Source organism: Natator depressus, chromosome 3, assembly GCF_965152275.1.
Source record: "Natator depressus isolate rNatDep1 chromosome 3, rNatDep2.hap1, whole genome shotgun sequence".
NCBI lineage: Eukaryota > Metazoa > Chordata > Testudines > Cheloniidae > Natator > Natator depressus.
In genome coordinates this window covers 138518198-138806555 of record NC_134236.1, presented here as the reverse complement: position 1 = coordinate 138806555, position 288358 = coordinate 138518198, and the positions used below count along the sequence as shown (strand labels likewise).

Sequence of the window (288358 nt, the reverse complement as noted above, 5' to 3'; positions counted from 1 at the left end):
TCATTTCCTCTTGAAGCTTGGTTAATGGACAGACAAGTCCTTTTTGACGGTCTCACTGTGTTGTGGTTAGGAACAATTTTCCAAGCCAAGGCAGGTATATTTTTCCCTCCAAAAGCTTCCTTCCATCATGGTAAGAGTACTTTTACCTTCTAGCTAATCTGCCTTATTGTCTCTAGAGAGCTAACAAATCATGGAACAAGGTGGTGTTTGGCTCAGCTATGGGCATTAACTTTCCCGCTTCCTGAACAGTACCAGAAATGACTAATGCACTAGATTCACCAAATCACACTAAGGAAATGGATGACTGGCTCCTTACACACCAATCTAGAACATGTAGAGGGAAAAAAGCCTGAACACAGGGGACTTCAATTTGAGTGACATATGCTGGAGGTCTCATTCTCCCAGTACTAAAACATGCTTGGGATTTCTAAACACACATGACACTTTCTTAACTCAACAAGTGTTGCAGCTGATGCAGGAGAATTCTTTATTAGCTCTTAACAGATAAGGAAGAACTGATCACAGAACTAGAATGTAATGGCAGCTTAGGTACAAGTGATTGTGACTTGGTCATATTTATAATGTGCAAGTAGAATAAAGTCCAGACCAGTAATATACATACTTAGTACTTTAATTGGGCCAGCTTCACAAAGCTGAAAACAATTATGAGCCAAATCAGCTTGGAGGAAGAATTTAATCCAAAAAATGTGAATCATAATTGGGAATGATTTAAGAACACCTTGTGAGGATGTCCAAAAAGCACAATCAAGGAAGAAGGCCATTCTGGTTAAAAAACCAACCTGGTTTGGAGAGGAAGTGAAGGCAACAATTTTTATATATAATATGTGTGTGTGTGTGTAACAAATGGAAGAAAGGGAAAGCTGATAACAATGAATATAAATCTGAAGTTAGGAATTACAGAAAATTGATAAGGGAAGCACAGGGACACAAGGAGAATTCTCTGGCCATCAGGTCTAAGGAAAATAAGGAGGTTTTTAAAAAGATATTATGAACAAAAAGAATCATGAGAATGGTATTGCTCCACTAGTAGATGGAAATGGTAGCAATATTAATTATAATAATAATGCAGAAAAAGCAGAAGTGGTAAATATTTCTGTTCTGTATATGGGGAAAACAAATGATATGATACGACTAACACTCTTTCCATTCCACTAGTATCTCTGGAATATGTTAAACAGAAACTACTGAAGTTGGAGATTTTTAAATCAGGAGGTCCAGATAACTTGCATCCAAGAGGAAATTCCAGAAGAATTCAAGAATGCTAACGTTGTGCCAATTTTTAAAAGGGATCAATGGGATGACCTAGGTAATTGTAGGTCTGTCAGCCTGACATCGATCCTAGGCAAGATAGTGGAGCAGCTGGTATGGGATTTGAATAATAAGGAATTCAAGGAGTGTAATGCAAATCAACATGGATTTATGGAAAATAGATCCCATTAAACTAACTTGATATCTGTATTTGATGAGATTACAAGTTTTGTTGACAAATATAATATTGTTGATATAATATACTTAGACTTCTGGAAGGCATTTGACTTGGTACCATGCAACACTGGATTAAAAAACTAGAATGAAAGAAAATGAACATGGCACAAAAGAAGACCTGGAAGAAGATGTGGAAGAAAACAATTTTTTTTAATGGTGAGTATAAGTAACCAATGGAACAGTTTACTAGGGATTCTGGTGGATTCTAGATCCATGACACATTGTAAAACAAGACTGGATGTTTTTCTAAAAGAGATACTCTAGGAATTATTCTGGGTACGTTCTATGACCTGTGTTATAGAGGAGGCCACACTAGATGATCACAATGATCCCTTCTGGCCTTTGAATCTGTGAAGACCCATCTGAAGCTTTTGGAACAACATACAGTTCAAACATTATCAATATTTGCAATGCAAATAAAATCTCTCTCCATATTTCCAACAGTACCAATGTGAGAGAGAGAATCTGGATTGATTTTAATATATCTTCTTATTTTGCCATCTGGTGATTATGAAAAATGAACAAAACAGAGTTATTTGTGCAGAACTGAGAAGGAAAAGTTTCTAGAAGAAAAAACTTGTGCACAGCAGAAGTAGACACAGTCAAGGACAGAATTCTGGAGCATTTGTTCCCGTATTTTAAGGCTTGGCCTCTTGCAGCTTTGGGACACATCAGGAGTGCCAAGAATTGATGAGAGACAACAAAAAGTCTCTGCCAGGAATCAGGAGAACAAGAAAGCAATTGTCTAAGAGGCCATACACTGTGAGCAGACCAGGATGACCTTTACAAATATTTGTACAAAGATCAATACACTTGTGGGCTAATATTGATACTAAAACCGCACCTGACGAGTATAATTCAAACCCTTCAGAGCATAACACTTTGAACTGGAAAACTGCAGCACAAGCCCTGCGTATCTAACAGGACTGGCCCAATTTTCAGTGGTGCTAATTACCTCCAGCACCTATTAAAGTCAGTGGGAGTTGGGGGTGCTCAGCACTTTTGAAAACAAGGCACCTTATAGCAAGTTTCTTTATATTCTTTGTGGAGAGTTTAGTGCTGGTGAAAGGTGAGTGACTGATAACCCAGCAGAATGATCCTCTGTGTAGCCACCTAAAGGGAACAAGCAACGCAATTGTCCGGCAACGCTGGAAGAAACACAGAAGGCAATGGATGTGGTGAAACTAGGCTGCAACTTTATTCATTTATAGTATCTGGGAGTCCCCATCAATAAATTGTACAGTACAGATCATTATTATTTATTATTTTCATATAATCCCCAACTTGATCTCAGACATCCCATTGTTGGGACTCCACCATCTTCCTCTTATATGAGGCTAAAGGGGGCTATAAAAGCGGTACCAGATGTAGGAACCCTGAATCCCATTTCCTCTGCTCCATTAAAGGGGGGGCTAAAAGGAAGAGGGGTGACTCCCTGCTGTGCCAAACATAGAAGTACCAAACTCCCCTTCCTCAGCTCTCTTAAGAGACAGTATCCTTGAAATTCATTTCCGTTCTTTTTATCCAATAACCATATCCCTTCCATGCCACGTACCTGCACTGGACATCTGCCACAAGTTCCACATACAAAATTGCAATATTATAATCTAATCCCCCACCCCAACCGAGCTGTGTGGAAGGTGAAAAAACTCACCCTTGCCTAAGCCAATCCAGCAATGAGGAAAAAAATTCCCTCCTAGCCCCCAAGGAGAAAAGGGTCACTAGCATAATGCCCACAGCAGGTCATGAGGAAACCCAGTCCCGTTGCAAATTTCATGGGCGAGTGAGTGCTACCAGCCCATTACCGGTAAAAGAGGGCTTCTCCATGACCACTCAGAGTACAAATACCTTCCACGCACATGGTCAGCACAAGCAGGGAGATCTCCCCCCCACCCCACCCCACCCCACCCCCTCCACACACATACCTTGGTCAAACTGCTTCTTGTTCTTCCTAGCGCATCCCTATAAACGTCCCCCCTTCATCACCTGTTGTAAAGGAGAGCTCTATAAGGGCAGCGATCCCTTTTCCTCCAGCCAACAGAGCAAGGACACAACATCTTGAGCTGGGGTGAGCACATTATCTGGCTGCACAGAAGAAAGCATGAGGCAATGGATGTGGTTTCAATAAGCAGCAACTTTATTCACTTAAAATATCTGTGAGTCACTTCCCAACAATAAATTGTACAGTGCTGGCCATCATGATTTCCTTAATCATTTCCACATAATTTGCAACCAGGTCCCAGCCACATAGTTTGCTAGGACCCCTCCACCCTTCCCTCCTGTGAGGTTAAAACGGGCTATAAACTGGGTGTGCGGGTGGGAAATCAGCTCTCTGTTGTACCAGACATAGGAGCCCTGAATCCCACTTCCTCCACTTCCTTAGGAGTGACTAGAAAAAAGGCGGGGGTTGGCTCCCCACTGTACTAGACCCTCCTCCCTTTGCTTGCTTAAGGGATGCTGTTCTTAAAATCCTTTGACATTCCCTTTAATCCAGTAACCATGTTCTTGCCATAGCCAGTACCTACACTAGGCATCTGCCACAAGGTGGCACAAGCAAATTAGCTTGGCTGACTCCCACCTCCCCTCCACTGGGTTCCTAGATCTTTACGGATTCCTTCAGCCAAAAATATATCTGCTTCCCTGTCAGATAGGTGTACCCATCCTCCCTGAGAAACTCGGTTGCCCAGTAAGATATGTGCAGAAGAGGAATTACCAAATGCTCTTGATTATGTATTAATTTAGCTAGTTCCCTATTCATACCTCCTGATCATATTGACCCATGGAGGCTTCCCAGCCCCCCGCCATATCCAGTGATTCAACATCAGACCAAATAATCATCACCCCAGGGGAAAATGCTTGGTTCTGCCCCCAAATCCCTCCTAAGTGATCATCACTTTGAGTCCATTATGCATTCCCACGCCGTTTTTTGCCAAAGTGAACAATAATTGCAGCTGGTGCCTGCTCCCAGGTTATGAAAGAGTGTACAAGGGGCATCAGCTGGTCCCAGAGCTTGCCCCTCCATCCATGGCAGTTCGTGATGCTCTCACCACATAGCACCAATTGGGAACCTCCAGATTCACACCACTGCTCGCTCGGCCCATTTGCCCAGTTCTGAAATTGGAGACACAGGAAAATTAGCTCTGATTCTCTACCCAGGATCCCACATACATACGTCCTGTATGCATTTGAATGCCATCGCCCAATTGCCTAGCCCCTCGCCCTGGGCTGCAGCTGTCACAGCCCCCAGTCTGCAATGAGTGCTAACTGAGTTCAAGGGCCTGTAGCTTCAATTTTGTCAGTCCCTTTCTTAAAACTGTAACAAACTGGTATGTTGTGCGGCGCCTTCCATCACCATGAATAAATAGGGCCCCCCTCCCCAAGTGGTCTCATCAACGTCCCTTCTGGGCAAATATCTGCCTCATCACCTGCCGTGTTATGTACTCCTTTCACCTCCCTCCCGCCTGCCGAGCTGTTTCTGAGATCCTCAGGGTCCAGACGTCCGATTGTTCCTCCCACTGTAAATTGCTCCACTGCAAAGCCCTTCCTGAAGTACACCGAGGTGACCCAGGCTCTAGTTCATTAATTTTAAAAGCTTCAGAAAACACTACCAGGAATACAGCCTTTAATAGTGCTGCCTCCTGTTCACGTCCGCATATCGGGCTGAGAAAATGCCCCATATCCCCAAGCGTCTAAACAGTGATGGGAGGACAGGGATCTTCTCTACAGCCCATGTCCCAAGACCACCCCACAGCAGCCTCTGAATTAAGAGCTCTCTACAAGGATCTGGCTATCCTCTCATCTTACCGGCAGCCCAAGAGGCACCTGGAGATGGTAGCCACCAGATTGCCAGCAACACCCCCTACTGAAGTATCTGGTGTCCTGGAATAGGCCATGTCATCAACAGGCCTTCCCTCCTCTGAAATTACACAAAATCATTATGTTTCCTGACCTAGGCCCTAAACACTTGTGGCCTTACCAACCTCTGTATGACCCCAAGAGCCAATGTTCCAGAAACCTGCCAGCATCTGTTCGGGTTCTTAGTTGGCCCTCAGAGCCAGAGCCCACACTTTGTCATCCTGAAGTAGAGACAATGCCTTGGCTTTGCCATTATCAATCCCAGGCATGTGTTTAGCAGAGAAACATAGGTTAAGATTTAAAGAGCCATCTTGGAACTCCAAAAGGACACATTTTGTTGGCAAAGCCCATCCCCCAAATAGTTATTGCTACCAAAATGGGGAATAATTCAAAGCACGTAATATCCTTTCCTATACCTCTTTGTATCCAAACTGAGGGCCATTTTGGGCCAAACCACCTGCCTGAGTAAAATACCCCAAAACCTATTGTTCCCGATGGAGTAGAATAACCTTTAAATCTGCCTCTATCATCCTCCCTCCAAAAAGACACTCCATTAAAATGATTCAGAAACTGTTCCCACACTCCCACTGCCTTCCTCTCTTTATTACCTCTCATAAAATGGCTGGGCTTTGCTATTCCCATGGTGGCAGCTGACAGTGAGATGCAAAGTGCCTTCCACAGGGCCACCATTTGGCACGCAAAGTTAAGATGCCCAATAATGGACTGCTCGGCAGCTCTCCAACACCACTTTCTACAAGCCATTACCCTATGATCCCACTGAGAGTTACCAAAAGCAACTACAGCATTTGCTCAAGAAACTTCCTGAAAAAGCACAAGATCAAATCCGCACAGACACACCCCTGGAACCCCGACCTGGGATATTCTATCTACTACCCAAGATCCATAAACCTGGAAATCCTGGGCGCCCCATCATCTCAGGCATTGGCACCCTGACAGCAGGATTGTCTGGCTATGTAGACTCCCTCCTCAGGCCCTACACTACCAGCACTCCCAGCTACCTTTGAGACACCACTGACTTCCTGAGGAAACTACAATCCATCGGTGATCTTCCTGATAACACCATCCTGGCCACTATGGATGTAGAAGCCCTCTACACCAACATTCCACACAAAGATGGACTACAAGCCGTCAAGAACACTATCCCCGATAATGTCACGGCTAACCTGGTGGCTGAACTTTGTGACTTTGTCCTTCCCCATAACTATTTTACATTTGGGGACAATGTATACCTTCAGATCAGCGGCACTGCTATGGGTACCCGCATGGCCCCACAGTATGCCAACATTTTTATGGCTGATTTAGAACAACGCTTCCTCAGCTCTTGTCCCCTAACGCCCCTACTCTACTTGCGCTATATTGATGACATCTTCATCATCTGGACCCATGGAAAAGAAGCCCTTGAGGAATTCCACCATGATTTCAACAATTTCCATCCCACCATCAACCTCAGCCTGGTCCAGTCCACACAAGAGATCCATTTCCTGGACACTACAGTGCTAATAAACAATGGTCACATAGACACCACCCTATACCGGAAACCTACTGACCGCTATTCCTACCTACATGCCTCCAGCTTTCACCCTGACCACACCACACGATCCATCGTCTACAGCCAAGCTCTGCGATACAACCGCATTTGCTCCAACCCCTCAGACAGAGACAAACACCTACAAGATCTCTATCAAGCATTCTTACAACTACAATACCCACCTGCGGAAGTGAAGAAACAGATTGATAGAGCCAGAAGAGTTCCCAGAAGTCACCTACTACAGGACAGGCCTAACAAAGAAAATAACAGAACGCCACTAGCCGTCACCTTCAGCCCCCAACTAAAACCCCTCCAACGCATTATTAAGGATCTACAACCTATCCTGAAGGATGACCCAACTCTCTCACAAATCTTGGGAGACAGGCCAGTCCTTGCCTACAGACAGCCCCCCAACCTGAAGCGAATACTCACCAACAACCACATACCACACAACAGAACCACTAACCCAGGAACCTATCCTTGCAACAAAGCCCGTTGCCAACTGTGCCCACATATCTATTCAGAGGACACCATCACAGGGCCTAATAACATCAGCCACACTATCAGAGGCTCGTTCACCTGCACATCCACCAATGTGATATATGCCATCATGTGCCAGCAATGCCCCTCTGCCATGTACATTGGTCAAACTGGACAGTCTCTACGTAAAAGAATAAATGGACACAAATCAGATGTCAAGAATTATAACATTCATAAACCAGTCGGAGAACACTTCAATCTCTCTGGTCACGCAATCAGAGACATGAAGGTCGCTATCTTACAACAAAAAAACTTCAAATCCAGAGTCCAGCGAGAAACTGCTGAATTGGAATTCATTTGCAAATTGGATACTATTAATTTAGGCTTAAATAGAGACTGGGAGTGGCTAAGTCATTATGCAAGGTAGCCTATTTCCCCTTGTTTTTTCCTACCCCCCCCCCCCCCGGCCTTCTGGTTAAACTTGGATTTATGCTGGAAGTGGCCCACCTTGATTGTCATGCACATTGTGGGGAGAGTGGTCACTTTGGATAGGCTATTACCAGCAGGAGAGTGAGTTTGTGTGTGTGGTTTTTGGAGGGGGGTGAGGGGGTGAGAGAACCTGGATTTCTGCAGGAAATGGCCCACCTTGATTATCATACACATTGTGAAGAGAGTGGTCACTTTGGATGGGCTATTACCAGCAAGAGAGTGAGTTTGTCTGTGGGGGGGGGGCAGAGGGTGAGAAAACCTGGATTTGTGCTGGAAATGGCCCAACTTGATGATCACTTTAGATAAGCTATTACCAGCAGGAGAGTGGGGTGGGAGGAGGTATTGTTTCATGGTGTCTGTGTATATAATAATGTCTTCTGCAATTTCCACAGTATGCATCCGATGAAGTGAGCTGTAGCTCACGAAAGCTCATGCTCAAATAAATTGGTTAGTCTCTAAGGTGCCACAAGTACTCCTTTTCTTTTTGCGAATACAGACTAACACGGCTGTTACTCTGAAACCTGTCAATAATGGACTGCAACTTCCTGGCTGTTCTAGCCTGGACAATCAATTGCAGAAGTTCCCCCACTTTATCCTGGGGGAGTCTAGATATACCAGCCCTCACATCTAACTCAAAGCCTAAGCAGATCAGCTTAGTAGAGGGCCTCTCCACTTTTTTCATCCGCCATAGTATCCTCATCTTACAGGCCAGGGCCTGGAATGCAGACAGCATGTCAGCACACTCCTCAGAACCTAACCCTGCAATCCTCAGTTTTCTCAAATTTGGTCCCCAGTTTCCATAGGCAGCCACCCTGAGCTGTGCCTCAGTTTCCCCCTTTTTGGTTCTCAATATGCACTGGGAGTTTGGTTGCAGCCACCCCAACCTGTGTCTGTTTCCCTAATTTTGGTCCTCCATTTCTGCTGGAATCTTGGCTGCAGCCATCCTGAAATGCATCTCAGTTCCCCCCATTTTGATCCCCCAGCTTAATTTCAATCATGGCCACCACACCAGATTGTGCCTCAGTCTCCCAGCTTCTATTACCTGTGGAGTATCACCATACTGCATGCCCTCCACCCTCTCACAGAGGGAGCTCTTTCAATGGCATTTGGCTCTGTCTCTGAGCTGGACACAAAAGTGTTTGATCTGTTACATTTTACCTCTAAGGGAAACCCACACTCTATTGGCTACTGCCTGCCACCCCCCATCCCACAACCCTGCATAGCCTGCAGCCTGCCCATGGGGTTTAGAACCTAGACTCTACAACTTTGACTCTAGAACCTGGGGAATCCCAAGAGATTCCAACCTCTGGGCATGTCCCTGTGTTTCCTCTATCCTTATTCCTGCCCCTCAGAGCTCTGTCATGGTGGGGGGAGCCCAGCCAGACATCTTGTCCGGTGCTGCCCAATTACCCTGCTTGTGTGTATAAAATAGAATAGAAAAATCATTAACCATATACATTTGACCAGCACAATAAACTCCCAAATTTAAAGCCATTGAAACAGATTAAATGTAAATCAATGTAAATCTGGAATAACTCCACTGATTTTAGTGGAAATACTCCATATTGTAATTCATTGTGTAATTCAGAGCAGAAATTTGGCTTCATCTGCAATGTAATAACTGCACTATACAGAGAAACCTGCAATTTTTACTATTGGTCACTAGAGTGAGCAAGTGCTTGAAGTTCTTCAATATTATGTTGTGCAAATCATTCACATGTATCCCGCAGAGATGTCAGATATAAAACAACCTTGTGTGTGCAAATCCTAATCAGTGTGATGTGCTACACCACTTCTGAGAACCACAACACTGTTCTTTTAGTGAAAGTTTAATACCTAAACACTACAGGAAGTGGCAAGATAAGCTATTTTCCTGCTATTATGAAGTGATCAGAATTTACTCCTGTACTGAGGTGCCATGCATCATTATGCGACCACAGCAATGAGCCAGAACAATTCAAGTAACAACTCCGAACATGAGAAGAAGTTTCAGATCAACTGTTTTTTCTTAAGCACCTGACCAGTGTTTAGCAGGCAGATGGATACAAGAAGTTCTAGGTTACAAATAACAAGATTAAATGGATTACATGACTGAGACTCCACATTTTGGGAGAGTTTCTGTGGAGTCACTAAGTTGCAACAGACTTCTCACATTCTATCCTCATGGGGAATTCATGAGTGTCACAATTCTTCCAGCCTCAGCTCCACAGCTACACTCAGTCTCTGAGACAGCCAAACTGAAATTCTGTTTCCCTGCCACCTTCTCAGATGGTCCTTATAGTCTAGTGTCAATACGACTACCAATCTGTGAGCACTAGTATCCATGTGCAACATGAAAGAGGTTTTGAAACACAAACAGGCTGAGAGGAACAGTCACAAGGATCCCTTTCAGTTCTGGGAAAGCCAAATCACACTCTGTCGACCACTGAAATGGTTCTGTTTTCTCACTCAGCTATGCAATGTTTTCCGATATTGGTGAACTCCCAAATAAACTTTCTATAATAGCAGCAGATCCCTACAAAACTCTGCCCATTTGTGAGTTAGAAACATTCAGTGAATAGACAGAAATTACAAGATCTTTACCAACTAAAATTCCACTGAGATGATGGGTCTCAAATCAGGTTTCAACCATTCCATATCTTTCCATTGCTGGAAAGCACATTAAGGTTTCTACTCCATAGGGATAGGACAATTTGTTCACTGAAAATCAATTGTCTACAAGTAATTTGTTTCACCAGAACCCATCTTTAAAGGGAAGTTCTACAGATTGAATCTGCTGGTATTTTTACACAGTTATTGTAAATGGAATCCAAACAAATCTCTGGCTAATCCACTATCTTGGTTATCCAGATTTCATGCTCCATCCCAGAGGTCCACTTCTGAAACCCAGTTTTCCCCATTTTTGGATAGGTACCTGTTCTCTAGTTCCTCTGTCTATCTGAGACCAGGCAGGTCTGAGTTTTGGATCCCCCATTCCCTAGCCTTTTTAGCATGTCGGAGTTAATAGCTGTTACTTTTGAGCCCATGTCCACCATTCCTGTGAATTCCATGGGTCCTATTACACATTCATGATCTTCAGCTGCAGGATTAGAAACATAGATAGCTGGGTTTGTGATGACAGGGAGAACCGTATGGAGACTTGCCTGCCTGGTGCGAAGGTTGCGGATCTCTTGAGGCATCTAGATAGACTAATGTGTAGTGCTGGGGAGGAGCCAGTGGTCGTGGTACGTGTAGGTACCAATGACATAGGGAAGGGTAGGAGAGACGTCCTGGAGGCCAAATTTAGGCTGCTAGGAAAGAGACTGAAATCCAGGACCTCTATGGTGGCATTCTCAGAAATGCTTCCAGTTCCATGTGCAGGGCCAGGCAGGCAGACAGAGCTTCAGAGTTCCAATGTGTGGATGAGACGATGGTGCAGAGAGGAGGGGTTTAGATTTATTAGGAACTGGGGAAACTTTTGGGATGGGGGAGCCTATACAGGAAGGATGGGCTCCACCTAAACCAAAGTGGATCCAGACTGCTGGCACTTAACATTAAAAAGGTTGCAGAGCAATTTTTAAACTAAGAGGTGGGGGAAAGCTGATTGCTACAGAGGCTCACGTGGATCAGACAGAGACTTCTCTTAGAGGAGAGTCTGTTGATAGAGATTCTCTAGGTTTTAGTCAGGAGGAGAGGATGGAAGAGGATAACGTATGGGCCAGATCAGACGAGAAACATTCACATAAAAAAGAATCTGACACATCAGAAAAGGGCAGACAAATAAACAGTGACAAGTTTTTAAAGTGCTTGTACATAAATGCTAGAAGTCTAAATAATAAGATGGGTGAACTAGAGTGCCTCGTCTTAAAGGAGGATATTGATATAATAGGCATCACAGAAACCTGGTGGAATGAGGACAATCAATGGGACACAATCATTCCGGGGTACAAAATATATTGGAAGGACAGAACAGGTCAGGGGAGTGGCACTGTATGTGAAAGATAATGTAGAATCAAATGAAGTAAAAATCTTATATTAATCCACATGTTCCATAGAATCTCTATGGATAGTAATTCCATGCTCTAATAAGAATATAACAGTAGGGATCTATTATCGACCACCTGACCAGGACAATGATAGTGACGATGAAATGCTAAGGGAGATTAGAGAGGCTATCAAAATAAAGAACTCAATAATAGTGGGGGATTTCAATTATCCCCATATTGACTGGGTACATGTCACCTCAGGACGAAATGCAGAGACAATCTCTCAATACTTTAAATGACTTCTTCTTGGAGCAGCTGGTACAGGAACCCACAAGGGGAGAGGCAACTCTTGATTTAGTCCTGAGTGGAGCGCAGGATCTGGTCCAAGAGGTAACTATAACAGGACCGGTTGGAAATAATGACCATAATATAATAACATTTAACATTCCTGTGGTGGGAAGAACACCGCAACAGCCCAACACTGTGGCATTTAATTTCAGAAAGGGGAACTATGCAAAAATGAGGAGGTTATTTAAACAGAAATTAAAAGGTACAGTGATTAGAGTGAAATTCCTGCAAGCTGCATGGACACTTTTCAAAGACACCATAATAGAGGCTCAACTTAAATGTATCCCCCAAATTAAAAAAAACACAGTAAAAGAACTAAAAAAGAGCCACAGTGGCTTAACAACCATGTAAAAGAAGCAGTGAGAGATAAAAAGGCATCTTTTAAAAAGTGGAAGTCAAATCCTAGTGAGGTAAATAGAAAGGAGCATAAACACTGCCAAATTAAGTGTAAAAATGTAATAAGAAAAGCCAAAAAGGAGTTTGAAGAACAGTTAGCCAAAAACTCAAAAGGTAATAAAGGGAATTCATGTCTTACTAATCTATTAGAGTTCTTTGAAGGGATCAACAAACATGTGGATAAGGGGGATCCAGTGGACATAGTGACATTAGATTTCCAGAAAGCCTTTGACAAGGTCCCTCACAAAAGGCTCTTATGTAAATTAAATTGTCATGGAATAAGAGGGAAGATCCTTTCATGGATTGAGAACTGGTTAAAAGACAGGGAACAAAGGGTAGGAATAAATGCTAAATTTTCAGAATGGAGAGGGGTAACTAGTGGTGTTCCCCAAGGGTCAGTCCTAGGACCAATTCTATTCAACCTATTCATAAAGGATCTGGAGAAAGGGGTAAACAGTGAGGTGGCAAAGTTTGCAGATGATACTAAACTGCTCAAGATAGTTAAGACCAAAGCAGACTGTGAAGAACTTCAAAAAGATCTTACAAAACTAAGTGATTGGGCAACAAAATGACAAATGAAATTTAATGTGGATAAATGTAAAGTAATGCACATTGGAAAAAATAATCCCAGTCACACATACAATACGATGGGATCTAATTTAGCTACAACTAATCAGGAAAGAGATCTTGGAGTCATCGTGGATAGTTCTCTGAACACATCCATGCAGTGTGCAGCAGCAGTCAAAAAAGCAAATAGGATGTTAGGAATCATTAAAAAAGGGATAGAGAATAAAACAGAGAATATTTTATTGCCCTTATATAAATCCATGGTATGCCCACATCTTGAATACTGCATACAGATGTGGTCTCCTCATCTCAAAAAAGATATATTGGCATTAGAAAAGGTTCAGAAAAGGGCAACTAAAATGATTAGTGGTTTGGAACGGGTCCCATATGAGGAAAGATTAAAGAGGCTAGGACTTTTCAGCTTGGAAAAGAGGAGACTAAGGGGGGATATGATAGAGGTATATAAAATCATGAGTGGTGTGGAGAAAGTGAATAAGGAAAAGTTATTTACTTGTTCCCATAATATAAGAACTAAGGGCCACCAAATAAAATTAATGGGTAGCAGGTTTAAAACAAATATAAGGAAGTTCTTCTTCACACAGTGCACAGTCAACCTGTGGAACTCCTTGCCTGAGGAGGTTGTGAAGGCTAGAACTATAACAGGGTTTAAAAGAGAACTAGATAAATTCATGAAGGTTAAGTCCATTAATGGCTATGAGCCAGGATGGGTAAGGAATGGTGTCCCTAGCCTCTGTTTGTCAGAGGGTGGAGATGGATGGCAGGAGAGTGGTCACTTGATCATTACTTCTTAGTTTCACTCCCTCTGGGGTACCTGGCATTGGCCACTGTCGGTAGACAGGATACTGGGCTGGATGGACCTTTGGTCTGACCCAGTATGGCCATTCTTATGTTAGGATGAAGTTCAGCTGAGCTTTTATGAACAGGTCCACTGCTAACTTGTATTGGAAGTCCTCACTGGTACCTGGATATTCCAGGAACACAAGTCTCCTCGGGTCCTCTGTCTGGGGTCTCTTCTTTCCCCCTCCTTCTAGCCCTCAGCTGTGCCTTGCCAGCTCAGACTGATGGCTGGCTCCAAACTGCTTGTCAAGAAATTATACCAAATCCAGACAATACAGTATTTTCTCGGGTAAATTCTGTAGCACCATCCGAGCTGACCACTCAAATTGGCAGCCAGAAAGCTGCCTCTCCCCATCTCTACAACCATTCATTTGGGCTATGACGTTCAACTGAGCCAAATAAGACTCTCAAGGATTTGTTCTCTCAGAGAGAATGGGCTTTTGTATTACTTGAGCTGGAACAAGCCAACTTCTCCTTGCTGGGCCTCTGTGGGTTACACAAATGGGGTAGAAAAATATTGTGAAGTACCCAAGCTCTCTGACTGGCCTGATTCCTCACCCAGGAGGCTGATGTCCACAGTGGTCTGCAACACTTTGAATTCCTTCTCTAGGTTATATTTTAATTTCTTACATCCAGATTGGGAATTTTCTAGCTGCTGCTCCAAAAAAGTTTTTATTTCTGACTCCAGGTCATTTCTCAGTTCTATCTAGTAATCCTACAGATCTTACTTAATATCTCCAGCTCTTCCTTTAGTTCCTTCTGGGACATCTTCAGCTTTTGTTTTAATTTCTTTTGGCTAGTGTTAAATCCCAATTTGATATTGATTTGCTTTGATTTCTGGGAGCACCTTCGTTATCTATTCCCTCTGGGGTCAGCAGCTCTCTCTTGTCCCAGTACCAATTTTGCCCAACTGGCATGAGCAGTTAGCCAATATTCCGGGCCTTGCCAAGTTGTTTCCATTAGGATGAGAAATGGGTGATACAAGCTGGGTGATATTTTTTAGGGTAATCTGGTTTATTTACAGAAGTGTATACAAATTCCTGTTCCCCTAAATACAGTAGGAACAAAGAACTTCAGGCAGTTTCCTGGCTCAAAATTCCCCAGGTCTGCCACTCCAGCAAGTTCTGTGCCCCAGAAACACTCTCTATCTGCTTCTTGCCAGGGTCATATTCACAGCTGCTTCCCCAGGCTTTCCCCTGGCTTTGTGCCCCAGCACAGAAAGGCTGAAAAACCAAAATCTTACCCCCTGCATTTGCAATCAGGGCAACTCTTCAGCCCACACAATTTACCTATGACTTGCCATATGCCTTGGATAGTCCCTCCTTTTTTTGTAGTTATCTAGTATCTAAAGGGACTTGATTAATTTTTGGTAGAGGTTGAAAGAATGCTTAGCACACCCATTGACTTTAACTAGATCTGTGATTGTCTCTGCATCAAAGACTCACCTGGTGGCAGCCACTAGCACCATTCATCACAACAGGGGCAGATCCTCTAGGCCATCTTTTGTTTTCATTTGTTAATGTGATGTTCTTGTCTTTTCATGTCAAGACCCTCAGGATCATTAGGAGGTCATTGCAGGCATCTGGGATTGTGGAGATCTTGCAGCTTGGACATGGGGGGGGGCGGTCCAGTCCACCTCTCTCATTTTAGGACCCCTGCATGACTGGATACTTGTACCAGTTCAAGGACTTCCACTCCTCAATCTCAGGAAATATAGTTCACAATCAAGAGGAGTTTGCCCTTGACCTCCATGAGTTATTCATTCACAAACATTTAAAAAAAAATCATGCCACCCTAAGTTTAACATGGTCCTCTATCACTATCCACAAGAAGCAAAGCTCTAGATGGAAATCTTCTAATCTTAGTGCATGCTGAAGTAGGGGAAAATATTTGATAAATAAATAGAGGGGAGAAGGGGATGTCTTTTTGGAGTTTCATCATGAGCAGTTTTGTGAAACCGCATCTCTCAGCCTGCATCCAGCACAGTGCAAAGCCCTCACTGCTACCCTCTTCAGTTTGGGATTACCCAGAATTAGGATAACAGAGTGCCCAGAGGGATACGCACCCATTATCACTATCCATAAGAAGTAGGTGTTGCTGGTAGATATTTCTAACAAAAATATTACTAGTGCCACAAAATAAGAAATGTAGAAGAAGATGAAAGAGACCAGTCCTTTAATTGCTCTGACATAAGCCTCGGTAATGGTGTCCCTGGAGCTGCTCGTGGTTTTTTCCATCCTCTTGCTGTGTCCCACAGGGAAATGATTAACAGTATGGAGGACATCATAAATATAATGAAGGGAAACGAATATCCAAGCATGGACAAAATAAAGAAGCTAGAAGATAAATCAACCTTATATTGACATTCACCGGTGGTGGTTTCTGACAGATTATTCATTGAATTGTTTATGTACTTTCTGTCTATGCCATTAACTGAAGGGAAACAGGTGACCAAGGAGACCAGAAAGGATCCTATGAGTAGCTGTGGCATTAGCCCTGATATTCTCCGCTTCAGGCAGAGGAAGAGAGGTTGGCTGAAGTTGGTGATCTTCACGCAGTAGAAGACACTGAGCCAGGTGGCAAACCATAGATTGAGAGTATTTAGAAACATCCAGACAACAGCCAATGTTCTCAGCATAGCACACTGTTCATTCATAGTGTGAGGTAGTTGAAATAAGATATTGTTAATGATTATCGTGCACTGTAGGAAAAATCTGGAGATGCCCAGGCTAGTCAGGATAATGTCACAACAGGTCAGTTTTCTGCTTCTGATCCACTCACTGCAATTCACAACGATCATCAATCCGTTTGCTATAATCCCTGTAATGAACTCAATTCCTAAAACGATCAAACCAATAATAATTGCAGGAAACATGGTTCTGCCTGTGGTCACTAATGCTTGCCCAGCTTCTGACGCTTCTAAGAGAAATTGTCCCAGAAGAAAACGCCTCACTGAAATGTCAGGCTTCTAGTATCTTATCGGAACCTGTACTGTCCTGCCTTTGTATCAAGCTAAAAGTGAGACGGGAGATCTTTTCAGCTATTGAATGTGGAAGACTCAGGTGTGTTTGTTGGAATGCAAATCTCAGAAAGATTCTATTACTTTTGTGGTGATCTACTCCTTTCTCCTGCCTTTTATTTGTATATCTTCTTCCTCATTGCTGTGCAGCGACTGACTGTGCCTACTTCACAGATACTTTTCTATTGATCTTTCCTGATTATTTATTATTATTTCTCCTTTGTTTTCAGATTGGTCTACTGCTATTCTTTCTATTGTAGGCAGCCTTGGATACCATTCATAGGTTGCTCCTATTGCACAATACAGCCATAAGAATTTCAAAAGCCTGTGTCGACAAGTATCAGATTTATCTCCATAGTTTGCACAGGTTTCCTGCTGGTCTCACACTTCAAAACTAGGTTTTAATTTTAATATATAAAGATTGACTTGCCTGGAAAATGCTTATGTTTTGTAAAGTCCTGGTATATTTTATCTGTATAGCGATTAACAGAACTCTAACTCCCCAAATTAGTCCAAACAAGGACTACAAATGCATCACACTGTCTCAACATCTCAGCATGACTCTGGTCAAAGGGCAATAAAGCCTTCCCATAATGCCAGAAAGACTGAAAGCCATGACAGACTCTCTCCTAAAAGCAGACTCCGTCAGCAGATAGGTTCACTGTGACAATAGAGATGCAGCTGCAGTGAAGTGGATGCAAATCAGTGCAGGATTGCATTACAAATTTTCCATCTCAAGAAAATCTTTGCATTTTCCATATAAATTGTTATATATAGATGGTTCCATCAAATTAAGTGGGGTTTTTTTATTGTTGGGACTATTAGAACCAGAATTGTACTCTGGGTGGTAGAAGGCAGTGGCTGCGGGCACAATGGTCAAGATCTTGAAAAAATGGATGTGTGAAATGAGGCAAAGTCCATATTTAGGCACCTAAAAGTAGGGCCAGATGACCCAGGCAATCACCTGGGGTGCTATTTTTGTAGTTAATTACAAAAGAGAAAATAGAATGTTTGAAGTAAAATGTTCAGGTAGTCAGTATGTGGATTCATTTTTCACTAACCTCCTAGAAAGTTCTGGACCTTTGTAGAATCTCATGGAACCTTCCAGACTTTGAGAACTACATTTAACTTGAAGCTCCTAGAACATTGTCAGCCAGGCCTTCGCTGATATATAAGGCATGGGGCGTTGCCAGTCAGTCAGTGAGATCTAAGAACTAAGTGAAAGCCCAGCTGCGATATTGTGAACCTTGTTCTATTGTGGAATTGTGAAAGTGTTTTTGTATTTTAAGACTTGAGGAGTGTAAGTGGCAGCCAATAAAAGACATTTAATGAGAGATATCTGTCAAATCCCTATCTACGCAACAATACAAAAGAAATACTGTTACTTCTTTTGCCATATTTAATGATGTTCTAAGACTGTGGAACATAAACTTTTGTTCTCCTTAATACTGTCTGTTTCCCCACATAAAAAATAAAAGATGCCCCTGAAGAAGCCTTCAGGAGCTCAGTTTAGGAAACAAAAATCTCAGTTACAATCTAGTTTGCAGCAAGGGGCAAATTTGATGGGAAAATATCTCAAACAGAACACCACAGACCGGGCTTTAGGCAGTAGCGATTGTCCCACTGCAGAAGAAATTTAGGAGCAAAGTATAAATGATGGAAATCCTATTGCTAAGGAATCAGCAGATTTACCTGAATTTGAGGCATGGAAATGTGAGGAAAGTGATGTAGAATTTCCCTGTGTTCCTCGTGCCATAAAGGAGAGTGATGACAAAGAAGAATGTGGCTCACATGAAAAGGAGAGTAGTGAAAACGAAAACCTGGTTTACATGAAAAGGAGAGAAATGATAGAGAATAATCAGTGTCACATGATGACAAACACAACAATGAGAAAATTTGCACATCACAAATTGATGCATCAGATCATGCTTTATGGCTGGTGATCCCAAACTCTGCTGATATTGATTGTACAATTTTGAAAGGGCCAGGCAAAATCAAGGATACGATATTTCCAGTAAATAAGCAGAAACAATACTTTTCAAAGTTATACTGCAAAAGAGTGCTCGAGAATGCTGAGAATCTGGATCAGCGTTAGTTAGTTTACTTGAAATCAACTGACAAAGAGTTCTGGTTTTGTTGCAAAATATTTGTCAAGAATGCCATATTGTTGCTTGTGCATTCCAGGTACAATTACTGGCATAATTTAGCTGATGCTCTGGATCAACATGAAAAGTCACCCAGCCAATTTATGGCCTACTCCAAATGGATGGCAGATGACTCCAGGTTCATGCTGAATAAATGCATAGACACAGAAAACCAGTGCATTATTAATGTAGAAACCTAGCATTGGAGGAATATATTTGAGCATCTCATCTTAATTACCCTCTTCTTTGCAAAGAATAATTTGGCTTTGGGGGGCTTGTCAGATAAGTTGTTCACTGAACAGAATGGTAATTTACTTGACTTGGTAGAGCTCCTTGGGAAATACGACAACGTCATGCATGAGCACCTATGTCAAGTAGTTTGTAAAAAACCTATAGACCATTACAGCAGCAAAACAATCTGAAACAAATTGATTGACCTTATGGGCAAGGAGGGTGCATGAGAATACATTTATGCAGCTCAGCAAAGTGAAGTACTATGCCATAATAATGGACTGCACTCCCAACGTTAGTTAATGACAGTTAAAAGACGTCATTTACAGTAAGTTTTATTGATGACAAGGATGGCTGTATCCAAGTAAAGCAACACTTTATCTGTTTCTGGTCTGTGGATGACTCTACTGGAAAAGGCCTAACAGAACTGATCATGAATGTTTTGAATGAGAATAAAATAAAGCTTCAGGACTGCCGCAGCCCAGGCTATGACAACAGCACAAAAATGAAGGGAAGAAATAAACAGTGGCGTCCAGGCAAGGATCCTTGTGCTGAATCCGAGAGCTTTCTTCATGCCTTATGGCTGCCTTTCCTGCAACCTGGTTGTGTCAGATGCACTACCTCTTCTTTAGATTCAGTATCTCTCTTCAGAGTACTGCAAAGAATATACGTCCTGTTTTCAGCATCAACTATCAGATGGAAAATCCTCATGGACAATGTTACAAATCTGACCGTGAAGCCACTAAGTGACGCTCGCTGGGAGAGCTGCATTGACAATATAAGGTACCAAGTGACTGAAGTTTAGGACGACCTGATGGAACTGGCACAGTCAAGTAAAGACGAGGCTGAAATGCCACACAAGGCACAAAGTCTGGCAAACACGATTGCTGACTTCAAATTTCTGGTCTCAATTGTGGGTTCACATGATATCCTGTTCCAAGTAAACACTGTAAACAAGGCATTACAAAATCAGTTAATGGACATCACGTCCACTACTAATTTAATGAAAAGTTGCCTTGATTTCATTGTGGCCTACAGAGACAATGGATTTGAAAATGCCATCACCGCTGCCAAAGAAATGGCAGAAAACTTAGGAGTTGAGCCTATCTTCAAGGAAACTTTCATTCATCCAAAGAAGAGACAGAGATGAGGTGATGGGAAGCTTGGAAGAAAAATTCAAGAGTTTTTTTTTGCTCGCTTGTTGACACTGCTCAAGTGTTCATCGAATAAAGGTTTGGACAAATGAAGCACCACAAAAAGACGTGGGTTTTTTTGTATGACCTTAGTAAGTAGCCGGCAGACAGGAAAACACTCTTGAACAACGATACAGACCTTCACCGGATGCAGCGTCATCTTCTCTAGATTCAGTATCTCTCTTCAGAGTACTGCAAAGAATATACGTCCTCTTTTCAGCAATGATAAAGACCTCTATGTTGAACTGGACAACATCCGTCACATTTTGCAACATGGGAAGCACTCTTCACTCCATGTTCTCCAGTCCATTCATGATGCAGAGCAGAAAGACACTTTTCTTAATGTGTGAATAGCTTGGAGGATTCTGCTCATGCTGCCGGTCACAGTTGTGAGTGGTGAGCACAGCTTTTTGAAGCTCAGGCTCATTAAAGCATATCTTCGATAGATGACGGCTGATGGGAGACTGACATCACTTGCTATTTTATCACTTGAAAATGCTATTGGCCTGTCTTTGGATCTCTCTGACCAGAGCAAAGATGAGAAAAGCAACCTTTTTAACTAAGGGACTAGGGTTAACATTCTAAGGCTCTCACCTACTGCAATGCTATTTAATTCTCGTCTACCCAATGTTGGTGCACAGTTCAATTTCTTGATATTAGTACATATCAGTTAGTCTTAAAATTAAAAAGTTTCTATAAGCTTAGAGGAAACAAAATTTATTTTCTTATATCTGGCATGAATAAATACAGTTTTACAGATCCTAGCATGCAAATTTATTGTCTTATATGACTGGGATAAATCATGCATGCAAATGGTGCATCAAAGTCATGAAATGGGCTACAAATGTAATAAAAAGTAAGGTATTCCAAAGCTTAACAAATGGAGGGGGGGGGCACTGATGACACTCTTTGCCTGGGCTGTCATTTGGTCTAGGGCCGGCCCTGCCTAAAAGTAAGGTGTTATATTTTCAAAACTGTGAAACACCTGACAGTCCTCATTGAAGCCACTATGCAAATATCAATATTCTGACCCTACTGATATGTTAAAAGAAAGTTACTTAAGTTGCAAAGTCAAGCACTGAAAAGTTAGGAAATGCCCATGCAATCTTAATTCTGCCTCACTGCATGTATGCATTAAGTCTTTTAATTATACAATTACACACTTTCTCCATATTCAATACACAGGATGGAGAGTGCTCAGGGAATGAGGCAGCTGTTCAACATCTGCTTTTATCCTTATCATTTAATGTGTCCCCACATATTTTTTAATGCACATCATCCAAACCCTATGCTGAATTATTAATTTCCTCATGAGCATTCCTCACCATAGTATATGAGTGTGTGATGGGTTGAACTCCCCCCACCCCCTGGTCCGGGATGCCATCTGATGTGCTGGGGTTTCACTGAGCTGGCCTGCTCCACTAGCCTGGGCTTCCTCTCCCTGTTTTGCTGAATCAGGCTCTCCGGCCTCTGGAAGCACACGCACACAGGTAGGGGCGCACCAGCTATAGAATCACATGGAGTCTGCAAGCAGCTTTCTATGGTGAGATTCAGTCAGGAAATTGCCCAGCACTCAAGTGCACACCTGTTTTGGGGAGTAAACCCAAAATGATATTGTCTTGTGCTGTATAGAAACATCTGCACAGAGCAAGCTCATAAAAATTCACCCTTTCCTTCAATGTGGAGAGAGCTATGCACAGCTCCCCCCTCCCATGTTATGCTGATAAAAATACACAGGATCTTTTCAGGGGACAAGGCAATATGCCACATTTATTATGAGAACACAATTTGATTTATAACCAATAGCTGACAACCCCCCACTCCCCCCCGCACACACACACACATCAAATGTTCTGCAGCTGCTCTATAGTTACCAGTCCTGAATGTAGCTTGAGTCCGTAGCTTGGGTTCGCAGCTCGTGGTGGCTAACTGGCTTGGAAAGCCGGGCACAAGGAAGAGCTGAGTGTCTGTCGGATGTGCACTGATGCCCTTCGATGTTGTCAGCAGAATGTTACCCCAAAGTCTTCCATCTTACACATTCTTCTTATAGGTTTTAGTTTGAACAAGAGTCTATGGGTCTTTCTGTGTCACGCTGCCTCTGGGTACTGTGTGATTGATCACCCGTCAATTGCAGATGTGACTTTCAGCCTTGGACCTGACTTTAATCTTGTTTCAATTGCACCTTTGTTCTTTTCTTTTAGGGTGGACTCTTTTCACTTTGTCAGGGCTGTTGTCTGCATCTTCAGCCATTGGTGTTTGCACTTCACTTTATCAGGACAGGCTGGGGCTGGAGGTTGATTCCATTATCCATGCATACTTCATTCACACATCTGAACTAAGTTAATAAGGTTATGCAGGGTTTTGCAAAATGGAGTAAGCATTTCAGAATGGAGTTTTAGTTACAATATGAAAAATAATTTTCATTCTTCAGCTCTACATTGTTCCCCTTTTGACCCTTCAATCCAGAGGTATTGAATGGATCACACTTATGTAATTGTTTCAAGGCTATATATTGTGAAACAATGTGAGCTTGTTGTTTCATCTTAAAATACAGTATTTTCATCCAACAGCACATACCACACATTACAATTAACATTAAATTTATCAGACTAAAGAAAACAACAATTAGGTGTAACATAATTTTTAAAGTTGAAGACCAAGAGGGGGCCCATCCTCTAAAAATATCATACCAATGGTACCATTATTTGCTTTACTTGTGTGGATACTCTCAATATTTCAAATCCATGATGTAGAATAGCCAAACTGCGTGTCTGAACCTGGGTTTGTGTGGTTTCAGTCAGTTGGCTAACTTGTTTATTTTCCTTCATTAGCTTGTACAGACTTGTCCAATTGACCCTCAAAGAAAAATTAAAGTATAGAATATTACTGGTATCAAGTGTGTTAGTTCTTTTATCCTTGTCAAGGTTCCTCCCCCACTCTGAACTCTAGGGTACAGATGTGGGGACCTGCATGAAAAACCTCCTAAGCTTATCTTTACCAGCTTAGGTCAAAACTTCCCCAAGGTACAAAATATTCCACCCTTTTGTCCTTGGATTGGCCGCTACCACCACCAAACAAATACTGGTTACTGGGGAAGAGCTGTTTGGACACGTCTTTCCCCCCAAAATACTTCCCAAAACCTTGCACCCCACTTCCTGGACAAGGTTTGGTAAAAAGCCTCACCAATTTGCCTAGGTGACTACAGACCCAGACCCTTGGATCTTAAGAACAATGAAAAAGCATTCAGTTTTCTTACAAAAAGACTTTTAATAGAAATAGAAGTAAATAGAAATAAAAAAAATCCCCCCTGTAAAGTCAGGATGGTAGATACCTTACAGGGTAATTAGATTCAAAACATAGAGAACCCCTCTAGGCAAAAACCTTAAGTTACAAAAAAGATACACAGACAGAAATAGTTATTCTATTCAGCACAATTCTTTTCTCAGCCATTTAAAGAAATCATAATCTAACACGTACCTAGCTAGATTACTTACTAAAAGTTCTAAGGCTTCATTACTGGTCTATCCCCGGCAAAGACAGAATATAGACAGACACACAGACCCTTTGTTTCTCTCCCTCCTCCCAGCTTTTGAAAGTATCTTGTCTCCTCATTGGTCATTTTGGTCAGGTGCCAGCGAGGTTACCTCTAGCTTCTTAACCCTTTACAGGTGAGAGGAGATTTCCTCTGGCCAGGAGGGATTTTAAAGGGGTTTACCCTTCCCTTTATTTTTATGACAATCCTCATGAGTTGGAAAGTAATAGGTTAAGGTGGGAGTTTTTAACATAGTTATATTACATATACACTGCTCTACTGGTGGTTCTGAGTTGTATTTATCTTGCCAATGGCACAGACACAACTTTTTCTAACAAAATACAATTTTGTGGTACTGTTATCTAGTTCATTCCAGTAGTGTGACAGATTTCTGTTACCAATCTGCCTGAGGCATCAGGTGATCAGGCTGAGGCCGCAGGATCGTTAGGGAAGGAGATGAAGGAGCACACCAAGTGACTAAGTTTTAAAGCTTTATTAATAAAATAACAGAGGTGAGTGCTGGGGGCTCCCACGACACTCAGGGGAAGAAATAAAGTGTTAGCGCCCCATGCCCTAACACACTTTCATACTCAGACACGCACAACCCGAGCCTGGCTAAGCCTGGGTGTAACATCAGAAGAAGAGGGGGAAGGATGGATGGGAGTCCTGTCCTGTGCACAGCCCGTCCAGGGTCCGCTGTTGATCTCCGATTTGCTTCAGCTCTTAGGAAGGTTTTAAGTCCTGGGGTCTTTTGGGGGCGTTTTGTTCAGGGACCTCTGTTTCCCGTGCTCTTTGTACCAGTTCGAAACAGCTTTCTGTGGCTTCCTCAGTGTTCCCAAAACATACTGCCTTCAGGGACACAAAAACTGTTGTTTTCCCCTGGCTGACCTTCACTGTCTCACTAGTTTTCTCAGCCCCTGCAGTTCTGTTCAGCTGAATCCTCCTTTCTCACGGCTGGTCGGCGTGGAATCCAGGCCCCTGTCTTCCTTGGCAGGCAGCCGAGAGTCAGTTGTGTGCAGTGGCCTTGGGCTCGAGTCAGCATCTTATCTTCAAACCTAGCTGGAGTGTCGAGTTAACCCATTCCCTTCTCTCTTCCTCCCTCTATGGCCTCTCGTAACCTGCAAAGCAACCTTTCATTCCACATTCACACCTTTAACTCTTCCCAAACTATCTTGCAATGCCTGCAACAGCTTTAGCAACATACAATGCTGATCTGCCTCCCCAGGGAACCCCCTGAGGGAGGGGGGCCATTGGGTTGTGACAGTAACAGGTTGCCAGACTTTTATGTTGTAAGGAGCAGGGATCTTCTAATTTTGGTAAGGTAGGGCATACCCATTGTTGTGCAGTCCACCTTGAACACAAACAATAGTCTATGATTTCCTCTTGTTCGTTTAAATATGTTCCTACCAACTGAGGAGCCCAAAGATGTCCGCCCTGGAGAACTAGAAGGGCTATGAATGGCCACAGAGAGACTCTATGCTTGTGCAGCTGGACCCGTATTACTTGTATAGTGATGTGACCCGTGAGGGTCAATGTGTATACATTAGATTCCAGGGCCTTGTACCATCCAGAAACAGAGGGAAAGAAAAGGTTATTTTTATGTTTTGTCAGCAGAGGAATTAAGGCTGTCATATCTTTAGCTCGTACCCAATCCATCTCCCTTTCTGTCAGCGTAATAACTAATAATTGTTGTTCAGAACACCACAAAGCTAATGCCGTTTTGTTTGCTATGTCCCTCATGATGGCGTATTGAGCCCAGAATGCCTGGTTAACATGTTCCCAAGTATGCCATTGCAAGTTCATTATATCTACCCCAGTTTGTACCAATTCAGCGATCTGGTGCTCTTGCCCCCATACAATAGTACGATGCAATACTTCTACCACTCTGGTCTTGTTTTTCAATGCTTCCAGATCGACTGAATTTAGAATTCCTGTTCCTGTCCCTATGCCTCCTAATAAAGTATCTGTTATACCTCATTGCTGACAAGGGAAGGGATGTTCTGGTTGTAAGGATTTGAACCATGCTTCAAACAGGGGGGAACTATAATAAGCACATTCCAGCTGAATTAAAATCAAATTATTTCTTGTCCAGTTTATTGAAATGTGTAGGGTTATGATTAGTGACTCCACTTATACCTCTATGGGAGGCTGCATCTTAAGCAAATGAGGACGAGGTACTTGTATGGGTTGTGGACCATTTAAAAACAGCACTGTTACATTTCCTACCAATTTAGTTCCGTTTACCCATACTGTTATTGTCCGAGTCTCTAAGGGTCCTGGTTTAAAGGGTGGAAATGTATGGTATCCAGGAAGGACGGGGTGACAATGATTATTGTAATCTATTATAGGCTGGGTAGATGTGCTAACCTTGAATATACAATCATGGTCATTAGGTGTGATGTTTACCCAGACGTGTAGTGTAAGTAACTCAAAGGGCCCATGTAACGTATAGTTAGATATTGGTATCATCTGGATCTGGTTCCAAGAGGTGAAATTAAACCACTGGATCCCCCAATGGGCATTGGATGTTCCCAGAGTGAATAATTGTGCTGGCAATCCCCAAAATAGTAACACCCAGATATGAATTACACAATCTGAGTTATGTTATAAACAAGAAATAAGTTTATTAACTATAAAAAGTAAACTTTAAGTGATTATAAGGGATAGCAAACAGAACAAAGCAGATTACCAAACAAATAAAACAAAATATGCATACTAAGTTTAAGATCTTAAAGAGACTGGTTTCAAGAAGTAATTTCTCACCCTAAATGTTGTTTTAGGCAAGTTGAAGAGTTTCTGTAGTTTAGAGTTCCAGTTATTTCTCTTTACAGACTAGACTCCTGTCTTAGTCTGGACTCAGCCCTTGCCTTTCCCACTGCTCAGTTCCTTTGTCTCTTCCAGTACTTTCAGCAATCTTTCTTCTTGGGCAGGACGGCAATGGAGAAGAGTACTGTTTCCCTTACTCCCCAGCCTTAAATAGAATTTACATTAGACAGAAGCCTTTGTTTCTGATACATAGTCAGCTGACTAACTAGATGTAGAGATTTCAGTATTAGGCTTTGAATTTCTGCACAGACTACTATTTGCAGATCTGACAACTGTAAGGCCTGGTCTACACAACAGGGTTAGGCTGGCACAAGGCAGCTTATATCAACCTAGCTGTGAATGTGTCTACACTTAAATTTCGCTCCCACTCACATAACTGCCCTGCTATGCTGACTTAACACTGCCTCCCCCAGCAACGTAGAGTCATGGTTGATGTAATTAGGTCAAGGTAGTGTCAGTGTAGACACTGCCTTATTTACATCAACTGTACTGTGTCCAGTTTTGGGCCCCACACTACAAGAAGGATGTGGAAAAATTGGAAAGAGTCCAGCAAAGAGCAACAAAAATGATTAGGGGGTTTGAGCACATGACTTATGAGGAGAGGCTGAGGGAACTGGGATTGTTTAGTCTGCAGAAGAGAAGAATGGGGGGGATTTGATAGCTGCTTTCAACTACCTGAAAGGGGGTTCCAAAGAGGATGGGTCTAGACTGTTCTCAGTGGTAGCAGATGACAGAACAAGGAGTGAGGGTCTCAAGTTGCAGTGGGGGAGGTTTAGGTTGGATATTAGGAAAAACTTTTTCACTAGGAGAGTGGTGAAGCACTGGAATGCGTTACCTAGGGAGGTGGTGGAATCTCCTTCCTTAGAGGTTTTTAAGGTCAGACTTGACAAAGCCCTGGCTGGGATGATTTAATTGGGGATTGGTCCTGCTTTGAGCAGGAGGCTGGACTAGATGACCTCTTGAGGTCCCTTCCAACCCTGATATTCTATGATCCCATGAATCCTCCATAGAGACCTCAGTGAAACTTTCACAGAGGTACTCTGCAATCCTTAGCTGAAGGTTTCTGGGAAAGGCTGCCTTATTTCTTCTGCCAGGTAGGACACTTTCCCATGCCACTCAGTGATTACTTTGGCAGGCACCACTGCAGCACACAGTGGGGCCCGGGCGGCATCAGGAGGCCAGCAGCAACTGCGCTCTCTCTGCCTCTGTTACCCCCAGGAGTGAGGTATCAGCTAAAATCACCACTGCCTTTTGACAACAGTGCCAGTATTCAGTCCAAGTGCCCTATACACATATACACATGCCTGTGAGCTATCCCCAAGTATCCCTCATTTCCCCAACCCCTCCCCACCCTGAGGGCCATACTCACTATGGCTGGTGCTGTGACTGGTGTCCTGCTGTATCAGTCCTAAGGAAAAGTGAGAATGTAGAGCTTACGCCTTGTGGGGATCAACAGGAGTGAGTATAGTATCCTAAGTTTTGATTTCTGTCATGAATAACTGACAGTGATACCTCTGTGTGTTGTATCTTCAGCTGCTGCCATTGCAGCCTTCAGGGTCTCCCCTCCACACCCACAGAACATCTGAGCCAGATAAGGAAGAGAAAGAAGAGGACTCGGGAGGACATATACCAGCTGTAGCTCACGAAAGCTTATGCTCAAATAAACTGGTTAGTCTCTAAGGTGCCACAAGTACTCCTTCTTTTTGCGCATACAGACTAACACGGCTGTTACTCTGAAAAATATTCCAGGAGATGCTGCAAGCCTGTGCTGAATCAGAGACTGAGACCAAGGCCTGGAGGATGACCCTTGCAGACAGCATGGAGAAAGAAAGAGTGGAGAGGAGAAAGGCCTGGCAGTCCAAGCAGGAAAAGGAGAGGGAGATGCACTAGGCAGCAAACACAGATGCTGCAGACTCTGGTAGCCCTGCAGGTCCAAGAATCCCATGCTCACCTCCCTTGGCAGCCCATCGAGAACTCAATATCGGGACCTCCCTACACTGCCCCTCAACATTCCATGTGGCATCAGGGGCTGCTGCACTACACTGACCACTCCACCCTGGGGGAACATTAAAGACAATCACAGCTGCACATACACTGACCTACGAAAGACATATTCTATTTTTTGGAACATAATTCACCTTTTTTTAGCTCACAACATGTGCTGCGCAGGTCTGACATGCACCATTTTCCTGTTACTTCATTTTGTCACAGAACCCATACATCATTCACTGACAGTATTAATAGGTGCACTGGCAATGTTATATTCCTACATGCCCAGAAATCACTACAAGGTTCATACCGGGCAGCAAAAGAGCAAGGCCAGGTAGAGCACACTACAGCAACACACACTATGCCAGCTCACTATTAAAATGGTGAAAAGCCTCCCTGGGCCATATAGCTCCACACTGAGCTCTTATTATAGCCTTGGTATCTGGCTGTTCAAATCCAGCAGACAGCTGCTCCACCTCCACCCTCCACCCTCCATCCTGGTGGAAACTTTCCCCTTTGTTTCACAGATATTATGCAGAACTCAACAGGCAGCTATAACCATGGAGATATTTTTACTGAGGTCTAATCTCGTAAGTAGAAAATGCCAGCGACCCTTAAAATGACCAAAGGCACGTTCAATTATCATTCTGTACCTGCTAACCCCTAGTTGAAGCACTCCTTGGTGCTGTTGAGGTAGCCTGCATACAGCTTCATGAGCCATGAGAGCAAGGGGTAGGCTGGGTCTCCCAGGATCACTGAAGTCCCTGCAGCTTTCTGAATAGTCCTGTATTCTTAAAGATGCACGTGTCAGGCACCTTCCCTCACCAACGCACACTGATGTTGGTAAAGTGTCACCAGTGATCCACCAGCGCTTGCATTAGCATAGAAATGTAGCCCTTTCTGTTGATGTACTCTGTGCCAAGGTGTTCTGGTGCTAGCATAGGAATATGCGTGCCATCTATTGCCCCACCACAATTTAGGAACCTGATTGTTACACAACCATCCACTATGTCCTGCACAGAGTCATAGTCCTGCATAGCAGGAGGTGATTAATGACTGTGAACACGTGCATCACAATAGCCTCCACAATGGATTTCCCAACCCTAAATGGATTCCCAATTGACTGGTAGCAACTAGACGTTGCAAGTTTCCACAGTGCAATTGCCACTGGCTTCTCAACTGTCAGCATGGCTCTCATTTTGGTGTCCCTGTGCTAGAGGGCTGGGGTGAGTCTGGCACACGGATCCAGGAATGTGGCCTTGCGCATCCGAAAGTTCTACAGCCACGGCTCATCATCCCTACCTTGCATGACAACGTGATCCCACCACTCAGTGCTTGTTTCTTGGGTCCAGAACCAGCGCTCCACCATCTGCCGCTACGCCATGAATGCTGCCAACAACCTTAAATTGTTTCTTTCTATATCACAATCTAGCCTCCAAGGAATCATCGCATTCCCTGTGGCAACTCTGGCAGCGCTGCAGATACTGCAGGATCAGATGCCCCACTCTCAGAATGCTCATCACAATAGGGCAGAGTTGTGAAGGATCCATGCTTCTGACACAGATAGTAGACCACAAGGAGGGACGCATGGGTTTGTGGGGATTTTGAAAAGAGGCATGAAATATTATGTGATGAAGATGAAATTATGGGATGGACAACACTGCATTATGGGAAGTTGAACCCATAGCCCCCTGTCACCCCTACGCGATTCGTTTTGGTTCCATGAGGGATTGGCAAAAATATTTCCCAAAGCACCCTCCTCTGGATGGTGGTGAGTTGCACAGTCGGATAGCTACCCACGGTACAGTGGTTCAGCAGTTCCAGCCCAGGTGTATCACCACCCCCTTGGGAGGAGTTTGTCTGGACACATGATGGAATACCAGGGAGAGGAAGGAGACAGGTGGAGCTCCCCTCAGCTGGCTGAGCTGAGTCTGGGATTGGAGTGGAACCAAGCCATGGTGGAAGAGCGTATGTCCCTCCCCTTACAGATTCTGGTGTGCCTGTACTCTCTGCTGAGTTAGGACTGTACCCCTTCCCAAGGCCCCCCAATACTGAGAGATGGGGACAGCGGGCCACCTGCCCCTGCTCCCTCTTCCCCTCTCCCTGCACGCCAGTTAGAGGAGCAAGACCCCTCTGATAAGAGGGGGCTGGAGTAGGTGTGGGGGGTAATGGAGACAGCTGCACACAGCATTAGGGACAGCATCACACTGGGAGCAGGGGGCAGTAAATGTAGCAGAGCACATGGAGGGGTAGCATATAGGGAACTGGGCCAGCAGCATCATGGGAGAATGTAAGGGCAGCATATGGGAGCAGGGCTATGTGAAGAGATGGGACAGTATGTCCAGGGCACATGGGGGGCAGCAGGAACGTTGGGGATTCTGGAAGCTTTGTCCCCTGACTTGGACCTCATGGGCTAATGAGTAGGAAACAAACATCACCAGTATGAGGGGAGCTGCTTATTCACTGCCTGGCAGCAGGTAGAAGATGAGTCATGCTTGTTGCACATATTAGGCTCAGATTTTACATCAGCCTGGGCATCCCAATCAGCACTGCTACACTTCTTCACCAAGCAAGCTTATGGGGAAAGGCAACCAATCACCTAGAGATTTCCCTGCAGACCTAGTCTGAACCCCACAGTCTACAGGGAAAAATGCATGGAATTAGCAGGTGTGGAAGGGAGTACAGGTGACTGTGGAAGGAGTGGACATGAGATGCAAGAAGTTAGAGATAAACAGCTCGGTTTGAGACCCAAAAACATTTAGAAGTGTGTAATTATATAGATGTAATGAGACATAGGCCCAGACCTGATCCAAACCCTTCCTCCTCAAACACTGGGGAAATGCTGACAAATTTATGCTGATATGAAACCTTTTTACCAACCACCACACAATTTTGTTCCACTACACACTGTACAATTTACTAGTTTAGAAGTTAGACAGTTAGGTAGAGTTTCTAAAAATGTTAATGGTACTATATTGCATCACTCCATTTGGAATGAATCAATGCTACTAGCCTCTTGTAGTTAATTTTCACTGACCTAAAAATAGTCCCAAACCAATTTTCCTCAGAATCCTAATGTTATAGTATTAAAGTCTGGTACCCAGACAGTGCTGGGGCCAGTTGCTGTTCACTATTTAATGACGAGGGAGGAAGAGTCCCTGCTCTCCACTGGGAAGTGTTCTGCCCTTCGTAGCTTGGATGATGTGTGAGATACTGAACTTTAACCTAGTCTCTGGTCTAAGATATTACTAGTTCTCAGCTTCAGAGCAAAGGAGGTAAAATGGCAGCAGATAGTCTGTGTGAGAGATATTGGCCTTGTACAGATGGGTTAGTCAGTAAAATGCAGGGGATAGGGTCAAAGTTGCATGATTGCAGTTTCCCAGGTGGTTTTACACATTGAATAGTGTGTAAGCGTATACCCAGCACCTTACGTGTGCTCACCAGAGCTGAAGGCTGCTCAGTACTTCAGATGAACCAATGATTATCACCACCACACATACACACGCTCAATATGAACCCATCTAGAGAAACCGTTTCTGAATATTGCAACAATCACAGCTTGTGCTAGTGAGGGATAAATCTGCAGGCCTTTATTTCATTCCCCTAGACTGCGTAGACTTTAAGAGCAGTTTGCCAGAGTACGAACTCAGGATTGGTCCCATAGAGATTAATTTAGAACACTGTGGAATGTCTCTTGGTTACCTCATGAAACTAAGGTACAAGGATAAGTAAGACATGCTGCATATTCTGGATTTGTCTATTGGAAGCCAAAGGCTACACAGCTGCCACTTGTGCACAGATGAAGACATATTCTTGCAAGCAAAATAAATAGGAAAATCAGATGTGACATGAAGTCAACTGACACTCCAGTCTACTTCCATGGAGTATTATAATCAGTAAACTTGAACTGCTCAACTACCCACTGTTTGAGCTCTCTTGAGCTTCAGTATTTCTTTTGCATGCGTTACTAAAGTTGATAGGTAGACTGTCCTGTTTATTGCTAACTGATTAAAATATATACTTGAAACTGAAAAGTCTTGAAGTGTGTGGGGTTTTTTTGTTTGTTTTTTTAAAGCAAAAGGGAATATGGTGACAAAGGGGGACCATGACATTCACTCAGCACCTGCCTGCTTCATTTACTCCAGGGTTTTTTAACCTTTTTCCTAACACCACATCCCAAATGCTGACAGCTGGCATGCTGTATCTTTCTGTGCATATGCAAAAAGATACCGTAAAGCATCTTTTTTTTAATGAAATGGGCAAATAGTGGGCACTATTCCACCAACCTTACCTCATTGACACTAATGGGAATTATTACAACAGAGAGCTAGTTCTGCCCTCTCACCAGTATCAAACTTGTTTGCATCTATTGACCTCAGTAATGAATTACATTTTTGTGAGAAGAATCAGGCCCTATATGCATGCAGAAGGAAGAATAGATCCCACAGTATGATTACTATGATTGCCATTAGCTACTGCACAGTGGTCTCTGAGGATACTGCAATTATTTAGCTATACTTGTCTCAGTTATTTCACGTTCTAATTCAGAATCCTCAGTGTAGTTTAATAACCATTGGGAATTTTCTTTTTTACATGGCAACCATTGTTCCAAGAATATTTGTTGCATCAAAAGAAAGTCTAGAGTTCTGTGTTGGAAGTGTATCGCTAGGAGTCTACCCGAGTTCAGACAACAAGGATTGTCCTTTCAATAACGAGTGCCATTAGTTAACATTTCATAAAGGGCACTCTACCCCTTCCCATATACAAATCCTGTTGACATGGAAGTGAACAGAACTGGAATTGAAGCCATCAGTCCTAACCACTATGAAACAGCCCTTCATCTATCTACCACAATCTTTCTCTAGCTGCTAAAGACTCCTTTTTTGCTACTTGCCTAATGCCTGGCCCTATTTGCTGCTACTAGAATGTAGCACATGTTGGTAGCTACTTAGACAGAGGTAATATATTTAAGAAACAAAGAGAGAACTAAAAGTATGCATATATGCATATGAGAAGTAGCCCACAGCAGCTCTCCCAGTCTCACCTGCAGCCTACCCCCAAACTGTACAAATTCATGCCAATGAAGTCTTTACACCAACTCTCATCAACTACATTAGTTACACCATATATCCTACAGAAAAAAACCCCAAAGTTATTTTAGAAGGTAGACATGTTTTGGAATGTTTAAAAATGATAGGTCAGATCCTCCGCTGGTGGCAAAGCTCCACTTACTGCAATAGGCTTACACTCAGGGCTGGCCCACAACATTTTGGCACCTGAGGCAGGGAGCTCAAATGACTCTCCCATGCCCCCTCACTTGGGCCAAAACTTTGAAAGGTCTCAATTCTTCCTTCTTCATGTTCTGCTCCTCTCATGGTACGGCTCTGCTACCTACCCCAATAAAGGAGAACTAACAACTTAAAATGCCTTGTTCAAAAATTTGAAGTAACACTTAACTTTCAAACGCCTGAACAGCAAATGTAACTTTTCTTGTCTGCGTAGTAAACACTGGCATTTTTATCTGTTTGAATAATCAAAGTGGTGCTTTCCGTGCCTTCCTGGGTGCAAAGATTTGAACTGCTTCCTGCTGAAGGTCCACAGTCTGGGCCAGCACTCATGCTCTACTGAGATGGTGCAAGGCTGACCAGCCTCCCCTGTGTCATTGTGGAGCATAGATGTATTTTTATTCACTTCAGCTTGGAGAAGCTGCGTTCTCCACTGGCAATTGTTACAGGAAGTGTTAGAAGTATGCACAGAGCAACAAAAGCATTTGGAAAGATGGTGGTCATCTTATTTGTGCACATATATTCCAGAACAGCCTTTGGAGTTGATCCTGCTGAAATGTACCTTGAAAGGGCTTTCAGTTCATCACCTAAATCACTCACATCAATATCGCGCATGTCATCATGTGTCAACACTGTCTCTAGTGCCCTTCATTGCTGGTCCCAAATGTACTGCTGTGTTCCTTGAAACGTTCTTCAACTGACTGTATTGCACAATTAGCACCTGGTTAAAGAATTCTACTTTGAATTGTTGTTTGGGGTCTCTTATGGGATTATCCCGTGCCTCTTAATCAAAATGTCGTCTTCTTCGGTGACTCTTGTATTCTTGAATGGGTGGGAAAATAGCTTCAGTGTGAAGTTCCTCTGCCAGTGCACTCTTCAGAACATTTTGAAATCCCTCATCTGACCGGTAAGACTGTAGGTATGACTTTGCTTTGTCCAGTTGTTCCATTGCTCCAGATATATCAAGGTCAACACCTTGGAGTCTCTCTTTCAAAGAGTATGTCATGCCCCAACACTAAGCCAAACAGAAATTTGAAGTTATGTACGTTTCTGGTGATTCCATTTCCCTCTGCCACTGTTCTCCCACAAACAGTTCCTGTCATAGCATTACCCTCCATAATGGCAACTATGGCATCATCTATCTTACCAATTTGGTGTTTGATAGGCTTTATCGCCTCCACTTGACTTTCCCATCGTGTGGCACTCAGTGGTTTCAGTGTCAGAGAGGATGTTCCCAGACGTTGCTTCAAAATTTGCCATTGATGAGTTGATGCAGAGAAAAATACAAAGATGCTTTGAATTACATTAAAAAATTCAGCAGCCTCACTAGAAACTGATGCTGCATCACTGACCACTAAGTTCAATGAATGAGAACTGCATGGGACAAAAAAAGCTTGAGGGTTTAACTCTCGGATCTGTGTCTGCACTCCTCTGTTCTTTCCTCTCATGTTGGCACCATTATTGTAGCCCTGACCTCTCACGTCAACTATCGCAATGCCGGTATCTTGCAGCTTTTTAAGAAGCACACTTGTCAGACCAGCTCCTGTAGTATCATCAATGTCAATAAATTCTAGAAAATGCTCTCTGACAGTCACCATTACAGGGACATTTTCCCTAGGTTCTGTTGTTGTTACAAAATGCACCATTAAAGTCATTTGTTTCGTATGGATGATGTCTGGTGTACAGTCCAGAATAACAGAGTAATACCTGGCCGACTTCAGATCTGCCACAATCTTCTGTTTGACTGTTGTTGTTAGTAACTGTATGATCTCATTTTGAATTGTTTTTCCAAGGTAGTGATGTGTGTACATTTCTTGGGTGGTCACTCTTCTTAGATGCTCCTGGAGTACAGCATCAAACTCAGCCATCAGCTCCACAATTTTAATGAAGTTTCCATTGTTTGGCACATACAGCTGATCTGAAGTGCCACGCAGTGCTAGGTTTTGGGTAGCAGGCATTCTCACAATGGCAATGAGCCTTTTCAGAACATTTTGCCAGTAAAGAGACTCTGATGCAATCTTCTCTTGATGCTGATCATCTATGGTGGCCTTTAACCTTAGTCTCATCTCAAGCTCTTTCCACCCATGGAAGGCTCTCTGGTGATTTGCTACCTTCTCATGGCATGCCAGATTTCTAGACAGATTTTTCCAGTCCTTGGTTCCTGTAGAACCCAGTGTGGCTGGAACATTGGACTGGAAGAGTTTGCAACAAAAACAATATGCAGCATTCTGGGTTTTTGAGTACATAAGCCATGGCCTCTCCATTTGTCACCATTGGGGATTTCAGGCCAGTAATGTGTTGGATGGAAACTGCTATTTTCATTGTCTTTGGGGAACATGAAGTTTTTCACTTGCTGTGGCCCATGCAATATAAGGAAGTCCCTCAGGCTACTGCTCAAGTGGGTCCACAGTCCTGGATCGTCTAGACTTAAGGAACTAAACTCAGCAGCAGCTGTTTCTTGCGCCTCCACCACACTCTTCTCTGATCTATACTTTTCTTCAGGAATGTGCATGGTTACATCCATTTGAGATGGAGATATGGATGCTGCAGTAACTGCCAGGTCAACTGCACTCTAACTGGAAGATCAGGCATCTTCTCACCACTCACATCCTCACTGGGGCCGGAAGGCTCACTTGTGAACATTTGTGTCTATGTATCTCAGGAGAGCTCCTTCCTGCTTAGATAGAAAAGCTTCCTTTGCTTCCTTTCTTTTTCTGAATGCTGCCCCAGAGTGGCGTTTTCTTCTTTCACTCATGACTGCTGTTCTGTGCTAGCTATAGTGGCTCTCAACACTCAATTGAAGGGGACAAATAAGCAGGCTGGTAGCAGGGCCTGAGTGAGGGAAGATATCAGTGTCTTAAGGGCCTAACTGGCTCCTACTACTTCAGTTGACTGCCTGTTCTCCTCAAGTGGGTTCAGGGAAGCAACAGAAAACAGGAAGCTCCCTGAGAAGTTAATCAGTCCAGGCTCCCGGGGGTGCTAGAGAGGTACATAAGAGGTTCCCCTCTCTCCCTGCAGCTCCTGCTGCTTTCTGTTATTCCCTCTCACCTTTTCTCCTGCCTGCCTGTTATGTCTCTTGTGCCCTCCTTCCTCCAGCACAGCACTCCACCATCTCTGTGCATTTAGAGCAGAGAAAATACATATGCACCAACAGCAGATGCAATTTTCTAAACTCTTGGTCCTAGTGGTATCCCCCCACCCCAGTCTGGCACCTGAGATGGTTGCCTCAGTTTGCCTCATGGTAAGGCCAGCCCTGCTTACACTATTTTCACTAGTTGACAGTCTGGCCCATCTATTGTACTCCTCCATCTGTACAAGCATAAGTACTATGAGCTCAACTTTAAAAAGGAAAAGAACAAATTAGAGCTAATACATTTTACAAGTATCTAAGTTCTGCAAGTATCAGTGATGCAATGTTAAGGGCTGGTACTTTATGACCTGCCAGGGCTACAGACAGGTGTGGTTTCTCATTGGACAGCTGGGGAGCTCCAGCTGTCCAATGGGCTACGCTCTCTTTTTCCTAGCCCAGCTAACTAGTGAGATATTGGCCTTCAGACTTGGCTCCGGTCCAGGACCAAGTCCATCCCTTGTTCTGCATCTCACATTAGTATCAGTTGGAATTTGGGGTCACAACATTTTGCGGCTGCTGGTTGTAAAAAAAATGGTAGCAGCTAGAAAGCTGCACAAAGTCTTTGGATATTAGATGTCACTCTTGTAAGGAGGGAATAGCGGGTAGTGCCAGTGAGAGGGACAAAGGCATATGAGAAATGCAGTTTATCCCAGTGTTTTGCGTGAGGCCAGATGCAGGGAGAATGGAGGGCACTCAGCACTCTCCAAGGTAAAGGCTCATGAATATCACCCCCCACAAATGGGATGTACATGAATTTGTGTAGGGAAATATTGACTGATTATCACATCTACTAAGGGATAAATCTTCAAAGGCCTGATTCTTATGTACACGAAGGCCCCTTTACATCACTTGGGTAGCATAAAGGGGCCTTAGACTGGATGTATGTTACATTTACGCCCTTTTAAATGCCTAATCCATGTCAAGGGGTCTTAGTGTAAATACAAATCAGACTCTTAGGTCTTTAGAGTGTCCTTACATAGGGAAACTCCCTTGACTTCCAGCGTAATTTGCCAGAGTAAAATCTGTAAGGACCGTGGGATTTGACCCCTTCAGATTAACCTGAAATGCACTATAATTTTGATTGCCACATGGAATTGAGGTAGAAAGATGAGATGTTATAAATAGTGGATCCACCAAGATTCAGAGGCTACACAACTGACACTTGTGCAAAGAAGAAGCTGCTCCCCACCAAGTCTACTCATCACGGTGACAACAGCAGGTCACTGGATGTGAACCTGCCACATGGAGTATTACCCACAGAACTACCCCAGGTTTGATCTGTCATATATGAGTAGTTTGAAGCATTTCTATTACATAATGTAACCAAATCCATGTATTATTGTTACAATTGTGTTTTGTTAACACTCTTTAAAAGCATTTGAAACCTTTAATATTATGTAACAAATAATTTTATTCTATTGTTGGTGGGGGAGGGGCAAAGGAAGCAGGGCTATGTTCTTTGCTTCCCCCCTGTAGGGCTCCCTTCCTGCAGCACTCTGCCTCATCAGTGAAGCTTTCATTCTCATTCCAGAGTCGTTTTAACATAGACTCCGAAACTCCTGCCCCACCCCCCAGATAGCTGGCATGCTGTGTTTTTCTGCTCGCATGCACGTTCATTCACCCTTTGAAAGTCAAAATACTAACCAATAAAATGTGCAAACCTTGGGCCTCACCCCACACATCCTTACTACTATGAATAATCCCATTGTAAGGCTCACCACCGTGAGTTCTTCCAATTTCAAAACCACTGCTCTTGGTAGTAAGCCCCATACCTAGTAGCATGGGTCTGAGACTTGGGTGTACAAAGAAATCCACCCATGCAAACCTCTGTCTGCACAGGGTCCCATTTGGATTTACTGGGATTCTTCTCAGGAGTGGATCCCTTTGGAGGGTTGTGGCTGTGATTTGCAAACCCCTACATAGCAGTGCTGAGGATTTCACCAACTCTGAGTTTTCTGTGATACCACATTCTTCCAGAAAAGTCTGGAGGATCTGCAGCCACCTCCTCCAGTTCCCCTCCAGAACAAGCAATTTGCCTAGTTTCATTTGCTCCATTTTTGCCAGAGATTTAATTTACTCCAACCCCATGTAATTCAGGCTTGACACACAGGAGTGCTGCTATGAGACTAAACTCTTATTCTTGACCCTAGTCACCTAACACTTGTCATCAAACTTGTATGAGAAATACCCAGTCACCAACCAACAGGAGTGGGTACCACTGACTCCAGGAGTTACTCTTACACCCAGTATCAGAGCAACCACTTCAAGCCAAAGTTTCACAGGAAGTGGGTGAAGAGCAGCCAAATGCATTGAACAGAGCTGGTCAAAATTATTTGCATAAACATTCCTCTGATTGTGAAAATGAGTTTTCCCAAAATCCAAACTTTCCTCAAAAGTAAACTGTCAACATCAAAATGTTCTGTTCATGAAATTTCTTGCAATTTTTGTCGACAATTGTATTGACATTTTTATGAAAATCATTATTTACTACAAATCTGCTTTGCAGCATGAAAACTGACTTTCAGTAAGCAAAAAAAATGAAGACTTTTTAAAAAGATTTTTGGTAAAAAAAAATAGTGAGAATGTTGGTGAAATATAGAAAATGGATCAAACTGACCATTTGAACTCTGTGAAATGGAAACAACTTTGAAATTCATGACAATTATGTAATAAAAAAATGTTGAAATGTCAATCAGCCAAATTGGGTCTTCAGCAGCTGAGATGAGCAGGGCAGAGCTAACAGAAGAAAGCCTGCGAGCTGCCTGTTTTATGCCTACCATCAGTGCCAGGAGGTGGAGCAGTCATGCAGGGAGAGGACAAGCAGCAAAGTCAGTGAATAGCTGTTATTCCAATACCTATCATCCTTTATAGTGTCCCTTTAACGAATCACACTGTTAAAAATAATGTAGCAAAATATGTCTGATGCTCACTTACGAATTCTGATTTATGACTGGCTAAAATTAAAGTGTAAAGAATCAGACTCCACTCCAGTGCTTATGTGACAGAAAATGAAGGGCCAAAAAATTAAAATCACAATTACAATGATTTGACTCAACATATTTTTAGAGCCAAATTTAGCTTAGTAACAACTGCTGACAGCATGTCTGTGCTTTGGAGTGGAAGAAGATCTTTTATATAAATACTCTGGATGAGTTGGTGGCAAGAATGAATAATTTCTTTCCTTTTAATATTATACCATTCGAAGAAAGATATATCTGATTGGTCTGGTGAAGGAGAAGGGAGAGTAAAAGCCAATAATTATTGAAAGGATTTGATAGAATCTAGTGCGGGATAAACACAGATTCAATACAGGGGTAACTGGATGAAATGCTATGGCTTATGTTATGCAGGAGGTCAGACTAGATCGGGGTGGGCAAACTTTTTGACCCGAGGGCCACAGCAGGGTGCAAAACTGTATGGAGGGCCGGGTACGGAAGGCTGTGCCTCCCCAAACAGCCTGGCACCCGCCCCCTATCCGACGCCTCCCACTTCCCACCCCCTGACTGCCCCCCTCAGAACCCCTGACCCATCCAACCCCCCCTGCTCCTTGACCACCCCTGACCACCCCTCCTGGGACCCCCACCCCTGACCACCCCCCTGTTCCCAGTCCCCTGACCACCCCCACTCCAAACCTCTGCCCCTCCAACCACCCCCCTGCTCTCTGTCCCCTGACTGCCCCTGGGGGTCCCCTGTCCCATACCCAACCCCCAGCCCCCTTACCATGCCACTAAGAGCAGCATGTCTGGAGCTGCGCCGCCCGGCCAGAGCCAGAACTGCTGCTGCGCTGCCCTGCATGAGCGCGCAGCCCTGCTGCCAGAGTGCTGCCAGCATGGCAGCAGGGAGAGGGGGAACATCAGGGAGGGGCCGGGGACTAGCCTCCCAGGCCAGGAGCTTAGGGGCCGGGCAGGATGGTCCCATGGGCCAGATGTGGCCCACGGGCTGTAGTTTGCCCACCTCTGGACTAGATGTTCATAATGGTCCCTTTCTGGCCTCAAACAATCTATAAAATTGCCAGACATATGACTGAAAAGCCATCTATGCTTCAGCAGCTTAGATTCCTTTTAAACCAAAGCACAGTCAGGCTACTATTTTTTTCTAGAACCATAAAACACTGTCTGTTGAAATAAAGTGCGACTTTCTCAGTGATTTAATAAGAACTGATATTATGAGACACTACTAATTTGAAAATGTATAATCATTCCACAGTGTAGCTTCTCTTACCACCCATCATCATCAACTGTATCTCCTCTCGGTCACTGGAATTCCGGATGAGTCACAAAACAGACATCAGAAGTTGCAATAAGTCTTTCAAGTTAATTTAGAACATTTATCATCCATACTTTAAGGAGCAGACAGGGGGATAGGATCAAATGCTCTCCAGTAGTATGAGTAATAGAAATGTTAACAGTGTGATCCCAAAACATCCATGATTTTGGGGAGCATGCAGCAAATGTGGAAAGCTACTTCATTATCCTCTTTCAGATCCCTCATTCTGCTGGCGATTGGAAAACTGCCTATCATGCTGACCAATATGGTCTCATTGTTTCCTTGTACTCCCGTCTGTATCCATCAATTGGATGTCAGAGGGGGAATCTGCTCGACATCTTAGATGTCAAGACAAAAATGCGAGAAGTATGGGGAATAAACAGGAAGAACTGGAAGTATTAGTACATAAGCTAAATTGTGGCTTAATTGTCATCACCCAAGGTTTGGTGGGATAAATCTCATGACTGGAATATTGGTATAGAGGAGCATAGCTTGCTCAGGGAGGACATGCTGGTTATACATCAAGAATATGCACACTTGTTCTGAGATCCAGGAGGTAGGAGACAGGCCAGTTGAGAGTCTCAGGGTAAAGATAAAAGGGGTAAAAATTAGGTGTGACATCATGGTAAAGTCTACTACAGACCACCATATCAGGAAGAGGAGATGGATGAGCATTTCTTGAACAAACAAATATCCAAAACACAAGACCTGGTAGCAACAGGGGATTTTAACTACCCACACATCTGTTGGCAAAACACAAATTTTCCAGTAAATTACTGGAATATATTAGGGACAACTTTTTCTTCCAGAAAGTGGAGGAAGTAACCGGGGCGGGGGGGGGGGGGGACACACAGCCATTTTAGACTTGATTCTGACTAACAGGGAGGAATTAGTAGTGAATCTGAAGGTGGAATGCAAGCTGGGTGAAGTTGATTATGAAATGATTATTTCAGGATTCTAAGGAAAGGAAGGAGTGAAAGCAGCAGAATAAGGACAATGAACTTAAAAAAAAAAAGCACACTTTCGCAAACTCAGAGAACTGGTAGGTAAGGGCCTATGGGAAAAAATCTAAGGGGAAAAAGAGTTCAGCAAAGCTAGTACTTTCTCAAGGAGACAATATTAAAAGGCACAACTTCAGACTATCATGATGCAAAGGAAAAATTGGAAGAATAGTAAGACGCCAACATGGCTTCATCAGGAGCTCTTTAATGACCTGAAAAATCAAAAAGCAATCCTACAAAAAGTGGAAACGTACAAATAGCTAAAGAGGCATATAAAAGAAAAGCACAAGTATCTAGGAACAAAATCAGAAAGGCTAATGGCACAAAATGAGTTACACCTAGCAAGGGACAAAAAGGCAATAAAAAGCAATTATTTAAATACATTAGGAGAAAGGTCCTCTACTTATCAGGGAAGGAGAGCAAATAATTAATGGCATCAAGCAAGCTGAGGTGCTTAATGCCTATTTCCTTCAGTCTTCACTAAAAATAGTTAGTAGTGACCAGATCCTCAATACAATTAATATGAACAACAAGGGAGAAAGAATGCAAGACAAAAATAGGGAAAGAACAGGTTAAAAATATTTAGATGAGATAGATGTACTCATGTTGGTAGGGTCTGATGAAATTCATCTTAGGGTAATTAAGGAACTAGCTGAAGCAATCTCAGAACCATTAGCCATTATCTTTGAGAACTCCTAAAGGGTAGTTGAGGTCCCAGAAGCCTGGAGAAGGACAAAGTGCCTTTCTTTAAAAAACGAGAATTTCAGACCAGTCAGTTTAACTCTGATACCTGGAAAGGGACTGGCAAAAATACTAAGCAATACATCTGTAAGCACTGGGAGGATGGTAGGGTTATAAGGAATAGTCAAGAACAAATCATGTCAACCCAGTCTAATTTCTTTCTTTGACAGGATTACTTGCCTATTGTTAGTGGGGGAGCAATAAATGTGCTATATCTTGATTTTAAGCTTTCGCTGTAGTCTCACATGACATTCTCATAAGCAAACTAGAAAATTTCGTTTCGATAAATTATAAGGTGGGTGTACAACTGGCTGAAAGACCGAACTCAAGGAGTAGTTATCAGTGGTTTGCGGTGAAACTGGGAGGAGGTATCTGGTGGGGCCCCACAGAGGGGTCAGTCCTGAGTCCAGTACTATTCAATGTTTTCATTAATGACTTGGATAATAGAGAGGAGAGTATGGTTATAAAATTGGCAGATGACACCAATCGGGAGCATTTGGAGTACAGGACTAGAATTCAAAACAACCTTGACAAATTGGAGAATTGGTCTGAATTCAACAAGATGAAATTCAGTAAAGACAAGTGCAAAGTACTATCCTTAGGAAAGAAAAAAATGCACAGCTACAAAACAGTGAATAACTGGATAGGTGTTAGTACTGCTAAATAGGATGCTGGGGTCATTGTGGATCACAAATTGAATGAGTCAACAATATGATGCAGCTACAAAAAAGGCTAGTATTCTGGGCTATATTAATGGAAGTGTTGTATTTAAGACCAAGGAGAGGTAATTGTCCTGGTCTATGCAGCACTGGTGAAGCCCCAGCTGGAGTACTGTGTCCATTATTGGGTGCCACACTTTAGGAAAAATGTGGACAAATTGGAGAGAGTTCAGAGGAGAGCAATAAAAATGATAAAAGGTTTCAAAAACCTGACCCATGAGAAAAGGTAGAAAAAAAAAGTGGGCATGTTTAGCCTTGAGTAAAGAAAACTGCGGGGGACCTGATAGTCTTCAAATATGTTCAGAGCTGTTATAAAGAAGATGCTGATCAATTATTCTCCATGTCTACTGAGGGTAGGACAAGTAGTAGTGGGCTTAATCTGCAGCAAAGAAGATCTACATTAGATATTAGGAAAGAATTTATAGCTCAAAGAGTAGGTAAGCTCTGGAATAGGATTCCAAGGGAGGTGGAATCCCCATCACTGGAGGTTTTTAAAAACATGTGGACAAACAGCTGTCAAGGATGATCTAGATTTACTGGGTCCTGCCAGGGGGCTGGACTAGAAGACCTCTTGAGGTCCTTTACAACCCTACATTTCTATGATTCTCTGCACAGACTGGTAAATATCCCCTGATGAAACTGCTCTTCAAAGCAAGTTTTCTGGGAACTGAGCACAGCCCAGCAATCAGTGTTAGAAATACTCAGATTTTGGTATCCATTAATGTCTACATCCAGTGCCTCTTGATGCTGATGCTTCTCTGTCGGGGGTGAGGGCAGCTCAAGGTTTCCTTATCAAGTCCCCAGCACTGGCTGCACAACATTCTGATCAAATGGAGAAACAGCTCTCATTTTTTGTTTTTTTTGAGTGCACAAGTTTAATTAAATCTGATCTGAAAATTATCTGAAAATTTACCTTGACTGCCAATCACACTTCTTGTCTTTCTCTTAGGGGCAAGTAAAAGAATTCCAGTTTAATCAATATCACCCCTTTGTAGCTGTACAAGCCGTCCAACTGATGTCAGTAGGATATGGAATACTAGATCATTCTTCAGTGCATGCAACCCTTGTTCTGAGCTCCCTCCACCCTTAAATGAAGCCAAGGGAAACTGAGGCTGCTAGTCATCTTTCAAGAGGAACCCAACAACTTGCAAGATCAGGCCCAAAATGCTAATGGACTTTCTAAATTGCCCTTAAATGAACAATGTATTCTGGAGAGAGATTATCCTGGGAATCCATGACTGACTCTTTGGATTCAGGGAGCCTACAGCTGCCTTCTCCAGTAATGTTTCAGTTTCTAGGTGTGACAGCTATGGCTATTTCCTGCAATAGCCTTGGAAAACCTTACTGAATTCAGCTTGAGTGTCTTTGGAATCCATTGTTTTCAACACAAAGATTATGTATTATTGTTAGGCTGGACAATCAGAGGACTATAATTGAACAACTTGGGACACAAGAATGGTCTTTTGGGAGTATACCTCTGAAGTGGATTTCCTGTGAAATCTCTAGGGGGGAAGTGAATGCAAATCTGCCCCACCCCCACCCTCCTAGTTGTGCAAAAAACCAGCCTTTTGAAGCTATGCCCTGAGACAGGACCATTGTCTGCTGCTCCCGGAAACTGAAGACCCACACTGTATAAAGGAAAGACTAACGTTCATAGGTGTGCTTGTTCTGAGCCAAGGCTGTTATATCTTCTAACTAGAAAAAAAAAGAAAAAAAAACAGTGGCAGGGATTGAAGGACTGACTCCTACCAGAGCCCATGTTGGAAGTGGGGTGATTTCTGGTAAGCTTATTAACAGGTGTGTAGGTTCTCTTATTGTTTTTAAAAAGCTCTCTGTAACACTTTCACCCTAAGAATAAATGTGCTTACATAGAAAGAATTGCTTGGTAATTTAGAACAGGGAAATTATGCTGTTTATGGCCTCCGGAGAGAGAGCAAAGTGCAGATGTTTACCTAAATAGGCAGTCTGGCTTGCTGGAAATAACTGTGTAGGCAGGAAAATGTGCAGCCTGGAAAAATCCCTGGTTAGGAGGGAGAGACACAGATCTCTGCCCAAGAGAGGTGACGAGTGAAGAGCCAGGAGCCCAGAGTGGCCGTGGTCCTCCAAGCGTGGAGGGGAAAATAGGGGTGCAGTTCCCCTGAACTGTGACGATAGCGCACAAATTGTACAGATGTTAATGTTTCAAGGACTTTTAAGATCATCTACCAGAGGATCATAGAAGGGTCCTCTTTCCAGCCCTCATTTCTTTTTTGGTGTGGGAGAAGAAGATACTCTTGTTATGAGTATTATTATACGCTTAGAGTCAAAAGCATCCTGCAGTATTTTGTTCCACTAGAGATGCTACACTGCAGATGGGACTTTCCAGACCTGTGAAAGAGCAGATCACCCCACTACGTAAAGTCACAACCACAGAACGATGGGCTGTCCTGGACAATTTGTTAAACAAGGTGACTACACAAACAGCCGCCATCGGACTTTTGAGGGTGAGATGTTCTGCAGAGAGCCAGACGCTCAGTCATGTATTTTGGAGTTTGCATTCCAATCGATTACAGTGTGGTTATGGTCAGAAAAGGGATTATGCAAGATCTGCCCCTTCTTCCTCAACAGATGTGCTCCCTGTGAGTCGTTGAGTCACAGCTGCTAACTTCACTAACAAAAACAATTTTTTTTACTACTACTAACTCTGCCAAGCCAGTAAAGTAATGGAAGAAACAGTCTTTCAGAATAAAACCTTTTAACATGGGTGGTTAAAATTAGGCAACAAAAATCCATATTTAATTACCTAAATAAACAGCCTGATTTGCCAGGGTGCTGAGTGGGAGATATTGCAACATGCAATAATCTTTGGGGACCACATTGTATTAAACTTATGAATTGTTTATGTATCATGGTGGGCCAAGAAGCATAGGCAACTCGGGCGGAAGTCGGAGGGACCAACACTCGTACAGGAAGTGAAAACAGTGGTGGAAGAGGAATAGGGTAAATCACTGGAGGTGTTTACTACAGAGTGAGGTACCACCCCCTGTAGACATTGGCATATACTAGTTCAAACTGGGTTTTCCACAGACCAACAGACAAAGAGCTTTTTGTATAAAAAGGCTGGGTTGAAATTGAGTCAGGACCTGCTTTCTGATCCAGCCTAAAAGGATTACGGTTATGAGATTTGGATACCTAACTGCCTGTGAAAATCCCAAAGCAAGTGAGTTGCCCAAGGGCACCCAGGCAGTCTGGCACTCGTAGGAACTGAGCCCAGATCTCCTGTGTCCAATCCAGTGCCCTATCCACAAGACAATCCTTCCTCTCACTGTTAATAATTCTTCACTGGTATTACTCTATTAATACAGAGAGCACCTACATTGTGCTAGTCATTAGAGTGCTCATTTACGAATTTACGTATCATGGCCCCCAAAGTCCCACTAAATTTCTCCACCAGGCCATTTGTTTGATGGTGGTAAGGGGTGGCAACCAAGTGATTCACCCCATCCGCTTCCCAAAGGCTTTCCATAGTTCCTGCCAGGAAATTAGTCCCTGTATCTGTAAGGATATCGGAGGGCCAACCTACACTGGCAAAAATGTCTGTTAGTGCCTGGCACACACTTTTAGCCCTTGTGTTGCTTAGAGCTACTGCTTCGGGCCATCGGGTGGCAAAATCCATGAAAGTCAGTCTGTACTGCTTTCCTTTGGGTGTCTTTTTCGGAAAAGGACCCAGAATATCCACAGCTACTGGCTGAAATGGAACCTCAATGATGGGGAGTAGCTGGAGAGGGGCTTTGAGCTGGTCTTGGGGTTTTCCCACGCTTTGGCACACCTCACAAGACCAGACATAGGTAGAAACATCCTTGCCCATTCCCTCCCAATGGAATGACCTCCCCAAAAGGTCTTTGGTCCTGTTCACCCCAGCATGGCCACTAGGATGATCATGGGCTAAGCTCAAGAGCTTGACCCGGTACTTAGTTGGAACTACCAACTGTCTCTGAGGATGCAGTCATCCTGGTGTCCACCAGAAAGATTTTCCTTGTATAAAAGTCCTCTTTCTACAACAAACCTGGATCGATTAGAAGAGCTGAGAGGCGGTGGGTTGCTCCGTGCCGCCGTCCAAGCTCTCTGGAGGCTTTCATCTGCTTCCTGTTTGGTCTGGAACTGTTCCCTTGATGCTGGAGACATCAGTTCCTCATTGGATTGTGGACCTAGGCTTGGTCCCTCTGGAAGCGATGTAGGGGATGGGGCTGTTTCCATTGACTGTGAACCGCTCTCCGCTGGTGCACTATGTTGGGGTTCAGGCTCTGGCTGAGCCTTTTGTGTAGGGTTATCTGTTGCTGCTGGTGCAGGTTCAGTGGGGCCCTCTGGTGTTGGGGTTGCAAGTACTGGATTCAGTGCTGGCAATGGTTCAGGTGCTGGTTGTTCCACTGGTTCCGGTTCTGGGACTGGCTCTGTCCGGGTCTCTGGGACTGAATGCACTACTGCTGTTGCAGACGTTGGCATGGGGTCTGGTTCCATCTTATGGGGTCCTGGTAGAAGTTTCTGGAACAGAGCTAGGCGGGACAGTTTGCTTAGCCTGGCTGCGGGTAACCATTCCCACTCTCTTGGCTAACTTCACATGATTGGCCAAGTCTTCCCCCAACAGCATGGGGATGGGATAATCATCATAGACTGCAAAAGTCCACATTCCTGACCAGATTTCGTACTGGCAACTTGGCTGTAGGCAAAGTGAAAGAGTTGGACTTGAAGGGTTGAATTGTCACTTGGATCTCTGGGTCGATTAAATTGAGGTCCACTAATGAAGCATGGATAGTTGATACTTGTGTTCCAGTGTCCCTCCACGCGGTGACCTTCTTCCCACCCACACTCACAGTTTCCCTCCACTCCAAGGGTATCTGGGCCTGAGGACCTCTCGTGTGATTCTGGTGCAATGAACTGTAATCCGTTGGGGTTCTTGGGGCAGTTGGCCTTTACATGCCCCGGCTTGTTACATTTAAAACATCATCCAGCTGACGGGTCACTGGGGCGAGGTGGGCTGCTGGAGAACAGTGTGGCGGGATGATAAGGTGTCTGGACTGTTCCTTGGGGTGTAGTTGGGGCCTTGGGCTGCCCCTGGCAGTAAGGTGTGGTCTGAGGTTGTCCCTTCTGATATCCACTCCAACTGTGACCAGGATTGTTTCTCTCTCCTCCCTCCACCCGTTTTGTTCCAGTTTGCCCCTTCTGATATTCGCCCCAACTGCTACTAGTTTCTCTTTTCTGCCATCTCCACCCATTTGGCTCCAATCTCCCCCACCTTGATTACAGTTGTGGGCTTCCCATCTAGGATGTATCTTTCTATTTCCTCAGGAACTCCTTCTAAGAACTGCTCCATTTGCATTAGGGAGGGCAAATCTTCTGGAGATTTAACACTTGCTCCCAATATCCAGGCATCCCAATGTTTCACAATGTGGTAGGCATGTCGGGTAAATGACACATCTGGTTTCCACCTTAGGGCTCTGAACTGCCAATGGGAATGCTCGGGTGTTAGCCCCATTCTGACTCTCGCCTGGGTTTTAAACAGTTCATACTGGTTCATGTGTTCCTTAGGCATTTCAACCGCCACCTCAGCTAAGGGTCCACTGAGTTGTGGCCTCAGCTCTACCATGTATTGGTCTCTAGAGATGCTGTACCCAAGGCAGGCCCTTTCGAAGTTTTCTAAGAAGGCCTCAGTATCATTGCCTGCCTTGTAGGTGGGGAACTTCCTGGGATATGAAGCAGTACCTGCTATTCTGCTGAGCCTTTGCCTTCTCCATCTCCAGTGCATGCTTCCTCTCTTTTTCCTTCTCCATTTCCTTTTCCCTTGCTTCCATTTCTTTTTCCCTTGCCTCCATAGCTCTCCTGTGGGCAGCCTCTTGGATTTTTTCTGCCTCTTTCTCTGCCTCCATAGCTCTCCTGTGAGCAGCCTCTTTGGTTTTTTCTGCCTTGGGCTCTGCCATGTTTGCCTCTCTGTTTTTAACTAACTTTACACCCAAGAGTTAGAAATAAAACAAAAACAAAAAAAGGTGGCTTGTCAAAAAAATAGGTTGTGCTGTAACCTGATACCTATGTTCTCCGATAGTATTCTCAGCCCACAGAAAACTCCTTTGTCTCCAGGCAAATAGACAGAAAAACCCACTAGTTGCTCTTAGCTAAAAACAAAACAAAAACAAAAACAAAACCTCTTCAGGTCTGTGAAAAAACTTGTGAATTTCCCTGCAGGAGGTTAACTACCTTGCCTTGAGGTAGAGAAAACTCCAGCTCAAAAAAGACAAATCCCTTTTGTCTCTGCTTTGGCCCCCAGGCAGAGACAAAAAAACTAACTGCTTTCAGCTTAAAACCTGTTTCCAAGCAGCCCACAGGAAAAAAAAAATGTCCTTTTAAAATCTGTGCTTCTGGTTCAAAAAAATCTCAAATTGATCTCAAAATGATCCCACCGCTCTGCCACCATGTCAAGGTTCCTTCCCCACTCTGAGCTCTAGGGTACAGATGTGGGGACCTGCATGAAAGACCCCCTAAGCTTATTCTTACCAGCTTAGGTTAAAACTTCCCCAAGGTACAAACTTTTACCTTTTGTCCTTGAACCTTTATGCTGCCACCACCGAAGTGTCTAAAAAAAACAGGGGAAGTGCCCACTTAGAAACATCTCCCCCCCAAAAAAAATATCCCCCCAACACTACACCCCCTTTCCTGGGGAAGACTTGATAAAAATCCTCACCAATTTGCGTAGGTGAACACAGACCCAAACCCTTGGATCTTAAGAACAATGAAAAAGCAATCAGTTTCTTAAAAAAATAGTTTTAATTAAAGGAAAAGAATCACCTCTGTAAAATCAGGGTGGTAAATACCTTACAGGGTAATCAGATTTAAAACAGAGAATCCCTCTAGGCAAAACCTTAAGTTACAAAAAGACAGAAAAACAGGAATATACATTCCATTCAGCACAACTTATTTTATCAGCCATTTAAACAAAACAGAATCTAACACATATTTAACTAGATTTCTTACTAACTCTTTACAGGAGTTCTGACCTGCATTCCTGCTCTAGTCCCGGCAAAAGCATCACACAGACAGAGAGGACCCTTTTTTTCCCCTCCTACCCCCTTTGAAAGTATCTTGTCTCCTCATTGGTCATTTTCATCAGGTGCCAGCGAGGTTATCTTAGCTTCTTAACCCTTTACAGGTGAAAGGGTTTTTCCTCTGGCCAGGAGGGATTTAAAGGCGGTTAGCCTTCCCTTTATATTTATGACAGCACTTCTTAGGGCAAGGATTAGCTTCACCAAGAGGACAAACAATTGGACATTCAGACTAGGGAAGGGGAGAGGAAGTGGCAAAAGCAAGTGGCAGAACAGTGATGCTAAGCATGTTGTGGCCATCCTACAACTTTTGTTAATAACTAGAGCTGGCTGGAATAAAATTTAATCAAACATATACTAGTTCACTAAAGAATTTTTGGGGGTGGGGGTGGAAGGGAAGGGAAACAAGAGACTCTCTCACACTCTGTAGTCTGGTGACTGGGAGACAAATTCAGGTCTTCGCTGCCCTGCGTCAAAGTGATTTAGGATGAAAGACTCTGCTTTGAATCAGGCAGGGACTTTAATCTGGGTCTCCTCCATCCCAGATTAGTGCCCTACCTGGCTGGCTGCTGCTAACACATGCCCTTTCTCTGGTATCAACACCTCTTCCCACATTGAAAGCTTCAGGTTCAGTCCAAACACCCCTCCCCCCCCCGACCTTTTGACACAATTCTGTTTTTGTGAACATAGTTGAAAGATTTGGTTCCAATGAATGTAGAACAAAACAGATTTTTGCAACCTCGAAAGTTGCTCTTAAATGCCACTGTCATTCTCCAGGCAACTCTGCTAATAAAGATTTTGAGAAGAGAACTAGGGCTCTGTAAGCTTCAATGAAGATGATCTAGATTGACTAATTTGCCTGCTAGGTCTTTTCCTCCTCTGATTCTAGCTAGAAGTATTTTTAATTAGTGTCTCCTCCCACCTCGGTTTGTGGCACCAAGATGATACTAGACACTAACTCACCACTCCAGAGATATACACAAGAAAGGCAAAATGCCAGTCAGCTTCAGGCAGCTTGCCACCATCCATCACCAAGCTGATTTCAAAGATGATTGCATTCAGTTGGAGCAGAAAGCAGATTTCAAGAGGCTTTCAAAAACCACATTATACAAGGGAAACAAGTACTATCCAGGAAACATTTTATGGGTCTAGATTGTAAATCATGCCTCAAAATGATTTTTATTTTACAGATGCATTAGGTGGGGTGCAGCATCTGACCACAGACAGCTGGGCTGTTACTCAGCCAGGACATTTACATCCATAGCAACCTATAAGATCTTTTCCACATCTGAGACAAATTAAAATCACCCTTAAACTAGCTTCTCTCTGAATGCAGTATTCCCCAGCTGAGCCCACCTCAGGCAACAGTCTGGCTGAATGAAACAGTCACCTCTGTGTCTCTCTGGCTTTATTGCTGATGCCAATTAAATCAATATCAAGAAGTCACTATTGGGGGAGTGGGGTTAGGAAAGGAAGGTTTGGTGCTACTTTACCCACTACCTGCCTCTGTACCTGTACTCTCTCACTAGGAAAGCCAGAGAAATGAGAGACAAGGTGGGTGAGATAATATATTTTATTGGACCGACTTCTGTTGGTGAGAGAGACAAGTTTGAGCTTACGCAAAGACAAGCATTCGAACTTACACAGAACTGTCTGACTGTCTCACCAACAGAAGTTGGTCCAGTAAAAGATATTACCTCACCCACCTTGTCTCTAATATTCTGGGACTGACACAGCTACAGCACTGCATACAACATAGGAAAATAAAATACATGCGCAGTGTGGTGGCTGAAGAGACAGAGTGCTTACTTGAATATACAGAAGGTATAAGGATTATTTCTATACACACAACTGAGAATTTTTAAATTCCAGTAGAAAGCGTTTTCTTGTGTTAAACAAATGGACATTCCCTTTCAGCCTTTGCAATCCAGTAACTGCTGCATGGAGCTAACAATACATGAGAAACAGAACAGGAACAATTAACAGTAGCAAAACTGAGGCGTCTTTCTCTATTTGGATAATGAAAACATACTATGCAAATGTAAGACTTCTACCAGGTGGAGCCAGCAGCAACAAGGGCCAGGTTCATTATCTAGGGGTTCCTTTTCAACAATACAACACAAAACCGGCTCGAACCCAACCCAGTCACCTGGGACAATTACACACCATCCCTGGGCCCCTCTAAGAGGCAATACTTCCCCTCTTGCAAGCACAGAGTCTGAGTGTAGCAAAAACTTGTAATAAAAGGAGGGAAGTAACTTAGCGTTAATTTGGGAAAACACCATAACTAGGGTTCATAAACACAAACCCTGAGCAAAAGACCCACCCCCCAAGTAAGTTGGGCAGTGTCCTTTTCCCCTCAGGGTCTTAAGTCCAGCAACCCAAAAGTCCCTTTAATGTGCCTGTCCCTTCCCTGTACCCCACTCACAGTTGCTGTCCTTGGCCAGTACAGCCCCAGAGTTCAGAGGTTCATCCGCAGAAATCACCTCCCACCTTGGGTGGGGGGTAAGGAGGCACCTTACATGCTTTACTGCTCAGGCATTCGTTCATCGTCCCAACAGCGGATTGCCGTGTCTCTGTGGGGCTCTGCTCTGGCCCTCTCCTCCAGCCACCCTGCTGACTGCTTGCCACACCTCTCCATCAGCCACTCGCTAAGATGTCTTCAGTGCCCCCTACACTTAACACGTCTCTCAGTGATTTCAGCTTTTAGTCGGGGAACCTCACTTCTGGTGCACACTGGGCAGTTTCTTGCAATAGAGACACTATCCACAGCAAGTTGAATACTTAGATCTAAGTATCTGTTATTTCAGCTCTGCAGCATGTAACAAGACTCTCTATTGAATCTAAATTATCTCTTTTATTACACTATGGAGAGCAGGCAGGTCAAATAGTATCTAGGACCCTTAAACAGGGCCCACCTTCTGTCAGCTCATTGGGCTTTGGAACCCTTGTCCCCTGCCTAGCAAGTGACATTCTGTTGAGAGCGAGTCCCTCCATTGGGTGTATGCCAGATACAGTTCTTCTGCCCTCGGTTCACACAACAAGGATAACAACCCTTTATTACCCCTGCCCCAATAACAAGGTGACCGGGGATCCAACAGCAGCCACAAACGATCATTTGGGCAAGCAATCCCATCATGCTGAGCACCTAGGCAGGGTGGGTGTGTTCATGCACGATGGGATTGCCTGCCCAAATGATCTGAAGTCTTTTTCCACAGCTCACCACTAGATGTCAGGGGAGAGCTCATTCAGACTGATTACACAAAAAATAGAAACAGCACAAATGGTAAAAAGGTTCAGTTGATTTAAAAAAAAAACAATCTGAGGTATTCTTAGTAATAGATGTGACGATATACACACACTTTACATAGCAAATATATAATTCATATTGGACGTATAGTTTAGCTTGATGGGGTAGCTCTAGGACTCACACAAATGAATGTAAATAGACACATATTAAGAGCCAACAGAGGCTTGTCAAGGTACAGGTACTCACAGGAGGGGATGCTGGGCCTGAGCAGAAGTGCCTGGTAGCATGTTTAAGGCATACTGCCTCTAGCTGTGCAGGGGCAGGGTGGTAACAGCTGACACTTGCTATCTCTTTATAAAGGTGCAACCTGTGATGCCCCTCTTGCAGCCTTCTCCGTGTTGTTTGGCATGCAGGGAGAGCCGTACCCCACAACCAGCGCAAACGTGAACCATGTGGGCTACTCAGTGCTTCTAGCAGCACTATTGCCACCCCACCCTCTTGCACCTGGGGACAGGACGGTCTCCTGCACAGCTGCACTAAGCAAAAGGGGCACCCTGCAATGCAAGCTTCGCCAGTTTGCCCTGATAACATGGTTCAACCCTGAGTAAGGGAGACCATCTCTACATCAAGAGAGCGTGGTCCATAGCTGACCTCTGTGCTGAGCCTGCCAAGAGGATGCTCAGAAGTGCCAGACAGGATTGCATGCTTTGTGATGTAGATACCTACCCATTAGGAACTGTAGTCTCTGCTGTGCACCATGGGGTCCCTCTTCTATTGATACCCCTCTACTGCAGGTTATCTACTAAGGGGCTAAACTCTCACAGACTGTGTGTGTAAACCCTCACCTTGAGGTGGGTATTTGGTTAAAGTAACCCAGAACTGTAGACCAGGCTACACCACACAATTACCATAGATGTTGCCTATGCATTTGCAGTGGGATTTTTCACAAGCATTCAGAGCTGTCTTAGTTCTACTCCCACTGAAGTCAACGGGAGTTTCCCTCAGCTTCAACAAGGACCAGAGTTAGGACAGCATTGAATGCTTGTGAAAATCCAACCCTTTAAACACAGGGGAAAACATAGTAAATTTGGGGCTTACTGTGTGATCAATTTTGGTCAAGGCTGACGCTGATGGCAGCCTTAGTAAGCATGTGGACTCCAAATACTATCTCTGCCTTCCGAACTCCAGCACCATGTATAACACCACTGGCATTGTAGCACTTCCCTGAGACACTGTTTAAGTGAGATGGGGGACTTGGGAGCAAAGAGGTGATGGCAGATTCCTGCCATTCACAAATGGTTATGTTTGTTCAAGGGACAAAAGGTAGAAGGCGATAACGTGTGCCTCATGTTCCAGACTGCCTGTTTGTGTCAAATGCATTCTTCTTGTTCAGTCTTTACATCGTTCAGTCTTTACATGAATTATTTTTGCTCACCACCACACTGCTCTGACAGTCAATGAAAATGGGCTTATCTACTGCCTACGTACTCACACAAACAAAAGTTGATGGTGATGAAGCAAATTGTGTAACATGTTTATGTTTTGTACTTGCAAGTTGACAGAAGTTGCAAACATAACCAAGACCGGCCCTTTGTTCTCCACCCAACTTTTGCCTCTCATGTACTACACCTCAACATTTCATAGGCCATCTTGCTTCCTGATATACAGCTACCACAGGGCTAAATTCTAGTTTCCTGTGGGAAAGCAACATTCGGCTGATTTTCTCTAAGTTATAGAAGTGGGCTGAATGTTTAGTTAGAATATAGCCTTGGATGAAGGCACTGAAAATAAATGGGTTGGATTAGATAGAGACAGACCCCTGGGATCATTTGGTTGGATTGTACTAAAGCCTGGTCTACACTTTAAATTTAGGTGGACATACCTACAGCTGTAACTGTGCCAACCTAACCCCCAGGACAGATGCAGCTAGATCAATAGAAGAATGCTTCCATTCTGTCACTGTAGGCTCTGTCTACACTCCACTGTTACGCCAGGATCGCCACGGTGCTATAGCTATGCTGCTACAGCCCCTGTAGTGTACACACAGCCTAGGGACTCGAGCAAACTGAAATGTCAGTAAGCAAAACAAGTAAAATGTGAGCAAGATTCAAACCAGGAGTCCAATCCCAGCCTAAGGAACTAAGTTGTATGAAACCAACTTTTTGACAGCTACTATCAACCATGAATCTTTGTCAGTGTTAGCAAGTTCAATAAATAATTGGCTTTCATGATTAAGAAGGCCTTCAACAATGAGAGAGAACTGGGAATTACCCTCTTGTCAAATATGCAGACAGAATGACAAAGCTAGCAGCGATGTTATCTCCCAGTATGCTTAAGATATTTTTAAAATCCTCTGCGCTCTGCCATTTATATCAACCTTTTTAAAGGTTAAAATAGAATCCAGCATCAACAAAACAAAAACCAACAGTTCATTTTTGGCACCAAAATGTGTTAGCTTGTGTGTAAAACTTTTCTAAGGATCAGGTTCTGTGACCCTTACTCAAATGAGTCTCCCCACTGAAGTCAATGAAACTAAGCACATAGGAGCTGCAAGGTCAAACCCTTGGTAAGTATTTAAAGAAGGAAAATCTGTTTCAGTAGTTCAGTTCTGATATTTACTAAAAAAAAATCAGATTTATTCAGACATATGTAGTAAATTAAAATTAAAAAGTGATGTTTTTCTTTATCAGTAAAGAAAAATTAAATCAGGCCTGGATAACTTGCACCCAAAAGTTTTAAAAAAGAGCTCTACAGAAGCTCTCTGAGCCATAAGTGTAGGTTTTCAGTAACTCTTGGAATACTTAGGAAGTTCCAGAAGACTGGAAGAAATCTAACACTGTGCCAATATTTAAAAATTATAAATAGAGCAACCCAGGTAATTATTGGTCTGTCAGCCTGAAAATGATCCCAGGCAGAATAAGGGAGTAGCTGATATGGGACTTGAGTAATAAATAATTACAGAAGGGTAATATAATTAATGCCAATCAATATATTTTTATGGAAAAATTGATCCTGTCAAACAAAAACATTTTTTTAAGAAGTTACAAATTCGGTTGATAAAAGTAATAGTGCTGATGTAATATACTTAGACTTCTGTAAGCATTTGACTTGGTACTACACAATATTTTGATAAAGAAACATGCTGTCTAGGGAAGAAATAAGTCATTAAATGGGGTCATTCTGGCAAAAAGTCTGGGAACCCCAGCTATAGATTATTAATTTCATTCTTATTAGTTTTTATCCTTTTGCATAAGGACTGGGGAAGGAAGACGGAAGCTAAGCGTTATTAGTAGAGAGGCTTGATTCACAAAGTAGGGATCCAGCTCCACACATCCCCTAAGAACGGGACTACTCCAGTCTGGGGTTTTGGTTAAGGCACTGGGTTTTTGGGAGGGATGGAAGAAAGGCACAGATATCCTGGATCTGCTGCAGGCTTGTGAGAAATGAATGTCAGAGAGAGCAGCAGCCAAACTTAGAGGTCAGAAAGACAAGAGAATAGCTAAAGGTTTGCCTTGAGGAAATGGGCAAAAATCCAGGCTGATTTTTTAAAAACCTTTCTTAAAGTGGCTTGCCCAGCCTGGTAGACTCAGGTATTTTTGCCCCTTTTTGAATCTACCATTTTATCACTTTTTAGTTTGCATTCATAGACAACCCTGATGAAAGACCACCTTTAAGATACCTGCATATAGTTCTGTAGTCATGTATTTTCACTGCCCTACTAATAATTCTGTATTTCTTCCACCTACTCCCCCACCCCCAATACAATGCTGTATTTTCTTTTCCTATCCAGTTTCACTGCTTTAAAAAGTATTGGGCCTTCTGCCACCTTAACATTTATATTCAAAATTGTTAGTTTTGACCGGAGTTGTTTCATGCTTACTGTAGTCAATACCCTCCCCCTTTCATACTGACCACCATCACCATTATTAAGTGATGGAAGTTGTAACCAGCCCCTCCATTTGTCATCCTTGTTGTGTAACACTGAAATAATGCACTTATCCCTACCTGTTCACTGAGTTATGAAGGAAGACTACTAGTGTATGGTTTATTGGATTGATTCTGCTATGTAACAGGGCAGCACCTCATTTCCAATGGAAGAAGAGTCACTACCAAGCAGTGGCGGATTAATGATTTTGCTGCCCCTAGGCCCTGAAATAATTGCCGTGCCCCCCCCCCCCCCCAGCAGCTCCCCACCCCAGCTCACCTCCGCTCTGCCTCTTCCCCTGAGGGCGCCGCCTCTTCCCCTGAGGGCGCCGCCAGGTCCTACTTCTCCCGGCTCCCTGCCAGTGCTTGTGCGCGAAACAGGTTTGTGAAGGAGGGGGGAATGTGGTTTGCTCAGGAGAGGAGGCGGGGCCAGGGCAGGGATTTGGGGAAGGGGACCAATAGGGCCAGGGAGGGGGCGGGGAAGGGGTGGAGTTGGGGCGGGGCCAGGGGCAGAGGGTGTGAACCGGAGCTGGGGGAAGCAGCCTCTGGCTGCTATTATAAATTTGCCGAGGTTCCTTCCCCACTCTGAACTCCAGGGTACAGATGTGGGGAACTGCATGAAAACCCCCTAAGCTTATTTTTACCAGCTTAGGTTAAAACTTCCCCAAGGTATAAACTATTTTACTTTTTGCCCTTGGACTTTATTGCTGCCACCACCAAGCGTCTAACAAATATATAACAGGGAAAGAGCCCGCTTGGAAAAGTCTTTCCCCCTAAAATCCTCCCCAAACCCTACACCCCCTTTCCTGGGGAAGGCTTGATAAAAATCCTCACCAATTTGCATAGGTGAGCACAGACCCAAATCTTTGGATCTTAAGAACAATGAAAAAGCAATCAGGTTCTTAAAAGAAGAATTTTAATTGAAGAAAAAAAGTAAAAGAATCACCTCTGTAAAATCAGGATGGTAAATACCTTACAGGGTAATCAGATTCAAAACAGAGAATCCCTCTAGGCAAAACCTTAAGTTACAAAAAGAAACAAAAACAGGAATATACATTCCATTCAGCACAGCTTATTTTACCAGCCATTTAAATGAAACAGAATCTAACGCATATCTAGCTAGATTACTTAGTTCTAAGACTCCATTCCTTTTCTGTTCCCGGCAAAAGCATCACACAGAGAGAGAAACCCTTTGTTTCTCCCCCCCTCCAGCTTTGAAAGTATCTTGTCTCCTCATTGGTCATTTTGGTCAGGTGCCAGTGAGGTTATCCTAGCTTCTTAACCCTTTACAGGTGAAAGGGTTTTTCCTCTGGCCAGGAGGGATTTAAAGGTGTTTACCCTTCCCTTTATATTTATGACAGCCACCCTAGGCCTAGGCCTTGTCGACCTAGGCATTAATATGTTGCTGCTACCAAGGCAGTCCAAGTTTTAATATTAGGCTTCTCCCTTAACTAAATCCCACTCTTTGGTTTTCTTTCATTATGTTTTATGTTATTCTGCCAAGGTGGCTAAACAAAGTCATGAGGTTTAGTCTGACTTCCCAAAGTCTAGTCTAGTCATTTCTAGTCATTTCAACTAAGAGGCAATTTTGGTGTGAAACGCCCTCAGCACTAGTGAGCCATGTGCAGTGACACTAAAACAGTGTTATGCCTTCAGTGAAAGGGCAGTGTGGTGATGATGCTTAAGTCTCGAGTCACTACATTTCCTATGTCACACAAACTCTTAGCAAGAGCATTTCTGAATCAGAGTGCTTCTGCTTTTAACCACTGCCACAGCAAACAGTGTCCAGAGAACCAGCGCCCTCTACCTAGCATAGACAACACTTGAACCTCACCCTTAAGGCAGCTAACAGACCCCACTTAGAAGCAGGTTTCAGAGTAGCAGCATATCTATTCAGGGGACATCATCATAGGGCCTAATCACATCAGCCACACTATCAGAGGCTCGTTCACCTGCACATCTACCAATGTGATATATGCCATCATATGCCAGCAATGCCCCTCTGCCATGTACATTGGCCAAACCAGACAGTCTCTATGTAAAAGACTAAATGGACACAAATCAGATGTCAAGGATTATAATATTCAAAAACCAGTTGGAGAACACTTCAATCTCTCTGGTCACTCGATTACAGACCTAAAAGTTGCAATATTACAACAAAAAAACTTCAAGAACAGACTCCGAGAGACTGCTGAATTGGAATTAATTTGCAAACTGGACACCATTATATTAGGCTTGAATAAAGACTGGGAGTGGATGGGTCATTACACAAAGTAAAACTATTTCCCCATGTTTATTTCCCCCCCTCCCCCATTCCTCACACATTCTTGTCAACTGCTGGAAATGGCCCATCTTGATTATCACTACAAAAGGTTTTTTTCCCCTGCTCTCCTGCTGGTAATAGCTCACCTTACCTGATCACTCTTGTTACAGTGTGTATGGTAACACCCATTGTTTCATGTTCTCTGTGTATATAAAAAGAAAAGGAGTACTTGTGGCACCTTAGAGACTAACCAATTTATTTGAGCATAAGCTTTCGTGAGCTACAGCTCACTTCATTGGATGCATACTGTGGAAACTTATGCATCCGATGAAGTGAGCTGTAGCTCACGAAAGCTTATGCTCAAATAAATTGGTTAGTCTCTAAGGTGCCACAAGTACTCCTTTTCTTTTTGCGAATACAGACTAACACGGCTGTTACTCTGAAACCTGTGTATATAAAATCGTCCTACTGTATTTTCCACTGCATTCATCCGATGAAGTGAGCTGTAGCCCACGAAAGCTCATGCTCAAATAAATTGGTTAGTCTCTAAGGTGCCACAAGTACTCCTGTTCTTTTTGCACTTAGAAGTAGTAACAGTGCTGTTTTTCAGTGAGGACTTGAACTATCTTAGGGTCTGTCTATACTACAAATAAGTTTTTAATTCACATCAGAACAGCAAAGACACAAACAAATCAGCTTCTAACTCACATTAGCAACTCAAGTTCAACCTTCGGCTTCTCTAGAGGGGGTATCTGTACTGTAGCTAGAAGCAAGCCTCCCAGCCCAGGTAGACAGACTTGCCCTAGCCTGGCTAAAAATAGCAGTGTAGCCAATACGGCTGCAGCGGAGGCTCAGGATAGTTACCTGAGCTTAGATCCAGGGGTAGAGGTGGGCTCGAAAACCCAAGGACCCAACATTCACATTGCTACTTTTAGCACACTAGGTGGAGCCAAGCTAGCACATTTCCATCTACTTGGACTGGAAGGCTCATTCCCAGCTGCACTGTAGACATACCCAGAGGCTTTACCCAGAGCTGCTAGCTTGAGTCAAAAGCCTAGTTGCCATGTCTTCACTGATATTTTAACCCAGGTTAGCTAGCAAAAGTTAAGTTTTGTTCCCCCTTCCTCCCCTCCATCTAGTGTAGACTATATCCTTAGGTCAGTGGTTCCCAAATTTGTCCCGCCGCTTGTGCAGGGAAAGCCCCTGGTGGACCGGGCCGCTTTGTTTACCTGCCACATCCACAGGTTCAGCCGATCGCGGCTCCCAGTGGCCGCAGTTCGCTGCTCCGGGCCAATGGGAGCTGCTGGAAGCGGCATGGGCCGAACTACCTGGCCGAACCTGCGGACGTGGCAGGAAAACAAACTGGCCCGGCCCGCCAGGGGCTTTCCCTGCACAAGCGGCGGGACAAGTTTGGGAACCACTGCCTTAGGTGCTTGTCTTGGCGTCTCTGTTACACCTAGGGCTCAGCTGGGTATCATGATCTCTCTGAGCCCAAAACAAAGGATCAATTGCACAACTTGTTACAGCATCCATTATAACAAACTCATGACCACACACAGGTCACAGCAATGGTCAGTCAAACCTCACAAGTGCCAGGGAAATTTCTAGACATTTGCTCCAAAGCCACAGCCCTCTAAGGATTCGGTTCAAGAAGAATCACCATTCGCAGCAGTGTTTAGTAAGACTGGGGCAGTGCAGGTGGGGGAAAGGGAAGGGGAAGAGGAAGGGAAAATGGATTCTTCAGTTTATAGGTAACTTAAAATTTTAAAAATGCTGTCAAACAAAATGGTTAATTGAGCTTTATGATTTTTTAAATGCTGAGAGGAAAGTTTGAAACATGCCATTTTAAACAAAAAAGCCCAGTGTTTTGGGTTTTTTTTTTTTTAAAGAGTTGAAACTGGCCATTCTGAAGTTTTGTAAGTCCCCCCCCCCCCCCCCCCAAAATTAAGCAAATGTTTGGACATCACCAAATCTTCATTTATCCACAGAAAGCTTCATGTGAAAATCTTTCCCATTTCTAGTGCTAGTGACCTGCCTTTAAATATAGACTCAGCCACATAAGCTTTTCTGACTCCATCCAGTAGAGGTCAGTTGGACACACGCTGAGCACGTTAAATAGTAAGGTTGACATTATGGTTTAAGGCTTAAGCTTTATTTGGTAGTTTTTCAAAGAGCCTTCTCAGAAGTATCTTACTTCCCCCTGCTCAAGCATCCTGCTCCATATGTTTCTCTTGTATTCTTGCAACAGACATACCATGAAAGCTCTGGAAATTTGATCCCAACACGCACTGCTCAACCCCATCAAAGCAGTAGACAAGGGCTAGTGGTTTTATACTTTTAGTTATTTGTTTTTTGTACATAAGTATATTTGTATGCTTTTTGTTAAAGGATGATCTTTAATTAAGGTATGGACTGGGATTCAGGAGATCTGGGATCAGTTAACTCTGCCACAGCCTCCATGTGATATTGCGCAAATCACACTATAATTGTGCGAATTTCCCACTCTGTTAAGGGCAGATGCTACTTTCTCCCACCCTGTGGGTTACCTCTTTAGATTACAGGCTCCCAAGGCAGGGATTGTCTACTATGTTGTTTGCAGAGTGTCTAGCACAATGTGGCCCCGATCTCATTTGTGGCCCTCAGACACCACTGTAATACAGACAGTAATAGGCATGCAGTGGTTTGGGAAACAGGATTCTCACTCTGAAGTTTTGTATAAGGTGACTTGGAGCATCTTCTGAGTAGCATGAACTGAGAAAAGGCCATGAATTGGAACCATTCATTAGTAACTTAGACTCACCAGCCAAGTATCCCTTTATTTGCCTATGGAGGATTAAAAGCATGCAGGGCTTCTAGTGGACTCCTGAATGCTGTAGCTCTCTTCAAGGTGAGAGGTTCAAACACAGAAGAGCAGCAGTTTGAATGCACAGGACACACATGCTGGAGCCAGGCTGCATTGCTGCAGAAAAAGCACAAACCTGCTGTCAATTCTTGCTAATGAGTACCCCTTCTTTGGTAGACAGGCAAGGCCAAAAGGGCTTTCCTAGCCACTCTGGCTCCTTAGCCATTTGCAACCCATTCCCATCACCATCCAGACCTCAGCAACCACGTAGGACAAGCCAAGTTGTTTTAACCTCTCCTAGAAGTATAATACACAGCTCCCTCCAGCTCAGACAGCCAGCTTATGTCAACTACCCTTTACTACATACATTTCAAGACACCCACTCTTTCCCAGAACTTAAAGCCTCTTTTATCCTGAGCCTCTGTGAGCACTATGAGTTTCTGTTAGTTTGCCTTCTCATGCTCAGAAGCATTCCTGTCCAGAGAACCTTTATACTCTGAGACATGTCCCTTTATACCTGCAGCTGGAGCATTGCCTGTTCCCCACACCCCCATCCTCCATTAACTTCTCCCCTGCCAGACTGTATTCAAGCATGTGACTGGAGAGCCATAAGCCTGTGATCATTTCGTTACTTACGTGCACAATGGAGATGTCAGAGTTCATTTACGCAACAACCAACGTAGGACTTTTAAAAGAGGCTGTAAATGTGTCAGTGAGCTGGAGCAGATAAGAGCTCAGAATTCAAGACGCTGCTGTAACCCCCAAACTGTGCTGCACTAGTAGCTTTAAAACTTATCTAAGAGATCTGTGTACATATACGGCCCACATCACTGTGGTCTCTGAGCACTGACCAAGTACTTAAAAATAGAAATAGTAAATCTTTCTTTCATTTTTTCCAGTCTACGGGAGAAACAGCATTCTGAGTTCATAATTTGTGTGTTCAAGAAAGAAAAACTTACAGAAGGAAAGCTAAGTAAAAGGAAGGAGTGTTGCATTTAGTTCTGAAAGCAGTTAAGTCTATGCTCATCGTCTGTCATAGGAGTTTGTTCCATAATATTGGTCCAGCTTCAGTGAAAGTTCTTCTATGCTACCACACAAACGTCTCCTGCTGGTCAACAATTTAACTGTTCCACTGAAACCTAGCAGTCATGGGCATGGAGAGGAAGGAAACTAGGGCTAATACCTGGGGCAGGGGGGCTTGAATACCTGGACGGAGCCTGTCATGTGGTTCACTACTGGGGTACCTCCTTGTCACTTATCCAGGGATTAGCTCATAACTAGTCACACTCCTTCTTTCAGTGTTTCAGCCCATAGTCTCATTCTCTCAGGAGTCAGGTTATACCCTCTTCATCACTCAGGGTGCTCCTTCATCTTGGCTTGGTTCTCCAGCCAGGTCACTATAGTCCTCCCCTTCTAGGATAAGGAAGTCCTACTGGAAAAAAACTGTCTTAGACAGTCTTCCGCTCCATTATCCAGTCTGTACCACCTCCCCAGTGGTTAGCAGGGGAACTCAGTCCCACCCTCTACTCCAGGTTCCAGCCCAGGGACCCTACAGCCAGTCTACATAAGGTCCACACTATCCCAAACCTTGATACTTTTTCCCTAGAGTACTTCCTACTTCACCTCTATCACAATCCTTCTCTGCCTACCTCTGGGTACACCTTTCCCTCTGGGTACACTTTTCCTTCAGGGCCAGGATCCTAGGGCTTCTGTTCTCCCTTAGCTTCCTTCTCTAAGCCCAGAAATCAACTACAGGCCTCCTGTCTTACAGCCCTGTTAGGGCTCTTATATCATACCTTCTGGTTTCATAGCCGCTTAGCTTGCTTTTTGTTCAGCTGGTCTCCACCATCAGCCCTGATTCTCCTCCAGGTGCAGCCTGTCACAGGGTTAATTGGCCCTTTCTCTCTACTCAGGTCTTTTGTATTGGGTTCCCACTGCTAGAGGACCCTCACCCAGCCTATGAGGAGGATCCACAAGGCCCAGGAACTCGAGTAGTTACAGGAGACGACAGAAAAAAATAACAAGGACACATGTGCAGATCAAAGGACCAAAAATAAGGAATTAGAATGGGACATCAGACAGCACCCACTGCTCCTCAAAGGTGTCAAGGGAGCCAGTGGACTCCGCCCAAAGGAACTCTGCCCGGATATGTGAACGGAGGGAGGATCAGAAATAGGCCCCACAGTTGCAGGAAACCCCCTCAGCCAACCTCCTCTCCCTGGTCTTATAGATGGCCACTTTGGCCAGCACTAGGAGAAGACTGACAAGGAGGTCCTGCGACTTTGTGGGGCCATGGATAGGGTGTGCGTATATAAGAAGGTGAAGGGAAAAGTGCAGCCAAAAACATAAAAGGCTGTCTAGGAGGAGCTGGTATAGGGACTGCAACCTGGCGCACTCCGGGTATACATGCACCAGGGTCTTCCTCACACTGCAAAAGGGACAGGCGTCAGGGACGGGGGTGAACGGCGCCAAGTACGCACCCGTGCTCATGGCTCCATGGAGGAGCCACCAACTGATATCCCCGGTGGGCTGTGGAACCAAGGTGGAATATAGGTTGGCCCACAGGGGTTTCTCACCCTCAATAGGGGCAATAGGTCATGACACTTAGCATCGGGGTGGGACACTTGGGTGAGGAAATGGAGAGTACGGCGCATGATTGTGTACAGATGCACCCTTGGCACGATTCGAAAATGAACTGGCTGCAGGTCGCGCAGCTGGCTCACGGTGTGTGGGTGGCGCGGCGGGGGGAGGCCTCACGGGGGCAGGGGCCCTACGAAGAAATCGGAGGGCCTGGGGTGTAGGGTTGGTGGGAAGCACCCTCATGCAGGACCCGCTCGAGGTAAACCCGAGCAGCAGGCGATAAGGCTGCCCTTACCTCCTGAAGTACGCGTTGGGGAGTACGAAGTGTGGAGAGCCCCATGCCCTGAGTGAGCGTCAGGGGATCCACCCAGTCTCCCCAGTCATAGTCCAGGAGGCCTCCGATTTGGGTGACTTCTGCCTGTGATGTGTTGAGCAGGATGACATGACATTTTAAAAAGGGTTAGCTGAGGTAGTATGTGCCAGTTCCTGCTCTCAGTTACATGGGTGCAACTGCCATAAAAACTGGACAAGATACAAGGTTCCATAAGAGTAAGGCTTAAAGCCAGAGCATGGGAACCCAGGACCATCCCAAAGGGCAAAAAATTAATCCTGGGCTCACACCTTACAAAAATATGTGGGATTTATTGGAAATAAAGTCTGTGCTTCTTAGTCTGAAGCCTAGGCTTCATGAAACTGCCTGGAGAGCCCTTGTGTCTGATAGCTAAATACCTCAGACAGTAGCTTCTGTTCAGGGTGACAGAACAGTTGATTATTAAGGAGTAGATACTTTTTTTGGCTAAAGTAGAATCTATTGACCTAATTGGCAAAATAGTGGATCCCACTGGGCAGATGCAGGGGTCTGCCCACATGAAGGAGTTTCCTGGATCATGGGCTTAGGCCCTGATCCTGTTTGGACCAGGGTCTTTGTTTGTAAGCTTGGGGCAAGGAGCTTGTTTTTCATAGATTCATAGATATTAAGGTCAGAAGGGACCATTATGATCATCTAGTCTGACCTCTTGCACAATGCAGGCCACAGAATCTCACCCACCCACTCCTGCGAAGAACCTCTCACCTATGTCTGAACTATTGAAGTCCTCAAATCATGGTTTAAAGACGTCAAGGTGTAGAGAATCTTCCAGCAAGTGACCCATGCCCCACACTACAGAGGAAGGCGAAAAGCCCCCAGGGCCTCTTCCAATCTGTCCTGGAGGAAAATTCCTTCCTGACCCCAAATATGGCAATCAGCTGAACCCTGAGCATGTGGGCAAGATTCACCAGCCAGATACCCAGGAAAGAATTCTCTGTAGTAACTCAGATCCCACCCCATCTAACATCCCATCACAGGCCATTGGGAATAACTACTGCTAATAGTTGAAGATCAATTAATTGCCAAATTCATGTTATCCCATCATACCATCTCCTCCATAAAATTTATCGAGTTTAATCTTGAAGCCAGATAGGTCTTTTGTCCCCACTACTTCCCTTGGAAGGCTATTCCAGAACTTCACTCCTCTGATGGTTAGAAACTTTCCTCTAATTTCAAGTTTAAACTTCCCGATGGCCAGTTTATATCCATTTGTCCTTGTGTCCACATTGGTACTGAGCTTAAATAATTCCTCTCCCTCTCCGGTATTTATCCCTCTGATATATTTATAGAGAGCAATCATATCTCTCCTCAACCTTCTTTTGGTTAGGCTAAACAAGCTAAGCTCCTTGAGTCTCCTTTCATAAGACAGATTTTCCATTCCTCGGATCATCCCAGTAGCCCTTCTCTGTACCTGTTCCAGTTTGAATTCATCCTTCTTAAACAAGGGAGACCAGAACTGCACACAGTATTCCAGATGAGGTCTCATCAGTGCCTTGTATAATGGTACTAACACCTCCTTATCTCTACTGGAAATACCTCACCTGATGCATCCCAAGACTGCATTAGTTTTTTTCACAGCCATATCACATTGGTGGCTCATAGTCATCCTGTGGTCAACCCATACTCCAAGGTCCTTCTCCTCCTCTGTTACTTCTAATTGATGCATCCCCAGCTTATAACTAAAATTCTTGTTATTAATCCCTAAATGCATGACCTTACACTTCTCACTATTAAATTTCATCCTATTACTATTACTCCAGTTTACAAGGTCATCCAGATCCTCCTGTAGGATATCCCTGTCCTTCTCTAAATTGGCAATACCTCTCAGCTTTGTATCATCCGCAAACTTTATTAGCACACTCCCACTTTTTGAGCCGAGGTCATTAATAAAAAGATTAAATAAGATTGGTCCTCAAACCGATCCCTGAGGTATTCCACTGGTAACCTCCCTCCAGCCTGACAATTCACCTTTCAGTATGACCTGCTGTAGTCTCCCTTTTAACCAATTCCTTATCCACCTTTCAATTTTCATATTGATCTCCATCTTTTCCAATTTAACTAACAATTCCCCATGTGGCACCATATCAAATGCCTTACTGAAATCTAGGTAAATTAGATCTACTGCGTTTCCTTTGTCTAAAAAATCTGTTACTTTCTCAAAGAAGGAGATCAGGTTGGTTTGGCACGATCTACCTTTTGTAAAACTATGTTGTATTTTGTCCCATTTACCATTGACCTCAATGTCTTCTCTGTACCCTTTGGTAATAAATACAGGCTATCAGACCAGGAAGCTGGTGCTATGACAAAAACCCTAGCTGAGGAATTAATTTGCAGGTTTGGAGCCCCTCAAAGTCTGAACCAGCAGTATTGCCAATCCAAAGCATTCAGACTCATGAGTCATAGAATCATAGAATCGTAGAATATCAGGGTTGGAAGGGATCTCAGGAGGTCATCTAGTCCAACCCCCTGCTCAAAGCAGGACCAATCCCCAACTAAATCATCCCAGCCAGGGCTTTGTCAACTGCAGGGTTCATGCACTTGGCAACATTCAGGGCATACCCGGAGTGTTGTGTAGGAGCAGTGCACACACGGCTCCTCTCAAGGGCATGAACCTTGGAATCTCGCCCAAATAACATAAACCGTGGAAAGCCTCCCAGGACTGGGCTCAAAGCCCAAAAACAAAAAATGCGGTAAATAAAAATTAATAAATAAAAATATTAAACAAAGCCAGTGTATTCCTTTTATCTGTTAAAGTATGTAATTCGCAAAAAAAATAATAATAATAAAAAAAAATAAAAAGCTAATAGGCAGAGCAGCCCGTCGGCAAACCAGCCTGCTTGCTTGCTTAAAGCCTTGTCCTGTCTTGTATTTAAACCGCAACAGTCAACCCTGACCTTAGAAACTTCTAAGGAAGGAGATTCCACCACCTCCCTAGGTAATGCATTCTAGTGTTTCCCCACCCTCCTAGTGAAAAAGTTTTTCCTAATATCCAACCTAAACCTCCCCCACTGCAACTTGAGACCATTACTCCTTGTTCTGTCATCAGCTACCACTGAGAACAGTCTAGATCCATCCTCTTTGGAACCCCCTTTCAGGTAGTTGAAAGCAGCTATCAAATCCTCCCTCATTCTTCTCTTCCGCAGACTAAACAATCCCAGTTCCCTCAGCCTCTCCTCATAAGTCATGTGTTCCAGTCCCCTAAACATTTTTGTTGCCCTCCGCTGGACGTTTTCCAATTTTTCCACATCCTTCTTGTAGTGTGGGGCCCCAAAGTGGACACAGTACTCCAGATGAGGCCTCACCAATGTCGAATAGAGGGGAACGATCACGTCCCTCGATCTGCTGGCAATGCCCCTACATATACATCCCAAAATGCCATTGGCCTTCTTGGCAACAAGGGCACACTGTTGTCTCATATCCAGCTTCTCGTCCACTGTAACCCCTAGGTCCTTTTCTGTAGAACTGCTGCCGAGCCATTCGGTCCCTATCCTGTAGCGGTGCATGGGATTCTTCCGTCCTAAGTGCAGGACTCTGCACTTGTCCTTGTTGAACCTCATCAGATTTCTTTTGGCCAATCCTCTAATTTGTCTAGGGCCCTCTGGATCCTATCCCTACCCTCCAGCGTATCTACCTCTCCTCCCAGTTTAGTGTCATCTGCAAACTTGCTGAGGGTGCAATCCACACCATCCTCCAGATCATTTATGAAGATATTGAACAAAACCGGCCCGAGGACTGACCCTTGGGGCACTCCACTTGATACCAGCTGCCAACTAGACATGGAGCCATTGATCACTACCCATTGAGCCCGACAATCTAGCCAACTTTCGATCCACCTTACCGTCCATTCATCCAGTAGTCAGGCACCTACAAATCACGAGATTGGCTTGAAATCATGAGATTTGTTTGTAACTAATTTGCATTTGCCACCTTCTTTCCGAGCCTTTAGGTTGCACTTGGGACAAATTTTCAAAGCTTTTCTCTGTAACAATGAGGGCTATAAACTTTCTTTTATTTTTAAATGAACTCCAAGATTCTCCCATATTCACATGACTCCAGGAATTGGCAGTTTAATCATAAGAGCAAATATTGCAAGACTGGTAATAAAACTGTGAGAACTGACAACACTGAAGCAAGGCAGTAACTTTGATTCTGCCCTATACAAATAGCCATGTATGGCTTAGTAATTAATAAACTTTGAACAACCCTGTTTCCCCCAATCTGATAGGCCGAATAGAATACTAACTACCATGTTATCAATGCTTATGTAACACAATCAAAGTAGCTGGGGTGAGTTACAGCCATTCATTAGTATGGCTTACAGAAAGAGCAATCAGTCTTCTATTGACTTTACTTTTTACCAAGTCATGTTTGGTTGAGAAACTATCTTGACAGCTGTAGTAGTTACAGGGATACAAGCAATACAAGCGGTTGAGGGTGTGTCTGACTATAATCAGCAGGTAGACAGTTCTGAAATCTATCTGGAAGGTGTTAAAAAAACAAAACAAAACCAAAAACCTGAATACCATGTTAGTGCTTCTGGGAGACAAAAGCTAGAGTCTGGTATAAAAGTCACCTTCCAGAATTATTCAGAAAGTGAGCCAGTGTGGGTACAGGAGAGTGTGAAAAAGAGGGGCCCTTTTTCAAAATGAAGGAAATGCTTTTAAGGGCTACTTATAAATATTATGAAGCTAACTGACAAGTTGGAGGCAGAACCATGTGAAAGGGGAAAGCAAATGGGCCATAGAGTACTATAAGTTAAAGATTCTCTTGTGGGTACCTGGATTCTCTTTACAGAACATTATGTGTCACAGGCAAAAAGTAAAACATCTTTCAGTTTAGATTATTTTTAATTTAAATTAAAGTTATTGGTAGAGCTGGGAAGAAACCCCACATTTTCTGGCTTACAGGCCTGTGCTTTTACCATAAGACTGTCTCTGCAGAGGAATGCAGAGATAAAAGATGAGAGATCCAGAAATATGGTGCTTATTTTTTCCCACTGAGTGACACTGAATGCAACACTCTACTAACCTAAATATTTAGTTACAACCTAACAGCCAAATGCAACTGTCAGTCTTTCGGACAAAACGCTCTTTGACACCAATGCGAAATTGGCATTTTGTCCTTGATTTTATAGCTCCAATCTCCACAATTCTCTTTAATTAAAATCATAATTCACACTCCCCCCTCTCCTGTTCTAAGCTCATCGCTACTCTAAAATGGCCACATATCAGTAGCGAACAGCCTTTATGAGACCGACTTTTCTCTTGCTATGTTTAGTCATCCCTGTGCCTGATTGAAAATGTGGGAGCTGAGTTAAGCAATGGCAGGTGCACACAGCGCAGTAGGTTACTAAAACAATGCACTGTGGTTAATCTTATTTAATTCAAAATGGGCGAAATCAGCCATGCAGACAGCTAGCACAAGGCCTGTGCACCACCTATGTCCTACTTAAACCCTCACATAGGACCTTTGGCCCAAATCCTCAAAGGTATTTAGGCTCCTAACTTTCACTGATTTCAATTTCCACTGAAATTAATGTCAATTAGGAGCCTAAATACCTCTGAAGATCTGGGCCTTTGTGCCTAGGCCTCTGCAAATGACTGATTAACCCCTCATTTCACGCAGTGAGACTAAGCAGGTCGGCCCAGCACTTTGTTCACATGACAGTTTGCTACAGGTATAGCATATTGTAATAACACCAGCATGATGCATACAGCAAAGCCTCAGCCCTGTCCCATCTTCTTCTGGCAAGGGCTTGGGGGTGCTGGTGAAGCCTCATGAGTGGGCCCCTCCAGTAAGAAGTGCCTGCAGTTGCTCTCTTGTAGCCCCCTCTCGGCAACATGTTTTTAATGGGTCTAGGCAGGTGTCACAGGCAGCTGTCCTCAAACGGAGCAGAGTCTGGAGTGACGTAGAGACCCTTGAAGAACAGTGGGATCCAAAGGCCTTCTGACACTTAAGGTGTGAAACAAATAACATGGGATATACAATGTGTCAGGATGTCCTGTCAGGACAGGTACACTGCCCTCTGCAGGTACAGAACACAGGCAGAAGTCCTCTCTCTGTCCAACAGGCAGACCCCACCATTCCCTAGTAAACTAGCTGCAGCCAGGTTGAATCCGCCCCTGCTGTGTGGGAGAAATGGGGGTGGGGTAAGGGAGTAACATGATGTCACAACTAAGCCTTTATAAGGGGCTCAGTTTAACAACTTCCCACAGTTTGAATTCAGCTGTGGTAGAGTACTGGGAGCTGCTTGTTATTGTTAAGCCCTAGTAACAAAGTCTTCTAGTAAAGAAGATGCAAACTCTGCATAGCAGCCAATCTGTTAGACCTTTTAAACTGAGAAAGAGTTTTGGTAAGTCATCTGGGTATTGTACATAGCTAAGCTATATTGGAGATTGAGGAATGCATGTGTATAATATTTGTTTTTTCTTTTGCACAGCAACTAGACTGGAAGAAGTAGCAGGAATTCGGGCAAAGTTCCCAACAAAAATCCCGGTAAATATATCTCTGTTCTGTTTGCTATGTTAGTATTTAAGCCTTTCTTAAATAAGTTTAAAGCTCAGCCATTGAAGACTTTTTTTTGTTTCTTTAAAAACAAACACTTTCAATTGCTTTTAAAAGTGATCTGTTTACTCCTGTAAAAACAGGTAATTGTTGAACGGTATCAGAAAGAAAAATATCTTCCTCTACTGGACAAAACAAAATTTCTTGTTCCTCAGGAGTTGACCATGACACAGTTTATAACCATCATTAGGTATGTAGCAAACCCTGGAATAGCAATTGGCCCTCTACAAACGTGGCTGCTCTTATGCTGTGGCTTGCAAGATCTGGAATCTAGATGTTAATTTGAATCAGGCTGTCTAGTACTCCGTCAAGGGGGCGTTCGGTTGTATTGAGTGCTGTGTGTGGGAAGCACAGAGATCTAGTCAGTGGCCTTCTTTTTGCCTGCATGACTCTAACAGAGGTAAAACCTGCAATGTGTTCGCTCTTTTAAGATAAGCTTTCTTTCCAAACCTGTTCAGAGCTTCTTGTGAAATCAGTGACTGCATAGAAGCACAAAGTTTGTCCATGAGCCTAAGTAAATAGGGTTTCTGACTAATTCATGTCCTGCTTGCCTCTGGTGAGAACTTAAATAAAAAGGGAGCTGACTGGTAACCAGGCCTCTGAGATTTTAGTCCCAGCACTGCTACTGATTTGCTATGAACCTGAGTAAACTGACAGAAGTGTCTCAGGTGTGGGCTGTGTGAAGAAAATGCCTGTAAATTGCTCTGAGGTCATTGGCTGAGAAGCTCTATAGGGAAGAAGTTCTCTACCCCTGTAATTCTTAAGTATATTCTAGAGTATGTCTGTCTTTAAAAGACCATTGCCTTAAAAAGCCTATGATCTCCATATAATACAATGAGAAGAAAAGGAGTACTTGTGGCACCTTAGACTAACAAATAAACAAGTACTCCTTTTCTTTTTGTGGATACAGACTAATACGGCTGCTACTCTGAAACATATAATACAATGGCTTCCATCAAGTACAAAGAGGCTATGTGTGGGTGGATGGGCAAACAGGCCTAACTGTCTTAGGAGCTGAGCCCCTCTGAGAGGGACAAATCTCTCTTAAGACTGAGTGAAGCTTTGAATATGTCTGTAAATAAAGGTTTAAAGCCATACTCTATCTTGCACCATATGTAGAACAGTGCTGAAGAGACTTCTGCTCTCTGCTTAGTATTTAGCAACTGCAATTGAGTAAACAAAGCCCTGATTTCAGAGCTTTTCTGTTTCAAATATTTGACTAGGGAGACTTGCATAAAAGCCACAAACTTTGAAAAATATGGATTTGACAATAAGACTGGATTTAAATCTACCTATTTGATTGCCTACTGATGTTAAACCATATTGATTTACAAAGCATTCTGGCTCATCTCTAAAGTATAAGATGATAAATGTGTTTATCACAACTGCAATATCTGTCATTATATTTGTCAAAGTGATTAATACACACTGCCAAAAAAGTGAACTCCTCAAAAGTAGCTTGTATTGGGAAAATAATCCTTTCCCCTTCTTTCTCCTAAATCTAGAAGCAGAATGGCTCTAAATGCTACACAAGCTTTCTACCTGCTGGTGAACAACAAGAGTCTGGCCAGTATGTCTCTGACATTGGCTGAAGTGTACAGGGACTACAAAGATGAAGATGGCTTTGTATACATGACATATGCTTCCCAGGAGATGTTTGGATGTCTCTTGCCCACTGCCCAAGGGAAACTTATGGAATGCCCCCTAAAAACATAAGGGCATGTCTGGCTGCTGCTGCTAGGCAGCTGATCATGCCAGTGACTTGAAGATCAGAGATGCTCTTTCTAGTATGGGCTCTTAAACCCTGTACTGAGGGTTAATGGCCCAGACGTTGGCAGGACCAACTAATGCAGAAGTGGTGGTGCTCTATTCCTAGATAAGTAACTTGGAGATATATATATATATTTTATATTTGAAAAGACACTAGTGGGTTTTTTGAACTGCACCTTTAGAATCCTTTTTGTAATGTCAATGTTTAAGTTATGTAACTGCTTTTTAAGGGAACTCTAAAGCCTGAGCCTAACAGAATCAAATAAAGATACTTTTAAGACTAGGTTGAAAGTTAATATTAATCTAGGAAGTGTGTATGTGTGTGTGTATATATATAGAAAAGTGTTGTGGAGTAACTTGAAATGGTGGATTGTGTGCACATATTCTTTAAAGATGGTGGAGTAACTTCATGCTACACATCACTAACTTAGATTGTACAGCACCACATATAAAACATAGAGCATATTGATTGATTTTATATAGGTCAGTTGGCTATTTATGGAAATATTCCTGTTGAACTATATGATGGGAAAGCTACTGTATGATCTGTTGGGCTGAGCCTGTTTAATTAGTTGACTAGACTAGCATCTGAGTTCACATATCTACCTAAAATACTAATTACATGTCCAAAATAGGATATTAAGCATGAGTGTCCATGCAGCACTTTCTACAGTTGTAACAGTATTTCTAGCTTGAGGTTAAGCTACTCTGCTTTTTGAACTCTGCTCTAGGCTGAGTAGGCAGTTTGCTTTGTATCTTGCAACAGCTAGGTGAGGCCTTCTTAAAGGGGAGAACAGTGTCACTCTAATCTCCCTTTCCTCCAGGACACATCACAAACTGTAAGGAGAGTAGAATTCTTAAGAGTGCACTCTGAATTAATCAAATGGCAGTCTGCTGAATACAACAGTGGTGTCTTGGAATAGGGTCTCCAGCCCTACCCAATGTCTTTTCTTAAAAACTAGTAAGGCACTATTTTCAAAGGTGGTGCTTTAAAATCCATTTGACTAAATGGATGTGAGTATGGATTTAAGAAATGTATTTACAGTTTGAAGCCCCTTTGCCCCTATGATGGGAGGGGGAATATGGTGTAACTATGGCCAAGGTAACTACATCCTCCTTGTCAATTTAATAGAGCAATAGTTCCCATACCACCCAAAACCTATTGTAATGTCCCCGTAATCTGTAGAAACCTCCATGCTATGTGGACAGGTAGTACAGTGCACTGCAACCACTTTGCTATGGAACAGGCACAGGCTTGCTTAGAGAGGGTAGGAAAAAGAGGACTGCAGCTGGAAAGGGGGAATGTTTGATTTCCTCCAAATAAACATTTGCAGATGGGGGGGGGGGTCCCTTTGTGTGCTGATGTACCTGTGAACTCTGGGGGCAGAGCTGGATGCAGGTTCAAGTCCTTTATAATTAATACTAGTGCAGTAGCCTGCCAATTGATAGCTATCTCACTGAGAGTTATTACAGCTCACAAAACAAAGGAAGTTTCAAAGAAATCACTGACCCAACTGGCTCACTGAAAAGAGCAATATCCCCCAGTGTATATATTACCTACACCCAGTATAGTGCTGGATCCTAGAGTCTTACATGGACTGTTCTCACTTGCGCTCATAAAGGTACAGTGGAAATAATTTCTAATTGAGCTCAAGCAGTCCTTTGTTACAGACCCTCAGGGAGCTAGGAAGGTACCTGGGCAGCAGGCACAACGGAGTGCATTCCTGAGCAGTGGCAAGGTTCTCTTGGCTGGGTAGGGACAAAAGGAAGGTTTACAATATCCAGAACTGTTGTGCCTTCTAGCCTCTTTTAAAAAGAGCTTGGCTCACCTGTTTTTGTCCCATGGTGGGGTGTGTGTGATAGCCCATAAAAAAGGGAAATGCTCCAAGTATTGGGTGATTATATAACTTCAGCAGCCACATATCTTTAGGCTGGCAGGGGTGCAAGTGCTGAGTCATCTAGCTTTTGATGACATTTAGACTGTTTGGTGCCTGAGGCTTAACGTGGGGCTGAGTTACAGCCTCAGACAAAACGTGAACCACATAAAGATGATTATAAAGTATGCTAACAACCTGTCTGAACCTTAAAAATCCCATGAACTAATACAACGTCACTGGGTAGTAACAACCTGCCCCTCCTGGGATGTGTCAAAGCAAATACGAATAAAAAATCATAACTACCTTCAGAGGCAGAGGTTTTAAAATTTCCTGCAGTAAGGAACCCAGCATGAGGGATTCATTACCCAGCTCCGTTGCAGTTAGCCTGGTAATGATGTGGCCTTGGCTTGAATATAAATTGTGCATTCCTCTGAACTGTGGGAGTTGGTGTCATTTAATCCAACTAGGAAAGGGGCAAAGTGAGAGAGCAGCCTGCTGTGCTGGCTACAGAACCAACCTGTGCAACAGATAACCACAGGGCTCCTTCCAACAGAGCTGCTGTTCAAAGAGTCGATGTTTAGCTAAGATATTACACACGTAGGTGCACTGATATTGCAGTGAAGGGCACCATTGCTAGAATGTATAGGAGGTAAATACCACCACACTTTTCTATTTAATGTAGAGAGCAAAGACTGGGGTATCATTTTATAGCAGTAAATCTGCCCTTGTTTCTGAGTGGGGTTATGAACTTGAGTTCTTTGCACACAAGGGGCTTGAGCCTAGGAATAGAAACAGAAAATTTGGATGCTAATATTGACCTTGCCACAAATTATAGGTTCACTCCTATAAGGTGCTGAGCATTTTGGCCCTAACTCACCAAAGCACTTAAGCATAGAACCCCTCATGTGCTGATGTACTTTGCTGGATTGGGGCCAAAATGTCTGGCCCCTCTGGAACAGCCCCCTGCCATGCCAGCCCCAATTAAGGGGAATGGATTGGGGCTGGCTGAATAGACCGGTGCCTGCCTGGCAACTAGCAACAGCTGCTAGCCAAATTAGCCAGGGGCTATAAAGACTGGGAGGAGGGAGAAGAAAGAGACCAAGGCCAGAAGCTGACAGTACTGGTCTGCTGTTTGTGAAGGCTGGCTGTAAAATCCTGTATATAGATAGTAAGGTGGTGGTGGTGGTGGTGGGAAATAGATATAAATAAAGTACACTTGTGATTGCATCAACCTGAGGTGTCCCTGACTGGGTCGTGAGGGCAGAAACAAGAGGGGCCCAGCTGTGCCTCACTACAGCCGATTACAGCATTAAATTATATATGAGGCACACAGCTTGCACCAGATCAACTTCCTTATCCATAAAATAGGGATCACAGTTACCTGTCGGTTTGCAAGCACTTTGAGATTCTCTGAGGAAAGTGCTAAATAAGGGCTGGACTTGCCTGCCCAGAAGCCTTTTAAAGGCCCCAGGAAATGGGGTTATGTAATAACTGCACCACTGGTGTTCTTACACAGGAAAGCACACAACTGCATAAAGGGCAACTGTACACTTAAATCATTCCTATTAATGAATAGTGCCATTCATGACAGACAGGGGTGTGGAAGCTCTGTACTTCGCTACATCTTCTGGAATAATGAGCAAAATTGAGGGGTAGCGTCTGATTCTAGATGATGTCCAAAAGAGGCTATATATACCTTGCACTTTGTATCATCATTTGCACCTCTGCAAAGTAGGTATGAAATGCTCCCATGGTAGCATTTTACACTGACTTCACAGGAATAAATGACTACACTAAGTGCAAGGCAGCAGAGAATCAGACCCTGATTTATTTTTCTTTCAACAGGTGAGGCCCTGTCCTACCATTGCAGTATATGAGTAACTCCCACAGAAATAGTAGGAAGACTGGGGCCCTGCCACTAGGCAATCAAGATAATTAAAATCTTCCATGTGCTTCCTTTAAGGAAAAGTAGGACCTTTATGCAGTCAACGTATCACCTTCAGAGACATGCAAGCTGCAGGCTGGGTGTATGCTGACTGCTTAGCAGGACAACCTGGGGCGGAGAGTGGTTGGTCAGCTTTCCTAGGGGAAATGGCTCTAAATGCTACACAAGCTTTCTACCCGCTGGTGAACAACAAGAGTCTGGCCAGTATGTCTCTGACATTGGCTGAAGTGTACAGGGACTACAAAGATGAAGATGGCTTTGTATATATGACATATGCTTCCCAGGAGATGTTTGGATGTCTCTTGCCCACTGCCCAAGGGAAACTTATGGAATGCCCCCTAAAAACATAAGGGCATGTCTGGCTGCTGCTGCTAGGCAGCTGATCATGCCAGTGACTTGAAGATCAGAGATGCTCTTTCTAGTATAGAGACATGCAAGCTGCAGGCTGGGTGTATGGTGACTGCTTAGCAGGACAACCTGGGGCGGAGAGTGGTTGGTCAGCTTTCCTAGCAGAATGGCTCTAAATGCTACATAAGCTTTCTACCTGCTGGTGAACAACAAGACTTGTTGGCTTCCCTACCCCAGCCTGGTATATCTCTTACCTATACTCACAATTTGGAAGGTGGAAGAATGCTTTGAATTGATAGAGGCACCTTCTCCTTTCCCTGCTTGCACTTATTAATGGTGCTGACAGGCAGGGACATCTCATGTCATGACGGACAATAGGAAGAACCCCTTCCCTGATAGAATTGGCTGCACATACAGCGAGCTCGGTACCTCCACAGGCATCATGTCATTTCCTGAAGTCCACCAAAGCTGGGGTGGCTGCTGAAGGAGGAAGTGGGGGGTACACCTGCAGTTGTCCCGTGGTTTGGTTATAAATACCCCAAGCACAGTCATACTACTTTCAGGCAGAAGGACAAGGACTTAATGTAAAGTAAGGGAAACAACAACTGAAGACAGAACAAAAGTCACATCTCAGAAAGAGAGTCTCTCCTTGGCAACACGCATAAGCTTGGAAAGGTTAGATTATAGCGCTAAGTGTCAGTTCCGCCGTACACACACAAAGTGATGGGGAAATATTTCCATTAATAATTGAAATGTACAGAGGGACAAAAAGAAAACTGCTGCTTGGGAACTTAGTAGAGTGTGATTTAAGGGTATTTATTTTTTATATTTTGACATGTGATGTTGGCAATTTGTGTTTTAATAGTTATAAAGCTTTAACTTTTTGAATCTCAACATCTGTCATTAAATAATTATTGTCTGACACTCCCTAGTGTTTGGGCCCCCATAATATCCTACAACTGTGAAAATTTAAATAGATAAAAATTGAAAAAAATGCTTAAAATAAATATCAATATTATCCATCCAAATTATTTTTTTTAAATCAAATTCTGCCAAGCCTAAACATGCAGCGGCAACTCTGAGAACAAGATCACATTTGCTCTTGTTAACAGGGAGACGCCAGGAAAATTGACAAATCACTCTGCTGCATCAACCACTCTCTCTTTCCCTCACACTCATTTCCCTGATCAGTAGGGACACAAAAGGCTGTTTCTTCTCTTATATTTCTCCTCTTACTTCCTCCTACTCTAAATCCATCTCACAATAGATGGGAGGAGGACAGGGTGATTATACAGGCAAACCAAAGGAACTCAGCCTGCTGCTCTTTTCTCCTCTCTTTTTATTCCACACAACCCTGTTCAGTGTGCCCCGTTATTTTCCCTTATCTCCCATCCAGATGTGGTTGGGTATATATATTTTTTAATCTGTACCCAAGCCCAAGCTTCAAGTCCTACCTTATGCTGGTATCCTCAGACTTTCTCTTCCTTCCTTCTTTACATGTTTGTTTTTTCCTTTCCCCTCCACTTCTCAGGTCTCCTCTCACCTTCCCTTGCTAACCTTCCATCTCCCTGACCAGAGTCTCAACACAGGATTAGAGGGCTACTTACCACTGACTTCTGTCTAGGTGCTGTTGCTGCAATGTTCCTCCTGCAGTTTGTGCCTCTCAGCTATAGCTGGGAGCCGACAGGACTTCCTTTCCTGTACTAATCAACAGCAAGGCTGCTGGCACATTGGGTCACACAGCAGGTGTGAGACAGCTACTAGTGGAGCTGCTAGGGGAAACGTACACAACTGCACTTTGGGAATGGAGGGGGCAGATGCCTATGGGGTGAGCAGGTGTTCCAGCAAGAGGTTAATGAAACCAGGCCAGACATTTAGGACACATGGAGGAAGATGCTTGGCAGCAAGGTCTTTCAGAGAGGAATGGGGAGAGTGCAGTGAGACTAGCACAGGGCTGTTACATTCAGCCACAGTTGCACATTACAGCTGTCCCCAAAACTGGGGGCTCCCTCAGCTACAGGTTTCACAATTACAGCTGGTCCCACATGCATGATTTCAACAGAAAAAAAACAAACAAATTGCTTTTGTCTCCATTTTCTACTGAGCATTTTGATTTTTCAGGAGCAATTTGAATACTGACAAATGTATGATTTTTGTCCAATATAGCTGGGTGCGGGGGCATTCCGTTTTTTAGTGGGAAAAAATCCAATGTTTGGCAGAAAGCAACACTTTTTGTAAAAAAATTTGTTTAAGTTGAAAACCCAGTTTCCCGTCCAAAAAACAGTCTTGACAGAAAATTTATGACCAGCCCTGTGCATAACCCCAAAATCCAGCTCTGGCAGGAAGCTGTTTTAGGGTATGTCTACACTGCAGCTGCAGGTGTAATTTCCAGCTTCGGTGATGTAGATGTGCTAGCTTTGAATTAACTGGCATGCTAAAAATAGCACTGAAGCTGTGGCAGCATGGGCAAATCGCCCAAGTACCAGCCCCCTTGGAATGCCCTTGGAGCCGCTAGCCCAAGCTGCCATGGCTACACTGCTATTTTTAACACACTAGCTTATTCAAAGCTAGCACATGTATGTCTACACGAGCTGGAAATTACACCTCCAGCTCCAGTGTAGATGTACCCTAAGGAAATTGCTTAAGCCTAAAATCAGCATTAAAAGGCTCAGGAAGAAGTAAGCTACTATCCTTTGAAGTAAGGAGTCTCTGCTATTAGGCAGTATCGGGGCAGTATCGAGATCCTCTCCATCCCAGCTTAATAAATGCAGGGAAAGAAAAGCAGTTTGGGACTGAAAGGAGCCTGCAGGGAGTTAACTACTTTGATTATTTTAATAGTGGCCAGAGCCATGAGAACTCCATGGCAAACACACACAAGATTTGCAAAAGTCCATAGTGATTTGGGGTGCTTCCCTTCTGGGTGCCCAACTGGAGACTACTTAAAGGGGGCTGATGGTCAGACGGTAGGTGGGCTGCACATTCTGAAAATCAGGAGTCTTCTTTCAGGTGTCCAAAGATGAGCACCCAAAATCACATCATTTCTGAGCATCGTGGGCTTGGTCCTTGCGCTGAAGAGTTTACCATCTATTTTTGATAATGGCTACTTGAAAAGAAGAGAATGTAATACAATGTCAGAAATGTATTTGAAATTTAAAAATGGTTGGAAAGCTGCTATGAGCAGAGTTCAGCTTTTTCTATCTGCTTGCAAGAGCTGACATCATGCAAACACCTCAAAACGGTACTGGGAATGATGCTTCATGTGAATTGTTATCTGGGACTGCAAGGCACAGCTGATAACCTGAACTTAGGGGTTGGCAGGTAAGCACCAGCGGGAGCTTGCCAAACCATTTGGATTTTAAAATTGCTTGTAGAAGTTTTGTGAGTGAAATAAATTGAATGAATGGATGGATGGATGGAGATATTAAACTTCTATTTAAAGCTTTGCAGGTAACCAGGTTTTTTAAAGTTTTTTTTTTTTTAACTGATTCCAGGCAATTATGGCTTCAAATCCATTGACAATAAGAGGAGAGAAAATAGAACTGTTAACACAGTAGGAAGCAGATTGTTCTCCTGTTTCCTACCTCCTACTCAAATAAGTATTTTCATTATTTTTTTAGGTTGATATGATTGATTGTAATCTCTTTGGAACTCCACATAAAAATCAGAGAATGAACAAAACAAGAGCTAATCCTCACTGTTGAAACACATTGCTTTATCTCCTGATAACAAAGTAGCACAGGAATTAATAGGGATGAAACCAACAGAGTTTAACAGAAGTGCAACAGGTTTTTAAAGGAATTTTAAAGGATCCCCATTCGCTTTCCTTAGTTTTTGAACAATTTTATAGAATTCTATACTTGGGATACAATTAAGTCCTACAGGATAATTCAAACACCTATTGATCTGTGATCAGTTTCTATTACATTCTATAGGGCTTTTCTGAAAGGTTGTTAGGATCTGCTCTTCTTCCCAAGCCTTTGTATGTTGCTTAATAAGAGCACAAGTTCCTTAGAGCAAGTGCCATACCTTCCTCTGCGTCTGTAAAGTGCCAAGCAACCTGTTGGGTTCCATATTAACAATAATCTCATCTTAATTTAGAAGGAGAACTGATTGTTTCAATTAGCGCTAGCCACTCAAGCGTCCCCTCTTTATAGTCACAACCTTAAAACTTTGCTCCCTTTTAGCCTCTTTTGTTTCCCAGCTGGTATCCTTATGCATGTGGATACATAAGGCTCCTTCTGTCTCATGCAAGGTAACTTATATATGTTACACAACTGGTTAGCAGCAGTGTAGTGTGGCCTCTGAAGCCCGTTGGGAATTGGCCAATCCAGGGTGCAGAAAATCAGCACAGTCTCTATCCCCTTCCCTCCCTTAGTTCTGCCCCCAAGGAGGGAGCATTTCCTTTCAACTGCACATGGAATTTCCAGATCAGTCGGGAGGGGCTGTTGAGAATGTTCCACACTTACATAATGTCCGGTGGGGTCTTTATGAGGTTGCTTGTGATTTGTTGCAGGGTGGGCTTGGCTGGTGGTGTTTATCTTCACTAATACTCTGAAGATCAAGAGCACGATCCTACTTCTATTTTGAATGGAACTGCACAGCCTGGATCACAACTGGACTTCTAACCCAAGCCCATCATACGGTGGGAATGGTGTAATGGCTGTTGACTTACTTTGACATTGAGACCAGGCATAATGAATGAGGTCCATCTGCCAAAACTTATTTGATGGGAAATAAACCTCTGCTTGTTTCCAATTCACAAAAGCAGAGCCAGAGCCTTACCCAGCTGCCCCACAGATCTTCAGGGACTTCTTTAACTCTGCCTGCCAGTGGGCAAGCAGTGGATGTATGTAAACTGGCACATCAACACTCCCACCCAGCAGCTGCAGCCACTGATTCTTCATGTGTGAAGGAGTGGAAAGCGTGAGCTACAGCGTGACATCACTAATGCAGCCATCAGCTCACACAGAGGAGTTACAAGAGAAACAGATGGCGGGTGCAGATAGCCTTTGCCTGAACAAAAAGGGAGCTCTGCAAATGGGAAAAACACATGCGAGAGTGCTGACAGCCAGACCCGTTGAGTGAAGAACATTCTATTCCTAGTGCTGGCACGCCTTCACAAGAAGCCTTGGTCCTCATGCTGAGAATGTAAAGCCCTCGTGTCAGGGATGGACGCTAACATGTTCTGTGCCTGATCCAAAAAAAAAAAGCTGCCTCTTTTGGCAAAATTAATAGCCAGATAGTGATAGGGGCTGCATATTTGAATGCTGACTGGCTGGGGGAGAGAAACCCATTTTCCAGTGGCTTGATGCATTAGTCACCAACAAAATAAAACAACCATTAATAGGAAAAGCAGCTGTTATACCACAGGGAGTCAGGGTCACCAGCTTTCCCCAGCCATAGCTGCCCTGTCTAGACTCTCAGCAATAACCTAATTATCACAGGGGTTACCAAGATAATCTCACTATTCAAAATGATATTTGCTTTGTTATAAACCTGTCCAAAATGTCAAGAGGAGCCTAGGGAGAAATATTTCATGTTCCCGAGAGGCAGGTGGGTCTAGATTAACCTTTAATTCCACCCTCACACACACGCACTAACGCTTGCTCCCCATATTTCTTTGGGATGGGGCCATGTTCAGTGTGTGTGAATACACAGATGGCACTATATTTATTAATAGTCTTTAGCTGCTATGCCATGGCCTGGTCTACACCTAAAACATAGCTCGGCCTGTAGTGTAACAATAGCTTGCATGATCTGAACAGTAGCTGTTATTGCAATTCAACTTGAGCCTGAACCACAAAGACCCACGTGCTCAAAGGTATTTAAGCACCTAATTCCTATTGATTGGGTGAGGTGCCTAAATATCTTTTGAGGATCTGGGCCAGAGTTTGAATCTGCATTCAGACTCCTCCAAATTTCTAGGGCAGTAAGATCTGATATTCTCGTTCAGGCCCATCTCTATTTGCCGTTCAAATCTAAGATACTTAATTTATATGACCCCTATCACCATAGTATCTAAGCAACTCACACTCTTTAATGTATTTACCCTCACAACATCCCTGTGAGGTAGGGAACTCTGAGTCCCCTTTCACAGGTAGGGAACTAAGGCAGAGAGAGACTGGGGGCTTATCTACATAGGGACACTCCAGAGAATTAATTTGAGTTAACTGAAGGAGTGAATTTAAAGTTGATTAGTAAAACACCATTGAATTTTGGAAATGAATATCATTTTGGAAATGAATTAAACTAAACCAAATTAAGGCCATTTTAATTGTGAATGAGTGTCTCCACATAGGGGTTTAATGCAGTTTAATCTGCTTTGAATTCACACCTTTAGTTAATTTGGATTAACTAACTTTCCTGAGAGTCCATCTGGAGGCAAGTTCTAAATCACTGCCCAAGGTCATACAGAAAGCCTACAGCAAAGCAGGGATTTTGCACTGGCTCTCCACCCAGGCTACCACCCTAACCATCCTTCTTGTCTGAGAACCACCATCTCACCCTCAGACAGGTGAAAGGGCTTGATCCAAAGCCCCTTGAAATAAATGAACAGATTCTTATAAGAGTTGGATCATGCACTAAGACACAGAGCCTCAAAGGTCTTTAAGCACCTAACTCCTAAAGATTGCCCGATGGCAGTTAGGCTCCTGAATACCTTTGAAGATCTGAACATAAAGGACTTGCTTGCAGCCATCATGGGAGACAACTGCAGAGCCAGGATAACAGTGCTATTGTACATAGGAAGACACACATACCCCCAGCAGGCGAACAAAGGAAAAGGCAAAACAATGTGGCAAACATCAAGGATTTGTGCTTAACTTTATGGAATATTTATCTGTAAAGCATACTTTTGCCAAGTAGCTTGATTGCCAGTTCAACTTGCTATTTTTTTTCCCATGGGATACACATCCAACCTCAATTTGGTTCCCTTTTTGTTTCTGCTGCTTTACTGGTTTTTCAGACGAGAAACATAAATAACTTGATACGTTTGATGTGAAGGAAAAAATGACTTAATTAAAAAAAAAAAAAAGAACATTTGCTGACTTGAGAATTACCAGAGCTTGTGATCACTATAAAGATTTGAAATATGTTCTGGGAACAGGCTAGGCATGATTGAAAGAAAAAACACAGTGGATTCTATTCAAGGCATTTCTCATAATTTTCAGAATGCAGACAGAGGCATTCTGGTAACTTTGCACCGAGCTGAAGTATGTTTTTGTTACATATAAATTACACACACACACCCTTTGCTCTGGCTGTGTATTATGACCTTCTTTCCATTAGTAAGATGAAGCAATTTGTTAACAACCATGCTACATAAAGCAGTAGTCATACTATAGGGATACAATGAAAGAGGGTAGGAGCAGAGAGAGTAAGAACATAAGAATGGCCATACTGGCTCAGACCAATGGTCCATTTAGTCCAATATCCTTCTTCTGACAGTGGCCAATGCCAGGTGCTTCAGAGGGAATGAACAGAAGAGGGTAACTGTCGACTGATCCATCCCCTGTCATCTAGTCCCAAGTTCTGGCCAATATTAACCTTGCAAAGATGATACTTCACATGTCTCTCCTCCATGCTGCAACAGATCGATCAGCAGCTGGGGATGGAGCCCTGCTGGCAGAGATGTTCTTCATCAATACCATCTCCCCACAAAGTGCTGCAGACAAGCCAGCAAAGCATTAATGCAGACTCAGGTTGCAATGACTCCTCTGAAGCCTTCTTTATACTGGGGAAAATCCCTTCAAAGGGATCCTGGGAAGAGCAGTGGCTTGGGGTTGTGTCTCCGTGCTGTTGGAGAGCTGAGGAAAGCCTCAGGGATTCCCTGAGCTGGGAAGGAAAGACAGAGTCTTCTCATAGTGAGTCCTGGCCTTCTGCATTTCCTGGTTGATCATGGGGTTTGTATATTCCAAGGAGGAGCAAATTCCACTTACGTGATTAAATGATTCATTGAGAACTCTGTCAGGGGACCCCTGCAGAGTGTTCTATTCTCCTCATGCCAGGCTCCTTCCCACAGGAATTTTGAAAGAACTTTGCAAACTATACAGAAACACACACACATGCGTGCGCACACACACGCTACCAAAACTGAAATGCAGCAACCTCTGGGGTGGAAGCAGCCAGCCAGTGCACAGTACATCACACAAAAGGATAAAGATGGGAGGTTTCAGCCAATGCCAATGGTGTGAAACTCTAGGTGTATAGGAAGTGCTATGGGATTGCAGACCAAATGGGTGTGAAAGGTTTCCTTCATAAACTCTTCTCTTGAATTTGAGTAGGAGGAAAATGCAATCAGACATCTCAAGTAATAATTAGAGGCAGAGTACACCTAGAAAGGTGTGTGAAATAGTGATGCTGAAACCATACTGACTTCGTGGCTGTCAACCGCTTCCCTTGCATACCCTCCACATTTTGATAGCAGGGACAAAACAAAACCCTCTACTACTTAAGCCAAAGAACCATCTTCATTAGCATTATCACCACTAAAGGACAGCACAGTTATAAACACTCAAGCAAGTCTGACACTTCTCTTTCAAAGGACAATGAGGCCCATGTCCTCTTAAACACACATTACTGTGCTTGCCATTAACTTCTTCACATTGGCACAACAGTGCATGTGACCCTGCTACAGGATAACAAAGCTAGAGCATACAGCCCATAGCACTGTGTTTCGACAGGTTTACTCTCATTATAAATTACCTCAAGACTCGACGCCTAATTCTGCTCTTCACCCCACTAGAAATCAGAACCAATGCCTCTAAACTCAATTATGCTCTGGCTAGGTCTGGGATTTTCATTTGCATACCACACCTTAGTGGAGAACATGCCTCCTGGGCCTCCTCCTACCCATTCACAATTGCAGGAACCAACTCCCACCCAACATCCTCTATGTAACAAGGGCAATTGCTTGAACTGCACTATTAGGAAAGGCATTGATGTATTCTTAGTTTCTTACAATGCACTTTCTTAGCTGAAAATAAGGACAAGAGAAAACACTATGTGATCAGTCAACGCTGTGCAGGCCAACAAATAGACAGAGCTTTGACAACTGCTGGTCTAGGTTCTTGTACTGCGTGCCCAACCTTGTAGTACTTCTATGCCTCAGTAGAATTATACCGAGGCCGTTGACCTCTCTATGCCTCAGGTTATCTGCAAAATGAAGAGATGGGTAAAGTAATATTTACCTAGCCTGCAGAGCGGCTTTGAGGCTGTATTAATTACTGTTAATCCACCACTCTGGAAGTTCTCAAAGGCAAAGGAATTTTTAAAAAGATTGAACCCCCTTGACGCTGGGCCTTCATTTGATGCCATACGTGTGAATTGCATTGTCTTGTCTACTTATGATTAAGGACAGGGCCACTGCGAGTGGGGTGGGAACAAAAGGGAAGTCTGCTCCAGGGCCCCTGTTCCAGAGGGCCCCAAACCCATGGAATCTGAGTGAGTGGCATTGCAACCTGGCATAGGGGTCACGGGGCCATTCAGGCTTGGGAGGTGTTCAAGCCAAATTTGAATGGTGCTGCAACCTCATGCATGACTGGGTTGCATTGCCCGAAGTAGGAAGCCAGGCTCAGCACCACAGGATAGGTGTCACCACTGTAGGATGAGCACAGGGCAAGCTCGCTCTCCAGCTCCCACCTTCTGGAGCCTCAGTTTTACATTATGCCCCAGGCCCCCCCACAATCTCCATGCAGCCCTGATTAAGGGTCTAATCTTGCAAAACCTTGCTACCAAATCCAGTGGGTAAGTCTGCACAGGAATTGGTGGTGGTGTTTGACTGCAGTACTTATAAACATATCTACACTAGCTTTAATCTAGCTAGCTCAGGTACTCACAGCCACACAGCACAGGTTAGCGTGGGCCTGAATAGGGTCCTGCGTGGGCTTGTACTGCCCAGGCTGCCACTTATTGTACCCAAGATAGCTAGGTTAAAGATAGGGTGGATATGTCTATATATACTGCCATCACACACCCAATTGCAGTGTAGCCATATCCACTGACTTCCTTGGCATTACATTTAGTAATAAGCATGACATTTAGTAATCAGTGTGTCCAGGATCAGACCTTTAGACCCTAAGATCCTTGGGATGGGTCTGTGTATTCCTCTGCATGTGTACTGTGCTCAGTAAATAATAAATACTGTTGGCTGTATTTATGAAGCAATGAAAGAACCCAGTGCTGGTTTGAAGTTGGCAAAGAAATGTTTGGGGTTTTCAGCAATGTTGGATTTTAAAAAGCATTGTCCCGTAGCTTTCTTCTAAGATCCTCAGTTACATCACATCAGAACTTTTGATTGCATCATTTTATAACTCCGATTGCTACAATGGCACGAGGCAGCTCCTGAAGGGCTGGGATCGCCCCCCTCAACAACATTCCATCGACGTCATGGAATTTTACAAAGAAGTAACCAATGTCAAATGCTGCCTTATTCTTCCTCATGTTTGCTTCACATCTGGATTTAATCTCTGGTTAAATAAATCCTTTTTTGCAGAGGGTAGTACACAAATTAAGGAATTTCTTCTCTAATCTCTTTGCCGATATAGTAGCTATTTGCTAACAGAGACAATGTTCACATAAGTTAAAAAAAAATAAACAGAAAGCAGAGTTAAATGCAAAGGCTAAAGAATTCCATGCAATAACTGACCTCCACCCGTTATGAATTTTTTGATAAGGCACACAAAGCTCCTGTCGACATTCTTCTTATTGATCCCTCAGCACTTTTTTTCTTTCTTACTGGGAGGCTGAAGAGTAATTTTTAAGTGTTGTAAGTCTATGGAACTTAGTAGTTCAGGAGCTCACATCCAGGGATCACCCTACGGCCTCTAGTGTATTTGTACCGCCCTCGGGCCTGGTCTAGATTAGAAAAAAAGGTGTATATCATAGTGTGGCTGGCCCCTTTAAGAGGAGTCAGGGCCCAGACTACCCATGACAAACCCATCTTGCTCATCCGATAGCCTGTCACAGGTAGACTGGCTCCGGACTTTCCTTAAAAGGGTCAGCCATCCTGTGACAGTGTTTTAAAAAATGTTTAAAAACATGTTCACAATGTTAGCTAACACAACCCTTAAGCCCTGTATAACTAGGTGCTAACACCTTTAAAAACATCGCCTGGTTGTGGTCCACCCTGGGAGGAATATGTGTAGACTACAACCAGCCAATACATTGTTAAAGGTGTTAAACCCTGTCTACATTAAGCACTAAAGCCATTTTTACACCGTACGTAATCAAAATGTATTAGCTAACGTGTTTTTAAAAATCCACCCTTCTTCAGTCTGTAGACGAGGCCTACATGAGGCTATGATTACATTCCAGACTTCTGCCGGCATAGCTACATCAGTTTTGGGGTGTGAAGAGGTGCGATCCCTGACAGACATGGTTGTGCCAGCAGAAGCCCCTAGGGTAGACAGAGCTATACTGGCCAAGCTGCACTTTTACTGATCTCTCTTGTTTCGCTCATGGTGTGTGGTTTTACTATACTGGTCAAAGCCCTGCTTTACTGGCATAGCTGCATCAACACCAAGAGCGCTTTGCCAGTATAGTATACAGGGATACCTATACTGGTAAAGTGCTCCTAGTGTAGACAAAGCCTGAGACTAAATAACCCTGTCACATAAGAGGTTGCCCTGGAGAGAGATCCTTCCCTCTTGACTGGCATCAGAAACTCAGTTCTTTTTTTCCTGCTCAGCTACTGTACCCCCTACAGCGCAGAAACTACTTTAGAGAGGAATGAAAATAGGCAAGAGTTCACACTTACTGAAACTGAGGCTTACTAGTCATTTGATAGTCTCTGGTGTCCTAGAACCCAGTTATCTGGATTCTTAAAGAGTTTAAAAGAAACAAAAACAATGAGCAGAATAACTTCTGCTGAGATGTACCAAGCTGTTAATATTCTACGTGACAACAGACGAGGGTAACAGGTTCACGAGCAACACAGATATCTAATCTGTTTTCAGCCACTTCTGTAAAAAAAAAAAAAAAAAAGCCTGTCTAGTACTATTCCATCATTTTCAATTGACTAATAATATTCTGTTGTTTGTAACAGCCTATAAGTAGCTTGAGAAAAACATCTACTTTTCTGTTATTTTTTCCCTTTTCCATTTTCCACAAAGCAATTATTTTCCCTCTTATATTACTGATTAAGGAGCAGAGCCACCACAAATCGGTTTAGTTTATTTCCTTGCATTCATGCATCTCCGCCAACTGAACAAGCCAGTAGCTAGAATAGGCTGTAAGGGCCAGTGGCAACATCCAGCGGCTCAGAGGCAGAGAGCCCACAAAGGGAACATGCATGATTATTCATTAATGTTTCCATCTTTGTTATGATTTACTTTGGTTGTGTGTTTTGCAGTGCTGCCAACTCATGATTTTATTGTGGGCATCACAATAGTTAGTAAAAAGAAAAGGAGGACTCGTGGCACTTTAGAGACTAACAAATTTATTAGAGCATAAGCTTTCGTGAGCTACAGCTCACTTCATCGGATGCATACAGTGGAAAATATAGTGGGAAGATTTTATATACACAGAGAACATGAAACAATGGGTGTTACCATACAGACTGTTGTACACTATATTTTTCACTGTATGCATCTGATGAAGTGAGCTGTAGCTCACGAAAGCTTATGCTCTAATAAATTTGTTAGTCTCTAAGGTGCTACGAGTCCTCCTTTTCTTTTTATGGATACAGACTAACACGGCTGCTACTCTGAAACCTGACAATAGTTAGTATTTTTCTTAAAGCCCTAGCTCCTGGAACCAAGTGATTACATGAGAGTTGACATTTTTTTATAGCCCCATGTTTTCTAAGCAAATCTTGTGATTTCTGAATGCTTCGGTTTACCACTGTTATGGCCTACTGGATTGCTCTATATCAGCTGGCCATTGTCTCTAATGCATTGCTTAAGTGTACGTGATGTCATCTATTTACTGAATTCAGTGCCAGTAGGTGGCCTACAGAGGATGGTGGGGGCAATTCATTACTTCCTGCTCTTAGGTAGACCTGGCAGTACTTTTAGTCTTATCCCGAGTCAAGAGAAAAGGCTAATCCTCAAGGCCAGCAGCAGTAGCACAGATCTAGAAAGGGTGTTTTTAGTTCTCCCCTTCCCTCTCTGCTGACTGTGCAGCATCAGAGCATTATAATATAGGGTATATAATATTTTGCACTTCTATGATGCCAAAAGCTCTTTATCATCACTGACTAATTAAGTCTCGACACTCCTGTGTAGTAAGCAAGAGTGGTGGGTGCCATAAAAATGCCAGCATTTCCCAACCAACATCAAAGAGTTGCCACATGCAAAAGAAAAAGGAGCTACTTGGCTGTTTTATAAAGCTTTGGCTCTTCAGATGCTATATCAAGATTAAGCCATTAGTCATCATAGGCATTTTACAGATTTGGGACACAGTTTTTACATGACTTGCCAAAGGTCACATGGTGAGTCAGTGGCAGAGCTTTGCTTACAGTTCCAGAATTCCTGCCTTCTAGGGCTGTGTTTACTCCACTAGGCCACAGTACAGCAAATGGCATGGAGACAGAAAGAAGAGAATGGGAGGTGGAGTGGGAAAAGTGAGAAGGAAAGAAATATAAGGGGGGAAAATCAAGAAAATGAGCACACAATTCTATTGTATTTATCCATAGTCCTGAACTGCACGTGCTAACAAGATACTCACTCACTTTACCCTCTACAGTTTCAAAGTATTGTATTAGAATCATAGGGTTAGAAGGGACCACAAGGGTCATCGAGTCTAAACCTCTGCTAAGATGCAGGATTTGCTGTGGCTAAACTATCCAAGACAGAAGGCTATCCAGACTCCTTTTGAAAATCTCCAGTGAAGAAGCTTCCACAATCTCCCTTGGCAGTCTGTTCCACTGTCCTACTCTTCTTACAGTTAGGAAGTGTTTCCTGAGATTTAATCTAAATCTGCTAAACTGTAGTTTGAAACCATTGCCTCTTGTCCTTCCAACTTTTCTCCATCTTTTTTTATGACAGCCTTTTAAGAATCTGAAGACTGATATCATATCCCCCACTTAATCGCCTCTTTTCCAAACTAAACATACCCAGTTACTTCAGCCTTTGCTCATATGTCTTGCATTCCATCCCTTTGATCATCTTTGTCTCCCGCCTCTGAATCCTCTCCAGTTTCTCTGCATCCTTTCTATACATTGGTGACCAAAATTGGACACAGTACTCCAGCTGAGGCCTACCCAGCCCCGAGTAGAGTGGTACTATCACCTCCTGTGATTTGCCGTCTACACCTCTGTTAATGCAGCTTTAATTTGCATTTGCTTTTTTTGCAACAGCATCACATTGCTGACTCATAGAATCATAGAATTGGAAGGGACCTCAAGAGGTCTTCTAGTCCAGTCCCCTGCACTCAAGGCAGGACTAAGTATTAGCTAAACCTGTGGTTCTCAACCTATTTACCATTGTGGGTCACATATGCAGCTCGCTATGTGGGCCACATCCACACAATATATATACTACCTGTATGGCCCTGAGGATGTCACATGGGCCGCAGCTGTGTGCTGATTGGGCTGCAAGCAGCCTGCGGTTTGTGAACCACTGATCTAGACCAGCCCTGCGCCTGGGACAAGAGAATCCACCAGCATGAAACAGCCATGAATTCTAACAAATCCGTTCTCCCTGTAATATTCCTCTACAAATCTTTCTACGCCTCCTGTTTGAAAAGATAAGCAGGCTGGAGTCAGAGAGACAGAGGAGATGGACTGTTAACAATGCTGGCTAACTATGGACATGCAAATGTCAAAATTGTTAACTAAGGATTTCCTGGCACAAAAAGCAAAACACGCACTTTCAGTGTGAAGTCACTTCTCCTTTAGACTGAGAACAACAAAGAACAAAGGCCTATAGTCTCAAGGAGAGAGAGAGAGAGAGAGAGAGAGAGAGAGAGAACAGAGGCTTTCTTTCCCTCTTGAGTCTTATCACAGTGCTGTTCCCTAGCGGAAAAGCAGGAAAAGCGGAAAACCATCTTTTACATGTACAAACCCACTCAGAACCATGGCTACATACAATAGACTGACCATTGTGTTACCACTCCGCACCAGATCAGCTTAGGAACTTATCTGGGTCTTATTAGCACAGTATCAGAGCATTTTGTGAACATTAATGAATTTAGCCTCACAACCACCCTGTGCGTTTGGGAGGCATTAGACCCATCATGTTAAAGAAGGGAAGCTAAGGCAGACAGAGGCTATGGGACTTGGGACAAGGTCACACAGGAAGTCTGTGAATGAAACCCAGTTCTCTCAAGTCCCCATACAGTACCTTAACCACATGACCATTCAGCTAATGTGCTAACTCTAAGTGGCTAGATCATAGGTGCAATCACACTAAACATTGCATAGGGAGAATCAGCAGGGAGAATTTTGTTCAACTTAAACAAGACAATCAAGAAAAATCTTTCCCATCCCCAACAACTCCTCCCAAGAAGCTCTGTACTCCCTCCCCTCTCAGATATAAATTTCCCTCCTCAACTGTAAGGCATCCTTCCCTGACAGCCCCACCACCTCCCCATTTCCACCTCTAGGTTTACCACCTATACATCCTTCTTGTTGCCCCCTACATACTCCCCTCTCTGAAAAGCTCCCAGCCTTTCTGCTCTCAGATGCGTATCCTCCCTATTCCCAGAAACTGAGTAAGGGGTACAAATCCTTTTGGTCCGCTGAGTGGAGCTAATGAGTCTCACCTGGTCTGGATTCCAGAATAAACCAGCGACAAGTCGTCATCAGAATAGCCCCATCCTTCCCGCCACCGTACTAAAATCTGATACACTGTCACACCTTCCTACTCCCTACAGTCAGCTTTCCTTCCTGCTGAAACCTCCAGATAACCTCAGTATGTCTTTGACAGCCCATAGAGTGAAACCTTGTGCTACTTAATAAATGTTATTGAAAAGTTACCATGTTTTCTGGGCACCATGGCAGAAAGGGCAATTTAATTTAAAAGTAATTAAATGCTCAGTGTGGCCCTCTTTTCAAATTATATTCCATAGTCCCAAAGATTCTTGGAGATTACAGTATTTTTTTTCTGCCTTTTTTGGGACATCATATCTCACTGTACTGTATTAGTGACAGCTGCTGTTCCTGGCTTTAGTCCACTCTAAAGATGGAACCATATGTTTCATATTTAGTTATTTAAAATGTTTCACTAGGTAAACCTGTTGAGCTGAATCATCTCTCCTGCAAAGGTGCCATGGGGATATACAATACGGTAGTAAGAGTATCAACTTAGTTACATAAATAAAATCAAATATGCCAGTAGTATGTTGAGTGTGATAGTAAAAGAGCCTTACCTAAAAACTATTACTAAATGATTTGGAATGAGCATTCACAGCCCAGCTCGAGCAATGGGAAACAAATGCCTTTAAATATTATACTAAATAGTAGACTGATTTTGTGTGTATCTAATAAATGATTTGGAATGAGCATTCAGAGCCCAGCTTGAGCAATGGGAAACAAATGCCTTTAAATATTATACTAAATAGTAGACTGATTTTGTGTGTATCTAATAGAAAGGCAAGTGCCCTGTGTTGCTATTTACAGGTTTCAGTAATAATTTAACCTAATGGCATCGCCTTCATTATTACAGCGTCATTGTTACAGGGGTATTTTGGAGAAAAATGATTAAAACCCTAACTTGTTTCCCAAGTGAAGCTGAATGGTTCTCTCACCCTAAGTCATCTGATGGGGCCTTAAGTATGACATGTATATATCTACTTGGTATCTCAAATGGGATTGTATGCATTTGTCAATTTATATTTTTATTTATTTATGTTTCACTAATTGTCATATGCATCCCCTTTGAGATAAGTAGATAGATATAGTGCTTTTAAAATGTAACGGCTTATACACTACAGATTGCCTAAGTGTACTCTGTCTGGAGGCTGCTTTACATCACCTATGCAGTCCCCAGATAGGGCAGCTGCTCAGGGTCCAGTCCAGTCCCTGGCGTAAAGCAGAGCAGCCAAAGGTTGATCTAACTTTTACCTAGCTACCCATAGATCTGGAGCCTTAAAATTTTACCTGTCTTGAAAAACAGAAGTGTCTTTTTTAGAAGACCACCTGTTTGCCCAAAGCTGCATCACTTTTTGGAAAAGCACATAACAAAGCCATCTAGCCATTTTTAAAATGTATCATATACATCAAAATGTGCTCCTTTACCATCACTTCAGAAAAAATCTTTATTTTATTTTATTTATAAATGAGTTGCAGTAATTTTCCTTGCATGGATTTCAGGATGGTACTTTACAGAAAGTTATACTGTGAGGTGGAAGTTTAGTGACAATATGGGAATCAATGGAAACTGCCTCAGTAAATGTGGTCTGTGTATGCCAAAGAGGTGTGTCATTGGAGGAGGTAATTGGAAATGTACACATTTAGCACTTGAGCCATAATTTACCGTAAATATTTAGTCCTAAATGGATCACAGGGTCTGGTCCAAGAGGTGAATATAGCTGAACTGCTAGGTAATAGCGACCATCATGTAATTAAATTTAACATCCTTATAGGGGGGGAAATACCAAGGAAACCCACCACAGTAGCATTTAACCTCAAAAAGTGGAACTACACAAAAATGAGAAAGCTAGTTAAATGGAAATTCAAAGGAACACTCAAGGAAGACAGGGCCATTGCGGAGAAGCTACGTGAATTCTTTGCTTCAGTCTTCACTGCACAGGATATGAGGAAGATTCCCATTCTTTTTAACTGACAAGTCTGAGGAACTGTCCCAGACTCAGATGTCATTAGAGGAGGTTTGGGAACAAATTGATATATTAAACAGTTATATGTCACCCTGGACCAGATGGCATTCACCCAAGAGTGCAGAAGGAACTCAGATATAAAATTGCAGAACTACTAAATGTGGTATGTAACCTATTGCTTAAATCAGCTTCTGTACCAGAAGATTGGAGGATAGCTAATGTAGTGCCAATTTTAAAAAAGACTCCAGAGGCAATCCTGGAAATTATAGACCTGTAAGCCAAACTTCAATATCAGGCAAATTGGTTGACACTATAGTAAAGAACAGAATTATCAGATATATAGATGAACACTGTAGGTTGGGGAAAAGTCAACACGACTTTTGTAAAGGGAAATCATGCCTACCAATCTATTAGAATTCTTTGAGAGAGTCGACAAACATGTGGACTAGGGTGATCCAGTGGATATAGCGTACGTGGACTTTAAGAAAGCTTCTGAAAAGGTCCTTCACTAAAGGCTCTTAAGCAAAGTAAGCAGTCCTGAGATAAGAAGGAAGGTCAGTAGCTGGTTAAAAGACAGGAAACAGAGTAGGAATAAATGGTCTGTTTTCACAATGGAGATAGCGGGGTTCCTGAAGGATCTGTATTGCAATCAGTTCTGTTCAACATATTCATAAATAATCTGGGAAAAGGGGTAAATAGTTTGCAGATGATACAAAATTATTCAAGATAGTTAAGTCCAACACTGACTGCGAAGAGCTAGAGGGATCTCACAAAATTGGGTGACTGGGAAACAAAATGGCAGATGAAATTCAGTGTTGATAAATGCAAAGTAATGCATGTTGGAAAACATAATCCCAGGTAGAAATACAAAATGATGGGGTCTATCTTAGCTGTGACCACTCAAGAAAGAGATGTTGGAGTCAACGTGGATAGTTCTCTGACAACATCTGCTCAGTGTGCAGCAGCAGTCAAAAAAGCTAACAGAATGTTAGGAACCATTAGGAAAGGGCTAGATAAGACAGAAAATACAATGTCACTATATAAATCCATTGTACACCCACACCTTGAATACTGCATGCCATCTAAAAAAGAGACAACAAAGGATGAATATGACAGAGGTCTATGAAATCATGAATGATATGAAGAGAGTGAATAGGGAAGTGTTAATTACCCCTTCACATAACACAAGAACCAGGGGTCACCTGAGGAAATTAAAAGGCAGCAGGTTTAAAACAAACATAAGGAAGTACTTTTTCACACAGTGCACAGTCAACTCTGGAACTCACTGCCAGGAGATTCTGTGAAGGCCAAAAGTATAATTGGGTTCAGAAAAGAATTAGATAAGTTCATGGTAGATAGTTCCATCAATGGCTATTAGCCAAGATGGTCAAGGACAAAACCCAGGTTCTGGGTGTCCCTAAGACTCTGACTGCTAGAAGCTGGGACTGGAAGACAAGGGATGGATCACTCAAAAATTGTCCTGTTCTGTTCATTTCCTCTGAAGCATCAGGCACTGGCCACTGTCAGAAGGCAGGATACTGGTCTAGATGGACCATTGGTCTGACCCAGTATGGCCGTTCTTATGATCTAATTTATTTAGCAGGACATCTGCAGGATATTTAAAAAACTCCACACATTCATATTCTATTTCTAAACTATCAGATATGGGTGAGGCCTGAACAGCAACAGATTTTGCATATTGGCATTTTATAAAGAGAGAAGTTAACTCTGATTTCTAGCTTGCTCCAACATTCACAACATAGATACAAATTTAGACAACTGACCTTTTTTGTGCTCATTCTGCTACATACACAACTAAAGAATGTTCAGACCACTTAAACAATATCCATATTAGGACATCCTTAGGTACGTTCCTCAAGTCCAGAAGCAGTTTAGTTAGTTATACTCCAGACAGTGTACACTTAGACAAATAACTCATTGGATTGATGCATTCTTGGGTGTCGTCCATTAATTTATCACTCTACAGAATAAACATGCATCTTGGTTCTCTCTATGAAATAAAACTGTTTTCCACGGACATGGATATATCACCCAAAGCTCATATTAAAACACAAACCAAAAAGGAAGAATAATTCGTAATAGACATGAATCATGCTACTTAATGCAGTACTGCAAAGTGTTCAGATACCATGGTAATGGGGGTGGTATGAAAACCCAAATAAAACAGAGTAAAATCCTTGTCTTATGAGCCCAAGTCCATGTTCTAGTTACTAGACAACGTGGCCCATATCATGTTTGGGACCATTTCTGTAGAGTACTGTAGATTTTCAATATTCTAGCGTATAAAGCTGAAATAAAGCCTTGCTTAAATATTAGTTCACAAAGACTTTTTTTAAACAATGTGAAAGTAATATTAATCTCTTACCGGTTTAGAGGCTGGCTCTGGGCCCCTAGAAGGGGCGGCCTCAGGCAGAAGGGGCAGGCTCAGAGTCAGCCTCCCCTAGCCAGCCCATCTGCGCTGCCTGGTCAGCGCAGCCCTGGGCTCCGGCGGCAATTTAAAAGGGCCCAGGGCTCCGGCTGCTGCTGGAAACGGCGGCAGCAGCCGGGAGCCCCAGGCCCTTTTAAATTGCCAGCCCCGGGGCAGTGCTTTAAGGAAGGTCCTTTGCCGCAGCAGCTCTTTAAGGACCCTCCTTAAAGTGCTTGGCAGTGCTTTCACGTTGGCAGCATACAGGCCGGTACCGGCGTCTTACCTAATTTCACCCCTGAACGTGAGCCACTATTTTAACTTTACAGTCAGACAACTCTCTTGAAAAATAACTGAGTTAAGAAACTAATCCCTTATTGGCTACCCGCTCATCAAACAGGAGTGTTAAAGATTGCCTTTGTACCAGCCACTACCATATATGACACTTTCAACTTCCAATACTCTGAGGCCTTCTCTGCACATAAAAGTTGCACAACTTTAACTAAATCAGTTTAATCAACCTGGTGGAAGTCGATTTAAGAGCGTCCACATTAGGGGATTGCACCGCTTTAGCTAAATCAATTTAAACAATGATTTATTGAAACCAATGGAACTTTTGTGCATGCACAAGGCCTGAGTCACTCACAAGAGAGAACATTTTTTTTGAGGGCGGGGGGTGCATTTTCAAGTCAGGGGCATAGGCACAAATCTTGGACTCTCACATGCATATTTACCTTTTTGAAAGCAGAAGCAAAGCAGTTGTTTAAAATACATTAAAAAAATTAAAAGGCAGGATCATAAATTATTTGTGGCTGCCAAAGTTTTAAAACATGCACCGATGCAGTATTTTATGAAATGGCAGCCATTCCGCTGTTTCTTTTGTTGGGGTAGCTTTGAGAGCTGCTACAGTTTTTTTTCCTTCGTTTTTTTTTTTTTTTTTTTTAAATATGGTAAAACAATAAAACTTCCTTTGGTTCATGTCTGCATTGTAAGCCAACAGTGACAGGTGGATTGAAAGAGTTTTACAGAGTTTTTTTGAAAAAGTAATGGTAAACTGTAAGAGCAACTCCAATGTTGAATGAATGATTATTCAGTACATCTGTGGAACGGATTATTGAAGACTGCTGTAATTTCCAAGGGCTAAATTCTGATGTCAGTTACACAGTTTAAATGTGAAGCAACTCCACGGGCTTCTTTCACTTACTTTCATGGAAGCCAACACTTTATGCTGCAGCTCAGCTTTTATTGGAATTCCTGTTTTCATTCATTCATTTCCTTTAAAATTGTGGACAAATTCATCTGTTAGTTATGCTGGTGTAAATCTGAAGTAATTCCACTGGAGTCAACAGACTTAATCCAGCGTTACATTGCTAGAACGGAGAACAGAATTAGCCCCTCAGTCACAGTCTTAACCACAGACCTGCAACAGGCACACAGAGTCTGAGAACTCTCCTTGTTTCTTGCAATTGACTTGAATGGGACTATTCAGGTACTTAAAGTGAAGTATTCACTTAAAGATGCTGGGACTGTGTTTCTGTTATATGGTTGTACAGTGCCTATTGCGCTGTGACATCCCAATGCTATCCCAACAGAAAGAATAACAGCAATGCTAGCTAGCCAGCCTACATTACACATGGCCAGTGTAATACTTCAGTAGTGGGACAGTTAATACAGCTGTTAAAACCTTAACTTTTCAGTTGTCTTATTTGTTTCACTTTGAAATGTGCAACCAGAGGCCCCACTCCTCCAAAGACCCACCCACTTGAGTAATGTTATTCATGCAAATAGTCCCATTAAATTCAGTGTGACTACTCACACGAGTAAGACTTGAAAGGATCAGGGCAGTCGGCCCAGTCCTCCAAAGCTAGAGCCCCAGTGAAGCAAGAGTTTGCTCCTACAAATCCATTAGCAAGACCAGGGTCTTAATTTGGATTGATGTCCTTTTTAAATAAGCATTTGCATTTAATTGTAAGTGCTTCCCTATTACAGTCTCATTTAACGCTCTTAATTAACACTAGTGAATAATTCATTGTACATATAACACATCAGCACATTAAAATTAAAATATTAAATGTGTATATTAAAAATATTCTACAGTCATAGGGCCAAATGCACCCTTCCTGTTGCATGGAGGGGCAGTCTGCATCTCCCTGAGCCAGCCTCGTTTACTGCAGCTAGGGCACACATGTTTTACATAGAAAGGGTAGTTCACCATTGGAAGAACTGACCTAGGGATGTGATGGATTCTCCATAACCTGAAGTGTCTCCATGTAAAATCAGATACCTTTCTAGAAGACGTGCTCCAACTTGACCAGATGATATGGGTTTGAGGCAGGAATCACTTGGTGAAATTCCATGGCCTGTGTTATGCAGGTCAGACTAGATGGTCATTATGATCCCTTCTAGCCTTAAAAGCTGTTAATGTAGTGCCACTTGCCCTTCCCCGGCCTTTAACTGAGGAAGGGCAGCTTTAATCATCACTAGGCTTCCTAGGGAATATGCACAATAGGTCGATCTCCTTGCCACTTGCTTTCCCCAGTGGAAAGAAGGTTGCAGGTACAACCTTTCTATCACAGCCCTTTCCCCACTTTGGTTTACACCATCTGGGGCGCTACACTAAACTTTGCACCATAGAAGAAGGTACAGACTCAGGGCTAATTGGCCCCATAATATACAAAATAAAAAATACATTGTTCTTCCATTAGATGTTGTTTTTACCAATTAGCAGCCTCTGGAATTTCAATACAACACCTTCTGAATCAGAAACAATTCACTTAGACAGATATAACCATTGCATCTCGAATCTGAAGCTGCTTTGAATTAATGTCACAAAATCCACAAGAAATACTCACAAGAAAAGTGAAACCTTTTTTCTATCTCAGGATTTGCATAATTTACCTTTTGTTTTTCATGGAAAATACTAACACACAGCAGCACAACAGAAGAGGGAGGTACCTGAGTTTTAGACTGTTCTAAATGAAACCTCTGGAACCCAGTTCTGCCCATAGAGTCCTGCGGCCCATCTGTGAAATGTGGGACAGGAGTTAGTCATTTGACAGATAGAGCCACATGTTGTGCTTGATCACTATTCAGAACTCCCAGAGATGACAACAACAATTCATACATGAATCTAAGGTGGGATCCGACCATTAGATTACATATTCTGCCATCATGCAGAAAGTAGGGAGATCCAGCAGGAATCTGAAAGATGAATTAATGGAGTTTAAAAAAAAAGAAAAAAAAAGAAAAAACCATCAAGATAATCATGGGCTACCAGCTGAAATAGTCGGATAACAGCGTTTTCTTGGAATGCTCTCCTCAGGGTAGAAGTTTAGGAAGCCTTGGGGAAGAAAGGAGGCATGGCCTCCAAACAATGTGGATCCCATGAATGCCCATGAAAAAACTGTAGTCAGACCCCTTCACAGTGGTGACTGGGAAAATCCTTTCTTCCCCCATTGCAGAATAGCTTCCTTAGAGAGGGTGCTGCCATTGGCTTTCCTCCGGAATCTGTACAAATACCATACCATCCTTCCCAGAATGGGGTAAATCTTTAACGGAGCTGTGGTAGTTGTAATTTGGTCAGGCAGCCTTGAAGAAAGTGTCCTTCAAGCCAGGGCAGAGATTCCTTGGTCTGATCCACTGAGAGTATCCTCTGCCTGCTCTTTCTCCTTGTTTCTTGGCATTGTAGAAAGTCTTAAAAATAAAAAATTCCAGCTGAAAAAAAAAATGTCTAATGAGTCACTGGAAGTAGGAGAGGAGTGAGGGGATAAGTAGCTGGAGTAGAAAGTTTAAAGACAACAGTCAACATTAACAGGAAGTTCAACCTGATCTCCACCATCTTATTCTTCCACTGAGACTTTAAAGCACAATGTGCATTTTTAAAAGGCACATTCTTTGCCTGAAACCTGGGTATTGCAGTGGTCTGTGCCAAAGAAAAAATCCAATCATGCTTCTCATCTCAATACAGCAGATTGCAGTCCCACTAGTTCCTAATGATGGCCAGACGTAGAAAACACCAACGCTCACTCTAAAAATGCTTCATATTTATGTAAACCGGATATAAATCCTTATCCTTAATCCTTTATAAATCCTTATAAATTCTTAACAGCCATAAATCCATGAACCCAAGAAAATTCACTTAGATTACAAATTGTACCTGACCAACTCTTAGATTTCTGAAAGAGAGATATTGGAATTCAAAGAGGAGAGTAGAATTTCAATTCTGGTTTCTATCTATATTAACCTGAGGTGGCAATTATCACACAGGAGCCAAATTCTGCTATTTACATCCAGGCAAACTCACTGAACTGAGTGTGCTTATAAGGGGGTAACAAAGTAGAATTCAGCTCACTGTAAGCACAAGTCTACCACTGGTAAATTATGAATAGTATCATTTTCATGCTGGCAGGACCCTGCAATTGGCAGAATGTGTGTGTCAGACACAGGAAACCAAAAGAAAATAAGAGACAAACCACTGAAACCTCTGAAATTATATCATTTTTATAGTTTGGTGAAAAAAGATGGATGTACTCGCTGGGACTTACCTCCAAGAACTGGCTTCCCAGTCCAACACAAATATTAGTTTATTTTTTGAAGTCTCTCAACAGTTACATGATATTAGACGCAAGGAAATCCAACTGAGATTTGATTAAGTTTTTAGACCATTAACCAATCTCTGGGCTGCTTAGCAACCCCAAGCAGGAGAACAACTCCTTAAAGTAGTCACTCTTAAAAACCTTGCCAGGTTTGCTGTAGCGAATTCAATAACATTACCTCAATACTTGCAGTATTCCCTATATTTACTATAGGAATTCCTGAGAAATCTGCCAGTACTGAGATTGTGTTATTTAGTTAGATAAAGCAAAGCAAAGCAATTAAGTTTTAAGTGTGACCATTGCAATTCAAATGAAGACTAAAGCACACTGTATATTGCTAATAAAAAGTAATTTGTAAATATTAAACATAGCATAAAGTGAATTAATATTCTGTTTCCATTTTCTCCAAAACAAGACAGACAATTAGTTGGGGGCACTAATCAATTAGCTTTTACTTACTTCTCATTCAGCAATGGAGTCCACAGAACAGCAGTTTCGAATCTTTCATTAGAACTGGTCAAATTATTAATTGCCAATAAATTATGCACTTACTTTAATCCTTTTTTTTCCTGCTTGTTAACTAACCTCAATGTCTGCTAATCCATATCCAACTCAGAATCAGCATGAGTATGTTTGCCTGGAAAAAGCTTGGGGGGCAAGTTACAGTCCTAAAAAAAGAAAGTCTAAATAGATTTTGAATTATTATAGTATCTAAGATTAAGCCAAAGCCTGCTAATGTTTTCTTTCCTTCTATGCTAACGAGGTACTGACACTTTCTAAGAATTATCTGTAGTGGTGAAAACGGAGTCTCAGATCCATTTCCAGGTGTAAAGGGCCACTGCAAAATTAATTTGCCTTCAAAAGGGATAAAATATTGTAGTTCCCTGGAATCTGCCTCACCAAGGGTCCAATGAGGCTCAGCACTGACTGGAAGTCAGTGAGAGTAAAAGATGCTCAGCTCTTCAAAGAAGCTAATAATCTAATTAATATACATCAAGACGGGTTTATAGAAAATAGAGCTTCAAACTAACTGGAGATATATATTTTTATGAGGTCAATATTTGATAATAGAGAGCTCTTTATTCTAGCAGACAAAGATCCAGTTGCTGGAAGTTGAGGCTAGACAAATTCAGACTGGGAGGAAAAAAAAAAAGCATAATTTTTAAAACTGTGATAGTAATTAACCATTGGAACAATTTACCAAGGATTGTGATGGATTATTCATCAACATGGGAAATTGTAAATCAAGACTAGATTTTTTCCTAAATGATAGCATCTAGTTCAACCACAGCTATAGGATTTGAATTCATCCAGGGAAGTTTTATGGCCTATATTACAGAGGTCAGATTAGATGATCACAGTGGTCACTTCTGGCCTTAAAAAATTTATGTTTGAGTCCATGAAGCTCCTGAGCTCCCCATACACTTATGTCTTTAATTGGATTCATATAACTTAACTCTTTAGGGGGTGTTACATTCTTGACATTCTATTTGTAACACTAAACACTAGTGAAGAATGAAACGTTAAGAGTCCTTTATAAACAGAATCACAGCTAGGCATATGTCCATTGTGCAGAGCGCTGACCTCTTGGAATCTGTTGAAACTGAACTTGTGCTCTGAAGCATTCCAGTTAGAGGAGAGAATGAGAGCTCTAACTGCTTGCCCAGGAGGCCAGAAAAGAGCTATTCACACAAAGTAAGCTCCCAGGACAAACACCTCCAATCCATTCAGCTGCTAAGGGTTCCCAAACCCATGAAAATCTGCCTGGCTTTAGCCCCCCTGAGAACAATAGGAGATAGACAGAGGTTTGCTGTCAATAGCCCTTCTCACTTTCAGTACTTTTATATTGTTTCTTTTACTGTTGCAGGCTCAATCCAACTGTCGCAGGCAAATTCACAGTTTTGCCAGGATTAGGATCTATGTTTTAATTCTGTTTAATTTCTTAAGGGATCATGTCTTTAATTATATCAATGCACTATATTAGACTGGTATAGCCCTATGAGCCCCCCGACCACCTGCCCAGCGACTATATTGGATTATACAAAGTTCTGGACCTGTTTTAATTCTTGAATTTTTTCTCGCTACCACCTCAAACCTCTTCTGTCTAGATTCTGTATTACATGGCAGACATTCAGACACCCCCCACTTCACTGCCTGACTCAGAGGTATGCGGTAACACAGGAACACCACGGGACAGCAACTAAACTTGTTCATCAGAATATTACAGTCAGATTCAGACCTATGATCAGTATAAAGTGACCTCTGCTGGTCAAAAGGTTTTCCCCTGCACATCTATTAAAACTATTATTTCTATTACGATAGTGCCTGAAGACCCAGGCCCCACTGGGCTAGCCACTTGACCAATAAAAAGGAGAAGAGTTTTTATTGTTTTTTAAAAGCAGAAGCGAAAAGAAAAAAAGAAAAATACACCGAGGATACTATGTAATAAAAAAGGAATTGGTTGATGCACCACTGGGTGAAAAACGGTACCATAAAACACAGTAATTTGTTTATTCATTACTATGAAAATCAGCTGGGCTTGTGGGTCAGCAGAAAAAGGAGAATGTGAAATGAGGATTATGAATTTATACACCACATCTAGCAATAGAAATTATGAGCTGTGCTCTCCTAGAACAATGAAAAATATTAGATATGAAAAAACACACTTTTCTGGAAAATGTTTTAAAACCTACATTTTAAAGTACAGTAATGAGTTGGTGCATAAGTATTGCTTGCTTAGGTCAAGGGGTTCTTAAAGGAACGCTCCACTGTACTATAAAAGCAATTTCAACCACTACATCAAATCATAAGAGGAAGGACACATGCATAATGGTGATTATAATTAGAATCAAGACAAGATTGCTGAGAGGGACTCGGGAATCCTGGGTGCTATTCCTTTGCTACTTACTTGCTCTTGGGCAAGTCAGACCCAAGTTTTGTTTTAAAAAACACCAACTAATTTTGGCTGCCTAGATCTTTGAGTGCCCAAACTGACACTTCTAACATCTGATTTACAAAGACATTTCACACCTGCAGCTCCTGTTTCTTTCACCTTCCCTGGACATGTGGCTATTTAGCACTCAGGGTGGGCAGTCAGAAATGGAGTTACAGGAGGATATGTCTAGTGTAGACACTCACTACAGTGACAGAAGGGGTTCTTCTGTCACTGTAGTAAATCTACCTCTCCAAGTCGCAGTAGCTAGGTTGACGGAGGAGTTCTTCAGGCAGCCTAGCGCTGTCTAGACTAGGCTTAGGTTGGCTTAACTATGTATCTCGGCAACATAGCTAGATCAACCTAAGTTTTAGGTGTAGACCAGGCCCAGGATTATTGGACATTTTTCAAAATTTAGGCTTCAGCCTCTCTACACCAGATACCCTTTTTACCAATGGAGTAATACTATCCTCCTTGGGAAAGCACTTGGAAATCCTCAGAGGTAAGGTGCTTTAACTGCAAAGTATTAATTACAGAGATGAACTTATAACTCCAGAGGGCGCCAGATCCGGTCCGCTATGGATACTGCTAAGGGAAAAACTTCCAGCACCGGTGTATGGGGAGAGCACACATACCTAATATGGAATGGACATGAGCAAGCACTCGAAGAACAACTTAGGGTTCCACCCCTCAATTGTATATGTCACCATATAGCTATATATGTACATAACAGTGAAATATGGACAGATGGCTAAAGACAGATAGTATTAAGAAGAACATACAAAAGTATCAGTGATGAGAAGGGCAGTTGGTAAATCTGGAAGGAAGTATACAATAAGAAAAGTTTGAGAACCTCTGCTCTAACAGGTTTCAGAGTGGTAGCTGTGTTAGTCTGTATCAGCAGAAAGAACGAGGAGTACCTGTGGCACCTTAGAGATGAACACATTTATTTGAGCATAAACTTTCGTGCTTTAGCCCACGAAAGCTTATGCTCAAATAAATGCGTTAGTCTCAAAAGGTGCCACAAGTACTCCTCGTTCTTTCTGCTCTAACATAAAACCATATATACTCAACTCCCCTTTCCCCTCCAAACCCCTCCTCCCTAAAACACTACCAAAACAAGACACTCCACTCCACGTTTCTCCCTTCACAGAGAGAATGAGAGAACAAACAGATGTGTTGTTACACGGCTTAATGAACTACTGGAAGATGCTCAAACACTACCCTGATAAGTGTGGTACAAGAACCTATACAGAACAAAATGAAGTCTGCTCCCAATTTTGCATTTGATTTCTCTCCATCCCTTGGGGTATTTCATCTGCCTGACTTAGAGTTTAGCTCCTCAGGCCAAGGTCTCTTTTTACAAATTCATTTACAGGTATGTTTTTGGGTGTTTAGTTAGTGCAATGCATAGAAGGTGTCCAATTAAATGAACACACATTGTGGAACTTATAGGTATGTCATACAGAGTGAAATTAACTCCATGACAGAGAAGCCACAGATGACTCAGTTCATTAAAAACCTCACCAGCAATAAATGAAGAAGAGTCAGGACCTGACATTTCCAATCCAAAAACATTAGAAACACTCCCCTCACCACCATGAAAACCATATCTGTACATCATAAACCCTTCTTTCCTTTGTCAGTGTGAGGGTCTGTGGGCTGGGAGCAGTTGTGATGTTTCTGCAGTTCCGGAGAATTCCCCACAGATAGAACAGCCTTCATCTTAGAACACTATTCCTGCATTCCCTGCTCTTTTCTCTGAGTGGAGGACAGGAAACAGCTGCGAGGTGGTCCCAGTCAGGAGGGAACTATTTTGGTTGCTGCTGCCTGAAAATTGCTATTAGTTCGAAAAATTGGGAGCACATAAGTATTATACAGTAAGTTGGGAGCACTGAATATCTGCTCTGCTTGTGTCATAATCATACAGCTAAGGGTTGCATAAAATCCCTCCTGGGTACTGAATCTGTACTGAATCTTTCAAATAACCTAGTTGGCACCTGATCAAGAGGGCCAACGGGGAAAGAAGATACTTTCAAATGGGGGGTGCAGGGGAAGGTTTTATTTGTACTCTGTTTGTTCCCTCTCTGGACAGAGAGAGGGACCAGGCAGGAAAAAAACATCTCCTGAAAACATACCTCAAATGAGCATCTAAGATTACAAAAATTGTAAGTAAGACAAGGAAATGAGTTAGATTATCTTTTGTTTTAGCTTGCGAATTTTCCTTATGCTAAGAGGTAATTTCATTCCTGTTTTGTAACTGGAAAGCAAAGTCAAAGGGGAATCCTCTGTGTTTTAAATCTTTTTATTTACCCTGTAAAGTTACCTTCCATCCTGATTTTGCAAGTGTGATTCTTTTACTTTTTTTAAATAATAGTCTTCTGTTAAGAACCTGATTGATTTTCAGTGTCCTAAAAACCCAGGGGTTTGGTCTGTGCTCACATTGTAACCAATTGGTTAGTATATTATTCTCAAGCTTCCCCAGGAAAAGGGGTGAAGGGGATTGGGGGAATATTTTGGGGAAACAGGGACTCCAACTGTTCCTTCCTGAATTTTTGTCTAAATCACTTGGTGGTGGCAGCAATACCATCCAAGGAAAGGGAAAGGATGTGTGTCTTGGGGAAGTTTTTAACCTAAGCTGGTAGAAATAAGTTTAGGGGGTCTTTCGTGCAGGTCCCCACATCTGTACTCCAGAGTTCAGAGTGGGAAGGGAACCCTGACAGCTTGGCATTGCTGGAGCAGAAGACCTGACAGGTGGGCAGAAGGAATGAGACTAACTCCGGAGCAAATCTGAACTGGCTCTGGTATTTGCACAGAGAGGCACAGCACATGCTTGGGGAGGTTAAGATCTAGAATAAAATTGTATATGCAACTTAAGCATTTTATTTTGAAGGACAGTTTTTAAAAATTAGTTTGAACAGAAGTTTCCTATTGGCATTTAAATGAGAAAAAAAATCACATTATGTAATATTGAAAAGGTTTTATTCTAGTCAGTATAAAACTGTACCTTTCATTTCACTTTATATAAAAGATGACAAAAAACCCTATATTCAGACAAATATACAGCTCACATCCAAAATATAGTCTTTTTATATTAGTATATGATGTCCAGAAACAATTCATCTTACTCTGTCCCCCAACAATATATGTGCAATGATTAAAATGTAACCCACCATGCAATAGAGAGCTGCCTAAGCAAATGACATCAGTTCATTGGAATATTGCTCTCTGAACATGACTATACTCAAGTTGATTGAAGATTTCCTCTTCTGTTTCTGGAGTAAGCTGGATATTATCTTTGATTGGAGACAATGGGTCCGATGATTTTTTACAAGAGGGGAGCTTTTCAGAGTCTCTGGAAAAAAAAGAAGACAAGCATGTACAATTATGCATGTTGCATTTTCTAATCACAGAACTATAATATGTATGCAAGTATGAAGAAATAGAGGAATGAGCACAAGGTTGGAACTCAGGAAGCCCAGAGTTTTAATCCCAGTTTTGCCACTGATTTGCTGAATACACTGGGCAAGTTACTTCAACTCTCTTCTCCAGCTGTCCTCTGAGGAAAAAGAAAAAAGTTACTTATCCTACAGTAACTAGAGTTCTTGGAAATGTGTTGTCCATATGTATTCCACCCTTGGTGTCCATGGACCTCTACACTTCAGACTAAAGTCTTTTGGCCCACAGTGTCTGTTGGGTTCATGCATCCACCTTAATTGTCCTTGTGCTTCAGTACCAAGGGCATAAAGAGTGGAGCTAGTCCAATTGCCACTCAATTCCTTCACCTCAACAGAATCCAGATGGACTCCATACTAGTGAAGGAGGAGGGTGGGTCATGGAACACATATAGACAACATATGTCAGATAACTCCATTTACTGTCATGCCAAGTAGCTTTTCTTCCTTTGAGTGCTTGTCCAAATGTATTACACACTTGGGGATTTACCAACAGTGATATGGTGTGAAAGTGGTATACGTCCTGAGTCTACTTAATTAAAAAAAAAAAAAAAATATTATGTATCAGTTCTGACAAAGGAAGCATCAGACCCTCGCCGCATCTACCAAGTAGTAATGTTTATTGACAGTAGGGATTGAACCTCGAGTAGTTGCTTTGCAGATGTCTGACAGGGGTATGCTTTGTAAGGAGGCTGAAGAAGGTGCCAGAGCCCTAGTGGAGTGAGCTCTTAATCTGAGCTGGGGGAGCTAAACTAACTAATTTGTACCAGAACTCAAAACCACTTGGATAGTCTCCGTGCCAACGTCTGACTCCTCATTCTGTCAGCAAATGCTACAAATAACTTAGGGGAAGATCAAAAGGATTTGGGCCTCTCCAAATTAAAGGATAGGGCCCTATAAACATGCCCTACAAGTACAAAGCCTCGTCTCTCCTTTATTAGAATGTGGTTTAGGGAAGAATATTGGCAGATGGTTTAAATGGAAGTCCATAACTACTTTTGATGAGAACCGTAGCCACTGGGAGCTGCGGACAGTCAACGTGAACAAAATGTCTCGCGGCCCGCCAGCAGATTACCCTGATGGGCCATGTGCTGAAGGCTGCCAACCCCTGTAGTACTGCATTATACGAAAGCACACTAGGGAGCTCTGTATGCACACCAGCAGGCTCTACACTGACATTGGGAGAAAAGAGGCAAAGCCTCACGTCTGTAGAGACAAGTGGGAATGTTTTTCCACTGTGTGCCTGTACATACAGTGATCAAAAAACCCCCAAACCTTCTTCTCACACCTTCAGGGTATATTCAGAGTACAGAAATGCTGTTATTTCTCCACACAATTCCAAAGGGGCTAGGGAGAAAACCAGGGCAGGTGGGGGGAGAAAATAAATTAATCTCTGGAGTGAAGAGTTAAAGCAACTCACCTTCTAAATTGGAAGTTTTTCCAGAGATCACTGATTGTGACCTGCAGTCCTGGCTTATTTTCAGCATTGTGATGATTTTTCTTCTGTGCACTTAGTAGTTTCTTGCTCAACCCACTGACTTTAGCTGGCATCAGTGGCTTGAGTTTTGTCACAACATGTGATCTTACAAAATTGGATCTCTGTAAACCAGGAACCTGTGGGTATAAATACTAAATTATAAAGCTCTGGCAGAAATGATCATGAGCAAACAATATGGGCTATGCTGGACAATTGTATTTATTTTACGCAAGGGTTAAAATAAATAAAATTGTTTTGCTGGAGAATGTAAGTAGTGTTTGCTTGTGCATACAGAAAGGCACTCAACTTGCTTTGAGGACATCAAGAGATGAAGAATCCACCCCTTCCCTTGCTAGTTAATCACCCTCACGGTTAAAAAAAATTCTGCCTAATTTCTCATTTGTTATACATATATTTTTATTTCTAATTGCTGCCTTCTCTTGCTACTGAACCATGATGGACTTTTAGCCAAAGTTGCCCTCTTTCTCCATTGTGAATCATACCTTTTGGTCAGCTAATAAAAACTCTTCTTAAAGAGCTCTCAATTTTCATTCACATTTTTCTGTCTACATTTTTCTCCTAATAATTTTTCCTCAGCTTTGGGATATTAGCCCTTTTGAAGCAGCAAGTATATATTTTTTGGGGTGGAACTGTCCTCTGGCTATTCTGACTATAATTAGGGCATGATCACTGGTCCCTACACAACCACTCACTTCCAGTCCAGTGATTAATTAATCTTTATCCGCCATAAAGAGGGCCAAAATAGTTCTCACACAAGGTATTTCCCTCAGTTTCAGTTAGAAAATCACCTATTTTTAGAAACTAATGATGTTTTACTAGTGTCAGTCAAATGAATTACTGAATGTTATGCTTGTGACAAAGCAATGAAAATAATTTAAAGCTTTGAGCACTAGGATTTTTAGAATTCATCTATAACAACTTTCTTTCTTCCCAATTCTTTCACTTTCATTTGAGTTCCCTATCAAAAAATACACAAATCTGATCAGTCCTGTAAAATGATAATTTAGTATTCACAAGGAGGAATATCTAAACTGTTCAAGAGACTGATATTCAGGACTACATATATGTAATTGCATACAAATAAACTGTATTAAAAAAGTTATTCAGGTTGCAAAGTCATGTGGCAAACGGTATTAGAAGAAGGGTGCAAGAATATTTTATGGAACTGGAAGGTATCAGGGATTCTCAATTTGTCCATCCTGAAGATTCCCCCCCCCAAAAAAATCAATAAAAAATTGTTTTAAGCAACAAGGATGCAAAATTGCTTTGAAAAGTATAACAGTGGTGTTATACAAACTCTACTTTCAGCCCAACCACAGCAGAATAATGGTAATATCTTAACACCCTCATAATGGGACTGATTTTTTCATAAATTCATGGTCTTACACCATACTCATCCTCATTAATTAGGTTTTGTCTCTGTTCACCGATCAGTAAAACATTACTGTACCACCAACACCAAGGGACCCTGAGTTTCCTGAAACTTTTTGGATATGTTAGATCAAAGGTACTTATGTGGCTTCTGCACAATCTTTAATGCATTTATCCTCATAACAGTTCTGAGAGACAAGGAAGTATTACTGCCCCTGTTCTACAGATGGGGAACTGAGGCACATAGAGATTAAGTCACACAGGAAATCTGGAAGAATGGAATTGAACCCAGATCTCCCAACTCCCAGGCTAGTGCCCTAACCATTCCACAACCTGCACTCTCCTCAAAGAACCATATGTCATTCTAATGAAAAGTACACATCAAAATTTTGAAAAAAAGCAAGAAACAGACTAGAGAATATTTCAGAAGGTAAGGAAAAGTTAAAATTTCTTTACATGGAAAACAACCCAATAACCACAAGGTGTCACTATTATTACAAGGAGTGCATGCAACACTGCTGTGGTGTACGGATACTTGTGATTTTTTAATATTTATAAAAGAGTTCCTTACTAAAAATTAGTGAAAACTAAGGCTATGTCTATTCTAGCCGAAGATACCTTGGGAGTACTTTTCTGGCTGGGGTGGAGGGTGTGCAGGGGAAGAAAAAATTATATGGTCTTGTTCACACTTATCAGTAAAACCAGGCAAAGCTCTGTTTATCGATTGCTTGTCTATTCATTTACAATGTAGCTGTAATTTCTAATATACATAGGAACTTAAGGTTCTTTAAACCAGTTAAAATCTTAGAAATGTCCTGGACTTTAGTGAAGGAACATGGTAAACAGCAGCGTGGTTAAAATCCCACAGCAAACTACGGTCATGTTAATGGTTCTAACCAGGGTTTATAACCAGGTCCCCTGTTTCAGCTGCATTTGTAGTACGAATGAGCATCAGGAATGACAAGTTAGAGAAGTGCTGTCATGCCTTCTCTGGTTAGCATATAATAGTGCCTGAGACCCAACCTGACTAAAGTTTTACAATGAGTGAGTGTAGTGGTTTACCCAAGACTTTGATCTTCAAAATTCAGTGGATCATACATTAAAATTAAAGAAAGGTTATACCTTGCTCCTTAGCAGTGTATGCTTTCTTTCAGTGCATACAGTGGAAAACGGGGGAGAGCTTTGAGAACTTGGATCATCACCTTGCTTTAGTGTGGAGTCAGATTCCTTTGGGGAAAAAAAAATATTTTACATCATTTAGGTTTTAAAACTGGCTTTTTCATAACAACACAATTTACATATTATGTATGTGTATACACACACACCCACTTACTCAGTTTACAACATTTTTCAACATTTTAAAAGCTTCCCTGAGAGCCTCTGCTTGTTTTCACTGAGCAATACTGTATAAATATATGCACATTGAAAGGGACTTCTTCAGTCACTGGTAAAAGCAGATTCAGAAATCTAAATGCATTAGTCGTCTTAATCTTACTCTTTGCATGAGCAGCAATGGAAAAACTGAAAATATAAACTAAAGCTAGGAATTATTTTGGGGGAAGTTTTATAGCCTGCATAATAGAGGTCAGACTAGATCACAATGGTCTCTCCTGGCTTAGAATCTGAGACTCTATGAAAATTAAAGGACTGACTCAAAGAGCCAAATGTCAAACTAATATGCCAATCCATGCTGCACGGACATGTCCACCATACAGAGAAGTAGCTTTTGTCATTAGAAATTAACGTATTCATAGGGCATTATTTTGAAGAGGAAAGTCAGATGGATCACTACTTTAATTAATGTGACCTGTTTGCAAACGCCTGAGACAGTACTGAAAATATTACCCTAAACCCTGATGAATTAGCCCACATTACCAGTACAGCTGAATTGAAACAAAGCTAATTTTCTTACTTCTGCTTCTGAGTCTTTGTTAGACACCTGCGATATTCTTGAGAAGTCCAAGCTGCTTTCTGATAGCTCACTAGACCCTTGAGACTGCAAAGAACACTCCATTTCCAGTAAGGGGGAGGATTCTTCATCTGACTCATCACCTCCTGCATTGCTGACAGTATGTAATCTAGATATCTCACAACCTTGGGACACCCTTTGACTGTTTCTCTGTCGGTGAAACTGCTGTAACAGCAGCACGCCAGGAGATGGGCTGGGTGTCCCAGGACTCTCTCCAAGGCTTCCAGACCAACTGAAACAACTTCTCTGTGTTTCCACAGGGGATGATGAGATAGTTCTTGTAAATTTCCCAGTCTCTGAACACTGAGGAACAGGATCTTCTGTTATACTTTTAGTTTCCGGGGCCTGACAATCCAACTTGACATCCTGTGATGGTTGGGCAGTTTCATTCTTTGTTGTACAATCAACCATATTGGTGGCATGGCAGAAGAACCTAACATACATAAAATGAAAGATACAAGGGATAAAGAGGTGGAGGGAAAAAAGTTATCAATTTTTCAAATGAAAGTGTCATTTTCACAATCACAGCAATTTTGTTTTGGAAGTATTATTTACAGCTTTATAGGTTCTAGCTCAATGGAAGCAGCAGCAATACCAGTCACTGTCTGCCCTTTCAGTCATGCTATTAGAACTACGTGAATCTGAATTTTGAGGAGAAGCCCCAGTGAGGTTTGCAAACAAACAAGGCCACTGCAGCATCATACTCCTCTCAGACTAACAGGTCTACCTCCTCTCTCATGCCCTGGCCCCAACAATACTGGGTAAGCTGTAAGATGGAGCTACTGACAGCCAACCCTCCTTCTTAGCTAGACCTGCCACCCTAGTGTGGCAGAGATAGTGGGGACAGGCAGGCTAACCGTTTTTGTGGTTAAGACATGAGGTGAGACCTTGGTTCAATTCCCAACTTTGTTGCAGACTTGTGTGTGACCGTGGGCAAGACACTAGGACCCCGACCCTGCAAACATTTATGTACATGCTTAACTTCAAAGATGCAAATAGCTCCATTGACTTCAATGGAACTACTCATGCTTAAAGTTATGCACATGTGTAAATGTTTTCAGAAGTAGGGCCTTAATCTTTCTGTGCTACAGTTCTCTACTTGTAAAATGAGAATAATACTTCTCTAATGCCCTGTGAAATATGATATCATTAATGAATGTAAGTAGCTCAGACATTTTGCCAATAGGAGCCATATACATACTTAACTGATGGATAACTTTGTATGAGATTACTACAGGAGTGAGCTAGACTTCATCCAGCCCTTTCAACTTTGGCAGTTACTACTAGGGACTGTTGCCACAGCCTCATTTAAGCTCTCTCTGAAACCGAGCTCCACCTTGGGGGAAAACAACTGGCAAATCCTGGTTTCTGGGGTGAGATGTCAAAGCTGGATGCTGTGCAATTCTAGCTCTTGTACAGCCTAGCAGAGCCACAGGACCTCACTGATACATGTTTTAAGAACTTTTTCTGAAACATGGTTCTCCAACATTTAAGTGAAGTAATACAATTTATAAGTTAAAATGGTTTGCTTTGATATCAACTATGCATAACAGTCTTCTCATTTTATGTGCCTCTCTTTGAAAAGCTCATAATCAAGTAGGTAGTGAATATGCTCTTCCAGGATGAATTGCTTCTATCCCTGGTATAACACTTCAGCTATTTTTAGAATAGCTATTGCATAATCTGGAAATTAAATACCATCAATTGCTAATAAACTTTTATATCTATAGAGTATTATAGCATGGAAGACTGACAGAAGAAAAATAATTCTGTTTTACAGCAGTCTTGCAGTACTCTGCAGTTACAGTAAAAACTAGACACTTAACTATATGCCCCTAGTAAGTTAGGCTGACTTCCCCTTCTTTTCCAGAATTAACAGGAAGAAATAAGCATACAAATACGGCAAGAAAGCCCAGCATCAGATGTGTAATGCCAGTTCACTGCAGCCACACATTGTCTACTTTAAGAAATGCATGCAAATAGGTGCAAACAAGCCTCAGAAAGTCAGACTGATTAGGTTCTGGATGTAGCCTGCATCCATGAAACCTGGCTGGGAGACTTTAGAATCCTTGTATTGTCCCACTTTATATCCTCCTAAACTACTCAGCACACTACAAGCCGATGGAAGACAAGAGTAGAAGTTGGATTGGCGTCAATATTCCGTTAACCTTACATATAAAAAACACAATCTTAAAATGAAGGAATTTAAACAATATGAAACCAAAGTCAATTGGGATTTTCCACTCTTCTACAGAATCCTACAGACGAATGAATTCATAAAAAAGAGCTGAAACACATTCAAACAACATTGCATCACTAAATGCAGTTAATACACATCATGGTCTTCACACTAAGCCCAATGCTTAAGGAGGAAGCGTGGTTCAGTAGATAGGACACTGGATGAAGAGTCAGGAGACCTGGGTTCTGTTTCTGGTTTCACTCCTCCTCTGCTTTGACCTTGGGGAAGTCACTTTACCTTTTGTTCAATGGTTTCTGCTCCCACCTTTTGTACATCTATTGACATTGTAAGCTCTTTGGGGGTGGGAACTGTCTCTCACTATGTGTCTGTACCATGCCTAATATAAGGGGTCTCTGATCTCCATTGGGAGTTTTCAGGCACTTTTGTAATACACATAATGAACAGTAAAAGTAGGAAAACTGCAGTGTTAAACTCTTAGTATTTCATAAGAATTTAATCTTGACATTTTTAATATTATATTACTCATTAAAACGGTGATTTAAACATGCCTGCTTCTAGTCCCTGGAACAACAATAGCACCGCTCTCTTCATTTTTCCTCTGCAGAAAGGAAGCAAATTTGTTCCTGACTTTAGGTTGGGTGTTTGAGCTCTCTTTACTGAAAGAGTCCCCTGAAGCATGAATCGGTGACACTGCAGAGAGACACTTCTGTGGCTCACCATCTTCACTGTTTTCTTTCTTGGGCTTTTTTGCTTTTGAAAATGAATACTGACTCAACAGATCTCCATCCGACACCTCTTCTAAATAGAAAGAATACAGTTCTCATTAAGTTTAATATCACTGTAGAAATGCCCTGTAGAATGAACTCTCCCAGCTGGTAAGAAATGAGCTAAATTGAACATTATGCCATTTACCATTGTAACAAACCTGAAATGCTGTTAATTTCAGAATGGTGTAGACATTTAGGAGATTATGGTATTTAACACAAATGTTGGCTAGTAAATTTATACTTGTAAGAACACATATTAGACAAGTAACGCACTACCAAGTGGCTTGTTTCCACAAATCATATTAGGATAAAATTCCAAAATTACTACTCCTCCTCCTCCTCATTATTTATAAAAACACTGCACATGCAGACTATTTTCTCAGAGTAAGAAGCAATACCTGCTTCACTGAGTATATAAACAGAGAGGCGGGGACAACAGTTTAAAAAAAGGAGGGCACGAGGAAACAATTAGTGAGGAAAACAAGGTAGAAAGGATCACTGAAAGAAACGGCACTGAAGAGAAAAAGAGGTCATGTGCTTGGATAACAAATACTGAAAGCCTGTTCCAAGCATGACAGGGGGTCTAAAACCAAGAAAGGGACAAAGTAAGCAATAGAGACAGCACTGAGAGAAGTACGTGGAGCTAATAAGGGCTGAGACTTAAACAGGGCAAGATTATGTAAGGCCTTGAAAGTTAGGAAAAGGATCTTGAGTTTGAAACAGTAAGCAAAAACAGACCAGTAAAAAGGTGCAAGAAGTGGGAGTAAATCTACCTAGGAAGCAGAATTTGTGACAACCCAGAGATGAGAGAAGCTGGAGGGAAGAATGTCACAGTAGTCAAGGCAAGAAATGACAAAGGCTTAGAGACATGGACAGGAAGAGGCTGAAGCTGTGATAAATGAGGGGGAGTGGGGTAGCTCCCTTTTATGGGCACCTAGCCATCCAGTAACTATAAAAACCCTCTTAGTAGCTGTTCTCTAATTGCTCTACCTGTAAAGGGTTAAAAAGTCTCACTGCTATGCACAGGTAAAAGGAAGCGAGTTGGCACCTGGCCAAAAGTGCCAATGGGAAAGCTAGAACTTTTTAAAATTGAAACAAGACTCCCCTTTTGTCTGTCTGTGGTTGTTTTCTAGGGGAGAAGCAGACAGGGCAGAGCTATGCTGCAAGAAGCATGGGGCCACGTATGAAAAATCCTCGGTATCATATCTAGAAACCACTCATTTGAAACCCCAGATATGTAAGTAGATCAGGAAATGTCTAGGAAGACGTGATTAGGTTCTCTTTATGGCTTGTGACTCCTCTGTGCTAACCCCGGGTGCTTTTGTTTTGTTGTAACCTTTAAGCTGGACCACAAGAGAGCTATTCTTGATGCTTAATCCTTGTAGTTACTTTTTTTTTTAAATCTACCAATAGCTAAGAGGTTTGTGCACGTTTAATTAGCTGGGGGCAACAGCTGATTTCCTTTGTTTTCCCTTCTCAGCCCTTCCCCGGAGGGGGGGGTGAAAGGGCTTGAAAGTACCCCACAGGAAGGAATTCCCAAGTGTGCCTTCCTGGGCTCTTAAAGGGGCTCTGCACTTGGGTGCTGTCAGCATTTACCATTCCAAGGTCAGAGAGAAGCTGTAATCTTGGGAGTTTAATACAAGCCTGGAGTGGCCAGTATTAATTTTTAGAATCCTTGCAGGCCCCCCATCTTCTGCACGCAAAGTGCCAGAGTGGGGAATCAGCCTTGACAGAAGCAGAGGAGACAACTCCACTGAAGACACCAGATAGACCAGGGGTTGCCAACCTGTGGCTCTGGAGCCACATGCGGCTCTTCAGAAGTTAATATGCGGCTCCTTGTATAGGCACCGACTCCAGGGTTGGAGCTACAGGCGCCAACTTTCCAATGTGCTGGAGGGTGCTCACTGCTCAACCCCTGGCTCTGCCTCAGGCCCTGCACCCACTCCACCCCTTCCTGCCCCCTCCCCTAAGCCTGCCATGCCCTCGCTTCTCCACCATCCCCCTCCCCAGAGCCTCCTGCACGCCACAAAAGAGCTGATTGGGAGGTGCAGGGAAGGAGGGGGTGGCGCCCATCGGCCGGCTGCCAGTGAGTGCTGGGAAGGGGGAGCTGATGGTGGGCTGCTGATGTATTACTGTGGCTCTTTAGCAATGTACATTGGTAAATTCTGGCTCCTTCTCAGGCTCAGGTTGGCCACCCCTGAGATAGACCAAGCAGAGTAAGAACAGAAAAGTGCCACTTTCACTTAGCTAGCAATAACTCAGTTACCTTGGTAAGGGTAGCTTCAGTGGAACAGAGGGCAGAAGCTAGATTGAAGAATATAATGGGAAAGCTGGAAGACAGAGCATCTAGGCAGTGGGAATAGACAGAATGCTCAAGGAACTTGAATATGGAAAGTAAGGAGGAGCATATACAATATTTTTGAGAACTCCTCTGCCTGCATCCCACCCTGTGACTGGTGGGATATTTTCTAGTGCCTTATGAGCCATTATAAAACAAAAACAAACCATATAATTTGAAATAGATTTTTAAAAATAATTTTAAGCAATGTAATTAAAAATTTGGCAGGATGAGATTTCTAACAAAACGGCTAAACTTTTGGAAGTCCAAAAGCAAATCAGATGAAACCTAAAACTCCAATATATAATCAAAACTCCAATTGTTACTTAGTTATAGTATTTTGTCTCCTCGGTCTTGCAACACGTTTAAACACACACACACACACACACTTAAAATTCTTCATATAAAAATATACTGGAGATGGAGCTCTCAACCTCAAGCCTTCAACTCAACTAAAAAAAAGGGTCTCCTTTTTTCCCTTTCTGTCCTGATAATTTTTGTGTAGAGACACATACCACTTCTTGATCTTTTGACTAGTAGTTCCTTGCTTGGAAGTTTCAGGCCTTTGATACTAATTATTTTCTCAATGCCTTTGGTAGTTGATTTCTCTAGCAAACGAGTGGTACATGTGGTAATGTCTGTATTATGACCAGGCTTGTAGTCTCTGCTCCAAATGCTGTTTACACAGTATGGCTTCTGACTAGCAGCTCTATCATTCCAGCCACGACTTCTTGGCCGTGAAGGCTACAAAACATAAAAAGAAGAGAACAAAACATCTGTTGGAGAGAAATTTATTAAACCTAGGATTCCCCACTTTAGTGTATCAGGATGATTTGACATTTATACAACAGCTATGACAGACCGATCTGCTCTTCATTCACATTTTATTCTCATTTCCACATTTTCAAAATTCTTCCCATATAAATTAATTTTTGTGTTGCCACATCCTTTTCCCTTCAAGTGTGGTGTGATTGACTGCTAGTCTAAGACAGATATAAAGAGGCAGAACAATCAAAACAATTTAAATTTCTGTTATGAAAACAATTAGAGGAAATATTTTGTATTGAGTTAAATACAGCAAACGTGACATCCCAATACATTTTTAGAGTTATATTTGAACCAGTTACTTCCATAGGTAAGCCTTTAATTAATCTTTTCTGAACCAATATGGAAATAGATGTTAAAAAGTCAGATGGTTTGAAGCAGCTTAAGATTTTTAGTTTGTGCAGGACAACTAGAAGTATAGAGATTTAAGTAATACTCCAAGTAAAGTGATGCTGTTTTTCCTCTCTGGACACCCAGGTACAAATTTTTATTAGGATAAAAATAAGTGCAGGGATTCCAGTGTAATCCTCAGAATACATACAGCCAAGTCATAAAAACCACTAAAAATGTGGTACAATAATATGTGCTGAAGAGTTTCCGAGGACTGGAAAAAGGGCATCTCAGCTAAGGAAGGAAGAGCATTGGCAGTACCTTGGAGAAAAGTTGACAAAATGCCATCTTCCTTTCCACTACCATTTAGTCCCTCACTTTCACAAGCAATACATTTCTACATCAAAATGAAGAATATAAACAGATTTATTTTTGCATATTCCCAATGTATGATACTTTCCCTTCATTTACTCAGACCAGGTGATTCTGGCCACCCTACGTTAGTTGTAGATGTCACATGACAAAAGATGCCAATGAAGATCATCTGTTCTGGATGTTCTAACCAATCTATTTCCTTGTCTGTCCACCATCCCTTGTAAACTGAAGAAGTATGTTTCCTTTGACCAAAACAAGGTCAGTAGGCCCCTTTTCAGCATTTATAGTGTGCAAGTGCCATTCCTTAGCTTTCTAAGTACTTCCTGATGACAAGTTATCTCAGAAATATAATGCATAATGATTGTGGAAAGATTTTTGCACCACAAGCAAGAACTTTAATCCAGGGATTGAAAATTCCTGGTATATTCAGGTCTCAACTAGCACCAGAAAAGCTTGACTGGTCCACGGAACCATAAGGTTTGCTATCTCACCAACAATTAGAGCAAAGAACTACAGTTATGCACACCATAGAAAGCTGGGAACATTATAAAGCAGATTCTAGTTCTGGCAGTGCATAAAACAATGCAACCTGAAACTACATCACTTGATTTACTATCTTTCTTCCCCTTATAACAGTGGTTCCCAAACTTTAACAGCCCGCAAACCCCTTTCACTAAATTGTGAAATCTCGTGAATTCCCTCCTCAAAATGAATATTTCCAGGGATTTAAGTTTAAATTTTCTCCACACTCCGCGGGGCTCCTGCTGCTGGACCCCGTTGATTGCCCCACCGTCAACTGAGCTCGGGCTGCAGGTCCCGCTGAACACTGGGGCTTGGGCTGACAGCCCCAACTGCCCAGCCCCGCTCTCCCTGTGGTTTGGGCTGCCAGCCCCGCGTGGAGCACTAGAGTTCAGGCTGCTGGCTCCCCCACTCACAGGGGCAGGGCTCGGGCTGCCAGCCCCAACTGCCCTTCCCCGCTCTCCCTGAGGCTCAGGCTGTCTACCCTGCAACTGGGTCCCACTGGCTGCCTCCGATGCCCGGGGTCCTCTGGCTGCCATTAGTGAAATTTTTCTGCAAACCCCCTCTAATGTTCCGCGAACCCCCAGGGGTTCACGAACCGCAGTTTGGGAACCACTGCCTTATAACTTCAATTGTAAAATGTTTGCAACAGCTACCATCACAAGAATTGGTATATTTGAAAGGGTTTATTTAGGGATGTCGATTAATCACAGTTAACTCACGCAATTAACTCAAAAATTAATTGCAATTAATCACACTGTTAAACAATAGAATACCAATTGAAAAGTATTACATATTTTTGGATGTTTTTCTACATTTTCGAATATGTTGATTTCTATTACAAAGAATACAAAGTGTACAGTGCTCACTTTACATTATTTTTTATTACAAATATTTGCACTGTAAAAATGATAACCAAAAGTAATAGTTTTTTTCAAAAAGAAAAGGAGTACTTGTGGCACCTTAGAGACCAACCAATTTATTTGAGCATAAGCTTTAATGAGCTACAGTTCACTTCATCGGATGCATAAAGTGGAAAATGCAGAGAGGATTTTTTATACACACAGACCATGAAAAAATGGGTGTTTATCACTTCAAAAGGTTTTCTCTCCCCCCACCCCACTCTCCTGCTGGTAACAGCTTTTGCGAATACAGACTAACACAGCTGCTATTCTGAAACCAGTATTTTTCAATTCACCTCATACAAGTACTGTAGTCAGTGGCGTGGCCAGGTGGAGAAAACAGGGGGAGCGGAGATTAAAAAAGCGCCACCCACTAGTACTCACCTGGCGGTGCTCCGGGTCTTGGGAGGTGGGTCAGGCGGCGCTCCGGGTCTTGGGTGGCGCTCCGGGTCTTCAGCAGTGCCTCAGCATCAGGTCCTTCACTTGCTCCGGTCTTCGGTGGCACTGAAGGACCCCCCGCCACCGCAATGCCGCCAAAGACCGGAGCGAGTGAAGGACCCGACGCTGAAGCACTGCTGAAGACCCAGAGCGCTGCCAGTTGAGTAAAAATTTAAAAGGCGTCAAAGAATTAAAAAGACGCCACTTCTGCTCGCTGGGGGAGCGGCTGCTGCCCCGCTCCCCCCCAGCTACACGACTGACTGTAGTGCAATCTCTTGATCATGAAAGTGAAACTTACACATGTAGATTTTATTTTGTTAGATAACTGCACTCAAAAACAAAACAATGTAAACTTTAGAGCCTACAAGGCCACTCAGTCCTACTTCTTGTTCAGCCAATCGCTAAGACAAACAAGTTTGTTTACATTTATGGGAGATACTGCTCCCTGCTTCTTATTTACAATGTCACCTGAAAGCGAAAACAGGCATTCGCATAGCACTGTTGGAGCCGGCCTTGCAAGGTATTTAGGTGCCAGATATGCTATACATTCATATGCCCCTTCATGCTTCGGCCACCATTCCAGAGGACATGCTTCCACACTAATGATGTTCATTAAAAAAAATGTGTTAATTAAATATGTGACTGAACTCCTTGGGGGAGAATTGTATGTCTCCTGTTCTGTTTTACCTGTATTCTGCCATATATTTCATGTTATAGCCGTCTCGGACGATGACAGCACAAGTACACTTTCGCAGCAAATTTGACAAAACACAAAGAAGGTACCAGTGTGAGATTATTGAAGATAGCTTCAGCACTCGAACCAAGGTTTAAGAATCTGAAGTGCCTTACAAAATCTGAGAGGGACGGGGTGTGGAGCATACTTTCAGAAGTCTTAAAAGAGCAACCCCACTCCAATGTGGAAACTACAGAACTTGAAGCACCAAAAGAGAAAATCAACTTTCTGCTGGTGGCATCTGACTCGGATGATGAAAATGAACATGCATCAGTCCACTCTGCTTTGGATCGTTATCGAGCAGAACCCATCATCAGCATGGACGCATGTCCTGTGGAATGATGGTAGAAGCCTGAAGGGACATATGAATCTTTAGCGCATCTTGCAAGGCCGGCTCCAACAGTGCCATGCGAATGCCTGTTTTCACTTTCAGGTGACATTGTAAACAAGAAGCAGGCAGCGTTATCTCCTGCAAATGTAAACAAACATGTTTGTCTGAGCAATTGGCTGAACAAGAAGTAGGACTGAGTGGCCTTGTAGGCTCTAAAGTTTTACATTGTTTTATTTTTGAATGCAGTTATTTTTGTATATAATTCTACATTTGTATGTTCAACTTTCATGATAAAGAGATTGCACTACCGTTCTTGTATTAGATGAATTGAAAAATACTATTTCTTGTGTTTCTTTACAGTGCAAATACTTGTAATCAAAATGAATATAAAGTAAGCACTGTACACTTTGTATTGTGTTGTAACTGAAATCAATATATTTGAAAATGTAGAAAACATCCAAAAATATTTAAATAAATGGTATTCTGTTATTGTTTAACAGCGTGATTATTTTTTTTAATCGCTTGACAGCCCTAGTTTTATTGTTATGTGAGCTGAAGGTTTAAATCCCAGCATTCAAAAAGCACATTATTCTAGTTCTTGTCATTTATGAGTGGTCAATCAGCTGCTAAAATCATGTTCAAACTGAAGAGGGGGAAAAAAAAAAGATAGTGACAAAAAAAAGTCTTTTTTAAAGTGAGTTTCATTTGATTTATTGAAGCCATTTTTTCCTATTGTTTTTAAAACCTTCCACTAGTGGAAAAAAAGTTTTCACCTTCAAAAGAACCTAAAATGGCTCATAATTAAGTGAAGAAAGTAGTACAGAAACAGTACCTGATATGTTTCCCCACAACTTAATTTCATGAGGGTTCTTGAACCCAGAAAACTGTTAATAGTCCAAATTCAGGAAAGCCTTTAAACAGATGCTGAACTCCCACTGATTTCAAAGGGTTGCAAGCACAGATTTAAGTGCTTTCCTGAATCAGGGCCAGTCAATGACAGAATGGGCATTAAATTGTTATATATTACTGGGAGAGGAAACCACAAAAGATACTAATAAATATCAACTTTATTTAAGCTTTTGGGAACTACTGAGAGGTTTTTAAAAATATTGGCAAAAATTGTTTCAAAAAATGAGGTGTCACATACATTTCAGAATCCAGAAACACATTTCAAAGCACTAGTCTTTGACCAGTGATCAAGGGGCGGGCGGGGGCGGAGCGGAAATAACCCCCAAATTTGTATTCTGTTGCTGCTTGAGACTCACTATTATTCCAGACTCCTTCTGTACTATATACAACTGTCAGAACACCAGACCAGCTGTAGGTAACATTCAGCCATACTTTCCCTTGCAATTCCAAAGGTATTTCAAAATCCTATGTTGAATGTTTTAAAAATGTTACCTGTGAAGCCTCAGGGTTGTAGTCATCAATTTGTTCCATTGTATGGATATCTTTATTGCCAAGAGCAATTTGAAAAGCAGTATCATCACCAATATGTCTAAGTCAATCAAATTAAGGGGATATACATCTGAATATTTGTATTATAAATACAAAATAGTATGACAAATTACAACTCGTACTCTAATTTCTATATTAAAATATGTTATTAGAATAATCCAAACAGTTAGTGTCCAAAGAAGAATATATACTGCTGCACATGCTGCTCTCCCCTGACCTCATTCAGTAGTAGCATCTGGCAGTCCTGGGATGTGTGGGTAAGTCACAAAACAGTCCAAAAAAGAAAAAAAAAAAGGAAGTTGTTAGTTAGTACTAGGGAGAGCCAGCAGGAGAAATAATGGTGGCCCAAGAAAATGAAAGTCTGTCAGTCACGCCCCACAGCAGCTTGGTGGGTGTTTCAAAGTTGGGAGCTAGTTCTTAATGACTCCCTCCCTTCATACTTGGATTTCTTATTCCACCATGCTGGGAGTTATAAAAGGAAGACAGAGGATGGGGAAATGCCCCCGCTCTCACAGGTAAATAATCCCCACACAGGTTAGGCAAATGACAGAAAGGGTCTTAAGTGTTGATGGGAAAGTTACAATGTGTATTATCTTACCATCACCCACAGTAGTCACTGTCTCAAAGAAGTCAAGACAGTTCTTTAAAAAAACAAAAACAAACTAAATTCAGTCTAAAGTTAAGCCAAGGAACATTTTCTTTAAAAAGCATATTCGTGATTTTAGAACCAAGGGTATTTCCAATTACTGGAAGATTTTTCCTTCTGATGAGAGCAATGCTTTAAAAAGTTAAAGGAAGACAGACTTACTAACTTTTGATAGGCTGACTGATCAAACAAAAGCCTCCTGTATAACAATGGAGAAAATTACAAAGGAAAGGAAGAGAGGAAATCCACTGTGCCACACCATTTCCCACATAATATGCTAGTGCACAAAGGATACCGCCCTGCATAAAGTAGTGTTTCTGGATCAACGCTGTCATCATAAGCATTCAGAGGAACAAGCTTCCTCTTGACTGGGTCAAAAACCAATTGATAAAGGAAAGTATTATTGGCTCGAATAAATCCCTCTATGTACTCTTCCGATACAGTTATATTCATCTTCAGGTACTGCCCAATTTTCTTAATAACCTGTCAACAACAACAAAAATATTGCTTTATCATCACTTCCAACCAAAGGAGATGCAATACCATGCATATCTTCAAAAGTAGTATTCCAGATATTCTTGAGGAGATACTCTGTGACTATATGAAATGTTCTGAGCACAGGGCAGAAGAAGTGGATGAAACACAGCAGAACATACATACATACATGTAGAGAGAAATTTTATATCCAGATATCCTAGAAGGAGTACTCTGTGACTACATGGAAAGCTGCTGTTAGCACAGTGCAGAAGGAATGGGTGGAGGAGGAATGTAATAGAACAGCCTTCACACAAACACAAACACACACTTTAAATTAGCAAACAAAACCTACATTTAGTGACAGTTAAGGTTGTGGCAGGACACATTCTATCCGTCCAAAACCTTAAAAGCAGGGAAATAAGAAGTTAACAGAGAGGGACTTGTGCATTCCTTTCCACCTTCATATTCCCAGCCACACTATTAATAACTCCCTCCAACTCTCCACAAGGCTTTCATTTCCATCTCTAACAGATACCATTAGCAATACGTACCCCATCCTCATGAATGTTTTGCATTAGAGTGCAAGTTTGATGAAGCTGAGGTATAACTAAATATATCCTTTATTCTAGTTCACCCTCCTCTCTTCCACCTTCAAACACACAAAGCTAAAAATTATTATATATGACAAAAAAAAGGCTCTTAAGCTTTCAGAAATCCTTTGCTATTTATTTTTAATCAACAAGAATACTGACTTAATATTTAAATAGTTTCTCCAATATATATATTGGATTTAGGTACTTTTTTGGTGGTTCCTTTGAATTCGTTAATTGGTAGTTAAGTTTTGAGACAAGTTTCTTGAGAAGGATGCATTTTAGTATATGGGCAAAATTTTACCCTCAAAGAAACTAATTTTTTTTCCGTTTAGAACACCAAACATATTTTGGAAGCATGTTTTCTGCATTCATTCCAATTACTTTTGAATGTAACTCACTGCAATGAGAAATCTGAATGCTGTTTCACACACTGTTGGATCAGTATGCTTATTGCCCGATGCCAACTCTGTCCACATATTTATTCAAGTGACACCATCATAGGACCTAATCACATTAGCCACACCATCAGGGGCTCGTTCACCTGCACATCTACCAGTGTGATATATGCCATCATGTGTCAGCAATGCCCCTCTGCCATGTACATTGGCCAAACCGGACAGTCTCTACGCAAAAGAATAAACGGACACAAATCTAACATCAGGAATCATAACATTCAAAAACCAGTAGGAGAACACTTCAACTCTCTAATCACTCAGTGACAGACTTAAAGGTGGCAATTTGGCAACAGAAAAGATTCAAAAACAGACTCCAAGGAGAAGCTGCTGAACTGGAATTAATATGCAAACTAGATACCATTAACTTAGGTTTGAACAGAGACTGGGAATGGCTCAGTCATTACACTAATTGAATCTATTTCCCCATGTTAAGTATCCTCACACCTTCTTGTAAACTGTCTGAAATGAGCCATCTTGATTAGCACTTCAAAAGTTTTTTTTCCCCTGCTGATAATAGCTCCTCTTAATTAGCCTCTTACAGTTGGTATGGGTACTTCCACCTTTTCATGTTCTCTGTATGTATAAATATCTTCTTACTATATGTTCCATTTTATGCATCCGATGAAGTGGGCTGTAGCCCACAAAAGCTTATGCTCTAATAAATCTGTTAGTCTCTAAGGTGCCACAAGTACTCCTGTTCTTTTTGCGGATACAGACTAACACAGCTGCTACTCTGAAACCTGTCCTTATTGCTTAGTTACTGGCTTATGATATTTACAGCTGAAATGCTTCCCATGAGATATTAGCCAACAGCAGCTTTTCAGGTGCAAATTTCACTATTTAGCTAAGATAGGTACACTTAGTTTTTTTTTTTTTTTTTAAATACTAGTTTGCTTAAACAGTGGAAACTGTGATTAAACAATGGAAAAATCTATAAGATTTCCTTCTGATATTAAGAAAGCTTGATGAGCAAGTCAAATAGGTTAGATACATGCGCTACCACTAAAATTTGTGAAAGAGAAGAATAACACTTCTTAAATCCTCAAAGATCCACATCGGGCAGAGCACTTAAGCAAGTGCTTAACTTTAAGCAAATGGGTAGTTCAGCTGAAGTTAACAGAACTTTGGTTTGCTAGATTAGGGCTACTAGCAATTGTGCCTTCAAAATAACGAGGTTCCATGTTTATCATTCCTTAAGAACTCTCTTCTTCATATTGCCCACAAGAAATTAATATATAAATATGAAGAAAATACACTTGCAAGCTAAAAATCTATTCTCTGGATGTCTCAATGTGCCAGGTTTGTTTTCGGTGTAAGCTCTGTGGGGAAAGAACTATCTTCATTTTTATGTCTTGTACAGTGTCAAACACATTGTTTGCCCATGAAAATGATAAAAAATAAGCAGACGTGAATACACATAGGGAGCAGAGTAAGAAGATGTCACTTCTTCCATCAATCATTCTTCCACAGAAGAACCACATTTTAAGTAGACGACTCTAGCACAGTCCGAAACAAATTTAAAAGTTGGGGGCTGGTTTTCTGGGAATGACACACCAGGAGTAAATAAATGATAGCATGAAGGACAATCCTTTAGGCTTGGAAAAACCTGTCCACATGCACTATATATTCTTGAAGAATCAGAATAAATCAGTATTCATTTTATTTAGGTGTTGAGAAACAGTGCTCCAATGCTGTTTTATTAACGAAATACACCATTCTCCAACATCAGTGAAATATTTCCTTTGATAGTTTCCACAAAATGCAGGTAGTTAAGGAGAATACCCTTCATGACATCCAACCCCTCAGATTAAAAAAAAAAAAGTGAGTGATATATAAAGGTCTTAGAAATCCTAAAATACAAATCTGAGCATACATTACCTTAATAATATCAGGATTATTGGCTAGTTTTAATAGCTTGCATGCCTTAGCTAACCCAATTCCATGAAGTGATGGAAGGTAGTCACAACCAGAAAGAATGCACATGTAACGGAATTTCTCTTCAGTAAATACATCCCCAAGCTGTTTACACCTTCCTAGTCGAGCCTGATCGATCTCTAGTCCATTTCCAAACTTGTCAATTTTCAGAAACACCTTGAAATAAGAGAGAGCAAGTAGTACATTAATTCTCATCTCATTGTATTTTATGCACATTGGTGAACTAAAGGGTGTTCCCCCTCAAACATTTATTACATTAATAGCTTGTGATGTTTGCCTTGCCTATTACATTTGCTTTCAGAAGACTAAATTCTAGAAGGTACAGTGTGGCCTGCCAGAAACTCCACAGCCAGTAGAGGAAGCATGTGTTAGAGTGTGTTTTGAAAGGAGCCAAGGAACAAAGGACAGCTTGCTACACAGGCCTTCTGCAAAAAAGCCGTGGATAGGATATTCTCAGATGGGTTCTAAGAGTCAGTGTTGTGGTCAAAAATTTGTGCGTAGGCTTCCTGATCCAGCAGTGGCATCTGAGCATACATCTATTTGCAGATTCCTACTTCTAGAATATGGACACACATTAATACTAATTATTAGGGGGGTTGTTGTTTTTTGCTTGTTTCAGTTCATATTCAAGAATAGGAGCATCTTTGGTGCAGGTATTTTGCTTTCTCTGTTTGGAAATCACGTACTACATTGTGGACACTACTAAAAATAAATATTTATTAGTTTGTGGCACTTAATGGAGAAACAAGATTGAATTTGACCCTTAACCTCTGTGTCTCAGTTTCCCTATCTGTGACAAGACAATAGCTGTACTTACATACTTCACAAGTGTGTATGGACAATTAGTTTGTACAATGCTTTGAAGATGTAAAGTGAGATGTAAGGGCTATTTATATTTTTTATTACCTTTTTACACCCAAAAGCCAGAAGATCCGAGTCCTCTGTAATTATAGCTTGTACTATGCCAGTCTTATTAAGATAGGCCAACTGAGCATCAGCTTCATATGGAGCAACAACACAATCAACTCCTTGGGCACGGGCAGCCTGTACACAAACAAGTATAAGAACAATGTAAGAATTGAACACTATTATTACTGGACTGCAGCAGCATCTAGGCTGCGGTCAGATGTAGGCCTTATTTTGCTAGGCATTGTGGATACAATTTTCAAATGTGCCTAAGTGTCTTAGTAACATTCTTCATTTTCAAAAATGACTTAAGTACTTAGGAGCCTAAGTCCCATTGACTTTCAATAACACTTAGGCTCCTAAGTCACTTTTGAAAATAGAAGTTAAGCAGTTTTGAAAATTTTACCCTGTGTAAGCATATAGTAACAACAGTCAATACTTAAAAACATCTTACAGTCTTGTAACCCCAAACTTGCAAATCACTGTGTTGGGACACTGCCCATTGAAATCCATGGGGCTCCACTCACGCAGACCCATTTGAAGGATCTAGCCATAAAAGTTTAAAAATAAATAATTTCAGTTTAAAAAACAAACATTTGCTAATAAATAACATTTCCTACGTTGGCCTCCAACGCTATCCACATCCATTTGATCTGACCACAAAGGTTTATGCTCCCATTCCAACCAGTTTTTCTGTTCAAAGAAAGAACATCTGGACAAATAGAAGACTGCTAAAACTCTGCTATGACTGAGAACTTCAAAGATCAATTTCCTGGGCCATTTTTTAAGTGATCCATAATTTTCCTATATATAGTTGTTTGCTAACAAATTAAAAATACAAAACTGTACTATTTCCTCCCTGCCGTTTATTTATGCCAGACTGAGGCACCCAAGCCACAAGTGGCTCTTTAATGTGTCTCCTGCAGCTTTTTGCAGCACATGATATTAAAAACACAGTGTGATTTAATTATTAACCAGTTTAAGTAAAAGCATCCTGATTGGCTAATATGTTATTGACAAATAATAATATTTGGTCAGTCATTTTGCTGTGAGAATAATAAGATTTCCCATGTCATACTGTTTAAATATGAATATATAGTACTATAGTAAATGAAACAATGAATTCACGCTACTGCGGCTCTTTTGGGTAATACCGATCGCTAATTTGGCTCCTGAATCACTGAGGTCTGAGTATCACTGATTTAATGCTAAATGTCAAATGTGGAGTACACTCAATGGTTTAGTTAAAATTGCAAAGATACCTGTGAATGATTGTCACGTGCCAATTCAAAGAAGTCTGGCATAATGAAAAGCAGAGTTGAATACAGTAGATTTATCTGTCTGCTGTGCTGAACAGCCAAAAATGTGCCGAACACATACATCAGGACATCTTGCATGATTATATGTTGAGAGACAAGTTTCATGTAAATATGGGCAAGGAAAAGCAATGAGCAAGATATAAACATAGTGGAGAAGCTGCCAACAAAAACGGTAGATGTCATTTGCAAACCTACAATATATATATAATTAACAACTTACCTTAATAACTTCATGAGCCATCGCATGGGTAACATTGACACTGCGCCCAAAACAGTCTCTGGCTTCTGATAACTTCCCCTCACGAAGCAATTGTTTCCCCTTCAGAAGATTAGCCTGTCGTTTCCTACAGGGTAATAAAACAAAAAAACCCACCTCCCTCAATATACATTATTATTATTCCACATTTACATACTACCATAGTTTGCATGACACTTTATGAAGGATTAAGATGGACATGGTTTCTTCTCCAAAAAGGTCAAACTATGTTACACAAAAGAAGAACATGAAGGTATGAAAGGGCGTAGGAAAAAGGGGTGCAAACAGATACAAATAATGACAAGTCATTTTGTAGTAATGCTTATAAATAGTAACACATTGATGTAGAGACTGAGGAAGAAGCAGGCAGCACATGAGTTGAGATGAACAGTGCAAAGTAGGGCAGAAGAAGAGGGTTTTAAAGATGGTTTCAAGGAGGATGAAAATGTTTGACACAAGAGGTTTGTGAGAGAGTTGTGTTTCCTTCCAGATTGAGTCCAATACCACAAATTGACTATTTTCCAGGTTTGAAGAGGCAAAGACCTCATGAGACTTAAAACTCCTTGGGGCAGGGACCATCTGTTTGTTCTGCATTTGAACAGCGCATAGCACAATGGGGTCCTGGTCCATGACTATGGCTCCTAGATACTACCAGAGTGCAAATAAATAATGAAAATGGCTAATCTAGCAATATTTGCAAAAATTCAGGACAAAATTTAATGACATCAGCTCACAAGATAACAGCACTATGAAATCAGAATCTGAATCCAAAACCCAGGCCCGAATCAAATCTTAATGTAATGCAGATTGAACAACAGCTTGTTGACCCATTACTAATAATTAAGGCTAAGTTTCAGTCATGGGTATTTTTAGTAAAAGTCATGGACAGGTCACGGGCAGTAAACAAAAATCCATGGGCCCGTAACCGGTCCATGACTTTTACTAAAAATACCCCTGACTAAAACTTGGGGGGTGCCGCAGGTACTGGAGAAGGGGGTGCAGGTGCTCGGGGGGTGAGTCACGGCCCGGGGAAGCAACGCAGGTGCTGGGGGGGAGGGCGCAGGCAGGCTCCCTACCCAGCCCTAGCTCAACGTGCTGCCTCCACTCCGCCCCAAGCCCCAGTTATGCAGCTCCCATTTGCTGGGAACCATGGCCAATGGGAGCTGCGGGGGCGATGCCTGGCTGTTGGCAGAGGCAGCATGTGGAGCTAGGGGAGCTGAGGGAGAGGAGTCCCCGCAGCTAAGCAACGGCCCCAAGCCCCATACCTAAACTCCTGTTGCTGGGGGCCCCGAGACTGCCCCAGTAACAGCCAGCGCAACTGACCCAGGGGCTGCCCGAACAGTTCAGGCAGCTCCTGGGCCAGCTGCACAGGGCTACTGGAGAAGTCACGGAAAGTCACGGAATCCGTGACAAACACGGAGCCTTACGAATAATAACCAACTACCTGTACTGGCAATAAAATAATTCTACACTTCTGATCTCATTGCACAAACCAGAGGTATAATTACAGAAGGTGTTTCAAATTACAAGTTACTGAGAAGCTATTGCTCAAAAGATCTGCTTTTTCCCCCATTTATAAAATATTTCAGTTTTTAAAGAGAAGTTCTATTCTAAAAAAACAAACTCTCAACAGTATTTTGGGGCTCACTGTTGAAATAATTACATCACACTGTAAGAAGTGTAGAAACTAAAGCAATCTTTGATAAGCCCAGCAAAATTACCAGTTTAAAAAATATGAAGCATAAGCACACAACTGGTATAATTTGTCTGCAAGTTGATCATTACTTACTCTCTTCGAGCTTTTTCCACTTCCTTTTTAGAAGGCAGGGTACATCCATCAAATACTAGAATTGGCTTGATCCCAAATGACAAGAGCATATCAACAAGTTTCAAGCAGAAGACTACATATCTGTAAGAATATATATATATATTTTCATATTACGAAGCGTGAAAACATCCATTGCTTGAGAATGAAACTTAAACCTTAAGACTACCACATATTTCTAACTTGCAGGAAAAACAAAAAAAAGTTGATGATAATTAGCATTCAAAGCTGTCAGTGGGTTAAAAACCTTTTTTTTAAAAAACGAAGAACAGTACGTACATTTTTACTATGAAGGAGTCCTCCTTATGTCCTGTCTCCGGTGAAGCCCAGTACACTATGAACATTATCATCTGTTATGCTATTTATTCTTCTTTACAAATAATTGTGTGTCCAAAGAATAAGTTACACTTCACTGAAGTGCCAAATTGTACAGCATTTTGTAAACTATAGGACAGATCATCTCCCTGATGCCTGTGAGCTGAATACATGATGCTCAAACAGAGAGGGGATGCATATTGCATTATCCTTTCCTGAAACTCTGCAGATGACCTTCTGGTGGCGCTTTATGGTGATTAAGGGGTGATGAAAGTGCTTACCATCTAGGTTTGCCACTATCCACCCATCACTCCAGATGGCGGATAAATACTGGGATGCCTGTGCTAAAATGAAAACTACGTAAAGCATCATTAAACTTGGAAATTGGGATCTGTGCCTATATATACCCCCTCCCAGAGAAAGGAGAGGTTATTATGATCAAGAGCAGGGTATGACCTTGCCACAGAGCAGAACTAAGAACAGCCCTCAGATGGCAGGGAAGACAAAGCAGCAGCCCACCTTCACTGGTCCCCAAGCCCATCTTTTCTGGAGAAAAAGATTCGTGAGAGATTCTAAGATTAAAGATTCCCATGTTTCTTCAGTCCCCCAATCTCCTCGGTATTTCTATGGAAATGTACAATTTGGTCCAGTATGTGTATATAGGGATTATTTCACTTTTACAGATCTAGTTGCCTGTGGCTGAAAAGCAGCAGCCTTTACACAGCACTGAAGGCTATATTATTAAAAGGGCATTACAGCATTTTTGACAGTCATCTAATACTTTTCAAGTCTTAACTGACCACACAGTTTTTTCTAACACATAATATGGGACAGTAGAGAGCAGCTTTTACAGTGTTATAGCTAGAAACACTTCTTCTGGTGAGATAGACACTGGAATAGCTGGATCATCAAAAAAATTGGACCAAAAGGAAGTGCTGTAATATTTATGAAAGTGGGGCAGGTCACATCAGAGCATGACAGAGGTTTTGACCAACACCCAAAATAAATCAAGCTTAGCCCAAACTGCCTAATTTTGACTCATTTCCAGTAAAAAAAAAAAAAAAAAAAAAAAACACTTACTTAAATAGATATTTCAACCTAAAACAAAAGCTTGCCTCCAACTCTCCCAGAAGGTTTGTGAATCTTGTAAACAAATTCAAAAGCAGGCATCTCTCTTTGGGATTCATTATGAGCAATGAACAAAATATAATAATAAATAATATATGTTGTGCAGGGTACTTTTGTGCAGGAAGAGGTTGATCTCATTCACAATATGGGGTGTCAGAATTACTTAACATTGTTATGTCATTCTGCCACATAAGATTGTTTATGAGCTGTCATTTTTGTACCAGAAGACATACTGCCAGTGGCACAAGCTGCATTATAGCTGGGACACTCTATTTTCATACAGTAACTTATAGATTTCAGAGTAACAGCCGTGTTAGTCTGTATTCGCAAAAAGAAAAGGAGTACTTGTGGCACCTTAGAGACTAACCAATTTATTTGAGCATAAGCTTTCGTGAGCTACAGCTCACTTCATCCGATGATGAAGTACCTTAGTCTCTAAGGTGCCACAAGTACTCCTTTTCTTTTAACTTATAGATGTTATTCATGAAGGGCACATTGAAAACACCTCTCCTGTCTGATTTTTAAAAAACTTACTCTTGATATAAGCAACACCAAAGACTGGGGGGGAATCTTTTTTTCCCCAATGTTTACTTTGTGTATCTGACAGCAGTTTGTATATGTAGACTCAGTTTTGCTATTTCTCCATTTGTGCCTGGTTATAAAACCACAAAAATGAAAGCCAGTCAGTTTTTTTTTAAACATAAGAGAGTTAAAAGCAGTTTCAAGTTGGCAGTGTCCCCTTACTTTGTTAAAAGGCTGAGAAACTCACAAAAATAAGTTAGGGAAAGCTTACTGGTCAGTGGGTTCTCCTTTGGCTAGTTTTTCAGCACAAGCATAGGCTCCTTTGTGCAGCCAGCAGTAAGTATCCACAGCTACCACTTGCCCTTTGTATTTCTTCACATGAGTGGGTTCCGCTGCCTCTTTGATAAACTGGAGCAGGCCGTGGATTCCCATGGTGTTGCTTAAACTGGAATCAGGAAAGAGAGAAAATGTGACACAAAACACGTTTGCTCGCCCTGCACGAGGTTTTCATCTTTGCACAGGGCCGATCCCACGAGATGGCGGGCAGGCGAGGCAGGGAAAGAAAAGTACCTGGGACCAGTGCAGCCTGCGACTGGCAAGAGAGCCACGGAGCACAGGGAGACCCGAGCTTCGGCCCCCTGCCCCAGCGCACGCAGGCCCGGGAACCACAGCCACGCTGCGCCCGGGGGGGGGCCGGGCCCCCAGGCCCTGCCTCGATCCCGGCCGCGGGGGGGGCCCGGCCGCTACGCCCCAGCCGGATCCCGGCCCCGTGTAGCCCCCCTTCATCAGCCCTGGGGCACCCTCGTCCCGCCCCCGACGGCTCGCCCCGTCCTCGGCACCTGGGGCTGTTCGGAGGAGCCGCGAGACGCTCCCTTCTTCCGGCTCGGCTGGGCTGGGCTGGGCTGGCTCCGGCCGCTCAGCCGCGGGGCGCGCGGGAGCCCGCAGCACTTTCAAGCAGCGCGCGCTCCTGGCCTCGAGACTCCGCCCCGCCCCCGGAGCCACTCGAGCGCGGCCTGGCGACAGACGGCCCCTCCCAGCATGCCGGGCGCGGCGGAGCGTTGCAGGCTGGGATATGTAGTCCGCAGGGGGCGGGGTCCTGCTGCCCGGCGGGCGGCAGGACCCCGGCCGGCTCGGGTATGGGCGGGGGCGCTGGGCTCCGGCCCTCCCGTGATTAGGGAAGGGCCGGCAGCTGGGGCCGGGTTGTCAGGCGCCCGCCAGCCCCACGCGGGGAACGTCTGGAGCCTGGACCCCGCGCGGCCCCTGGGCTCGCCCGGGTGCAGAGAGGAGCGGAGCGTCCCGCGGCCGGGGCTTAGGGGGATCAATGTGCCCCACGCAGCTCCCTGCCCCGCTCCCCTCCCCAGCATCCGCGTTGTCCCCCTGCCTGGCCAGAGCCTTTCCCTAGCGCACCTAGGTACTTACTGCAGGGTGGGGCGGCGCGTAGCTACAGGTACCTTACAAGTGCTGCTAGCAGTGAAGACCTACACCTAGAAATAGTCCCAGGGCATTGGGTTAAGGGGTTGCATCAGCTCTCCCCAGGCACGCACACACACAAAGACCACTTGGACCCAGCAACGGGCCTGGGGGAGGTGGGCAACATTTTTCAAAAGCTGGGGGGGGGGGGGGGGGACGGACAAGGAATTTTTAAAAAATAAAAATGGAAGGGGATTGTTTATAAAAAGTTGGAATTTTTCCTCCTTTTTTGACCAGCTCTCCTGCTCCTCCCAGGACCAGCACAAAATGTGGCCCATTCCAGACATCAGATCCACATGGAGCACACTGGAGCTCCCCATGGCAGCTGAAGTCTGGCTGCACGTTGCACAGATTGTGTTGTAGGATCAGAGCCTGAGACAGTACCTGCCCTAAGGATAGGAAAGAAATTTACAAAAAGGGTAAGTTAGCTTTTTGTCCATCAGCAGTTGGGGCTGCAGAGTAATGTGCACAAACTTGCAATCCTGAGGAGCAGAAACATTGACAGGGATAGGGTGATGTTTCCCCTATCCAGATGTCCACTTGTTGCTAGCACATAATGCTAGGAAATGTTTAAAGGTGAAATATTAAGGAATTAAAACTTTTTAGTTATAACATATTATGGTCTTGTTTCTGAATCGGTTTTGAATCTTGACTTCTACAGTTAATATTTTCTGAGCCACCATGTAAGATTTTTTGAATTTTTCCAAGAGGGAAAGAATTTAAGTAAATAAAAATAGAGGAGGACAATGTAGAAATAATTGTTATCATACGTGGACATTCATCTAGTACCTATAAAGGGGACAGACGAGGCCCTGCCAATCTTGCTCCCAACTCAGAGTGCAGAAGTAGAAATTTCCCCCACCCCCTCTAGAGGCAAAGACTGCAGGGGGACAAGAGAGGCTATTATAAGGCTTTAAGATACTTTCAGTAACTTAGATGTCCTCTCTACCTGTTTCTTACCCAGAATCTATTGTAGTGTTGCCAGCAGGATAGAAAAGCAGCATTAGGTCCGTACTAGTGGACTATGTTAACTGAGGCATCTGGACATAGGGACAGAATGAGGGGATGGTTTGAAAGAAATATTTTTTAAATTGTAGATTAAGATATGTAAGCCTGGTGTTTCACTTATGTTGCAGAGTATTAGTTTTTGTCTGATCTATGTCAATTGAAAGCTCATCAGCCAGCGACCTTCCTTCTTCATGAGAGCTGGGAGGAGTTCTGGTAGCCATGGTCCCTTGGAATAAGTTACTGATTGTGATTGCAGTATGTAACTTATTATAGAATCCTTGGCGTGATGGGTCCTTCCCAAGAAGTTAGAAAAGGTTTGGTATTTCAGTAAAAGTTTCTTGCATGTACTCATTGCTCATTCTGAAACGGTTTTGTGGATTAAAGCTCAAACAAGTAATATTTATGACTATGTATTTAATATGTTTTTCTTTAAAGTTAGGTAGGATCACATTCAAGTTTGAAACTCTCCCATTCCATCACTTTTCGTGTTATCTGAGTACAAATAAATGTTTTTGTTTTTTTAAAGCAAGGAAACAATTGCCCTCTCTTTGGGGAATACCCAGAAGTAGGGATAAGGTGCAGGTTTGTGTGTGTGGCTTTTGCACAGATAATTGGGGATGAAGGGAGAGGGTTTTGACCACTGAAAAACAGAACTTGTATTTTCTGTGGTAATATCAATTAATGTATATGCATGATGCAGTGTTGCCAGCTCACTTGATATTTGGTCTGTTCCACCGCTCCTGGAGGCAAGTTATTACATGAGAATCTCAGCTTTCATTTTAAAAATATTAAATTTCTAGCCCTCATGAGTGCAGAGAGGAGTCTGAAAACATGAACTGAGGTTGCCCTAAATGGCCAAAAACCAGAAAGCAAAAAAAAGGATACAGAATGTATTGCCTTGAAAAAATCAGAAGATTCAAAAAAATAGCCTCATGATTTGTGGGGCCTGAGTCATGATTTTTGAAGGTTTACGATTGGCAGGACCACTTAATGCAGGTTTTGTGTAACTACCAGTCTTTTGTTTTTCCTTAATCAAATTCAGGGTCAGCATGCAGGAAAGATTGTGTCCTTTTTGTATTTAGTTTCTATTTTTAGTTATTTGTTTTCCTTTGATACCAGAGCACATCTGTGTATTCTGGTATACAAAAGCAGAAGTTTTTCTGGTAGGTGTGAATTAAAACCAAAAACCACTGTAGGAGCAAAAATATATTCACATCTGTTACTTTTTTACAGTAACTGAAATGTTAAGAGGCTAAATAGTAGTGAATGAAAGTTATGCAAATCTTTTTTTAAAGATATGAATCATGAATTTAAACACATCAGCTGTCTGTTTTGTGGTATTTACAGATTATTAAATTTTTTAATTAATAATTAAAATACAATGCCCTTTATGGGGTGGATATTTAGTGGCAACTTTTTTCAAACTCGTAATTCTAGAGTGCAAACCGGTTCAGTTAAAACAAGGGATTTAACTGTAAAAAGGCATCTTCTGTAACTGTGACCTGCTGCTGAAGGCAGATTTTACACGACACAACACCTAACAAGACAGTTTTAAAGGTTATAACACATGTAACTCAAAAAGCATCACAGAGGATTGGCAGAATACAGACAGAGAACTCAGCCCTGCACTCTACCCAGGGAAAACACGTACTGCTTTTTAAGGAAGGAGTGGGGAGAATTCGACTCCGAGTGACTGAAATGCCAAAGGACAGATACTTGCATTTACACCAGTGCAATTCTAGGCTAAGATATTTAAAAATGGGTGGCAAAAGTTAGGCTTCTAAATCCATATTTAGGCTCCTAAGTAATTGGCTTGATTTTCCAAAGTGCTGACCAGCCATAGCTCCTACTGATGTCAAAACAGTGAACTAATGATTTTTTTAAAGTCAAATCACAATGTAAAAAATGCATTTGAGTGAGATTTTTATTGCAATAATCTGCATATTAGGCTGTTGTTCTAAAATATCTGTGCACTCATATGCGGGACCAGGACACGAAGTTAGCTATCTGCTTCTATCCATCTGAAGTGACATTGTATTCTTCTTTTCTATTTAATGGTTAAAATATACAGTCAGGCATTATTTGATAGCAAACTACTGCACAAGTACCATAGACCAGGACAGCAGGCGAGTTATTACATTGCACACCCTAATTGTTGCCCACCAGCACTACCTATAATGAAACCTATAACAGATACTAATTTAGCTTAGTCCTAATTTTTCCTATCCTCAGGAGTTATGTATGCAATTCTTTGATAAAGGCACTGCTCTAGCCTAGCAAATTTGGAGAAAGGAGAGCAGGTATGTGCACATGTGGTCAGACAATGTAAATTTCACTGCACTCCCACAAAAATCCCCACAGCCTCTCCATTCCTGGATCTGATTCTCCAGTATCACTGGTATAGATACCAGGGTGCATGTGTTTCCAGCAGCCAGTGATGGCAACCTTGAAACCTAGTATCTGTTATCACTAACTTAGAATCACAGTTCGTTTCTTTTCTTTTTCTTTAAAACAAAACAAAAAGGAACGGTAATTTATTTTAAACCAGTTTATTCAGCTACTATTAGAAACAGTCAGAAAAGTGGGTGTTTGAATCCTGATTGAGAGTGTGTTGGTTATAAGTCAATAGGAAGTGCAAAATAGACTCCTTCTAATGTTTGGATTGATCTGGAGCAAAATCATAATGGCAAGATTGGTGGTGGGTGATTCAAATCCAGTCCCTTGCCTCTGAAATGGTAAAAGGGTTTGTTTGGATGTTTGGTCCATCTTTAATTACAAATAAATAATAAATCCCTTAAATAAATAGCAGTTCTCATTCTCAAGCACTGCACAAACATGCCTAACGCCATATATAATCCAAACTATTATGTTTCTGTCCATATTATCAGTAGCCATCCAGGCATCATGGGGCAGCACTCCATGTACTGTGGTGAATCGTGGAGATCTTTCTGGTTCCTATTTTCATTTCCTGCCACACCTCACTAAGAGTACCAGGCATGGCCTCTCCTGTCAGCTGGTTTCCCATCCCTACTATAGTATTCTACATACCAGCTTGCCTTCCTGAGCCCAGCCCTCTCTAGTCCAGCAACTTTAGACTGTCAAATCTATACTAAAGCAAGGCACTTCCAACACCGCTCCCTATGGAGACCCAGTAACCCATTGCTTCTATCCCTGCTTGACAGCCTGTACACTAGTCCTTCCAATCCCTTCCCCAAAACTGGGCCCAGCGGCCCAACACTCTAATCCTGCCCCAAGGATGCATTTGGTAATTCCGCACTTCTATCCCTTCATGAGATCCAGGATCTCTGTGCTTCCAGTCCTAACTCCAAAGTAGCCCGCCCAGTAAACCCACCCCAAACCTGGATATCAGCAGCTGTCTGCTTGTAAATCTACTGCTGTAAAGATCAACTTTGCCTCCTAATCCTACTCCTAAAGCAGGTTCCCAGAGCTTCCAACCACATAAAGCTAGATATAGCAACTTAGGCCTTCCAACGCCATATCCGAAAAGCAGGAATCCCCTTCTGTATGTCCAACCCTGCGTCAAAGCAGGCAGTGTGTTTTCAACCCCTCCTCCACCCCCCACACTAATAGGTCCCCCAGTTACTGTGAGGAGTATTCTGTTACATTTATCCTCAGTGCTGTAGGAGTTAAAATCATGTGGACTTGATCTCTGTAGCACAAAAAATATTCTCAAGCATCCACTTTCAAGATTAATAATTTCTGATATAAAATTAGCAGTAGAAAGTGAGACAGCAACTTTGTGAGCCAGAGGTAAATGAGAGTGTAAAAAAATCAGCCTTGTAGTGTAGGGTTACTGCCTTCCATCTATATTTTTAGTGGTCAGTGTGTGAAAAACAATTGTTTTGCTTGATTTCTAAATCTTGTTCCTCTTATTCTCAGTCTGCTCAGTGTGTTTCTGCTGTTCCATTTATTTTTGGCTCCTATAGCAGATGGGTACTGGACTTCTTAATGTAAAATAAGAGAATAATTTATTTATTTCACATTGAGGCTCTATCCTCATATCAGTTTAAACTTCAAACAGCTACTCCAAGTTCTTGCACCAACGTAATACATGGAATAGGGGATCAAATTTTGCCCTCACTGAAATCCCATACAGTCCGTGGGGTTTCACAGGATATCCGTGGGGATAGTATTTAGCCCATAATTTGCTTTATATATTGGTCAGAATAAGAAAACTATGAATATGAATAATTGTCTCCCCTCTATATCTTTGGGACTCAAATACCAGGTCAGAGTCATATTTGGGCAAAAATATGAATCTAATCTGAGAACAGAGGCCCTTAAAAGTACCTTTCTACAGAGATGTGCAAAGTACACCATTCCAGTGAAACCTCATATCAGGTGAACTTCATCTGGTTTCAGATTTCATTATGAACTCAAAATGCACTGAGGTTTGTTTAAAAGTTTGCCTATCGTTAACTGAACCCATAAAGAAGCAGCAGAATCCCCAAGTGTAATGAATGCCCAGACCAGCATTATTTGTTTGAAATCCAGGTCCAACAACATTTTAAGGTACCTAACTGAGAGCCCATAACAGAAAAGCCCTCAGTACCACACAAAGTCAAGAGCTGGGTAGTGGTGGGTCATTTGGAGAATCTGAACCAAAGGGACCTGTCACTGTTTCATACCCAGTTTGATCACAGCCAGTCATGGCATGGGACACTCCAAGTATTACCGGGGTGTCATGTGCTGGAATTCACTGGATTCTTTTTTCTAGCTGCTGGTAGAATGAGTCCTTTTCCACAAGTGATGAGTCTTTTTTTGTGTAGGTCACATTGACAGGTAAGTGTCCGTGGTGATTTTGTAGCCCAGCATCGAGTAAGCATGGAGAGACGGGGTTCCACGTGGCTAACGTCTATGCTAGAGGTTGTCTAGCGAGAAATGCCATACCATGAGTTCCGTGTGGACCATCAGGGTGGAGAAATGTAGCTTCTTCCCCAGTAACTTCATTGCTTTGTGGCAGACAGGCCTCTGTGATGCCAGCAATTACAATCTTGTAATGGATGGGTTCTTTGAGAAGAGCTGTCTTGCACCCTGAGTTTTCAGTGTGAACGTGTTCCATACAACGACAGACTTTAAGGTCAGAAGGGACCATCGTGATCATAAACCTGTTACAAAGGTCTAGCTCTTCTGCCCTGTGTGGTCCATGAATCCACAGTTGTGGCTTCCCCACCATTGGGAAACTTGGCCCTTGTCTGCTGGGTCCATCACTGGCCTTTTCTCATTATTCTGAGCAGGGCCCTTAATGGGTACTACCAACTAGGGCCAGTGAGACCCAATGCTTACGTTGGCAGAAATAACAATACATTGCTGACATAGAGCAGCTTACGCTGCCACTACCTGTGCCAAATCATGATATTTTCTAATATGGCACAAATGCAAATTATTAAGACTAGTTTGCAGCAGAGGTAGGACCAAGACCCAGCACATCCTAGCTCCCAGCCCTGGACTTATTCCTCTAACCAACGCCTATAGCTTTTTGAGGGGAAGGGCTCCACTAGCAGTTTTTCTAAAATTCACAAGTTTGTAAATTGTTGAGGAGTAGTACCTCTCAATTTTTCAAGATTGAAAAAAAATACTTTGCTCAATTTTATTAGAAGACTTAGAAGATTTACAAAGTTGTTTCAATCTCACTGAAGTTTCAGACCTGAAAATAGTAAATGTTTTTAGTAAAAAAATGTTGCCTGTGACTATTTCACCCAGCTCTGAGCCTTTGGGACCTCTATCCCTTTTTGCCTTTCTGTGTTTTCTGGGTCGAAGGCCTAGTAGCCTGCCACCATCCACCACCATTCTGTGAGTCTGTGACAGAGCCCTCCCCTTCCTCAATTCTTCAGTAACACTTTCCTGTAGAACTTCCATGAAGATTAATGAAGTATGAGGCTATATCAGTTCTGTCCAGTCACACTAAAGGAGTGCATCTATCTGTCTCTCCCATATATGCATTCCTCCACCGCTTTGCTCTGAGGGAGGTTAAACCAAAACTGGCTAATCTTCAGCTACAGTTATTTTAGCAGCAGCTGAAAATTGCCTCATGATAGAGCACCAGAGATTTTTTTTCATCCCAGTTGTAAAACCTCTTACAATACGTGTTTTGTTTTTTCTTTAGGTACTGATACATTACATGTTACCAAACTCAGACCCCGACTGAAAAAATGTGGTGGTAGCGTGTTTGCATTTTGTATTTGACCCTGAAGCCTCTTGGAACCAGGGAGACCATATTTGGCCACAACCATTACACTGAATACCAAGTGGGCAATATATGAGCCTGATTATTTCTGTCCCGCATGGTGGAACAGTGAAACCCGAAGACATCCCTGATTGAGATGCTGGTTTCTGTGATTCAAACACATTATTTTGTATTTTCTCTCATAATTGTCTTCCAGGAAGCATTCAAGACGTTCAGAAATGCAAGGTGGATACAAATCAGGACAAGAATAGAGATTGTTTGGACCCTTGCTAAAGAAATCAGAATCCTTAATGGTAATTTCTCCCCATATCTTCTTATAAATTATCTCCAGAGGATCAAGATGGATGCCAACAGGAAAAAGGAAGAAGATCCCTTTGAAATTCCCCAAGCAGAAAAAGCCTGGGGAGACTTTATAAAGTTTATGAGATCAGCAAAATTGCAGATGATAGGAGGCCTTATTGTAGATATCCATGGACAAACGCACCCTGAGCAATGGATAGAACTGGGTTACACCCTTTCAAAAGCATCACTCAATTCAGGGAAGTTTTCTCCATCAGGCTCTTCTATTTGCTATCTTGTAAACCAGGTGCACAGTGTTTCTTTTGAGACTTTGCTCAGAGGATCCAGAAGCCTGGGTAAGTTTATTGAAGCGCAGGAGAACAAATGGTATCTTTGTGTTCCTTCTCCAACAAACCCCAAGCCAAAACCAGGGGTTATTATAGTGGAGGCTATATCACTAAGACTTTTGGGTCTACGTATACCAGCACTGTCGATGCCATTCAGATTGAGTATCCCAAGTTTTGTAAAGCTGTAGAAAGGGCTATAATAAATTTCTGGCAAACTAACTACAGCAGCCAGAGAAATTATAAGCTTCTGGGATGATAAAGGAAACAGGCACATGTGTTAGCATAGCTACTTTACAAAGTATAACAATTGGTCTGATCCACATTCCTGTGTATTTCCATTTGGCTTTAACATGTTTGGAATTCTTTAAGAATAAAGCAGTGGGGACAGTGAAGGAAAAAGATCTAGAATGCAAACAAATGGAGTTCCAGTGATAAAAGGACAGTAATCTGTATTGAAAACCCATGGCTAATATCAACAAAGGAATTAAACCAATGCTTATTAGTAGATCCCATAAAAGAGACTGGTAACCTCAGTGATGCCCAGGCCAAACTGAGTGAGTGTAGCTGTATTTCACCTACCTACCTACCACATCACTACTTTATCTTGCTGAAGACATATTTGTAGATTCTGGTAATTTTGGTACAATTCCTCCAAATGACATGGACCCTCTCTGACACCGATCCATACAACTGTTCTGCAATGAGTGTTAGCAGAATCCTGAGCTCATTGAAGACCCTTGTGGAAGTTCCCACTGGCTTTAAAGAGTACAGGATCAAGCTTTTTCGTACATGGGTTAAGAATTCAATGCTTACTGTCATGATTGTGGAGCAGAGAGAGAAGCAATTCTCTCATTTCCAATCTGTAGAGAAAAAGGTCTAGAATACAATGAACTACAATATTCCTGCTAAAGAATTATTCTGTCTGCATTGTGCAATGCATAGATAAAATGCTAAAATAGTCTTCTTATTGAAATGAAGTATCTGTCTCTTATTAGGAGTATTTTAAAACAGATAGGTCCTTGTGCTGTTTGTCAGACAATGCCTAATTTTGATAATATGAACTTCATGTAGACTCTCTGGGATGGAGATCATCATTTTATTTTTTATTTGTCCAGTGCCTGGCACAATGGGGTCCTGGTCCATGAGTGGGGTTCTTAGGTGCTATTGTAATAGAAATAACTGCACTTACCCAGCTTAGTCTACTGCTGGTTTTACATTGATCAAAGAAGCAGCTTCTTGAGCCTTACCTAAACTATGCAGTGATCCTGTTAAAGCTAAGCAGCTCTGGGCTGGGGTTAGTACTTGGATGGAAGATCTCCAAAGAAAGTACGTGTGCTGCATGAAATAGCCGGGGTGATTCTGTACATAGCATTCTTCCCTCTCAGAGCCTGGACCATCGCCGACTGAAGTCAGTGGAAATCATTCCATTAACTTCATTCAGCACTGGATTGAGCCTTTAGTCAGTACTGCATATAGTCAGTATACTGCATATACAGCCTTTAGTCAGTACTGCATTGTTAGAGAAGGGCCACGGTGCCACTGGGAGTATCATCAACAAATGGAACAATGGGGGAGCTGACAGCAATCTGAGTACAAATCAGCATTTAGGAAATGCAGACAATAAGTTAAGCTAAAAAGTCTATGGCCAGTAAGAATAAAAGGGCACTAACAAGAAATTTCTTAAATCAGGAACAAATGAAATCCTTGTAGGGTACAGGTCTGATACTAGATAAAGATAGTAAAATGGTTAATCATAAGACATGTATTCAGTAAATATTTCCATTCTGTAGTTGGAAAGAAGCAGGATGTCATATTTTACAACAAAATTCCAAAGATGATGTTAAAATAGTTATTAAACATCGTGAAAGAAATAGGGGTAGATGACTTGCACACAGAAGTATCAAAAGAATTGGCCAAGGAAGTCTCTGAACCATGAATGTGAATTTTTAACACATCTTAGAACATGGGGGAAAGTGTTAGAGGACTAGGAAAATACTAATGTGCCCATAACTTAAAAGTGTAAATGACCCAGGTAACTATAGGCTGGTGAACTGGACATCAGTTCTGGGCAAATATCATGAAAGGGTTGAGATGTGATGCAATTGGTAAATAATTAAGAGATGGTATTATATTTAATGCCAACCAGCAAGGTTTGACATAGGTCTCAAACAACAGTCATACTGTTTTTTGATGAGTTGGCAAGTTTGGTTGATAAAGGTAACTGCTGACATAAGAGTTCTGTAAGGCATTTGACTTAGTCCTGCATGACATTCTGATCAGAAAACTAACACTATACAAAACCAATGCAGGCCACATTAAATGGATTAAAAACTGATAGATCACAAAAAGTAATTGTAAATTGGGACTTGCCATCCAATGGGAGCGTTCCTAGTGTAGTCCTGCAGGAATCTGTTCTCAGCACAGTGCTAGTCAATATCTTTATTAATGATCTGGAAGAAAATATTAAAACCTTGCTGGAAAATCTCACAAATGACAGGGACCAGCCTGGATCACTTGGTAAAGTAGGCTCATTTGAAAAATATGCATTTTAGCACAGCCAAATGAAAGGTCATACATTTAGAAACAAAGAATGCAGCTCACACTTCTAAGATGGAGGACTATTTTGCAATGCAATGACACTGAAGAGGCCTTAGGGTGTCATCATGGTAGACAACCAATTGAACATGAGTGAATGCCATCCACAGATGTGTAAGCAGGGGAATACCAAGCAGGAGTAGGGACATGGTATTACTTCTGCATGCATCATTAGTGAGACTGTTCTATAAAATGATGAAAGGTGTCATAAATATAAAGGGAAGGGTAACAACTTTTATGTATGTAGTAATATAAAATCCCTCGTGGACAGAGGTACAGAATCCCCTTACCTGTAAGGGGTTAATCAGTTCAATTAACCTAGTTGGCACCTGACCAGAAGGACCAATGGGGAAGAAGATACTTTCAAATCTGGGGCGGGAGGGGGAAGGCTTTGTTTTTGTGCTCTCTCAGGAGACAAAGAGAGAGACTAAGCAAGTAATCCAGCTCCTGCTGAATGATACATCTAAAATTACAGGACTAGTAGGTAATATCAAGGAAATGCGTTAGAGTATCTTTTGTTTTAGCTTGTGAAGTTTTCTTATGCTTAGAGGGAGGTTTATCTCTTTTTTTGTAACTTTAAAGTTTTGCCTGGAGAAGAATCCTCTGTATTTTGAATCTGATTACCCTGTAAAATTACTTTCCATCCTGATTTTACAGAGGTGCTTCTTTTACTTTTTTTTCCCTTTATAATAAAGTTCTGTTTTTTTTAAGAATCTGATTGGTTTTAGTGCCCTAAAAACCCAGGGATTTGGTCTGTGCTCACCTGTACCAATTGGTGAGGATATTATTCTCAAGTATCCCCAGGAAAGGGGGTGAAGGGGCTTGGGGGAATATTTTGGGGAACAGGAACTCCAAGTGGTTCTTTTCCTTGAATCTTTGTCTAACTCACTTGGTGGTGGCAGCGAATACCATCCAAGGACAAGAAGGGATTTGTGTCTTGGGGAAGTTTTAATCTAAGCTGGTAGAAATAAGTTTAGGGGGTCTTTCATGCGGGTTCCCACATCTGGACTCCAGAGTTCAGGGTGGGGAGGAAACCCTGACAAAAGGTCCGGTAAACATGCCTTATAATGAGAGGTGTTTTGATCACACTGTACAAGGATCTACATGGCTAAGAGATTTCTGATAGGGGATCCCTCTTTAGCAGGAAAAGGCATAAGAAGCTGAAGCTAGGCAAATTCAGAGTAGAAATGAGGCATACCTTTTTTTAACACAGAGAGTAATTAACCATTGGAACATAGTGGATTCTCTGTCACCTGAAGTCTATAAACAAGACTGGATGAGTTTCTAAGAGATAGACTATAGCTCAAACAGAAATTACTGGGTTAGGTTATTTGGTCTGGGTCATGCAGAAGGTCAGACTAAAGGGTCATAATGATCCTTTTTGGCCTTAATCTATTAATCTTTTGATCAAGGTATAAAATAAAATGTAGTGTCTTGTCCACTTTTGATTAAGTTCCTACAGCATGTTTCTTAACGAAATGGATGTTCAATCTGGGATCTTGGACCATATTTATTTTTGAGCAGTTCTAATTTTCCTTGTAGTGTCTTTAGATATGGTAAAAGTAGATTTATGGCCCATATTGTGCCATTATGTTTTAATCAGAACTCCTCGCTAATTTCAGTGGAGATTACTAAACACAATACAGTCCTTGTTATTTTATAGTGTTGTTAAACAGGTGCTGTATTTCATGCCAAAGGTAGTGAACACTGTGCAGCTCATAAAGCACTTCAGGATGAAAGGTGCTATATTAATGTAAGATATTATTTCTGGTGCCAGAAAAGGGCTGGGCTTGCTTTTGAGATAGAAAAAGAGGATACTACACAAGAAAAATTTTACCATAAAACATTTTAATATTGCTGTACCACAGGGGAGTAAAGGAGGCTGGAATTTTGATTTTAAAACAGTATCTAGTTTAATAGTTTTTAACTCTCAACACTATTCATTGGGTTATCAGTTTTAGAACTTGGCTTCAGGGTACAATCATATGGAGGACAGGAAAGCTATTTGGTAGGTTTACGCTCATCCTGCAATGGAGGTGGGTAAGACATTTAATTAACACAAAAATCAACTACAGATTGTTAATAGAGTTGCTCTCCAATCTGTCATCTTCAGCTATCACATTGGTTTCAAACAGCTACATGCAAGGGCATAAACAGTAGTTTTGAGCACCCAAAACCCATGGAGCTTACAATTTAAAATTGACAGAACAGTGAGGGTCATAAATAGAAAAGATGGGTGTGGTGGGGAAAGGAGGACTTTTACTAAGTCTCCATTAATCTTTCTTTAAACATGCCTAAGATTCTGTAGATATGGCTTGTAATATATACAGTAAAGCAAATAAAGCCATTGGGGTCAAATACTGATCTCAATTACATTGGTGTGAATCTATGGATTTACATAAGTGTAATTAAGGTCAGCATCTGTCCTATAAATCTGACTGTACCAGGGGAAGTAAAGGAATTTTAGTCCATCGATAGGTCTGGTTATCCTGACCAAAGATAATTTTTGGTATTACTGGGTTATTTCAAGTATCAGAGGGGTAGCCGTGTTAGTCTGTATCCACAAAAACAAGGAGGAAACCAGTGGCACCTTAAAGACTAACAGATTTATTTGGGCATAAGATTCTGTGGGTAAAAAAACCCCAAAGAATCTGAAGAAGTGGGCTTTTTTACCCAGGAAAGCTTATGCTCAAATAAATCTGTTAGTCTTGAAGGTGTCACCAGACTCCTCGTTGTTTTTGTGGGTTATTTCAGTTATTGGTCAGCAGCCTGGTGGATGAGCCAGGTAGCATTAACAAACAAATCCTTAGGGTTTTCTTTTTTAATATCTCTAATTAACATATACACAGATTGCTATTTCTGGGTCAGCTGAAAATAATGGCTTGACATTTTCTAGGAATGTAGTCAAAGATTAGTCATAAAGAGGGAGCAAAAGAAAGAGCATATGCACCATCCTGTCCTGACCATATACACCCAGAGAGCTTCTGATCAACCCATTTCACATTATCTTAGCCTATTTATCATCTTTCCTCTAGCCTCTTATGTCTGCTGGTGAATCTGGCAGTTGATTCCATGCACTAAACAGTTTTTCTGCATGAAAAGTTTTTCTGACTTGATTGGCTTGCTCCACAAACTTGTCTGTAATTCATCACTGCCCAGAGTTATACAGTGACTTGAAACATCCTTAAGTTAGGTTTAATAGGCTCAGTAATCGCTGCAGAAAGATCAAGAAGCCAACTTTCCCTTCAAAATCTGCACTTATCTGAAGCTAAAATAGATCTGACCCTAAACTTGTCTTCCTAATCTCAGAAGACCAGATTCAACCATGCAAGTGCAACTCACATGGAGGTTAATGGGAGCAACGCCTTACGCAAGAGCTGAGTTTGGCTCAGACCTCTGGTAACAGAAGTTGTATTTGAACAGGAGCCACTGCTAAAATCTCCTGATTTGAAATGTGTACTGATACTGTTAAAAAGAGAATTTACTTTTCATTGGAAGTGCTGGATTGGCAGCCTGGAATAGCAAAATACCCTCTTTGGCTGTAGAACAGGTACAGCAGTTATAGAAGCATCCCATAAAGGGGTGTGACCCATCTCTTAAAAGCACTTCCCTGGTCAAGCACGTGGTACCTGTAGTTCTCAATTTTTCAGTTTATGGTGCCCCATCAGCCACTGCTCAGGCGTGTCTTTGGTGACTCAGCCCTCCAGCCAAGTCATGCACAGTCCATATGCAAACAAAACAAACCCCTTCTGGAGTACACTGTCCAAATGGACCTATCTCAAAGCCCTCAGTCATGTCCTGTAGCCCTCCCTGGGCTCAGACCCTTCACAGTCCAACAGGGCCCCCCATAGTATCCCTCCATTGGCAACGTCTCTGTAGCCTTCCCTGGGCTCCAGTCCTCAGTCTGCCCAACAGGGCCTACCTCAGTACCCCAGTTGGCCAATTTACATGCAAAGGTACCTGCTCAGGGGTGGAGGAGCACCCTCAAGGCTTCCTCCCTGAAGGCTCTTCACCTGCCCTTGAGTCCTCTGACCCAACTCTCCAGCTGGATCAGCCTCAGTACAGCCCCCTTCAGTGGGTAACAGTTCCACATACAGTCCCTTCCCTGGGCCTGTCTAAACTCCCTTCTCTTAGGGCACAGCCACCTCCCCAATGGCTATTGGGGGGAACCCAGGCTCACCCACTATAGGTCCCAGCCCAGCAACCTTCTAAGTTGTAGCCACATCCCTTTAAACTGCTTTTCCCTGGACCACTTTCCTGTAGCCCATCTTAGTTGAGTCCTGGCAATCAGCTGGAAGCTATTCCCTCACTTCCCTTTTGCCTGACAACAACTAACTGTCTTAGCTCCACCCACCAGCCTCTTGCTCCTCCAGTCCCTGCAAGCAGACTGAACTCACCATGCCCTGGCAGCTCCTTATATACGAGCCTGCTGGGCCCTGATTGGCTGCTTCCCCTGCAGCCTCATTCATTGACTGCTTGGAGGACCTCTCTCCTGCTCCTTTCCTGAGATGAGTGTGGCAAGACCTTGAGGCCTCCAAAGAACTCTACCTCTAACAATGACCCTGCAGCATCAGCCCTCAATTCCTGATTTTCCTATAGGCATGCCCTCCAGCACTAACACTAAAGAGCAGCACTGGGCCTTGCTTTCAGTAGCAGAAGGTGTGCTGCCTAGCTCTTCTGAGATTACCGCTGTCAGGTTGTCAGATGCAGCAGCTAATGGAGGCAGGCTTTGGGGAATGCAGCCACTGGGAGAGGGGCAAAGAAGCCAAAGTAGTAATAAACAGGGGGACCATATCAACTTCATATCTCCTGTCAGTAGACGTACATGCTCAGGCTAGTTCCTTATTCCCGGAGTTGATAGGTGGCAGAATATATAAGTAACATTTCAGCCTCCTCTTTAAGGCAGTTCTCTGAAAAATTTTCAAAGATATACTGTATATGAGAGAGTGAGAGATTGACTCGCTCTGGACAAGAATACACAATCAGGATGAAACTATTTGTGATTTGACATGCCACACTGACTGATGTGGAGAATCACTGGTTGCAAGTGCATTTCTTTGTTTAGATTTCATAAAATGCCTAACCCCCTACCTTTGTGGGGAAAAGCAATGTTGGAATCGGTCAGGTTTGGAATATCAGTGAAGGAAGATTGATCTATGCAGAGACAATATTTGACATGTTTAAACTCAGCTGCCAAGGAAGGATATATACCAAAGGAAAGCGTTTAACAGAATTTGACTCATGTAGGTGGAGGCACTCTACCCTGAAAAGCAAATCAAACCAGAGGAAAGCAGTTAGGAGTATAATTCAATCCAAAAAGGCAATCAGTCTGGACATGTTATATCTTGAATTCTGATGGGGTACTACCTTTACTACAGACCAATTGTGATGGTGAAATTTATTCCAGTACTGGAAAAAACTATCTAGGTTCAGATACATTTATATAAGCAACATTATGGAATGAAACCATAGTTTAAGAGTGCAAGTTACAGTTGTGTGATGCATTAGTTTTCTTTATAAAAATGCACCATGGGCTAGGTTGGGCAGCACCCCACTTAGCATGATGGCTTTTGTGAATTCCATTCTGAGATGCCCATCTAACCTAGCACTGAACTCGGGTTTTGTGACCCCCAGTGATTTTCTAGGCACCCAAGTTCCTTTGTGAATCTAGCCATCAGTGCCTCAGTTCCCCATCAGAAAAATGGGGACAATAGTACTTCTCAACTTCACCAGAGTGTTGTGAGGAGAAATACATTAAATACTCAGATGCTACAATGATAGGGGCCATATAAGTACCTAAGATATACAGGCCAATCTATAAATTCTACTACATATTAATGATATAGACTATTCCAAGGGCAAATTAAAGAGAACATATAGATATAGGCAAGGTCCCATGTATCATTCCACAAGGCATCCTAAGTATTACAGCAGACCAGTGTTAAATTTGGTGGAAAATTAGGAATTATAGAATTATGTCTGATTGATCACAAAAATCATTCAGTACAGGTGCATTATTGACACTGTATGTCTACTTTGCTTTCTGTGTCTTGGTTGAGACAGTGCAGATGATGGGTTCATCTTCTTCACTTGCTTCTACAAACAGGATAGTAAGCAACCATCATCCCAGATTCTCCTGCAGTCTATGGCTCCCTCCTTTGGCTTTTTAAGTTTGATTCCTTTAGATCTGAAAAAAAATTGTGTGTTACCTCCCTAACTCAAGTTCCTTGATGAAGCCAGGGTTTGGAAAGCCCAGTGGGTGTTAGCCTGTCCTATCTTTACCAAGCCCCAGCAAGCAAATTAGCAGGTAGATGGGAATAGAACTTGCATTCTTGTACTTCATCCTTAATCTAAAAGGATGGTAACAGATGTTATACCCTGTGGTTCACTTAGACTCTCCCAGCCTGGAGCACCAGACCTGATCAACACACACAGAACCTACATTAGTCAGCATCCAACCATGCAAATGGGTGACACACATAAAGACATGCTAGTATGGTACAAGCATTCCCTAGTTGCCAGTCTACATGGACAGTCTTATTCCAAAGGTGAACAGCTAATCCAGACCTTGTCTCAGTTGGGTTAAGAGTTTCATAGCTCTGAACCATTCTTCTTGTGATCATCTCCGTGTCTATCTTTCTGAGCTCAATTGCTTTCTTGGTAGCACAAAGCATAACAGACACAGTACATTTTAGTCTAGTAACACAATATATAAAATATATGGAAATCAAACTTGCTTTATTGTCAGTGGTGCTGGAACGAGGGGTGCTGTCACACCTCCTGGCTTGAGGTAGTAACAACACTAAATACATTATTTCCATTGTTTCCATAGAATCACAGACTATCAGGGTTGGAAGGGACCTCACGTGGTCATCTAGTCCAACTCCCTGCTCTAAGCAGGACCAATCCCCAACTAAATCATCCCAGCCAGGGCTTTGTCAAGCCTGACCTTAAAAACCTCTAAGGAAGGAGATTCCACCACCTCCTCAGGTAACCCATTCCAGTGCTTCACCACCCTCCTAGTGAAAAAGTTTTTCCTAATATTCAGCCTAAACTTCCCCCACTGCAACTTGAGACCATTACTCTCCTTCGGTCATCTGGTACCACTGAGAACAGTCTAGATCCATCCTTTTTGGAACCCCCTTTCAGGTAGTTGAAAGCAGCTTTCAAATCCCCCCTCATTCTCCTCTTCCGCAGACTGAATAATCCCAGTTCCCTCATAAATCATGTGCTCCAGCCCCCTAATCATTTTTTTTGCCCTCCGCTGGACTCTTTCCAATTTTTCCACATCCTTCTTGTAGTGTGGGGCCCAAAAGTGGACACAGTACTCCAGATGAGTTCTCACCAATGCTGAAGAGAGGGGAAATCCCTCAATCTGCTGGCAATGCTCCTACTTATACAGCCCAAAATGCTGTTAGCCTTCTTGGCAACAAGGGCACACTGTTGACTCATATCCAGCTTCTCGTCCACTGTACCCTCTAGGTCCTTTTCTGCATCATCAGTATCCCCACTATAAAAATTGTTCCAGCACCCCTTTATTGTTACTATTTAGGATTAAACTTTCTATGAAACAATGAAAAACCTCCCCCATTGTCCTCTCTTCTCTTCCCCTTCCTCCATTCATTATTTTCCTTGATACTCTTGTCTCTCTGTTTGCCCTCAAGTTAATCTTTTAAAATAATTGTTTTCCTATCTCCTTACATCTCCCTTCTCTGCACTGTGTTCCCCTCAGTTTACTCATCCTTCTCTGGGCTCCTTCCCTCAAGACCCACTCTGTTCTTCCCCAACATCATCATGAAGTAGCCAGGTCATCTTTGTACTACATTCCCCACAGTCCTGTTGTGGGCATGTCGGTGTCTGCAGAATGGCCAGCTAAGGCCAGCTCCTTAACTGTGCACTCCCAAAGTAGAGAACTTCTGAAATACATGACACTGCATGGGCACACACACTGCAGCAGTTCAAGGTTGCCCCAATTCCTAATGGAGCTTGAAGTAAGCCCAGGTCAATGAATGTGAGAAGGATAGCATTGGCGCACCAGTGCCCAGGAGTGAATCTCATTATTAAGCCAGGGAGGAGGAAAAATGTTTGGAAAGCTGCTAGTGTGTTATGGGCACTATCAGAATACAAATATTAAATGATAAAGTACCAGTGGTACTGGACACAGTTGCTTAGGCCTTAAATTGAATTATTCACACAGCTTAATTGTATGACAAATAACTGGATTGTTACCCCCATCATGAATAAAATTCAGTTGTGGCTGCTGTCATGTCTTTCCCCAGTTTTATTTTCTTTTATACTTAACTTATGTACAAGAACTGCAGCAATCCACCCTAACTGCAGAAGCATGTTGCAAATTAGCATGCAAACCACCATGACAGTAGCTGATGGACTCCTAGTAATGTTCTGCAGCATAGGATATTTTGGAAAGGAAGTTTTAGTAAGTGCTGCATTTAGATCATGTGTTTCCATTAAATCTTTGCTGAGAAGCAGAGATGCGAGAGATAGATTTATGTCAGTTACTGGATTTGCAAAAGAGAAGAATGAAAGTTAGTGAGATTCTACTGTATTATCTAAATTTTATTCAACTTTTGGTTCTCACCCCTGCATGCCTAACTGGGGGGAAACTGCTGAGGTTAAAGGGAGATTTCCCTCAGTACGCATCACAGGATTATGGTCTTAAAATAAAAATAAACCAAGTTTTCCCTAAGAGTACATGGTTAAAAAAAGCCTCAGATGATGCACACACACCCCTCATCATAATACAACTATATAATAATGCAGAATACTCAGACCCACATGTACTTTAAAAAAAATCACATTACCTATTTGCAAATGACTGATATGAACCAATTTTTGGTGACTCCATGCAGTGGCAGGGTGCTAGTGTTGCTTACGCTAAGAGTGTTTCCCTGGTTCATCTGAGACTGGAAAACAGTGGATTTCCAGGATAAAGGTGTGATGGGTTGGACCCCCCTTCTGGGATGCCACCTGCTGTATTTGGGGTCTCACTGAGCCTGCCTGGTCCACCAGCCTGGGCTCCCTCACCTGGTCCTGCTGTGCATGCACGTCTCTCTCTCTCTTTCCCTCTCTCCCCCCCTACCCTCTCTCCCCCCGGCCCCGAGTGTAAACCCAAATTATATTGTCTTGCGCTGTAGAGAGGTCTATATGCGTAAGCTCATAAAATTTGCCCCCCTCCCTCACTCTAGAGGAAGATATGCACAGCTTTTTGCACCCCCTGTTATGAAGTGCACAAACTGGGTTTTAGAATTAAAATTTACCTTTTGTAGTTAATAAACTTTTTTTTATGTGATTATAAGGGATAGCAAACAGAACAAAGCAGATTACTGAGCAAATAAAACAAAACACACAAACTAGGCTTAATATATTAAATAAATTGGCTACAAATAGTAATTTCTCACCCTAAATGTTGTTTTATGCAGGTTGTGGAGTTTCCTGAAGGTAAACTGCACTGCTTGCTGCATAGAGTTTCAGGTATTCTTTTTCACAGGCCAGACCCTTTCTTAGCCTAGATCCCATTCCTTCTCCTTAGGACAGTCTTAGATGTTTCTAGCACTCATCCTGAGCGGGGATTCAGTAAATAACCTGCAACCTTGATTGACTCACTTCCCAGCCTTAAATAGGATTTACGTATGGCCGGAATCTTTTTCCCCCCAGTCTGACCCCAACCCCATCCTCGTGGAAAATACGAGTAGTCCAAGATGCAATCCAATTTCAGATGATATGATCACATGACCCTACAATGTCAAAGCAGCAACACAGGAAGCTTCTCAGGAGGGTGAGAGATTAGTATCTTCAAAATCTTATTGTTCTCCCTAATGGCCCATTCAGGCTGATTGCATCTGGGGAACACCCACCAGACAGTAGGCAAACTCTTTTGCAATTGATACAGAACTAATATTCCTAACTTCAGATACAGAAATGATACACACATACAAATAGGGTAATCATATTCAGTAAATCATAAAACTTTCCAATGATAACTTACATGACCCATCTTGCAAAAAATACATTTTAGTTATGCCATATTCATATAATAAGCATATTTCTATGAAGAATATAGGGCGTGATGTGACAACAGGAGCAACTGATACATGAATTAACACAATATTGCTGGAGCACTGGAAATAAAGAAGTTGGACACAGAGGCTGTGCTTGTCTGCTTACCAGTAGCAATTACTTTGACTATGTATGATTTGCAGTGATCTCAAGGTTTATTTTTGATAACAGCAGTGGCAGTTTAGGGTTTTGCACCTTGGAAGGAAATGGAGGTGGCAAAGGACTGGATCACATTTGCCGCTGTAGCCTGGCTATTTTTTGCACTTCTTCTCTTGGATAAACGTGATGGCTGTAAGACAAAGCAGAACATTTAGCTACATATGTTAATCCTTGCTAGTGTATGTACTGAGTGAGCTCTATACAGTTCTACACTCTACTGGAAATATTTCTTACTGTGAAAATAATCAGACATGGTAGAAAAGATAAATTTTAAAATGACTTTTTGGAAGTTCTCCACTCTGACTTAGGAGGAAAACAAAACAAGAGTTATTCAAAAGGAAATCTATTTGTTACATTGTCTTTTCTAGGACATATCATGATGTTTATTTCAATACCTGTTCAGCTTAATTTTCTGTGCTATTTACATATTATAAACCACATCTCCGTGACATCTCCTGGGTGTCACCAACAAGTTCAGTCCAAAGTTTAACACATGCATCTTTATCACAGCCATGATAATAGTCCTGGATCCTGCTCCCATTTAACTTAAGGAAAGTATTGCCATTGACTTGAATGTCATTAGAATTGGTCCCAAAAGCATACTGATTTATACATTATGTGCCAATTCATGCAAGCCCTCACATGCAGAACTTCCAATGATTTCAACAGGAGTTCCAGGTGCTGATTGTTAAAAGACTGGACCCCAATTACCTCATTCAAAGTGGAAACCTAGAAAGGGCCACAAGCTCACGGGGATTAAACTCCCGCAATTTCAGAAGTGGTCTCCTCTAGGAAGAGGGGGCTTTAGGAGTCAGAATGGGAAAGGCCAAATCCTGCCAACCATAGGGTATGTCTACACTGAGCTGGGTGGTGTAATTTCCAGTTCGTGTAGACATCCCATTGCTACCTCTGATCAAACTAACCTGTTAAAAATAGAAGTGTAGCTACAGTGGCACAAGCAGCAGGATAGGCTAGCCACCCAAGTACAATCCCATCTGAAACCCTAGATATGTACTCGGAGTATCTAACCCCTCCTACTGTGCCTACACTTCCATTGTCAGTATGTTAGCTCGAGCAGAGTCATGGAGGAGGGGGAAGAAGAAGTTGTTCCAGGTATGGACCATTTCTGAGAAAAAAGTAGTTTTTAGATAAACTGTTTAGCAATGTTAATGTTTACTTCTCTCTAAATATAAATATATAAGAGATTGGGTGATCCCATGATTTCTGCCACTTTGAGTAGCATTTCAAACAAATGAAAACTTGCTCTTCTTGATCAGTTTGGGTTCCAATGCAGATCTGAAACCATAAGAATGGATTTGGATCCATGTGTTTGAATATGAACCACCTGAGAGTGCAGATTTCAGGGTTCTGGTTTGGTTTTCTCTCTAAACAGAAGGAGAAATACCTGTTGTCCAGAAGTTATACATGATGCCTCCATCAACAACTGACGGGCTTTATTGGGTTTGATTTGCTGTATGTATGGTAAATTATTTGTCTTTGCCTCTTAAAGCTTTTCTCTCTTCTACTCCCACCCATTCATTTTTTGCTTTGTTAGGTAATCTGATTGTTTTGTATGGAGCTGATATATCAGAAAGGGTGCAGCCTGACATGACATTATGAAACACAACTGGAGATGATGGGATGTTACATTAAATATTTATGGGATAGATGGACCTAACACAAATCCCCAGATCTGAATGCCCTTACACTTTGGACAAGCTTGTATCGGTCATGGTCAGACCTATTTCTAGTTTCAGGTTGCAAAAAATTGATTTCTGTGTATTCACATCAATTGAATGGAAAGAGGAAAGAAATATATATAAAGGTAAGGATGGGCAAACATTTTGGGGCTAAAGTGAAGAAACTGCTAATCCACTTACCTCATAAAATCTATGATGCTTAATCCTTTTGAAGATAGTGTTAACTGAGTCTTGCTTCTCTTTTGACCCCAACTGGTGGAGAGCTTTGTGACTTGTTAGACTGAGAACCTTTGAAAAGTAATTTAGAGCAGTGTAGTTACAGAATAGCCTCCTATGAGCGCACCAGTTTGTACTGATAACCAACAGCCTGTATAACAAAGTGTTTCTAAGACTTTTAGTTCACTAAACCAATAACATCTGATTCTGATCTCACATGCTCATAAAAATCCAATGGATATTTCCCCAATTCATAGAAAGGGGAGTTCAGAATCAGTCCCCCCTTGTATTTTATTTTTTCTTCTGTGAGAAAGCAGGGTGCAAATTTCCAAAGCACATTAGCTGGAAGTGGAAGATCATCATGTGTGCCGGATTGGCTGAATGCTCTTTACCAACTCTCTGAATGCTCTCCCATCAGCAGGGGGCAGATGTACAGCTATGTGACTGAGCAGAATTTGGGCCTGTATCTCTAATGCAGTTGTTTATATAAATAGTAAGCCAATTAAATTGGAATGAAAAGTCCCATGCAGGTTTAGCATTTGTATGCTCAGTGGAATATGGTATTAGCATATATTGCCCAACGCCTTGTGCAAATAGAAGCAATGGTCATTGGGCTGGTTGAAAGAAAAGAGATTGAGCATAAATTTTAAGGTCATGAGCTTTGATAGGAGAAGTACAAGGCTGAAAGACTCACCTTGCAGAATGGTCTTTTGATCAGTCTTCACAGGAGGCGCCCTGTTATCATGCTAACTACCGTTGAATGGAGATGGATAGGGAGTAATTCAAGCCAAGTCAAAAGAAATTAAATTGAGAAGCAGACAGTTTATAATAGCAAGTCACAGGGTTTGCGATTTTAAAATTTTTCTAATTTTAACAGTTTTTGCTATATCAATGACAATGCTTGAGGTATAAAAGCAGATGAACTTGAACTTACCCTGTATATAGGTATAGAGCCAAACACAACACCAGCCTCTTTGTTTCCTGACTTGAAACTTTCCAAAGGTTGTCTATTAACCTTAAAAATAGAAAACAGAGTCAACATATTTCCAGTTATAGGCAACAGCAAGATAGTAGAAATCACATCTAGTGGAGTTTCCATAAATCTGCATAGGTAACATTCACTCCATATTACTAAAGAAAAAAAAAATCACATCTACATGTAAAAAAATCCTTGGGTTTGTGTCCAGTTGTGTTTCTGTGCCATATATAAAAATAGCCTGGGAGGTTTTTGTCCAAAAATTGGGGGATGGGGTTCTGCTTGTTTTATAATGAATGGAGAGTTGACCTAACTAGACCGAGAGCTGAGCCAACAAGTTGGAGGGAAAGGGAGGACTTTTAGTCAGATTATTTAAAACTATTTGAAAACATATTTAACTCCAATGCCTCATGAACACCTGGAACTGGGAAAAACAGACATGCCATTCCAGATATTTAAACTGATTTTTCAAAACCCTTCAGGCATTCTTTATACAAAATGTAAATATGCTAACGAGGCATAAGCTCAATTTAAAAAAAAAAATTTTTAGGTCAGTTTTAACAGTATATGTTGGTTGGGGGATGTTGCTAAAGGAGGGCTGAGTTCTAACCCCAGTCACCATGGGATGATGGGCTGGGAACTCCCAGGGGACCCCAGTCCCAACTGACAGTGTCATTGCAAAGCAGTCAGGTGGGAAATCTCTTTGAGCATGCAAACTTTCACTCTTCCACTGCCTATCAGGAAAAAAAATTACATTTCTTCTGTATGTTGATGGAAAGGCCAAAGTTGTGCAAATGTTGGATGTACTTTGATCATTCATCCATGCAAAAATATGACTGCTAAAACCTACCTAGGTTATTAGATTCCATGTATTTGAGAGTGGAGGTCACTTATATGATATAGTGCTGATTTCCCACTAGGAACACAGTTTATGATCATGCAACAGGGAAAAAATTATCTAAAAATGAAATACTGTCAGGTTTTCATAAAACACTGAAATATGAGTTTTCTGCAAAAATCAAATTGCATTTTAAAGAAAGTCCCTGATTAAATTTTATATTAATCCTCTTTTATAGCATCCTCTGGTAGATAATTGAAGTGCACATGCAATTGTTATAGTTTAAGAGGATTCACATCCTCAGAATTTAAAAAGTCCCTCATTAATTTCTTCCCATATATCTCAGGTTTGACTTCTAGACTTCTTAGCTTCAGCACTGGTAGCATCACAGAATTAAAGTTAATTCACTGAGGTGCGTACATGTGATTTGAAAGTGCGTATGCAGACCTTTAGGTACTTACACACACCTTGAAGGATATGCAAATATGCTGAGATGGATTTACATGGTCCCCCATAGAATAAGCAAGATTTTGTCAACCCTTATCAGCAACACTTTCAGAGGTGTCCATGAATTATCAAAGTAACTGAAGACAAGAGCAGTTTCCTCTCACATGTTGATGTGGCCTCTCAGCCCAATCATCTTTTTCAAAAATTACCAACTTAAGTAGTACAAGTCACAAGCTAAAATGCAAATCAGAAGTCACCAGAGCACACACTTGTTGAGTTGTCCCACATTCCAGTCAGCCACTGAGTTCACTTCAGTAGTACAGTATATTTTAATTTTATATGCCATCAGTATTACAAAGTCTATTTTTTCACTTTGCTCCCCCCCCATTGTACCTAAAGCTGCAGTACAATAGATTTGGGTTCTAATCACCAATAGTTCCTCGCTTTGTAGGGAACATTTGACTATCCCACAAAAGCCACATGCATTCCCTTTGATGTAATATCAGGCAATAGGGAAAAATGATGTCTGGAGTCCATGACCAACATAGCTTAATGGGAAACATATTTGGCCGCCTTTGGGGTCAAAGTGGCAGAATACCTCAACCACATGGTTGTCATCACCCTGAAGTCATCACCACACACTCCTGTCATGGGGCCAGGAGGAGTAAGACCCAACCATGCCACTTTTAGAATCCCAGCGAACAGGGACTAGGAGAAAGGAGGAGCTGGCTGTCAACCTAGGGGGACATGCATCAAAGAGGAGCATATCATCCTCACCCTATCCTTATTACACCAAGGGCAGGGAGAGTGGAGTAGCTGACCATGAACAATAGTGCTGTCTTGTCCCAGACAATCTCTGCCTTGGGGGCATGGGATTCTAGCATTCTGCTGCTATAGTTGCCAGAAAGATTTTTGATCTGCCAGAGGCAGCTCGTGTAGATAATTATATCAGTTCTGTTGGCTACATTAAGGTAATGGCTGACTGTACAGGTAGGGACACAATATCAGGAATTTCAGGAGGATGGCAGGAAGTCCACGCCCCAGTTTGCTTCTTTCTCTCAGCCATTCTAGCACTGGAGAACAGGAATGCCACTTCATTGAGGGGTAGAGGGGAGCTCACATAGCAAAAGGCCACTTAGCTCTCACTGGACTGGCTCTTTTTGGTTTTGCCTTTCCAGTACACCTTGCAGGGAGAGAAGAGAATCTGGCCCAAAGGTGACATGTACCAAGCTAGATAGAGGGGCATGTATAAAGCACTTCTACTCAGCTAGAGTTCTGCAAAATGTTCAGATTTTAGATCTCATTAAAACCTTGAAGCGAGGACCAGGCATAAAAAGATTTACCAGCGTTCTCACCTACCTTTCAAGCAAGTCTGTGATATTTAGGGTTTGCACGTCTTACTATATGCGCAATGTACCTCAGGTGGCACATGACCAGGATTCAAAGAATTTGGTATGCTGGTTGGATCATTTATTTTCCCGGGCCAGGTACTGATGGGGAGTGCGACGTGAACATGGATCCATGCCCCCCAGAGTTTGCACTCAGTTGAACTTCCCAAGTTTGTATTGAAACCCTATAAAACTTCAAATTTCAAAAGGTTTGCACTGGAACCATGTTTTATGTGGTTTTGATACAAACTAGGGAAGTTCAACCGAGTATCACTCAGACTTGATACTTGGAAGTGTGAAACCATGTGAATTGAAACCCAGCAGACAGTTTGCACAAACCCCTTTGATTATTTCTATCCTTTTCTACAAAACAGGCCTCGGGCATTTGTTCTGGGCTATTTTCCAAATGTAAACATCTACCAGAATATTGCATAAAAGAAATACAACTGATTATGTCTCTTCACCTACCTTAGGAGAAGCTAGGGCTTTGAAAAACTTGAAATCCTGATCCACTTCGAAGGGTCTAGGCTTTTTTGAAAGCAAGGATGATTTGGTCAATGATTTCCACCTGTTCACAAGAGATAGGAAGAAAAAAACCTGATGTCTATAAAAAGAGGGCAGCATACAGTATCACACACATAATTAGCTTAGAAATACAATTTGAATTATAATTCATTCTATATCTTTGCAGAATAAAATTTAATGTAGATGCTTGATAAATGTCATGAGATGTTACTTAACACTTCACCAATCCAGGTTGGATTCATTTTCTTTCACTATGTTTGCACCATCTTCAGGCTGGTATGTTTATATATGGATCAGCAGTTATCAAGACTAAGCTCCAATACACTGTATCATAATGACTCAACATTATTTTCCATCTAGAACATAGTGACAGTATGCCAGGTTCTAGGCATGTGTAATGGTCCTCTCTTGGGTGCATGGCCTAGCGGTCACAGCTACAACTCCTGACTGCCAAGGGGATTGTGGGGAGGGGAGCCCAGGCTCTCTGACTCCACTGGGTTCCAACCCAGGGCCCTTTGGGCTACCAGTAGTCTGGCAACCAAGGCTGCTTAAGACTGTCCTCCCTGGGCCTCTTCCTCTTCTCCAACCCCCTGGGGTCAGCTTAGTCCAAGGCTTTTCCCTGGTGAGGAAACCCAAACCACAATAAGTAAAGGAGGTTACCAAAGTCCAAGGTCCACAGGATACTTCCCTCTCTAGTTGTCTCAGGGAGGGCCCCTTTGGGCAGCTGTGTCAGAGTCTTAGGTTTCCCTTTGCTCTGCTGGAGCTGTGGGCTATATGTCTGCTCACCTCCAGCCCTGCCACCCAAATGAGCTAGTTCCCTTCCTTTTAATTCCTCCAGCAGATGGAGCATTTGCTGCAGGTGTGGTGGGGCAGGGCCTGGCTGAGCCCCAAATAATCCCTTAACCCCTTGTTGCCCAGTGTGGGGTTTGTACACCCCATTACAGCATGGCATTGCAGAGCTTTTCTGCCGATTCAACTGGTTGCCAGACTACGTGGGCCTCAGCACAAGTTATAAGGAGAAAACATGTAGGGCTAGATCCTCAACTAGTGTATCAACTTAGCCCCATTTACAATTAATGCAGTCATGTTGATTTATACCAGCTAAGGATCTATATATCCTGTCATTCCACTGTTGAGAAGAGTTGAGACAAATTTACATAGAACGCTACTCACTGAAATTCTTCAGCAAGTCAATGAAGCCCTGGCTACTTTCACCAGCTGGGAATCTGGCCCAGTGTTTGCAAATGTTTATTTGAATTCGGATAGTCTGCTCGGTTCAATCACATTTGGACCCTTTTTATGTGTATGAACATTTGAGAAACACCTATTCCTTGTATGGATACCATTATCTCGATTCATTATTTGAAACTTTTAAAACAGCATAATGAATGAGGAAGAGTAATTATTCAATAAGGAAGCAGAAATAATACATATGGATTAAGTGACCCACAAGCTATTTCAGCTATTACAAATAGGGAAAAATGTGCCAAAAATATAGTCTTTGGGAGAAATATTTGCAAACAAAAATAGGTTAGCCATGTAATAATTTACTTGCAATAGTTAATTCACACCAATCTAATTACTGCAGTGTACTCTGTCTGCATGGTGTTATATCAACTGGCCACTCTAGCCTCATCTAGCACAGCAGGTCTACACTGCAAACAAAAACCTGTAGCCACCAAGTCTTAGAGCCTGGGTCAATTGACTTGAGCTTGTGCCCTGTATTCAACACCGCCTAAGGGCCCAATCCTGTCAACATTGCCAGGCATCATTCTTTATTCATGAGTTACTGAACTGACTCCAGTAGGACCATTCACCCTAGGAAGAATTGTTCTTACTGGTAAGTGTTAGCAGGATACAGCCCTACACTTTGGACCTTACAGCAGCACAGCTGTACCGCTACAGCTGTGCCACTGTAAGGTCTCCCTGGTGGCTGCTCTTTGCCGGCAGGAGAGAGCTCCACTGCCGGCATAATTAAAACCATCCCCAACAAGTGACGTTAGCTGTGTCAGCAAGGGAGCGTTTCCTGCCAACATAGCACTGTCCACACCAACGCTTTTGTCAGCGAAACTTATGTCGGTCAGGGAGGTGTTTTTTTCACAGCCCTGACCAACCAAGAAAAGTTTTACTGACAAAAGTGCTAGTGTAGACAAAGCCTAAATGATTATGGTCATTAATACTGAAGCATTCCCAAAAAGGCTTTGGCAAAAAGGTAACCTAAAAAGTGAATAGGATGCTGTACTGCGCGCCAGACGTATAGTTTAAGTGTTCATCACTTCAGAAGTCTAAGCAACTTTTGTCCAACTTGAACAGCTTTCCTTCCTTGCCAAAGGCTACATTTGGGCCAACTTTCAAACTTCTAGCTTCAGTATTTGACTTCTGCACATGCAGTGGTCACTATTTCAGCCAACACACTGGGGATTGAACCAGAGCTAAAAGTATGAGCTGCTACAGTTTGAGCTAAATCACTGAAGCTGGGCTGAGACATATTCACATCCTCTGCGGATTGCCACAGACAGGAACCTGTAACCCAACCCTCACCAGTGGTTACATAACATTCATGCCAACTTTGAAGCTCTCAGCTTTGAATTATGAGCACACACCAGAAAATACAGGAAAAATGCATTTTTATTCTACACCCCCATTCCTCAACAATTAAGCTAGTTTTGCTTTAACTTTTAGAAGGCTTCATCTTTGTGTTGAGATCAGGTAAGAAAAAGTTTTATCTTGAAACTATTTGTTTTTTAGAAGGTTCAGTCACCTTGTGGGGGTAAGAGGGAAACAATTTCCCAAACTTAACAAGAGTGTTCATTAAATACATACATTCTGATTAACTTTAGTGATTATCTAATTATCACAGCAGAGAATTAGTAGTTAGAATTCCAGGGCTCCAGTCCTGGCTCTGCCGCTTGCTATATGACTTTGAGTAAGTCACTTAACCACTGTGCCTTAGTTTACTCCTCTGTAAAATGGGGATAAAGTCTAACTCACGGAGTACTGTAAAACTTGTTTGCAAAGTACACATCCTCAGATGAAAGGTTTTCTAAAAGTGCGATGTGTTTGTTAATAGTCCCTAAAGCACATGTAAATAAATGTTTATGAGCTTACTTCTTCCTGTCCAGTATTAGAGGATATTCAAACTTCTGCTTCTTTTCCATGTACTTGCTGTCTTCTTTGATTATAATGGGAAATTCATTAACATCACAGGGCAAAATCAAATCACTGGATTCGGATAATTCAAACACCCTGCGCTGTCCGAAGTAACCAACATAGTGTCCATTTGGTGCGTGCCAGAGCCTAGAGGTGCAGAAGGAGAGATGGAAAAGGTGGGTAAATTTAGAAACTGAAAGAAAGTGAAGTGCCTTTAGAACAATATTATGTAATTTAATAACCCCTTACCAGTGTAGTAGACTAGTTATAAGACAATATCAGAGTTAAGATTGAGTGTACATAGCAAAGAAAGTAAATTAAGGCTAGAAAAACCTTAGAAGAATATTATAATTATAAAAAATAATAATTAAAAACCAAGACATTCAGCGCCAAGGCTAAAATTAAATCTAAAAATGTGAAAGTTTGGAAATGAAGAGTTAAGGCACTTCAAACAACCTCAACTGTCTCTGTAGAGAGATGCTGCCACCAAATGATTTTTAGACGTCAAATTTACTGGATTTGTTAATTTGTTTCAAAAACTTGAAGTTTACTTTTTTGTTAAGAGCAAATTGCATAATGGGCTATAAAACATTTTTCTTTAGCCAGGAAATTGCTATGATTTAATCTTCAAGATATCACATATGGGGCAAAATAACCTGGCATACTAATTTGACAAGAACCTGCACAAAGTTAAAATGGGATCCAAAAAAGAGCTCATTTCTAGAATGATAGGGCCTTTCTTTATGTGCTCAATTTCACACAATTGGTAGAAAAACTTGACTGTCCATCTCTGGACATTTCGAGAGACTGGTGGGGTTCAAACAAACAAACAAAAAGTATCTGAGACTTCTGCGTGGGGGCGGGGGGGGGAGAGTGGATGTATTATGTATAAAGCTAAGCTGTGCACATGCAGAACTGATTTTTTTTCCTCACCAAAACAGATACCTAAAATTATTTCAGTTCTGAGCTAGACAAAAGTCAGGCAAAAAGGGGAGCTCTGGGAAAAGAGAATCCATAGGTTAAAATCAATAACAAATGTTAGCCATGTCTGTACCTGACAGAACCATCCACAGAGGCCGTCACTACCAGGTTTTTCTCCTCCTCATAGAATAGGCTGACCACTTTGGTGGAATGAGCTCGCCAGTAGAGCTGCTGCTTTATTTGCTGAGGGGAGGAAAGCAAAACAAAACAAAATCCATCGCTGGCCACATTTCAGTCTGCTATGCACTCTAACATTGTTACCACTACAGTGTCCTTACGAAGCTGTCAAGGTTTCTTCCCCACTTTGAACTCTAGGGTACAGATGTGGGGACCTGCATGAAAACCTCCTAAGCTTACTTTTACCAGCTTAGGTTAAAACTTCCCCAAGGTGCAAACTATTTTACCCTTTGCCTTTGGACTTCCACTGCCACCACCAAATGTTTATCTGGGTGTACTGGGAAAACATTGTTTGGAAACATCTTTCCCCCCAAAATCCTCCCAACCCTTGCACTCCACTTCCTGGGGAAGGTTTGGTAAAAATCCTCACCAATTTGCATAGGTGACCACAGACCCAAACCCTTGGATCTTAGAACAATGAAAAAAACATTCAGTTCTTGAAAAGAAACATTTTAATAGAAGAAACAGTAAAAAGAATCACCTCTGTAAAATCAGGATGGTAAATACCTTACAGGGTAATTAGATTCAAAACATAGAGAATCCCTCTAGGCAAAACCTTATGTTACAAAAAGACACAAAAACAGGAATATTCATTCTATTCAGCACAGCTATTTTCTCAGCCATTTAAAGAAATCATAATCTAACACATATCTAGCTAGATTACTTACTAAATTCTAAGACTCCATTCCTGTTCTGTCCCCGGCAAAAGCATCACACAGACAGACACAGATCCTTTGTTTTTCTCCCTCCTCCCAGCTTTTGAAAGTATCTTGCCTCCTCATTGGTCATTTTGGTCAGGTGCCAGCGAGGTTATCCTAGCTTCTTAACCCTTTACAGGTGAAAGGTTTTTTCCTCTGGCCAGGAGGGATCTTCCCTTTATATTTATGACAGAAGCAAGCTGTCATCAGACCCAAAAGAAGTGAGGTTATGATAGCCCTTAAAACAGGCTGAAGGCAGTGTGCATGAAGACACGAGGCTAAATTCATCCCTAGTGTAACTCCACTGAACACAATGGAGTTATGCCAGGGACATTTTACTTTTGTTCTTCATGTTGTCTGCAGTCTGAAATAGACAATTCAGACCGAAAGGATAGACTTACTCTTTGTAGATAGGAAGAAACAGGGCTGGCCTTACCATGAGGCGAACTGAGGTGGCCGCCTCAGGTGCCAGACTGTGGTGGGGGCACCACTAGGACCCAGAGTGTAGAAAATTGTGTCTGCTGCTGGTGCATATGTATGCTCTCTGCTCTAGATGCACAGAGATGGTGGAGTGCTGTGCTGGAGGAAGGAGGGCACAAGAGACATAACAGGCAGGCAGGAGAAAAGGTGAGAGGGAATAACAGAAAGCAGCAGGAGCTGCAGGGAGAGAGAGGAGGAGGAGCTTCTTATGTACCTCTCTAGCACCCCCAGGAGCCTGGACTGATTAACACCAGCTTCTCAGGGAGCTTCCTGTTTCCTGCTGCTTCCCTGAACCCACTTGAGGAGAACAGGCAGTCAACTGAAGTAGTAGGAGCCAGTTAGCCCTTAAGACGCTGATATCTTCCCTCCCTCAGGACCTGCTACCAGCCTGCTTATTTGTCCCTTTCTGAATGTTGAGAGCCACTATAGCTGGCACAGGACAGCAGTCATGAGTGAAAGAAGAAAACACCCCTCTGAGGCAGCATTCAGAAAAAGAAAGAAAGCGAAGGAAGCTTTTCTATCTAAGCAGGAAAGAGCTCTCCTGAGATACATAGACACAAATGTTCACAAGTGAGCCTTCTGGCCCCAGTGAGGATGTGAGTGGTGAGGAGATGCCTGATCTTCCAGTTAGTCAGAGTGCAGGTGACCTGGCAGCTACTGCACCATCCATATCTCCATCTCAAATGGATGTAACCATGCACATTCCTGAAGAAAAGTGTAAATCAGAGAAGAGTGTGGTGGAGGTGCAAGAAACAGCTGCTGCTGAGTTTAGTTCCTTAAGTCTAGATGATCCAGGACTGTGGACCCACTTGAGCAGTAGCCTGAGGGACTTCCTTATACTGCATGGGCCACAGCAAGTGAAAAACTTCATGTTCCCCAAAGACAATGAAAATAGCAGTTTCCATCCAACACATTACTGGCCTGAAATCTCCAATGGTGACAAAGTGGAGAGGCCATGGCTTATGTACTTAAAAACCCAGAATGCTGCAGACCTTTTTTGTTGCAAACTCTTCCAGTCCAATGTTCCAGCCACATTGGGTTCTACAGGAACCAAGGACTGGAAAAATCTGTCTAGAAATCTGGCATGCCATGAGAAGGCAGCAAATCACCAGAGAGCATTCCATAGGTGGAAAGAGCTTGAGATGAGACTAAGCTTAAAGGCCACCATAGATGATCAGCATCAAGAGAAGATTGCATCAGAGTCTCTTTACTGGCAAAATGTTCTGAAACGGCTCATTGCCATTGTGAGAATGCGTGCTACCCAAAACCTAGCACTGCGTGGCACTTCAGATCAGCTGTATGTGCCAAACAATGGAAACTTCCTTAAAATTGTGGAGCTGATGGCTGAGTTTGATGCTGTACTCCAGGAGCATCTAAGAAGAGTGACCACCCAAGAAATGTACACACATCATTACCTTGGAAAAACAATTCAAAATGAGATGATACAGTTACTGGCAACAACAGTCAAACAGAAGATTGTGGCAGATCTGAAGTCGGCCAGGTATTACTCTGTTATTCTGGACTGCACTCCAGACATCATCCATATGGAACAAATGACTTTAATGGTGCATTTTCTAACAACAACAGAACCTAAGGAAAATGTCCCTGTAATGGTGACTGTCAGAGAGCATTTTCTAGAATTTATTGACATTGATGATACTACAGGAGCTGGTCTGACAAGTGTGCTTCTTAAAAAGCTGCAAGATACGGGCGTTGCGATAGTTGACGTGAGAGGTCAGGGCTACAATAATGGTGCCAACATGAGAGGAAAGAACAGAGGAGTGCAGACACAGATCCGAGAGTTAAACCCTCAAGCTTTTTTTGTCCCATGCAGTTCTCATTCATTGAACTTGGTGGTCAGTGATGCAGCATCAGTTTCTAGGGAGGCTGCTGAATTTTTTAATGTAATTCAAAGCATCTTTGTATTTTTCTCTGCATCAACTCATCAATGGCAAATTTTGAAGGAACATCTGGGAACATCCTCTCTGACACTGAAACTACCGAGTGTCACATGATAGGAAAGTCGAGTGGAGGCGATAAAGCCTATCAAACAACAAATTGGGAAGATAGATGATGCCATAGTTGCCATTATGGACGATAATGCTATGACAGGAACTGTCTGTGGGAGAACAGTGGCAGAGGGAAATGGAATCACCAGAAACGTACATAACTTCAAATTTCTGTGTGGCTTAGTGTTGTGACATGACATACTCTTTGAAAGAGAGACTCCAAGGTGTTGACCTTGATATATCTGGAGCAATGGAACAACTGGACAAAGCAAAGTCATACCTACAGTCTCACCGGTCAGATGAGGGATTTCAAAGCGTTCTGAAGAGTGCACTGGCAGAGGAACTTCACACTGAAGCTATTTTCCCACCCATTCAAGAATACAAGAGTCACCGAAGAAGACGACATTTTGATTAAGAGGCACGGGATAATCCCATAAGAGACCCCAAACAACAATTCAAAGTAGAATTCTTTAACCAGGTGCTAGATTGTGCAATACAGTCAGTTGAAGAAGGTTTCATGCAGCTCATGGAACACAGCAGTACATTTGGGACCAGCAATGAAGGGCACTAGAGACAGTGTTGACACATGATGATATGCGCGACATTGATGTGAGTGATTTAGGTGATGAACTGAAAGCCGTTTCAAGATACTTTTCAGCAGGATCAACTCCAAAGGCTGTTCTGGAATATATGTGCACAAATAAGATGACCACCCTCTTTCCAAATGCTTTTGTTGCTCTGCGCATACTTCTAACACTTCCTGTAACAATTGCCAGTGGAGAACACAGCTTCTCCAAGCTGAAGTTAATAAAAACACATCTACGCTCCACAATGACACAGGAGAGGCTGGTCAGCCTTGCAACCATCTCAATAGAGCATGAGTGCTGGCCCAGACTGTGGACCTTCAGCAGGAAGCAGTTCAAATCTTTGCAACCAAGAAGGCACGGAAAGCACCACTTTGATTATTCAAACAGATGAAAATGCCAGTGTTTACTATGCAGACAAGAAAAGTTACATTTGCTGTTCAGGCGTTTGAAAGTTAAGTGTTACTTCAAATTTTTGAACAAGGCATTTTAAGTTGTTAGTTCTCCTTTATTGGGGTAGGTAGCAGAGCAGTACCATGAGAGGAGCAGAACACGAAGAAGGCAGAACTGAGACCTTTCAAAGTTTTGGCCCAAGCGAGGGGACATGGGGATATCATTTGAGCTCCCCACCTCAGGTGCCAAAATGTTGTGGGCCGGCCCTGGGAAGAAAGTGGACTGAACTTGTCTCAGGATAGTGAAGTATAATTCCATTTTTCTCTACCTGTCATATGTGAATGGTAAATTATTTGGGTGGAAAAATGATTTTTCATTCTCACCTTATTTTCATCCTGCGGATCTTCCAGGAATGAGCCAGTATTCCAGCGCATGATATGCCCCTCTGTGTTTAAAAAAAAACAAAAAAACAGAATCATTTCAAAAGAGGTTCAAACTTCTTTATAAGGGCCCTCTGTTGCTAGATATGCTACCAAGTTAAGATCAGGGTTGGAAGGGACCTCAGGAGGTCATCTAGTCCAACCTGCTGCTCAAAGCAGGACCAAGCCCCAATTTTTGCCCCAGATCCCTAAATGTCCCCCTCAAGGATTGAACTCACAACCCTGGGTTTAGCAGGCAAATGCTCAAACCACTGAGCTATCCCTCCCCCTGAGGGATAAGGACCTGGCTAAGGACAAGGTAGAAGGAAGCCAAGGGTCTGGGCATTGAAAGTTAGTTTTTAGGATAATGTAAATGTCACTTAACTATTTCATTAGCAAACAAAGGAGAAAATGTTAGTCGATATGTTACAATGGAATACTGATCTCCAGCCTATTTATGAAGAATGTCACATTAACAGCATAGATTTAACGGTTTGTTAAAAGCATCTAAGAATTTTAAATAATTACAAACACACAAAAACAGTCACCTACTAAGCAGAGTTACCTACTGCATAGACCAAACATGAGGGAGTTTCAGAGGGGTGACGTTTTTCATTTTAAAATGACAAACTGGACAGAGTTTGATCAATCACATGCATAATGCAAAAGAAAATAATTCATGCCTTTCTAGTGTGCTCATGTGGGATACACAGTCCAAGAGGAGGGAGACTGACCACTGAAATGGGAACATTTACCTTGATATCGTGTCCCTCCACTGCTCTTTGCTGCAGTTTTCTTCCCATGATACAGTTCCTCCATCACCACTGAAATCTTCCCTTTGTTGCTCTCCCAGTAGGAGGCTTCTGGGTAGTCCCAACAGCCACCTTTGGCAGACCTAGTCTCTAGAACTGTACACTTGGGCAGAGAGAAATGTGGGCAGCCCTAGTAGGGAAAGGATGAGAGGGGAGGAGGAGGAGATAGCAGCAGTTGGGCTAACAGACGCTATCCAGGCAATATAGCAATGGGTGTCAGCAGTGGGGAGAAGGGAGGGGTGTGCAGGACACACACAGAGCAGAACTAGTAGGAAAACCTCTTGCAGTCACTTAGAATCTGCAGCCAGTAATATGCAAGCAGGTGGCCAAAAGGGGAAAGCCTCAAATGTAGGAGAAAGGGCTATGACACTAGCATGGAATACTCCTCCGTGAGCAGTAAAAAAAACTCCTTGCCGTCCTGTGCAATATGGGATAGTTGATTGGAGAGAAAGCTTTCCCTTTAACCTCTGACCATTTTTAGGGTATGTCTACACTGCAAACAGGAGTATGATCTGCAGCTCATGTGGACATACCCATGCCAGCTGTACTCTAGCTGGCTCAGCAAAAATAAAAGGATGCCATGGGCGTGGACTTCAGCATTAGTTGCATAAACCCACCTGACTTCCCTGGGTGCATTTGTTTGCATGGCTAGTGCTGAAGCCCACGCCATGGAGTCTTCACATCTATTTTTAGCGAGCTAGCTAGAGTACAGCTAGGGTGGCCATGACCACACAAGCTACCCCATTCATACCCCTGTTGCAATGCAGATGTACCCTTGGTGTCAACCTCAAACCATTGTTACGTTCTGAAAGGTCTGGAAAAGCTTTTTCCATCTCACTTCTGCCCAGCAGCAGAGCAGGAAGTGTGGAATTACTGTAAGAAACTCTGTTCTCATGGGATTTCCAGCAGGAACAGAAATGTAAGTACCTGATGTCTCATGAGATAGATGGAGACAAAGAAGATTTTTCAGGCCAAGTTTGAAGACACAAAGAGTCACAAAGTTTGAAGAGGTTTAGATAAGCTTCAGATAAGCAACCAAACTTTTGCATGTTTTGCCAAATGAAAGCCACCTTCAACCTTTTGAGGTTCACTAAACATTAAATTAACGATCAGAGAAAGGGCTGCTGGCAGAAGCATCAGTAATGCTTTTTCCCCTCACATTGCTGTGTTATTTATGAAACACAGGTCATTGTTGTATACGGAACTTTTCACTGTCCATGAACTAACTGTCTGTGTGCAACAACAGCCGCCAATTTGCTTTTAGTTGCAGCAGCCGGTTATGGAGAAAGTGGGACTTTTGCTTATTCTTAATCTTTGCCCTTAGTCTAAAATGAGGGAATTTAGATGGTAAGTATATGGGAGTTCTTTGTGTAAAGAAAATATAACACACTGCTCTTGCAAGTAGCCTCTGTACTGACAGTGTTGTTAGCTTCTGGCTTTAACCTGTATTCTTTACTCCCATAGACTCCCCTTTCCTTGATTTTAATGCAGTTTTGCTTTGGCCCTTCATTGCCACATTCCCAGCATGTTTTTACAATAATCTTTTTCAGCCACTACAAAGAGTCAGGAGAACTGTGACTGAGAAGCTGAGAAGTAAGTGACTGAGACCACTTACCCTTGGTGGCTGCTAAAAGCATTTTAGAAGAGATATCGGTGCACAGAGCAGTTAGAGGAATTGCAGGATGCTTTGTGAAGGGCAAAACTTTTCTCAGTAAATCTCCCTAAAACAAACAAAGTATAGAGGAAAGCAGACTTTATCCACAAAAAAATCAAAGCAACAGAAATTTTATCATGTTCACGTGATGCAATGTTTTCTGTTGCTTTGATTTTTCATGCATTAAGTAAATAGCAAACCATATTAGTCAGATTTTATACCAACAACATACATTGAGCTGCTTTATTATACCTGGGGGGTTCAATATCACAGTTAAATAAAACCACTGAAGTCCCTAAAACCTTTTTATAATATATCTTAATTTATCCACCTAGAATCAAACTCTTCCCTGTCTTGTAACCCATATCAACATCAACCTGATTGCACAATGTGCAAGTCATACCTGACCCTCTACTCATTTATACAGGTGCACAGCCCATTATTGCTACATTATTTTTCAAAGAATAAGTCAGTTAACAGAGCAGAATTCCTCTTATAATTGGAGCTGCAGACTCTGCCTTGCCCATCACACTGTCTCAGAAGGCAGAGGACGTAGATAAAGAATGGACCCCAAGGGAGTTACATACCTTTTCAGACAGTTGTCACTAGAATTATTCTAAGCCATGATTTTCCTCCTGTTCCCTTCCCCCTTCCCTTTGCTACAGCTGTTAAAGCAGCACTAAATTGCGTTCATAGAAATAATGATCAGTGGGAAAAAAAACTCCTATTACTTCATATGTTAGGTGAGAGCAGGATGCTGAAGATGTGGAGCATTTTCTTCTTTCACCCCCAACCCCATCCAAACATACAATCAAATACGTTACCCCAATAGTCCATAGATAGACACAGCCATTTTCATGGGCAGAGGCCAGTATTGGTGAGCATGTATGTCCAGCTGTGTTTCTGGAGAAGCCAGAGGCTGATTTTTTGGTGTCAGAGGGTTGCACGTCCTTCTCGTTGGTTGTCTCTTCCCCTTCTGGAATATAATTGACCCCATTATCTTCTTGCCATAGTTCTTACAGTTCTTTCTTTGAACACAAAGCAATGGAACAATGCTAAGAAAAACATTAACTTTGACAAAAGAAAACTTCATTATAAAACAAAAGCCCCTTTGAAAATATTTCATAAATACTAGCAAGGAGCCATGGGGAGAACTTGGGGACACATTGTTTAGGAAGTATTCTCATGATACTTCCTGTGCCAAACCGCACCATTCCTGTACAGGTGCGAAGAGCCCTTTTCACAGCATGGGGGCAGATTTCAGAGAGGCAGCATAGAGGGTCCGTGCTCCCCTTGTGTGCCTCACAGCAATGTTCTGCTGCATCTCTAACTGTGGGGGCAGGGCAGGGATATGACCAGGGGACCTGCAAAAGTGCAGATTCACTGGTCAGAGTCTTCCAGGGAGTAAAAGTTCAGGGTTGTGGCAGTGGCTACTAGCTCAGCCCTGAGGCTGCAGATGTAGCCCAGGGAGCGGTGCTGATATTCTGCAGGGAGAGAATTCCATCCTTCTCAAAACTACCAACAATCCCTATGCAAAGCCTGTCTGTCTCCTAAGCACTTGACAATTTGGCCTTCTATATTTCCTTCTTTGTTCTCTATTTCTAAAGATATGTGCGTGAACCAAGATATTTATTTTAAGGGTCTGTTTGCTTTTACCTCTAGGTCACTAGCTCAAACCTGACCCATGTGGATACTGTCTCCAGTGGCCTATGTGAAATAATTCAGTGTCCGTTCTGTTGACAGGGACACCCGTCTGGCAGGACCATCAATAGTGACTGTAGCCAAATTCCGGATTCAGTGTCAATTCCATTCTATTTGGAAGCTGCTGCAATCTCATGCTTGGCCTGCCACTGGGGAACACAATTTGCTGTCCAGATTCAAGTAAAGACTCCTAGCTGTGTCATCAGCATGCCGCAGATATTTCAGGACCCCAGTCTCTCATTATCTGCCCCAGCTGCCTTCCATGCACACTGATGAAACAGATCCCTACAGAACCCCACACAATCATAGAATATCAGGGTTGGGAGGGACCTCAGGAGGGGGACCTCAGGAGGTCATCTAGTCCAACCGCCTGCTCAAAGCAGGACCAATCCCCAGTTTTTACCCCAGATCCCTAAATGGCCCCCTCAAGGATTGAACTCACAACCCTGGGTATAGCAGGCCAATGCACAAACCACTGAGCTATCCCTCACAGGTGGATGAGCAGCTGGGATTTCTATATGCTTTAGCTGATACCTTCAAACATCTCCTTAAAGCCTCTCTGACAACAGGTAGACAGTTTGAAAAATGGGCTTTTCTTCCCCCAGGTTTAAAACACCCTATCCTCCCCAACGACCCAAGAAATCTGCAAGTATAAAGAGCAACACATTCCATACCTACTGTTGCTGGAGACTCTCCATTGTTTACATCTTCCTAAAACCAAGATTTATAAAACAGAAATTGAGCCAGAAAATTGAAAGCAGAAGAGCATACACACAGTACTAGACCTTGACATGCCCGGAGAAACAGTTCTCTAGACTGTCATTATTTAAGGAATGAACTAATTCCCTCAGAGGCTTATGTGAAACTTCTCACTTATATTGTCTCAGCTTCCAAGAAGAGTCTAGACTAAGTTAATTCCTTTCTGGGATAATGAATAGACACACACACTCAGAATATAAATCCATGGGGGTGATTTTCCAAAAGCACAAATGAATGGGAGTTAGGTGCCTTTGCAGATCTCCTCACTAGTTCTTGTCATTGCCTTGAGCAAAAATGGGTAAAATAGCAAAGTTGCACATGTAGCCCCATTTCAGCAAACAAATGCCTCTTTTTGAAGACTTCAGTCACATTCTGTCTGCTGCTTCTCTCAAGCACTGCTTTCAACTGTATTTTAACCCCACTCCTAATACAAAGTCCTGTTGGAATTATGTGTGTGGCTTTTCACTCTAAAATCAGTACTTTCACATGGCCTCAACCACATGATTGGGAGGTGTTGGGCAAGTGGGTTGCCTCCAACCTTCATTCCATGTCTATCTATATAGGTCACTCTGTCAACTACAGTAGAACCTCAGAGTTATAAACACCAGAGTTATGAACTGATAGTCAACCACACACCTCATTTGGAACTGGAAGTACACAATTACGCAGAATCAGAGAGCAAAGAAAAAGAAAAAAAAAGTAAATAAAGTACAGTAATGTGTAAACTTAAACTACTAAAAAAAATAAAAATAAAGGGAAAGCAACATTCTTCTTCTTCATAGTAGAGTTTCAAAGCTGTATTAAGTCAATGTTCAGTTGTAAACTTTTGAAAGAGCAACCATAACATTTTGTTCAGTTACGAACATTTCAGAGTTACGAACAACGGCCATTTCTGAAGTGTCTGTAATTCTGGGGTTCTACTATATAGAGATGTGAACCCCCTGAAGGGTCTCCAAGGGCTATTGTGGGGTGGGCCCAGTTGTTAGGCAGGATCTGTAGGAGAGAGTGGAAGATTTCAATAAGTCAGGAGGGAGACTAGGAAGCACAGGGTGCTTCAGGGGTTATAGATGAAGACGACAAGCCTCCTCAGTCTAGTAAATATGTACTGGCCTGTGTATCTTCACGTGCTAACTCCTTGGGACACATCTGACAACCACAACCTGTTGCCATTTCTCTATTTTTAGTACCTCAATGGCTTCACTCAAGTGTGCGGATCAAAATTATGCATATGCCAATTTGGGAATTTAAAAATGTATACACTGTGTTGAGAAAAACAGAGCCTGAGGAAAATTATGAGACAGTAGCACATTTTTAAAAATTTCTGAGTCCCCATCTGAGAATTTCTCCTCACTTTCTTCCACATTGCACCTCTTTCTTCCAGGATCTGCAGCTCTGCCACTATTCTTCTGGCAGGAAGGGCAGGACAAAACTACCACAAAATCACCAAGTTAGTTCTAATGAAAATACTCTTATCTATATACTGAAATCTACATGGTAGATTTCAGAAATATTGCTTCAGCCCTTACAAGGAAGTACTTTAAATATGCCAGAGTTATTCATGGCACCCATGTTAGTTTTCATACAATACAGATGTGACTTCAATGTTCACATTTCATTCTAGAGAATCCCAATGTCCTCATTTTGTGCCCTGTGCCGTCCCCCCTTAAAGCAGGAGATGCTGGTGATATGGATTGTACAAGACCTTTGATATCAGTTGCCTCACGTACCAGCAGCAAGCTGCTGAATGGCGCACACTCCCAAATCCCATCTTCATTTCCATCTTTGTGCTGTGCTTGCCCTCTAGTCTGGGAAGCAAAATGAATCAGACTTCTGGGGAGCATGGGGCCTCTGCATGGCAGAACACTGATCTTGTCAAACCACTGGCTTCTCTGTTTTTGTTTTGTTTTAATCTGCTATATAAAAATTTAGCTTGGATGAAGTGGAAACCAAACAGCCAACATACCTTGTTTAGACTTAAGTGGCTGCCTTCTGCATCCTGTGTGGCAGTCATATCACTTACAAGGGATGAAGTGGTGGAGGAGGAGTGACTAAGGAAAAAAATCCAGAGATATGGCTGATGGCACATAATAAAATATGGGTGACTACTGACATTCTCGGAGATTATGTTAGAGATCTACAGTTAATATTAGCCAGTGCTATTGAAGAAGAAAAAAAAAAGTAGTGTCTCCACTAGGTAGACTAAGTTTTCAAAAATTTTAGAAAGTGACATAAATATGTGAGCAAGATCTGCAAAGATCTGAAACACATACCAAGCCAGAATCTGCACCGATTTCCATCCTATGGAACTGCATGAAGGTCCGAGAGATTGCAGTGAACTAAATTTTCTCTTTATTGATTTTTAAGTAAAGGAGGGAGAGGTCCTAATTGTCTGTTCCAGTTTGTTTGTACATGATGTTTGATGTTCCACTTAGCTTTGTATTACATGCATAAAATTACATTCAAGTGACATTACAGGCTAAGAGTGTGCAGTAGGGAGATGATGATGAAAGATGGCCATTATCTCCTGGGGGCATTGTCCACCATGGCAGGTCCATGACTGCTGGAGACACCTCCCATAGCAATGGTCACTGATACACCCTTTCCATTGGGGGAGCTTGTCCTTCTCCTGTATTCAGTGGTGGATTAGCCACTGGGCCAACAGGGCCCTGGCCAACTAGGGGCCCCCGGAAAAATGGACATTGTTGTGCCCCAACCCACTCCACCCACCTGGTGCTCTTTCCGGGAAGCAGGGCAAGCCCCCACACTCCTACCTTGGTCTCCGGCAGGAGCACCAGGGAGGAGGCACAGGAGAGAATGCAGGCAGAAGATGTGGGGTGGGGCCCCCCACTTGCTCTGGCCCAGAGGCCCCACAAAATGATAATCGGCCTCTGCCCATATTGGCTCAGCTTCATCAGCACATCTAGGGGTGAAGGCAAGTGGGCAAAGCCATGGCCCTAATCACTCCCTGCACTTTTTTGAATTACGAGCACTACAGTGGTATCTCCCAGTGATGGTGCACAAAGAGCACAAGCATATACCTGGCCTGAGCAGGAATTTCTCTGCTATGACGACTCTGGGCTGGGTACCTGAACTGAGAGCCTCTCCCCTGTGCTCTCAGTGACCCTCCCTACTTGCCGTAAACATCATGAAGGAGGAAGCTGCCTGATTCGAATGCAAAGAGGACAAGAGCCTGGGGGGAGGGAGACTGGAGCTGGCTAGGCAAGCAGACTGGGAGCTAGTCTGAATGGGGAATGTGGGCAGAGGAAGAGACAGATTGGGAAGCCAGGAAGGGTATGAACAGAGAATGCCTGGGCAAGAAATTGGAACTGAAAGTGATTAGGTGTGGAAACTGGGAATGGGGAGGAGAGTAGGACTGAGATAAGGAGAGCAGAGGAGTGAAACTAGGATTTGCTGGGCAAAGCAATTGGGATGAGATGTCAGGGATGGGGAAGAGAAGACTGGGAGAAGAGAGGTTGGAGGGGACAGGGTGAAAGGGGTTACACTTGTGGGGAACAGGCAGATGAATCTGTGCCCACTAGCACACACTCCACTCCATAGCCTGGAATGGAACCTAAGATTCTGAGTCTCACCATGCCTCTGCTGTCAGCAAATATCTATGAAACCCACTGGCAAAATGTCCCATCCCCCTCTAGTGCGGATCCACACAGAGGATGACAACCTACTACTGTTATCAGTTACTCCATTAGCTCAAGTGGCAAAGATCTGTGCTGTGGATCTAAGGGCTCCAACCCTGCATATCACACACACAGGTGTCACTGTGGTGCTCCATGATGGAATTTCTCCTTCTCAGATTCCCCTTTTTAATAACCTAGGAAATCTCTCTCTCTCTCTCACACACACACACACACACACACCATTAAAAGAACATTGTTCAGGTTGCAAAAGAAGCACTCAAAAGTTAAATATGAGGTTGCCTGTGCAACCTTAGTTCAGCTCCCCTGAGCTTATGCATTGGTACAGCCATTAATTAAATGATCACATGCTATTTTTTCCCCCACAACACTCCTGCTTCATTCAGTGCAATGGGGGGACTTGTCTTGGGAGGGAATCAGGGTTGTGTAATGAAGGAGACTGTGGCAGAAGTCAGAAGGTGTGTAGCAAATGAGGCAGGGAACTGCAAGAAAGAGAAAGAAGGGTCTCACGGTCAAGGCAGTTAAATGCTGCCCTAGAGAATTGGATTCTATCCCTGCCTGTGCCATAGAGTTCCTGTGTGATGCTGGGCAAGACACTTGAGTTGAACATTTCACAGGTGGTCACTAATTGTGTGTTCCTAATTTTCTGGATGCCCAGTTTGGGCCTGATTTGCAGAAGTGCTGAGTGCACACAATTGCAGCCGAAATTAATATGGGAGCTGTCCTTTGAACAGAACAATGCTAAGGACTCTGAAAAATCAGATGCTAGTTGTCTCAAATTGAACACCCAAAATTAGTGGATACTTTTGACCTTAATATTTCTGTATATCAATTATCCATCCAGAAAATAGGAATAATAATACCCTGTTATTTCACAGGAATGTTATGAAAATAAATGAATGTCTGAAGCAGTCATGAGCACTACAGAAAAATCCATGAGGAAATTAATAATCTTGTCTTCAGAGCAGGGTTTGATAGTGTGCAATAAATAAGGCCTCGGGCCACACTTTGAACAATGGGGATATAGCAAAATAGTGAATCCATCCATTCATCCTGTGAACTGAATGAGGCTGGGATCCCATGGAACAAGTGGTATGTGATCATGTAATTAAAGACTATCATAACACATATGCACAAGGGCGCCTCCTTAATTCTGGCATTTCCTAGTCTTTGAGTGCGTCACTTTGCAAGGTTAGCAAATGTTCTTTTAATGTATTTTTGTGTGTGTAATAGTAATAAGCTTCCATGTAATCAGAAACAATAATAGAAAATACAACCTATGCAAAACATGTATGATTCAATGTCATTGCAAGAGCCTCACCTTTCAATAGTCAGAATATTTCCTGACATAAAAAAATGCAAACTGTGAAACCTAATCACTGCATTTAATTTCATTTACCTGGGTCTCTTTGAAAAAAAAGGGCCAAAAGTTATTGTTTAAGATTGAAAGGCTGATTAACATCTATTAAATGGTTATGGCACATTTAGGTGTAGTAAGTCTGTAAGATGCTTTAAGGATTTAAAATGACACAAGACCACAAACCACCCTATAGATTCAAGGGGGCATAAAGCGTCTTAATTGCTTAAATCCTTAATACTGCATAAGTATTTAATCCAGATTAAGTCCTTAAGGCTGCCAGGTGCCTATGAACATACATTGGAAATTGCGCGCTTGTGAAAACGCACACATGCTCAACCCTCCGCTCTAGACATATGGGCTTTTTGACTGAGCATCTGTCCTGCATACGTTAATTTTTGAGGAATACTGGCCTGCCACTACTATTGTTTGTTAAGAGCTGACTATGGACTTGAGGATTGTACAAATCACAACAATAAAAAAGAGCCTCTGCTCCAAACAGCTTACAGTCTACAAAACAGCTTAAAAGAAGGGAAGAGCCACTGCAAAAAACTCAGAAGAGGGGGCAATTTGGGGTTTTAAATAGATTTGTTATATTAACTTCTTATGGAGCAGAAGTGAGGCTTAGGAGGCTTTTGAATGAGGAAGGGGAGGGGCATCTCACATGTAAGGAGACACTGAGGAAGGAATGGGAAAGCTAAGCACCTACTTGGGTTTGTAACTGGATTAATCAAACCCAATTAATCCAGCTCAGTTCAGCTCTAGGTTATCCTGGGGTAAAAGAGTGGTGGAAAAATTATGCCAGTTTAACAGAGCAAAATTCATAATGCAGTGCATGCCATTCATTCAGTTACCTGGAAGAGAAATCACTCCGGAACAGGAATAGCACAGCATTGACTCCAGATACTTGACCGGTAGCGTCTTGACAAGCCTGATAAGTTTTATCCCTGGAAATAAAGAGGTTTGTACAGGATTTGTCACACACTTCAACACCTATTATGTTTATTACAGTGCGTTGTTCTTAGGTAAGATTATAGACTGAAATGCATAACCGCGTAAGAATTAAACAATTTTTGTTTCCTGGGGTTTAGGTTACATGTAAGTAGTCACATATAATTTTGCAAAGTCAATTTATTGTTATGAATTATGCTGGCTTGACATCTTTAGAAAAGATCACACTTTTTTTTTTTAAACCCATGGAGCAGGCTTAGTGTATGCTGTGCCATTGTAAGCATCCCCACCAGGAACTGAACTGAGAGCCTGGAAGCTGATGGAATGGCTCAGTGGAAAAAAAAAAATCTTTCAGTCAGCCAGGCCTTCCCCCAAGACTCAGCATTTAAGACAAAGAAAAATACGTTAACTGAAGCAGAAAATTGCCATAATCTTGGCATTCAGTCTAGTCATGTGAATCATGGGTACAATGCCCTATTTTCATCCAACATTTTCCCTTCCTCTCTCTTCCATGCAGCCACACTAACAGCTCTCCCCTTATGCAAGGGGAGGGAGAAGCAGTCCTGTAGTTAAATCTTTTATTCCCCTTTCATTTCTCCCTCACCCTTTTTTGGGAAAAGAGTTAAGGGAGGAAAAGTGGAATTTCACCCACAATTTCAAAACCAATTTTTTTGAAAAATATAAAATTTTGTTGAAGTTTTAGTGTTGACATTTTGTCCAAAAGAGAAACTGATGAAGATAAAATATGTCACCAAAATCCCATTTTTTATTCAGAATGTTTTTCACGTTAATAAATGTGCCCAGTTCTAATAGCTTCTTCAAAGCCAGAATGTAGTTTTCAAGGTAATTACTTACAGGCTTATTAAATGAGTTTACTAGAGCTAGGCAAAACTGTTCAGTGGCACGTGACAATTCTTAGGGGGAGATCAGATTTGGGCTGCTAGAAAGTTGGGACCATACAGAGATCACTAGACCATCCTGCCAGTCCCTGGTGGGCAAGATATGGGAAGGCGTAGAACAACATTGATTGAGGGAACTCTCAGGGTCTTGGGGTTTCTCCCCTCCCCCCCCCAATAACTTCAGAGTTTCTGGAGGCTTTAGGAGTGATAACAGTGGTATTTTTAATGACAACTTTTTGGAGCAGTTAATTAGGGAAGAAGGTGTTTTGAAGGGATTTCTCTTTGTCAAACTTGGGCACAAAAAATGAGAAATATTTAAAAGAAACTGTGAGGATCAAGAGGAGCACCACCAAAAGACAGGGGAAGGGAAAACACATATGGAATTAAAACAAACACCATATTAGTAGCTCTTGGAACCAGCATGAAGGTCAGAAAGTAGACCAGCAGCCACTCAGATGAAAGGAAGAAGAGCTCTCCTAATACAGCTAGATATTGGCAAAGTAGTGATGTAGCAATCCTCTCCAAACCTTCTCTTTCTTCAAAGCCAAACCACTGATGTCTGGAGGAATTCAGTAAAGGATTCTTCTCCAGAAGAAGTGGGTGCGGGGAAGGAGGGAGTTCCAACCATTCCCACCATCTGCCCACTCACGTCCATCCACACATGTCACCTTCATGCAAAAAAGTGTAGTCTTCCTTTACCATGTCATCTGGAGATGAGAGGACTTTCTACTGCTCCACTTCTATCATCTTCAAAGGGCAGCTGGCTTTGTCCTAGTCCAAGCTCATGAGAAGGTGACTGCCTGGCCTCCCTCTCTACTTCTTTGCGTGGTGTGATGGCGTATACAAACACCACACCAGTAAGGAAGGGGTTGAGAAGGTGCAAAGCATGCATGGCTTGGAGGAAGAGCTCAAAAGGAAAGCAGACCAGGTCAGTAGGAGGGTAAACAGTGGAAGTGAATTGATGTACATTCTCAGATCCTGGGAAGCAGGACTACAGGATGTCCTAACGCCTGAGGCCTCTGCTGGTCTTGACTTCACCAAACCCACAGAGAAGGGGCTCACGGAACTCAGGTCTAAGGCTTTACCTTTGATTTCAGTTGTTTAATGCCTTGTTTTTAAATGCCAAGAGGGGACTGGCAGGAATGACCCAGGGAAACAGAAGCATTGCACTTCTGGGTGCAGAACTTAGCTATCAGCTTCTGGACTCTGCATTGGGAACTGGTGGAGAGGGTGGTTCCCAAACAACTCCTAGGCAGGGCAGGAGGCAGAAAGCTTACCTCTGATATGGGGACTCTAGATGAGAGAAGCCCTGAAGCCAGAAGGCTCAAGATTACTAGACCTTGATGCAGAGGGGGCATTGCTGGACTCTTTATATACAATAGTACATTAACATTTGTATTTTCAATACAGTGTACCCCCAAAATACTTAAACTTAGATCAATAAGGTTTAACTTAATTCCATAGGAATTGTCCAGGATATTGCCATATCTGTTACCAAAGTATTACTTACAAGTATCTGACAGTAGCAGATTCAAAATCCCACAAGATTATTGCACCATGTGCATTTCCAGTAGCTATCAAGCTGTATCCTTCTACTTTTAACACATCAAAACACTTCATTTCTTCACCCAGTGGTAAATTCTAAAGGAAGCATAAATAAGACTTCTACTAAGAAGGACATGACATCTTATAGTGAAATGTTTTAAACAAATGAGTTATGTACAGAAAATGACACTGTACATCGTTGTAAACTCAATGCATTTTATTAGAGTTACACATTATAACATTTGCCATTCTTATGGTGCCTTCCATCCAAAGACCTCAGCATCCCTCTGAGGTAAGACCTATGGTCACTATTAAAGACTGCATTAACTATACCTGAGACCCCAGAGTAGTTTCCTGTTTTAGGGACCAAGGATGAAGTGGGAGGGAATACTCGTGATAAATCCTGGCAAGTGCTGACTTTTTAGGTGGCAACCACTGTAAGTATTCTTATGCCCATTTTATGGAGTTCAGCATGACATAGGAAGTCCCTGGAAGAACACCCAGGATCATTCTTCTTCCCCTTTGTATTACACTGTTTGCACCATACATTAATACTGGCACAAACATACTTGAACTGAGACATTAACACATCGCAAACATCCAAATGAAATTAACAGCAAGAGCAACTGCACAACACAATTGAGTTACTGGATCAGAGCTATGGACTATCTAGTCCAGTGTCCTGTCTCCAACATTGGCCAGCACCAAATGATTCAGAGGAAGGTGAAAAATCAAAGTAGGCAGCTGTGGCACAATCTGCCCTCACAAAAAATCTCATCCTAATCCCTAATATTTTGAGATTGGTTTAACCCCTGAAGCAGGAAGTTTTATATTCCTTGCAATGATCTGCTGGCATCAACTATTATACCTCAGAGGCAGTAGCGTAGCTAGGGGGGAGCGGGGCAGTGCTCTCCCATCAAGAAGCAGTGGCGCCTTTTAAAGTTTTTCTCACCCGGTGGCACTCCGAGTCTTCAACGGCGGGTCAGGCGGCGCTCCGGGTCTTCGATGGCACTTCAGCCACAGGTCCTTCACTCACTCCGGTCTTCGGCGGCATTTTGGCGGTGGGGGGTCCTTCAGTACCGCCAAAGACCGGAGCAAGTGAAGGACCCGCCACCGAAGTGCTGCTGAAGACCCGGAGTGCCGCTGGGTGAGCACAAGCGGGTGGTGCCTTTTTTTTATCTCCGCTCCCCCTGTTTTCTCCACCTGGCTACGCCACTGCTCAGAGGATTCTTGTTATTCATAGAGACATCCAATCCCTCTTAAAATCATGCTAAATTCTTGGCCTCAACAACTTCCTGTGGCAATAAATTCCACAGTCTAGCCACACATTGTGTGAAAGAGTATTTCCTTTTTTCAGTCTTGAACTTGCCACATTTCTGTTTCACTGAGTGTCCCCTTGTTCTTGTGTTATTAGGATGGAATATACAGTACTTAAAGCACCATTCTGGCAGATATTCAGCCATTTGCTCAGGGGATGGGGCCCTAGAGCTGCTGGCATGCCTGGCCTCTCTGAGATGGAGAGGGGTATCTTCTGTTCCACCAAGCCTGATGGGAGGCAGGAGGGAGACCCACTGGACATAGGCAAAAAAAATAAAACGAGGAGGAGCCCAGACACATAAGGACATCGCTAAGGGCACAGCAGGACTCCTCTGGAACTGGCCTCAGGTGACTGGCAGCAAGGAGGAGTGGGAACTGTTGATCTTCACCCCTTTCCCCTTTGGCCCATGGTAAGGAATAGTGGAGCCTAAAGGATTCAATTGATCCCACTGCAGCGACTCCTCCACACTCTGAACTGAGGCAGAACGAGTAGAGCTCACAGAGAGTCAGGCCTGAATGTGTCTGAGTAGCAGTTGTTCTCACCACCCAGCAGCAGTAGCTACAGGTGACTCACTACATTTTTCTTCACAACTATCAGGGCTACAAACATACCTAAAAAAATTCGTGAAAGCTGATTCTGCAGAGGTCAGTAACATTGGTCACAATCACTTGGGAACCTATTTGCCCTGGCGAGAGGGATTTGGCAAGCCTGTGTTAAATGTGCCTCATTTCATGAGAAGTATACAGGTAACTCATGTCACCATGGCCATGTCATTTAGAATGGGAGGCAGTGTCCGGTGGCTAGATCACAGGGCTGGCAATCAAGAGATCATAGAATCATAGAATCATAGAAGATTAGGGTTGGAAGAGACCTCAGGAGATCATCTAGTCCAACCCCCTTCTCAAAGCAGGACCTAATCCCCAAATAAATCATCCCAGCCAGGGCTTTGTCAAAATCTCTTAGGAAGGAGATTCCCCCCCACCCTCCACCAAGGTAACCCATTCCAGAGCTTCACCACCCTCCTAGTAAAATAGTGTTTCCTAATATCCAGTCTAGACCTCCCCCACTGCAACTTGAGACCATTGTTCCTTGTTCTGTCATCTGCCACCACTGAGAACAGCCTAGCTCCATCCTCTTTGGAACCCCTCTTCAGGTAGTTGAAGGCCGCTATCAAATCCCCCCTCACTCTTCTGCAGACTAAATAAGCCCAGTTTCCTCAGCCTCTCCTCGTAAGTCATGTGCCCTATCCCCCTAGTTATTTTTGTTGCCCTCCACCAGACTCTTTCCAATTTGTCCACATCCTTTCTGTAGTGAGGGGGACCAAAACTGGCCGCAGTACTGCAGATGTGGCCTCACCAGTACCGAAGAGAGGGGAATAATCTCTTCCCTCGATCTGCTGGCAATGCTTCTACTAATACAACCCAATATGCCGTTAGCCTTCTTGGCAACAAGGGCACACAGCTGACTCATATCCAGCTTCTCATTCACTGTAATCCCCAGGTCCTTTTCTGCAGAACTGCTGCTTAGCCAGTCAGTCCCCAGCCTGTAGCGGTGCATTGGGATTCTTCTCTCCTAAGTGCAGGACTCAGCACTTGTCCTTGTTAAACCTCATCAGATTTCTTTTGGCACAATCCTCCAATTTGTTTAGGTCACTCTGGACCCTATCCCGACCCTCCAGCATATCTACCTCTCCCCCTAGCTTAGTGTCATCCACGAACTTTCTGAGGGTGCAATCCATCCCATCCTCCAGATCATTAATGAAGGTGTTGAATAAAACCGGCCCCAGGACCGACCCCTGGGGAACTCTGGTTGATACCGGCTGCCAGCTAGACATCGAGCCATTGATCACTACCCGTTGAGCCCGACAATCTAGCCAGTTTCTATCCACCTTATAGTTCATTCATCCAATCCATACTTTTTTAACTTGCTGGCAAGACTACTGTGGGAGACTGTATCAAAAGCTTTGCTAAAGTCAAGATAGGTCACCTGCACCACTTTCCCCATATCCAGAGAGCCAGTTATCTCATCACAGAAGACAATCAGCTTGGTCAGGCATGACTTGCCCTTGGTGAATCCATGTTGACTGTTCCTGATCACCTTCCTCTCCTTCAAGTGCTTCAAAATGGATTCCTTGAGGATCTGCTCCATTATTTTTCCAAAGACTGAGGTGAGGCTGACCGGTCAGTAGTTCCCTGTATTCTCCTTCTTCCCTTTCTTAAAGATGGGCACTATATTTACCTTTTTCCAATCATCTGGCACCTCCCCCAATGACCACAAGTTTTCAAAGATAATGGCCAATGGCTCTGCAATCACATCAGCCAACTCCCTCAGCACCCTCGGATACATTAGATCTGGCTGCGTGGACTTTTGCATGTCCAGCTTTTCTAAATAGTCCTTAACCTGTTCTTTCACCACTGAGGGCTGCTCCCCTCCTCCCCACACTGTGCTGCCCAGTGCAGCAGACTGGGAATTGACCTTGTCTGTGGAGACCGACGCACAAAAAGCATTGAGTCCTTCAACTTTTTCCTCATCGTCTGTCACTAGGTTGCCTCCCCCATTCCTTAAGGGTCCCACACTTTCCCTGACCACCTTCTTGTTGCTAACATACCTGTAGAAGCCCTTCTTGTTACGCTTCACATCCCTTGCTAGCTGTAACTCCAGTTGTGCTTTGGCCTTCCTGATTACATCCCTGCATGCTTGAGAAGTATTGTTATACTCCTCCCTAGTCATCTGTCCAAATTTCCACTTCATGTAAGCTTCCTTTTTGCATTTAAGCTCACCAAAGATTTTCACTGTTAAGCCAAGCTGGTCACCTGCCATATTTGCCATTCTTTCTGCACATTGGGATGGTTTGTTCCTGTGCCCTCAATCAGTCGCCTTCAAAATAGAGCCAGTTCTCCTGGACTCCTTTCCCCCTCGTATTAGCCTCTCAGGGGATCCTGCCCATCAGTTTCCTGAGGGAGTCAAAGAGATCCGGTTTCTAGCCCTAGGTCTGTCACAGACTTGCTGTTTGATCTTGGATGAGTCTCAGTTTCTCCACATCTAAGTGCCCTCATCTAAGATAGACATATTTTGGCTATCTCTTCCTTTCTTTGTTGTTGAGAGGATTAATTCATTAAGATTTATGAAGTCCTTTTCATTGCTATTGAGATTTTTGGATGGACATCTCTATTTACTATTTCCAATTTGTACACCAATAATCAAGGGCCTATTGCCATACCAATGCTTATCTATTTAAATCACAACAATATCAATAGGTGTCATGCAACTAAATCTCATAGAAATAGTCACCCCCTGAAATAAAATATTTTTGGATTTCAATGCAGTGGAAAGTTTAGAACATTTGCCTCTCATATTGCATCTAAATCTCTTACTCACTAGCTGATGTTAGGTAAACAATGCAGAAAATTAAGAGGTGTTCTCACCTGGATTTCATTATTTCTCTTAGGTTCTGTATCAGACAACAGCTGAACATCTGGAAAAAAACCATTTACTTTCCTGGCATTGGGTTTCAGACATAGAGACATGACTGGATTCCCTTGCAGAATAAGTGACACAGCCTCAGGGAGCTCCCATGTAACAGTCAGATAAGGTTCACCTTCATTACCCTAGTAAAATGACCCATTTAACCAAAGACAAAAATACAAATGTGACATTATCTGATTAAAATATGACCATGCAAACCATTGTTGCTACCATGGTTGTATAATTGCAACAGATCTTATTCAGAGTGTAACACATGGCCAGAAAGGGTTAAGCAGCTTGCTGGCTAAATGACCCAAGCTTTAAAGTCATGTTAGGAAAGTATGTGAATGGTAAGTAGGGCCTCTCCCTATGAGATAGGCTGAACTTTGAAGTGAAAACCTGTATTGTTAGAGAATTAGAGGTGATACTAATTGTGTGTGTTTACGTGGCTAATTATTAAACAAGATATAAGTTCCTCTTTGTCACTATAGCTATCGATTCAGAGATCAAAAAAGAATATTAACATTTAGATGAATCTTGAATGCAATAACATCATTGTCTATATGTCTCTTTAAAATTTGTAATAGACTGCCTAACGGATAAATTAGCTTATGTTAATCCATGTAGTTAATTACCAGTGAGGTTTGGGAAACAGAAGGCTACATCAAAAGCCTAGTGTTAACCCAGGACTGTATGTCAAGTGGCTGCTAGAAAACTGTATAAAAGACCCTGGGGTCCTGATCCTGTCATCTCAGATCTGCTTGAGGCTTCATGCAGGGGAAGCCTAAGCCATAAGGACTGAGATCCCAGTCCTGACTGGACCACCCTGAATATAAACATTGGACAAAACCTATTAACTATTTCTGAAAGAGCTCTTTGCAACTACAAAGCTCACCATCTCTGCTATGAATCTGAATCTCGAGATTGTGCTCATGTCTGTAAGTATACTGATCTTTTAACCAATATTCCCTCTCTTTTCTTTTTTAATAAGTTTTAGTTTAGTTAATAAGAATTGGCTGTAAGTGTGTATTTGTGTAAGATCTGGAATATTCATTAACTTGGGAGGTAATGTGTCTGATCCTTTGGGATTGGTAGAACTTTTTTATATGATGAATAAGATTTTCAGTAATCTTCATCATATTTGACTTGGGTGTCTGGGTGGAGGCCTGAGGCCGGGTTACTTTAAGGGAACTATGTTGTTGTTTTCTGGGTAACCAGTGAGGTATTACAGAAGCTGTTTTGTGTTGGCTTGGTAAATCTAAGTATGGGAATATCCACCAGATTTGAGGATTGTCTACCCCATTCTTTGCAGTTCTTTTTTTTTTTTTTTTTTTTGCAGTTCTCTCCTCTTCTCTTTGCAGTTCTAGAGGCATTGTAAAATTAATCAGTGCTGAAGAGGGGTGTTTTTTTTTAAAACCATTTCAATATTGAACCACCACCATTTGAAAGGTTTCAGAGTAACAGCCGTGTTAGTCTGTATTCGCAAAAAGAAAAGGAGGACTTGTGGCACCTTAGAGACTAACCAATTTATTTGAGCATGAGCTTTCGTGAGCTACAGCTCACTTCTGTAAAACATTTAAATCTACTAGGCAGTATTATTTAGCACCTTTCAGATTTAAATTTGATTCACAGTAATGTTTGGGAGGAATGGTTCATGTGGCTACATTTATCTAAGCTGTTAGTAAATTAAATTTAGAGGTTTTTTAATTAACCAAAAATAGCAAATTCAATTAACTGATTATTTCAAGTTTTATAGTACGTTAATTTGTAAAGCAGCTCCATACACTGTGACTATTCTCCTCCATAGCAACATTCAGAGAGATAAAGAAGGCTGCATAAATTCTTATTTTTCCAAACATTTGATATTTTCATGCTCATAACCACAGTGTATAAATTTTTGTTACAGAAATTTCATCCAGATGCAATCAGAAAACTGTTCTTTTGTCCATGACCTTACTATGCCTAAGAGTGTATGTTCTGTATGCAATCGTATGGTTGTATGTATTGGGATTATGATTATGTAACTTGACTGTATGAGTGCATTGTGGCAGAGTGGGCTAGGTCTGTGTCAAATTATGAACAGAGAGAGAGAGAGACAAGTTGGGTGACGTCTGCCTCACCAACTACCTCGCGTGTAGTATTCTCTTCTGTGTAGGTGCTTGGGCAAAGGGTATCACTATAAATAGAAATATGCAAGAACAAAAGTAGCCTCAAATTTGCTTCTAGCTATTTTCTTGTTAGTCTGTAAACTATTTAAGCTGATTGCTAATGGGGCTAGAGCGCTGCACTGCAGCAACTCAAGAGGAAGGAAGGAACCGCAGAATGGGACGCTCTTTTTCATATCCCTTTGCAACCTTCCTATGCAGGATTCAGATCATGCTGTTCCCTCACATCATGTCATCAAAAGGGAGTGTGTGGGCCTCTGATTTTCACTTCTGAAGGAGAGGGGAAGGGAAAGAGTTCTTTAGTCTTGGGACCTGATCCTACTAGCACTTGCACGTGTGAATATCTTTACTCACTGAAGTATTCCCATTTACTTCAGTGAGTAAAGTTATGCACATCCTGCAAATTAAGGGCAGGCTCTGGCTCTTATTCGGTGAGCAAAATGACTGAGGGATAGGAAATTTACCTTCCCACCAAAGCCTAACTGAATGAGAAAAATATTAATGGTTCCAGTGTAGTGGATTCATGGAAAGAGGTGAGCAGAATGATGAAAATCTAGCCATGGAACACTGAACACACTGACATTTTAAATATTAAAGAGTTACTTTGGTGAAAAATTATTTTACATGGACAGTTGCGTAGGGTTTGCCTACTGATTTATGAAAGTTGTCTGTTTGAACTTCAGAATTAGCAGCTACAGAATGAAATAAATCACATGTAAAATATCAAAAACCTGAATGATTTGGATCTTCCCACTGTGCTCCAAAGCCAGGATCACATGCCGACTCTCACTAGCCTTCAGATAAACTAGCTGCAGCAGCCACTGCTCATCATCTTTGCTGTCATTTGTGATAGGCAAAGCTTTAATTTCCTGCCCACTTCCAAAATCCCAGATTTTCAACGTTCCTGAACAAGAAGGACAAAAACTGTTAAACACAAAACATGTATTTTCAACTCAGAAACCTGACAAGTCCCAAATAGCAAAAAGAGAGAAAACACAGCTGCATCACATTTCCCATTTCTATAGGTCTGATGTTTGGTATTTTAATACTGCTTCACAGAAGCATGTGGTTGGGATAGACTAATTCACAAATACCAGGTATCTGCTGGGGGGGGGGAGGGCGGGGCAGGGTTGCCAGGAAGCGTGTATGTAGGGATCCCTTACAAATATTCAATCAGCCAATTGCAGGGAATATTGATGTGATTTCCCTGTCTCAGATGGACCCTTTCCCTTTCTAGACACTGCTAAAATCTTCCATGCTAGAAATAACTTATCTTGGGGCTCAAAAACCCCTTCCTTCAATTTCTCATGTGTTGGCTGAGTTATTTCAAAGTCAAATGTAAGCTCTTTAAGGCTTATTTATTTACTTCTGTTTGTACAATGAGCCCCTGACCAGCATTAGGACCTTTGTAAAAGCATCAACCACCAGATATTTTTCAGAAATATCCCCTGGGGCAGGACAACAGTCTGCCTGCAAGGTCTGTTCACGTGTCAAATAATGTAAATTCAACCCTGGGCTTCCTTGATTGTGGGCATGCAAAAGCATTTTTGCCTAAATGGGAAAACAATGGAATAGATTCTCCAATCCCTCACCTCTCCTCTCAGTGAGCACAGTTATATGGGGTTATCAGACGTTGCCATTGCCAACAGACCACTATTCTGTCCTTCTCCACGGCTATTTTGCATTTCCTGCTTCTGTGCCAAGCCCACAAAAGGGCAGAAAGGGAGCCAGCAAGGCACAGATCTTCCAATCTGAGAGAGCGGCAAGGTTGAGAGTGACATGGCTCACTACCAGACTTTCTCTCAAAATGAGGGGGTGGAAAGAGAGGCTGAAGCACTCTCTGAAGGAGCAGCTACCACCTGGGATCCACCCTCGTCATGTGGAGCTACTGACCCTGACAACAGCTTTCCCTTCTGAGTAGCCCCTAAGCCCTGTGGGCAAAGTATCTCAGCTAAATGGTGCAAATAAAGGGCAGTATGCTCAAGTGGAAATAATCTGGCCTGCATGCTTTGTGACAGAGGCCACGTCTTCTTCGTGAGGCACCTTGTATATTTCTGGAATATCCCAACATTTCTTGGTGCTGCACTTCTTAACATTTTAATAAACCCTGAAGTTTCAGAATTATGCAGCCATGCTAATTGATTAATCAATTATTAAAGTTTACTGAAGAATTCAGTGCAGGTCTGGTAAATAAACGGAGAAGCCTTGTCATACAATCTCAAACTAACATGCCATACATTACATGACGTGTTGCATACTGGAAAATACACTAACTATGTATAGTGTTCAGAGTCAGCAAATCCTATAAAACTGAGTTTCCCCTTTTCATTTTAACTACTTTACTCCAGTTGCTCACAGTTTCCTCATTAAAATGCCTTCTGGGCTGAAGATATTCATGCTTGGGCTTAGCCCACAATAATTTTTTTTTAAAGTTTGAGCAAAATTGTTATTTTTATTTTTGAATTATACGAAGATGGAGAAAATGCATGTAGCCCACATGTTCCTATCATAACCTTGGTTTTTGCGTATCAATAACACTTAAGATTGAAACTCAAACCTTGGCTTGTTTTAGAGCTTTCTTTGAGGAGTGAAATGCATGCCCCGCTTGAAGCAGGTCCGTTCAGTATTTTTGAAGTGGTGAACATTTAAATTTGGAGTGGGCACACATTTTGCCATGCACAGGTGCTGGAACTAGAGGTGTGGGAGGTAGCACCCCCTGGCTTGAAGTGGTTTCCATCATATACAGGGTTTATAGTTTGGTTCAATGGCTCTCAGCACCCCCTCTATACAAATTGTTCCAGCACAAGTGCTGCCATGTTTTCATGCAGCCTCCTTGAGTGACAGGGTTGAGAATGTTAAGGACAGCTGAGTGAAAGATGCCTGTTAAGCTAATTTAGTCCTCCTGAGTAAAGGGCACCTCAGTTTCATCCCTTCTCCCCTTTCTTACAATAAGACCAGCAAGGGAAATTGAAAGCAAAAACCTGTCATCAAAACAGTGTTAACATTGAGAATTCAAGCACACAAGAGTCAGAAAATTCCAAGAAGATATCAGGGTTTCTAACACTGCAGTAACTGCCACACTGCATATAGGATGGACTTTCTTCAGGTGTCTGTTTCAATGTAATCCTTACTCTAATACTGTTCATTCTAAGTAACGTAGAGCAGGGCTGACTGGTTCCAGACTGCTTCAAGCTTTATGCAGCAAGGCACGACACTCTTAGGTATTCACAGGGTACTTATTCCAGACCCCCCAGAGAAGTATCACATCATGGAACAGTCCCTGTAGTCCAGTGCAGACTATTACAGTCTCTTGTCCTTCATGCCATTCATGTCTAGCTCCTAAGCCCTGAGGGAAAAATCTTCTTGGACTAGAAGCCAGGCAGACAGAGCCAAAGGCCATTTTCCATAAAGCCTAAAATTGCCTTTCAAAGGCCTGATTCCCAAATTAGATCCAGCTGTAATTCTCCTTTCAGGCGTGACAGCTTTCATACTCCTTTCAGGCCAGGCAGGTATTTTTCTTGTCCTGCAAGGACGCTTACTAACCTCTCCCCTCTCTGACCGGAGGCGGGCTACATACACCCTGGTACACAAGAGGCATGTCCACACTTTGAGCTGAAGGTGTAAATTTCAGCTCGAGGAGACATACCTGGACTAGCTTGGGTCGAGCTAGCATGCTAAAAATAGAGCGGCACTGTGGCAGTACCAGTGGTAGGAAAGGCTTGCTGCCCCAAGTACCACCCTGTCCAATAGACTATGTATGTACTTGGGGCAGATAGCCTGTTCCACCTCTTGTGTTGCTGTGGCTACACTCAATTTTTAATACACTAACTTGATCACAGCTAGCCCAGGTAGGACTATTCAAGCTCCAGAGGTAGGATGTACTACACAGTTAAGTCAAATTGCATGGGGAAGCCTAGTTTGTGGTATTTATTTAAAGTTATGCCATGTCTCTATTTTATTGCTATTCATTGCGGCATTTAATATAAAGGGGTGGTAGTGGCCAGATCCATACGAAACAGCACCAGTCCAGTTTTGCAGAAGCTTTTTGAAATTGGACCCCAATCCAACATGGTTTCAGGTGGGTTCCAAGCAAACTGTTCTCACAGCCCTGGTCACAATATAGTATCTCGTTCTAAAGAGAGAACAGAATAGTAGTGATAATTCAATTGTTTACCATCATAGGCCCCTGTAGCAAGGTGAAACCCATTTTTATCAATTGCTGCACAGGTCACTTCAATATTAGGCCCATGGGCATCTTCAATCTGGTAGATTTGGTGCCCAGATTCTAGCTCCCAGACCTATAAAAAAAATTAAAATTATTTGCAGTCCATCCGAAAAAATCCCCACACCATGTGTTATAAGTTGGTTGCCAAAACACGCTGAATAAATGACTGTCATATATCCCATAAAATATGCTTCCTGATAGTACAGCAGACTCAACAGCGCAATATTCACAATTGCTGTCTCTCTAGCTCCAAAAATCTTTGCCACCCTAAGGAAGCCATTCTAGCAAAGATAGCCTATTTTCACTAGTCACATGAAATAGATTATTTTTAAGTTAGAGATAGGAATGGTTAAATATAATGAGTTTTTAGTATACAGAAAAAAAGGAAAGCTAACTACAAACAGGGCCAGCCCTAGGACAAATAGTGCCCCAGGCAAGGAGCATCTTCGTTGCCCCCCCTCCATTTGTTAAACTTTTGAATACCTCACTTTTTATTGCATTTGTAGCCCGTTTCATGACTGATGCACAATTTGCATGCATGATTTCTCCCAGTTATAGAATCATAGAATATCAGGGTTGGAAGGGACCTCAGGAGGTCATCTAGTCCAACCCCCTGCTCAAAGCAGGACCAATCCCCAACTAAATCATCCTAGCCAGGGCTTTGTCAAGCCTGACCTTAAAAACCTCTAAAGAAGGAGATTCCACCATCTCCTTAGGTAACACATTCCAGTGCTTCACCACCCTCCCAGTGAAAAAGTTTTTCCCAGTATCCAACGTAAACCTCCCCCACTGCAACTTGAGACCATTACTCCTCATTCTGTCATTTGCTACCACTGAGAACAGTCTAGATCCATCCCCTTTGGAACCCCTGTTCAGGTAGTTCAAAGCAGCTGTGAAATCCCCCCTCATTCTTCTCTTCTGCAGACTAAACAATCCCAGTTCCCTCAGCCTCTCCTCGTAAGTCATATGTTCCAGTCCCCTAATCATTTTTGTTGCCCTCCGCTGGATGCTTTCCAATTTTTCCACATCCTTCTTGTAGTGTGGGGCCCAAAACTGGACACAGTCCTCCAGATCACCTCACCAATGTCGAATAGAGGGGAACGATCACGTCCCTAGATCTGCTGGCAAAGCCCCTACTTATACAGCCCAAAATGCCATTAGCCTTCTTGGCAACAAGGGCACACTGTCGACCCATATCCAGCTTCTCGTTCACTGTAACCCCTAGGTCCTTTTCTGCAGAACTGCTGCCTAGCCACTCGGTCCCTAGTCTGTAGCAGTGCATGGGATTCTTCTGTCCTAAGTGCAGGACTCTGCACTTGTCTTTGTCGAACCTCAGATTTCTTTTGGCCCAATCCTCTAATTTGTCTCTAAGTCCCCCTGTATCCTATCCCTACCCTCCAGCGTATCTACCACTCCTCCCAGTTTAGTGTCATCTGCAAGCTTGCTGAGGGTGCAGTCCACACAATCCTCCAGATCATTAATGAAGATATTGAACAAAAATGGCCCCAGGACCGATTCTTGGGGCACTCCCCTTGATACCGGCTGCCAACTAGAAATGGAGCCATTGATCACTACGCGTTAAGCCCGACGATCTAGCCAGCTTTCTATTCACCTTATAGTCCATTCATCCAGCTCATACTTCTTTAACTTGCTGGCAAGAATACTGTGGGAGACCGTATCAAAAGCTTTGCTAAAGTCAAGGAATAACACGTCCACTGCTTTCCCCTCATCCACAGAGCCAGCTATCTCATTATAGAAAGCAATTAGATTAGTCAGGCATGACTTGCCCTTGGTGAATCCATGCTGGCTGTTCCTGATCACTTTCCTCTCCTCTAAGTTCTTCAGAATTGATTCCTTGAGGACCTGCTCCATGATTTTTCAGGGATTGGGGTGAGGCTGGCTGGTCTGTAGTTCCCCGGATCCTCCTTCTTCCCTTTTTTAAAGATGGGCACTACATTAGCCTTTTTCCAGTCGTCCAGGACCTCCCCCGATCACCATGAGTTTTCAAAGATCATGGCCAATGGCTCTGGAATCACATCTGCCAACTTCTTTAGCACCCTCGGATGCAGTGCATCTGGCCCCATGGACTTGTGCTCGTCCAGCTTTTCTAAATAGTCCCAAACCACTTCTTTCTCCGCAGATGGCTGGTCGCCTCCTCCCCATGCTGTGCTGCCCAGTACAGTAGTCTGGGAGCTGACCTTGTTCGTGAAGACAGAGGCAAAAAAAGCATTGAGTATATTAGATTTTTCCACATCCTCTGTCACTAGGTTGCCTCCCTCATTCAGTAAGGGACCCACACTTTCCTTGACTTTCTTCTTGTTGCTAACATACCTGAAGAAACCCTTCTTGTTACTCTTAACATCTCTTGCTAGCTGCAACTCCAAGTGTGATTTGGCCTTCCTGATTTCACTTCTGCATGCCTGAACAATATTTTTATACTCCTCCCTGGTCATTTGTCCAGTCTTCCACTTCTTGTAAGCTTCTTTTTTGTGTTTAAGATCAGCAAGGATTTCACTGTTAAGCCAAGCTGGTTGCCTGCCATATTTACTATTCTTTCTACACATCAGGATGGTTTGTTCCTGTAACCTCAATAAGGATTCTTTAAAACACAGCCAGCTCTCCTGGACTCCTTTCCCCCTCATGTTATTCTCCCAGGGGATCCTGCCCATCAGTTCCCTGAGGGAGTCAAAGTCTGCTTTTCTGAAGTCCAGGGTCTGTATTCTGCTGCTCTCCTTTCTTCCTTGTGTCAGGATACTGAACTCGACCTTCTCATGGTCACTGCCTCCCAGGTTCCCATCCACTTTAGCTTCCCCTACTAATTCTTCCCGGTTTGTGAGCAGCAGGTCAAGAAGAGCTCTGCCCCTAGTTGGTTCCTCCAGCACTTGCACCAGGAAATTGTCCCCTACACTTTCCAAAAACGTCTTGTATTGTCTGTGCACCGTTGTATTGCTCTCCCAGCAGATATCAGGGTGATTGAAGTCTCCCATGAGAACAAGGGCCTGCGATCTGGTAACTTCTGTTAGTTGCCGGAAGAAAGTCTCATCCACCTCATCCCCCTGGTCTGGTGGTCTATAGCAGACTCCCACCATGACATCACCCTTTTTGCTCACACTTCTAAACTTAATCCAGAGACGCTCAGGTTTTTCTGCAGTTTCATATCAGAGCTCTGAGCAGTCATACTGCTCCCTTACATACAATGCAACTCCCCCACCTTTTCTGCCCTGCCTGTCCTTCCTGAACAGTTTATATCCATCCACTCCAGTCATGTGAGTTATCCCACCAAGTCTCGGTTATTCCAATCACATCATAATTTCTTGACTGTGCCAGGACTTCCAGTTCTCCCTGCTTGTTTCCCAGGCTTCTTGCATTTGTGTATAGGCACTTAAGATAACTCGCTGATCATCCCACTTTCTCAGCATGAGGCCCTCCCCTCTTGTACTATCCTGCTCGTGCTTCCTCCTGGTATCCCACTTCCCCACTTACCTCAGGGCTTTGGTCTCCTTCCCCTGCTCATACAAGACTATAAACTTGCACGCTAGGATGCTTAAATCTGTATTTATTCATGCCATATGTAAGCAAATAAAAAAATTGTTTCCTCTAAGCTTATAGAAACTTTTATATTGTTGTGTAGATAGGGGTTCGATAGATAGCTCTGGCCTCTCATTAAATATGTCCTTTATTGGTCTCTACTTACACTCTTCAAGTCTTAAAACACAAGTACACTTTCACAATTACACAATAAAACAAGGTTCACAATATCGTAGCTGGGCTCTCACTTCAGTTCGTTCTTATATCTCACTGACTGACTGGCAACACACCATCTCTTATAGACCCACAAGGGCATGGCTGACAACATTCTAAGAGGCTTGAGGATAATGTAGTTCTCAGAAAGTCTGGAAGGTTCTATGAACATTTTAGGAACTTAGCAAAAAATGAATCCACATACAAAATACATGAAACCTTTTAATTCAAACATTCTATTTCCCCTTTTGTCACTAACAACAAAAACAGCACCCCGAGCCAAGCCTGGCGCCCTCCAAGCCCAGCACCCGAGATGGTCGCCTGACCCTAAATCTGGCCCTGGCTACAAAGAAGGGATGAATCAATTATGTTGGAGTATCCAACATGTGTGTCCTTTAAGGATTTGTTCCTCAAGTGAAGCAATAATGCTATATGATAATTATATAAGCCTTTCAGGGCAGGGACTCTCCCTTACTACGTTTTTCTACAGCAACTAGCATGAGGTCCCAATCCTGAGCAAGGCGTCTGGGTGTGACTGTGAAGCAAATAGCCTCATTTCTCAGACTATATCTAGCCTTTCAAAAGTGGCTACTAACTTTGGGTGCCCCAGCTGGACCCAATTTTCAGTAATGTTGAACATCTATACCTAGAGCTGGGTTAATAATTGATTTTTCGCTTTGGCCAGAAAACTGAAAATATTAGAAAAAAATATTGTTTTTTCTTGCTTGCTTTGATCCTGAAAATATTCAGAGTTTGTCAAAATTCAAGTCCCTTCCGCAATGAATATTTAAGTATTTATACAAAGTGGAGCAGCTTCAACAGGAGAGGTTGAGACTAGCCTACCCTAGACTAGCCTAGAGCCTGATGATTGAGCTACTCAACTGGGAGGAGCTGAGATCAAGTCCTGCTCCAAAGGGGGGATTCAAACATGGGTCTTCCACATTCAGAAACATGCCCTAACCATTGGGTTAAAGGTTAAAAGAGGACAGGGACATGGTCACATGCATGAGTTTTCTGAAGCTGAGCCTTGAAAAAAAAAATTTGTCTTGGCTGAAACTGGGTCAAATTTACCAATAGTTTCACACACCATTTTTTGGCAAATAAACTGTTGGTCTGAAAATTTTTGCTCAGCTCTACCCATAACTCCATGTGAAGTCAACGAGAACTGTGGGTGCTCAGCCCCTCTGATCATCAAGCTGTAGAAGTCAGCTGCAGGGCACTGAAAATTAACGGCCAATTTTGCTTATAGCTTTTCTGACATATTTATAGCAAGGGGGTTTAGTTGGTTCATATTTAAATCATTGCATTTATTGGCAAAATTAGTCCTTTTTTCATGCTTCTACAACAAATAGAGATGGGCCAAAACTGGCATCTTTGATCCAAATTTTTGATTTTCAGGGTGGGAAAGAGAAAACAATTTCCCATAATTCAGGGCTAAAAATCTCACAATGTTGTGACACTGTTCAATCCAATTCAGAATTGGATTCTGATGTAATTAAATTAGTGCTAAAGCCTATAGAAGAGGATGTGATCCAGTTTTTTTGTGAGTCATCCTATGCAATTCTATAGGAAGGATAAAATTCTCTATTAAAATCTACAGAATGGCTTGTAACACCCACAGAAAGGCTATTTATTAAATTCTATAAGGCTTCTCCAGGAAGGGCAATGTCCTTCTATTCTGTGTGCCTCTTAGCGCCAAGAGTATTGCCTCCCTATTGCTCTTCCACTGTTGGCGAGTCCACAGTGAGTCTTCCTGGCTGACTTCCTGACCTCCACATGCGGCTTATGTACCCATCCTTGGTTCCTTGGCCTGAAGAGAGAGATGGAAACTGGCAGCAGGGGGAACTGATCATGTTGGTTACAGACTGCCTCTCTGGCACAGAGAAAGGGAATGTTGGGGTTCACTCCAGGGAAAGTGTCTCCATATTCAAGAAATAAGCCAGCTCCTACATACTCAGCAGTTGAGAATTAGCCAGTTTCCTAAAGACTTTAAGACACAGACAAAGAATTAAGTGTGCTAGGTGCTTTACAAAGTATGAAGACAAGTGGCAAAATGTTCAGAAGTGCCTAAGAATCAGATTTTAAAAAGGTATTTAGATGCCTAAGTCCCACTAAAATCAATAGGAGCTTGGTATCTAGGTGCTTTTGAAAATCCTACTAGCTGTCTATCTGCATTTTCAGGCAGATAAATACCTTCTAATATATGGCCCTAAGTGACATAGGAACCTAAGACTCATTGAAAGTCAATAGGAGACAGGATTCTAAGTGCCTAAATCCCTTTTGAAAATATCACTGAGGCTCAGGTACTTTTTTTAAACATTTTACCCAGGGGCCCTGCCCAAAAGCTCACATTTGAAACAGGCAACTCAGATTGAGGAGGGGGGGGTCAATTAAAAAAAAAAACAACCACCCAGCTTTTTATGTTTGTCTAGTTTGTTAACACTTTTTCTAAGGGAAGGACTAGATAAAGTCTATAGGCTTTACAATAACTGGTCCATTTAAAAAAAAAAGTATTAGTTATTGTAATTGGACCAATTTCTGTTGGTGAAAGAGTCAAGCTTTTGAGCTCCGCAGAGCTTGTCTCTCTCACCAACAGAAGTCGGTCCAATAAAATATTATCTCACCCACGTTGTGTCTCTCATATCCTGGGACCAACATGGCTACAACACCACTGCATACAACAAGTGATCTGAAAGAGGAGAGGATGTGGGTATGGCAGACAAAGCCAGCAAGCTGGATCCAGGCCCACCAGCCACATGGAAGACGGTTCAGAGAAGAGAGTAGGGAAAGGATAATAGGAAGGTGACAGTTAAGTCATGTAGGTTGGTGTGACAGGGCAGCTGCCTCCAGAGCACCATCTCGTGGACAGAGGTCACTCTGCAGCACCCTGCCCTGTTTCCTCCACCTCCTCAGGGCCCTCAGGAACTGCACTCTGCTAGCCTAAAGCTAAATTTAAAACATTCCCCCCTGGGGTCCAATTTATTTGGTCCTTAGACAGTTTGGCCTACAAGACCCCAATGCTAGCATTCAATGTCTTTCTCCCCTTAGGTAGGGAGTCCCCAGCCCCCCTTCTCAGAAGCGGATTCCAGTTCAATCACCACTCCTAGGCTTTACCCAGGTAGAGCTCAACTTTCAGGGTCTGCCTTCCAAATTCCACTCATGTCAAGGTCTTCTTCCTGCCTTAGCGGGCTATTCCCAGTCATCCTCGCTGGGGCAGCTCCCCTCATCTCAGGGTCTTCCCTGCAGGAGACTTTCCTCAGTCTCTACCACAGCTTCCTGAGCTCCCCCTTTCACTGCAGCCTCCCACAGCTCTTTATTGGGCAATGGCAATCACCTGACTCCTCTCAGGGGTGGCTTCTTAGTAAGCAGGGTTGGCTGGCCCCAGGCCTTCCATCCCTTAGGGCAAGTCAGCCCGTTACCCTTGATTAGAGCAAATTGGGGAGGAATGCTTAACTTTTGATACGGAATCATCTTCTAGTGTTGTAGTTTTTCCAGATTCTACATAGTTTCCAAAGTAATTTTTCATTGTTTAAGTCCCAATTCAGAAAGCCCTTGAGCTGCAATAGGCCATGAGCTCATGCTTACCTTTAAACAGATGCCTAAGTACTGTCCTGAATAGGGATGTGCTCCGGAATCGAGGACTATGTATACATGCTTAAATTCCTCATCCGAAGCATTCTTATGTCAATCACAGCTATTGAACAGCTTTTTGTAGCCACTTAATAACCAATGATCACTGTTTCATAGGCTGAATTAAATTTATATACCAAGATTCATTCCTGTAGGTGTAGCCTGGAACAAAAGCCAAGTGAAGGAAAAGGAGTTCACCATCAAGACCAGATCCTCCTCCCCACCCATCCTTCTGGTGCCTAATGTGAAAGAGGAGACTAATTACATTGATTCTGCAGTTCAGCTGAAAGGGTCACCTGATAGAAATAATGCTGCTGTGATGTTAAATGGCTTATTTATCAGGGATTACCGCTTCCCTAGAGAGCTACGGCATAAAAATAGCTGCAAAGATAATGGCTCGCATAACAAACACGATTAACTCTTGCCTAATTGCTCAACAATTTATCTGTGATAAAAGCAACTGCAACATTTCTTTTCTCCCCCAGTTTGAAGAGCGCAAATTTGTGCTCACCTTCACAATAGATTCGGCACAGACAGTGAGAACTTGATGAAAAGCCCTGTTGTAAGCCAGTACGTTGATGTTTCTTTCGTGTGTTTGTGGAACCTGTTTGGTGTCTTGTATCATCCGGGTTAGAGGATAAATATCAATGACAGATGACCCTGAAAATGGCAAGAGCGGTACTAATACATAACATTTATGTGACTGTGCAAAACTGCCATTTGCGGAAATGGATCAACTCTATATAAACCATTGTATTTGATTTGAATTATGCAAGAGAATATAGAGATACCTCTGGCCTGTATTAGTTCTAGAGAATTTCTGCTGTCTGAAGAAAAGTAGAAAATAGTCACCACTCTCAAGCACAACAAACAATCACTAAATAGGAATATTTATCATATTTTGCTGCCTTAGACAATCAACTATCTAATTTTTATGGGAGAGGCAACTCTAGCCCCCAGATCAATAGGAACTAGGTGATTTATAGTTCCAGAGTGGGCCAGTGTAGGAAGGAACAAATTGTTTCCTCAATCCTGATTGATAGCAATCTCACTGAGTAAAGCAATCCCAGAAGTCACTTCCTATTGAACAAAGCAAATCCGTCTGTAAGCTATGCTGTCGTTTCAATACCTTGGTTTATGCAGCACTGTAGGTGCGCATGGCACTTTGCAGACAAATAAAACCTACATCTCTTTGATCAGAGCATTTACAGTCAAAATGAACCATGGCATAGGGAAATGAGAGAAGGTTGAATAAGGGTCAGTTTTCAACTGCATAAGCTCACACGCCTATTTGTACAGTGTACACATCCAAGTTCCCATTTTATTTATTGTAACATAATTGAACTGGTACAAGACTTAGGTTCAGCAGTGGATTTGTAGGAGGAGAAGGTGTCTGCAAGGTGCAGGGTAGATTCCAGACATATGGAACAATACTGGAGAAAGCACCACTTTGCATCTGTCAAAATATGCAAATGGAGCATGTTAGACAGTAGGACTCATCCATAAACATCTGTATCTGTAATGATTTATGGACATCAGAGGATTAAAATCTGAAGCCTTCTATGTAAATACATGTCAAGTAGATGGCAGTGAGGATTAGTTCTCCTATGCATAACTTGGGTCTCTTGCCCTCTCTGGCAGTGAGGAGGAATTCATTTTACCTTTTAATAGAATCGCTAGCAGGGCTTAGTGTTTAGTCATAATTGTCCTTGTATGGATTGTAGAACAGTTTGGCGAGACTGAGTTGAGACAATTCATCTCACACTAAATCCTCAGCTGAGGAAATATCCAACTATGTATCTGCAAATCCTATAGGATTTAAAACTTTAAATGACCCTTTTCACATATAACTATTTCACTGGCCTTCAGAATAAGATGACACAAACTTTAAGAGACTCAATCAAATGCCAGACTAAACAGAAAGGTCAGGCAGACTAACATCCTTTACAGGAATGTAGGGTGCTTCTGCTGAATCACGCTGGGCACATGTGGTAAGCCCCCTTCAAGAAGGCTCAAGGTAATTGACAAATCAGACTGGTAGGTGGGTCCAGTTATCTCAAATGTTGAGGTACAAGTGGTGGTATCCTCCCTTTGGAGGGAAACCCTACAAATAGTCAAACCTAGGAGGAAGCTCAGCTGCACTTTATGTTACTGAGTCATTGTTTGATTTACCAGCTAAGCCAAACTGCAGGAAGAGTCTGTGCACTCTAAATGGGGTCAGCCCTTTCACAATAGGTGTTTAATTTGGAACATGGGCTTGTGGTTAAAACTTCGGGTTTAGAGTCAGCAGTTTGAGGTTCTATTCCCTAATGCTGCTACTCATAACCTATGCAGCCTTGGGCAAGTGACAAGTACTATGGCATCCAAATATATGTAAAATATGGGAATCAATAGACTAGATGGACATTTAATAGTTTTCTACATCTCAAATTCTGCACAGGTTTAAGATAAAAACTAAGTCTTCTCTTCCCATCCCCTACACCCCATATGAACAATACTCCTTACGGTAGAGGTTTAAAGAAAAAACAAAAAAACAGGACATGCAACACTGGGCTGCATCAAATTGGGATTCTTCCCTGCGGCCAATACTTTCACCCCAGCCACAGCATTCAAACTATTGCTAATGCTGAGACTTGAGTAGCAACCGTAGATCAGGTCTGCTAATGCTCCACAGCTTGGGAAAGGGAGGAATCCTCACATACCTGTACCAGTGAAGATGCCCAGCGCCCAACTCAGCTACATGGGGTGCATGCTGGGAGAAAAACACTGGGCCAAATGCCACTCATCTATGATTTATACCATGTAACTCCCAGTGACTTCATTGGAATTACTCTAGATTTATACTCATGTAACAGAGCTTAATTTGGGCCTCTTTAATACAGTCCAAAATTTGTTATCACTCAGCTGAAGCCTTTTAACAAAGGGACGTAACTATTTATTTTCTTCCATATACAAAACTGAAAATAGATCTTCATTAGAGTGATCAATAGTGCATTAAGAATATTGTTGTTTGGGTGCAAAATGGGAGGCAAGCATTCTGTCAGATTCTTAGCTAACACTTTCAGAACAGGTCCAGAAGATCTAAACAGTGAATTTCCATCTCTGCAGAAGCACTAACACTGCTGTCTGAATCTCCACTGTCCTCTGTCACTTCAAAGTTTCAGAAATATTAAATAAGTTTCTTCTTTCCAAGAGACAGTGGAGTGCCCAGAAAATAGTGTTGACTACATGGTCACTGTTCTGTTTTCTATACAATTGTCTTCTTTAAAACAACAACAACAAAACAACCAAAACTTTCAGATATATAGAGTTAGTGAGAAACTGTCACCACCAAGGCTTTGTCTTTTCTAAGAAAAAAAAGTGTATATTCTTACCTCATGTTAACTAAGGCAAGGTAAAATCTTAGTGAAGACATGGCAGTTTGTAGTTTTTAAATGTTAGCAGGTTAAGGTAAAGATTATACAGGAATCTAGGGTTTACTTCAGTGAGGACGAACTTCAAGATACAGTGAACCAAGTATTTAAATAAGAACGGCCATAGTGGGTCAGATCAATGGTCCATCTAGCCCAGTATCCTGTTTTCTGACACTGGCCAATACCAGATGCTTCAAAGGGAATGAACAGACCAGGGCAATCATCAAGTGATCCATCTCCTGTCATCTAGTCCCAGCATTTGGCAGTCACTGGCTAAGGACACCCAGAGCAAGGGGTTGCATCCCTGATTATCTTGGCTAATAGCCATTGATGGACCTATCCTCCATGAAATTATCAAGTTCTTTTTTTAATCCAGTTATAGTTTTGGCCTTTACAACATCCCTTGGCACCAAGTTCCACAGATTTTTGTATCATCTGCAAACTTGGCCACCTCACTGTTTCTCCCTTTTTCCAGATAATTTATGAATAAGCTGAACATGTTGAAATGGGCAGCCTTCCATTCTTCCCTGTTTCTAAGATAAGTTGTTCACATCTTCCCCCAGAAAAAGCAGGGAGCTTCCCTGGAAGGTGGGAAGAGAACCTGCCACCTCACAAAGAGTGTGTTCGAACTGCCAGGCCAGAAGGGAGAGGCTGGCAGCTGGACCCCATTATGTCAGCCAGGAGCCTTTAAAAGGAAAAGTGTAGGCCATGAGGGAAGCTCTTGTTCTCATGTAAGAACACACTTTTCCTGGCGCCCAGACTGACAGGCTCCTGCCTACAGAGCTCTTAACCCAGCAGTCTGGAGGGCAAGACACTCTAAACTCAAGTGTCTTGGGAACTGACTGTGGTTATAACATTCTCTGAAGAACAGTGACATGGGGAGAGATCCCTTTGAAGGGATTTAAATAAACAACAACAGATGGCAGGGCTGAAAGAGGGTGTAACTGGTTTCATTTTCCTGAAGAGGGGCTCAGCTTTCAAAAATTTGGGAAACTTGGCTTGAGAGAAATCATCTTCTGTGTCTGTCATCTTAAGCCTCTCATGCATATTCCAAATTAAAAGGAAAACCAGATTTTATATATAAAATGAAACTCCTCCACCACATCAAATGGAGGGATGCCAAATAGCCTTCATCTGTAAATGCCTCATTAGCCAAGTGTAGAAAATTTCTGTCATGTCCTAGATTTCTGTACATCCCCCGTATCTAACTTTCTCTACTGTCAGGCCATGCTGCTGTCACCTTCTTCAGCGATGTTTCAGAATATGGAAAATCAAAAATTAAAATGAGGGGGAATGTGTTTCTCATTCATTAATTATGTCTACACACCTGTAATAAGCGTGCCATGGTTATTGTCAAATATCATGGCATAGATCTGCATTTCTGCAGGTTTCCCCTGACTATCGTGGAAGATCTGCAGCAGCGAAAGGGTCTGTATATCCCACACTCTAAAAACCTGGAGGAAAAAGAAAGGTGCATGGGTGTCACTATTATATTTCCAACTATTAATAATTTGTATTACTGTAGCAGTTAGCAGCCCCAACAAAGGTCAGGGCCCCACTGCATTAGGTAATGCACAAACACGTAGTCTGAGACAGTCCCTGTCCTGAAGAATTTACAATCTAAATAGACAAGAGAGACCAAAAGAGCAGCGGTATCCCATTTTATAGAGGGTAAACTGAGGACAGAGATGGAATTGCCCAATGTCTCAGAAGCAGACTGTGACGGAGCTAGGATCTTAATCTCATGATAAGCACTGGATGGGAAATGGTTTTCCCATCCCACAAAAATGTTTGAGTTCAAACTTTCCTGGCTCAGTTTGGTACAAAAAATTGAAATCTCAAAAATTTTCCATACAAAAAAAAATTGGGGGTTTTGGTTTAACGGTTTGGATCAATCTAAATGTTTCATTTTGGTACTTTTGAAATGTCTTGTGATGCTGGCCTCTTTTTTTAATCAATGTTTTAGTCTAATTAGCATACCTTTTGAAACAAAGTGGTTTTGAACTGGGAAACCAGGTTTTTTGTTTGAAAGTGTCGAAACCAAAAACATTGATAATTTTTTTGGGGGAGGGGGAACTGAGTTGGGAGATTCATCAAAACTGAGCTGGTTTCATGAAGTTTCAGTTTCGAGGAATATGTGGTTTTTGAATGAAAATTCTCAATGTGTCCCACACCTGAGTCTTAGTCTACTGCCTTAACAAGATTACCTCGACTTTCCTCTACTTTACCCTTCTCATATACGTGCTGATAAAAAAAAAAACCAGAGACTAGGTGACAGTATTTTCAACATTGTGGCCAGGTTCTCCAATGACAGACCAGGTATACAGTACTTTAACTATAGTCAGTAAGGTTTATTTACATAAATGAATCCAACAGGAAAATAATGAACAAAAGTGATTTAAGACAGAGCACTTAAATACACCCTGCCCCCACACACATCCCTCACTGCAGTAGCCCCCAGAGGTCCACACACACTGCTCTCAGTACTACCATGTTATGCCATAATTCCATGTTTGAGCACAAAGGATTTCCTGTTAGCAGCAGGACAGTGGGGTGGGAGGAAGTTTTGTTTCATGGTCTCTGTGTGTATATAATGTCTTCTGCAGTTTCCACGATATGCTATGCATCCGATGAAGTGAGCTGTAGCTCACGAAAGCTCATGCTCAAATAAACTGGTTAGTCTCTAAGGTGCCACAAGTCCTCCTTTTCTTTTTTTTTTTACTAATCAAACAGACATCTTATACCATTAGAAGTTATTCTACCATCACTAGCAACTTCAGGCACAGATACATGCCTAGTCTCCTTCAACAGACAAACTATGGTAATCTTTTCATGTATGTGCAAGTTACTTGGCGTAATTAAAAAGCATCATTAGATTATACTAGGTGCACCCAGCTTTGACCTTTGACCCATGGCAGGGTGATGTGTCTATTGTTTAAATATACACACAAGAGGCGTTAACTCTTATCTTTCCACTGGAAGAAAAGGTTGTGATGGCTCTGTAGTGTGACCAAGTGATTTAGGGTTTTTGAATGAAATACTCTGTACTCAGCAGTCCTTTCAATACAGCAGTAAAAAGCACACCGATTACTCAGCAGTTAACAGATTTTTTTTTAAAAACCTTCATTTTAAATACCTTCTATTTGTAAAATCTCATTGGCACCAGGGGGCAAAGTTAGAAGTAAATATTACTTTTTATCTTTTCCATTTACTGAGTCCCAGAAATTCCAGGGGACTCTGCTTGTGCCAAAAATAGAAATAATCTGATTAGGATCCTGGAGTTCCTGCTGTATGTTGTGAGCCAGATGGCTGCCTAATGCCTTTTTGAGGTCGTTTAATATCATATCCGTTGCGCAATACCTGTGACTGCTTGATCTCCCACCCTATATAGAATCCCATGGGAACCAGAGGAATTCAGATTATCAGAGCTCAGTCAGCAAAGGAAACGGCACCTCACCTGCAGAAAACACATTTCATATTCCAGATGTCCAAAAAAAAAAATTTAATGGATATTTGAAGCTACGTCCAATGCATCTATTTTATACACACACAAACACATCTCACCTGAAAGGTCTTCAGTTGTGGCCCCTCTCCATCAATGATCAATAGTTAATATTCTCTGCATAAATGGAGTGAAATAATCCACATTCACGGGCCCAAGGACACCACCACACACAGATGGGTCTATGAGCCAGAACCATGGAACCACTGTAGTTCTGCCAATGCTCACAATTTAACTGAGAGTCTCTCAGTATTTGGTGGCTTTCTTAAAGCTTCATCTGCTAGAGTCAAGAGCCTGCATGGGCATCTTAACTTTCATTTTAAAAAAAAGTTTCTAGCCTTCAGGTTTACAAAGAAAAGCTTGAAAATGTGAAGCAGTGCACCCTAAAGGCTGTAGCAGGCTAACAAAGAGAACCTGAGATTTGTTTTATTTATTTTTTGAAAAAAGCACACCTCATGAACTGTAAGAAAATCTTATTATTGGGAGGGTGGTGGGTGGAAGGGACTCATGATTTTTAAATACTACACTGGGTGAAAGTTTGTGTCCTGTATTATTGAGGAGGTCGGGTGATCATATTGGTCCCTTCTAGCTTTGAAATATGTGAATTTATGCCTCATGCTTGGAGTGGGGAAGGAAGGAACAGCCGTATCTGTCTGGGGGTGCTGAGGGCATTGTAACTCCACACTGCAGGGGCAGATATAATACCCTAGAAGCATGAGAGGGGAGTGCACATATTCACTGTTGCTACATCTATACTGTTGGCATATATACTGCTAACCAGTCTGTACATAAGGGAGAGAGAGATCATAGCCATGCTGTCATCTGCATTCTGGGATTTGCAACACTGTGGTCAGTGCTGGGCAGCCCCTTCCTCAACTCTCTTGAAGTGTTTCAAGTTATAGAAGTCTCTGTGTCTTATTTTCCGAGCGCACTCACACAAAACTCCCACAATTTAGAAAGAAACACAGGGGGAAGGTGATGACATGCATGCAAAACAAAATCATTCTGAGGATTGTCTTCATTTGGTAGGAGCAGTTACATCTATTACATGAGAAAGAATGTGATCTTGTGGCTAAAGCTCTGGACTGGGACTTGGGAAAAGTGGGTTCTGTTTCCCGCTCTCCCACAAATTTCCTGTGTGACCTTAAGCAACTCACTTAACCTCTATGCCTTGGTCTGTAAAATGAGGATAATGATACTTTCCTACCTCACAGAAATACTGAGACTAAATCAATGATTTCTGAGGAGCTCAGAGGTGAAGAGCATGAAGGTCTTCCAAATAAATGTGCCAGAGACAGGTTTAATTTAGTCTTTCCCCAAAAGGGAGCGCCTCAGCAGGGCCATGTTTATTTTGTATATTAAAATGTTTTACACTCATGCTATACAGTATGTGCTTAAATGGCTCCTCAAATCTTGTATCAAAACACGATAATGTAAGACACCTTGAAAAATAAGGCAGCCACATCCACAGCTATAGAAACATACAGAGTTTAGATATCTGCAGGCTTCGGTGAAGCTGCAACAGAGCCATGAGCAGCTGCAGGCATAGATATAGTGTAAGCTATGGGGCTGCTGCACCAGTCCAGGAGGGAGCAATTCTATGCCATGTAGTCTGTTTCCGTGCCCTTGCCTTAGGTCACAATTTATTGATTGGACCAAATCTTAGGCATAATTATTTCCTCTGCCCCCAGGGGCTACAATTCACAAAGGCTTTCTCTTCTTCTCTCTCAGCCTCTCCAGGTCCTTGCCCTAATCCAAGAACTAATGCAAGCGGGGGTGCTGGAACAATTTTTATAGTGGGGGTGCTAATGATGGAAACCATGTGTTTACTGTTACAACTTCAAGCCAGGGAGTGTGGCAGCACCCTAGTTCCAGCACACCAAGCTTCTCTACAACTCTCCAGGTCAGCAGAACTATTGCTGGCTTCATAAGACCCGGGGCTCATCAGACTATCACCTGACCCATAACCTGAGCTTGGAGGTAACTGATCAGTCACAGGTGGGGCTGGGTCCATGTCCCCTGAAAGGGTCCAGTAATCCTGTGACATATGGTAAGAAGAAAATGCAACTTTTGGGAACTCCCATTCAAGTTAAGATACTCCAGTGGATCTCCAGGATAGAGCTGCACATTTTAGGGAGGGTGGGTCAGAAGGATTCAAAAAACAAAGATGCATTTAGCAGCTAGATTAAGGGTATTGTTGCATTACATACATGCAACCCCAAGGGATCTTATCTCTGCAACCAGAAAGAAGGACCTAAAAAGGCACTGTTTGCACATTGACTTGACTATTGCAAAAGGACATTGCCCTGAAACTTGTGGAAGCCACTCATAAGCATAAGCTCATGATAGGAACAGAAACACCAAGAAAAAAAGAAACCAACAGAGTTAAAGGCACAAATATCTAGGACAACAAGAGTAGAGCTCATTTCCAAATGCTTTTCTGACTATTATATTAGATACTACACATAGGCACCCTATAAATACATACAACAGATTAGACATAAAGCATTTTTTCTTGATCTCTTTCTGCTCACTGTAGGGATATAATTTTGTAAAGCTTTTAATGACATGCTACATACTGAGGTCATCAATAAATTATAAGGAAATTACTTGCAACCAGTATTACCTCAGAAGTGACCCAAACCATCATTTTATGTGAAACTCAAATTCACCATCCCCAGGATGTTATTAATTTAGAAACTTCTTTGACTTATAGGGAGAGGGCAGATTAAACTTTCATTAAAGTCAGTATGAGCTCTAAAGTAATTGCTCTTTAGTTCATCTCTCCTAGTGTCAAGAAATCAAGTCTGACAGGAAGAACATTTAGAAAAACAAAAACATGACATCTGTCAACTTCACAAGGAAAAGCAGTTAGGATCAAATTTATTATGTATGACTCAGAAGAATTAGCACCTTATATTAAAACTCCTCTAAATATGATGCCCTTTGAAGACTTAAGACAGTTGTTGGAAATGCTACTTTTACAAACTTACTATTAGATAAAGTTTAAAATGTCCCTAAATTCTGCACTAGAGCACCTTCAGTCTGAAAACCTGATTACTTAACAACTGAAGCCTCTCAACACCTGTGTGAGGTAAGCACAGTAAGTATTCTTTCCATTTTGCAGTTTGATAAACTTCTGCACAGAGACTCCTATCCTCAAAAAGGTATTTCAATAGAAGTTATGAACCTAAATACCTTTGAGCATCTGGGCCAGATAATTTAAGTGACTTCCTTAAGGCTACATAGCATGTTGGCGTTAAGAGTCTGATGTAGAATCCAGGAGTCTCGACGCCCTCAGTTCAAGCACCATATCATACTACTTGCTTCTTTTGAAAGTTTGTTTTTAAATGTTTTGGCACCATGTGGTGTTTTCTGGGTACAATGTGTAGGCAGCAGCTCTATACTTTAAGAGAACCCTGATTCAGTTAGAAACAGTCTTCACCCATGATAAACTCAGCATCTAAAAAGAAGTGCATCACAAGTGACAGTAAGCATTTCTTCAAAAGCTAACTGCTTATACATTCAGTTAAGAAGAACTATTCAGTATTTTTAACATTATAAAAGTATTAAGGGAGTTTTTTATTTTATTTTTCAAATTTAGAGGGTCTCTTGGTTTGGAAAACATTGCTAAAAAGAAAAGGCAGCCGGAATTTAGAACCTGGTGTATTTGATAGTAAAATAAAAGTAGGCAGTAATATATGCTGAGATTGAAAATATTCAAGGTTATACAAGATCAGAAGGTAGAATGGAATTCTCCTGTCCTGGGGATGGACCTGAAGGTCATTGGAAATTTCCTGCATCACTAAACAATCTAATTGGTGCCTGAAGAAAAAACAAACAAACCAATTCTTATAGAATTCCAAGGTTTCTGGAGCAATTATAGAATGGGGGAGGGTCAGAACCTGGTTGTGTATTAAAATCGTGCTGGTTACATCAGACATCATGAATGGTTATACAGAAGCCTACTTGGGAAATGCAGGTGTAAAGGAAATGTCAACTGAAGATTTAATTTGTTTTGAGGAAGAGTGTGTTGATGTAAAGAATTTTTCATTCAGACATATATTTCTCCGAGATAGTATAGAGGCCAGAGGACCATGTCAATTGTATTTACTTAACTCTCCCCTCAAGAAGACTACAGAGAGTGGAAAGTTAGATGAAGACCAGTCTAACATTTCAGGTTATCTACTTGGGGTTTTGGTAAACACACGCAACTTCGAAAGCTTTGAGGAGGAGCAGTAGAGGGAAATAGCAAGGCAGAGAGAAGACTTGCAACAGGAAATTTGTGTGAGTGGAAAAATTTATGAAGCTGACTCAACTGGATCAGCAAAAATGGAAAGTCAAAATGGGAATGAAAGTGTTAGAAGTTAAGGCAATTCTGCAGGAAGAATTCCCAGCATTGTGTGGAAAAGTAGTGGAATCAAAAGAATACCACAAGAAACAACTGGAATAACTGAAGAACTTAATCATCCAAGAGCAGGAAGTTAGGGAATCACAGTAGAGTCTTGAAAAGAAATCTGCTGCAGATAATAAAGAGAAAAAGGTATAAAACCTTTTCAGAAACTCCAGTTTCATGTATGTCTGTGCCAAAGGCTGTAGAATAGATAAAATCAAACTGAAGACAGGTGGGCCTGGTATTCCCATGAACTCCTCAGATTAAATTGTAAATGGGAGTACTGGAAAGCTTCTAGTGAAGGTTCAATTTCCATCCTGTGTTATACAGACAGATGTCAGACTAGATAAACTAATGATCCTTTCTGGCCTTAAAAAACAAACAAAAACTCCATGACTCCTCTGGATGAAGGGAAGACAATCTTTATACCTGTTGGGAAAACGTAAGTTGCTTTATGTCTGCTGGCTGAGTCTGAGGTATTATCTACTTTCAGCACTGTGCTTTATGCTAACAAGTCAGAAAATGAAAGCAAGGAAAAGGCAAGTCCTGCAAGACTATTCTCTTTCCAAGCCATAAGTTAACTCTGGAAACCTGATATTTCGGAGTCTGAATATTAAATCATGCAAATCCATATGTGACTGGACAAAGAGCTCGTATGAGGTGCTTCACTATGGTCACCAGAGGGAAAAGGATCACAGCACACAGCTTGAGTACCAGCATGGCATAAAGACAAGGGTTCTTCTAGAGGAAGACAAAATTTAAAACCAGATAACAAATCAGATCTAGTGAAAGCCAGAAAGCACAGCAAGGCACACTGTTGGAGATGTTTAGGGACACATTTGCCAAGGAAGTGACCATTGGTTACAATGCATATCCCCATGAAGGAGCACATATTTTCGCTAGTGCAGCACAAAGGCCATTGAAAAATAATGCTTCTCAACCCCGAGCACTTACACAGAGACAGCCAGAATCCTGGTGCTTCAGCTCCACAGCCCCATTCCAGCAAAGCCTTGACAACATTAAGTGTTTTGCTAGACTAGAGCTTAACAAGGTGTGGGTGTGCCATCAACAGCACTACGTAACCCAGAGAGGATGTGGCTAGGCATGGTGGGCAACCCATTGGCACACAACCCTGGACTATAAAAGGGTGCTGCTCCTCCCCTCCCCTTAGAGCTCCAGGAGGCCTTGTGTGTACCTAAGTTCACAAAATGCCTCCAAGACCTGAATCAAGTTGGTTCTGCATCTCCCCTTAGAGTCAGTTGCTTTATAAGTCCTAATACTGCCCCTAGGAGAGAATTTAGTTTTATATCACATCCTTCACAAAGCTTTTTACAGTAATTTAGTAATAGGAATGAATGAAAATCAAATACTTTTGTGCAGGCTCCTTGCTTGCTCTGTCTCCAATCTCCGTATCATGTGGAGGGAGTACAGTGATTTAAATGAGACAGCAGAAGCTCAGACAACAGCAGAACAGCATTCATAAATCTTTCTTGCCTCCCTCCCCCTGCTTCACCTTGATTCGTTCTCCATCCTGTGGCAGTGAGCCGGGGAGATTACGCAAGCAACCGTTTCACAGGAGTAACCTGAACACAATGTGCCACAAGCACTGCTGAGAGACGTAGTGCCACTGCTGTGTATTTACATAGGTGCATGAACTCGTACACAACAAGCATTGACAGCAGGCAAATGCAAGCACATTTACTGTGGACTTTAAGAGGTGACTAGTGGTAATTGCCATAGGGACAGTTATTCATAGTAACTTTGCAGTTCTAGTTATATATTAAATAACTTCTCCTGACACACTGACATGCTCCAACTGCCCTTGCAACTTATGTGCATTCATCCCTCGTGATAAGATGCCAGTAGGCTCTGCCCTGTGAAAAAGGACACACACAAAAAAACATTAAAAAACACTGGGGAGGAATGGGAGAAAGGAGAAGGGTGACTGCTTCAACTCAACTGTATCTGAAATTAGCAAACTTTTTACTTCAAGCTGTTTCCACCAAAGTTGCAGGGCCTGTCTCTATTTATTTTAAACATCTCTAGAACATTTGCTTAAGCTAAGGAGAAAGTGGTGTCTCTGTCTGCATGTCAACAGGGCTGGTCATCTAAGCACTGAAACTGATACCCTTTTTCCAATGTGCTTAAAAGAGCACCCACAGTGCTATGGCTCCTGTGTGTATCCCAGACCCTGACTCATCTCAAGTATTGGCAATGGTGGTAGCTTACGAGGATAAGAGAGAGGCAACATCATCTTGCATCATCCTCAGACGTGTCCAGCATTTGCTGATCCAAGAAAAGGGTTATTAATCTGCTGGGTTTTTAAGGGGGGAGGACGTGAAATTGCAGGGATCCTAGAGAACCCCCCTAAGAGCCCCTGTAAAAGCTCAAGAGTACTTGACAAACTTCCTTTTTATGCTTTAAAATTCCCATCAGCCTGGTTATAAGTTATATGAAATCAAAGTGATTTTAATTAAGGGACATTAGAGTTACTCTAAACTAATCTTGCCAGGATCTTTAGAGATGAATGATGCTACAGGACTTCATCAACTACACAAATGAGGCTCACCAAAATCCAGCCATCTCTGGGGCAGCACGAAGCAGTCATTCTTCCCCATTCACCATATAACACATAACACAGAACCACTGAAAGGGACCTCGAGAGGTCATCTAGTCCAGTCCCGTGCACAGAGGCAGGACCAGGAGACATGAAGAATAAAAGCTGCTTTTAGGCTGAAGTGTTGATCTCCCCCCCCCCCCCGCATTATTGCATGGCTCAATTGTCTGAAAGTGTTCATCGAAGACTATAGAGACATAGGGACGTGAGGTTCACAAAGAAGGGAGCTATGTTAGAAGTGGGCATGATATGTGTGACCAGTGTCAGAGTACTCAAAGGGCAGAAAAGGTCACTATGCATCAAGCCGAGATAAAGCTGCAGTTCTGCTTACCATGGTGTTTAACAGAGTAAGTTATCTGGAGAGAATGTAGTTGTCTCTCCTGTGATCCTTGAAGGTGATCTAGCCAGGTATTGCAGCTCTAGCTAATTACTAGACGATGCAGGAACAAATTGTTACCAGTGGGTTTACTCAGGAGGCTAAGGAAAGGAGGATATAGCCCTAGTATATTCATTCAACGCTCTGCAGCAGTTGGCTCAGCAATTAGTGCCTTATGAAATAGATAATTTGGTGAAGTTCAAGATTGTCTATTACATTTCAGAATCAAATACCAAACTAGTAGTATTATCATACCAGGGTACAACCCAGACTAATGAGCAGCTGTCACCCCTGCCCTGCAACCTTGGGTTCCTTACAATGCCTTGCTGAAGTAGCTCCCACCTGGGCCGATCACCAACAGCCTTCCAGTGTGCAAACCACACCTTGAGTGTCTGTGTGAACTGCAGCCTGCCAGCTACACCCTGGCTCTCATCAGCTTCGGTTATACTGTAGCGTGACCCCCAACACCCTTCCGCCCCTGAGTCCCAGATTTCCCCCCAGAAACGTATGTTATGTACTGCCCAGCCCTCTCCTAGACAGTACAAAAATATGTTAAGTCTGTTATTCCTTAAAGGGAATAATATGCCAGTTTATGATCTCAAATAATTATTTAGACACTTCAGTTTAAACACACTGGATTAGATAAAACAGTAAAATGTGTTTATTAACTATGAAGAGAGATTGAGTGAGTCCACAAGTACGTAACATAAGAACGGCCATACTGGGTAAGACTAATACCTAGCAAACTATATCAGATTTAAGCAAAAAGTTTCTCACCATATGCTTTCAGCAATTTTACTGACCAAACCCTATAGATTAGGACCCCTCCCGCAGAGTCCAATGAATGCTTCCTTTGCTGCTTCAGGTGTGGTGATTGTGATGGGCAGGGGGTGGGGGGTGCCTTGGGCTGTTTGTCCCTCCTTTTTATGGTTTCAATCCCTCTCTTGAAAAACATTTTCAGCTGGGCACTAGGAGACAAAGGGTCTCTGTGGAAGGATTGTCCAATGCTAGCTTCTTACTTGTTTGAGCTTTCTTTGTGTCCCTTCCTGCCTGATGACTATTTAATTCTTAAAATGCAAGTTAGGCAGAGCACACACTCCTTTGTTTAGGACACACCTGTTTGCCAACCTCAGTTTGGACAGAGTTGTGGGGTTTGGAATATGTGTTAATAATGCGATACAGGGAAATCTTATAACTTCACATACAATGTTGCTACACATTTTATCAGGACAATGCTGACCAGCAAATTATGAGTTTTCAAATGATACCTTACTAGACTTGACCAATGCAAAATTACTACAAGAGTGTGTAAGGTGTGAACACAGGAGTATTGTCACAACCTGCTTCACAGGCACCAGTATAAATGGATTCCTATCTCTGGATTATGGAGTTATGCTAGAGAGAAATCAAGCAGGGACATAGGCAATGTGAATCTAATAGAACCTGCTGGCTTCTTAGTGGGTACTGGACCACTACTCCAATTGAGCTGGACGGAAAGGATCTAGCCAGTGGGGGAACTGGGTTACACAGTTCTGAATATTGTCAGTATAGGGCTTCATAATCCATGATGGGCAGGAAAAGAAATATCCTGATGTCTGAGGAGATCAGGGCTCAGCAGACCCAAGTGTTGTGTTGGAGAAGAAAGTATTAGGCTCAAAGATGACTGGGGAGGGTAACAAGAGGCCTAAGAATTGCCATCAATTTCTTATTAAGCAAGTGTAAAAAGTTCACAATTTGGACCTACTGTTTGAGGCTGTTTGCACATTCAGGAAGACAACACTGTATTCACATTTGGAAGGCTCCCTCTCCCTTGCAAATCACACAGCCATAAGTTCTAGAAAGGTGTTTAAAAAAAAAAAGCTTAGATTCTGGAGCTCAATTCTGTAGCCGCAGAGTTGTGGAAACCCCAAGGATCTGAATAAGAAGCTAGATAAGTTCCCATCTATTTCATACTTATATACTTAATCATCACATGCCTGTCCAGAGTCTGAATATCTGCTGGATCACCACTATTAGAGCCCATAAGAGGAAAGACTGCATTTTTGAAGGTACCTGTTAAATTGTTTAACATACGAGCTAATATAGAGATTTCCCTCAAGCCCTGCAGTCACACACTGGCTCTAGGCATGCATTTCAAGTATATGTTATATAAATAGGAGAGATGTAAAGCAGATACATGTGCCACAATATATACTTTTCAATTAACCCCAGTTCCTTTGGGGGCTTTGCACCTTCCGATGGCAAACTAACCAAGAGGCTGGATAGCTTGCATATTAGAAAAGGGTGAGGAAAACTAAAAGCAGGAAAATTGAGCTTTTGATCTAACTTACTAAGAACAAATATTCAGCATTCTTGAAGCACTAAATAATCCAGAAGTGTGAATAAACCCCTAAATTTCTAAGGAAAACATATAGCTATAAATAATTGTTATGAAAGCTACATCAGCAAGGGAAGGTTTAATTTTGATTCTCTAAGCAGTATATGATAAAATACATCATGGAGTTACATAATTTCCATGAAAGGACTATAATAAATGGATGACTGGATCACTTGTCCCAAATGTCTTTGTTCCAATTATCTTGATTACATTTAATGGTATTGATATACAGTGCACTTCAGTACAATCCTGGATTAGATTTTTAGTTAATGTAACATCATGCTTACAGCTCAGCTGCCCTCATATTTTGGGAAGATCCAATGACTACATTATGAATACATCCTTAAAAGAATGACATTTGACTTCAAAGTAGGTTAGAGTAAGTGTCAACACTAATCCTCTGAGGCAGGGATGCACACAGCTCCATCTAGCTTTTCAGAAGACAGGAGGCATATGTGACAACCTCACATGGCATGCACTGTGGCATCTCAGAGCAAGCTTGGCATTAAAGGCATTTAGATAGAGGATACTGGACTTCAATAACATTAAGGTTTGAGTGAACCAGACCAAAGCCATGCCACACTAATGTTAATCAAGATAATGAAGTACCATGCTTCCCATCCTTCCCCCACCAGAACACATAGGGTTCTGCACAAACTGGTCAGTGATAATTAAAACAAAATATGCATGATGGACTCTGCTTTCCCTCTTTTGTTTAACAATATATTTGATTTTGTGCCTATATGAGAAGCTGTGTGGTGCAGATTGAAGAAAAGGCAATGTGCATTGGGAGTCAGATTTTGCCATGCCCCAAAGCAGATATGCAAGAGATCAACACCCCTCCTCCTCCTCTTCCCTGTGCCACACCCCCCCACAGTCTATTAGGGAATGTCTACATGGCAATTAGAAACCCATGGCTGGATTTGGCTAGAGCCATATCCTGCTCACCTCACTCACCCAAGTAGCCCCAGTGGGCCCCTTCCGTGGTTTAGCCCACTAGAGCCAATGGTGTTACAAAAGGAAAGAATATTGACCTGTTGAGTTCAATAGATTACTGAGGTGGGTAGGAGAAGAAGGTTTTAGCCCTTAGTTTTTAGCAGCCTGATGTTTAAAATTAAAGCACACAAAATCAGCCAAGTGTTTATATTCCCTGGACCCCGCAATGAGTAAAAGAAAGAATGGAGTAGTTGTCTCCTAAGAAGTCTTCAGTAAAAGGGCCACCATGTCCAAGCACATTCACTGATTTTACTGCACTTGTTTTCAGAGCACTCAGTGAAAGATCACTTTTCATATCATCCCTCCACCACATGCTTTAATTCAATGGCTCCTAACCTAGTAGTCTCAATGCAACATTGGTGGCTGTTATGTTTACAGCCTACAGAGAACTTGGATAAACCCATAAATATTCTTGCTGGTACATTGAAATACAACATAATTTATCGTTCTGAATTTTAAGAAGTAAACACATAGGAACCAAAACCAGAAAGAGAAGAAACAGCCTACTCCCCAGGGCAGTGAGATATTTCCCTTCCCCCACCCCTTAAGTAAAGCTGTCCCATTTCAGACAGGCAGTCTGTTGACTGACTCAAACCCAAATTACCTCAAGGCAAGCAGGGCAGGAAATCCCTCACACTTAAGGTGATAGCTTGTCATTTTTTAAAATGAGTTTCCAGTATGCCACTGGGGCCATCTTTGTGGTGGATGGTGAATCCATGCTGACTGTTCCTGATCACTTTCCTCTCGTGTAAGTGCTTCAGGATTGATTCCTTGAGGACCTGCTCCATGATTTTTCTGGGGACTGAGGTGAGGCTGACTGGCCTGTAGTTCCCAGGATCCTCCTTCTTCCCTTTTTTAAAGATTGGCACTACATTAGCCTTTTTCCAGTCATCTGGGACTTCCCCCGTCCGCCATGAGTTTTCAAAGATAATGGCCAACGGCTCTGCAATCACATCCGCCAATTCCTTTAGCACTCTTGGATGCAACTCGTCCGGCCCCATGGACTTGTGCACGTCCAGCTTTTCTAAATAGTCCCTAACCACCTCTTTCTCCACAGAGGGCTGGCCATCTACTCCCCATGTTGCGATGCCCAGCGCAGCAGTCTGGGAGCTGTCCTTGTTAGTGAAGACAGAGGCAAAAAAAGCATTGAGCACATTAGCTTTTTCCACATCCTCTGTCACTAGGTTGCCTCCCTCATTCAGTAAGGGGCCCACACTTTCCTTGGCTTTCTTCTTGTTGCCAACATACCTGAAGAAACCCTTCTTGTTACTCTTGACATCTCTTGCTAGCTGCAGCTCCAGGTGCTATTTGGCCCTCCTGATTTCATTCCTACATGCCCGAGCAATATTTTTATACTCTTCCCTGGTCATATGTCCAACCTTCCACTTCTTGTAAGCTTCTTTTTTATGTTTAAGATCCGCTAGGATTTCACCATTAAGCCAAGCTGGTCGCCTGCCATATTTACTATTCTTTCGACTCATCGGGATGGTTTGTCCCTGTAACCTCAACAGGGATTCCTTGAAATACAGCCAGCTCTCCTGGACTCCTTTCCCCTTCATGTTAGTCCCCCAGGAGATCCTACCCATCCGCTCCCTGAGGGAGTCAAAGTCTGCTTTCCTGAAGTCCAGGGTCCGTATTCTGCTGCTTACCTTTCTTCCCTGTGTCAGGATCCTGAACTCGACCATCTCATGGTCACTGCCTCCCAGATTCCCATCCACTTTTGCTTCCCCCACTAATTCTTCCCTGTTTGTGAGCAGTAGGTCAAGAAAAGCTCCCCCCCAGTTGGCTCGTCTAGCACTTGCACCAGGAAAGTGTCCCCTATGCTTTCCAAAAACTTCCTGGATTGTCTATGCACCACTGTATTGCTCTCCCAGCAAATATCAGGAAAATTAAAGTCACCCATGAGAACCAGGGCGTGCGATCTAGTAGCTTCTGCGAGTTGCCGGAAGAAAGCCTCATCCACCTCATCCCCCTGATCCGGTGGTCTATAGCAGACTCCCACCACTACATCACTCTTATTACTCACACTTCTAAACTTAATCCAGAGACACTCAGGTTTTTCTGCAGTTTCGTACCGGAGCTCTGAGCAGTCATACTACTCCCTTACATACAGTGCTACTCCCCCACCTTTTCTGCCCTGGCTGTCCTTCCTGAACAGTTTATAACCATCCATGACAGTACTCCAGTCATGTGAGTTATCCCACCAAGTCTCTGTTATTCCAATCACGTCATAATTCCCTGACATCACCAGGACCTCCAGTTCTCCCTGCTTGTTTCCAAGGCTTTGTGCATTCATATATAAGCACTTGAGAGAACCTGCTGATCGCCCCTCATTCTCAGTATGAGGCAGGAGCCCTCCCATCACAGACGTTCCTGCCTGTGCTTCCTCCCGGTATCCCGTTTTCCCACTTACCTCAGGGCTTTGGTCTCCTTCCCCCGGTGAACCTAGTTTAAAGCCCTCCTTACTAGGTTAGCCAGCCTGCTCGCAAAGATGCTCTTCCCTCTCTTCGTAAGATGGAGCCCATCTCTGCCCAGCACTCCTCCTTCATGGAACACCATCCCATGTATATATGGGATGGTGTTCCATGAAGGAGGAGTGCTGGGCAGAGACGGGCTCCATCTTACGAAGAGAGGGAATATATGAGGCATAGTGATAAACCTTAGGAAAACTTGTAGAGGAAAGTTGCTGCAGATGGCTCGTATGCTTACGGTGAATATCTGGACAAATAACATTTGGGAATTAGATAAGGTACATCTACACTTTCATCGGTGGTGTGTGGAGTACAGACACCGCATGCCCAGCTAGCACAGGTATAAATAGCAGTGTAGACAGTGAGGCACAGCTGAGGTGAGAGTGCCTGAGCCCCAATATATTTATTTAAAAACACTTCTATATACACAACTAATAGTTTCTGTCTATATAACTGACCCCACTGGGTCTAACAGCAAGGATTGAACCTTGTACTTTCAGCACTAAAAGCCTGAGCCTCTCTCATTTGAGCGAAATCCATTAGTGAGTTACACATAATTTGTATTTCACTCACATTTTACTTATGAAGATTTTCTAGAATACATTTACATTGTCACACACCCCCATGTGACAAATTCTTATTTGTATTCACAGGCCAATGAACAACGAGAGCAACTGCTTGACATTCAGTTGGACTGTCAACAAAGTAGACCAGCCACATCCTTACAATATTTGTATTTTTTGTATAGAACTAAATATATCTGGATTCTCCCTAAGTGTCTCTCTCAACCTCCTACCCCACAAACCTCACATCTTTTCAAAATGTAACTAAAAATGAACTTAAAGGGAAATTTAAGATTTAATTTATCACCATTTTAATTAAGCTACTGGATAAATTATCCCCAGATGTCGAGTCTCCAATTGGCAGACAAAAAGCAATGATATTTAATATTATGTATCTCACAGTTACACACAAAAATCCCTCAGCTGATTTTTCTTAAGGTACAGAGATCATGGAATGATAAAATACGCAAGTGAATTAGTGATCAGTGGGTGGCAAGGTTATACATATGATGCAAATCCAAGAAAACAGCCTTTGGGAAAAGTCAGGAAAAAAAAAGTCTCACGCTATCACGTACAATGTCAACACTAGAAAACGGCTTTCATTTCATCAGCAGGATGTAGCAACCTCTTACACCTTCTATTAGAAATAATTTCCTACCAAGAAGCCCTCAGGCTTTTGGCAAAACTGGATATGTAGCTTTAAAAAAAAAACAAAACAAAAACTTGCCTGCTGTTGATTTATTTTCATTTAATTTTTCTTAAGACAGATGTCTGCTAATAATTATATCTATCACAACTATCCCTAAGGTACCCAAACATTGCCCAAATGAGGATTACACTGACAACATTTGGAATCCAGGCACTCAACTTTCACTTAACAGCAGATTGTAACCACTCATCTTTAATATAGAATTATACTGCATAGAGGCTACAGAACTAAACCAGGACCTGGAGCATTGCATGATGGGATTTGTAGATTGACTGCATCTCTGTACTGAACATGGAGTGGACACAGACCACATTATACAAATTCAGACTAGCTTTGATCCATCAGTCTCATTTCGGCCACCTATGAATTATGTAGTCATTCAATACAGTTGTTAATAACCTGGCACTCCAGCCTTGAAAACATGTCTCCCTTTCAATATCATTTATTAGGTGGGAACTTTACCTATTGTGCAAGGTGTCGATCCTGCAAACTCACCCATGAGTAATAGTATGCATTTGAGTAGTCCCATTAGCATCAGATAGATTACTCGTACATAAAATTAAAATATGCGTAAGTATTAGCTGGATCAGAGCCTAAGGGAGTGTCATGAAGTAGCTGAACTGAGGTATGAGTGAGCGGTTAGATTTTTCCTTTTGGAAGAACTGAAGGAATACTCTAGTGGAGAAATAATTTGCTAGTGACACATCTGGCTGATCCTGACTCTAAATAGATAAGTCACATAGGTCTTATGGTACGAGTCTAAAAAGCTTGAAAGAATAGGTGACCTCTCATAGAGAAGTTGAAAAAACATCTAATAGATTTTATAAAAAAGTAGGACACATTCTCTGCAGAGAATTTACTATCTAACAACCCATTTACACTGTACAAACAGCAATGTCAGAAGCTCAGGTATAACATGGTTGTGCCAAACATAGTTAAAACACGCTTCAGTCTTGCAGCGTACACTAGAACTAGCCATCATCCCAAAGTACACTAATGCCTAGGGCAGAATGGGCTATGCATTCTGAGGACACAGTTAAAACACAGTTTGCTCCCATCTACAAAGCAATCAAACCACCTTTTAATCTGTCTGGCAGCCATTGCCATAGGAGGATGAGAGAGCCAGAGGTTGTCTCCCTATTGCTTTTTTTGTCCTAACATGAAATGACCCTGCTGCAGAGAGTTGTCACGTTGCAAGTAAGAGCCCAAAGACCAGTACCAGGCAGCCGGAGTGTAGGAGGTACCAGCAACTTGTGGGCAGAGGTGAAAGTAAGCCGGTACAGCGTACTGGCAAGAGCCAGTACGCCATGACGGACCAGACCGGCTTCCCCAGGCTGGCGCTTTAAAGGGCCCCGGGCTCCACGCAGCAGCCAGAGCCCCGGGCCCTTTAAAGCGCCACCTGAGCCCTGCTGCTGGAGCCCCTGGGGTAGTGGCGGCAGGGCTCCGGCCGCGCTTTAAACGGCCCTGGGATCCAGCTGCTGCAGGGAGCCCCAGGCCCTTTAAAGCACCCCCAGGGCTCCCTGCAGCGGCCAGAGCCCCCGGACCCTTTAAAGCCCCCTCCGAGCCCTGCTGCCGGAGCCCCGGGGTAGCAGCGGCAGGGATCCAGTGGTGATTTAAAGGACCCAGAGCTCTGCTGCGGTAGTGGCGGCCAGAGCCCAGGGCCCTTTAAATCACCCTTGAGCCCCGGGGCTCCCAGCTGCCTCTGCAGCTGAGAGCTCTGGGGGTGATTTAAAGGGCCAGGGGCTCCGAGCTGCAGCCGGAGCCCTGGGGCCTTTAAATCTTGATTTAAAGGGCCCGGGTATTTAAAGGCCCCGGCTCTTCTGGTTGAGGCCACACCCCCTGCTCAGGACTCCTGAGTACTGGTAAGTCCTGTAAGTTACTTTCACCCCTGCTTGTGGGAGAGGTGCAGGCATGTTGGTAAATCTCAAGCGGTATTGCCTCAGGTGGCTGATGGAGTGACAGTGCTGTGGAAATAGTGTTGAAAATGAATGCTTTCTCCTGATATTCCTCAAGCTAAATTTAAGCCAAAACCCTGTAAAAGTCCATATTACAATGAACGTTTGATTACTGGGCATGCAGCATTGCAGCCTGAAAGTACAGAATTGGGTCCAAAGAGGGAAATATTTTTAACCAAGTTTTGAATTTCTCAACAGCACCATGTTTGAAGGCTATTCTTTCCCATGCACCCATCAGCACAGACTTATTGGTTATTTTACAGACTATTTCTCTTGGCTTATTATGGAGTTTTTATTAACTTTCTATTAAAGAATTTGTGTGCTGTGTAAAAAGAGGCTTCAAAGAAACATAAAGACAAGCCTGAGGCTAGTGCACTGGAGAAACGTTTTCCTCAAATGTCTGACAAGAAAGGCAGATGGCAGCTAAAGGCAGATTTCAAGGCTGTGTTGTCACTATTGGTTTTAATAGCCATAGAAACTAGAAGGCATGCAGCTTTAGACACTAGTGAACTCAGCCTACCTCAACTTGTAGAGTGCGGGAAATGGAATGTGTGTATGAAACTCCAGACAAAATTTGATATTTGTCATCTGCGGAGGTGACAGTCTGGTCCCATTAAAGCCAATGGCAAAATTCCCATCAACTTCGGTGGTGCTAGGATTTCACTCAGGTGATTTAGGAATAATAAAATGCTATTAATCAAAAGGCAATGTAGGAAGCTGGAGGGGGAAAAAGGAAAGATTTGTAATTGCAGGAGGAAGGCACTAATGTTGTTATAGAAGTGCTCAAAGACAATACCTTGTTGCACCAAAAGCAAGAAGCAGTGCAGACTGCTCAGTGTGGCCAAAGTCTAGGCAATTTTGGCAGGTTGAGACACTAACCATTCAGGGTGGGTTTTCACAAAAAAGAAAGCAACAGAACCCAAAGGGAAGATAAACAGTACTGTATTTTTGAATAGTACAGTTTTTTTCTAAGAAGGGACCTGGTGCCTCCTATGTGAATTCTGATCTTTCTCACCTTCCTTTATATTAGGGAGGAGTAAAGGTCAGGGTTGCCTCATACTTTCAGATTTCACTAGCTTCCCCCTTGTTAGACTTTCTGAATATTGTCTGGAAAATAGTAATTGAGTGTTCATCTATGCGGAGAGGCAGATTAACCTCATTTTCCCAGCTGTAATCTCTTCAGAAGGAGACTGATTCTCCTTTCTATATTGAAAGAAGTCTTTCGAATGGGGGAATTAATTTAAGAGGGATTCTAAGGTGCCTCTTGTGGCTCACTTTTGTTTGAGCTAAGGACTATATCATAAATGGAGGTCTGCAGACAGGCTGTCATTTATTTGCAAAGGAAAAACATCCAGGGAAACAAGCCCAGAAGAGAAAATTAATCACCTTAAAGAACGAGCTTGTGCTTTTTAGAATATATGCAACTGTCTTGTTTCCAACCAGTATCATTTGCTGTCAGTAAAGGAAAGTAATGGGCTTTCTGAGTCTGATGGTAAGCTTTAGTGTTGGCACAGCTTAAGGTTTCCAGAAGAGATGCTTGTTTGGCTCAGATGAAGATATAACGTTGAATCAAAATCAGAAACAATAGGGTTCATTTTACTAACTCTCCAAGAATTATACTGAAAAGGCCCAATCCTGCTCCCTTTGAAGTCAATCAGTAAACTCCCATTGAGTTAAATGAGAGCAGGAACAAACCTAACATTTTTACTTTTGATTTTTTGATGGCTTTTCCTGTGAGAGTTCCAACTTGTATAGCCAGCATGTAACATTTGACATCAAAGAGAAGTTCTGTTTTTCACTTAATCAATACTTTGCTCCATTAATCCCTTTCAAGTTACTTTCTTTAGATCTTGCCATTACAAGGTCCACTCTTTGTGAAGGACTTCATACCAAGTGGCAACTCGTGATGTATTCTTTATTTTCCTCTCATTCCACCGCTAATTAAAAGATCAATACATAGAGGCTAAGAATTAGAGCTGGTTGGGAATTTTCCATCAGAATTATTTTCTGAAAGAAAATATAGTTTTCACAAAATCAAAAACCTTTCATGGGAGAACTTCAATTTTGCCAAAATGTTGATTTTTCCATTGGAAAAATTGAAACAAAAGATTTCATTTCAGGGGTGTTCAACCCAAATTGGAATATTTTGATTTGTTGAACCCTTAATTCTGAGTCAGCTCAATATTCAATTGCATTTCCCTATTGTGACACATTGCCCCATGGGAATCGTAGTTTGAGCCCCCATTCCCTCCTATGGACTGTGCTCCTGGAAATACTACAGCTCCCATGATGTAATACGAATTCTCCTCTGACTAAGCTGTGTGGTACATCATGGAAGTCATGTAGATGTAGGAGCATCATAGAAGACATAGTCCTACCAGGGAGGCTGGCCCATAGGAGATAATGGGGGCCCCAGGCAACCTGAACTCCCACAAGTCACTTATATATTAGAACCTCAAAGATATGAGCATCAGAGTGACAGACTGGCCGGTCAACCAGACACCAAGTGAAAACAAAAGTAACCAATCAGGCAGCAGCAGATCCCTCCCTCCCCCCAAGCAAATATTGTATTGTGCCTGTATTACATCTTAAAGGTAGGCACATCTGGGCTGCCTGTCTAATGTTGAACTGACTCAAAACAAAGCATTCCAGGTCAATTCAACAAACCAAAATGAAAATATTTTGATTCAGAAGGTCAAAATGTTTTGTGTTGATTGAAAATGGAGAAAAACATTTTCACATTTCCACATTGAAGTTTTTCAGGCTATTTTGTTGTGTGAAAACTTTTGGTCTCAACTTTTCATCTCAAAAGCAAAAGTTGAAATATTATAATTTCCCAGAGGATGGAAATTTCTGAATTTCACTCACCTCTACTATGAATATTTTAGGCTGACAACCCTGTGAGGCATAATCCTAAGGTCTGAGGACAGGACTGGGAGCTAGGAATTCCTGAGTGCTAATTCTACCTCTAACATGGCTTCCTCTCTCTAGCCTTGGACAAATCTCATTGCCTCTGCCTCCACTTCACCGAGTGTAAAATGGAAAGAAAGTTTGTTTCTAAGTCTCATGTGTGTGGTTTGTAATGTTGTCTAGTGACCTGATTCTGCAAAAATTTAAGCATGTGCTTAATTTTACATGGTGTAAGCAGTCCTGCTGACTTCAGTGGGACTACTAAGAGTGAGTAGAGCATAAGAACAGCCATACTGGGTCAGACCAAAGGTCCATCTAGCCCAGTATCCTGTCGTCCAACAGTGGCCAATGCCAGGTGCTTCAGAGGGAATGCACAGAACAGGTAATCATCAAGTGATCCATCCCATATCACCCATTCCGAGCCTCTGGCAAACAGAGGCCAGGAACACTTCAGAGCATGGTTTTGCATCCTTGCCTATCCTGTCTAATAGCCATGGATGGATCTATCCTCCATGAACTTATCTAGTTCTTTTTCTAACCCTGTTATAGTCTTGGCCTTCACAACATCCTCTAGCAAAGAGTTCCACATGTTGACTGTGCATTGTGTGAAGTATTTCCTTTTGTTTGTTTTAAACCTGCTGTCTATTCATTTCATTTGGTGGCCCCTAGTTCTTGTGTTATCAAAAGGAGTAAATAACACTTCCTTATTTACTTTCTCCACACCAGTCATAATTGTATAGACCTCTATCATATTCCCCCCTTAGTCATCTCTTTCCTAAGCTGAAAAGTCCCAGTCTTTTTAACCTCTCCTCATATGGAAGCCGTTCCATATGCCTAATCATTTTTGTTGCCTTTTCTGTATCTTTTCCAATATATCTTTTTTTTGAGATGGGGTGACCAGATCTGTACGCATTTATTTCTACCTTTTGTTTCCTATCTTTTAACCAGTTACTTATCCATAAGAGGACCTTCCCTCTTATCCCACAACTCCTTCCTTTACTTAAGAACTTTTGGTGAGGGATCAGGTCAAAGGCTCTCTGAAAATCTAAGTATACTATATCCATTGGATCACCCTTGTCCACATGCTTGTTGACTCCCCGCAAATAATTCTCGTAGATTGGTGAGGCATGATTTCCCTTTACAAAAATCATGTTAACTCTTCCCATTGTGTTGTGTGTCTGATAACTGTTAAAGAACAGAATTAAGTTAAGTTAAACATGTTAAATTCTCAGAGACTATTTTCTGGAGTCCCATGGGAGGCGCCGGGACTCCTGCAGCCTTGGTTCATAGTATAACATAATTTGAATATTAAAAAAAATTACATATTTCATTGCAGGAAAGTCCTTTATGAGCCATGTGTAAGAGTTTAGTACATTGTGTACAGTGTAAAATACTCTAATAAAAATGTGATAATTAAAACCTAATACCATCAGCAGAGGTAACTCAAAGCGTAACTAACTTTACAAGCATTCACAACAGTGGTTTTCATGAAGTTAAGGGACAGTACTTTACCTTTGCAGTGGAAAGGCTAATAATGTGCTGATCTTTTTCATTTGTGACAATCTCCATGACACTAAATAAGTGTCCCAACAGCTTCCCCACTGGCTTGGTGTTTATATTGGGATGCCATAAACGGAGAACTTTATCATCACCTGCGAACAGAAAATTTCCATGACCCATTCTGTGTCCAACATGCAGACTATCGCAAAATAGATTCTGAATAGACAGCCTAGTTTTTTTTAAAAATGGCTGCCAGGACTGCAAACACAAATCCTGCTTAAATCTTTGTCTTTTTCATACCGAGGGCTTGATGCTCAGTTGCCTCTAGACCCCGTTACACTGCTTAAAGTGTACTTAACTCACTCTTTAAGGCCCTTTAATGTTGCCAAAGTGGTGAAAAGGTGTAAATGAGAATCAAGCCTTTTGTACCCATCTGTGCAAATGTGATGTTTGCACACAATTTAGAAAGCCACTTTTGAAATTTGGTCCTCTTATTGTATAGGAGTTTTTTCCTGCTAATTATTTCAAACATTTCCAGCAAAACCCAAAGCAACACCAACACACCTGGATTTTGGCTCAGATACAAACCCCAACGTTTAAACCAGCTGCACTGAAAAGTTTGCTATTTTTCACATGCCTTTAAAGAGAACCTGGGCCCAATTTCAAACAGACATTAACATATTTATGGTGTGGCATCAAAATCATGCCAGATTTATGGCTTTATTAACAGTTAAATACTGAGAAGCCTTTAGCACCATATACAAATCAACTTAGCCCTTCCTAAATAGCTTAAGACACAAAACCAGTTACAACTTGATAGTTATCACTAAGTTTTACTTGGTCACTCCAAACTTGAAGCAGAACTCAGAGAGCAAAAACACATGGATCAGAACTGGAGGACATTCACACGAACCTCAGAACCAAGTCAGCCAAATCTCACACAGCTTTATTTGTTATTTACTTTGAGAAGTATAATCTTAAAGCTTTTTGAGGAAGAGACTGCACAGATACATTGTCCTTTAGACCTGGGCCATTCAGAGTATAAACTAGTGCCTCTCCCAACCTGCTCTACAAACACACTACACAGAACAACAACTCAAAGTCACCCTTTGCCTGGATTTAGTTCTATTAACAAAGAAAACAAAAAAATAGATGTCAGCTCAAATCTTCTTAGGGTTCTTCTCTGAGGACCACTTCATTCTCTCCCCAGAGAGCCACTCTATTCCTTCTTTATACCTAGGTGGGGCAATAAGTCATCTGCCTTAGTGAGCCAAAAGAATGCATATAAACCTTTTACAGCTGGATCAACACTTAACCAGGTGGCAAGCACTGTCAGTCTATAAAAATATAATGACTGGTCTGTTGGAGTATTCCAGTGCATTCATTTCAGCATTGTTTGAAATAATTCACCAAATTGCTAAATTATACAAAACAATCTGGATGAGAAGACACATAGTTTTAAAGTTAAGTTGGTTTAAAGTTTTTGGGAAAATACATAAGTCTCCTAGCAGATGGAACCCAATAAAATGCAAATCACAGAAGACATATTCTGGTCCACAAGAAATCAAAAGGGGAAAAAAAAATCTGTCATCTGGTAATGAATCAGCTGTGTTTTAGCTGTGGCTTTTTAGAGCTTAAATTAGGCCACTATGGGTTTGTTACATCATACTGGTCCTTTCTCCAGCCTTTCACTGCCTTTTAGTTAGAGTGGGGACTAGTAGAGAGGAGACCAGGGATCAGTTCTTGTCTTGGTTAGTGTGTAAATTTGGGTAAGGAAAGCAAGGCCAAGGAAGGGCATCTGTTAAAATGGAGAAGAGAATGTAACTTTATAAATGATTTTCAGATAAAAGGTGCTGTGCATGTGGAAAACAGTATTTATCATTAAATTTGTAGGTCCAGTTAGGAGACACATGAAGGGATAAGTCTGTTCATTTTTCCTGGTTCATCAGGGAACTGTCAGATCTTAGCTGTCAGTGTTACTAACCACTGGTATATAATGCAATGATGTGGTCACACAAATGACTGTAATTACCCCTTTCCCTTTAAGTCACCACACAGCTGTGCTCCACTATCTAGGATTTCATTTTTGAGAAGTTAAGTCTCTTGTCTTTAGGCACAAAATGTGAACCAAGAATAAGCTGATGCAGGGATGTCTGATTCAGAGTGCAAGTAGCCTGAAACAAAAGCTCTCAGAGCAGAAGCAACTGATCCCATTAATCTCAATGGGGTAACTCTGAAGCCCAAAGACAACTGTTCACAAGTCCATGGTAGCTATTTCGCTACTAGTTGTTTTATCAGAAACATCAAGCTATTGAGTTTATCCATTATTGTTGATGCAGTGACACATTGATACAGGGTGCACTGGGGCAGCTAGTTGTTTTCAAGTGTTGCTGGGGAGGAAGTCAATCCTCACCACTGAATTTAAACTGGTCTCCACCCCACCTCCCACCAATGGGGAGGGAAAGAGGAGATGCCACTGCTCCCCAGTACCAAGGACACCCTCCTCATGTTTTTGAATATCTGCATCGATCCCCCATGCATCTGCCAAAACCCCAGCTTCCCTTCAAGGGTGACCTCTCTGATGGAGCAATGTGACCGCAATACCAACATTTGCAGTATATAGGGAATCTGAGAGCACTATAAAATAAACAGATTTGAATATCAAAACACCATAAATTATTACTTGTATTATGGTAGTGCCTAGAAGCCCCAACCTAGACTAGGGTGCCATCATATTAGGTTTTGGCCACTCTCACATAAATTTCTACCCCAAAGTGCTCATAGTCTAAATAGACGAGGCAGACAAAGGGTTGGAGAAATAAATGTGCTGCCCATTTTACAGATGAGAAACAGAGGCAGAGAGAGACTAAAGGTCAGTTTTTCCCAAGTGCTCAGCATCTGCAGCTCGTGCCAGATTTTAAAGAAAGCTCAGCTCCCATTAGGCACATGCAGTGCCCAGAAGCGCCCATTGTTCTCAGTGGGAATTAGCGACCAATTAATAGCATTTGAGGAGACTTTGAAAAGCACAAATGGCTGTAAGGTGCTCCTCTCCCACTGATGGCCAATGGGAGCTAGGCAAATAGTTGCCATTTATGCCTTTAGAATTCTCCCTCTATGCCAAGCTTCATCAGAGAAATTACCCAATACACCCTTTTAGTTAATTTAATAGTTCTTTTGAAAAATACAACCCTTACTAGACCCAAGGTCACACAGTCAGTCAGTAGCAGAGCTCGGCTTTGAACCCACTGTTCCCAAGTACTAAGACAGTACCTACTGTGACGAAGTTCCTCCTCTGCCTTGGTGGGTCCTGCACTTATTGGCCGATTTTGCTCGCCTCAGAGATTCACAGTAGCCCTCAGTTTGGGGCCACTTTCGTGGCTCAAATCTGCCGTCCACTCAGATAACCTCATCACTGGCCAGCATGGGGAAAAGGAAGGAGAACAATCCCCACAGTCTCTGCTGGTCCACCTAGTGGGTCAGGAGATAGGCCAGGGACTTTCCCCTCTGGTGGGACCCACAGTCCAAGTCAACTCCTCCTGTATCCAATAGGGAGTTGGGGGGATGCGGGGAACCTGGGCCGGGCCCACCCTCTACTCTGTGTTCCAGCCTAGGGCCCTGTGGATCACAGCTGTCTATAGTGCTTTGTGTAACACCTGTGTGGCAGCTACAACTCCCTGGGCTACTTCCCCATGGCCTCCTCCCAACACCTTCTGTATCCTCACCACAGGACCTTCCTCCTGATGCCAGATAGCATTTGTACTCCTCAGTCCTCCAACAGCATGCCCTCTCACTCTCAGCTCCTTATGCGCACCTCACTAACTGGAGTGAGAGTCTTTTTAAACCAGGTATCCTGATTAGCCTCAATTAATTCTAGCAGCTTCCCAGTTCGCTACAGGTGTCCTAATTAGCCTGCCTGCCTTAATTAGTTCTAGAAAGTTCCTGAGTGTTCTGGAATAGTCCCTGTTATTTTACCCAGGGAAAAGGGACCTGCTTAACCTGGAACTAATGTATCTACCTTCGACCACTCTTTTGTTGCCATCTGGCCTGACCCTGTCACACTACTTACAAGACCAGCCTTCCCTAGAGAGTGAACTGCTTGTATTTGAGTTCCTTAAAACTTCCATTTTTGAGTTTACTGAGTTCTGCAGCTGAAGTCCCAGTTGGCTGCAGCATCAGGGACCTTGTTGTAGGTTTTAGGTCCATCTTGCCATAAAGTAACAAGAGGCCTTATTTATAATGTGTTCAGGAGCAGAGCACTCAGCCTGCAGATTGCAGGAGGAGTACAGGAGGGAGGGACTCTGGCTGATAGCAGCCTTCAGTGAGTGGGACAGTAGATCAGGTGTCACAGACAGAGCAAAGAGCACCCCAATTGTGTCTACCTTCAGAGTTCAATATGAAAAAAATAATGCTTTAAGTGACTGTGGATGGGGAACAGCAGACTGCCTCTGAGCAGGAAGAGTACCCCTCCCATTACATTTCTGAAGATGAACAGGAATGGGGCTTTCTAACACCACTACTCTTTATGCTCTGACAGTGGCAGCAGACGAAGGGCAGGGAGGAAGAAGTGCAATGTGTATCCAGGGCCCCAACACAGAGAGTTGCATGAGGCTAAAATCATTAATATCTATTATGCCCTCTGGTATTACCATGAAGAGCAAGTGCCACAGAAAAGCCTATCAATAAAATCCATTCAATGTTGTTGTGTTTGCTTAAGTGCAAAGGGTTTTGTTTATTGCTATTTTCAATTGGTCAGTTAGTTTTAGATCTTTTGTGTTGCTTATGTTAAATAATAAGATTGATTTTTGGATTGATTTTTAGGTTGTTCTCTCCCCTTTTCATGAACTACTGCTGTACTGATAGCTGGCACTGAAGAGATATTTGCTATCACCACTGCTACAGCAGAGTTATAGAAGCTCACCAGAACACTGGGAAGAATGATTAGTTCTCTCAATGGTCCAGTTATGCTTCTAGGATCAAATACTCTGACATGAAATGCACCAGGATTAAGCTCATTCGTAAGAAAAGATGAGCTGGGAGGGGATGGATCAGATCGCCAAACATTAGCCTGGAAATACCTAGACTCCATGGAACCAATGGTTTGTATCCCAGGAGGTTCAATTCAGCTCTTCCCGCTTCCAAGTTAAATGAAATAAAGAAGAGTGTGGCTTTCATTGATGAGACCTTAAAAACAGACCTGTTTGTTCTAGGTGGATGTTAGAGATCCCCCAATACTTTAAAACTATGTCTACCCTGGAAATTGGACAAAACTTTTGTCTTTCAGAGGTGTTAAACCCTTCCCCCCAACAGACAAAAGTTTTGCCGCGACAAGTGCCAGTCTGAACAGCGCACTCTCCAGCCGACAACGCAAATGCCGCTCGTTCGGGGTCGACTTTTTCTGTCAGCAGGAGAGCCAACAAACCGCAGCTACACTGCACGACTTTTAGCGGCACAGCTGTGGCGACACAGCCATGTCGCTAAAAGCTGCGTAGTGTAGACGTAGCCTTAGTTAGGCCCAACGTCCTTGGCCAGAATGTCTCACTCCCCTACACTGTTGTTCAGTTTGCATTGCATTGTTTATCCTTCTGTTGCTACTCTTCTCTGAAGAGGTGTCTGCCTTAAGTGATTTCAAATGTCTCTACAGTGCTTTGAGATTGCATTGCTGCAGCTGTGCCCGTGTAACGCATCTACTGCAGACGAGCCATAAGATACAATCCCAGTCAGACTGTATGGCAATCCTAGCTCATGTTGTGTCTGTGGTGCTCACTGGACTGTCCTAAAGAGCTGTGAAGTCTAGGGTTAAACTTTTGAAGTGGTAGGTGTGCCCCACTAACGCGAGTCATATGCCTGTATGCACTTGTTTGAAGATGGATCCCTCAAAGGCTAAAGGGTCAGACATTTAACTCATTGTAATAAGTTAGGTAAAGTATTTTAATATGGCATTGTTCAAGACTTGGATGTCAAAGAGCTAGCTGGGAAAGGAAGTTGCTATGGTACTATATCCATTCTAGAAGCCAATCTGTGTAGCTCCAAGGGCATATAGCACTGGAAAGTTACCCAAACTAAATTTAAAAAAAAGAAGTTTTATACTTCTCCAAAGCCATGACTCTAGAGCATGTGGGGGACACATAAAAGGAATAATCCTTTTGTTGTCCCTTCCATGTTTTCTGTACCTCTTTGTACAAAAATAAGCTCTTCTATCTAGGAAGTGAAGATTGCAAAATCAAAATTATAAAATATTTGTATTATTTAACTGTATCATGATCATTGGAAGGGGAGTTAGAGTGCCAGTGTTCCCGGGAGGGACAGTTATTGACAGGACACCAATAGGAACAGGGAAGTTAGCCTGAAGCAACTAAGCCACGTGGCCAGAGCAGTTCACAGGGTTTAATGAAGTTCCACTTGTTCAACTTAGATTGCACTCACCTTCACTCTTTGTGAATGAAACAGTAACTATTTAATCAGCCAACTGTGGCTAACATTTCAACATAGGGTCTTCATTAGAGCCTAAAAAGTGTCCCTTCTTTTGAGGAGGAAGAGCCTCATTGATACCAGAGTTTCAGGACTTGGACAAAAGTCAACCACCATGCAATCTGTAACATCAGCTAATATCCATTATCCATCTCATATAAATAAAGCAATAACCAGTTTAAAGTTATCAGTTTAAAGTGATCAGTTATAACTCACAATATTGTAACACAAATCTAACTAAACTATAACCATTGAATAAGACATCATTAAATACGATTTCTGATCAACTATCAGCATAATTAATCAAATAATACCTGTAAATGTGAAAAGTACATAGGCTCTGATCCTGCAAGCTCTTAGGCCTTGTCTACACTAGAACACTGTACTGCTTTAACAATACCAATGCAGTTAAAGGGGTACAATCCCCTCTAGTGTGGATCCAGTTGTATTGGTAGAAAGAGCTATTCACCTATGAGAAGGGAAATAACTATACCAGTTTTATTACACCTTTGTACCTGTGTAACTGTGTCCATACTAGGACTTTCACCAATACAAGTATTTTGATAATTACAAAAAAAAAGTCACACTGCTAACCAAAATAGTTATACCAGTACAACTCTTAAAGTGTAGACCAGGCCTGAGACCCTGTCCACATGATAAGAAGGGTGCTTTTCCTCCTCTGAAGTTATCTTAACACAGTTGCAAATGCCCCTTAACACCAACATAGGCTTGAGTGTTAATGCTACAAAAAAACCAGCTAACATGATTGTAAAGGTGTCAAACTGTGTCTACCTAGGTGTTGCGGTGGAGTTTCCAATTGTGTTTAACTAACTTGATTGAGCTAAATTGATTGAACCCCCCCCCCACACACACACACCTTTTTCATCATATAGGTACAACCTGTGGAATTTAACCTTAAAACTGAGAAAGCCGGACAGGAGAGAGATAGGGAGCTACAGTGGGATGAAACAGATGGAGTCTGCGGGGAGGAGTGGCAGACAGAGCACAGTGGGAGAGGTAGTTCTAGGCAGTGAAACAGCAATGTAAAATATGGTTGAGCACTGGGGAAGAAATGGACTGGACAGTGCATCAGTCCTGCAGCCTTCTTTAGGAAACATAGAGATTAGTAAGAAACCAGGGGAGTCACACCACTGATCAATGCCAATGGTTCTTGGGTCAGAAAGGTTGGCAAGAGGGAACCGTTAAGAACAGGTCAGGGAGCATTTCTCAGGTCAGCAGGAGAGGAGTCACTGTGGAAGGGCGAAGATGCAGTCCTGAGGTCATAACTCATAAGGGACCATGGGTGGGAGAAGGTAAGGAAACAGTGTTGCAGTTAGGAGAGGTGACTGGGTCATTTTATGTATTCCCAGACATGGTCTTTTCTCTTTTATTAAAGACACAGGAAACAATGTGTGAGTCAAATCCAGACTGAGCATTCACCACTTCGGTAATCAGGCTCCAATCAGGGACCAGGGCCCCATTGTGCTAGGCATTATATGCACATATAACAAAGTCCCTGTCTCCAGGAGTTTACTATTTAAGTACTTATTATAATTATCAACCTGTTAAATTATTATTATTATTATTAGAGTTTATTTAGTGAAAAAATACAACAAATCTATTTGGCAGAAAATATTGACAAACATCACTGGGTCTTCATATATAATATAAACATTTTACTTACCTCCAGTAACGATGATATTTGCTTTTCCACAGTATGTGAAGGCATTAACTCCTCTTGGGACAGAAAACTCCCTGACAGGTCTGTAATCATAAACAAGACATTTGATCAGGTGGGAAATTTTTGTCAAAGTAGAATCTATAGCAATTCCAATCTGTTTTCCTGAAGACTTGATACTGTGTGGTGGTTGGCAAGGGCTATTTTATCCAGACACACAGGTTGAACTGATGGCACAAAAATCAGTATGGATGGGAAGGAGGGACTGTTTGTGCTGGGCACTCCTGGCAAAAACAGACAGATAGTATTATATCATGTTTAACTGGTTATTTTCACAATACTAAAGTATTTCTATATATAACATAGGCAGTACCTTATTAAAAGGAAATTGATTCATACATTTGTTTAAATGCAGTAACTAGCATTAGCAATAAAACTGCAGCAGGTTAGCTTTTCAGCTGAAATAGCATGATTTCTTATCTTGAATAGCTGAAGCAATATAAGCCTGTAGCAAAGGGACCCCATTCCCCTGCAATAGCACCCTAAATTGACCCTGCAACAGGAAGGCTGGTGACATTCACTCCAGTTATGAGTCCTGACCTATCCCATATCCTTGCAACCAGGCACCCTCTCTGATCCCTGCCATACATTCCCCTTCTTAGCTTCTTTGTAAAGAAAGAAGACAATCCCTTTCCAGGCATTAGCCACCTAGAAACTGCACAGTTCCATAAGGATTAGGATAACGAAAAACTACACTGATCACCAAGCTTTCTTCCCAAACCAAACAGCAACAGTGGTTCCATAGTTAATTGGGATAGTCATTTTGTTTGCATCACGGAATTAAATGTTTGAGCCACAGTTACTTATACAGAATGGTCATTTAATATATTTCTATTTTTAGGGTTACAAAATTAATTTTAACATTTGTGTATTCTGCAAATGTCTAAATATAATTTCATCTAGCTCCTGTCTGAAGCTCCTTAGGGAAATGTACTTCTTCCAACAACTGGAGACACATGTAGAATAAATGTTTAATGAGAAAAAAACCCTAAAGGAACCTTTGCATTTAAATGATATATAACACAGTATCCAGTGGTGGTGCATCCACCCCTGACTATATTTTTGATACTTTATCTCTCCCCCTCCTCACCTTTCTTGGGGTTATTTCCAACTTTCTAAACCTCTGAACACCTTCAAATAACATTTCCAGGCTCTGCTAGTGACCCAGTGAGTGACCTTGGTCAATTTGACCATTTTACTTTCTCTCATCTAAAAAATACACAGAATACCCATAAAACCAGAAGTTATGGGCTTGATGCAGGAATTACTGGAAATGTATGGCCCGTGTTATGCAATGGGTGAAACTATATGACCATAATTGTTGCTTCTGCCCTTAAAATTCTACCTGACAAAGAGACTGTGAGCGGATCTAATGTTTAGAGATCCTTGAATGAAAAGCTTTACTTATAGTTTCTACTCCTGTCAAATTTTGTATGCCCATATTATTTCATTTCTTAATTTTGTCATAACTCACTTTCCCCAAAATCACAATCTGGTATAAATCTAAGTACCAAAGCCAATTTAACCATGTCTTGTATAGCTTCATTAGTGATGTCCTTTAATAAGTTCAACTACATATTAAACCACCAAAAATATTTAGTTCCTTATCTATTTCTCACATATTCATATTAGGGCTGTCGATTAATTGCCATTAACTCACGTGATTAACTAAAAATAATAATTGCTATTAAAACAAGTAATTGTGGTTAATCACAGTTTTAATCTCACTATTAAACAATAGAATACCAATTGAAATGTATTAAATATTTTGGATGGTTTTCTACATTTTCATATATATGGTATTCTGTGTTGTAATTGAAATCAAAGTGCATATTTTTATTACAAATATTTGCACTGTAAAATGGTAAACAAACAAAATAGTATTTTTTCAATTCATCTCATCATACAAGTACTGTAGTGCAATCTCTTTGTTGTGAAAGTGCAACTTACAAATGTTGATGTGTTTGTTACATGACTGCACTCAAAAACAAAACAATGTAAAACTTCAGAGCCTACAAGTCGACTCAGTCCTGCTTCTTGTTCAGCCAATCGCAAAGACAAACAAGTTCGTTTGCATTTACAGGAGATAATGCTGCCCTCTTCTTATTTCCAGTGTCACCAGAAAGTGAAAACAGGTGTTTGCATGGCACTTTTGTAGGTGGCATTGCAAGGTACTTACGTGCCAGATATGCTAAACATTCGTATGCCCCTTCATGCTTCGGTCACCATTCCAGAGGACATGTTTCCATTCTGATGACGCTCGTTAAAAAAATAATGAGTTAATTAAATTTGTGACTGAACTCCTTGTGGGAAAATTGTATGTTCCCTGCTCTGTTTTACCCACATTCTGCCATATACTTCATGTTGTAGCAGTCTTGGATGATGACCCAACACATGTTGTTCATTTTAAGAACGCTTTCACTGCAGATTTGACAAAACGCAAAGAAGGTACCAGTGTGAGATTTCTAAAGATAGCTATAGCACTCAACCCCACGTTTAATAATTTGAAGTGCCTTCCAAAATCTGAGAGGGATGAGATGTGGAGCATGCTTTCAGAAGTGTTAAAAGAGCAACACTCTGATGTGGAAACTACAGAACCCGAACCACCAAAAAAGAAAATCAACCTTCTGCTGGTGGCATCTGACTCAGATAATGAAAATGAACATGCGTCGGTCCACACTGCTTTGGATCATTATCGAGCAGAACCCGTCATCAGCATGCATGCATGTCCCCTGGAATGGTGGTTGAAGCATGAAGGGACACATGAATCTGTAATGTAAATATCTTGCGATGCCGGCTACAACAGTGTCATGAGAATGCCTGTTCTCACTTTCAGGTGACATAAATAAGAAGAGGACAGCATTACCTCCTGTAAATGCAAACAAACTTGTCTGTCTGAGCGACTGACTGAACAAGAAGTAGGACTGAGTGGACTTGCAGGCTCTAAAATTTTACATTGTTTTATTTTTGAATGCAGGTTTTTTTGTACATAATTCTACATTTGTAAGTTCAACTTTCATGATAAAGAGATTGCACTACAGTACTTCTATTCAGTGAATTGAAAAATTCTATTTTTTGTTTTTTACAGCACAAATATTTGTAATTAAAAATAAATATAAACTGAGCACTGTACACTTTGTATTCTGTGTTGTAATTGAAATCAATATATTTGAAAATGTAGAAAACATCCAAAAAATTGAAATAAATGGTATTGTATTATTGTTTAGCAGTGCGATTAATCACACAATTAATTTTTTTAACCATGCAATTAATTGCGATTAATATTTTTAATCACTTGACAGCCCTAATTCATATGCATTTTCATCATTAGCAAATGAATTAATGTGCAATATATTTGAATTTATGTAGAAAAGTAGGAAAGGAATATGCATTATTCTTCAAAATAAGTTATTACAGCAGTTCAAATAAAATCATTCAGTTGTTTTGTTTGCTTGGTAAATTTGCCTACTGATGAAAACCCAAAGCAGACAGCTAACAACATTTATTTTTAAAGGTTATGTGAAAGAAAATAACATATGGACAGTCCTTGGCATTTAAAAGTTAATGAGCAAAAACCAATATAATTTTATGAGGGCTCATTCTGTAGAGCTTTGCATGACTAATTCCAATTATATCTTAGTTTTAATTAGCTATCTTTTACAAATGACATAGCTACTATAATTGTAGAATTTTGAAATGTACTAATTTCCCATGCGGCTCTTTCAATGAAGAGTTTGTGCTCCACTGTGACATGCATGGCTCTACTTACATGTTGTCCTCTAGTCTCTTTAAGTCATCCAAAACGAACGAATGAACACTGTCTAAGGAGCAGGATCCAAAACAATTCAGGACAGAGATAAACTTAACCTTCACAACCCAGTCATCATGGAGTTTTCGTTTAATACTGGGGAGAAAAAATAGGTGGTTATTGTATAATATATGCTGTGTATATTATAATAATAAGGACTTCCAGGTTGTCATTAAAAGTGCAGACCATGAACACTTACAATTCAGAGCAAGAGAGGTGAAATACCTTAGATCCACCAGCTCCAAAGCCACAGACATTTAAAAGTTTACATAATGACACATTTCTTTCATTTGGAGACAGAGTAGGGCCTGCGGCACACAACTGAGCAGTTCTGATTCCATCTAATAGAGGATAATGGAGTTACACCAGGGTAAAGCTGGACTAAAGCAGTGGTGAACTGGGCCCATTGACTCTTACTCTGTAGCTGCTCTGTGTGCAGATCTCCCATTGAAAACAATGGAGTTGCCTTCACACAACAGCTAGAAAATCAGGATAATTGTTTTAAAAGCTATTTTCATTCTTATGTTAGGCCAGGTCAATTTTTAAGCAATTTTAGAAGCACAGATCATAGAGAACCGGAGTTTAATTATCCAATGAAAAAACTACTAAAATGATAGTATTTTACTACAAACAACTTACTTCTTGAATTTCCTGGAATCCAGGATCTGTAATTGTGATTTCTTTTTGGCTTTGGATTGCTTTAGTCCAAAGTCATCACTGGTCACTGTAAAAAGGTTGACATGACCCCCATCATCTCCCATTAGGATGTCATCCTTAGCTAGCTGATCTCCTAAATTCACCGTACAAACACAGAGCAGACAATGTTCCATAGGTTTGATGATGAAGCAATTATCCTGTGAAATACAATAAAGAACTTATTTGATACTGCACATGAGCCCCAAAGAAACTGAGCATAGTCTCTACCATGCTCATTCATGTATATTAACATCTAATTCTTGTCTCAAGGTTTTCAAAATCTTGTCATTCCAGATGTTTTGTGATACCATAGACTCATGCAGCTGGTAAATAAATGGGAGTTTTGCTACGGACTTCACCCGAGCTTGGATTTCACCCAAAGACTCCAGCACCTGAGTATTAAAGATATTTTGTTTGGGTTTGGGTTAGGAAATATTAATGATAAATATAATGGGAGAATTCATCATGCTCAATGGTGTGCCCCTATATTGTGAATTAGGATCTTGTTTGTTTAAAAACTTCTTGTTTCTTTGTGCAGGAAACATGTGGACTGGTACAGTATTAGAAGTCAAGTGACAGGGATCAGCAGAAGCGGGAGACATGTTGGCAGCCTGTTCAACTTGGGGCAGGTTCTATAATGAGATTTTGAATCATCTGGATTCTACTGTTCATTGACTATTGCCTCACTTTCTTTTGTATTCAACAGAATATGTACTTGCCATGCCTACCTTCTGTGAGTGTGAGAGAGCAAAATGCAACTGGCTTCCACCCAGAGCTATGTTGTTGAAACAATACACCACTTACGATATAACTGCTTGTATCCACACTCACCATTTTGGGTTTATTCACATCATAGTACCTGAGAACTGATACTTTTGAGATAATTTCTTTTACCTTTTTGAAGGCAATTTCTTGATTTGACACCCACATTCAAGATGTGTAGGACTTTAATAGTTCATTCTGTGGTTTTATCACTATAGAAAGGTCTTGTAGATATTGACCAAGGCAATTTACATCCTCAGGACATATCTGAGTTTTGATACATTAGTTGGTGCATTCAATTCTCAAACTTCTTTCACTTTCTCAGAGCTAGGACTCATTCCCTCTTTCTTTATTCTCTGTCCCAAAAAACTTGATTTGGGGTAGGCAGAAAACACAGTTTTCCTTATTTAGCTTCAGTCTGAACTGATTGATTAGGTTAGAACTTCGTTGAGGGCTCTGTTGTGTTCCTCCATCAAAGACTCATATATCAAAATATTGTTCATTACAACTACAGATTTTCCAAAGAAACATGGGAGAACTATAAAGGAACACAAATGGAGATGTAGTTTTCATGAACAATTTTGAAAGCTGTTAGTGTGTGATCCTTTGATCACACACACTCTGAATGCAAAGCTTTTCCTTTGTAATTTATTTCTGTGATGAACTGGCCCATGCAGTTAGAACACCTCCAGAGCTGCGTCAGGTGACTTCAGCTCTAGGAGAGGTTGAAGATGATTGCAAGTCCCTTCTGAGATGACTGTGATACCTGCTCCTGATGAATTTTAAAGTCTATAAGCTTTCCATGAATATTCAGTTTCACTCTCCAGACAGGCTGTGTGTCATCACATGTGATAGATCCATAAGCAATGGCTCTTGATTGTCTATCATATGAGTCAACTCCCTGACTGCTTTGATGAAGCAAACTGCAAAATTACCATATTTTGTGCATTTATTACACCTTGCACCTCCAGTGAAACAAACATCGGTTGGGCTACGAATTTTTCCACATCTTGTGCAAGTAGACTGAAAGGCTTTGGAGTTTGACTGGAATTTGACCCTCTTAGGCTGGGAGTTTCTGGTTTTTCAAGTTGCTCCTGCCCTTTGTTCTGCTGTTTGACCAGTTCAGACTGCTTTGCTATCTGTACAACTGTGGCTAGGGTTTGGTCTGTTTTTAATAGTAGCTGCTGTTAAAGATTTTTATCTGTTAGCCCAATAACCATCCTGTCTCAGATATTTTCATGTTTTGCAAATCCAGGATCATAGTTGTCAGCCAATGGATGCAGAGCATTTATAAAACATTCAACATAGCTCCCTGGTTCTTGGATTCTCTGGTGAAAACATGCTCTTTCAGAAACCACATTTCTCCAAGGTATAAAGTGTCCATCAAACATAGCCAGAACTCTTTCATAGTCACCTTTGTGACTGTCTTTAATAAAGTCAAAGGATTTAAAGAACTACTTTTCCTGCTTCCTCATAGCATAAATTAAAGAAGATACTTGAAACCTCCAGTTTCCTATGGCGCTTGCAGCAATTCAAAATCTTGCAAAATACTGCTTTCAGCGTGTCCATTGTGAAGGTTTGTCAAAGCTGAAGTTCTCTGGGGGCATTGAAGAGTGGCATGTTGATGAGATCCTGCAGCCTTTATTGCTTTTTCTTTCTGTTTGCAACTTTTGTTGCTATTCTTTCTGTCTGCAATCTTTGTTGTTCCTTCCCTTTTTTTTTTTGCGACCTTTGTTGCTGTTTTTCTTCTGTTTCTTGTTCTCCCCTGGCACTAATCACACTGCTGAAACCATATCACGTACTTCTTGTACATAGTAGGTTGCAACTAGCAGGTCAGGATTCTGTATCAGATACAGACTGACTACAGACCATGAGGAAGAGGATAGGTAGTGGGGAGGCTGATAGGAGTTGTAGTCTCCTGCTTAATAGATCCATCACACTATCAAGCTACTCCAAAAGAAGGCTGCATTAAACTTCTTTTGAAGACTTGTCCACTAGTCCTGAAGCCTCAAACATTTCACTTGTCCCAGAAGGCCATTCTCTTTCTTTCTTTCTTTCTTTACTAACTCTTCTGCAGGAACTCATTGTCCACTCAATAGAATTCACCCTACCAGGCAGTTGGAACAGGGCTATATGATGTGAACACAAGGATGCTTTAGTGTGTTAGGTTTTCTTTAACATTTGCATGACCCAAAACAATACCTGGCAGCTGCCTTGTGATTTATAATCCCAGATGACAACAGTCCTTTCAGTTACAGCAACAACCCGTTTGAGCTGAGTAAGATAATCGCATCCAGTAACCCAGGAACTATCCTGATGAAAGAAAAGGGATGGTTGAAAGATTTAGTCCATGAGTAGGGCTCCTAGGTGCTAGGATAATACAAATAATCATAGGATAAGGACCTTTTATTTTAAGGTTCTTGTACATTTGATTTCATGAAAGTGAAGAATTTACAATTTATAAATTTGTTAGAACCAGAGAGAGTGTCGGTAACGTAGTTTTGCCAACACACTTCTGTTTGACCTATTGTTACAGTTCTGGGCTAGAAATTGTAGATTGTGTAGTGGTTTGGTGATGAGGGCCAGTGACCATTATGGACTAGGTTAATAGGATCAAATTTGTTTTTATCTGGGGGTAAATCCAGCATCTCACTTTGGCGCTGCCAAGGTCCCACTGGTGGTGGAACCAGTGCAATTCTGTTTTGCAATAGGAGAGGAAAGATGAGGGGATGCACCCCTTAAGTGTTGTGGATCCTAAATGTGCAAGGATTCCTTGCATAATAGCACAGAGGGTGCCAGTGAGGGTGATCTATGGGCATGTGAGGCCACACAAGGGGGCCACATTACAAAAGCAAAGGGCTACTTTGAACACTGAGCTAAAGTAGTTTTAATGGAACACTTCCAGAGCTGTCCCACAGGCTTGGGTGGGAGATGCCCACCTCAGACTGAATACTTAGGGTAGGTGCTGGGCTATGAATGTGAGCCTTGATGCAGGATTTGAACTTAGGTTTCTGGAAGTAAAAGGATAGGTCACTAATCCTTCAACCCACTATGCAACCTTGACCTCTACATGCCCAAAATTTCACATATTTTCAGGGTTAAATCATCCCATTCTATCTACAGGCAGGATCTCAGAGGAGTGACAGAAATGAAGAACTTTTATCACTACAGAGCAGAAATATTAGTCTGCTGAGTTCTTCTAAATTCCTGTTAGTGCATTAGAAGAGATCCATCCCACCTCTCTGTTTAAGCAAATGAGATTCCTAAAGGAAGTGTCAGTTTGGCCCAAGAAGAGGAGCCACTGTTAGCTCGAAGTATCATAAATTTTGATTGTACTAGCATGGCTTTTTACGTAGAAAAGATATTTCACCCCTTGCATGAAATATATATAAATACACAGAAGCCTCCTTATATGTGAACCCAGTAGCTAGGTGGATATACAGTATATCTTTCCATCTCCATCAATACGACAAGCAAGATTACTATTGTACAGGTCCCAGTGTAAACAACTGCACTTGAAAAACATCAGGTCAGATCCTTGGCTGGTGTTATTCAGGATAGTTCCCAGTGGCTCTAAAGGGAGCTCTGCTGATTTATACTAGCTGAGAACCTGGCTTATAACATGGATTTGGGACAACCTCTAGAAAATGCTAATTGCATTGGAAGTGTTTGGTAGGCAGCTGCTGCTACTGCTGGGACTTATGTTTCTGAGGAAACTGTCCCTACCCAGGAAGTGACTCTAGGAAGAGGATGCATAAAATAAGCACCAAGGGTGCTGTGAGAGCTGCTACTTCAGCTGCTGCTAGCACCCCAATTTCCACTGCTGGTCAGATTTTTTGATTCTGCTGTTATTTTAAAGGATCCAACACCTCATTCTACAGCACTGCTTATGCCTGGGGAAACTTCTTCCCTTCCCACCTTCCTGAAAATGTTACTGCTTCTGATTCAACCTTCAGACTTTATGGATGGGGAATATTTGCCTACCAAATATCAACTATCACTCTGTGTGTGTGTGTGTGTCCGCACATGCTGCTCGTAACCCATTTCTGAGCATTACTGATGGTGTACTCTATTGTAGGCAGCTGGGAAATGTTGGTGTTTCACAGGTTCTAATTATTGTTTGATAATTTTCACAGTTGGTCTTCTTACCCAAGAGTAGTGTGTGTATGTGGGGTCATTGTAGGCATTTGTAATAAATAATAACACTAGTTCATATACAGCACTTTTCATCAGCAGATATCAAAGCACTTTACCAAGGAGATATCATCCCCATTTTACAGATGAGGAAACTGAGGCATGGGGTGGTAAAGTGACTTGCCCAAGGTCACTCAGCAGGCCAGTGGCAGAGCTGGGAATAGAACTCAGATGTCCTGCATCTTGGTCCAGTACCCTCGGTGGCTAATATGTTAACAGGTAGGGAAAGGGTCTCCTTTATGGTTAGGTTTGTTATTCAATATTTATAGTACTGGGCCTGGAGTTCTGTGACAAGGTAAAGGGTTAACAGGTTGTCAGATGGTTGCTCAAGGCAGAGTATAAAAGGAAGGGGAAGCTGAAACAAAGAAGAACTAAGAAGAAAGGTGTGTCTTTTCCCCTCATGGCTGGTTGGAGCAAGGAAAGCCCCTGGGAATTACTGACCAGTATTTTTCAGTTGATTTCTTTTTGTGTTGCAATTGTTGTGTGCGCAATAAAAAAAGTCCCAAAGACAGGGCCTTAAAAGACTAATGCCTGAAGCTTTAGTTCCCTTCCCTGACTAGTGAATATGCTGACTAGCTTACAGTTGCATTTTAGCATGTCTAGGAAAAGTAAAAGAAAGAACATTCTATATAACTACAGGCTTGTCTACACCTAAAACGCTGCAGAGGTGCACCTGTGTTGCGATAGCACTTCAGTTAAGACACTATGTGTGCAAACAGGAGGGGTTCTCCTGTCGGCATTCTCCTGTTGGTGTAGGTAATCCACCTCTCTGAGAGGTGGTAGCTAGGTCGACAGGAGAATTCTCATGATTTGAATAGCTCCAACTAGGCATTACTGGATTACTTCTAGTCAATTCCCTCCCTCCTGTGAGAAATTCTGTTCATTTATACCCATGGGTGGTGCGTATAAGAGGGTTGGGGAGGCTTAGCCTCCCCAAAAAAGAGTGGCCCTGCAAGGGAAAAAAATACTGTATGTGGCCCAGGCTCATCTCCCTTTGGACGTGTGCCGGCCCACTGCCTTTGGAGCACTGCCACCAGAAGCTCCCTAGAAATGTAGGGGGCCACTGGCACCTGTGCTTTGACCCTGCCCGTGCTACGTCTGCACTCTGCCCTGAGGCCCCGCTCCTGCTCGGCCTTTTCACCCCTGTGGCAGAGAGGAGCGAGCAGTAAATGGGACAGGGCCTTGGGAAAGAGGCGGAGAGGGGCGGGGCCTCAGGGGGTAGGGCCATGGTCCAGCCACTGCTGGCCCCCCTTTCTAGGGAGTTTCCGGTGCTCGCGTAAGCCTCCCCAAATGAAAGAGTCGTGTGCCACCTATGTTTACATCCTCTTGGGACACTCAGTCTCTAATGGACCTTTCTAATTCAATCAGGGGAGGAGAAACCTGGTGTTTCAGAAGATAAATTACAGCAGTAAAGACAAAAGAGGAGGAAACAAATATATTTTCTCCTCCATGTAGTTACACATCCTTGTTGGGGATAATTAATTCTACGGTGGAATTTTCAAAAGCATATAAGTGACTTAGGTGCACAAGCTCCAAAATTAATGGACTGTGTGCTCCTAAATCACTCAAATTAGAATGGTAAGAATTTATGGCAGTCAGAAATCATCACCTCCTGTAGCTAAAATATTTTATATATCACTGAAACACTCCCTCTGCCTCCCCTTTTTATGGAAAAACTGTAACGTCTTTGGTGACACAAAAAGATAGACATTTGTACATGTTGTTTATGCCACTGGCTCAGAAAAATGGATATTTAGACTGACACAAAGTGTGGAGGTTATTTTTCCAGAGCATGAAGTTTTAGTTTTACCAGACATTACTCACTCCACTACCCAAGACAAAAATATTTTTAGCTTTGGTTCCCACTCTATAGTGTGTTCATATGGATTTCAGACTCCTTTCTACCTACTGATGTCAGGTAGCTCATAATACAATTCTGTATTTGTTTTACAATCACAAACAGCTGGGCCGTGCACCTTATGTAGAGTAAGAATGAGAAATATAATAAATTATGAGTGATTTGTATTCAGTGGAATTGAAAGAGGAATTGTTAGTATCTTCTTAGATCTATGTATTCATTTTTACTTCTGACTGAATGTAATCTTGGCTGTCTTTAACATTCAGAGTTAGACTATTTATTAAGAAAAAAGAGAGGCGATGTTGCGTGGGAATGCATTAGACTTTTCTGTGGATTTTTATGTAATGTGGAGGTTTTCTTTACAAAGAATATATTTTTTGCATCCTTTGTCTGCTGGTAAGAGCAAAAGCCAGAAGTTATGCATGCCTTCACTTTTGTTAAATCACTGCTCACTTTATGTTGGAATTCACAAATTTAAAAAGTATTTGGTAAATCACAGGAGATATAATTCTCTTCCCACAGATTTTGTGCAATTTAAAAGGAAATTATTGCTATGTTGCTCAGACTTGCACACAGGAACTTCAAAAAGAGGATACCGCTTTGCATTTTTTATTTGCAGATCTCAATTCTTTACAAAGGTGAGTATCATTAACGTAACACCATTTTACAGATGGCTGGTATAGGCGCAGAGAGCTTATATGATTTTCCCAAGTTCACAGAGCAAGTTGCAAAGTTGGAGAGAGAACACAGGTCTCCTAATTCCTCCTCCACTGCCCTGCTGCCTGATGAGGCAGATAAAACTCAGTGCTTGAACGTTGCTTAGAAAAGACCTTAAACACCAAAGTGCCGTCTGTCTGTGTAGACACTAAGGGTATGTTTACACTGTAATAAAAACCACGGCACCAATTCTCAGAATCTGGATCAGCTGACTCGGGCTGGCACTGTGGGGATATAAAAGTGCAGTGTAGACATTTGGCCTTGGACTGGAGCCCAGGCTCTGAGATCCAACCCCCTTGCAGAGTCTCAGAGCACTGGCTCCAGCCCGAGTGCAAATATCTACACTGCACTTTTATAGCCCAGGTACCCGAGGCCTGCAAGCTCAAGTCAGCTGACCTGGACCAGTCGCACCTATGCCATGCCATGGGTCTTTTATTGAGTATAGACATACCCTAAGCTTCCAGGGCAATATGGGCAATGAGAGCGTTATGCCCAGCTAGCAGCAGCTTGTATCTGTATGTGATTATAAATAAAAGACAGGATAGAGTTGATAGTGACAAGCAGATATTCTTTCCTGACCAGACCTTTCAATCAAACATATTCAGCCCTCTTTTTTGTTGCATTTGGAGGTACCCAGCCTCACCACTGCAAAAGGTTAAAAAGCATGTGCTGGGTCTGAACAAGGATCGAGTAATCTGATTGCAAAGGAAGTGCAATCAGACAAGAAGCAGAGGATGGTGCTTCTGCACTTAGAAGCAAGAAGAGTTTTCCCTTATAAAATGGTTAGTCACCCTGAATTACGCCAGCAGCTGTTAGACGTTTCAAATGCATTCCGAATCTAAGAAGAGTAAACTGCTGCAAAGTTGTGTGTCGGCTTCTCAGAGGCAAAAAAGGCAAAGCATCAGTTTCAGATTTCATTGTCTGCTTGAAAAATTTATCCAGGGCCTTTGTCTTTCTTTAAAAGAAAGGCTGACTGAGCTGCTGCTGTTGGCTGCAGCTCCTGCCTTAAATTGAGGCAAGTCAGTGGCAGCCAAATATGATGGAGAGCTAAGCTAAAGCCATGGAGGAAGTCTAATGATCTGATTCTACAGAGGCCAGTTTGAGAAGGATGAGAATTGGGAAGATGCTAGAGGAAGGGACCCTTTTATGATAACAGCCAACCAACAATTCATTGGATATTTCAAGCATTGTGCAAGTTGTATCAAGCGAACAAATCTCTTTGTCCCTGGAGTATGTCAGAAGGTAGCCATGGTTTCAGCCAGGACAGTGGTTATTTTTGCAGAATTGTCTGTAACATACCACATCTAAGGCCACAAAGCATGATTATGTAATAGGAAGATACAGGGTCCACGGTTAATAAGTAGACCAAAACTGACAGATGTGACAGCTGGGATCAAGTGCTTTTTGCTCAAGAACAGAAGAAACAACTGGCCCATAAACTTAGGGTTACATAAATTAGCTGGGACCCCAATTGTACTGACTTACAAAAGCCGGGCAGTGTTGTTGTAGCCGTGTTGGTCCCACTATATTAGAGGGACAAGTTTTTGAACTTACACAGAACTCTCCTTGTCTCTCTCATCAACAGAAGTTAGTCCAATAAAAGATATTTCCTCACCCACCTTGTATCTCTAAGAGCAGAGCAGCCACATGTAAGTGTCTGCTTTGCTGTTTAGAGTTTAGGATTGAAACACATGCTGAGAGGGCATTTAGAGGTTCTGCATAATTATATAGGTGGAAAGAATCAAAGGATTAAGCTGAGAAGTACAGAATAGCTGACTGTATAATGGAGAGGCACGTTGAGTGGTGCAGCTAATGCTTTATGAGCAACACCGTACATAGGAGACATTACTTCCCATGCATAGTACTCTGCTCCTAGTAATTGGGTAGTGGTACAGTTACTCTAGAAGAGTCACATGAACCTTGGGCGACACACTGCCTTCTGTTTACTTGTTTCTGACGAGTCAGACCCTCTTGATTTGGGAAATGACTAACAGAGCTGAAAAGTTGGAATGCAGTCCTACCGTCAGGTGTAAACTCAGTGTATTGATTGCTTCACTGTTGGAAAGAACAGAGGACCATTTTAATGAAGTAAAATAACCCTGTCATTTCTGGAAGGGAGACCATTACAGTTTTGCAAGGCAAAAATCTATGCTTTGTGGAGTCAGGCGGTGGACAAGCAGTTAAAAAAATTGCAAGGGACGAGAATCATCTCCAGTGCTATTCAATAAAGGAATGTGATGATATGTGCAGCGAGGGTGTGGGTACGTGTGGGAGAGGGTGACAGATTTGGATTAAATAGGAACTGTCACAGTCAGCTCCTGCACACTCAAAATCCACACCATAAATAAAAGAATTTCATGTTTTTCTTTAAGATTTTCTTTCCCAAGTGTAGAGGTAGCATGTTCTGAGGTTGCCCTCTCTCTCTATGGTTTTTAGAAGGCACCTACCACTTTCACATTTAACTCCGAAGGCAGAGGAGAGTTGACATTACAGAACAAGAGAGAAGTATTAGGTCTCAGTAGTGATCATGGTGGGGAGAAAGGAACATGGTTTATGCAAAGGCAGTGGAGAAAGAAGACAGTTTAAACCCAATCTGATTAGACAGCTTTCTCCCCTCTTTCACTTCTATTTGTTTTAAAGCTGAGAAAAGAAAGTGAAAGTTATATAGCTTGTTAATTCCTACTTAAAACATAATACTTACACTAAAGTATACACTAAACAGTGTATGTGCAAAACCCTAAGGAGGTACAGAACTCTGAAGAGTTGCACTACATATACACTGTTACAAGCCAATTCTGTTGCAACATTGCCTTAAAGTTTGTAAATAGATCATTTAAAACAAATATCTTACTACTATAAAATAAAGAAATTAGAAAGCCAGAAAAAATTCAAACCTATCATTAAAAAAAACCAAAAAACACCTTCCAGAAACAGGAATTGGAAGTCTTGTTCTAAAAATCTTACTGTTGAATTCTGCTCCAATTTAAACCTGTGAAGACCTATGGTCAGTAGAGTTATTTCAGACTTACACTGGCACAAAGAAGCAGAATTTAAAACTTGTACTGTCAGAAAATCTGGAAATACTCATTTAAACTACCAACACCTGCAACATTGAACTGAGGAGTAGTTAGACTTTCAAACTGCATCTTGAGTATTGACTTAAACTGTGTGAATTTTCTAACACTTAACATTTTATTCTCCCCACTAGAATAAGGAAGGAAAAGTTTAGCTCCATTTTTATTAGACTATTCCAATTTCTCAGTGTAACTCTCTCAATTTTTTCCTCCTACCTAAGGTGCAGAACCACCAAATAGCTGCTGAATGTGGGTTTCAGCACTAAACTCTAACCAGCAAACGAGATATTCTCAAAATAGAACTTGGCAGCAGTTAGTCCCTAGGCAAATGCTATAAGGAATATGCATCCATGCGTTGCTATGTAGACTTAGCTTAATGCTCTGCAGCACCTCAGTGAAACCCTTCTGCGTCACAAGGGCCATGACTATTAATCCCCTCAAGGATTAGCAGTGAAACAAGAACCAATTTAAAGGCCTCAGGATCCTTTTCCCCAAGTTAGGCAGAGAACAAAACTATTTGCAACCAGATTTAAGTCTCTGTAATTATATAGTACTGGGGAAGGCCTGCAATGAGTTGATACTAAGTAATACAGGCAGGGCTTTCTTGGATAAAGTACAATGTGGGCAACAGTCCAGCCATGTTATTATATAAGCCAAGATGTTTATCAGAGAACTGAGCGTTACTTAGATGGCATTTTCACTAACAAGGAAAAAGACACTTGCATAGCTGACAAATTTGAGAGCCTTTTAAAAGCAGTAGGTTTGAAGATTAAATGTGTGTGTGTGTGTAATGTTATTTTTTGAAGGGTTGAGGGAATATGAAAGTTCAGGACATGGAGTAATACATAGGCCATATCCTTCACAAGAGGAGGAGGATTTGGAATTAATTGCCTTGTTTGAGTGAGCAAGCGAGCAAATACACACACACGAGTATAAATTTGTCCTTTAGTAAAAAATTGTTATACTAAAAGCTCATCAAGATTATTCCTAACGAACTATAATGATCTTATATTGATATAGCACCTGTCCTTCCTGAAGACTCCAATGAGCGTCACAAGAACTAGTTTATATCTAAACATACATTCACACAAAACACCCTGCATACAACTCGAGGAATCATTTCATGGCCCACTGCAATACAACCAGCTCTGGGTGGGAGGAAGAAGGCCGACAGGCAGAAAATTGGTGCACAGTCCCCACTACAACAGAGGGGAATTTTGACCAAGGACATCAACCAAGACATAGTTTCTCCTTTAAGATTTTCCTGTTTTGAAGAGATAAGCCATTACTGACTGACAGGCTAAAAAAAGTTTCAGAAAAATTCAATCGTAACACACACCACCTGCTATTTGTCTATACAGCAGCAGATTGCAAGTGTTAACAAAACAATCTGAACTCCAAATATGTCCTTTATTGCCTTAAAATGGTATTTATTTGCAGATTTATTTTTGCATAATGCAACAGCAAACAATGGATACAAAGATGTGTGCTGCATCAGTTTATTAAAAATTGTCAGTCAGGAAGGAATTCAGCATGGAGAAATGCACAGGAACAAATGGGCTCTGGAAAAGCAGTGAAAGAACAATTTTTCTTTTGCTTTTTTTAACATATATGAGTTGAGGATTCACATTTTAAAACTGTCTGTGCCAAATTTATCTTTCATAACTCCACTGAAATTACTCCAGGGATTCATGACTATTAAAGCCAGAAGGGACCATTGTACTCTAGGTGGAAAACCAGAGAGAGAGAGAGAGATGGGTTCCTTCCATGAAATAGCCACAGCCAGCCTCATGGAGGGTTATGCAAGAATGAAAACATCAGCACTGCTAATAAAGATAAACAGGAACATACAGTGCTGTACACTTTGAAAGGTGATAAGACCCAAAATGAAAGCCCCTGACACATGAAACATAACACAGCCAACATAAGTCCTATTAAAAGGCCTAGGCTTTGTGAGTGCTCAGAAACTAGCAGTACCAAGCCCTGAAGAAGGCTTCAGCATGTTAACAGATTAGTCTTAATACTGACAAGTGTCATGCAGGTAAACCTCTTGGCAGCAGAGATTATCTATAGCTATGTGGCAGGCATCTGTGGAATTCCTCTGGAACTGTTAAAAAGTGTTGGACCAGCTATTCTTTTGTGGCTGTAGATCCTGTTCAATATTATGGGAGAACAGAGTCAATCCTGTCGGACTGGCAAAAAAGGCATCATTTTACTACTCTGGAAATGTAAAGACAGCAAACAAGACTGTTGTAATTATTGTGGCATTACTCTATCTGTCCCAGAGAAAGTTTTTTTCTTTGGTTTTGTTGGCTCAGGTTGTTGATATCTTAAGGACCAAGAGAAGAGCACAACAAACTGTCTTTACTCCCCGCCATACCATGACAGAGCAAATCTTCACAATGTGCCAGCTTATCGAGAAGGCATGAGAATTCAAGCACTCCCCCCATTCACATTTCTGGTATCAAGGCTGCATTTGACTCTGTTGACAGGGAATCACTTTGGGTGATCTTGAAATTCGCAGGTCTTCCTGGAAAGCTCCTTAGAACGTTCCATCTTATATTCAATGACTCCTCAAGCTGCATTCTTGTGTATGGGAAAAGAATCAACTTCTTCTGAATTAGGTCAGATGTTCAACAAGGATGTGTTGCTGCCCCAGAACTCTTCATTGCTGTCCTAGACTATGCACTTGACCAGGCACTAAGTAAATGTATTTTAGGCATACACCTTGACAAGAACCTCACCAACATCAATTTTGCTGATGGCAAAGTTCTAGTTTTCAAACCAGAGGGCAAGCTAGTTGTGGCACCTGAAGCCCTGGAAAGCTTAGCGGCAAAAGTCAGCCAATTAATTGGGGTAAAGCCAAAATTGTTCCAGTTATCAATTTCAAACACTCTGTGGGCTCCAGCATCTTAGCAGGTGACCATCCAACCAAGATTGTCAGTTATTTCACCTAAAAGCATAGTCGGACATGGGGCACCTCACCAAGAATGTTTTTGCAAACTGAACACCTTCATAAATAGAGAGACAAAGCTGAGGATATATAATGCTTTGGGGTCAAAATTTGATCTATGGGATTGAAACATAGAATCATAGAATATCAGGGTTGGAAGGGACCTCAGGAGGTCATCTAGTCCAACCCCCTGCTCAAAGCAGGACCAATCCCCAACTAAATCTAAATCCCCAACTAAATCTAAACATGGCCCCTCACTGTCAAGACTGAAAAGCAGTTCCACACCATTCAGATGAAGCATCTCTAAATTATTAAAAACATCAAATGGTATAAATTCAGGTCAAATGAAGAGATCAGCTTCTTAACTAAACAGGTCCTACTGTCTCAAACAGTCACCCAGTGCACTCTAAGATGGTATGGTCATCTACTCTGAATGCCTACCCACTTCCCTGTGAGAATCATCTTCAACTTTAACCCAATGAGAGAAGGATGGAAGAGATCCCTGGAAGATCTAAAGCACGATGGCGGGATGGTATTAAACACCTTTCCCTCACATCCTACCCCATAGATTCATAGATACTAAGGTCAGAAGGGACCATTATGATCATCTAGTCTGACCTCCTGCACAACGCAGGCCACAGAATCTCACCCACCCACTCCTGCGATAAATCTCTCACCTATGTCTGAGCTATTGAAGTCCCCAAATCATGGTTTAAAGACTTCAAGGAGCAGAGAATCCTCCAGCAAGTGACCTGTGCCCCATGCTACAGAGGAAGGCGAAAAACCTCCAGGGCCTCTTCCAATCTGCACCAGACTTTTTTTAGGAAAGAACATCATGGAGGAGCATAATGCATTCAGTGGCCTCTGCACCATTCAAGCAACAGCATAAAATCTAACCATGTGGCAAAACTCTTGCTATAAATCAGTGGCCTTGAGGCAGCACTCCTGTTGGTACTGCAATCCTTTAATGACAGGCAGCTGCCAGACCAGCCTAAGCACTCCCACTACTCCCTTTGGCCTGCCCTGTCTCACCCCCTCACTCCACCTCTAGCACCACTTTCCTACTCCTGCAAGAGGGTGTCAAACCTAAGCTGGTCCTGTCAGGGCCGGCTCTAGGCACCAGCAAAACAAGCAGGTGCTTGGGGTGGCACATTTCTAGGGGTGGCATTCTGGTGCCGGCCATGCTGCCCCTAGCAACGTGCCCTCTCCGCCCCAGCTCCGCCTGCTCCCCTGCGCGCGCTGCTCCGCTTCTCCCCCCTCCCTCCCAGGCTTGCTGCACATGAAACAGCTGTTTCGCGTGGCAAGCCTGGGGGGGAGGGAGGAGAAGCCGAGTGGCGGCGCGGTCGGGGGAGGCGGCGGTGGTGGAGCGGAGGTGAGCTGGGGCAGGGAGCGGTTCCTCTACCCCCTCCATTACTTCCTGTGCTCCCTCCCACACCCTTGCTCACCTCTGCTCCACCTGCTCCCCTGAACGCGCTGCCTCTCCCTCACCTGAGAGGGAGGGGGGAGACGCAGAGCGGCAGTGTGTTCAGGGGAGCAGGCAGAGCGAAGGTGAGCTAGGGCAGGGGGTTGCGGGGGAGGGGGAGCTGCAGGAAGCAATGGTGGGGGGGGAAATGCAGCACGCCCGGGGGAGGAGGCGGGGTCGGGGATTTGAAGAAGGGATTGGGAAGGGGCGGAGTTGGGGTGGAGCCGGGGGTGGCACAAAAAAAAAAAGCAGGGGCGGCCAAAAATTTTTTTGCTTGGGGCAGCAAAAATCCTAGAGCCAGCCCTGGGTCCTGTATCCCAGCTCCTCCTCTATGTCCTCCCATAGCTCCCTGGAGCTTCTGCCTAATCCTCACACCTCCCTCTAATTCCAACCATCCTGCTTTTTCTAACCTTTCCCCTTCAGTCTCATTACAATCGACTGCATTTGACCTCTCTTCCCTCATTACGAGGCCTTGCCTCAAATCTAATACTCACCATTCCATCCAACCTTTCCCAGCTCTCTGCTTCTGTGCCGTTCCCCTTCTCCCCCTCACTTCCCCATCCATGCCTCCCTGATGCTACTGCGGAGCTTCCCACCCTACCTCCTGTTTACGCTCACCTCAGCTCTCATTCAACCAAGCAGCAAGATGATACAGATTGATGGATGATCTAAAAGTGGCATCACAGACCAGATTAAATCAGATGAAAACATCTTAATTTCAGACAGAGAAGAACAGATTGTTAATTCTACCATGCTGTTTCTGAAGATCTGTGACCAGAAATAGAAGTCCTGCAAGGCAAAGATGTCCAGCTATACAGAAATTAATCAGGAGATACGGCAACACATTATTCACAGTTCTTCATTCTAACACTAATTTAGCTGTTGGGGCTATGACCTCAGCTCATGTAGTTTAACACAGCACTCCTGAAGTTATTGGAGATGCATAGATTTATATCAGCTGAGGATATAAATCCTGGAATCTTACTAAGAGTTCAGATACAGACTACTGAAACGAAAATTACAATTTTAATATACACTCTTTATTTTTTAAAACATATATTTGGTTCCCAAGTAGTTCCAGAATGGCTAACTTTATAACAGCATATATTTGAGCTGTCTGGAAAATAGAGTTTCTGTCCCATGAAAAAATATCAGGATTTTGAAATTTTCTTTCATCCTGATTCAGGACGAAAAGTCAAAATCTTGAAGTCTTTTGCCGAATGAACTATTCAGCAACAGTTCATTCTGGACATATCAAAACACTGGTTTCAACATTATTGAAAATAACTCAATTTGACCTTTTTTTAACACAGAACAGGAAGTCCAATAGCGGCCATTTTTATTTCAATTTGCAGTGCGTCAGTCAGTCAGGAGAAGGGCAAGAGGAGGGCTAGTTGAGTAGTGAGGGGAGGACTGTCTGACATACAGACACAAATAAATAAAAACTTCTTGTCCCTAGGATGGGAGATGAGGGCAGTCAGTGACCAATAGCTAATCCCAGAGATCCAAGATTAGGGCTAATCTACACTACAAAGACTTTGCTAGCATAGCTATACTGACAAAGGCTCCTAGTGGGGACAACGCTTACACAGGTTAAACCACCTCCCCAAGTGGCATAAACTCTACTGGCAAAAGGAATCTTAGGGTTAACACTAAGGCCAGGTCTACACGACAAAGTAACTCATTTTCACTGCAAAATACCCAATGGATTCTTTGATTATATTCTCCAACCAGCAGGCAATAAAATCATCCTAAAGGTTTCCAAAATATTGAAAGTTCATTTATGTTTGTTCAGGAAAATCAGGGTCACTACTAAAAAAACCCCTAAACCCACAAAAAACCCAAACAAGCAATGAAAACAACAACAACAAAGAAGCTGTGCCATGGTCCAGCAGTATTCCCTTTCCTAAACAGTATTTCCCAGAATTGTTACATTTAAAAAGAGTCAAAGAACACCTTCCTCCTGTGGGACCTTCCTTCAAATCACATTTACATTCACACGATGAATCCTTCAGTAAAGCCCTGGGGACTACAGAAATTTGAGGTCCATGTCAGACAAGCATAGGATTTATGCAAGGCATTTAACCCCTGTTTGGTTGTGACACCTTAATAGTAGATTGTGGGTTAGCACAGCCAGACATCGGGTGCGATTTCCACTTCATTGACATGCATGTCACAACTTTTTTAACCACTTCTGACAACATCTATAAAAACCACAGAATTTTATAGGGGATCTGATACAAGGATATTAACACAGAGAACTATGAAGTTAGGAAGGTGCCAATGCTCAAACAGTAACAGAGAACACAAGCCATAGCTGGTTTCCATATCCTGACCAAAATAATACACACCTACTTGTGCATGGTAGGGTGTTTCTGCTATCTTGTCACAGTCATGTGTGTCTATTTTAAAATACATCCCTGCAGTGACTACAAAGGTCAAATTAGTCCTTGCAACATCAGTTATAAATTTAGGTGGGTGGTAGTTGGAGAAGTTGGGTGGGTGGCCTAAAATATCTTTATTTCCTCTTAAGCAACACCCGCTTTGGTGGATCCATCAGTACAATTGCCCTGGCCCTGAGGGACAGGATATCTTCATTGATTGCAGCAAGGGGTCACATCAGCTGTTAGGATTGATGACAGACTTTGGTCCTCAAATCCTCTGAGGTAATGTGCTTTCCTAAGATCTGCAGTGCTATGTGATATATGCCATCATGTGCCAGCAATGCCCCTCTGCCATGTACATTGGCCAAACCGGACAGTCTCTACGCAAAAGAATAAACGGACACAAATCTGACATCAGGAATCATAACATTCAAAAACCGGTAGGAGAACACTTCAACCCCTCTGGCCACTCAGGAAAAGACTTCAGGGTGGCAATTTTGCAACAGAAAAGCTTTAAAAACAGACTCCAACAAGAAACTGCTGAGCTTGAATTAATACACAAACTAACTACCATTAACTTGGGTTTGAATAGAGACTGGGAGTGGCTGGGTCATTACACATATTGAATCTATTTCCCCATGTTAAGTATCCTCACACCTTCTTGTCAACTGTCTAAATGGGCCATTTTGATTATCACTACAAAAGTTTTTTTCTCCTGCTGATAATAGCTCATCTTAATTAATTAGCCTCTTACCGTTTGTATGGCAACTTCCACCTTCTCTGTATGTGTGTGTGTGTGTGTATATATATATATATATATATATACACACACTTACTATATGTTCCATTCTATGCATCCGATGAAGTGGGCTGTAGCCCATGAAAGCTCATGCTCTAATAAATGTGTTAGTCTGTAAGGTGCCACAAGTACTCCTGTTCTTTATTCTCAGGGTAAAATTTAGCCTTCGGAGTGTATTCATGTATGTCAGTCAATCAACCATACGATCCAGTTAGGAATCTGTAGAATTGTATTTCACTACTCAGCATGCCACTTTTTCTTACTAAACTTGTAGTGTCAACTGAATCTCACCTCTTACCCTGCAGCTCCAGGAAAGATGCTGGAAAGATATACATGTGGGTGGGTGGGTGAGTGGATGGGTGGGAGGGAAGAGGCATTTGGTGGAAGAAGTACTTATCTGAAGCATCCTTCCACCCAGGAAAACAGATACCCAAACTTCTCTGTAATTGAGAGGAAAGAATTGAACCAGAATATCCTGACATGCAGCACTATGCACAATGATGCAGGAGACTCAAGGAGAAAAGGAGTCTTAGAATAATGTTTACTTTCTAATTATTTCACTTCATTAACTGTTGATTTGTAATTGATTTTCTATCTAATTAGAAGGGGAGAAAAAACCCAAACTTACTGCAATGTTTGTGCTTGTCAGAGCCCTCATCTGAAAACAAAACAGAAACAGAAAAAGATCATCAGTAGATGGCAGTGGAATTAAAAATCTGAGCACAGTCAGCTCAACAATCACCACAGGCAGAGAGTTAGTCACTGTGCTTTTTCTAGGATCTGGAACCAAATGGAATAACAAACCATGTCTCATAGACCAGAAGGGACCTTCATGATCATTTAGTCCAGGGGCGGGCAAACTTTTTGGCCTGAGGGCCACATTGGGTTTCCGAAATTGTATGGAGGGCCGGTTAGGGGAGGCTGTGCCTCCCCAAACAGCCAGGCATCACCCAGCCCCTGTCGCCTATCTGACCCCCCACCTGCTTCTCTCCCCCGACAGCCCCCCCCCAGGACTCCTGCCCCATCCAACCCCCACCCCCATTCCCTGTCCCCTGACTGCTCCTGGACCCCACGCCTCTGACTGCCCCCCACCACCCCATCCAACCCCACCTCTCATTCCTGACTGCCCCCCCAGGACACCTGCCCCATCCAACCACCCCTTCTCCCTGACCGCTCCTGGAACCCCTGCCCCTGACTGCCCCCCATCACCCCATCCAAGCCCACCTCTACTTTCTGACTGCCCCCCAGGGACCCCTGCCCCCATTCAACCCCCCTGTTCCCTACCCTCTGACCACTCCGACCCCTGTCCACCCCCCCAAACTCCCCTACCCTCTATCCAACCCCCCCGTTCCCTCCCCCCTTACCGCGCTGCCTGGAGCACCGGCGGCTGGCGGCGCTACAGCCGCGCTGCCCAGAGCACCGGGACAGGCAGCTGCACCAGCCGGCTGGAGCCAGCCACGCCACCGCGCAGCACAGAGCACCGGGACAGGCCGTGGCTCTGCAGCCCCACCGCCCAGAGTATTGCGCAGGCGGCACAGTGAGCAGAGGCTGCGGGGGAGGGGGAACAGCAGGGGAGGGTCTGGGGGCTAGCGCCCCGGGCCAGAAGTTCAGGGGCCAGGCAGGAGGGTCCCGTTGGCCGGATGTGGCCTGCAGGCCATAGTTTGCCCACCTCTGATTTAGTCTGACCTCCTGCACATCTCAGGCCACAGAACTTCACCCACCCGCTCCTGTAATAGGCCCACACCTCCTGTGTGAGTTACGGAAGTCCTCAAACCTTGATTTAAAGACTTCAGGTTACAGAGAATCCACAAAGTGCAATTGTTTTCTCTTCATCTGAATGGGGGAGACTTGGTGTTAGGACTAGTGGGTTCAATTGTTCAGCCTGCCAGTGGCTTAGAGCAACAAAGAGAGAGATGCAGTATCTGCAAAATGGGAATCAATAACTGCCATCTGTCTGCACTTTGAGATCCTTGAGGGAAAGAGAGAAGTGCAATATGTCCATTTTTATAATGGCGTTCATGGTAAGTCTTGTTCTGATGCAAGTCTGCTGCAGCCGGATTCCCAAGAAGATCAGTTAGTTTATTTCTTTATACATGGAACTATTCAGCTTGCAAGAGTGAGAATCCTGAACCAACCTTTTCTCTCCTGCAACCCCACAGGCAGGCAGCCCCGCCTCCTACCAGGATCTCACCATCATCTGTTTGCCACTGGTTTCTCTCAGATGTGCCCCAAACCCTCTATGGGCCACTTCAATCATTCATAGAAAATCTAGGATCAAATTCTGCCTTTGGAGGTGCAAGTAGGGAATACTCTTTGGCTGCAGTGGGAGACTGAGCAGGAAGCTGCCTTTTCAAGTCTTCCCTAAAACAAGCTCCACATTCTGTGTAGAGTTAACAATCCACTGGCTTCCTGAGGTTTGGCTTTATTGACAAAGAAATTAAAACAGATTTCACCACCAGGATTCTGCCCAGGTGTGGCTGCTCCTACTGCTCCTCATCAGACCACACCCCAGATCCTCCCTCTCTAGAAAGCCCCTCCCTTATAACTGATGAGATGGGTAATGAGATATCGGCCAATGGGACCAACATTTGCTGTCAATCTAGAGTGCTTCAGGCAAATGCTGCCAGCCTGTGAGAGCCAAATACATCTTAGAAAGAAGGGTAGAATTTTGCCCTCAGAGATGAATTTACTGGTTTAGAAATTAATAATTAATTTTCCTTTGCATCTACTTTAAACTTTAATAGCTGCAGACATAAGGGAGGGTGTGCGGGATTTACATTTGTCGCACTCAGTCTAGAAAAGCCTCTATGCTGTATTTATGTTGGAAGATAATTACATCTGAACAATTTACACAGCACACTTAGATGATGGAAGTGTGTCACTTGATAAGTTAAGTGATGATGCTGAAAGCCATCCAATCTGAATCAATCATTCTGAGAGTTGTGTAATGTAAATGACACATGCAGCTGTCAAAGCAATAATTTGCTGGAAATCATTTATTTTCCACTCTTTTATTAGTGTAGAATGAGGCAGACAGATATGCTGTGGGGTGACTAGAATCCTCTTCACTATTTCTATTTTCATTTGTAAAACAATTTTTTTCTTCCTTGCCATTTCCACCTCCCCTGGCTTCCAATTATTCTCAATTCCAGCCCCCTGTGTCCCAAAATCTCTACATGAGGAGAACACACTTTTTGAAGGAATACACCTGGAAGGCCATACAATTGCTTAGTCAAATTTGACTCCTGAATGTTACTTTGTGTAAGGTTAGTGGTGCCAGGAGAACACTAAATCAAACTATATGTTGCTTGTGAACACCAGTGTTTTGACTTCGATGGAGGCATGTTGGATTTACACCAGCATAGAGTGCAGAATTTGTCCTCAAGTCTATTATACCAGGAAGAATGTTTCTGCTTAGATGGGCACCCAAAAGTGTCATGATAAAGATCCAGAAATTCACTACTCACATCAGACCAAGCATTGCCCATGGATTCATGGACATGGCTGCCACTGACTCAAGTGGGAAATATGTGCATCCAAAACCCAGAACCCTGTTCAAGTATCTAATCAAGTACAATCAGAACCTTAAAATAAATAAAACCTGAGTCTATTCATGAAGGCAGTGCTCATGAAGTGACAACCCAAAAGACAAATGACCTCTATATGCACATTGCAAAACCCATAATTTTAGCTAGAAGGCAAGCTTCCTCACATCATATGACCCTGCCAATATGCTACAGAGCTGACCTGCAGGAAACACCACTAAAGATGAGACACTAGGGTCCATTCCTTTTGAATCTTGATCTCTGGACCAAGGCTGCTGGAAAAGGTGCTAACACTGTTTTGGCTTTGATGTGGGCTCTTCTGCTAGTAACTGGAATCAGACCAACTGATTTCACAGCTAGAGACAAATTCTGCTGTCACTTGGGGTCTGTCTACACTGCAGTTGGAAGTCTGATTGCAGCACACGCAGACATACCGGAGCTAGCTTTGATCTAGCTAGCGTGCATACTGATAGCATGCAGTGAAGCCATGGCAGCATGAGCTCCAATGCAGCCTAGCCATGTGAGTAAGTACTCAGGGTCTCAAGTGGGCTTGTATAGCATACGCTGTAGCCCGTGCTGTTGTGGTTTCACAGCTATTGGTACTCTCACTAGCCAGATTAAAGCTAGTGTGTGTCTGTCTACATGTGCTGCAATCACATCTTCGACAGCAGGGTAGACATATACTGGTACTGGTGTAAACCCAGAGCTATTCCAATGAAGCCAATGGTATTACACCTGTTTAAATCCACAGTAAGTGAAATCAGAGTGTGACCCACTTGGTAATGCTTTCATCATTTTCCAAGCAGCATGCCCAGTTATACCAGCATGACTCAAAATCTCCATGCACAGCTTCAAAGACCAAGATGTAAAATCATTTAAACTCTGGAAATGAAATAGAGACACTGATGTCAAAGTGACGTCAATGGAAACTTGGAGGAGGCAGCAGCGCAGAACTATCTAAATAGCACAGGGAAAAATTTATTTTTTATTGCTGTGCTGGGTGGAATTCTTTTGCCTTGGTTTGTAAGAGGGATAATGTTCCTGAAGACAGAGGCCTGGGCTTTCGGATAAATTATTTCAGTAGTTACCAAATGCCTCAATTTTGCTTTGGCATTTAATTACCCATATGAATCTTTGGTTGCCTCGTTCACTCTTTCCATGAGCATTATGTCCTAATTAGTTGAAACACCTGGACTGTGTTATTGTTGCTTTAAAACCTAACTGCATTTTTACAATATTGTGATAGACTGGCTGCACTCCGATCACAGAAATGACAATCTGCACAGATGTGTGATGTATGTCCCCTGCATTTTATAGCCTGGCTAGAGTAGATTTCTTTAACCATTCATAGAATATCTTAGACTCCTTGACAAATGTTGCTTTAATAATATTTGGAGTCTGAACTGCTATTAAACTGGTTACTGGAGAGTACTAAATGAGCACACTGTTCTAACCCTTCAAGATTCATAGGCCTTTTAGATCAGAAATTCCTCAAAAGGTGGAAATTCCACCCTGACACAACTCCATTAACTTGAGAAGAGCTGTGTCTTTTTACACTAGGGCTGAATTTGGCCCCACACCTTTAAAATGTCAAATAGTGCACATCTGGGAGAATTTCACAATAGACCCTCCAAAACCACATAAACCCTGTGTTACCTGTGCTTGGGGGTGAGGAGGCGATGCAACTGCATCAGGTGCCCTCAGACATTGCAGAAGTGGGCTCCCCATTGCTCTGAAGAAAGGACTGCTTATATCAATGCACACACACGGAACGCCTGCATAAGAGAGTAAGGAGGGGCTGCATCTGTTCTTGTAGCCCACAGTCTAGAGAACTGGCTTTGGAGCCGCTGTGACGCAGGCCTGTGGCCTCCCAGCAGGTCCTTGTGGAGTTCTGAACAAAGCCCATTTATCTGAGTTTCTGCATGTGAGTTCACCTCCGATGAGCGACTCTTCGAACATGCAGTCAACAGGTTAGTTCCACAAAAGCATTTAGACATCAGTATAAGTTAAGTTGCTCAGTGATAGAAATATGCTGTGACAGCTACATCTTTTCTGGTTTAGTACACAACAGAGGCCTAATTTCATGATGATAATAGAAAAAGTGCTTAGAAGGAAAGCCAGTCAGTGGCAGATATGGGATCATAGGACCCCCTGATGCCTGAGTGAATTTTTGGAGGACTCGAGGACCCAGCTAGTCCAATATTCTGTCTCAGATGGCAGCCAATAGAAGATACTTCAGAAGTTAAAAGAAATCTGTAACGGGGGTGAGTAGACTGGGCCCAATACCCCTGTGTCAGAGCAGGTGAGCCCAGTCTAGTCAGTTAAAAGGTCTGGGCTACCCCTGGACCAATAAAAGGCTGCTAGAGGCCAGGCAGCAGACAGTGATTGAGACAGACTGTGCCTAGGGAAGAGAAGCCATGGTGGAGAGAAGCTAACCCCGTGGGGAGTCCCTAGAGCAAAGAGCCAGGTGCTCAAGGAGACAGCTCGGGGGCTACTATTCCAGGAAGGGGGCCAAGCTGACGAGAGCTGGGGAGCTGTCAGGAGCAGGGCACTAGAGACCCCGAGGAGAGGTGACCCTGAAGCCTGAGAGCAAAGAGCGAGGTAAAAGACTGCTTTCTCTTCATTTCACTCGCGTGTGGCAGCGCACAGGTGACAGTTGTAAGGTGGGGGAGAAGCCCTGCACTGTCACATAACCCCAGAGCAGACACTTACGGAATTGCCAATGCATAGGAAAAGTTTCAAGAGGCTGGTAAATGCCCTGAAGCACAAGGATTTAGTTCCTGCAAGCGTGCCTTTAAACTTATTAAACGTGGATATTCTCAAATAACCATATAAGTGTCCAACCCTTTTTTGACTCCTTGCTCTCACTTACATATGTAGCAATGAGTTCTACAGCTAATTGTGCTTTTTGTAAAAGTAAAAAAATAAAAAAAACAAACTCCAAAAAAGCCACCTGAGTTTTTAGAAAAAGCTCGACAGTTCCAGAGGAACGACCTTTTGAAATTTTAAGTGTCTGCACTTTCAGACAACTGTTGCAAGCTTGAAAGCAGGCAAGATTCACTAAAAATAAATCCAGTGACTATTTCCCTCAGTACTTAAAATTGTAGCAAAATTTACCTGGTTAAAAAGACATGTAGCTTTTACATATAAGCGTGCACTTCTGTTTCATACTTCTTCAGTTCATAATATACGAAACAATGGGATAAAGAAAAATCTAGCATGAATCAGAATTACCTGACTGTTAAAAATGGTTAACGTTCCCTTCTGAGATGCTGTTATCATGAAATCCAACTGTGGCACCTTTGCTATACACTTAATCACATCTCGTCTCTTGACACCTGCCAGTGAAATAACATTTTTCTTTATCTCACACATATAAAAAGCTAGGGAGACTAGGCAAAATACATAACTAGGAACAAGATGCTAAGAGCACTTCCCTCACTCCCATATGTAAAGGGACGGAGTTCAGAGATGTAATGGATGAGAATGCAGACTATTCAATACTGGCTTTAAATAATCATACTGAATTTTCAAATATTAATATCTTGAGGATGGGGCTGGTTCCATACAGCAAGCTGCAGAGGAATGTGGGGATGGGTGGGGGGAGCAGAAGAGGTTTGTTAAGAAGTAGTTTGGGTCAGGTAATCTAGTCATTTAAAAATAAGAAGAAAAGAAGAAAACAGGAAGAATTTAAGAAAATGGGCGAATAGGCAAGGCCTGTGTGCTCAATGTATTGAGAAATATTCAGGTACAAACAGGACAGTGATGAGGGCCTACAATTAAAAAAAGAGGGTAAATTATGAACATGGTAGAACAAGAAGTGTGCATAACAAACAAACAGCCACGTGACCTCATAATTGTATCCTCAAAAAAGTGTGCACTAGAGTAGATTTTGGAATTAATATTAAAAGATGGCACCTGCTTTTGTAATTCGCTGTCTTCGGGACACCAGGAAAACCATGTTTTCTTCATCTAGCTGGGAAGCAAGGGCATCACCTTCTACTATAAAGTAGCCAAAGATCTAAGGAAAATCCACAAGAAAAAAATTCTAAAAAACATGAATATATGCATAAAGATAAACATTCACCTGACTCTGCTCAGTATTATTTAACATCTTTTCTATAAATAATCACCTATCTATACAATTATATATATATATATATAATATATATATATATTATATATATAAATAAATTATATATTTAATCACCTACTGTTATTCCTCTTCCCCTGACCACTGTCTACTTATTTGTTCTTAGATTCTGTGTTCTTCTGAAGTGTTTGGAAAACACCGAACACTTAGTGGGTGCTACTGCAAATAATAATTCTATTAAAATGCAAAAAAACTATTTGTGTAGCACTCTAGTTCATGTTTTACATGCAAAAGTCTTAAATTTTTTGCATTTCCACACTTCTGCACTTCCTGGTACAGGATAGGATTGGAAGAAATACTGAAACAATAGAAATATATTACTTAGTATCCTCATGAGAAAAGCTGAACATTTGAATGTCTGGAGTTGTACCACACACCGTTTTGAAGCCTTGAGGTTTTCCCCCATACAATTTTATGTGGAAAACAAGGGCATGGGAGAATAGGGAAGACCTTGAAACAAGGTTGTTTTATACATTACACAAAGGTGTGTTGCAAGGTGGGTTCCCTGCTTTGGTGGTCTGTGCAGTACTCTCCCGAAACAGAAACAAAAGGTCTACTCCCTCTCCATTCCAGGGTGGGAAAAGGTTCCAAAATGGAAAGCCCTCCATGCTCTGGGTCCAAAAGCAGAGCAGCTGTCTCCTCATGAAGTGACTCCCATCTCACTGTGCTGCAAAACTTTTCACTCTTTTCCTCCTCTCTTCATTATGCATGTCACCGGGACCTGGTTAAGAAGACCCAGCTGCCTCTGTTACTCAGCCACCTAATCCCTTCCTGTGTGGTTTGAAAAAAAATCTCTAAATCTGACAGGAAAAAAATGGGATTGGAAGTCTTGACTCTACCTTAGCAGCTACATGGGCTCCCGGGATCCAAATAGGTCATATACCCCATCAAAGTCTCTTCATTTACTTTTCTCTCACTAGTTCTAAAAATAGTGTGTTAGGATGCTAGTCAAATATTCGCACATTTGTCTCACCTAGTCATTTTCTCTTTTATTACATCTATTATCCATCCTGACAATTCCAATTTATGCCCTTTAGTGCCATGTACAGAACATTCTGCATAGTTTTGCAGGCAGCTTTAGTGCTCTCATCTTTCATGCCATTGCTGTGACCTCAGTCATTCACACTCTTAATGATACTGCAATCAACTGTCAATCACAACCCTTTACATTCTTCCTTCTGACCCCTCTTACTGCTGCTCTGCAGTTGTCTCTCCTTGTAACTACACATGAATTAGAGTTCCTCTTACCTGTACAGATTTCTTAAGTGACACTTGGCAGTCACACCCTATTGTTTCCTTTTGCAATGTCACAGCATCGCCATCTTCCTTTGGTCTCTGAAGTAAATCAACCTTAGCATAGCCAATAATTCTTGTATAAACCGATGATGCTAAAATATGGCAAATGGTTGATTCTTGCCACTTTTAAAAATTGATTAAATCCCTTGATTATTTCTAGTACTAGCACACAACCTCTTCAGGAAACATTGAAAGATTTGTTTCGGGCTGAAGAGCTATAATTGAATGTGTCGATTGTTATTTAATATTTACATGGCAGTAGCTCCCAGAGGCCCCAATCCAGACTGGGGCCCCTTTGAGGTATGGCTACACTGTAGTCCGAGGTCAGATTACAGCACAAGTAGACATACCCACAAGTAGCTTTACCCATGCTAGCATGGTTACATTTATTAGCGTATATGCAGCAGCACCGTCCGTACAAACACACTGGGGACAGTGATTACATACTCACATTTCTAGCCCTCACTGAAGCCCATGCCACTGTGTCTTCACTGACATATTTATTCACTGCCATATTGCTAACATGGGTATGTCTACCTATGGTGCAGTCACACTTAGGATTGCAGTGTAGATGTACCCTTTGCGGTAAGATGCCATCCAAACACACACAAAGACCCAGTGCTCACCCCGAAGTGCATGCAAACAAAATACAAAGAGTGCAAGAAGAGAAAAAAATTCATACATACAACTAGTGTACACACTCACAACTGTTCTTCTGCCTCTCAACCTGAGGGAGAGTGGAGGAGTCAAAGACAGAATCTCGGATTGTAGGCCTGAGTGACATGGAGGGAGACGAGGTTGTCAGTGACTGAGAAAGAAGGAGTTGGGAGGGAAGGTGCTCTGTTTTGGCCAGGCAAAATTGAAGCTGATGGCAGTGCAACCAGGAGGGGATGTCAGAGACAGGTCAGAAGTGCAGACACAGGCTGGAGAGTCATTGATAGTAGAGACTGGGTGAACGTGTGAGATCACTGCTGAGAGAGAGGGTATAAAGAATGGTGGTCCCTCTGACCCTGGATGGCAGCAGAGGGCCATCCGTATTTCACAGAGAGACAGAAACTGCAGTGTGAAAGAGACCAAGCAGCTATAGAAGGAAAAGGGGAAAGCTGGGGATGAACATGAGGCTTGAAGGGGAGAGTCCGAAAGGATGGAGGAATGACTGTGAAAGGTGGACAGAGTGGAGATAGAACAGGAGTCCGGTTTGTGAAAGCTCGTGGTAGAACTAGGAGAAGAGCCCAAGAGCACTGGTTTCCAGTCCCCTGCTCGAATCACTAGAGAGCACTGCCACTCTCCAGAATTGCCTGTCTTGCAGCCACCACTAAACTGTTGATATCAACCAAAAATAAAACAAACTCCTCCTGTGCCTAATATCTTGGAATGGTGTCAAACCCATTTGACTTTATTAGAGCCATATCTAACCAGCTTAACTTGACCTACACATGTTTATGATTTGGTCCTATCATTTTATGCACAGTTATGAGAGATCAAAAATGGCTGTGGATTCCTTTGGCCACGTTAGGTCCGATTCTGGTTTGGCCCAATTTAGCTAAGAATGAGTTACAGTGGATCTAAATGACTCATGCCTCTCCATATTGGGGGGGGGGGGGGCACAATCTAAAGGGAAGGACACATGAGTGCCCCAAGTCTTCTTTGCCCAGCGATGCCCACCACCCTACGCCAAGCCTGGGGCTGCCACGCTCACCCAGCCCGGCCAGTGTTACCTGAGCGGGGAGGTGCAGGGGGCTCTGTCCTTCTCCCACTGTGCCTCCCTCACCAGGATGTTCATCTGCTCTCCCTGGCAGCCGGGTCCTGGAGGGGAGCAGGACGCAGCTGTTTCTCATGTGGCTGAAGCTGGCCGCTCCCAGTCACTGCTCTGTGCAATGTAGCAGTTGCTCGAAAGCCTGGCTCTGGAGGTGGTGGCAGGCCACCCCCGTGCCCAGGGCCGGATGCTGGGGACAGGAGCCCAGCAAGCCGGAAATGTGCCAGGCGGGAGAGGGGATTCCGGCTCACTCTTCCCCTGTCCCTGGCAGCCGGGCCTGGGTGGAGGGTGGCCCGCTGCTCCTGCCGCTGCCCCAGCCAGGTTCCCTCCCTGAGCGACCCGTGTGAGAAGTGGCTGGTCCCGCCTCCTCTGCTCCCTGCCCGGGCTCAGCTGCCAGGGACAGGGGCCTAGCATGTAGGGGGGCGGGGGGCAGGTACAGTGGGAGAAGGACAGAACCCCCCTCCTTCTTCTCCCCCCCCCCCGGCAGGCCAAGTAGAAACCGGGGGGGGGGAGCACTCAAGCCCGCATGCCCCCCCCCACGCATCACCTATGATGGTGGACATAATGTTGGTTGGGCTCAGACAATAAACTGAAGGTCATTAGGACTGCACGGGACCTTGAGAGGTCGTCTAGTCCAGTCCCCTGCACTCATGGCAGGATTAAGTATTATCTAGGTCATCCCTGACAGGTGTTTGTCCAACCTGCTCTTTCAAATCTCCGCAACTCCCCTAGGCAATTTATTCCAGGGCTTAACCACCCTGACAGGAAGTTTTTCCTCATGTCCAACCTAAACTGCCCTTGCTGCAATTTAAGCCCATTGCTTCTTCTCCTTTCCTCAGAGGTTAAGGAGAACAATTTTTCTCCCTCCTCCTTGTAACAACCTTTTACGTACTTGAAAACTGTCATCATGTCCGTCCCCTCCCCTCCACCCCCAGTCTTCTCTTTTCCAGACTAAACAAACCCAATTTTTTTAATCTTCCCTCATAGGTCATGTTTTCTAGATCTTTAATCATTTTTGTTGCTCTTCTCTGGACTTTCTCCAGTTTGTCCATATCTTTCCTGAAATGTGACACCCAGAATTGGACACATTACTCCAGTTGAGGCCTAATCAGCGTGAAGTAGAGCGGAAAAAATACTTCCCGTGTTTTGCTTACAAGACTGCTGCTAATACATCCCAGATTGATGTTTGGTTTTTTTGCAACAGTTGCTACACTGTTGACTCATATTTAGCTTGTGGCCCACTATGATCGCCCGATCGCTTTGTGCAGTACTCCTTCCTAGGTATCAGAGTAGCAGCTGTGTTAGTCTGTATTCGCAAAAAGAAAAGGAGTACTTGTGACACCTTAGAGACTAACAAATTTATTTGAACATAAGCTTTCATGAGCTACAGCTCACTTCATCGGATGCATCCTAGGTAGTCATTTCCCATTTTGCATGTGTGCAACTGATTGTTCCTTCCTAAGTGGAGTACTTGGCATTTGTCCTTATTGAATTTCATCCTATTTCCTTCCGACTATTTCTCTAGTTTGTCCAGATCATTATGAATTTTAATCCTATCCTCCAAAGCACCTGCAATCCCTCCCAGCTGGTATCATCTGCAAACTTTATAAGTGTACTCTCTGTGCCATTCTCTAAATCATGATGAAAATATTGAACAGAACTGGACCCAGAATGAATCCTTGCGGGACCCCACTCAATATGTCCTTCCATCTTGACTGTGAACCACTGATAACTACTCTCTGGGAATGGTTTTCCAACCAGTTATGCACCCACCTGATAGTAGTTCCATCTAGGTTGTATTTCCCCAGTTTGTTTATGAGAAGGTCATGCAAGACAGTATCAAAAGCCTTACGAAAGTCAAGATAGACCACATCTACTGCTCCCCCCCCCCATGCACAAGGCTTGTTACCCTGTGAAAGAAAGCTATTAGGTTGGTTTTGGCTCAATTTGTTCAAATCCAACAAATCCATGCTGACTGTTACTTATCACCTTATTATCTTTATCTAGGTGTTTGCAAATTGATTGCTTAATTATGTGGTCCATTGTCTTTCTGGGTACTGAAGTTAAGCTGATTGGTCTGTAGTTCCCCAGGTTGTCCTTGTAGTGGGGTGGTCACCCCACTCTGGCCCTGAAGGGGTTAAAACAGCCCGGGGAGAGGGCTGCCTGGGGAGCTAATAGTAAAAGCAGTCCTGGAGAGGGCTGCGGCTGGGGGAAGAGCAGTGAGAACAGCTGCGGGAAGCTGATTGAGTAGCTGACCACATTGAGGGGGAAAACAATGGTTGCCCTGTTTTAGTATAAGTAAAATCTGGACAATTTCAGGACTCTGCAGGTGATCGTATTTCAGTTTTCAGGTCTTGCTTCCATTTCCATTTATTACCCAGTCTCCACATGATACATTTCCTAGATTTATGTGCTGTCATTTATAAAGTCGTTCAAGGTGTACAGATAGCTTCTAATTCCCATTATCAGCAGATTTCACACTAACGAAAAACCCTGCAACTTTTCTTTGCAGTGTCATATTTCAAAGAATGCTGATTATGGCTAAACCTAGATGAAATAACTTCAATAGAACTTTCTTTTCTTTAATTCCTTCTATTTCTAGTCATCACATCGTGACACTCTGTATCTCGGGGGAACACCCTGCACCCCCATGTTCATCCTGGTAAAATGATTGTGTGGTATCCAATGCCAAGTTTGTCATGTCAGGTGTCTTCGGAAGGCCCGTGATGCACTGAGCATTGCTGTCATAGTGATGTCATAGTAATTGTTGTTACAGTAATGTTATAGGTTATAGTTTCATGTATATAGTTATGAGGCTGAAAATGTGTCTTCATGGCTTAAAATAAACCCAGGCAAAAACTCTCCAAGAGCAGAGAGGCAGTTCACACCTCATCAGGCATGTATGCGATAAACCTAGCCCAGCCCCACAGGAACAAAGGACGCTGGCCTAGGCAGCAACAAAAGGATCTGTTGGACTCTCGAGTGAGTCACCCCCCTTCCTTTGGTCAGTTTGGGACTGTGATGGGGTAATCCTTACCTGACTCTAAAGGGGAGGGGGCCAAAGCCAAGAGGGAGGAAAGGACATGATAAAAGGGAGAGACATTTACCATACTCTTTCTCTCTCTTCCACCTACATCTACAGACACCACACCAAGCGACTGATGCGCTGATCAAAGGAGAGAGCCTGGCTGAAGAGCAACCAGCCAACCTGTGGTAGTAAGCATCTAAGTTTGTAAGGGCATTCTAATGTTAGAATCAGCTTAGAATGTGTTTTGCTTTTATTTCATTTGACCAAATCTGACTTGTTATGCTTTGATTTATAATAACTTAGATTTATTAACTACAGAGATAAATTTTATTTATTTATTCTATCTGAAGCAGTGCATTTGGTCTGAAATATGTCAGAGACTCCCCTTGGGATAACAAGCCTGGTGCATATCTATTTCTTTGTTAAACTGACAAACTTGTATAAGCTTGCAGCAGGCATAACTGGACACTGCAAGACGGAGGTTCCTAGGGTTGTGTCTGGGACCAGAGATATTGGCTAGTGTCATTCGGTTGCACAATCCAAGGAGTAGCTTACATGGAAGAGGCTGTGAGTGAACAGCCCAGGAGTGGGGGTTCTCACAGAAGAGCAGGGTAAGGCTGGCTCCCAGAGTCAAGGACTGGAGTGACCTAGCAGATCACCAGTCCAGTTAACACCAGAGGGAAATGTCTCACACATAATTAAGCATTTCCACTTTCATAATGAATTGCTGGGGTGACTTTCTAACTATTCTGTATTATTAGTCATTACATACATTTCTTGCAAGGAAAAATAAACATTCTTTTGAAGAGTGGAGACATTTTAAAATCTCAGATTTCCCTCCCACAGTATCCTGTATAATCTGTGACCTCCATTTCCAAGAGCTGTCTATGAAGTGAGATGTTAATTCAAATTTATATTACACTATTTTCCTCCATATTAATAGGCATCTTATGCACCCTAGGTACAAATATAAAAGTCACCAGCTCATGTGCTCTCCAATTGATAGTTTTTAATGAATCTCTGCTCTAACACAATGAATTCAAATGCTGGCATTTACTACTATGTTCCTGAAGAATGCTTATAGGTCTCGGACTTTCAGACAGCATTTGTGCTGGTGGCACACTAATTGGGTAGCATAGATGTTTAAAATCCTCATCCAGCAAGGGTTTTTGTATTCCTGTTTCTAAAGCAGCCAGAGGTCCAGGTGTCCTTTAAGAGTTTCCCAGATCAGGTAAACAGCTGGAAACTGCACAAAACAAGCAATCACAACAAAACGCATCCTCCCCTCTACCCCAGGTTGTAGTTGGGGAGGAAAAAACATCAAAACTGCTTCCAAGTTTGTCACATTCTCATGTTGCTTTGGTAACCCTGAGAATTTGTAATAAACTAGCAAATATTATGTATACTATTGCCCTTTACTGGGATGGAATCAGAACTGCTCAGCTGTGTTAGAGACCTTCTGCTGCCAAAAGACTATAGAGATTCTCCTCCACCTGTGCTTTCTGGAGCAGGAAGTTCCAAGTGCTATTCCACACTGCCACCAGCAAAGACATAACTGGGGAGTAACTCACCACAAGTTACTGAGCTCAATACAGAGGTAGCTAGAGGAAATTTAACAGCCTGAGTTATACAGGAGGCCAAGTTGAGGCAATGGTCCCTTCTGGCCTTAAACTGTATGAATCTATGTCATGCCACCAGGCTGCTGCCTCTTGTTAATGGTCATTTACAGATGCTAACCAGTCCTTTCCACTCCTTTGATACTTCTCAGTGGTGAGAAGAGAGTCCTCCAGCCAGCTTCAACCTGGTTTCTTTCCCAAGCACTTACAACTAAAACTGGTTGAAAAATGCTTATTTTTTGCAGAAAAATAAAATGTTTCTTTTTTTTTATTTTTTTTTTTCATTTTTTCCCCAATCACAACCAAAACAAATGTTGATTTTCAAAAACAAAAACAAAACAAAGAAACAAAACACCAGAAAATTTTGACCAAAATCATTTTGGTTGAAAAACCATTTTGTTTTTTTAAAAAACATATTTCGACAGACTTCAACCAGATCTACTAAAAATGCTAGCTGGAGAGTCTATTCCTTTTTTGGGGGCTGGGGAGGATTTATTCCACTGTACATGCCCTTCATAAATCCACACTTCCATATAAATGCATAAGAACATAAGAATGGCCATAGTGGGTCAGACCAAAGGTCCATCCAGCCCAGTATCCTATCTACTGACAGTGGCCAATGCCAGGTGCCCCAGAGGGAGTGAACCTAACAGGTAATGATCTCTCTCCTGCCATCCAATCTCCACCCTCTGACAAACAGAGGCTAGGGACACCGTTCCTTACCCATCCTGGCTAATAGCCACTAATGGACTTAACCTCCATTTTCTTTCTCCAGCTGACCATGGCCTTGGGTATAAGTTGCCTCTTCATGTTTCCTAGACTGACTGAATTGTATAGAAGATGTTCTGGTTCAGGAGAAACTTCTCAAAGCTATTTTTGTTCTGTTTAGATGAGCCTGCCTGCCCAGTTTTGGAGGCTGGAATGAACAAGGTTTGATTCCTCAAGGAATCAATTCTGAAGCACTTAGAGGAGAGGAAAGTGATTAGGAACAGTCAGCATGGATTCACCAAGGGCAAGTCATGCCTGACTAATCTAATTGCCTTCTACAACGAGATAATTGACCCTGTGGATGAGGGGAAAGCAGTGAACGTGTTATTCCTTGACTTTAGCAAAGCTTTTGGTACGGTCTCCCACAGTATTTTTGCCAGCAAGTTAAAGAAGTATGGGCTGGATGAATGGACTATAAGGTGGATAGAAAGCTGGCTAGGTCGTCGGGCTCAATGGGTAGTGATCAATGGCTCCATGTCTAGTTGGCAGCCGGTATCAAGTGGAGTGCCCCAAAGGTCGGTCCTGGGGCCGGTTTTGTTCAATATCTTCATTAATGATCTGGAGGATGGCGTGGACTGCACCCTCAGCAAGTTTGCAGATGACACTAAACTGGGAGGAGTGGTCGATACGCTGAACGGTAGGGATAGGATACAGAGGGACTTAGAGGCAAATTAGAGGATTGGGCCAAAAGAAATCTGATGAGGTTCACCAAAGACAAGTGCAGAGTCCTGCACTTAGGACAGAAGAATCCCATGCACTGCTACAGACTAGGGACCGAGCAGCTAGGCAGCAGTTCTGCAGAAAAGGACCTAGGGGTTACAGTGGACAAGAAGCTGGATATGAGTCAACAGTGTGCCCTTGTTGCCAAGAAGGCTAACGGCATTTTGGGCTGTATAAGTAGGGGCATTGCCAGCAGACTGAGGGATGTGATCGTTCCCCTCTATTCGACATTGGTGAGGCCTCATCTGGAGTACTGTGTCCACTTTTGGGCCCCACACTACAAGAAGGATGTGGAAAAATTGGAAAGCATCCAGCGGAGGGCAACAAAAATGATTAGGGGACTGGAACACATGACTTATGAGGAGAGGCTGAGGGAACTGGGATTGTTTAGTCTGCAGAAGAGAAAAATGAGGGGGGATTTGATAGGTGCTTTCAACTACCTGAAAGGGGGTTCCAAAGAGGATGGGTCTAGACTCTTCTCAGTGGTAGCAGATGACAGAACAAGGAGTAATGGTCTCAAGTTGCAGTGGGGGAGGTTTAGGTTGGATATTAGGAAAAACTTTTTCACTAGGAGGGTGGTGAAGCACTGGAATGCATTACCTAGGGAGGTGGTGGAATCTCCTTCCTTAGAGGTTTTTAAGGTCAGGGTTGACAAAGCCCTGGCTGGGATGATTTAGTTGGGAATTGGTCCTGCTTTGAGCAGGAGGTTGGACTAGATGACCTCCTGAAGTCCCTTTCAACCCTAATACTCTATGTTTCTATGATTGCTCCGGACATTGTTAACACCTCAGTTAACAAAATAACCCCTTCGTGCATCTGCTCCCCAGAGCACCCAGGAATCCTCTGTTCTGCATCAAGTTTTAAGATGTACAACTCTCAAGGAGGAAATGTTAAATGCTGTTCCAGTGTGGGCTAAAAAGGCCTCACCAAACCAAATGCACAACCTCATCCAGCAGGACTGGTCTTTTTTACCACCTGAAGCATGGTTGGCTGATCAATAGCAGCCTTCATTAACATTCCTATGTTCTTTTAGTCCCTTTGCATCCACCTTTTAATAACAGTGGTGAGTACATTAACAACTGCTATCCCCTCTTGTGCACAGCGCAGGGACGGCTCTAGGCACCAGCTTGTGGTGGCACAGTTCTAGGGGCGGCATTCCAGTGCCAGACATGCTGCCCCTAGAAATGTGCCCCCGCCACCCCAGCTCGTCTCCGCTCCACCTCCGCCTGCTCCCCTGAGTGCACCGCCACCACTCCGCTTCTCCCCCCTCCCTCCCAGGCTTGCCTCACGTGAAACACCTGTTTGGCGCGGCAAGCCTGGGAGGAAGGGAGGAGAAGCTGAGCGGCAGCACGCTCGGGTGAGGCGACGGTGGTGGAGCGGAGGTGAGCTGGGGTGGGGAGCAGTTCCTCTACCCCCACCATTACTTCCTGCGCTCCGTCCCCGCCTTCGCTCACCTCCACTCCACCTGCTCCCCTGAAAGCGCTGCCTCTCCCTCGCCTGAGATGGGGGGGGAGATGCAGAGCAGTGGCGTGTTCAGGGGAGCAGGCGGAGGGGAGGTGAGCTAGGGCGGGGGGTTGGGGGAAAGAAGCAGGAAGTACTGGGGGGGAAATGCGGCACACCCGGGGGAGGAGGAGGGGCCGGGCATTTGGGCAAGGGGTTGGGAAAGGGCGGAGTTGGGGCGGAGCCGGGGGCAGGGGGGGTATGAAAAAAAAGTGGGGGTGGCCAAAATTTTTTTTGCTTGGGGCAGCAAAAATCCTACAGCCGGCCCTGGCACAATGTGCCAAAAAATTGTACATCAAACCATTTTTTTTCCTCAGTGCTGTTGTAAAGGGAAGTAATGAAGATGCTCTGAGTAATTTAAAATCTTTTCCCTAATGTACGTGGGTAATGTTGGTTGTCATTTTGTCATTTTCATTTTCCCTGTACTCTTTTACAACAGCCTTAACCCAATTATTGGCTGAATTACACTCTCAGGCAAAATTCACCCCTCCCAGGAACGTATTCTGACTAAGTGGCGATCAAGCTAAGGTTTGGGAGGATGGGGAAGCTGGAATTCACCCTTCTCCCCAGCACAACCCCTCCTACACTGCCACTATATCAGCTGTGGGGCCTGAATAGCCATTCCTACCCTTCCACAGTCCCTGTGCAAGGCTCGCTGTCTCTTAAACCATGGATTTAGTACATCCTCCCCAGTCTGCTGCCACCTGGTCCTCTCCATGCTGCTCTGTTTAGGATAGGTGTGAAGCCTGCCTCAGCAGTATACAGGAGGTGCAGAGGCCCATTTGTTTAGTCACTCTGCCTGTAAACCCCCCCCGCCAATGCAAAGGGGTACTACAAGATTGAAGTGATGCAGAGGTTCTTGCAGGAACTAGAATTTGCCTACTCCTATAGTGTAGCTGGTATATTTCTTAACACCACTGGCTATTTCAAGAACCCGTTTCTTGTGAACCATGTACTTGTAACACTGAAAATGCCCATTGTCTTCTTTTCAATTGCTAGCAGAGTTTCAAAGGAAAACTGGAGAGAGACGGTTAGCAACAGCTTCTCCTTTCAAGTCTCATCTTAAGAGAGAAGGCAAGAAGGAAGAAATGTAAGGGGAGGACATGCAGGGAGAAAAGTTTTACGTTTACTTTTCACTCGGTGAATGCTGTAACAAAAAGGTTGGTCACGATTTAAAGACCTAGCGGATAAAAAGGCCCTGTCAATTCAAGTACATTGACTGGAAGTTAACTACATAATGTTTGGAAGCCTCTTCAGCCAACCATATCACAGCTTTCATCCAAGCCCTACAGATAATGTGGAGCATTTTTTTTTTTTGGTCTTGACACACACAGTTGATCTGAGAATAATTTGTTAGTAGAGTGATATCATAAAGAACAAAATCACAAGCAAAAATATTTAAGTCGGGGACTTGATAGAATCACTCTAGGATGGAAGCTCTTTTACCAGACTGTCAGGACCAAACGCGTTGCCACTGCGGTGGTTCTAGAAAATTATATGAAGATGTTCTGTATGGATTATCAAAGGCTAAGAGCTGGGTAGCTCAGAGATCACTAAACATCATTTGATGTTCCAGAGTAACTAAGAAGTCTGCCTGTTGAATTTATAACATGGTTTAGGTAGTAACATTGTCCCTCTGGGCCACAAGGGCAGTCAAATAAGTCTGCGCCCATATAGCCAATGCTGACAGTGCAATCCTAGGAAAGGCACTATCAGGTATTATCTGGTCCCTAGTGCCCAGCTCTGGTAGTTGTCCAAGTGGAAGATTAAAATCTTATGGCAATAGGATATCATGGGTACAGTTGGCATAGGTTGGCTACAGCATACAGCTAGACATCCTACACAGAATGGCTGCTTGTAAAGCTATTTTCCATGAATATTTTTATTTAGAATCATATACTTCTTTGGTACAGGCTCAGTAATAACCATGGCAATTCAATGATTAAGCACCTTTCAGTTAAAATGCCACCACTTCTCTAACCTTTTCCATTTACTAATTAAAGAGCCAAATTTGTCCCTGCTCTAAGAGTTAATGAATCCTCATGACACACCCACAAGGCAGCCAGTCCTTTACAGGAAGTATCTGAGCACCTACATGCTCATTCAGGTACCTAAATGTGAGAGTTTGGGTCCAACTTGCATTTTCATTCAGAAGTACAACTCCCAGGGAAGGTAGATTTTTCCTGAGGGCAGAGCCAGGCCTTATATATTAATTTTTGCACCTAGGAGCATGGTATTTGTTGGCTAAATTCTACCCTGAACAATGATTATTGTACCCCTAACACACAGCACCAAAAGGGTCACATCTTTCAAGGCACTAACCCCTCCCAATCAATGGGAGCTAGCAGGTCAGTATCTTGCAGCAGATGCTCAGCATTTTGGAAGTTTTGACCCTGATATATTTAATAACTCCCCAAGTGAGAGCAGATTTTAGAGAGGAAAAAGTCCAAGGGATACATTTAGCTCCCCTCTCCTGCAATGTGTATGCTCTCATTGGAGACGTGTGTGCATCCAAAGGCAAAATTTGTCCCTATGATTGTTGGCTGTACATGTATTTTTAACTGTTCACCACCAAACTAAAATATATATGCTTCCTCTTTCTTTCTCAGCTTGTCAAAATTGTATTTATTATTGGGTTTTGTTAACATCTTGGCTAAAGGCTCATATTATTACAAACAAGATGCCCTAAGCCAGTCCTCCACATTTGCCTCTCACTGAGTCTCTAACCAACCAGAACAATAGTTTTAGCTAATTTTCCATCTAGACTCAAAGCCAGATCCTTTTTTAAAGAAGCGTTTTGGCCTGTGGCAGATGAAAGATTTATAGAAGCAGTAATAAATGACATGGAAATGTCACTTTGATTATGTACATTCTCCATGAATCCATTCTCATTCCATGGTATCAATGACTACATACTTGCGTAAATTAACCTGGCATTTCACTATTTCAGATTATATATAAACCTTACCTCACACCATTCTATCCTTCCATCAGGATTGTTGCTAATCTTCCTGAAAAAGGTCTTAACATCTTGATCCTTCACTTCTGGACCAAAGAGGGTTTGTACTGTCTCATAGAATGTATCATAATCTATTTCATCTGTATTGGAACAAGAATAACAAAACAAAAAAATCCATCAGAGTTGACCACTAGCAAATTGTTTCTTCTCATATTTCCTTCTTTGACAAGGTGACTGGCCCAGTGGATTGGGGGTCGGGAGGAGGGGAGCAGTAGATGAGATAGATCTTGATTTGAGAAAGACTTTTGACACAGTCCCACGTGACATTCTCATAAGCAAAATAGGGAAATATGGTCTGAGGTAAATACTCTAAGATGGGTGCACAACTCCTTGAAAGACCATACTCAAAAGGTTCAATGTCTAACTGGGAGGGTCTACCTAGTGGGGTCCTGCAGGAGTCAGTCCTGGGTCCAGTACTAGCCAATATTTTCATTAATGATTTGGAATAATGGAGTAGAGAGTATGCTTATAAAATTTGCAGATGACACCAAGCTGGGAGGGATTGTAAGCACTTTGGAGACAGGATTAGAATTCAAAACTACCTTGACAAATTGGAGAATTGTTCTGAATTCAACAAGATGGAATTCAATAAAGACAAGCACAAAATATTAAATTTAGAAAGGAAAAATTAAATGAACAACTACAAACTGGGGAATAACTGGCTAAGTAATAGTACTGCTGAAAAGTATCTGGGGGTTATAGTGGATCACAAATTGAAGATAAGCCAACAATGTAATGCAGTTGTGAAAAGGCTAATATCATTCTCAGGTGTATTCACAAGAATGTTTTGTATAAGACACAGGAGGCAATTTCCCAGCTTTACTCAGCACTGGTGAGCAGGCCTACGCTGGAGTACTGGGTCCAATTCTGGGCGCCACACCTTAGGAAAGATGTGGACAAATTGGAGAGCGTTGAGAAGAGAGCAACAAAAATGATAAAAGGTTTAGAAAACCAGACCTCTGAGGAAAGTTTAAAAAAAAGGGGGGGGCTTGTTCAATCTAGAGGAAAGAAGACTGAGGAAAAGGGGGGACCTGATAACACTTTTTAAATATACTAGGGGCTGTTATAAAGAGGATGGTGATGAATTGTTCTCCTTGTCCACTGAAAGTAGGACAAGAAGAAATAGGTGTAATTTGCAGAAAAGGAGATTTAGGTTACATATTATGAAAAGCTTTCTAACTATAAGGGTAGTTAAGCTCTGGAATAGGCTTCCACGGGAGGTTGTGGCATCTCCATCATTGGAGGTTTTAAGAACAGGTTAGATCAACACCTGTCAGGGATTGTCTAGGTTTACTTGGGTCTGCCTCAGTACAGGGTTCTGGACTAGATCACCTCTTGAGGTCCATTCCATCCCTACATTTCTATGATACTACATTTGGTTCCTGGCTTGATTTTGCCTTCAGCATCATTAATGTTTAAGTTCTCAGTCTTCTTGTTGAATTCATTCTAGCATCCCTGCCAAAAAAATTTCAGCCTTCTTAATTTCCAGAAATCTCATGGGTTGACAAGTAATTTACAAACAAACAGTGCAGCCTAGAAAACTGGCGGGGTGGGAAGGAAAATGGCATGGAAACTTTCCACTCCCAATTCTGGCTTCCTCTGAGAGGTGTTAAGACAGCATTCTGCTAACCTGCCCCCCAGAGATATCCTGAGGTCAGAGAGAGCTCTGTGATAAAACTGACTTTTTTGTGCACGTAAAGCTGCTGGCCTGCAGTGATAACAACCCACATGAGGTTGAGTTACTTATGATAATATAAATTGATTGACTTGGACAATTAATTGGTTCATGTGTTTGATTCATTCAAAAACACAGATCACTACATAAAGATTAATCAAGTACTATTATGGGGAATCACCATGTGGGGATGCTGCCAGGCAGAATACATTTTTGTGGGTAAATGGCTCAGCAACAGAATCTGGCTAGAATAAGACTGCTGTAGGTTTTAGCTTATCAGGGAAAATATTTTCTTAGCACAATCTGCATATTTCCCTTTAAAGGAGGGAAGGCGAGCCATAGCCTGTATGCCAGTTTGGGGTCTTCTGTAGAATCCTGGGCCATCCCACCTAGCTACCCAGCCCCCACTCCAAAATTACACAGTCGCTCAATCAGAAAGACAATGCCTCTTACCCTGATCTTTAATGTACATCCCTAATCTTTCCTCCCTCTTCTGGGCGACTGTTTTTCCAATCAGTGTCTGAAACTGCTTCAAGGCGTAGTTGAATTTTGCCACATCAGAAAGAGTACTGAGTTTTTCTTTTTCTGAATCCCGCCTGTCAGACATCTTCAATTGATGGCGTGGAGGGGAGGCATGCAGGAAGGACAGCTTGGAGAATCCTCCTCCTCACGGCGCCCCCCCAATCCTTGTTTTGGGTCCTGAAATCTTAAACTTTCATGGAAGAGTGTGTGAGGTTCAGCTGCATGACCCTAATTCCGGGTGTCACTTAATTGAGTGAGTGATGATTGGCTTGATAAGCACTTCCTGCTGGCAAGCCTACCAGCAAACTCCTGATGTCATAACCCTTCGTTACATCACAGAGTCCCTATTGATCACTGAATGGCAGTTTCCTCTCCCACTTCCCTCCTTTGCAGAAAACATATATATACACAAGGAGCTTATAAAGACAGAATTTGCTAGTCACTCAGTGTTAGACAGAGGTCATCTTCTCCTGGGCACCTAGGGACTCTCTGCCCTTCTCGCTACCTGGTCAGCATCCTCTCTCCCTCTTGGGGTTCTAGGGCTTCCTTCCAACCCCCATAAGCAGAGCTTCCCTCCCTTCTGGATATTAATTTCATACTTCAGCTGCACAAGCTCATGTGCAG

The 288358-nt window shown here is 42.4% G+C and overlaps 4 protein-coding genes and 1 long non-coding RNA gene across 8 annotated transcripts; 2 read left to right on the top strand and 3 right to left on the bottom strand.

Annotated features, from left to right (window-relative positions):
* Positions 1-15950: 15950 nt before the first annotated feature.
* LOC141984529 (taste receptor type 2 member 2-like) lies at positions 15951-16888 on the bottom strand. The gene is given in 2 exon segments (XM_074947608.1): positions 15951-16264; positions 16267-16888. Coding segments are annotated over 2 exon segments (936 nt in total).
* Positions 16889-72602: 55714 nt separating this feature from the next.
* On the top strand, positions 72603-74871 carry MAP1LC3C (microtubule associated protein 1 light chain 3 gamma). Its single transcript, XM_074947063.1, has 4 exons — positions 72603-72737; positions 72825-72880; positions 73033-73139; positions 74455-74871. The coding sequence occupies exons 1-4, from the start codon at positions 72680-72682 to the stop codon at positions 74663-74665; spliced, it is 432 nt and encodes a 143-aa protein (XP_074803164.1). The 5' UTR covers positions 72603-72679; the 3' UTR covers positions 74666-74871.
* Positions 74872-102693: 27822 nt separating this feature from the next.
* EXO1 (exonuclease 1) lies at positions 102694-137383 on the bottom strand. Of its 4 annotated transcripts, XM_074947060.1 has the most exons (15): positions 137013-137048; positions 136714-136887; positions 134442-134561; positions 132617-132740; positions 131078-131215; positions 130115-130327; positions 127007-127194; positions 126009-126105; positions 120670-120898; positions 117598-117847; positions 114793-115282; positions 114003-114107; positions 111432-111625; positions 109730-109911; positions 102694-102743 (listed from the first exon to the last, which is right to left on the bottom strand). In XM_074947060.1, exons 2-14 carry the CDS (start codon positions 136872-136874, stop codon positions 109767-109769), a joined length of 2454 nt encoding a protein of 817 aa, XP_074803161.1. In that variant the 5' UTR covers positions 136875-136887; positions 137013-137048; the 3' UTR covers positions 102694-102743; positions 109730-109766. The 4 variants fall into 4 exon arrangements, with proteins under 4 accessions (XP_074803161.1, XP_074803160.1, XP_074803159.1 ...); XM_074947059.1 differs by lacking the exons at positions 102694-102743; positions 137013-137048 and adding an exon at positions 137282-137383 and having other exon boundaries at positions 109641-109911; XM_074947058.1 differs by lacking the exon at positions 102694-102743 and having other exon boundaries at positions 109641-109911.
* A 221-nt stretch (positions 137384-137604) lies between these two features.
* On the top strand, positions 137605-149058 carry LOC141985119 (uncharacterized). The gene is made up of 3 exons (XR_012638872.1): positions 137605-137853; positions 138150-138331; positions 145325-149058. It is a non-coding gene; the product is annotated as an uncharacterized LOC141985119 (long non-coding RNA).
* Positions 149059-158344: 9286 nt separating this feature from the next.
* On the bottom strand, positions 158345-287819 carry WDR64 (WD repeat domain 64). The gene is made up of 29 exons (XM_074948905.1): positions 287666-287819; positions 285487-285617; positions 271600-271702; positions 270916-271019; positions 264765-264794; positions 248898-249008; positions 245877-246091; positions 245199-245333; positions 241376-241455; positions 233236-233375; positions 210182-210308; positions 205953-206101; positions 198020-198143; positions 194577-194749; positions 191641-191823; positions 186863-186993; positions 184357-184449; positions 183893-183910; positions 180456-180540; positions 178408-178444; positions 176857-177008; positions 175994-176099; positions 173531-173592; positions 168880-168989; positions 167784-167972; positions 164619-164718; positions 161436-161516; positions 160466-160573; positions 158345-158715 (listed from the first exon to the last, which is right to left on the bottom strand). The coding sequence occupies exons 1-29, from the start codon at positions 287817-287819 to the stop codon at positions 158608-158610; spliced, it is 3339 nt and encodes a 1112-aa protein (XP_074805006.1). The 3' UTR covers positions 158345-158607.
* Positions 287820-288358: the final 539 nt, after the last annotated feature.

Excerpts from the sequence above, each read along its gene's own strand:
- EXO1 (XM_074947059.1), bottom strand. The coding sequence starts at position 136,874 with ATGGGAATCCACGGCCTGCTCCAGTTTATCAAAGAGGCAGCGGAACCC. Across the intron at positions 120,899-126,008 it reads ACAACCCTGAGGCTTCACAG|CCTTCACGGCCAAGAAGTCG; the intron begins GTAACATTTTTA and ends TATGTTTTGTAG. Across the intron at positions 114,108-114,792 it reads ACAAAGACTCAGAAGCAGAA|GAATCTGACTCCACACTAAA; the intron begins GTAAGAAAATTA and ends TTTTCCCCAAAG.
- MAP1LC3C (XM_074947063.1), top strand. The coding sequence starts at position 72,680 with ATGCAAACTCTGCATAGCAGCCAATCTGTTAGACCTTTTAAACTGAGA. Across the intron at positions 72,881-73,032 it reads AGTTCCCAACAAAAATCCCG|GTAATTGTTGAACGGTATCA; the intron begins GTAAATATATCT and ends CTGTAAAAACAG. Across the intron at positions 73,140-74,454 it reads CAGTTTATAACCATCATTAG|AAGCAGAATGGCTCTAAATG; the intron begins GTATGTAGCAAA and ends TCCTAAATCTAG.
- WDR64 (XM_074948905.1), bottom strand. The coding sequence starts at position 287,819 with ATGTCTGACAGGCGGGATTCAGAAAAAGAAAAACTCAGTACTCTTTCT. Across the intron at positions 177,009-178,407 it reads AGAGTCTCCAGCAACAGTAG|AAGGGGAAGAGACAACCAAC; the intron begins GTATGGAATGTG and ends ATTATATTCCAG. Across the intron at positions 161,517-164,618 it reads AAGCCCTAGCTTCTCCTAAG|GTTAATAGACAACCTTTGGA; the intron begins GTAGGTGAAGAG and ends TCTATTTTTAAG.